Below are 288,358 nucleotides of genomic sequence, written 5' to 3' on the forward strand. Positions count from 1 at the left end.
AGAATATTTTCGAACAAAGAGCCCATTGGGACAACAGCAAATGGAAATTACATGTCAAATCTGCATGCTTCATGGTACCCTTTGAGCCCATGGACTTTTTGTCTTTGCATTAGCATTAAAGAAAAAATATATATTTAGCCTTAAGAATAAGCAACCATAATCCCTCTGTATCATCCCATGTTGTAGACTAAAGTACTGCACCAAACACCCAGTTAACAGCTTATTTCCCCTATAACTTTCCAGGTTCCAACAAGACTATAAATTCTATATAATCTCTTGCTTGTCTTACATAGGTTTTGCATAAGGAAAGTATAATTGTCTATAATACACAAGTCTTTAGGACTGAGAAAACTGGGAATAAGAAAGATTTTATAACATAGAAACCAAAATGGAATTGGAGCAAGCAGCAGGAGTGATCATCCAGGGTGCCAGGAATGCTAAAGCAAAGGGCAGTCAGGAAAGGAGCCTTGGAAAATAATGCTCTTGTATGTAAAATTATAAATGTGGGAATTTTTTTTCTAATTAAAGAGCAACTTTCCCACTGGAAACACATCTCCTTTGTGCTGTTCAGTTTTTAAAAGCTGCATATTTAAAATTTCCAAAGTAAAAAATATCTCTGTTTAAATTAAGAAAGTAACATACTGGCATACGATGATTTATCCTAGGTCATGGCTCTACCTCTTGTTTTGCTTTGTTTGCTTATTTTTTGTAGTTTTGGGGTTTTTTTGGTTTTTGTTTGGGTTGTGGTTTTTATTTGTTTGGAGGGGGGGATTGGGTTGGTTGGTTGCTTGCTTGCTTGCTTTAGCTTGGTTGTGTGATGGAGATTTTTTTTTGCATTATCAGTGGCTGTTGGGTTTTTCCTTGATATGGTTTTCTTTTGGTTTGGATTTTTAAAATAATCTAACTTGCTCTGTGAAATTCATAGCAACAATTTGAATAAGAATTCTCTACTTGTCAGTTTTCCCTTGAATCTTTCCTTTTGCAAAACACTTCATCTCAGTATTTCAGTGAGGCAGGTGAAATTTGGAGCTCCTCCTGCTGAAATCTGCCTTTGTTTGCCTCAGCCAGCTACACTTTGCAGCTGTTCTTCCAGCTGCCTGCCACTCGCTCATTGGGTGCTGGAATAAACAGGTGCAAAGTGAGCCCAGAGCACTCACCTCCAGAAACAACCTTTCACTAGAATCTAGGAGAAATTGCAAAGCTGTGAGGTGTACAAAAAGAAAATTTGACAATGTTTCTTAAAAGTAATGATCAGAAGATTAGAAACTTCTGACATCTAAAATGCAAACTTTCTTATAAAAGACAGCATATTCTGAAAATACAAGCCTCTGGGAATTACTCCTATTTATACCACTGCTCTGCAGCAACTGGAGGGTTGTAAGGCCTAAAATACTGCTGAATACAGGAACACATGAAGAATTATTTGATATAAATTTATTATAAATTTATTCCAGTAAGAAAGATCTTAAACATGGAATAAAACTCCAAGATGTAGATTTCCCTACACAAATATATTTTTCAAAACTAAAAAGTGAGTCTCTGGTACATTATAGAAGAGGTCTCACTCTTAAAAATACCAAGCTGGAAGAGTTTAAAATTACAAACATAAGTCTAAAATAAAATTACAAATAAAGGTCATAAAATTTAAAATAAAGGTCTAGAAATTTCATTTTTTGAGAATTTTACAGCACCTTTAGTTTCTAATTCTTAAAGGTTCATTAGAAAATACTAGCACTTTGGTGGCATTTTCCATTCTGATTTTTAATCTTCAACTGGTGCACATAAACACAAAAAAATTAGTTCTCTCCTTTGAACTGTTTTGAAGCATGCTAAGAGAAAGCTCTTCACCCAGAGAGTGGTTGAGGCCTGGAACAGGCTCCCCAGGACAGTGGTGACAGCACTGGCCTGGCAGAGCCCAAGGAGCATTTGGACAACACTCCTGAGCACATGGTGTGATTTTTATGGCATTCTGAGCAGATCCAGGAGCTGGACGCAGTGAGTCAGGTGGGTGCCTTCCAACTCAGAATATCTGTGAAGTGATCAAGACCATCAAAGTTGCTGCTTCCTGAAATACTTGTATCACTAATTCTTCTTCAGAGTAGGTGTTCTACCTGTAATTACTACATTGAACTTTTCAGAAATGGTTCTACAGCATTTTAGTTGATACATTCAGTCAACTCAGGTCTTTAACTGGGATTTGTTATGTCATAAATCTGCCTGTAGGTACATGCTCTTTAAAACCTATTTTTAAAAGAAAAAACGGCAATAGTTGAAAGATACACCCAAAGTGAAACCAAAATGAGTTAGAGAAATCCCTTTTCTTTCCAACTCTTTAGAGCTCCCGCCTTTGAACCACCACTCAGAAGGGCCAAGCAGGCCAACAGGTAGACAAAGCAAGCACACAGTCAGTGAATGATTTCTAAGGACAGGTTAAATATCACCCCTTCTTCTCACCCTAATTGTAGGTGAACATCACCTCTATCCACAGCTGACACCCTATTCAGCATTCAAACAAAATTTATAGTACATATTGGCAGAGCTGGATCAGTTCACCAAGCCTGATTTCATAGCACAGAAAAGCATTTAGCTGAAGATATTCACAAATAGATGGTCTTGCAAACTGTGCCAAGCCAATGGGTCTTACTGTTAATAAATCAAGTACAAAAGTGATGAAAATTAATTTACCTACTAATAATTTTTATCTCTTTTAAAGGTAAAGTCTCAGCCAGTGCTAAAAAACCTATTTAAACCAGAGATTTTGTGTTTGATGGGAGGATCCAAAAAATGAAGACAAGTGCTGCATTTCAAAAACTCCCTATGTAATGAAGGCCCAGTGTGATTCAAATTAAATACATGAAGCAGTGGCATTTTTAACCAGTGTCCATATGGCACAGTTTTGAAGTGTGGTCTGTATTAGAAGAACTTGCAATCAAGATACCTGTGTGGAGCAGGTCAAGACAAAAGGATGTACAAAACCCTCCAGTGTTTACCCTAAGCACAGTCACCACGAGCACAATCCCTTTGACCCTCCCATGGCAAGGACAGACTTCAGCTGCTGTGCCTCATAAAATCTGCTTTGCAGATGGTCACTCACGGTTCTGGCAGCTGCTGGACAGAGGAGAGGAAGGCCTGTGCTGGCTGTACTTAGGGAGATGTCAAGCTCAGTCTTGACCAGCCCTGCTCAGCACCACCTTTATGTTCTACAACCAGCAAAGGAACACAATATGTAGGTGTTGCACAACAAAAAGGTGTATGAGCAAGTAGGGCTATAGGAGCAACAGTAGATCTGCAGTTCCCTCAATGGCTGTAGAAGAAAACTGGAAGATGAAATCTTGCAGTTGAAATCCTGCAGTTTGAAAATCAGAAGACTGCTTGGCCAAATTTCCTTTGGGTACTTCAGTATTTTACCTGAATCCTGTCAAACTACCAGGGCAGCATGTGATACCATGGTGATAGCATTGTTTCCACTTGTCATTTCTGCACAAATAATTTTGTCCTGTTCTGAATTTCATTTTCTTAAAATAAATTTTAATGGCCAGATAAATGGTTATGCACCATAGTATTGACTGAAGAGTTAAAAAATTTATGATCTTCCCATCTATTTTAAGTGAGATAATTTTCTGCTCTAGATATTGAAACACTGATATTTCCAAGCACTACTTCTACACCTTTAAGTTTAAAAAGGCTATAAATAGAAAGAAAGGATTTGGTAGGTTTGATATCAGCTGAAGAAAAAAGGATGGCTGACTTTCTTTAACAATAGTCACAACAGATGAAAAAATATTTGCAAAAGATGAAAAAAATAAGGGTTTTAAAATCTAAAAAGCTAATACTATTCTTCAGTTTATATACCTCCAGAGCTTGTTCTTCATATGTCTAAAAAATGGTATCAAAAATGGATTAATATCTTGCAGCTGAATAAGTCCTGATTGTGTCATATTAGATATTTGGGGTTTTCTCTCTTCCTCGTATAAGCTTGTTCAATTCCCAGACATCATAGATAGGTATCCTTTGGATAGAAAACCTCAAAGGAAAATATTTCTATTTTGGTAATACCAAGGATATAAGTGCACAGTGTAGCATATGCTATTATTCATTTGAGATACATTTTAGAGGAAGGTCTAAAGAGCTTACTTTCCCTGGGGGTTTTTCAAAGATGTGTAGATGTGCCACTTAAGGCACAGGGTTTAGAGGGCAATATGGTGACACTGTATTAACAATTGGTGTTGTTAATCTCAGAAATCTTTTCCAAATGATTCCATTCCATGATTCAAGAATAGCAGCAGCCATCCTCTCTGGCTACAGGCTCTCCATCCTTCCATCTCTCCCTACCTTCTCTGTCAAGACAGGGGCTTAGTTCCCAATGCCACCCTTTCCCAACCAACATCTCCTCCCTTTTTCTATTCCTCTTTCCCAACAGACCGAAGTCTAAGCTGGGTCCTGCCTTAAAGCAGGAAACTAACAGTGTTGGATCAATCCTTGGACAAAACTCTCCAAGTAAAACTGGATCATAATGAAGTTTCCCACTAAAATCCCAGAATTAGGACAGCAATATCCAGCAACAGTTTTCGTAAGTGGAGAGAGAACTTTAAACCACTTTGTCTTGGCCAGAGCTGAAGAACTGCTGATGGTTGTCAAGACAGATTTATTTCCCTGTATGTACAATATGGACTATCTCTCAGGTACCTTATTTTTTTTTTTTAAGTTACAAGCTTTTCCCATCTGAGTAAACATTTATTTGAATTCTTACAAATAAAAGAAAAAACCTGCAAAAAAAGGACAAAAATCCCCAAACAGACTAACAACAAAACCAAAACCAAAAAACCCCCAAAAACCCAAAACAAACCAACAGAAAAAGAACAAAGACAAAATAAAAACCTAACCAACCAACCAAAAAAAAAAAAAAAAAATCTCTAAACTGTTTATCTAATATTCTGCTATAACATCCACTCAGCCTAATTAATTACTTTAGTTCACTTGCATCAAGTCTTATTTGCATTTGTGTTTTGCAGTGTTAAACATTCAGTCAATCCTGCTAATGCAAATGAAATTATGCCAATAAGGGCTGCCTAGTGACACAAATCTCAGTATTTATGCCCACAGCACACAGAAGAATGACCTGGGAAAATGTGTTCCTTATCATAAGGCAAGGTCCCCAGGAAAGCTGCTCAGCAATGTGCCGGGTGAACTCCAAATTTAATAACACTATTAAAAGCACAGACTAAGAAGTTAGCCTTTTACACTTCAAGTTCATTAATGGAGAGAAAGGCATCATGTCAAGGAAGTAGTCATGACACTTTTATAGAGGGTAATATGAAACACAACCTCATCACAAACTTGTGAACAATTCTTTCTCTCCAAACCAAACCCAAGTCACCCTTTGAAAACCCTTCAGCCGTGATAAATCCCAGAATCAGAGAATATTTGGGGTTGAAAGGGATCTCTGGAGATCATCTTGACCAAACTTCTGCCAAGGCAGGGACACCTACAGCAGGTGGCACAGGAACATGTCCAGCTGGGTTTTGAATGTCTCCAGAGGGGGAGACTCCATGACCTCCTTGGGCTGCCTGCCCCAGTGCTCTGCCACCCTCAACACGGAGAGGTTCTTCTCTGTGCTGAGGTGCAACTTCTTGTGTTTTAGTTTATGACCATTGCTCCTCCTCCAGTATCTGGGCACCACTGAGAAGTCTGGCACCATGCTCTTGGCACCCACCTTTCAGATATTTATATGCATTGATGAGATCCCCTCTCAGTCTTCTCTTCTCTAGACTCAACAGGCCCATCTCTCTCAGTCTCTCCTCATAAGAGAGATGCTCCAGACCCCTCACCATCTTTGTGCCCCTTTGCTGGACGCTCTCCAGGAGCTCCTTGTCTCTCTGGTACTGAGGAGCCCAGAACTGGACAAACACTCCAGATGTGGCCTCACCAGGGCCCAGTAGAGGGGCAGGATCAGCTCCCTTGACCTGCTGGCCACACTCTTCCCAATGCAGCCCAGGATCCCACTGGGCCTCCTGGCCACAAGGACACACTGCTGGCTCTTTGTCACCTTGTGATCCACCAAGGCTCCCAGGTGCTTCTCTGCAGAGCTGCTCTTTAGTGGGGCAGCCCCAGCCTGTGCTGCTACTTGGGGTTATTCCTCCCCAGGTGCAGCACCCTGCACTTGCCCTGGTTGAACCCCATTAGGGTTCTCTCTGTCCAACTCTGCAGCCCACCAAGGCCCAGCCCAAAGGCAGCAGAGCCTTCAGGTGTGTCAGCCACAGCCAGTTTGGATCCTCAGTATGAAATCAACTTTGGATAAAAGTGAAAAAATTCAGAGAAATCTGAGAAACCTGTATGTGCATACATGGACACAAACAACATTGTAAATATAGATCTTGCTAGTAAAAGATGGTCAAGTGATACATTGTTCCCAGTTAGCACTTGCAAGAAGGTAGATATTGATGTGATTAAAAAGTTTTTAATTAAATATAAAATTAATTTAACTTTGTTCTTACAACTGAAAACTGATCACCACAAAGCAAAATGCATACTCATGAGCATATATGAAAAATGGGTATGCAAATTTAAGATTTGATACTCATAGCTGGATAAAAACCAAATATTACTGCAGACATACCTTTCAATCATACTGGTTTTTCAAGCACTGCCCAGAGTTACCACTAATGGGTAATCTAACAACAGTGCCTGTAGTTGGCAATTTAATACACACTTGCTCATCCTGCTGAGACAGATGAGTGAAGAACATGTTTGTGAGCAGAGAAGGCTCAAGAAATGCCAGACCTCTGAACCAAATATCTCATTCACAATCTGGTAGCAAAGCAACAGCAGCCAAAAGTCCACAATCACAGAGATTAGAGCTATAATGTCCTATTCACTCATCCCAGCTAATTCTCCTGAAAACTTAATATCCTTGCTAGCACTTTGCACCACTACCTCTCACTACTTTTATTGTTCAGGTTTTCTCTTCACCTTTGAGGTCAGAAGCACACTGAGGAGAAATTACTTGGAACAGTGAAAACTATTTGTACTTTATCCATAAAGAGCTATCTGTTTTCCCTTATAATTATAACCTCAGTTTATCAGAAAAATGGTAAGGAAAGCACAGGTGATTGACTCAGAACATTTTCATTTTTTAAAATGATTACTATTGTTTACATTTTGAGCTGAACAAAAAAAAAAAAAAAAAAATCAAAGTTCTTTTGAGAGAACTTGACTTGTTCCATGCTGATGCTTTCTGACTTTTAAACTAGTATTTGGAAAAAAAGATAAGGTGTATCTCCAGACACTCCTTTCTGTAAGTTGTTCACATCTGTGGTTTATCTATTTAATTTTATTTTCATTTATAAGTAACGTAGCCTACCTATAAATGATAGAAAAAAAGAAGATGGTCAGTTACATCAGACAAAATGTACCTTCAAAATTAAGGAGCCTAGCAACGTAAAATACCTAACAAATCTGTTATTCAGACAGTGCAGATACATTAAAATTACAGAAAACTAAAGTGAATGTACAGACTGTTAAGGCAAGTATCCCAATATTAATAATTCCCTGCTGGGAAATTTCTAGCTTTGATCTGAGCCAATCCTCACAGGAACAAAATTCAATTCTCAGACAAAACAGAAGACAAAATTCTGAGCCTAATTTTGCATTCCAAAAGAGCCTTCTGTAAAGTCAATATAATTTTTTAAATGCTTTAAGAATGCAGATGCTTCACTTCTGAGAGAGAGTTAGAACTGGTACCGGGGGGTACAATGAAGAACCACCACGCCTTGAGCTGAAATAGAGGCTCAATGAACCCACAAAGAAAGAGCTGAATACGTGTTACTCACTGCATCTGAAATGCATTAAATTTTCACATTAACAACCACAAGTATTTGTCTCTAACAAGAGTTGCTTGTCTCCTCTCTCCAAATGAAATGATACAAAGGAATGAAAGCTGGTATTCTCTAGGGGGCTCTTTTGTGGAACAGAAGTCAAGTTTTGTTGCACCTAAATTCTTCAAGCGCAACACAAATTTCAGATGTGTCAATAGTCAGATGTGTGGAAGACAAAGCAATCTTTGCAGACAACTTTTCTGACTGTATTTGGAAGCAAATGCAGGGACAGGGAGAGCAAACCATTATTCCTGGATATAGGAGCAGAGACAATTTCAGCCCTAAAAGAGGAATTGCCTTTTAAAAGCGAACAGGAATCCCAGCAGCAAGCAGCACTTTTTTCTCTCTATGTACCCAGCATAGTGGCCTCCCAACTAAATTCATGGTGATAGCAAAACTGTGCTTGGTAATAGTAAGACAGGAAAAGACTTGTTCAGTCTATTTTTGGACAAGCACTGCTTCACAGATATGGTTTCAGTGCCAGAGGAAGCTGCTGTGCTGATCCCAGCCACCTATCCGAAAGCCAAAGTTGCCCTCACTCACTTCTGAGCCAGCTGCTCTGGCAGCTCCCCCTGGCACAAAAGCCATCAGTCTTCATTGCTCCATGGACAGCAATGCAGCACCTGGGAGAAGGGAAGTCAGTCTGGGGTATCAGCTATCTCAGCAGGAGCAGGAAACCCTCCACAGCTTGGGAGTGTTTCTTAAGCCATGCTAATCAACAGAGGAAAATTTAGAAGGGATATTAAAAGCACAGGGACAACAAACCCACAGATGACTTCTGTCCTACCCCAGCCCCTCCTGCTCCCTCCCTCGTACCAGCAGCACTGTAGGAGAAAAGTCATTGGCAAAAAAAAAAAAAAAAACAACAAACAAAAAAAACCAAAAAAAACCCAAACAAAAAAAACAAAAAAAAACAAAAAAAAAAAAAAAAAAAAACCAACCAAACAACCCCCCCCCAAAAAAAAAAAAACCCAGCAAAACACAGACCAATTAAATGAGCTAAATGAGCTTTCAGCTGAACCAGGGGGGCAGTATGGAGGCTCAGTAAGACAAGACCAGCCTGACACTTTTTCCCTGCTTTCCAGCTTTACAGTCTGTTTCCTAGACAACCGCATTGTCACCTTCAAACTTTCTACCTCTGTGCACAACCCTCTCTTCAACATGAAGAAGCCAAAGTGTTCGTAAGGAGCTGTACCATCTGCAGTGCTAGTTTCTGCAACATCTACATTTAGTTTGGCAGTCTCACACCTACCCATTTCTTGCCAGCTGCAAACTAAGTGGATTTGACAAAATACAGCTGGATCTCAGCAGAACAAATGGATACAGCGGAAAACAGAACTCAGTACTGGCTTGCACAATTCTTGTTCCTAACATTCCTCCCACATCATGTTGTGTCTTCAAATAAACTAGATAGTAGGAAAGCATTCGATCTCTGTAATTACTTTTTTATATACCTTTGACTCATTGAACATTGTTTTTAAAATCAAGAAAATTTGAGAGAAATGTAAATATGTTTCTCTATATATAACTCAACCAGCTAAAATGCTTCTTGCTCTGGCCCTAGGGAGCAGGAAAACAATTTCTTCAGCTTTAACCTTCAAGGCATTGTTTGGTATGTGAAAGCATTTTAAGAAAATAAAATTTTATCCAGGCAAAAGCATTACAGAGTGAAGAAGTAACCATGAATGAAAGTTACCCACCATAAGAGGCTGTGAAAGTAATTTATATTTTAGAAAAAAATGAGGAGACACCACACTTGTGCGCACTTTCTGGCTTCCTTGGAAAGTTTTGGTGCTAAATCCTGAGTCCTGCTGACCTAAACTGGTCTGTCACAGAGATAAATGTTCATGACTCAGCTTCCATATTTCAAAAATGCACAAGGTTTTACTCAGTGAGTTTTAAGTAGTTTAGGAAATGAAACCAGACACAGAACAAAAAGTTTGGATGATTACTTAAAATTTGACACAATCATACAGTCTGGAAAAACGACCCAAATCCCAGTGCAAATTGCTATACCAAAAATTCTTTTTTCCCCTGTTTTCACTCAGATGCAACTTAAAAATCTCTACTTTTTCCTATTCCATGTTACCTAGACCAGTAGGATTTACATAATTTTATCTCCATTTTAATATCCTCTTTCTCCCTTCAGAAACCCTGCCCTACAGAGAGAATACAGAACTGTATCATAACTTCTTTTACCTGTATTTATCTTTTACTGTTTTATCAGCCCACCTCAATTTTTGCTCAATGTGAACATAAAGTTCAACAACAACAAAGAAAATTCTGGTTTCTTCAGACCTTGTATTACCTTTTGAAATTTAGTGATCCCTGAAATCCTTTAGTCAAAAGGAGGCTATTTTAAAACAGCACCATCAGCAGTAACTAAATTAATCTCAGAACATGATTTAAACTGTGCAGTCATTAATGCCATTTCCCAGACACTGCAGATGATGAATAGAACTTTCCTGAGGTTTGATGACCAAAATAGGACCAAGACCCAATTTATAAAGGCTCTGTGCCTCCTCTTCTTACCTGCATAACATAAAAACATTCAGAACAAAGCAAAGGCACAGAAAATGGTTTAGAAACTTTCAGAACTACCTCCAGTAGATAAATTTAATACTATAAAAACAGGAGTATTTGTAATAGGTAATTGAGGAACAGCTATGAACCTCCCACTCAACATATGCACAAGCAGACACTGTAATTATTATAGAAAAGCTGCAAGTGGTAAGAAGACCAAAGGGTTTACAAAGATTTTTAAAGGATTGACCCTTGAGAAGAATCATCCTATGAACAGGTACTAGAGCACCACAAGAGCTGAACATGCAAATCTCAAAAAACTGTCTTTTTCATAATCTTTTTAAGATTTCTATTAATATACTGGCCCAAATAAGAAACTGCTGGCAAATCCCACCATCTCAACTGCAATTTTTCATTGATATATAATTTTTTGCTTTTAAAAAGCACATTTTGTTTCTGTCTTGTCCAAGCACATTTAAACTCCAGCATTCCCAACAAAATACCGCATCATCTTTGTATCTTCATGAATACTTTGTATTCAACTATGTCATCATTACACAGTCTTCTGTAACACTTCTGTAACACTCATATTCTCACTAAAGGCCTACCAAAAAAAAACTTCCCAGTTTCATCACATGAAGATCAGCTTTTGTTCACTGAAGAAGATTAAAACCCTTTCTGAAACCTCTGAAACCCTTCATGCCATTAGATCTGCCATCAGCATACAGATTACTTTTCTCATTTTTACAGTACAATGCCTTGCAAAGAACAGCATTCAAGGCAAATGAAAGAGAAGATAAAAAGAAAATAATGTGAAGCAGACACAGTATAGTAAAGTTGCTCCAGAAATCTCTCTGTGTTAACAGGTACTGGGGGGGGGGGTTAAGCCTCATGTTTGGCTCAGCAATCAAATACATTTAATGAGTGTGAGCTGAATGCCTGAAGGTTTTCACAGGTTTCAGGGATGCTGGCCCCAGGAAATTTCAGTTTATGCATGAAAGAACCTTAGGTCAGCTCAAAACACATTTGTGCTAATGAAGAGAAACTATTGCCTTTGCATCAGATTTATCTGAATTATTTCAAACTGTCCCTTTCTAGGGACATAAAAAGGACCACTTCTGATCTATGCACATCTGCTCTACAGGCTCACAAGGCTCACCTCACTCTTCGTGCCTCTAATATGAATTTTGCAGCTTCACAGGTGATTGCATACATGGAAACTATTCACACATTTGAAAACACTGGCCAGGTAAGTGTTCACAGCCAAAAATCAAGTAGGCTAAGACAATTCCTGTTTTAATGCTGTTAAACTTATGATGGAAAAAATACTATACAAAGTAGAACTCTTTTCTGACATGCCATGCTTTGGCACTGAAGCTGTACAAATACACACATGTAGTCCCAGGATTCTGAGTCATGAGTCTCTAAAAATGAAAATCAAATCACTGTCCTTTGCAACAGCCTTTTCTTCTCCCCAGTTGTCATGAACTCCTGAGTGCATCAAGTGACAGGGGAACAAAACACCTGAGATCTTGGTCAAAAGTGCTTTGCTAATAAACATCATCTCTGTGATCTGTGACAGATGTAGACTTAACAGGTATCCAGACTTCATCCAGTGTTTATCAACAAGGGTGCACAAAATAGATTCCTCCCGAGTAGTGCAGACTCCTGAATGCCCCCTGTATTGTGTGGGATGCTACTTTCTACTTTCAGGTTATTGTTTTTAAGGACATTTTTCAAAAAGGACATGCAGGCGGTAAAAAGCTTAGTTCGCATGGCCTAATGTTTTCTCTGACACAAATATTTTCCCCAGAGAAACATACCTCCTACCTCCACCCAAGACAGCCCCTTATATTTACCTCAAATGTATCATCAGAACTACCAGAAGCTTTGCTCTCAATCTAGTTATTGTCTCATTTATGCTCAGAGGACTGTCATTTGCAAGCAGCCTGAGAAAATTGCTGAAATTTTCTTTTGAAAAACTCAAAGATGCATTCTCATTGTGTGTAGAAACATCTACCATTACAGAAATCAGCTCAGTCTCTTTAATACGGTTTTCATAGTTTGTTTTTACATGCTGTGTGCAAATAGGCCGTGCAAGTCAGTGAGATGGGAAATCCTTTATGACAGGAATTAAAGATTAAAAATGAGATTTGTAAATATACCAAGGATTTTAAAAGTTACTGTCAAGAACAACTGCAGGTTCTTTGTATATTCTGTCCAAAATTCTGGGATAAACAATGACCCTGCAGTAACTCGGACTCTGGAGGAGACCTGGAGGAAGGGCAATGTTAAACTTAGAAATTTAAGTTGCATTTCACAGAATTACAGAATGTTCTAGGTTGGAATAGGCCTTAAAGATCATGTATTTCCAACACCTTTCCATGGGCAGGGACATCTCCCACTAGACCAGCCTGCTCAGAGCCCCATCCAGCCTGGCCTTGAACACTGCCAGGGATGGGGCATCCACAGGTTCTCTGGGCAGCCTCTGCCAGTGCCTCACCATCCTCACAGTAAAGAATTTCTTCCTAATGTCTAATATAGGCCTATTCTTTTTTAGCTGAAAGCCATTGTGCCTAGTCCTGTGACTGCCTGCCTGCATTAAAAGCCTCTTTCCAGCTTTTTTTCTAGGCCACCTCAGGTAGAGGAAGGGACTGCTAGAAGTCTCCCCAGTCTCAGGGTCTGCTGGTCACCGTGACCCTGAGATATGTTAAAAGTCTCTTTTCCAACCCGTGTACTTGAAGAATGAGTCGGAGCTCTTCAGTTCTTGGTCTCAAGGTTGTTTATTGTATCTTATCTATGAAAAATTTTCTCCTTTCCTGCTGAGGTCCATCCAGCTAGACAGTCAGAGGCATTCTCCCTGCCCCCAGGGCAGTGTTATCTCTTTATACTAAAAACTACATGTACAATATTTACAATTACTTTCCAATACCTATCACCCATGTTAGACACTGAGCTTCTACTCTAAAGCAACCTAAATGTGCCAACATCACAGCAAAAGATGGAGGCCAAGAATAAGAAGAAGAAGGGTTGGACATGCTGAAATCCCTCCATCTTGCTCCCAAAACCCCCGCTCTAGAAACCCCAAAAACCCATTTTTTCACCCTATGATAACTTCACTATTATGCTTCTTAAACTGTTGTGGCTTTCTGGTCTTCATATAAGGTTGGTAATTTGCTCCATGGGTCATAATCCAAACCACAGGTGTTCTGGGCTCTGTGCCAGAGTCTCTGAGGCCCCTGGCAGGGGTCTTGGCCGTTCTGGACAGCCAGAGGGATGTCCTGGGTTCCAACACCCCAGAGCCTTTGTTTTTTCTCTGATTGCATGACTCATCCTTTCTCAGGTAATTCAGTGGTGCTGCAAACTTATATATGCTACAGCGTGTATGTATAGCTATATCTCTGCAATCCTTCTCTCATTGCTCACAGCAGATATTTGTAATGCATAGAACTCCAGCCCAAGAATACATGTAGAACTCACACAATTCAGTCTTGGAAGAGAAACAAATTTAAAATCGAGTGTTGTGCTATTTGTTAGAAATTAAAAATCCAAACTATGATACTTCATGTGAAACACAGAGCTAACTTTTTGTCCCAAAATACCAATTCCTAAGGTCATTATATCACTGCAGAAATAAAAGGAACAACAAAAAACCCAGCTGAAACACTTGAACAGTTGAAGTTATACCAGCTAATATATCTGACCTTCTAAAAAGACCCCTAAACCAAGTACACATATTCTGCAATATAATTTCCATAATACTTACCTTTTTCAGATAGCAATTCCAGAAAAAGCAGTTGTTCTGATACTTACAGAGCCAAATCAAACCACTACCCATGAAATCTTCATGAGACAATTTTTCATCATGTACTTTTCCCATATATGAAAAAATTATTCATTTATGACACAAAATATTAGATAGAGGAAAGTATGTATAGGTTTCTGATATTGATGATTTTCAGAGACTGGTGGCAGGTTTGTTTAACTAGCAGAACTTCAGCTCTGCCAACAGCTTCCATATTACTGCAGAAACACCACAGCAGTCATGCAGTGGAACTCATGATATGATGGATTATTGAAACTTGAGGTTAATGGAATTGACCATGTTCAACTCCAGAGTTGAATAATGAGGTCTGGTAAAGCCTGCTAAAGTAAGCAAATCTGTAAGATTTATCCCCTTTCCTTCTTCCTGATCACCAAAGCAATAACCTCCCAGATAAAATTGTCATTTTTTATTCGGAAAGATTCCACCCGAAAAAAGAGCATTTATCAGTTACATAGACAGAAAACCATATTGTGCTGTTAGGGTGTGCATTCATCTGTTGTGATAATTATACTTAATACAGGACTATACCTTCTCCTCCTGTGTACCATTAAAAACTAATTAATATCCCATTTATACTGCTTTTTTTTCTTTTCTTCTCCAGGTCCCTTAGTAGAAAGCTTTGCTCAGGTGAGGCTCTCCTGCCAAAAGAGAGGTTGTTCTCTGCTAATGCACAGTGTCAGTAGGCAAACATATGCTTTCACCAAATTGTACAGCACATAGATAAATCCAGGGCAAATGCATACGTTGCCCCCTAAATCAAACATTATCTCTATAAATTACAGTCTACCCCAAATAACAGCAACTCAACCAAAAGAGGAATTTGCCTTAGTACTTCTGGGTTTTTTGGTAGACATAATTAATGGCACATCATTTAATAGCTCGAGTTAACGCACTCCAGTTCATTTCTGCGTGTCAGTTTAATGTGATAATAAGCAAATATCTGATAAGAAGCAACTGAGTAATCTGGTGTTGCTTCCTCTGTAGAAGAGAAGGCTCAGGAAGGACCTTACTGCCCTCTACAACTGCCTGAAGGGAGGGTGTAGCCAGGTGAGGCTCTTCTCCCAGGTAACAAGAGGCAGGAAAAAAGGAAATAGTCTCAAGTTGCACCTGGGGAAGTTTGGATTGGATATTTGGAAAAACATGTAATGTCCTTTCACAGAAAGGGTCAAGGATTGGTCAGGGAAGAGGTGCTGGTCAAGCATTGCCCAGGGAAGTGGTGCTGTCACTGTCCCTGGAAGTGCTCAAAAAACATGTGGGTGCGGCACATGGGGACACCGTTCGGTGGTGACACAAAGGTGATATGATTGAACTTGATGATCTTAGAGGCATTTTCCAACCTTAAGGATTCTATGATTCTGTGAAACCAAGAAGCATCATCAAGTAAGAGTCTCATAGCTTTAGTTAGGCTGTTTTTCTTGAACAGTGATGACCCTTACTATGAAGTATGACACACAAAAGAACACAGCATACTATTTCCAAGAACAGTTACAAAGTCCAAGAAAAATCTGAAGCCAAACTTGAAGATGAGGAAAGCAGCATTTCTGTCTGCTGTGCCTTAACCACCACCTCTGCCACCACAGCGAGGATGAACCACATGATGGTTCACATCAGGGCCCCGCAGCTGCCTAGCCTCAGTCAGCAGAGGCACATGCCTTTCCTGAGAGCAGCAGCAATGAGTAAAATACTCAGAAAAAAAATCTCCACACAGCACCAGAATGAGTCAGCATGAAGCAGTGTGTTCTAATTCTCTGTCCTGTCCATCCAATCCATACTGCTTGTGTTTCTCTAGGAAGGGTGTCCCATCCCACCCTAGGAGCTGAGTCATGGTGGCTCTTCACAAACCTCCCACTCAGCTCAACATCTTCAAGCACCCACAGAGCTGGTCTTCTAAATTTCAGTGTGCTTTCTGGGGAACAAAAAAACAGATCCCAAGCAGAATTGGGCAGACTAGAGATGAAAGGACTACACTACATACTCTGGACCCTGGGGCTTTCAAGTGCAGGTCAATAGTGGACAAATTAGACCCCTCAAGGTGCTATTAACTGGGCTTTAGTTGAGACACCACTGAGACATTCAGGCTAGGTTAAGAAGGCAACAGGTATAGAAACCCCTAATTGCCATGACTGAACTGAAGGACTGAACTTGGCTTGACAAAGGTTTATTAGCTCAAATACGGACTAATTTGAGAATAATTTATAAATTACAGGCCAGTTTAGACAGATAAGTGTGGCTGCTGCATCAGGCTATGAGGAGACAGAACTAAAAGCACCTGTCTTAGCCTGTGCAAGTAGATCCAAACATGGTGTTTTGGTCACCTTTCCTCACTTGGGAAAGCTGCATGCAACAGCTCAAGGGCATTTGTGGCAAAGCCAGCTCTGGTTCAACAAACGAGTTTGGGGTCAGCTAAAGCTAATTCTTGCAGCGTCTGTTCATATGAGCCAGGTTCTGGGAAAGCAGAAAGCAGTGGAGACTGTGTCCAACACAGACACAGAGATAGCAGAACTCCAGAAACCCAGCCCTATAAGGACAGCACACTAAGCAGTTCTGCAGAAGACAGAACAGCCAGCTTTGACTTGTAGCCTTAACACCCTGCTAAAGCTCCACGTGGTATAAACAACACCTCTACACCTTTTCTCACTATGTTCTCTAATAGTAACCTTATCCAATCAGTAAACTACAATTATTCTGTTGTATGGAGCCCCTAAATAACTCAAGGGGGAAAAAACCAAATCCTCCCATCTCTTACACAAGAACACACAGTTTTTTCTATTCCTGACCTCACTGGAGAGGAATGGATGCCCTGGGTTAGGTATAATTTGCCTCTAATACAGTACTTAAAATCTCTTAGAGTAAGAGCGTATGATAGTTTATTAATATGCTTTTCACTTTAAATTGTATCTCTAGTGCCTCTGCTGAAATGTATCGTATTCATGGGCACTAAAGCTTATATTAGTTACTTTATCCAAATTTACTGCCAAATGAAGTTGAGTTAGAACTTCAATTTAACCTGAAGCTGCACACAAAGTCCCTTGTACTTGCCTGAACTTAAGATTGCTTAGAATTTTATTGCTGTAAGATTTTATTGACTTTGAAGTGCAAACATAACTGTGGGCAAAGGGAAATAATATAGATTTTAATATAATTTCTACTGAAAGAAGAGTTAAAGTAATAACTCTGAGCAAATTTAGTATTTGGTAGACTGACAACTCCAGTGATAAGATTACACAACAAACTCCACTCTCTGAAGGGGAGGCAAATGTACTTCTGGGGTTTGTTTTTTTGTCTTCTCTTAATCATAACATCAAAGTCACATTTTTCATTGCTGATGCCTACAGTACGGCTTTACATCTATATTTGAGGTGTGCAAAAATGATCAGGAACAATTGTGTTGTTGCCACTTGGTGACTTATCACTGATCTGCTGCTGTCAAGGTCCAAAGCTTCAGTCCTACACATCTTCAGTATGAGTTCGTGCTGTTTTGAGCAAATGCATTTGTATTTCTAATTCAAAATAGGGGGACATCTTACACCAACAGCATACTAACTCTGCTGATTTCTATTGCTACTCTAAAATACGGCTGCAAGCAACAAATAGCTTCCTGCTCCAAAACAGGAGAAGTTCTGGTAAACTTAAATGCCCCAGGTGCAAGATTCAAGGGCCTATTTCACTAGGCAAGCTCTGAGAAATAAAATATTCCTGGTGACAGAAACACAGGTCAGTGTATGCACACTGAATAGAACATTATTAGCTGGACACTGTTACCGGCTAATTACTGTGTTCTACCTGTTTTCCATCCTTTTGTGTTCATCATTTTCATTATCTAGTATCATTCCCTTTTTATGTCTGTTCCCATGTCAAATCTCACTACCTTCCTCTTTCCTTTTCCACTACATTTTTTCTCCTAAACAAACTTTTTATATCCTCTTCCTCCTTAAGGCAGTCCATTGCTCTTTGGCTCCTACAGTGGAAATCTTGTTTTCTGTAAGCAGGCAAAAATTGTCCCACCCCAAAGCTATGAGGAGAAATCCCACAGCAGACAGTATAAGCTGGTTGTGGTCAAACTCTGCTGAGTCACTGGCAGGAATGTGCAATTCAGGCAAAATTAATCTGCATCTGTGAGGACCATGCGACCATGCTATGCTCCCAATCTCCAGGCCAGGGAGAATTAGTTAAAAATTACAGTAAATACAAAGGTGCACCTGTAGTCTTAGAACCATAGAATTATAGAATGGCTTGGGTTGGAAGGGACATTAAAAATTACCTAATTCCAACCACCTTCCATGGACATAGACACCTTCCACTAGACCTGGTTACTCAAAGCTCCATCCAGACAGGCCTTGAACACTTCCATGGGTGGGGTATGCACCACTCCTCTGAGCAACCTGTTTCACCACCCTCATAGCAAAGAATTTCTTCCTAATATCTAATCTTAACCTACTCTATTTTAGTTTATACATATTTTCCCTTGTCCTTTGATAACATGACTGTGTCTCTCTTCATCTTTCCTAGAAGCTTCCTTTAGGTACTGGAAATCTCTGGTTAGGTCATCCTGAAGACTTCCTGGCTGAACAATCCCAATCCTTTCCTCATAGGACAGGTTCTCCATCCCTCTAATCAATTTTGTGGCCTCATCTGGATATGTTCCAACAGGTCCATGTGTCCTTCCTGTGCTGTGACCCCAGAGCTGATGCAGCACTGCAGTGGGGTTTCAGCAGAGCAGAGCAGAGGGGCAGAATCCCCTCCCTGCCCTGCTGCCCACACTGCTCTGGATGCAGCCCAGGACAAGTGTGGCTCTCTGGGCTGTGACTGCCCATGGCTGGGTCATGTCCAGCCTCTGAGCACCAGCACCCCCAAGTCCTTCTGGGCAGGGCCCCTCTCAATCTGCCCATCCCCAGCCTGGACTGATACTGGGGTTTGCCCTGACCCAGCTGCAGCACAAGCACTTGGTCTTGTTAAACCTCATAAGGTTCTCATGAGCCACTTCTCCAGCTTGTGCAGGTCCCTCTGGACGACATCCCATCCTTCAGGTGGGTCAACAGCAACACTCAGCTTGGGGTCATCTGCAAACCTGCTGAGGGTGCCCTTGACTCCTCTATGCCATTAAAGAAGATATTAAATAACACTTGTCCCAGTACAAACCTCTGATGGCCACCACTTTTCACTGATGTCCATTGGGACTGAGCAGCTGACCACTATCCACTAGATTCAATTAATTCCTTATCCACCAAACACCCCTCCTATTGAATTCTTCTCTCCAGCTTCAAAGGACATTGTGAGGGACTATGTTAAAGGCTTTACAGAAGTCCAGATAAATTACATCCAGAGTCTTCCCCTTTTCCACTGATGTGGAAATGTCACTCCATCATAGAAGGGCATTGGCTTGGTCAGGGAGGACTTGGCCTTGGTGAAGCTAAGCTGGATGTTCTGAATCACCTCTCTGTCCTCCATGTGCCTTAGCACAGCTTCCAGGATGATCCGTTCCATCTTCTTCCCAGACACAGAAGTGAGGCTGACAAGTTGGCAGAGTCTTCCCTTCTACCCTTTCTTAAGATTGGCACCACGTCTCCCTGGGATTGGCACCAAGTCACCTGGGACTTCACCTGACTGCCATCACTATCTTCCTCAAGTGCCAGTTGAAGCAAACAGAACATTTCTGAAAGCCTGAGAAAACCTTCTCAATTTCTACCTACCGGTTCAGTCTTCCAAGATTTAGTGCCAACAGAATTCTCTAATGCCACTGAGTTTTATTTAGTTGCATCCTGTGACTAATTTGCATATTCTGTGTGTCTGTAAAGGCAATGCAGCATATTAACAATGGCCTAAGAAATACACATTGAAGATAACTCTGTTTAAGAAAAAAAAAAAGCTTTTGAATCTGGTAAATAGAATAGGAAAATGCCTAACATAGTGGTCAATTAGGAACAGCATCCCAGAATCCTTCACAATAAAAAGAGGTTAAAAATAATTTATAGAAATAGAACAGCCTCTGATATGGTCTGCTAGGTCTAAGTGTTCCATACTAGTCTAATTTTATTTCAAAATAGAGAAGAAGTGACTCAACACACTAAAACTGCTAAGTTTCTAAAGCCGGTTTCTGTCATTATTTTTCTATTTACAAACTGATTTTGTATAAAGTGCAAATAAAAATAATTCCATTCAATGCCTGTGGGCAATAAGACATTAAAGACTTCATTATATCTTTGGTGCTTAACTCTCACTTATATGCTCATATATTTAAACAAGAGTCTTAAACTCCAGAGATCATGCTGTCAGGAAAAACAGTCGATATCCCTGTCTCAAATTAAGGTAAATATTTTCCTGTTGTTTTACAAATGGGCCGAGCCAACATTGCTGGTTTTTGTTGAGATGCAATATGCCCATGGCTGGGCATGTGACGTCTCCAAACTAATTCAGGGTTCACCTGTCTCCAGCCGTGCAGGTTCATCTTAAAAAATGGGACAAAATGATTCTGTTCTTCATTCTTCAATCTCAGGGTAGATTTCATGAGCAAAGTCAGCCTTAGACATTACAAGATTGGATCACTCCTTCCACAATTAATTTGCCAGCTGTAGGTGTCAGGGCAGAAAGTCTTTTCAAATTCTGCCTTTTCCCAAATTAGTCCTCCCTTTACAAGAAATCAAAATAAAACAAACCTCATCTCTCCTGAAGAGGTCCTCACCTCCTTCTGGTCTTGCTCCTGACATATCCTCACTGTGAAGGTTCAGCTATTTCTCCTTCCTCATGACAGAGTACCTGTAAGACCCTTGCAGTCTGTGGAAATTCATATCCTCTTATTATGGGTCCATTCAGTCTCCAGCCCAAACACTGACCAGTACTCTGCTCTAGACCATGAGCAATTCTGTTTCTTTTCCACACCCAGTAACATTGGGATCCACTGAGTTTCACCTTGCTTGAGAGAATTTGCCCCCCAAACACATTCCACTGAAAGAGACTATCAAATTTTGAGGGATCTTAGCAGTATGTATAGATACCAAACAAGAGAGATGAAGAAAAGGGAGCTGAATTCCTCTCAGGCATGCTCACTACAGCATAAGGCAGTGGACAAAAACTGAAATGTGAAATTTTGTTTGAGCACAACATGTGAGTGTGGTCAAAGAGGCTGCCCAGCAAGCTGTGGAGCCCTCATCTGTGGATGTACTCAAGAACCAACTGGATATGGCTCTGGGCAACCAGCTGCAACAGATTTAACAGGAGGGTAAACTATGTGACCTCAAGAGAGTATTCCAACCTGGACAATTCTGTGGAATCTATTTCCAGCTGTGTGAGCTTGTTCAAATGCTCTCCCTCAACAATGGAACCCTCTAGATTTCCATTTCACAAGCCCCAAGCCAAACATGACACACAAGGGCTGACTCTGAACCATCTGTCACAAGGCAGATCAGCATTTTCTAGCTCTAGAGCTTCATCCATCTTTGTGTTGCTACTTGGGTTGGTTCTGCACAACCTGTTTTTTGGTATTGGGGGGCCAGAGAGGTGGCTTCTCTGAGAAACTGTCAGATGCTTCCACCATGTCCAGAAGAGTCAATCCCAGATGGCTCTGAGGATGGACATGCTGCTGGCCAAGGCTGAGCCAGTTAGAGATGATGGCAACACCTCGATGATAACACACTTAAGAAAGCAAAACAAAAGTAGTGGTACAGTTTTAATTCCAGCCAGAGGAGGAGGTGAGAACATGTGATGGAAACAACATAAAGACTCCAAGGTCAGTGCAGAAGGAGGGGCAGGAGGTGCTCCAGGTGCCCAAGCTGAAATTCACCTGCAGGTCATGGTGAGACCATGGTGAAGCAGCTGTGCCCCTGCAGCCCCTGGGGATCCACGGGGGATGCAGAGATCCACCTGCAGTCCCTGGGGGAGGTGCTCACACTGGAGCTGGTGTGGATGCCTGGAGGAGGCTGTGATCCAGAGGGAGACTTTATGGAGAGGGGGGCCCTGCTGGAGCAGCCTGTCCTTGGAGGACTGCACCCTGCAGAAGAGTGACCCTCGCCACAGCAGTTTTGGGTGGATTGTCTGACCATGGGAGGGATTCAGGTTGCAGCAGTTTTGGCAGGACTGCTGCTTTTGAGATTAGAAGGTGCTGCTTGTGAAGCTGAAACCATGCTGGAGAAATTCACAGGGAACTGTGTCCTGTGGGAAGGACCCCACGGTAAAGCAGGTGAAGGTCTCCTCTCCCTGAGCAGTGGAAAAAAGCCTCTGACCAAATTCCTGTGCCCTGTCTCTCTGCACTGCTGGTGGGAAGGAGGGAGGGTTTGGGGGAAGAAAAAGTGGTTTTAAGGGCTTATCTTATTTCTCATTATCCTCCTCTCATTTTGTTAATGATAAACTCACTTTGTACCTCTAAGCTGAGTCTGTTTTACCCTTGGAGTGTTTTCTCCAGTCCTTATCTCAACTCATGAACCCTTTGTTAAATTTTTCTCTCCTCTGCCCAGCTGTGGCAGTCTGGCCAGTGGCAAGCTTCGACACTACTCCACTCTGCTCAGTTACATTCTTGCCACTCCTATTTCACTGGCAGTTTTTCAATCAGTGCTCCTAAATCATCCATGAAGTTTGATAAAACTCAGTCCTGATACAGAAACTTTGTCGAATCTTTCTTCAGCCAGGCTGAAAATGGCTTGTTCACTCTCTTCATTACTGCCTGTTACTTGGATGTTAGCATTTCATTTCTGACTGCACCACCACCCAGCCCCCCCAGGAGCCTCTGTGCTGCAGCCTTCCGAAAGACCGACTCCTCTTATTCAGATGTGGGTTTGACACTGCACTTGCAGAATCTCAAGAAAGAGGCTGAGATAAATTTGTTGATTTCTTCACAAGTACTTCAGGAGGTGAGGATGAAAAGGAATTTCTGTGGAGCAGAACAATTCTGCTTGCAGGGCTCTCGGATCGATTCTCAGGAGAGAGACAATAATACATCAAAATCTTCAATAAATGAGTACAGCTAGCAGCAAAAACCTAGATGAGGACTCTTGGGGCCTACCCACACATGAGGCATTACAGGATCATTAAATAAAATGATTAAATAGCGTTAAAGCCACATAGGAGAATATGGGACTGACCACTTTCTTCACCCACAGCTGTTGGACAAACCAATATGTATCTTTTATTCCTCACCAGAGTGCTTGATAGCTAGCATACAAGGATTTCATTTATGTATTTAAGAACTAAACTTTTTGGTTTACTGTATCTATAACGAGTGCTTGTGAAACAGCAGGCACTTGTTATAGATACAGTAAACCAAAAAGCTGCACCTGGTAGTGTAAAGTGTGGGAATATACAGGACAGAGCATCTCAACAACTGAATAAGGCGAAAAGCTGTTTGTGCATGTAGTTTACGTCTGTAAGCTTCCTTGCATACCTGCCCAATGTTTAAAGTTGGGTTGGTGAAGTATCAGGGTGAAGGTACAGTTTTTAAGTCTCTATTCCCTTGAAGGCTCAGTTAGTCAGCAGTCATTCCGGCAATCCAGATGTATGAGAACTACTAGTTTTCTCAGTATTCTATTAAAAAATCTGTAAGATATCTTTGTCATTTTAGTTTTAAAAAAATCAAATTGTAAAAATTAATAAATAGATTACTTGTAATTAAAATAAAGACTACTTGGTTTAAAATACTTTTGAAATTACTCATGGTGTATTTTTGAAACACCGCCATGGAACAAAATAACAAGGTATACACTTTCTCTGCTCAGAATTTACCTATCAACAATTTCCATTTTTTCAAGGTGGCAAGTTATTGGGCATTTGTCTATATTGTATGACTGATTCAACTCTTTCCTGAATAACTATTGAAACATTCTAAGTTTAAAGCACAACAGCCATCTATCAGACAGGCCCCACAGTGTTCTGTTGTTTTCCCTGATTAACACCAAATATTGCAATGGTGCAAATATTACAAAAACAAATGTATCTCCTGGGTCAAATATTCGTGTCACCTAAATATTTCCCATCTATTTTTAAATGTTGCTTTAATAATCACTTTTGCTGGTTAAAATTGCAGTGGGAGGGGTTGCGAACCTGCAGTCATAGTATACGTGACTAATTTTTTGTCATTGTTTTAAGCAGTATCTCTTTATTAGCACTACAGTCCATTATAGAATTGGATATGTTTTTGGAAGATTAATCTAACAACTGAAAACTTTCATACTACCTGAACCAATATGCACATTCAGCAAATTGTTTTATCTATGGATATCTATTGTGAACATTTTGGGCTTTTCACAGGTTTAGAAGTGAGAGCTTGACTTCAAAATTGCCTTTTATTTTATTAAAAGCAGGTTAAGAAGTCTTAAAAAAGAGAAATACAGCATTAAACCTTAGGTCAAGTAATACACTTCTGTTGAGCATTCTTCAGAAAGGGAATGAAAAGTCAACTGCTTGCACAACTCCAGCCCAGGTAAACTTCTTTGCCACCTGCCAACATCCACTGCTTACTTCAGAAATGACACACACCTTGATGTGGGTTGTGATTTTATTCCCTATAATCAACTTCTAAGAGGCACGCTCTAGTTACATTTATGTTTTGCTGGTGGAATTCACTGGTTTGCAGCAAATCCTTTTAATCCTTTTCACTTCATTTCCAAACCAAAACTGATCATCCATTCTTGTAAATTTGAAAACTAACTCCTTCATAATTAGTATTTTCAAGCATGCCAAACATACTAGTTGCTGCAGCAGTACACACAGCCTAACAAACAGCCCAGCCTGGCCACTGTGAGAAGCAGGGCATGTAAGATTTGTAAACACTCCCTGTGAATACCCATTTATATTTTTAAGGGGGTTGTCTCCAGTCAATTTGATTTTATTTTTCCAAGCATCAGCAAAATATGTTATGAACAATTTATTGAACCTTATGAAATGTTTTTACAGAAGTAAAATCTGAAGTAGTCAAATCTGACTACCTGGTGATTAGTCAGATTATTAATCATAGTTAGCAGTAAAATGGAAATTGTGTTAGTAATAATTTATTTTTTGAGGCGGAAGCATTGAAGCAAGACAAATAAATGAGTCTGAAGAGCCTCCAAAATGTGTTTCTTAGTTACTAAGGTGCTGCTTCTGCTAAATTAAGATGTGGCATGTTCAGTGCTTTAATATTGTGAGCTGCAATTTAGGAGCCTTACTAGTTTGGAATTGAATAAAAACTAAGGAAAAAAAGTCAAGCACACTAGAAAATATTGAATATTAACTCCAAACTGGTATCTGTGTTAATATGATGTAAAGAAGTGATTTTATCATTGATGAATCATCGGAGAAAAGACCTTATCTGTTACAATTTGTAGCTATGAGCTGTGATTCTGCTTAGGACTTCAGCCTTCATTCCAGATCCCCTGGCAGAACATGTCTGAACACCTGACTTTCCCTCGTGCAAATACTCTAAGGCTTAGAATCATCAAATCATAGAATGGTTTGGGTTGGAAGGGATCCAAAGCCATCTAGATCCAATCCCTCTGCCAATGGGTTGACACCTTCCGCTAGACCAGGGTGCTCAGAGTCCCATCTGAAATGGTCTCAGTAATTTAGGGAAAATACACTGGAAAAAGCTGATGAGTTATTCGTGTATGCAAAGATCCTGAGGAGAAAGAAGCAGACAGGAATGACCTGCTGTCCTAGGGTGACACGATGATGCTTGTATCCCCAGCCACCTGTTCTGTTTATGAGGCAGGAAGAAGAAGGAGCACACAGTTTCATTATCAGCTGCACTCTCCCCCACAGTCTGCTGGAACACAAACTCCAGTTGTTCTCTGGGCACGGGTGGGGCAGAACAGTTAGTTACTTTAGCTAGCTGAGGCAGTCCCAGTTTTCCCTGGACTGTTTTTCTTTCCCTTTTCTTGGAACCATTTGAACCTGCTCCGGACCGGGACCTGGGGAGCACCGAGAGCTCGCACCTTGTGGCCCTCCGGGGCCTCCTGTGGGCAGCGGCCATTCCAGCGCCGGAGGGACTGACAACAGAGCGAGCACCCACCGGGGAGACTTTCTGAGTTTGTCATCTCTTCAGAGTTGATGGAGTTCACTCATTCTGTGAATGAGTTTTGTCACCCGGTATGGTTCATTTTGTGCGCTAGGGAGTGCTTTGCCTATAAAATACACAGGTTTTTCCACTTCTCTCCAAGGAAATTTTTCCAAACCGTTTGGGAGGGGGGGGTGTCATGGTTTGACGCTGGCGCAATGCCAGTGCCCCCATGAAAATACATTCTCCCTGGTGTCTACTGTGAGATGTGATCAGAAATAGAGCAAAGCAGGCTCCAGCTTAGGAAAAAAGGGAAAAAAAAAACTTTATTAACCTACAATATATAAAAGAAACACACAGAACTTAGGATGAAAACCTTCCAAAAACATTCTTCCTCCCCTCAGTGCTCTCACCACTGTGCATGGACTAGAGCTGCTTCTAGGGTTTTCCTTTTAAGGGTGCTTTGCTCAGTTCTAAAAAGAGCACAGTCTCTCACTTTTGGGACACCTGTCTCCCCAGATTTCACCCCCTGGGGTCAAGGGGGTCTCAAGAACAGAGATCTTCTTCCTCTTCTTCTTCCCTGAACATTGAGGGCACCACCACCACCCTCCTCACCTCGTCTGTGTTCACACACCTTCACATCACCGCACTCTCCTGGCTCTGAGCCATTGCCTCCCCCCTAAATGCAGTCTCTGTGTCACAGGAGAAATGGTTCTGTCCATGGCCATATAAGAAATTACAGCCAAAGGGCACTCCATCATCTCCTCCCACCTTAGATTCTTCTCAGCTTCTCTCAGACATCTTTCACTTGCACCAACTTGCATCACACTTGCCCATTTCCTGCTATTCCATCTCTCTCTCTTCTCATTCAGCTCCAGGAGGATCAGCATTGGCAAGGTTTCCATCATCCGAGAAAAGGGTTAAAATGGCTCATTTCCTCTTATCTCATCTCTGTCTCTCTTCTCATTCAGCTCCAGGAGGATCAGCATTGGTAAGGTTTCCATCATCCGAGAAAAGGGTTAAAAGTCTCAGGCTCTGCCTGTCCAGAACTCCCACACTGGCAGCCGGGCACCTTCTCACTGCACCCCCCCACCCCCTTCTCCTTCTTGGCCAGGCCATGCTATCAAATTTCAAGGTGGCAAAGGCACAGGCTCCCTCTCTCTCTCCCTCAGGGCTGGTGGGCTGCCCGAAGACTCTCAGTGCTCCTCCACCCTTCCATCCTGCAGGGGCCTTCCCCTCCCTTCTCTGTCCCAGCCCGGCCTACCTCACTCGGGCCTCACGGCCTCCCCTCCCCGGCCCAGCTCGGAGCCGGGCAGGAAAGGTCTGACCTCTTCCATGGACAGAACCCAAGAGAGCTTCCCCAGGGAGTTCTCAGCTTTTAGCCCCCCTGTGTTCTCAGAGGCACATCCATGTCCTCAGCGGCCACACCAGATGCCAATATTCAAATCTGAGCACCTCTTGGTTTGACTACAGCATCCCAAAAAACTCAATTCTTCTCAAACCAGGACAAGGGGCCATGTGGGTTTGCTTTCTGGGAAATCTTTTGGAGGTTTTCTCCCAAATTTGCCCTAAACCAGGACACCTGCTTGGCAGAACCCTTCTCAGTGAAGGCAGAGTGGGCAGAACACCATCCATCTCAGTGGAGCTCTCTCCAGCAGCCCTGCCCACGAGGGTTGCCAGGACAGACACCCTGCACTCCCTCTGCACCTCCTGGGACATAGAAATGGCTGGGGTCTCAAGCACACAGCTTGATCCCAGCACTTGCTCACCAATGATGCAAAATCCTCCACCACTTCACTGCAGGGAGGGTGGAAGGCCATGGGCTCACTGCTGGCAAGGTAAAGAGCACTGCGAGAACACAAGACTATGCCCACAGGTTATCTAACCTGAAAACATCCTTGGAAGTTATTCCAGCTGTATTTTTCATCAGACAAACACCTTAACTATTAAACAGAAATAAGTTACAGCTTAGATAAATTTAGTTTCTAAAGCTGACAAAGATTTATCAGACTGCAAAGACAGCACATGAGTTATTAACACTTTAGTAACGCAGGGGCCTAAAAATGGTCATCATTGATACACCAAAGCTAATGTTTTGAAGATGGAAGCAGCAGAATTAGTCTCTCATTTAACTCTAATCAGAAGCAGAACGTTTTTCTTTATCTTAATAATTGCCTTTTCTGAAAAGTAAACTGATAGCATTTTTAAGTATTCAGTGTACTGTAGGAAAAAAAATACCCCAACTGAAATTACTTTTGTCTTGAAAATCAAAGCCTAGAATACAAGAGAATCCAAGATCCTTCCTCATGAGAATTTCAGAAACTGTATTTTACTGCTTTGGTGTCAGGCTAATTGCTATATTTGGTTTCCATTCTTTCCCTAGAGACTAAAGTTAAAAATTTCACCATCAAATTGAAAAAGGGCTATAGCTTGCTGGAGTCCCAATCCATATTCTTCCAGTGAAAATTTAATCCTATGTGTGAGGGTTTAATATATAATTATAGTATGTGATAGTTTTTCTGCTGTTCCAAGCTGAAATTTCTTCACTTTGAGTACTAGATTGTTACTGGCTGCAGATGGGCACTTGTTGGCATTGTGCTCATTGACAATGGTTGTCATATAAACAGTTACGATAATGATGATTGTTTTCAATTATAGTCCAAGCCTCAGAGAAAAATCTTCCAAGATCACAAGCCAAACACCTAGTAACAAATTTAACTTGCTCCCTAATGCATATGGAAATGAACACATGCAGTTATAAAGAGACATTACTCAGAAAGTTAATCACAACTTCTTGTGCTGTTATTAGCTGAAAGTATGTCCATCATTCTTGACAGGGTCTCAGCCAGCATCATGCATTAACATAAACTGCAGTTAACACTCCACCACATGAGGTAATGGGGGTGGAGATGCTCTGAGAATGATGCAGGAAGGCCGGCCTCGGCCAGGATGAGAGATCTGACCTGTGAGATGCCGCACAGGGAGCTGGGTGACTTGGCCACAGAACAGTGAACACCCTTCAGGCCAGGGCTGGACTACAGCAGTGGGACCTGCCTCCTTCTGAAACTTCAGGGAGCGCCATTTGGCACTGCACAAAGGATTCTAGGAACTGTGGAAGGGCAGTACTGCTTGCTGCCAGGACGTGTTTCTGTTCACCAGGCCATCATGCCAGGTGATCAAAGCTAGCAAAAGTGACCAGATCTGCACAGACTTTTTACTGAGCTAAAAGCTGAGGGTGTCTGCAGACTATCTGTGCAACAAATCCAAATGGGGTCAAAGCTAGCAAAGGTGACCATATCTGCACAGATTTTATACTGAGCTAAAAGGTTAGGGTGCAGACTAACTGTGCAACAAATCCAAACTTAGTCAAAAGCTGGCAGGTTCTGGTAATTGTGGTTCACAACTGAATGGGACCATCAGCACACTGAGTCTCCTCCCAAGTAACAAATGTAAACAGATAAACCTCTTAATTATGAGATGATGGTGGTGGATGATTGAGGAAATGACATACACATAACAAACAGAGTAGCAATTCTCCTGGCAAACCTCCCTATGCCAAGGTAAAATGCAGGAAACAATGCTCTGAGTTCTACTGCAAATTCTCCTGACAGATGCTGGCAGCAGAGGACAGAGGAGGTTTTGCATTTAGAACTGTAAGAGACCAAGCAGTCTCTGACACTAATGCCAAAGGAGGAGAGAAAGATGAGCCTTCCTCTACAAACAGAGGGAAGGTTTCAAAAGAGATTATTCTCCAAAAGATCAGTAAAAAACACTCATATTTTTAAAAGTATCTGGTAATCTAGTAAGATTGTCAAAAGCTTGTAGATGTCTTTAAACAGCTAATCCTCTCTGGAAAAAAAAAATCTGATTTAATAGCTGAATCATCCCTTAGTTAGGCAAAGTTAATTTCAGCTTTAAAGGTGGAAGATCAGTACTCAAAAGGAAAAATCTGAAAATGAAAATCAGCATTTTCCTCCCACTTCCACCTGCAAGGTACAAAAGACCAAGGCACATAGAAAGGAGAAGCTTTACCCTGCAGGTAACTAAAAAATAATTGAAAGAGAGCCCCTTATTTGTAAATTATTGTTACAACTGTGACCACTTTGGTTTAAACATTTTAGCAACAATTCTGAAGTATCCTTATGACATGTCTTTGATGAAAAAACACAAAGAATTGAGATACTGTAGATGGTAATCTTAAGTAGTTCAGGTATGGCCACAAATTAACTAGAATTAATTGCTCATCTATCTCTGGTGAGTTTCTTGTTCTTTTTAATTTCACAGCTAGAAGTGAAATAGAAGGAACTCAAGAAATTAATTTCTTGGTTACAGAAATAAAGAAAACTTGGTGATAAAAAATGAAAACTCACATTTTCAGATAGAAATATAATACTGATGTTCTCTAACAACTTGAATACAATTTAGGTGTTACAATCAAAATTTCTTTTTCTCTGAGACAATTCAAATGGGAATTATTTTTCTCTCCTGAAGGAATATATCTGTTTACATTCTTACAGCTTTCTAAATCCTTCTGTTTGTAAGGTTGAACATATAGTTTAAATAGAGCAATAGAAAGGGAGAAAGTTACATATCTACAGTATTAAAGAAAGCACTCCTGATACTGAATTATAATGCTGAACTAACAGATGTTTCCCTTTAATATACATTAGTAAGTTCCTTCAGACTGAAGGACTGCTGACTTTATGACATACCTTTGTGAACCAAAACTATGGTTAAGGGTACTAAAAAATGGTACTACCTAGGGCAGCATATACCATGTTAGGAATCATGGAAATGTTAGCTTAATGATAGAAGCCTTAATTAACCTTTTATCATTAAAAAAATATATATATAATCAAAAGAGCATAGTTTAGGAGCAACAGCAGAAACTTTTTTTATTATTTTGTCACATGTTATTTTCACCTTTCATTAGACTCATCCATACAAGACCAAAGGCTAGAGTTCTTTCATATTTTCGAAATATAAATTTGACATAGAAAATTTTTTTTCTGCTTATTTAGAAGCCTTGTAAAAATTCTTGTAGCTGAGCAACTATTTCTGTATCCACGGTTTCCATAAGGGCGTGAAAACCTTGTTCTCCCAGTAATTCTTGCTGTGCCTTTAACTTCTCGTAGATGAACTGCTGCAGTGACACAGTGTGTACTGGGTCCTTCAGTGCAAGCTGTGGAAAACATGTAAAATAAAAATATATAACAATGCAAAAAAATACTGTATGACTTGCACATTTTGATTATAACCTCAGCTCAAGAAAGGAATCTCAAGAAAGAAAGAAGGAGACTTCTCCCACGAGTGCATCCATGGGCTGCAGTCCTTGACTAACTTTTCCAGTGCAGATCCCTTTGTTTCCATATGGTGCAGTCCTTCAGGAACAGGCTGTTCCATTGTGGGCTCCTCTCTCCATATGGCCACAGGCGACAGGAGCCAACTCCAGTGCATGCTTCCCGCAGATTCAGACTCCTTCAGGCATCCAACTGCTCCAACATGGGCTGCAGGTGGATCTCTGCATCCCCAGGGACCTCCATGGGCTGCAGGGGCACAGCTGCCTCACCATGTCAGCACCAGGGGCAGCAGGGGAACCTCAGCTCTGGCACCTGAAGCACCTTCTCCCCTTCCTTTCTCACTGACCTCAGTGTCTGCAGATTAGTTGCTCTCACATATCACTGCTCCCTGGCTGCCTCACCATTCAAAGCAGTAGCATTTGAAGCCAGTAGAGACTTCTATAGTATGATTAACACTTGCTGCTAGAAGTAGCATCTACCATCTGTAAGTCAAATGTGACTTAAGACTCTTCAGACTTAATTAAGGAGTTAATACACTAACTTATTTTCATTCAGACAGTCACACCAAAAGTATTTCAAGTAAATAAAAACGTTTCCTGCAAGAAGTTGATTTGCTTTTACTCTACTTCTTTGTAACTTCTTACAAAACAAATGAAATAGTTTGATATAATGAGTTTGTCAACAATATTTGACAGAGAGCTACAGTCTTCACTGACTAAGCACACAAAATCATAAGTTTGGAAGAACAGTAAGCATAGTTGGTGAAGGACTGTATATTAAGTATGTATGCTGAGTTCCTAGGTGTGTGGCAATAGCTGTTTCATTGAAATGTGCCTGATTCTGATAAGACAAATCTATTTTCCAGTTTAAAAAACCGCTAGTAAATTCCAAAGATTTAGTCAAAACAGCTACAGACAGGAAACAAAAATTTGGCAAGTAATTGATTATTGAAATGTGCTTTATGATGCCAGGTAAAAACATGGATTTGACTACTTTTTCAATCTTGTTACTTTACAAACTGATCTTAACACTGGCTGGACTGAAGAAACCAATCATCCACCTCACTGGCTGTAAACACAGGCTTGAAGGAGACAAACAGTTCAGAGGTTTTGCTGATTCCCTTTAGGTTGTTCTTGATTTTCTTATCCCATTATATATTCATTCCCTCTTTTACTTTACCAGTGGTACCAGCTACTATAGTTTTCTGAGTTTCATGTGAGTGTCTGCACTGGTGCTCCTACAGAGGAAGAAACTTCCATTGCATGTAGGTAGGAAAGGGACTAGCTAATGTTTTGTTTTTAATCCAGTTTCTAAAATCAAATGCTAGCTGTGCTTTCAAAGCCATGATTAACAATTCTGATTATTATCTGACACTTCTGCTGCTAGTGACCTGCCCAAAGGACCTGTACAATTTTGAAGTAAATAGCCAAGTGTTGTGTCTCAATTTTTGCACCATCTGCTATGCTATATATCACGCTATTTCAGCTGGGATTCAGAATTAATTTAGAGCAAACATTCATAACAACTACAGTTCACTTGCTTTCACAGCTGCAAGAAATTACATTAAAAAGAGTAAGAATACAGTGTATACTAAAGTTAGCTGAAAAAATGACAGCACAGAAGGCTTAAGACAGAAATATATCAGGAAAAATTAACTAAATATAAGAATGAGAAGACTGACTAAATATAAGAATGAGAAGACTAAAATAGGCAGCTAGTCTTACAAAGAAGGCTTGAAAGGAGAAAAACAAAGGAAAATGCTTAGGAATCTAGAAAATACAGCAACCATGGAAATAGTTAAATTTAGACGATGAGATTCAAAACGAAAAGCTTTGACGTTCATGTATGATAATTCTCTGTAAACTTTACAAGAAAACAAAGGCTGAAAATATGTTTAAGCTTAATGTTAAAGAGAAGATGAGGAACCAAGTTCAAGCAATTCCTTAGTGAAAAAAGGAAAGTGATATGCAAAGATATATGTAAGGGAAGATAGATGCAAGGGAAGTAAATCAAGACCTTTGATGTGGTGCTATTAGTTTGGTGAAGTTCCTCCTTATCCAAGTACATTTGTCATTATTCAAATGACCACTGACGTTGTATTGCATGTGACCCCAGAACAGTTCCCTCACTGTAACTGTGTACATTGGCAGCAAATTGGTATGTTGTGTAATTAATGACACAGCATAATTCAGTGTGCCCTGCTTTTCATTTTTCCTGACATATCCACGCTGAAGGTAGTTTATTACAAATCTAAATTCCTCAACACATATCCAAACTATTGAAGCTAACATGCAACAGAAAACTTAAGGTCTGACACAATGCTATTAAAACTTTACCCAGACAGCAATGTAGTCTGAGTATACTCAAAATTAAGAACATAAAAGCACTGTAGATTAAAACTAACTTTTGCTTTTTAAATCAGATTAACAAACAAAACATGTCTCTCCCTGTTGATCTATTGACATACTGATCCCTATTAATAACAATAACGAAATACATATATACCTATTTGAGAGATTATGCAAAACCACTTAGAATAAATATCACTATGCAACAAACAGCTAGAATTTAAGCTCACAAGCAAGAAGGAAATTTAAAGAGTCTAGAGATGCTTTTAAGAGTAACAATTATAGAACTGTGTAGTACATTTTTAAGGACCACAGAAAATTAAATTTCTGCATTTTGTTTAAATCTGAAATTGCAATACACTAGGAATTTCTCTTAAGGCATTTCTAATAGCAGAAGAATATGGAAAGGTTTACATTTTTTTAAAAAATACATATATTGTATTGCTTTTATATGTAAAAGGAAAATTACACAAGTATGCCCTGGCTTCTTTGTAGGAGTTCTTCAGACTAGAAAATAATCCTATGCAGGCACATTAACTCTTTTAAATATGAGAAATTTGCTCTGCCATGACATTTCAATAAAGTTTAGCTCTCTGCTTTTTTCAGTAAATTCCTTCTATATTGTGTTAGTATTGTAGTACCCAGATCTTGTGGACAGATGATGTTTATTTTGATAACAGTAAAGAAGATGCAAAAGGCAAGCAGAAGCCTAAGTGTTGTGGCTCCAAAGTTTGGCATTAAATTTCCTTTTTTTGATTCAAAACATGAATTTTCCAAGAACAACAGATCAACCAAACCTAAAAAGAATTTACTGTGACAGAAGTGAAGCACATAATCAGGTCTATGACTGAATAACAGATCTAAAACTTACCATTTTTTTCCTTTTGTCTTGTTCTGTGGGAGGTTCCTCATCTTCTGTAGCTTTGGGCTCTTCAAAATGAGACATTAACATGCAGCTAAAAATGGGAAGAAGAACAGTTTTAACATACATTATAATTAAAAATTATTTTAAAGCACTTTTGAAAACACAGAACAGATACGGGAGTTTGCTGAAAGTCAGGCAATCTAATCACAAGTAATTTTTTCCTCAGAACAGTGAATCTGATTAAGCCTGAATGCATGTTCTCTCACCTCCACCAATGTAACAATCTCAGTTATCCTTCATGTTTTAGCTGAAGTTGTCGGTTAAAATGCATTTGTGCACATAGAAAACAGACTACATGGCTTTAAAGAAATACAGGAAGACCTACTGTTCCTTGCAAAAAATTTCCACTCTTTTTCAAGAAAATGCCATACAAGCGCTCTATACAAAGTCAAAGTGGCTAAACATATACAAGGATTGCAAAGATGTCTCATGGCATTCATGTTTTTCTGAGATCTTTGACAAAAGGACCTAAAAACTAGTAAGGACAGTGCTATTCTACAATAAAATCTGCAAGACACTGAACAAAGGTTTTAAACTAATTTTTTACCTGCCTCAACTGGCAGGTACCCATATGTGAAAATAACAGCCAAATTTTAACTTTTATTTTGGAAGTAAGTATAAAACCAGAAAAAAAATATCCAGAGATTTTCCTGCCTGCTGAAATGGTTTGAATGGACTTTATAAAGACATTATGAAAGCTATCCCATAGAAAACATGCCTTTCATTCACTTTACATGCTCTATCCTGAAACAATAGACAAATATTCCACCACTTTATCAAATCTTTTCCTAGAATTTCTGCCTTAAAAACCAAAACTATTTAAAAAACACTCAGCTAATGACAACTTGCCACCACGTACCAGGCAAGATTTAAGACACAAAGGACATAATTCACATATTACAAAGCATCAAGACAGATGCAGATTATTGTTAATTTTCAGTCCTGCATTTTAATTGCTGCATTCCACTAGCATTTGAAATGCTCCATCAACTAAGACGAAGCACCTATTTTAATGTTACTAACATGAAAAAAAGTTGTGATTATATGTGTTTTTATATGACTTAATATGAAAATGTTCAGACATTCTGTTTACATATTTAGTTCTATTAACATGTGTTTAAAGTTGTATGAAACACTTGCTAAACAGCATGGCAAGCAGGGTCAAACTACTAACACAAAAGCCATTTTAATTAAAGGGATTAGTTATTTCAAAATACTACAGCAAATTGCATATCTCCTCTGCTCAAAATGCCTGCTTGCATCCCAATTTATTAAAGGAAAAGGAGTCAAAACTGTCAATGTCAACATACAAGACTGAATTAACTTTTTCAGACCATCATAAATTTTAGGTATCACAAAATTCCTAATACAGGGAGAGGAGAGAATAAAAGAAGAGATGATGATAAAATTAGGAAAATCTGAGTATTGGTGAAACAAGTGTAGAGGAAGGGAATGCTGCCCTTTCCAAAAAATCTGAGGTTTGTAAAGCTCTCTCATAATTATCTACAATGTGAAATATGAACTCTAGGGAACACGGCTAAGTGCAATTCCTTTGTATTGTAAGTCAGTGTAAATATTTCCATAACCTGATTAAAATCCAATAAAAATCTAAAAAATGACAAGGCTTTTACCACTTCAAAAATCTCACTGATCTAACTACAACAGTTTCTTTAAAATTCCAGTTTAAATGTATTCATTTAAAATGGTTCAGCCACTTAAGCCATTGCCATTGTTTAACCTTTACAATCTTCCCTGTTCATGTTTACCCACTCTTCATCCTTCAGTGGCTAAAGTTCTATAGCATTTTAGCCTTCTCTTCCCGTGTTAAACACACACATAATTTTATTTCCTGCACTACAATAATTAGCTAATATGATAATCAGTGGACATCACATTATCTTTTTTGAACCAGTTTGGGCTCAAGCCATTCTTCTTTAGTCTGGAGAGCAGCAACACTGCACATGATTTCAGATGACTGCTCTAACTTTACTTCCAAATGATGTCAAAATATATTATGCAAGAGTCAAAATCTTTCAAACAGCTCTTCTAGAACCTACCAACATAAATATGTCCTTGGTTCACTGTGACTATATTTTATGAAGTAAAAACAGACTTTGCAAAAGTAGTGACAAGTTCTACAAGCCTTCAGGCTTAAAATATGAAATAAACTAGGATAAAGTTTATTTATTTCTCTGTGAGAACTATCTTCAACAATTGCTGGCAAAGCAACATGTTTAGAAATAGAAGGGCTCTGCAATGTTTTCTCTAACAGTAAACAAAACACAGTGCCGGACATTGCCTATTCCCAGACTCTGGACTTACATCTTCTTTACTAAGAGTTTGGTGGAAGTACTTTGGCAAGAAATTCTTAGGCATAGTTCAGTTCTCAATGTGAGAGTGGACTGTTCTGAACACACAGTTGTGTGCATACCAGCTGTTTTAAGCGGAGAACAACTTAATAGATTGCATTCTGACTGTTCTGTGCCACCTAGTTTCAGTGGCAGTCAGTAAACATCCCCTTAAACAGTAAATTAATTAGTTCAGATAGAGTCTGTTCAATCACCATGTAATGATCTGAAAGAAAATGCTTGATTCTTAGCATCAGAGCATCAGTAAATTCTGTTATTACAGCTCTCCATTCTAAAAGTAAGTAATCATTACAGAGATAAAAATTACTTTAAGATGTCTGTCCAAAAAATATCTTACTATTCATTAGGCTTTTTTTCCCCCCAGCTTTGAGGGACTACAACCAGTAACCAGGGAGCCATCAGGAGATGAATGAGTGTGGTGTAGGGGGGCAGCACACTCTGGACACCTCCAAGATCCACATTCCTGCCACAAGCAAGCTCCAACACCTAGCTCGGGAAACCGTCTTTTGAAATATATTCTGTAGCAGCACATGTGTTACCTGGAACAACTGAAGAACTCTTCTCGTGGGATATGCTTTTAAGTTCTCCAGGCTGTGAAATACTGTACACTAGGTAAACTCACATGAGGTTCATGTCACATTCAAAGAAACTCTGAACTACCTCTGAGCAAGGGTGGTCCCTATCAATACACAAGATTGTTGTATTCAAATTTTGATGCAACAGCCAAGTAAGCAAAAAGCAAATCTAAGCACATGAATGTTTTAGGACATCATTTAGTAGATAACTTAATGATCAATATAAAATTATACTGTCTAAAATTATAAGACCTCTTTCCCCATTGCAAATATTTTCTTTTAAGACCAAAAGCTCCGTGTCCTCCTAAAACACTCACTCTTGAGAAAATAGATCTCTAACAAGCATGTCTTAATTTCCTACAGATTTTTCAAATGAAAATACTTCATATAAAACAATACTGCTACTGTTAAACCCTGTTTAAATTAGATTTTCCGCTTACTCTTTGTATGTTCCTGTTTCAGAATCTTCAGTCATAACATCGTTCAGTCCTTCCACTGAAATGTTGATGATACCACAAAATTTATCTTGGACAACACTGTAAAAGAACAAAATTTATTTTGGATAACATTGGAAAAGAACAGGAAAGTGACTTAGCTAAAGGAACTGCACAGGAAATTTGCTCAGTTGTAGAGTACATTTACTGAGAGGTATTTTCCTTGCTTACTGCTTAGCTGAGCATGCTATCAAGCAACTAATTCAGTATTTTTTTATTATAAAAAAGCTTCAAATATACAAGACACATTATTTTAAAATATAGCAGTGTGCCACTGAAAACCTAAAAGTAATTGCAAATGAACAGAAGAAAATACACATTAGCAATGTCCTTGACATTAGGAGTCAAGAACTGAGTGGGAAGGGCTTGCCCCTAGAGCAGAGAAGACAGTAGTGGCTTCTATTCCCAACACATTTACACCTTTTCTTGAATGCATAAACCTACACAACCCCTTGAGCAATGGCTGCTTGTAAAGAAGGTACACTTCCCTACTTACCTGTATTTCTTCACCTTCCTAGGTAGACAGCTCCCCAGAGTGGGTGGAAAAACCCTGCAACCAGTTCTGCAAGAATGTGACTTTCCTGACTGTACAGAGAAAGGGCAACAGGATTTATCTGTTTAAACACAGACACCTGCCATTTGACACATAAAGCTATGTAAGACTAATGCAAAGGGCTGGTAGATATCACTTGGGAGTTAAAAGGCAGGACTACCTTTACTCAACAATGCCCAAAATTACACTGAACACATATACATTTGCCCCCGACTTGAGAAAGGATGTGCTGGTAGGGTAAGGGCATAGGAACACGATCTCCCCGTGATGGATAAAGTAGGGGACACCAGCTCCTAGCTAACAGAGAGCAGTCAGCTACTGCTTCTGCTCCATTTCCTGCTAGTGTGGATCTAATGCCAGAGACATGCTATTGAAGAACAAAGGTTCTAGGACTCCTACTCCAGGAACTGCAAAAGTGTGAAGACAAACTGAAAGTGAAAAGATGTTCATCTCAGGAATGCCTCTAGCTACATGCAGCAAAGAAAGAGAAAGGACCTAACTGGTGATCATAAACTACAACCATTTTCCTGGGACTGCCACTGACTGCACCTTATTGCTCTCTGCTTGGAATTTCAGGCTTAATTCTCCCAAAAAGATGCTGTTGATGCTGCTCCCTAAGAGGCAGAGGCAGAAGCAGACACATTCCATTTATTTACAGGCACTGAACATGAACATATTTTGTAATATGATTGTAATTGATCATTGTTTTAACACAGACAAATCTATTTCATAATATTCTTTCATTTCCTTTTTTTATTTGGGGTGAAAACTGAAGACATGGATGAACTGCAGCCCCTTACACAACAGCAACTGCTTTTGAAAAATTTCTTATCAGACACACAACAAAATTTTACACATATGACAAATATTTAAATAGCAATAGATAGCTTGGAAAAATGCTTATCCAGTTAGAATACTAAGCATAGAAAATATTTCTTTTATGTTTGTTTTGATACAACTGTAATCTCATTCATGATCCTTTCTTTCAAAGGGATTGTTTTTTTCCCTTTTTAAAATTCCGCTACTGTTGTACGCCAGAATCTGAAGTCTATTTTGTATCATCAGTCTTGAAACTCTTGAGTTCCACAAAATGAAAACTGACATGATTTCTACTGCCTGATTGCCAGCTACTGTATTTTAAAAGACACTTATTCCTTTGCCAAAAGGCTTCACCATCACATTCAGAACACCAAAACAATACACACTGTGAGACTGAATCTTTGTGAGGTTCTGCAGACAGCAAGCTAACAACCTACTGACCTCACAGCACAGCTGAGAAAGTCAACAGTGCCTCAGTTACCTGCACAATGAGCGCTCTGAGACAGAGCAGGTTTCTTCACCAAGTCAAAGGTCCTGCCTAGCACACCTCCATTAAGATTCTTTTGCCTCATCCTTGTTTTTGAAACATCTCCAGGAAAATGCCATTAACACAGTTATTATTTTCCAACTTGAGTAAAGTTAGTATTTCCCAACAAGCTGCCCTCAGATTCATGTCAATAGTAGACAAGGAGCAACGGAGAAAAATGAGAACACTTTGAGCCCTGGAGAAGTAAACTCTGCCCTGTTCATACACACTATTTAATTAATAATACAGGATGCTGTCCGATAGCTGTATTATTTCTTCCTTCCAAGTTGCACAAATCCCAGCATGGACTGGGTTGAAAGCAACCTCAGAGGTCACCTAGCTCTGACTCTGGTGCCATAGGCAGCTCACCTTCCAATGGACCAGGCTGCTCAAAACCCATCCATCCTGGCCTCAAACACTTTCAGGGATGGAGCATCTACAGCTTCTCTGGGCAACTCAGTGCCTCATCACCCTCACAGCAAATATTTCTTCCTAAAATCTAACCAAAACCTACTCTTACTTTTAAGTCATTCCCCCTTGTCCTATCACTACAGTTTCTGGCTTCCCTGCAGACTTTTTCAGAAACTGGAAGTTTGAAGTCAGGTCTCCACACAACATTGTCTTCTCCAGGCTGAACAGCCACAACTTTCTCAGCCTGTCTTCACAGGGGAAGTGCTCCACTCCTCTTATCAACCTTGTGGCCTCTGGACTTGCTCCTGGAGTATCAGGTCCTTTTTATATTAAGGGCCCCAGAGCAGGATGCAGCAGTCCAGTTGGGTTCTCATCAGCACAGAGCAGCAAAAACATTGCTCTTGATAGTTACCACAAAAGCTCATAGGGAAATCACTGATTTCTTGGAAAGAATATTCCTACTTTATGACATAAACGAGAAATAGTATTTCAATTCTTTAGTGGAAGATTCATGAGAGTGTTTTTTGAGAGAGTTTTGAGAGGTTTTTTTTCTAAGGGGGAAAAAAAAGGAATGTAGAGCACCTTTCAAAATGCAATCTGCCTGCAGCTTTCAGTAAATATAATAGCTTTTCTTTTCTCCACTTCTCCACCCACTGAAATATTTACCAAGTATGGAGCCATTAAACAGTGCAACTGTTTCAAGAACACAAGACACATGCTGGTGAAAAATAGAGACCACAAACTCACTCTTTAAAAAAAAGAAACCTCAAAGTTCAGTGGCAATATAAAATGCATCAGGCCTTATTTTCATAAATGAGAAAGCATGCCATGCCACTCAAACCAACACCTTTTTTTAAAGAGACTAAAATTAGCCTGGTTAGTTCAAGAAATAATTGGAAAAGTCATATGGGCGAATTCAAAGAAGACAAAGGCTGCATTCAGATGAATTTTTGGAACAGAACAGTTAATATGTTTCATACTAAAACCTTAAACCTGGAAAAAGGCACCATTTAAGCAGTTCCCCCACTGAATTGCATACAGTCCAAATTAGCAATGAAACAAACAAAAGCATCAGGCTCTAACTGGTTTTATACCGAACCGGGTAAGTTATTGGCGCAAAAACTGTTTTGGTATGCAGCAAAAGGCCCACAACTGGGACCTAAAACACTTCATAATCCAGTTTCAAAGATATAATGGCTATTTTTTTTTATTACAGAATGGATATTTTATGCTGCCTGTTAATAAAATTCACTTTACCAATAGAAAACAGAATTTAGCATTCAAGGCATCTTCCATAAGAATAATCTCCAAACTTATATTTCAAAGTTTGCATAAGTTTTTAAATAAAAGAATAAAAGCTTTGCAAATGACAAAACAGACCCCATCTGTTCTGAAAATAAAAGACATAGTTTGTTGGTTTTTTTCATTCTGTTTATAACTTCTAATGCACACAGCTATCTACACAACTTCTTATCTTAAGGTTTCATGTGAAAATCCATCATTTTTACTTCACTTACATAGCCAACTACTGTAGACAAAGCTCTATCATCATGTTAAAACATATCCTGACATATTTTTAGTGGTGCTTAAATAAAATGGACCCCATATTTACTTTGCATATCCCTCAGAGAAGGAGAAAAAAAATCTGTATTAAAAAAACTTCTTCAGAGATAAAAAAAGAGAAAACATTTTCTGCTTTTCTACATTCACCAGGATGATGCAAACATCAAGAAGAGTTTGATTTCCTATCTTTACTAGCTTACATTTTGAGAAAGCTTAATTCTTTTTTCTTATCTCATTAGCCAAGGAAAGAGGTGGAGTGGGACAAGCAGAGATTACTCTGCACATACTGTAAGTGACGTAAATGATTATTATGCACCCTCCCCCTTAGGAGCTGCACAGTTCCAGGGAGCTCCTAAAGCCGTGAAGTAGCAGCTAAGACAGTATTTCCAGGGGAGTCCTATCACTGCTCCATGAAGCACCACTTTGCTTCATGAGGGCAGATTTCACTAAGGCTTCTAATTATTCCCTAATGATTTTAATTGACATATGAACCACATGTGTACATGAAAGGGTTGGTTTCCTCATGTGAACTTTTACACACAAAAGATACTGGCTGCTAAAGAAAGGCATTTCCCTCACAACTGCACAATAAATCTCTCAGTGCCTTGTTAGTCTAATCCCTGTGTTGGCAAGCTGGTTATTTGAGGATGTCTCCACTCCAAAGGATGGCTTTCAATGGCTCTAACTCTCTGCTGCACAAACAGCTGTGAAAGTACCCTTTCATGTTCCCCCACTACAGATGGTGAGATGCATACCTAGCAAACAACTCCCACAGCAGCTTGTCAGTGAAAAAGATGCACCTACAGAGAGAACCTCTCATGCCCTTCTGTAAAGAGCAGCTGTGGAAACCAGAGCCTAAAATAACAGAGCTGCCCCCTGCCAGATTTGAGAATTGAGAATTAGGTTTATTCAGTTGTTAACCTTTGTGCACTACCAAAACACCTCTGTAAAAAAGGCATAGCAGCATTTCTAGCAAGAGAAACTTAAATAGTTTCTACTACATTTGAAGTCCACTATTTCTGAAGTGTCCACATAAAATGAAAAATATAAAAATATAGCACATAAAATTGCAGAACCTACTACTGTGTAATCATTGATTGTGAAGTTATTACTAAGTGAAAACAAAATTAATATTTATCACAACGAATTATGTAGGAAAGACAGAAGGTAACAAAAATGGGTTGAAGAGGAAGAGACTGCAGTAGATGAGCCTCTGGAAAAAGGTGCATAAATTACATCCAGTGTTTTCCTTCTTAAAAGCATTTGCCCATTATATAAAACATCTGATCTTAAGTTATTAAATTATTTTAAAAATAGTTTCTACTCAAGCAATACTAAACAGTTTAAGCTTTTGTCCAAGAAGCTGAATTGTGTGTTCCCTAGAAGTATTTGATGTATGATACAATAAATTACAGACAAATACAGTATTATTTCATTACACTAATAACAAACAACAATGAAGCCATACTTGCACTTTCACACCCACTCAGTACAGTCAAGATATATATATGTCCTGGTTGCAGATAACAGATTTTTCCCTGCTGTAAAAGAACTGCAGATGGACAAACAGGATGAGCAGGACCTGCACAGCCTGGATATGAGCAGGAGTTACACCAGCAGGAAGGAGAGGGGAGAGAACAAAAATGCTGAGGGCAGCTCTGGCTCAGCTGGAGAATGCAACAGGCTCTGGGCTGGAGCATGGAACAGCAACATGCTTCTACACAATTTAAATCAACACCATGAAGGAAAGTCTACCAAAGCATTGTTCCCCACTTTTCCTTGAGGAAAATGGTCTAGCTATAAACTGTGTAACTTATAAATATGGCTGAAACCTCTAGGGCACAGGCCTATACAAGAAAAACAGCATCCTGTTGGATGAAAATTTTTCAACATTGGATTATTTGGCACACAGTTTTATGACATTTAATTCCAGAATAAAGTTTGAATTATTGAAGTAACAGAAAAACAAAACTCGCAGAAATTCACGTTGAAAATAAAGCTACAGCATACTGGACATAACTTGACAACAACAGAACACCAACATTTGAAATAGAAATAAAAAGTTATATGCAAACTATAAAAGAAAATATCCCTATTTTGAAGATGAATGTTTAACTAAGAACACATATCTTGACCTGACACCTCCAAATATATACCAAATATGTAAATGTTTTCAGCCATTAATTTACAATTATGTACTTACTGTGTAATGTATTTCTTCAATTTGTACCTCTTATGTAGCTAAAAAGTCCCTTAAATTAGTACTACATAGATGACAGGTGATGATATATATAAACAGGTGATGATCTTTTATTGACAATAATTAACCAGCTCTATTACTTTAGACATAATAAATTTGGTCGTTACGCTTTGGTAAATTTCAACAGCATTTCAACAGTGTTTTTCTTAACTCCAATTTGGGGTATTTCATAAAATGACACAGATACACACTAACAAAAAAGTCACTTTAATATATTCATTATACAGACTGAACACACAACTTTGTATATTACAATATGCTATAGGTATGAATAGAATTTGTATAGTTTGAAATTTTTCTCTTACTCGAGAGTATGAACATCCTAACTGTAAATGTGCTTTTTTCCAGTCCTTGATCTAACAGAGGAAGAGTAGAAACTCTATTACAATAAGTACATGAAACACTCTTTTCTGATTCCCCAAGATTTCTTGGCCTCGTGATCCCACTAAGAACTGATGTTTTGCTAGCTGCACAATAGCTATGGAATTTCCATAGGAACTTACATCATTAAGTACGGCAAAATAAATTAAAGTGTACTTTATACTGCATGTGTACTTGAGCATAGGTGAATGAATACTAAAAACAGGGACTGAGGTTAATAAACTTATCCATTTTAGACTGAAATGACATATAATGAAATAATTAAACTTCAAAACATTCAGTAAGCAAATGTTGATGCAGAACCCAAATTATGCCATTTGGCACAGTTCTATTAAGCGGTTGATTTTAATTGGTGGAAGTATTTTTACAGAATTGAGTTCTTGATTTCTTGACCTTTCATATCACAGTTAACACCAAATAAAATGAGATAAATTACAATGATGAATGTTCGAACAAGATGACCTGTGCCTGACTTTCTGATACTGTTCGCTTGAGCAGCCTTATTTGGTCCAGTTCTGAATGTTCCACTGATTTCCGAGTTAGAGACTGCACTGAGTCAGTTATGTTGTATCTGCCAGGCTGATAAAAGCCATAATATTCTATACTCTTTTCCCCTGAGTTTTCCAGCACCTTTAGTTTTTGCCTAAACTGAATAATTTTGCAGGTTAAGAACAGGATAACAGCACAAGCCAGAATGAAAAAGGCTAGTAAAATATCAAAAGCTTGATTCAGCTTTTCAACCTGTGGTGTACAAATCACGCTTGTTTTTAACGAGACAGGAGCAGGATCTGTTGTAAACAACCATTCATCTTCTACATTTCTATTAGTAGGTATAATTTTTGCTGAAATTTGCACTGGTAATGTAGATAACACTGTAGCTGCCTGTGATGGCACTTCAGCAGGATATTCCTGATAAAGCAAGGGAGTAGAAGATGTAGCTGCAGTTCCCTCCCAGAAACCAATATACTTAGTTTCTGCAGTGACAAACTGTTCCAATGTGTTGTGCCTGTTCCCTTTACGCCAAGCCATCAGCAGAGTGGTAGCGCTGTGATGCACCCCAACAGATCCCAGACTTGGGGCAGAGCCTAGGCTGGCAGCAGGTCCAATGCAGTTTGAAAACCAAGCCCATTTCATATAATGCAAAGGTCTACCACGCATACTCTGAGGATGCTGACAGTGGATTTTTGCAGAAACAGAAGATGATGCTAGCCAATTAAGTAATGCAAGCATTTTGCAGCTGCAGTTCCAAGGATTAGAATGTACCTGCAGATGAGTTAAAGATACCAAGGGCTTGAGCACTTCAGGTTGTAACTCTGTGATATTATTAAATGCTAAATTGAGTACTTTGAGTGACCTCCCCATTTTTTCAAAGGTACCATTGCCAATACTGGCTATTTTATTTCTGTCTAGCTGTAGGTACATTAAGTTGTTCAATAAGGTAAAAGTGCTGGAATTTATATTTTCTAAATCATTATAGCTTAAGATTAGCTGGCTAAGGTTGCTTAATCCAAAAAATCCATTTACAGCAACACATTTTAGCTTGACATTTTTCAAAGACAGATATTTAAGCTTATTAAGTCCCTTAAATGCAAAAGGCTGAATTGATCCAATGGGATTGTGAGACAAAGACAGTCTTTCAAGATTTTTGAGCCTTCCAATAGCATTTGATGGCACTAGTAGTAAGTTGTTACCTTCAAGAAACAAATAGGCAAGATTTTCAAGATGATGAAATGCTGCATCTGATATCCGCGAAATCTTATTATTTGCTAAGTTTAGTGTTTGGAGACTTATCATTCCCCAGAAAGTCCCACTTCCAAGGACACTGAGACGATTTCTTTGAAGTGTTAAATATCTAACAGAAAGAAGATCACTAAATAATCCTCTGGGAAGAAAAGCTATTTGATTATTCTGAAGGTATAAACAATGAAGATTGGAAAGGCCTTCAAAGATTCCTGGATCCAGGCGTTTAATATGATTGCTATTTAGATGCAAGTAGCACAGTCTGGGGAGTTCCACAAAAGCTTTTGGGTGCACATACAAAATACTGGAATTATCCATGTAGAGTGCAGCAAGCTTCAGAAAGCCTCTTAGATCATTTGGAGAGACATATGATATATTATTCCCACTGAGGTAAACAAGAATTGTTGTTTTAGGAAGGTTCCAAGGGATGCTCGAAAGCCCTGCATTACGACAGCTAACTTGTCTCCCTGTGCAGAGCTGACAAGCAGATGGACAGCCAAAAGCCTCCTTCTGGAGCAGCAACAAAAGAAAACAATTAAATATATACAGGAATGCTCCTGGGCAGGGTGAAGAACTTTGCAGAACACACATATCCCTGTCTTTGGCCTTCTTACTCCTCTCTGACTTCACTAGTAGAGATAAAAAGAAGTATATAAATATTATTAATTCAAATATATTTATTATATATATTAATTATTAATAAATATTTGAATCTATGAGTACAGTCCTAAAAATATCAGCATTATCCTCAAAATTGGTATTTTACATATTCTTTCATGCCAAAGAAGCAGTTTAGAACTCCAACTTACTAACTTCATTGCAAAAGAATTTTCAAAGTAAATGTGTAATTACATAAATATACCACTAACATAGCCAGAAAATATTTAATTTGCTGTAGCATAAAAGTATCAAAGCTGCCAAAATAACAGCTCCTTTTAATTTAAAAATACTATATATTCTCTACTTATAGTTAACTAGCACTAAGAAATGTTTCAAAGTCTTTCAAGTAGAAATGCCAATCGTAAATAAGTTACATTTTACTGGCAGATCACTTACAATATGAATTCAACTTTTATAAAGCTGAGTTACATTTTAAAAAAATGGAAGCATTTTCTTACCCCAAATCTGAAGTTCATTATTTCTGTTATTTTGCTGTTTGCAGTCCACTAGGCTATGTTATAAGCTGACCAACTACATTCATCTGTGAAACCTTTGCAAAGGCAGTATTGCTGTTTACTACAGCACTCTGGTTTTTGCCCCAGGGTTTGCAACAGTTTGCTCAGGAAACTAGGAAAGAAGTGCCTGAAGTCAGGTTGCCATGGATACAGGAAACCCTGGGACAGGAAGCCATTTTATCTGTGCTTCAGAAGTATTGTTAGAAAGGAAATCTCAATGATTTGTTTCTAGAAAACCAAGAACTATCTTAGTCTGTAACTGCTCGGTTTTGTTGTTTGAGGTTTTTTGTTCTTTTTCTGTTTTGCCTTTTTTTTTTTTTAATCCACTGATTTAACTAGGAGAGCTTAAAAGAGTATTATCTAAGGTCTAGCTTGCAGAATAAAGCACAACTATTTGTAACAGCACTATTGCATTACCTGTAACTCCCTTATCTTTCAGTCAGAACCTGAAATGCTTTATTAAATTGGGAGCAAGACTTACACTGTTCACTGTCTACAGATCCAAACTGCTGCCACGTTCACACATTCCAGTGGGAGGGAAAAGAAACACACTCTGGAGGGCAGAGCCCAGTGTCTCCAGCCCTCTGACAAGGCACAGCCTGCCAGTAATCCCAGAGAAACCTATGAAATCTCAGGACATGAGACCCACATGATGTGGCACTAAGCTGCTATGTACTCGTATTTCTGACCTGACCCAAGCACTTTGTTAAGTCTCACTTTAGGCCACCCTTTTAAAACCAAATTTTTCCACAGAGGACTATGAGATGGTTTCCGGCTCTGAGAGCCACACCTTTCATGCACAGCTTTCGTTTCCTGCAGTGTCCCCTGTGCAGAAAAAGACTACATGAGCTATAAATATCCCCCTGCTTCAGGACCGGAGATTACACCCTCAGTTTATCCATCACAGGCAAGAAATACTTGCAAAGCTCAGTCACATCAAAGGGGGAAAGGGGAGATTAAGCCCACAAATAGCAACGTAACTAAAACCCCATGATTTTACTGCAACAAGACCTGCTCAGCAAAAGAAAGATGACAAAGGCCCTCAGTAGCCATAGCCAAAAAAGAGGTGCAACAGCAGGAGAATCAATTTCCTTCAGCTATCATGATCTCACACACTAAGCGTGGGTTCACATAAGGGGTGAAATGTAACCCAGGGGTCTTTGGCTATATAATCCAATCTGAAATGCAGGACCCACATGAGAAAGGGAAACAGAATAGACAAGCTTTTGAAGAAGCTTTCTTCCAAATAACTTGTCTAAAATAAGAAATAAGTAAGTAAAATTGGTCCATGGGCCATTTTAGACAAAGCCTGTAAATCAGTTACAACCCAGAATTAGAACTGCATTTGTTTCTTTTTTTCTGAGACCAACAGCTCAATAGGAAAACTAATTCTTCTTCAGATTTGAATATTTATTTTCGCACTTATATTTTTTCACAGTTTTTAACATAACTGTTGACATTGAGAAAAGTAAAATAAAATGTCATGCCATTTACTTAAAGGAAAAACACGATACAGTCCACAGGAACTAGGTGAAGCATCCTGGATGTGGGGGACAGAACAGTAAGAGAAACGGAAAAAGATTATCAATAGAATCAGATAAGGGGAAAATCAGAGACAGGCTGGAAACTGACTTGAAACAGGAAATTATCTTCTACCTAGGCTTTACTGCCTATAGTCCCTTCATATTGAAACCTATATTTGTAAAAAAAAAAAAAAAAAAACAAACCCAAAAAATTATTCTTCCAAGGTGTGCTGTATGGAACAACCCGTTATAGCTACAAGAAGTAAGAAAAAATTAAAAAAAAAAAGTCTTAAAAGGCAAATGTTTATACAGCTCTCTTTTTGCAAAATGTCAGAAGAAACACGTTTTGAAAAACTAAAGCAATTAATGAAGCTCTATGGTATATCAGCACGAAAATTTAGAGGAACCAGTAGAGCAGTGACCAGATAAGAGAAAGCTGATGACCAGTAACTAATTGGCTAAATGTCTCAGTGGTCTTGCACTGAAAGTACCTTATGAATATTCTCAAAAGTTTTGCTTAGCTTTAACCCTTGCTCCACTGTGGTTCTGACAACACTTAGGACTCTTCTGATGATTGAATCCCATGCCCAAAACAGGGAAAAAAAAAATCTTGATCCAGATCATGTGTCCTTCCATTCTGCACTAGGAAACCTAGAGAAGTCCTGCTTTACACTTTGTCAATACTGCACCTGAAGGCCTGCAGATCTGATTGCAATGTATTTTAGAGTTTTTATTTCATTAATACCACATATTGTTAAAGTATCTGAAACCAGTATCTGTTAAGAACAAGATTTATGTGCCACATAACTGATACCATTCTGACGGAAAACACAAAAAAGGCTGGGTGGGATACATGTGTAACTTGGATCAGCATTTGTCAAAGTGGCTTATACTTAAACAATAAAATCCATTACTTTTTGAAAATTCTACATAAAACCCCAGGAAACACTAACAAGCTTAGGCTACTCTCATATTTAATTCACTGCAAATTTTCTTCTGCAGAGAGAAAACTACTAGGTTTGTACCTGAATACAGTTTCACATGGTAAGAGAGAAAATTATTTTTGAACCCACAAGTGAATTCTATCTTAAAATACTAATATTGATGAAGTTACTAATGCTATTGGCTTTTTAAATTAAAATCTAGTTCAACTATGACTCCTTATAAATATAAGCATGAAGCCTGAGTAACAGCAATTTGTCAAATTGTGCATAAAATGACAGGTCACAGTAATTGAAAGAACATACAAGCACTCCACCCATGTTACATTAAAGCTAATATAATGAATATTAGGTGGCACAAACTAGTCCAAATCCCACTTACATACAGCAGAAAACATGCAATAAGTTTAAAAACAAGTCTACAGTCAATTTTTGAGAAAGGATTTCATTCTCATAATTACTACAAAATTCGGTTAAAGCCCACAAACGAGGACAAACAATTTTTAGCACTGTAATTATCTTTTAAGCTTATAAGAGAAACTATTTATTGCCCTCCAATTATGTATTTACCAACCATCTGCTCTTGCAGGGCTTCCTTCCTTCTACTTTTATTCTCCACATGTAGGCTACTGTACAACTTTATTTTTTCAAATCCCTACTTCCATCTGCCCACATCATCTGTAGATATGACCCCAAATCAAAGCAATTCAGAAACTAAACTACTGCTTAGGTAGCACACGCATCAACATTTAATTAAGATCCAGTAAGCAGGTCAACTCTTGACACCTTATTAACTTACCGGATCCCAAAACACTTTTCTGTTTTTCTTATTATCTAGTTTACTGAAACATTTCTGATTGTCTCAAATATTGCAGATTTCTTCTAGTATTTAATGTTTCTGCTTCAGTAATAATCCTGACTAGATTCTCCATTTACCGAAAACTTCTCTCTTCCACAGCGTGAAAACAACAAAATTATTTTTCCCATGGAGGATATGAAAATAATTTTCCATTCCATTAACCTAATCCGACCTTAGACTCCAGTAAAATAATATGACAGAAAAAAGCTCTCATGAAACTAATGGCTAACTTTGAGCAATTAGTTTATTCTCTTTATTCAGAAATCTAAGTCTTCTATAGAGCAAGCACTAAAAGTTTGCAAACAAAACAGTAATATAAAAAAGGTGGGCCATGAATGTAACATGCAGATGTGATATACTGATAATAAGACTACAGCTTTAGCCTTTACTTTTCACTGCTATATTTACCAATTCTATTCAAACTATAAAAGCATTAATGTAGTCAATACAATTCAACCCAAAAGGTCCAAAGAACTCAATTTCTCGAATTTCAACTTCTAGAAATTTAATTAAAACTAAACTCAATTTCAAAACCACATTCTGCCTGCTTGTTTAGGAGACAGGGTGGGCATACACTTGGCATAAACAACTGATAGCTCCAAATATTCAACAGAGAAAACTTGAAGAGTTCCTAACAACTACTCCAGAGAATACCCACACACCAAATACAAAAGCTATTTCTTAAAATACAAGCTTTCTTTATATTTGGGCTTTTTTTTGATATCAAAACCTGATGTTTTGTTTTAAACACTCCACTTTCTCATTAAATTGTTTGAATATGAAACATTTTTCAATAGAGTACTTATTTGCAAAAAAGTCTTATAGTGACATGAGGCTTTATCCCTTATGGTATCTTATCATAATAGTCTGGTACTGTTAAAGAAAGTCACTGGAAAATCTCAGCTACTCTCTGTCAGTCTCAAATTTCACAGAGTATAGCACAGAGAGATAAGCAGACATACCAAAACAGCTCAAACAAACACAGGTGCAAAAGCAGCTGTAAATCTATGTTTTGGGTTTGGGATATATTTTTTTACTTTTGTTAAAATCTTGGGATATTTACACAGTTTTAGTAATACGCTACACTTTAGTCACTACTTATCTAGTATCTAATTTGCAAACATGTAAACCATACTTGGCAGGGTTTGAAGGAAGCTAGTTAGTCCATTATCTTTTGCTTTTATATAATTAAAATCTTAAATTTTAGGGTAAATTGTAATTAAAGTAGGTTTAGGAAAGACTTCTGAAGTATTTTATATAGACCATAAACAAAACCAAGCTATCAGCAGCAACCAAACCCTTATGACTGTAGTTTATTTTTTTTCAGCAGTTTAGGTGCAATTATTTCTTGCTGACATCATTTCTTGCTCTCACTTGGTACATTTTTCCTTGAAATCAAGGCTTAAGGGTGTTAGGGGAAAAGATGATATGTTCCTGACCAGTCCACACTAGCTATCAAAGGTAGGAGAAGAATTGATGAAGACTATGAACAAGAAAAGTTTAAGGAATGCATCCTTTTGCCAATACCATAATGTGACGTGCAATTAAAGAAGTTGGCAGTGCTCTGTGTAACCTTCTGAATTATGCAGACTCTGATAGTCAGACTAAGACCAAAGCCACATTTTTCACTCTTATCATAAAAATTGCACCATTACCTGTCAGGCAAGCTAAATAAATCCATGGCCAAACACTGATGACAACAGCAAAATCATAATTTAAAGAGCTCCTTTAAATGCTAATAGTCTATTAGAGCCAGTCCTTTAACTAGGGGGATTTAAAAAACAGAGGGGAAGATAAAATAGCTTCAGAGTATCATCCCTATAAAGACAGGAGGATGTACAAGTAATTATGTAAGAAATTCTGACTTTATAAATGAGGACAACTATCCTAAGGAGAGCATGACATTTTATTAGGCACTTTCTTGCCATTTAACTAACATTACATATAGACAACTTTTTTGAGAAAAATTAAAATTTCTAACTAAGTAATTTTAACAAATGACAGAGGCAAAACTCTATATTAATTTAATGAAGATTTATAATTGCATACTGTAAGTGCTTACACTCACAAAATGCCAATTATCTAACTGGCAGAACTCATGCTGGCTGACATATCAGACTTGATACACAATGAGAAAAAGCAGACATTCATTTACATAATGACTAGAAACCTGGGGAACCTCTTAACCCCTTCCCCACAATACATAAATATACTTAACTCAAAGGGATAAAATGAAAACTACTCATGTACCAGAAACTAAAATGAAGTAAGATAAATTAAAATAATTAATATTTTAAGCTCAGTAAAGTCTCCTCTACTTCAGAATGGTACCACTCTACACAGGTAGTTCCACCAAAAATGAGCCTATCCTCAAGAACCACATTTTGTGGCCTGTTTTGGAAAGCACTGACTGAGTAAAAGTAAACATGACAATCTCCATTCAAGAGTGACAGACAGTAGAAATAACACTCATCTGGAGAAGGGGAGTGCTTAGCTTTCAACATGGTGTCATCAAATGCTACCTGTGGGTACAGTCAGGCACCACCCCAAACAAGGCTGATCATTGACACTATAATCCTTCCAAAATCTGTTTCCATTTTCTTATAAGAGAATAAATGTTCCTATCATCCTTTAGCATCTTTCAGTGTTGTGTTCCACTAAAATACACACAACTGTAGGAATAAAAAAAGATATCTACTTTGCTAAATAAATCATTAAAGCTTTCAATATCCCCAAAGAAGGACATTCCAAGACACTGCAATACTGACATTATACTGCAGTAAGCAAGCTAACTATTTCCAGATAGATAGATATGGGTAGAGATATGGGTAGGAGAAGGGGTCATAGTACTATTTTAGCCACTTTGGCATCAGTAACTACAAAGGATGCTGAAGAGCTCAAAATGCAGAACCCTAGATAGTGATGGAGGACCACACATTTTCCCCAACAGATAAGAGGTAGAACGCTGCTAGTGACCATATTCACTAGGCATCACTTTAGGGACCAAGGGCACATCTAATAAAACTCAACTCAGCCCTGAAGAGTACTCTTGCAGCTGTACGTTCACAAACAAGCCATTAAGGTTGCAGACAAGCATAAGTATGATCAAATACAACAGCAGGAACATCATGATGTGTGAATTTACTTATCCAGGTTCCTGCCACACTTCATGTTTCACACTCCAGCTTAAATACAATTTTCCTCCAAAAAACTTCAAGTCCTTGTATGTTTTTCAAAAAGAATTCCTGTTAGAGCTACGGTGTGTTTATCCACACTTTCCTCATGTACTTAACATGGAGATACTCACTCCACAAGTGTATCCTTACTGCCTGAATTTTACTGGTCCCCACTGTTATATACAACAATTTAAAGACAGAAGTTTTCAACCTATTTTATGAAATAGTAAAATTTTTAATAAATTAATGGAAATGCACATGGATGGATGAGTGACAAACAGGCAGTAAGAATACAAAATACAAAAAACATTGCCAATGCATGTATCTGTCAAGCACCAAAAAACATGCTAACATTAACTGGCCACACTTGGATAGCAAAAGCAGACAATTATATAGCATTTAATTTGGGCAAACCCCTAAGTAATACCAGGAAATTACTGTTCCGTGAAAAGGTGCTGCAACACACTAATCAGGAAAGTAGCAGTTATTGTTCTTTTTTTAATATGAATTTCTAACCACTAACACAATGTGCAGCTGTGGGAAGATAAACAGGATGCTAGATCGAAGGACATGCATGCATGATTAAAATGCAGCACTACTGCTGATACCAAGAGCATGCCATTACATTTATCTCTGGATGGTACTGCCTAGATGAGAAAATTAGTGTGGTTAACAATTTGTCACTTCATAACCTGCTTAGTCAAACTAGTCAGCCCAAGAGCCACTGTTAACAGCTGCTCTGCAGTGAATCCTGGCTTATCTGTTTTAAAATCCTTCACTTGTAACACTGTCAAAGGTGCTGTACTTGAAACAGAAAATTATTTGTGTCAAACTGATTTTAAATTAATAATGATAGAACCTACCTTTTACCTTCCCCTAAAACACAGGAATTCCAGAGTTCCACATATTTGTAATAGAGAAACAATTAAAATTTATGAAGCAATACTATAGAGTTTACACAGAGAATAAAAATGGTCACTGTTTAAAACTTTCCCCAACATTTTATCCATGAAGCAACTCTGAGGGAAGAAGGAGAACACGTTATCTTCATTTTTCCCCCAGTGTTTTTGTCTACTAGCTCTCTTTGCTCTCTAAAATAAACCAGTGCTTCAGCTATAGACTAGAGAAAGCAACTGGCAAAAAATTCTCAGAAAGTGTTAGACACAGCACAGATGCCTGTTTTCCTTTCAGGAGAACCTTGAAAATCTGAGCTTGGTACCAATTTGGTACCAATCCTGACCACCACAGAGCAGCAAGCTGTAGGAAGAATCTCACTCTCACCTTGGCCTTCCCAAGACAGCACATCAGCCATCCACAGAAGACACAATTCTGTTCTGCCTCTGCTGTTGAGAAATCCTGAACTTACCTTGGATATTCAAAGTAAAATCTAATCAGGAAACTGGTTCGTGAGGCATTCCAACAGGAAAAATTACTACAGCTTTTCTTGAAAAGACATTAATCCAAACATTTCGTTTAAATACTCTATTACATTCAAAACATTTTTTTGCTTCAACTGTGCAAATGAACTTGCACAAGAAGCCTGCAGATACAGGACGCAGCAAGTATGTGTAGTACAATCCCTGAGATACAGCAAAAACAGGGTGACTCACATTGTTCTTGTAAAAGAAACAATCAGTTGACAGAATCCATTTCACACACACTGTCTAAAGCTAAGTCTGGCAGTCTATCAATTGTATAAGTGAAATTTTCATACCCTTCTTGACATAAATACATCCACTAAAGAGAGACTTTTTGTTTGAGAAGTAGCTTTCTAAAATGATATGGGTAACTGAAAAATAAAGCTGTCATTTGCAGAAGGTTTTATTAAGTTAAGGACTGCCAGAAATAATAAGCTTTTACAGCAGGAAATCTGGAGCAGCTGAACATAGTTCAAAATAACATGGTTATCTAAAGGAATTTATTTTTTTCCTTCCTCTCTTTAACAGAAACTTCACAGGAAGACAGATGTAGTTCAGTACATTAAATTTTAGCTAACACCTCCTTAAAAAGATTTCAAATATACTTATAAACAACATAATGCTGTTACATTTACTGGGGAAAAAACCTCTCAAAGCAGCTGCTTGGTTCACCTTTAGCTACAGAGTTATCCTGACTATCCATGTAAACAAAAAAAAAGGAAAATTTATGCGCATATAAAAAGCAATGAAGCCTCTAAGTTACACATAAGTGTTCCCTGATTTTTTTATTAGATAGTGACTACATAGACTGCAGCTTTGACAGATACTACGTACTCTACAGATACTAACGTAGCTTTTAGGATTTGGGAGCAACATCTAAATTCTCAACAGACAATAGAACAGACAAGACTTTTCAGGAAACCCAGCAGACTAAATGTAAACTCATGCAGTCCTGTCTTCCAGAATGACAAACAGATAAAAATAATCTGAAGGTAACTACGGACTGAAGTCTCACCTAAATGTGTTATACATGACTTCTAGTCTTGACAACTTAGAAGTCAGTGTATTCCACATTTTCATTTGAAACTTTCATTTTCTCTGTATAACCAGCAATGACAATGGCTACTGAAAGGATAATAGTAATATCTCCTTGCTATATAACCTATAGTGCAAAAACTTTCACAGAAACAACACAGTCTTCCATAGCAACTCTTTCTTACATTCAATGTCATAAAGGAGAAAACCAGAATGAAAGTTCAGATCACCGATTACAGGAAAGAAAACTGAACACTGTTCCCTGAAAAGGACACCAAAATAGTAACATGTCAACTAAAACAACTACTTAATCACAGATGAGAGAAGCAGAGAGTTCTAAGTTAATGAGAGCCAACAATTAAATCTGCACTGCTGGTTCCTCACTTTAAATAAATTACATTCCTATGAAATGGAAGAAAGGTTACTGTAATGCTTATAAAACCAAATAAGTTAATATAATGTAGCATGAAAGTTCTATTGTTTTTAAATTTCTCTTGGGGGAGAAAAACAAGCAAATAAAACTATTTGTATTATAATATTTAGCTGCAGAATTGTGAAATACTTTAAAAACAATTCCAAGGGCCTTCGAAGCATTCTTATTTAAGATACTGTACATTTGCTTACTTATTCAATGATGGCAGAAGAGAAAGCAATGCCAAAGCAGAAAGTTTTCTTCTTTCTGGCTGAGTGATGTTATCCATCCGATCAACCCACATTTCAATCATGTTACCAAGAACTTGGTCCAACTGCATTGGGAAACACAATGTTCTTTTTCAGTTAGAAGTACATTAGCTTGTTTAGAAAATAACTTATTTTAATTTTTCTAGTAAATGAATACATTATTTAGTCTTGGAAAGACACTACACAACTGTACACCTGACAAAAGTAACAAGCAACTAGTACTTTTAAAAAATTTTCTATGACAATGCTTCTAGGCCCTGAACCCTCCATACCATTAGCTGTAACCTAGATGCTTGAAATGCATTTCATTTATGGACAGGAACTAATTCAGGACAGCAAATTATTCCATTTCTCCATAACAGTCTCATAGAAAAAAAACCACACGGACTTATTCTGCTTTATCTACACAGTGACAAATTTAAAAAGAAAGACTTGTCATTACCTGTTTGAAAACTGTATTATATCCCAGAAAAGCAAATTTCCCTGAAAGAATATTTGAACACTTGTAGCAAAAGACCCTCAGTAACTTCACCAGTGAAACTGAAGCACACTGAATTTGATACTCCAGAAAAGCAGAGGAGAATCATTAGGCTATTCTCCATGCTGCAAGATCCATCAAGATGGCACAGGGAAAGAAATTCTTACCCTACAATTGTGTGTGACCTAAGGGGGTTTACATGGCTAATTGTGGGATGCAGCAGGAAGAGAATTTAGGGACTCTATAAAAATTTTAATGGGATGTTCTAAGTAATTATAGGAACATATAAAAGTTGTTACACGCTGTTCAGGGAAAGGAAAGAAGAAAGGAGAAGAGCCCCTTTTCAAGAGTAACTGGGCAGGAACAAGCATGGATAATAGAGGGAAAAGTTTATTCAGGTCAAAAGCAAGCAAGACTTCCCTATGTAACACAGCTGAAATACCAAGACACAAAAAACCCAAAAGGACAAAAAAGGACAATAAACCTTACCTCCTGACCCAATTCACATGCCATCTGGCTCAAAAGCAATGAAAAAAATCTTGCATTTTGTAGTAGAACTCTACCCATGATCCCCAGATAAGTAGACATCACCACTGGGTACCTCTGAAATGAAAATAAACCAAAACAAAAGGTGCTTAGTGTAAGTAAAAGAAAAATATTTGGCACACATAGCAGCAGTGTGTGGAAAATACTTGCATGCATCCCTGATGTATTTCACTAAATTTTAAATTATAAATTGCAATTTAAGAGCCTCTAGGAACAGAAGACTGAGTGAGCAACCTATCAGAGTTCTCAGTTCTTAGAATATGAAAACTACGACAATTTCATCCTAACAGCCAAGACAATTTGCAAGGTGATTTTACTTTAAATTTTAAAACCTGTATCTTAAGGAAATAACAGTTTATTGTACTGCTAAAATATTACTTTTGAAGTTGATTATGGTTCCAAGTTACTGCTTACAATTTCAGTAAAATTAAGAACACTTAGTAATTCTGAAGTTACTTTTTTCAGATAGAAACTATAATACATTTGCCAAAAACTAATCTGCAGGAGTCTCAAAATTAACTGGGTAGAGTAGTAAGATTCACTAGTTTATTATCTTTGGTTATTACTTTTAAAAGAAGCTATGGATTTTTTTCATATTAAATTCAGGACATAACAATATAACTGTGTTTTGTAAAATAGCCTACTTGAAAAACAAAATGCCAACATTTACCTGAAAATTCTAACCCAAAGTTATACATTCTGAATAGGGTATAATGAATTCATTAGTCTTAAATAAGAAGGCATTTTAAAAATCCACTCTATCTTTGTGCTTTGAACAGCAAAAAGTACTTTGCTATATAGTGTTACTTGGCTTAAACTTTGAAATCTTATTCAACTCAGAAACTGAAGCTAATTATTGACATTTGAAAGTCTTCAACTGAGAAAAAAGCAAAGGTTTTGATCAAAGAAGTCCAAAAGCTTGAAGTATTCCACCCACTGATTTCTGCTAGAAACTGAAAGGTTCAACACAGTTAAAGCATATTTGATTTTACTCATTTTCATCCAACACAGAAGTTTGAAATCAAAGAGAGAAAATGGAGAAGTTATGACATGTAGGCCAGCAAAATCTTAAAGACTATCTCACACAAATCATTCTCACACCCTTCAGTTCTTCATATTAGATATGCCAATTAAGAAAAGAAGATCAAGTTGATCTTCTCCTGCTTCAGTTTGTTTTTCTCTCATCTAGGTACAATTAAAAAGGAACAGTATGTGTCTTTAAAAAAAAAAAAAAACAACAAAAAACCTCCATCACCAACTAAGGGTTACACTAGGCCTAATGTTATAGCTCTTAAAAATGTTAATAGTGAAGGAACGGTGGAACAGCAGAATTAAATTTGTGCTATTTTATTCAAACAAACACTACATGACAAAACAAGTGCTGGACAGGTTGTTTCTTCTTGTGCAACTGTGTTACCTTTAAAGATTTTTAAACTAGATGTGAAAAATCTATCAGATGCTCTTAAAACAAGAGAAAATACAACACCAATATGAAAAAAATGGAGATAATGGAAGGTACTTTCATTTTCCAAAGGAAAAGTGGAGTCTAGTTAAAGAAACTCTTACCTCCCCATCTATAATCCCCCTGAATACTGATGGCAGAAGGGGTTGAAACAATTGAGGACCCAACACAGGGTTGACTTTTAGGACATTTTCTACAACCTTAAGAAAAAGAGCAAATTAGACCATTAGAAAAGTACATTCAGAAATCTTAACCAAAGCTTTAAACCCATGTGTATTGGTTTACACATATTACCAGGACGCTTACCATTAAATACCAGCAAATCCCAGATTGCTGAAACTATATTCTAGTAAAATATTCTGCAAACCTGATTTGCATAAATGCACCTGGTGAAAGCTGACAGGCTAATGAAACCCACCTAGCCAAGCACCTCACAAGACTCCCCATGTTGCAGGCAAAGTTGATGAGGTTGTTTGGAAAAAGGGACTTTGTTATGGTTCCAGGAAAAGCAGGAGATTGAGGTAGTTGGCAGGGTGAAGTACCAGCAGTTCAGGGTGTATTTCCATAGCTTTGTCATGTCATTTTTGAGAAACTGCAGATTAGAACATACCAGCTCTTTGCAGGTGTGCTCTCAGAGGTGCTATTTTGGGTACCTTGCTCTGGTTCCCAATAACTCTTTACCCTTTGTTTTTCAGCTCCTTCCCCCCCCCACCATTTTCTGTTCCCTGAAGTAACTTGTTTTCCGGCCTTCTTTCATTTTTCTTGTGCCCAGATGTTTGTGCTCTACCCTTGTACCAAGAGAGATGTGAAGAGGCTGTGAGAATAATGGGCTGAGGGCTCCTCATTCCTTCTTCCAGGTAAAGAAAGTGACCCCACATGCACAAACACACTGATGTGTTTATAAAGCACATAAAGATATCATAAATGTACCACATCTAAACACTTAGTCTCCATTTACTTCCACCTCAGAGGAATTTCAACAAGGACCAAGTCTTCTGTGCTCTTGACCAAACTCTCCTAAATATTTTTTCTCCATTTTGAACCTTGTTCCCAATAGTTTCAATTTAATACTCTTTTTTGCACTGAGAAAAGTGTTAAGCAGTTGACCTCTCTCAACGCCCCTCAATTTTGTAGACCTTTATTATGCAGATGTATAAAAGAGGGTTATTATGTTTACCTCTACAGAGGTAAACATAACTTTTCCCCCACTCATCTTTCTGGGTACTGGAAGTTTTGGCCATCTCCTTTATTCCTTGCACAAAACCCTTTATTGTCAGTGTCAAGATAATTAGAAAATCAAGTCACATCAAGCCTCAGCAATCTTGCAACAAATTGTCTTATGAGTCCAAATTAGTATTTTTCAACCTTATTAATTTAATTACTGTTCTAATATCTATTTACAATCCAGCCAAAGCTGTTTGTTTGAAACTATTTCAGAGAACACCCCCGGGTGCTTCTGTTCCCAATGCTTATCTAGATTTTGGGTCTTTCTGTTTAACAAGTCAGCATAGTGAAGTCTGACAAAACTTTTGCTTTTTCTAAAAATATTTACAAGGATGATAGCTCAGTTATCCCTCTGGAATAAAGACAGCATTACTACAAAAGTGTTCCAAGTATACTAGACAAATCTTGCAGCAAGGCCACACTGGGACCCAAGCAAATTAATGATTCTGTACTGGCAGTATAATTCCATTTTAGAAATCTGATTAAAAGCTGCTGCATAAAACATTTGCTCAACTACAGACTTTAAATAATATCACTGAATAGACTGGAATTGACATTTTAAATTTCAGAACTAGAGGCCTTAAACTCCTCACAGAAGTAACTACAAACAGGGGAGAATATGACCTTCACAGTTGTTTTCTGTCCTGGATTCTGGAACCAGCTGTGCAATCACCCAAAGAGACAGCTGGGATCCAATTTATATACCCCATCACATTTACAATTAAATTAATTCAAGTCCAAGTTTTCACAAACAACACAGAGACCCCTGTAAGTGCAACTGCTGGAAATGTTAATAGTAGTATACTCCAGCTATACTGCATTACCGTACTACAGCTATACTGTAGAGCGGTACTACTACTCAGTTATATTTCAACTTTATTTCCTGAAATTCTTCAAAAGACACATTCAAATTGTTATTAGTATTTCAAAAGCTTAGGAGTTCCAACACTATTTTAAGGCTGTGTGAAAATAAAAATTTCTGGTGCTTTGAAAAACCTTTAGCAACTGTAAGCAGTTTTACAACAGCAACTTATGCCAAAGACAAACAAAGACTGTTTGAACTCTGTGTCTGGTACAAATGAAGTATGGTACACGAAGGAATTTCATGGAGACCACATATATAAAACATTCAATAAAGATAGGAGAAGTTTGTTCTACACTGACTAGGTTTGCTCTATACTCACTTCAAGTAAGTAGTTAAACCACCACTGATGGTTTAACTCCAATGTCAAATTCTGGTTAATATACTTGTTTCTTCTACATGTTCTAAATTCTACTTGAAAATATTACGTGTACAGAGCTGAGTCTCTGGATATTATTTTCATTATACTCCACCTTTAAAACTTGAACTTGACCTTCAATAGTTATGTCCTTCAAAAGTTCACAAAATGACCGACATAAGTCAGCAGCATACATCTGAAATAAAATGAAAAAGATGGTATTATGCAATGCATTGGTATATATTTTGAAACCCAATTCCTTGGGGCTTTCATTTGCCTAAAGACCCAGTTTCTCTTCAAAGATTGTATCTGCTACAATGTTCATCATTCTAACCTAATTAAAATCTAATCTAAGCATTTTGTTGAATTTTAACATTGCAGGACATCTAAACAATCAATCTCAAAGAATTTTCTAATGAAGAAGGGGTGACGACAAGGCGTAATATCTTGTTCAACTCCTGGTAGCATGTATATTCATAATTTTAATCTGGTAGGATAATAAGAGTAACTATTATTACCCAACATAGAACCATTCAGATATCAAATTACTAAATCAATCTGCAAAGCATTAATTCTAAATAATAATATTTCTCAAATCTCAGCATCCACCGTGCACCATACAGAGCTAACATTAGAACAGTATGTTTGTATACACATATATGAATAAGAGAATAAATGTTTGTGTGTATGGTGTGCTCCAAGACAAGAGAAAAAAACGTTTGCCAGTAAGGAACTGAGGTGGCAGTATGGATCTTTATATAATGGTAACATACCTGCAAAAATTCAGATGAAGATAAGAAAATATAAGCATTGATGATCTTAAAACAATTTTTGAGATTTTCTGAACTTAGCTCTGGAAAAAACAGAAATCACAATTCAGAACCTGATCACCAAACTGAAGTACAACCAAGATGATTTCCTTCTGAAAGTCTTTTCCTCTCACAGCTTGTAGTGCCAGGTGCCAACAAACAGAAAAAAGATCTTAGATCCAGTGCCAATCAGGCTCTCTCTCTCTGCAGAGGCAATTACAGATGTGGGATGACAGCTCTCATGCTCAAATGAAATCCTGTGACCTCAAAAGCTAATGCTAACTAAAAACGAAAAACAAACAAAAGTCAGGTTTTGGATGTAATACTGGGTTAAGAAGATACTAAAGACTGAATAAATGAAACGTACTTTAGAGACTCGCAATTACAGATAAATGGTCTGTCTCACACTGAGTCAGTAAATGCTCAGCAAAAAGAATCAAATAAAGATTGCAGTTCTGCTCTTCTGACCCAGATTCCACATCAAATGGCATTGAGCTGACACACACTGAGCTGTAGGGCATAGCTTGAGTATTTCAGTAAAGAAAGCATACCCGCCTAAGAGATAAAAACACACAGAGGAAGATATACAGCAGCAGCTTGAAGAGAGAAAAAGATATACCCTCAGGCACTACCTGTAAGACTGTTTAAGGGGGAAAAAAAAGCCACTCTGGAACATGTATAAGCAGAACTCACAGCAAAATGAAAAGTTTCAAAGTTTCATATGGATGTTGATACTAGTGCAGAAAGTCCACATTGGACCTCAGTTTCATCACCTTTAATATATCCAAAAAAACTACTTTGGAGAAGCAACAGGAAAATATTTTAACATGATTTTTAAATAAAATTCCTTTCCCATATGGAACAAACATCTGGCTAAGAATTCATGCGCCTCCCATGGCTTAGATGAAAGCAATTGTATCAAAGTGTGGCTTACATCTAGTGATATTTATATATAAAAAAATTCTACCAAAACCAGTTATCACCATGACTATGTCTGCTTTTCCATTATAACATCTGTATAGTTCTGGGGATATAGTTCAGCAGATTTTCTTTTTTACCCCACCCACTAGGTTGAACATTAATATTCTTCCATTTGATATGGCCATAAGACAGCTTTGCATTCATGTGTATGTTCATATGTCAGTACTCAGACAGGTCATATCTTGTAATCATTTATTATGAGTATTTTTGTCCCTTGACTTGAAAGGAGGTCACCTATCAATCCAATACACTCATCAAAAGATTCCAAGATATCTGTGAATTTAGTTTTAGTAGCATATTACTGGAGTTACACATTGAGTTCTACTTAGAGGTCTGCATTTGTGTTTCTCTCTTTACTGAATAGAATAATATTTAAAGTTTTACACACTGAAACAAGTAGATAAATTCTAAATAAATGGTCATATAAACACGAAGCACTACTAAGTTTTCCATAACTTCCCATTCTGTGATAACCAATCAAAGGTAATAAGATGTGTGTAACAGAAATTGTACTTCAGGTTAAAAAGAAAACAGGTATGACAGATACAATGGAAATGACAGAACCTCCATCATGCAAACACAGCTCAACGTTTAGCAAAATTTTCTGGAAAGATCTCATGTAGAACTAACTACATTTAGAAACTAATTATACATCAATTATCTTGCCAGGATTTCCTGAATCACACATATTTTTCTGAATTCATTAATGTGCTCCTTTGAGATTTGTTTGGCTCAGAGGAGTTAGACCAGTTCCAGTAACCTGGTTTTTGCCAGTACCTTTATAAATACAGCACATGCACATTAAACCTGATGGTTCTCAGAACAGGTTATGTCTAGATTGTGACCATTCTCCCAGCCTGAAATTGTATCAGATTCAACTGCCATTTTAAGCAGCCTCGGCGCAGAAACACTTCCATCCTAAGACAATTAATGTATTTCTCCATTCCACATTATTCAATACATTGCAAGAGATGTATTAAAGAGACTGTGCAATTCCTCTTCAACAGAGTTTAAACAGTAGTAGCAGTGCTGAACTGGAAACCAAGTATGACAATTATGCTGTGAATAATTATTGTACATCAGTGACAGCACCATAATCTTTGAAGGTCGGTCACTTATGCAAGTGAAATCAAGCCTTCATATCAAATGCAACATTCTGCTCCTGAAGGCAAATCTAATTGACTTGTATAACTCCTCTGACATCCACTTCCAACAACAGTAGTATCCTGAAATGGGTACAAAAAGATATTTTCATAACAATTATATCTGGAAGTGAACAACTATTTTCAGATTAGTTAAAAAAAGAAAATCAAAACATATATATAAATATCTTTCCCCTTCAAGTTAAAAAATCTCACATATGAATTCTTCTTTCCCTGCCCTCCAGCTCTTCTACTTCATACATGCTCACCTCTGACATATTTTCTGAATGACTTACATGCTTATACAGAAGCTAAGCACACCAGTAAAATAGTTACACTACCTGTATATTACAGTAATTCCACTCAGTAAAATAAATTCAGAAAACAAAGGTCAGGAGCTTAATATTCCTTATATGGTACTTTCAAGAACTAATTTTCTGGAGCACCTTGTTGCTAGTTCTCCACATTACAACACAAGACATAAGCATGGTAGTTACCCATTCAGAACTTCCCTTCACCTCATCTATCCTTTGACTTTTACTTTGATGACTTCGGACTGAATTGAAACCAGTCTTGGAGAGATTATCTTTTTTTTGCCTTATCTCAGACACTTAAGACACATAAGACTTTGCAATTTTGACTTCTCACCTTGTTCTGACAACTACATCACCATGCTAAGAAGGACAGAAGAGTCTGACTTTATGTGCTGGAAGTTTCAGCTGAATACTGCTACTGGTGTACTAGAGAAACTCTGCTACAGGTTTAAGTCTGAGCAGTTATTTAATTAACTAGCACTGTTGATCATCAGTGATCAATATGTTTTCTTTTGCAAGATGTTGCACCTTAAACTGTATTGTTGTACTTGATTAAGTGAAGAAGCTCTTTTTCAAGTGTCCTGAATGAAGTAGCTCCCTGACGGGTAGCAGATGGCAGCACTGTACTTGCTTTCTAACTACCATGTTTTAAAATAAGGTTAGCACTAATCCAAAATTCCAGCTCTATATAAGCATCATAACACCATTGCTGCGTCATGTGGAGGCTGTCTAGTCAGATTCTCCTGATGTAAACAGATTGAATTTGTAGGCAAAGAGCATATCAGAATGGTTTCCACTACGCAGAAAAATGTGCATCATTTTGTAGCAATCAAAATTTTTGACGAACATGACACCCAAAACCAGTTTTTCAGAAAAATGCTCAGAAAGTGAAGTAGTACAGAAGCCTATAGGGTGATTACACATCATCTACTGTGTTTCACTCCCAACCCTGACTAAAAAAAAGTTTGATATAAGCATGTTTGAAGGCTCATCCTAAAGAAACCCTACCCAGCTTAACTGCACTACTTACTCTACCAGCATCATGCAGCTTAAATTTTTCAGAATAAATAACTTCTCTTGAGAATGTATTTTTTTCCAAAGGAGACCATCACTATTCTCCAGGATCCATTCATAAAACAAGGAAATCATTACAAGTGGAGAATATTCCAGAGTACCTCCACCTTTTCTAAGAGTATGCCAGGGTTTCCATTTCTACTCATCTCCACTCTGAAAAGTATCACATGAGGACTGGGGGGAAAATATCAGTAGCAAACAAATAAGCCACAAATACCAAGTACTTCTGAATTTAAGTCGAGCAGATTAGCAGTGTGAAAAACCATGAAAATCGCAGCCATTCATGCAGTGCAGGGTTCCTGCAGCAGACACCACCTCAGACTGACACAGAACAAGAAGGCGAAAGGGGAGGTTCTAGTTATGGATGATCACAACAGTCATCAGGACTCAGCAGCCGATGAATTTTAGTGGTAGCTGTGGAGTATTTAACCATAAAGCCACTACTACTAACCAGAGCAGTTTTGTCATTAGAGATCTTGTATGCAAGGGAAAGTAACAGAAGACATCATCCACCTACGTATCATGACTTTATACTGACCAGTAGAAAAAGAATAAAATATTAAGTCCTGAAAATAATTATCAATTAAAAAGCTAACTTCTGTAAATCTGTGAACACATTTCTCTAAAAAAAATGAACCCATTTGCTGTATTAGTGTTGAAATCTCAAAAGCACAGCTAAAGATCTAAACACAAACATACTAACAAAAATAAACCACAAATTTTTTACACTCCCTTTAAATATGAAGCAAAAGTACTTGACATATCAGTATTTTCTAAGCAATGAATCCTATTTCTCATTACTAAGCTATATTTTGCAAAAAAACTGCTGTTTTTCATTTCAGCGCTTGACCCAAATGTTTAGACATATTTAGGCAGTTTGAAAACATCCTGCATTGTTATTAAATGGATAAGGTAAAAGCTATTAACTTTATTTGGTTGTAAGCAGAACAGGCAAGTATTCCATATAATCAATATCAGTAACACTTGGCACATTTGGTGCTCAATTTCAGAAACTTCATAAAATAACCTCTGAAATGATAAACTTTCTCTGAAATCTGTCTTATCTTTCATGTACACCAGCTCAACTTGATTAAAAAAAGAACAGTAAGTAGATCATAAATATTAAAAAATATGAGAAAGTCAGACAATAAAAACCTATTCCTCAATTTTTGTTACAATTCTGCAAGATCCCTTAGTACCTGCAACCACACGAGCATTGATTAGTGCATGAACAACAAGCAGCAGGAAAAAAACCCTGAAATTTTATTAGTGAAAGACTTACCAAGAAGGGCAGACATATTCTGAAATATTCTCAGGAGTTCTGGTGTAAGACATGGACTATTCTCCAATGTCACTAACCTAAGAACAGATCAAGCAAAATATTTCAGATGATGTATGAGTAACACTGAGCAATCATTTTGACAGATGTAAATATTTTAACTCTGGGTATCCATCTATGTTATCAAAAATGTGTAACAATTACCCAGAAGCACACTTCAAGCAGAGCAATAGTCCTCACAATACACTCATCAGTATAGGCACAGGTCTTGCCAAGGTAGGAAAACAAAGAAAAACATGATACTATCTTTTTATAAAGACAACATAAGCACTGAAATGCAACAGTGAGAATGCCTAAGTAGCAAGCCACGTTACTTTGAGAAGTTGGGTAGAGAGGGATATTTACAGTGCAAGGACAACACGTGTTCTAAACCTAAAAGGAGAAGCTGTGATGGACCAGCTCACATGTTTACATTTTTTTAAAGTCCCAAATAAGGCATTATCTTACATGGTTTATAACAATTAAAAATTCCTGAGATTTGAAAACAGTAGTTATAAATTAAGCTTGCATTTAAAGCCCTAGCAACAAATTCCATTTTCTCCTAGATCTTAGGCATGGGATTACCACATTAAAGTAACATGTCTGGTTATGTGAAATTTTTTTTTTCCTGCTCTTGGTTCAAGAAGCCCTCCGAGTCCTAACTGTCCCTGCCAATTGTCTGGATTTCTCTGATGCTCTAACACATCTTAGAATATCATTCTTCTGTACAGACACCAGAAGAGCAACCTCAAGATCAGTACCATTAAGAAGATAAAGTTCTGAACTGATACATGTAAAAAGGTCCCAATTCTATATTTTGAGACACTCTTGCACTTTTACTTGCTGCCACCAGCATTATAAATCTCAGTTTTGCTGCATATATGAACAGAGCATTTGTAGGTTAAATATTTCTAACCGAAATGCTAATTTATAATTCAGATCAAAGGAATGGCTCACTATTTCAAGACAAACCCTATGTATTCCTATTCTTCAGAATTTGGTCCCCTCTTTTATTGTCCCCTCTTACAGCATCAGCTGCACCAGAAACAAATAAATCGGGTTCATGGCAAACTGAGCACAGGGTCACTTCAGTCACCAAACAGTCTGAGATACAGAAAGTAACTTCTACATTTTATCCTTGTAATTATGACATCTCTTCCTGCAACCAGTTCTGATCCACTGGCTCACTGCTCTCCCTAAGTCAAGCCCACTGAATTGTTAAATTAGCACACACATTATAGTGAGTCTACACTTTTTGTCCTGCTACAGAATGGTATCTTCAGTATCACCTGCCTAAAAATGAATAATAGGCAAAACACAACTAAAAAGAGCTGAGTATACAAATTTCCTTAACTCCTGTCTTCTGAGAAAAGGTATGATATACGTGATGTCAAGGTAAGGTAACAACAACATATCAAATTTAATATTCAAAGCTTTTTACAACATTTTTTTCTTCTGGGGATACAACAATAAACAAAACATTCTTACCACAGCTCTAAACCATCTTCCAGAAGATAGACATGTGGAGGCTGAGAAACATCTGTACTTAGCTGGATAACTGGAAGTAGAAAAGGGTAGAGATTTTTGCTGTCTGCTCCCAGTCCCTACAAAATAAGTAAAAAATGTACAATATGTCAAAAGCCTTCAATAAAGCATTTCAAAAATAGCATGGAAAATATCTGCACTGCTGTTACATTCACATGTAAACATGCATTCAAGAAATCAAAGGTTGAACTTGCTTCCATTTCATACAACAATAAAATAGTCCAATATTCCTAAACTTTCTCCCAATATGTCTTAAGAATATTATTTTTTTAAAAACAATCCAGTTACCAATAGCAAGAAAAAAATATAAAGAACATACATTCTTAAAAACATTCATTGGTCATTCTCTTTCTTGGAGAGGTCATGCGTTTAACAAATACCAAATAACTTAAAGCTGAATGTTTTACAGGTCAAGAAAAATATTACTCTTTGGTTCTTATCATTTACAAAATCATTAGACATATTCTAATATTCAGGAGAAAGATTTGTTTTCATAGCTACCCAAAGATTCACAGGCTGATGACAGTGATTCAGTTTCTAAATGATCCATGAGACTTGTGAACAATGAAGAGTAAACTGGGAACAACTGCCAATTACTGTACAGCATTACAAGGTCTTATAATATTACCACTCAAGAGAACTGAGGCTAGTCAAATGCTGAGCTTACCTAATTCCTGTATTTTTACAATGGAAAACTTAAAATTATTTTATATTTTTAAATTGCAGCTTCTTTGAGCATTTATCTACTTACTTAAACAAACATGCCTTAAAAGAAAAAGATTTTTCTACAAATCTGTCTCATCTCTTTGTGTCTACCTACACCAAGAGATTTTTGCCTTTTGTTAAAAAAAGTAAAATACTCATATTTTAGTCTCCACGGGGGATTAAAGAAGAATTTCTACAATTTGTTTATGGTAAAAATCTATTTCCTCTTCCTTTAAAGTAATGCCACTTGGGAAAGAACCTTTATTTCCCCTTTCATAATAATATATGTTATTTCCCTTTCACTTTCTCTCCACTATTAACCTCTGCAATACCATCCTTTTAAGTCATGCATTTCCACAAGTTCAAGACTGCATATTAAGTCTGTTCCTGTACAGACACTATCACAGGAGCACTTCTCTTGGTCTCTGCTAGTCCTACTACATTTTCTTTGAGATGCAGTAGGTGTTGGAGAAGGTAGTGTGGCATACAGTCTGTACTAAAGAAGTAGTTAATACTATGGATTCTGCAGCCAATATAACTACGTGCTGTTTTATCATCAAGAAATAACTGTAGGAAGTACTGACAATGTTTGTATGACTCAGATTCCTTACCTGGACGAGATGGATTAGAGTGGTTAGAATGGCACATCGTAGCATATTGTGCTCCTCACTCTGCTTCCAAAGCAGTGGTAAATACTGAACCAAACATCCCACATATGGTCGTATCTAAAGTTCAGAACACAAACTGGTTTCTTAATATGTGAAACAAGAATAACTTAATAATAACTTATCCCAAGCATAGCTTCTGAAAAATATAGGAGCTGGTTTTGTCTCAGTAAAACCACAGAGTTTGCTTAAATCTTTCTAAAACACTGTATTCTTTACTCTGTGGCTGAAGTAACTTCTGACTGCAGAGTAGTTTGAAACAAACATATTACTTATGGTGACATTTATGTATGGCAATCAAGCTTATGTAGTAAAGAGCACACAAAAATTGTGTAAAGCTTGATACACAGAGGTATTTTCATATTAGTACATTCTTAACTTAGACAGGATACTTAAACAGCATTCTTTAAAAGCAGAAATAGTGGGGAAAAAAACCCAAACCAAAACAAACAACAAAACCACAAACAAACAACTGAATAACCTCTGGAGTCACCGAGCCTTTGAGCAGGAGTTAGACTTTGTAACTTTCAGAGATTTGTCCTAGCCTATATTTTTTTCTGTTATGGTCTTCAAAACTAAGACATTATTCTATTTGTCTTTGAAAGCATTTAATTAGGAATTAACCTAAATATATTCAAGGGTTTTTTCTCAACTTGTTTTTAATGCTGCTTCTCTAAACTGCAAGAAAATCTGCTGTCATGTTGACTTTTTCTACAAGGGACAATTACGAAAGCTTCATCCGGCTCTCAGACAGGATTACTTATAGAAACACAAGATAAATTCAAAAGCATGCATTATCTCTGTCCTTAATACAGTAATACTGAAAAAAAAAAAAAACTAAACCAAACGCACCACAACAAAACCTGAGACAAAAGGAGCCAAATAGTCATTGTTAATTCTGCAAAACCATCTTCAAATTCTTCATGTAAAAGCTGAAGCACATAATTTAACATTAAAGTACTGAGAATTCATAATGTGAATTTGAAACCTGTCATGCAGTTAAGGAAGTGCTGTAGAGGCAACTCTGACCCATATCAGTATCAACAAAAAAATACAAAGTCAGCTGCACACTCCATACGAGTGCAAAGCATTTTTCCCCAAAAATGCTTTTTCTAATCTGTAAAATAGATTAAAATATTTGTTTGGATATGATACAATTAGAATAAATCACAAATAAAAGAATAAAATTGCAAGAAATGCCACAAGATATAGCAATCCTTTGATACTCTAAAAGCTGATTCAATACAAAAAAATACATTACTTACATAACTTAGGGAAAGTAAGTTAACCGTTTATACTAAACATAAATTGAAATTGAAAGGAGGACCAAGTAATGCCAACAGTGCAGGCATCTCTAACAACAACCAGTCTATTAATTGATGACATTTTCCTTCCACAACAAGTCTTCTTCCATGTTCTTAGGACAAAGCTAAAACTGAAATATATATTAAAAAATACCTGCATATTGACTCTTTCAATCACACAGGACAAAACATGAAGAACATGCATTTTGGTGTCACATTGTGTTACTTCCTGAAGTAGCTGAAAGAGCAGTGTAAACATGGACTCCAGGTACTAAAAGAAAAATAAAGAACCACAGATTAGACGATGAAAAATATAACTAGTCACAAAACTGCTAATTTTCCCATGTGCTTAAAACTCTAAGACAGCCAAAAACTTTGAAAACACAAAGTGTGCAAAATGTTACTCTTTCACTTGCAAAAAACCACACTACACAATCATCGACTAAGCAAGGTAAAAAAAATTCATCTCTACCCCTACATACCAGTTTAAACATGATCAGTTTGAATGTATACCATTTTCATGTTTTGGTAAGTGTAAATGTGATTTCACAGGTAAAATAGACTGTCTCTCCAGAAGGAGGACTTTGTTAAGAGTCAAACAAAAAGTACAGTCTTCCAGCTTTTGGGCTGGTAGATAAAAGTTAAATATTGAACTAAAAAAGACATCTTAGAAAATTCCAGTGTTTACAGTCTAGAGGCACCCTGCATTTTGGTTTGTTTGCTCTCAAGAGAGTTGAAATTAACATGGAAGTCAAAATGAAATGAGGAAATGCATCTGCTAAATCTGAGTGACCAAAATAAAACTTTGGCATACTTATCTCTTTCCACTGTTTACTAACTGACGATACTAATGACCATGGTAAAGAGCACAAATACAGCAGAACCAGAAAGTGGTGCCTTTTTAAGGCATTACTGTAACCACAAGCTGTATTTTAATATTTTTAAGAAGGTGCAGTTTGGAAAGTACTGCATGAAACAGGCATGAGGGTGAGCCACAGTGGTGTTGAGATGTATTTGTTAGATACAGATTTAATATTTTCTTATCATAAAGAAACTTACTATCTGGCAACACCCAGTATATAAAGCTCTAAACACACTGCTATGAGGTTGTAATAGCATTAATACTAAAATGTATGTACATATTAGCAACCTTAACAATAGCAGTATGATTATATATTTGGGTCTGTGAAGACTTCACATACAATGCAAACATGCACACACATCAGTTACTAAACAATGCAATTAAAAATGAAATTGGAAAACATTTTTTCCTGCTTTTCTCTATGTATTTATCTACTCTTCAGAATATATAAATGCTCCTACCGGTAAGAACTGGTCAGTTCTGAACTCGAAGTCATCTACAGGTAAACAGACGTTAAGGAAAAATAATAGTCTGAAGATAGATACCAAGAATCAAATGAGCAAATATTTCATGGACACTCAAAAATTAAAATGTGAAGAATTTGATAGTAAGTTTAAAATTGACTGTTTTCCAGTAACTCAGAATTAAGAACTAATCAAACAGCTTTGCAAATAAGGATATTTAACTTCAGTGTTGTAGCTGTCTCAATACGGACCTGAAAGAGAAAAGTCAAGAAGCACCATGCATACTTCCATTAAACATTTTAATTATCCACAGAGTGTCTGATAATATCAAATAATGTGATGTTTCGGCAATTGAATCACTCTCTGTGCTCTGTCATCCTCTAAAGAATGTAGTTATAGCTCATTTTAATTCACTTTCATTTTAGTATCCTTTACATTTTATTTGTCATTGCCAAAGTGGTAGAAATTGGAAAAGCTACTCAGGCAAAACCTTCAAGGACAAGAAGTAATTAAACAAGAAGATATCCATCTAGACTGTGATAAAAACTCTTGCAACAGAGGAGCAGTTTCATTTGGAATTATCTCACAGAGGCAAGAAGCACAGAATCGAATAAACTCAAGTTACTGTTCTTCCTGTAGATGCTTAGAAATGTCTTAGAAAGTAATAAATATAAACAGCTGACACAGAAACACACTCTGCTCTGCTAATGGTGTCTTTAGGAATCACAGAAATTATTGTTATGACTGGCAATTGCTAATTTATATGTATCTACCAAACCAGCAAAGTTTATTTATTGTTTGTTTGGGGTTTTTTGTGGGCTGGTAGCCCAGTTTGTTTAAAAACAAAAATAAAATAAATAATAACAAAACCAGCATCTCAACTTCATCTCACCTGCTGGTAAACTGAAGTTGTAGCTTTAAGCTACAGATTTGCACTTAACAGTTTAACAACCAATGCCATTTATCATATCCTGTTAGCAGGTAGGATAAATAACCACAGAATATAACACAGAATAACCACAGAATAACCACAGAATCACAGAATCATTATGGATGTAAAAGACTTTTAAAATCATCTAGTCCAACCACCAAACCAGCACCACGATCACTAAACCATGTCACCAACTGCCATATCCACATATTATTGAACATTTCCACCTGTTGCTTGCCAACTCTTTCAGTGAAGAAATTTTTCCTTATGTCCAACCTGAACCGCACTTGGTGCAGCTCAAGGCCAATTCTTCTTGTCCTGTCACTGGTTGTCTGGGAGAAGATACTGACCACAATCTCCTTTCCAGCACTTGTAGGGAGTGATAAGGTCATCCCTGAGCCTCCTTTTCTCCAGGATAAACACCCTCAGCTCTCTCAACCACTCCTCCAAGGACTTGTGCTCTAAACCCTGCCCCAGCTCCAGTGCACTTCTCTGGACTCACTCCAGAATCTCAATGTCCCTTCTGAATTGAGAGCTCAGAGCTGGACACAGCACTCGAGGTGTGCCCTCACCAGTGCCCAGTACTGGGGACAATCCCTGCCCTGGCCCTGCTGGCCACACCATGGCTGATCCAGGCCAGGATGCCATTGGCTTTCTTGGCCACCTGGGCACACCCTGGCTCATGTTCAGCTGCTGCCACCAGCACCCCCAGCTCCTTTCCAGCCTCTCTGCCCCAGCCTGTGGAGCTGCCTGGGGCTGCTGTGACCCAGGGGCAGGACCTGGCACTGGGCCTTGTGGAACCTCACACCACTGGCCCCAGCCATGATCCAGCCTGCTCAGATCCCTCTGCAGAGCCTCCCTGCCCTCCAGCAGATCAGCACTCCCACCCAGCTTGGTGTGATCTGCAAACTCACTTGATCAATGCTGTATAGTAACAGGACTAGTCAAAGAATAACTCAGTTACTTTGTAGTCCAAAAAATTAGTAATTTATGCTTACCACTAAGTCACGGTCTTGAAGCAAGTTACGAATTGCTTCATATAAAACAGGTCTCAAGTCTGATTTGAATTTTACGGAAATCCACCGTCCAATCAGCCATATTACTCGTCTGCGTATTGGTTTATACCTTTAAAATTAGGAGGAAAAAAATTGCACTTGTTAACTCATTACACTACTTGTTATAGAATCCTTAAATGAAAAAGAAATCTAAGAATCATGATGAAAATATTATTGGCCAAAACAATTAAAAGAGTTTTTCAAGATCAACTTCAGTGCAAAAACTGAAGTTTAACTTTCCATTAAAATTCTTCACAAGAAGGCTCAGGAAAAACCAGCTTAAGTCTGAAAAAGATAACTTTCATCCTAAATGACTGAATCTTGAATGTCTCTCGAGGGATACAGTTCATTCTGCATGCAGCACACCAATTAGAAAAATGAAAATAAATGTTACACTTATTACTGCAGTCATGGTATCTACTGCTTTCACTATAGTTCCCAGCAATTCCCCGTAAGGACTGCACTACAGCAACTGTCAGAGTAGTCCACTTCATCAGTCTAAAACTATTCTAAGAGCAGACATTACCTAATCTTGCACTAGTGCCACGACAAGGGCACAAATCAAACAGCTTTAGACTTGATGGGAAGAACAAATCAGAACAATGATTGAGAAAAGCATTTCACAGAGCTGATATTTTTCTCCACTGATGAAAAAACTCATTTGTATGTTTAACTTACAGATGTACAAAGTTAAGAAAGATGAACCATATTTAGATAATTTTAACTAATATATTGTATCATAAACATGTTTTTCATTTGAAGAATTACTGCCTTGTAAACCATCAAAAAGCCATTTAAACTGAATTTATTGATGTTTCTCTACATTTAGTGTGTTTCATTGAACAGTCCTACAACTATAAGACTATAAAAAAAGAACATCTTCAGAGAACATAAAACTTGTGGAAATGGCATATATAAAGCAATTCATTAGGCTGGAACACATATCTAATGAGGAATAACAGTCCAGTGTTACTTTATGTTTACTGAGTGGCAGTGAAGGATAAATAATGCATGTTGAAGCAGGACTCACAAAAAACATTGCCTTATTAATGCACCCTTTGTTTTGTTCAAGAAGCTGTGATAATACAACTTTTTTTACTCTTAGAAGGCCCGTATCTGACGCCTAATCTTGTAAACATCAGAGTACTTAAAAAAACTAAGTGATTTCATTGAGATTTATATATACATTTATTTTTTTTATACAGACCGCTATCACATAAAGAAAAGTTTTAAATTATATGATGTAAGTACATAACTGTGTGCTGAGAGCAAAGATTTTCAGGTCTGGTCATATCTGTTGTTCAAAACATATATCCTTCCTCTGCATCTCGACATTATTTCTCTCCTCTCCATGGTAGAGAAAATACAGCATACTTTTCAGATTTTTTGGGGTAGGTGTATTTGGGTTTTGTCTGGGTTGAGTTTTAGTTTTTTTTGTTTGGGTTTATAGGTGTTTTTTTCTGGGTTTGTTTTTTAATACTGAAGTTTCTCATAGGTGCTCATTGAGGTCCTACTTTTATCTACATTCACTGTTTCTGGGAAAAGCTTAGCTTTTTTTTTTTTTTTTTTTTCAGCTTTTTCTCAGAAGATTAGCTTTGACAAAAAGAGCACATGGTGACTGAGCACAGGCCCACTAAGCCTGGTGGACCTAAAGCTCACATAGGAAAAGTGATCATATTCCAAAATAAGGCAACCTCTGCTGCATTAGTCATAGGACAGCACCTTTAAGCAGTCTGAACTGCATCAAGTGTTCAAGTAAAAAGAACTTTACTTCTCTCTCAGGAGGAAATGCCACTTTACAAACGAGTAATTGCAAAAAAAAAAAAAAAATGTATTCAGTAACATACTTTCATGTTATGGAAAAGTTTCTCATTAATCAGTACAAAACTAAGAATCATGGCAAGTGATAAATTTGGCAGTGCACTACTTACAAAAATCTTTTAGAATTTTTTTTTAATTCCATAATTCTTCTATTACTGTGGTCATGGTTAACGGGCTTACTATCAAGAGGTAAGGAAACATTCAGAGAAAACAGAACATTGCAAACTCCACACTCACTGCTGACAACACATAGGTTTGTGTTTCCAAACATCAACCAGTTCTGAACAAGCATACTGGTAACTACAGGACATTCTCTAGGACAGCAGAGGATACCCTCCAATCCACTCAATCTGATCTGCACATGTATTCCCAAAGCAGCACTACATTCAAGCCACTAACACTGCCTTCCCTTATTGCCATGGTAGTCTCCTATAATAAAGGCAGTAAAAGCTGTTAAAGTAAACAGGGCTTCAAAATTCCAGACAACTTCTACTGCAAACTTTTGTCCCCACAGGAACTTCATCCTGGGATATCACAAATGCCAACCAAATGGTTAAATCAGGTGCCTTCCTCATTGTAATACAACTGTATCAACAACACAAAATTTGTCTGTTTTACTTATGCTATATGGGTGAATAACATAAAAATGCCATAGCCAGCATGGGCTTCTAAGATCACGGTAACTTTATTTAGAGACTGCTGCTGGAGGAGAACAACAGCAAATGAACAATCTTACACAAGATCTCCCATTTTTTCATGCCCTTCTGACATTTAGCCTAATCATTAGAGTATTTGGCAACTTAAAAATAAGTAATCTTAGTAAAAAAAAGTCTAATGAGAAGAATAAAAGCATTAGGAGACAGCAAGTAAACAACTGTGGCAATCATTCTTTGACACTAACATAAGGTTATACATCCAAAAATAAGTAATTTTTTCAAAGTTTATTGTAGTGGAAAAAAGCATTTTAATATTTTAAGTTCCACTCTACAGGAAACTGAACTCTTTGTAAATAGAACATTGAGAAATAAAAGAGCTGACTAGCAACCCATTATGGAAAATGGTTTACAATTATGGCAAATGATTTACAATTTATAGTAGCTCCTAAGGGTATAAGGAAACAAATTAGTTTTTGTTTCACATAAAAAATTGCCCCGAGTAAGATGAATTGCAAATGTACAAGAAAAACATAGTAACAGTCTTCAAAGGACATTTGGGTCACTGCTGATGACTGTGTTGAGAAAAATAGGACATACAACTTGTCTGATAAGGATTAGCATGCACAATAGTGGTCACTGTCCTCCCCCTGGGGAGTGAGCTTGAGAGAAAGGGAGGAACAGTGTCTTCCAGACAATTACAAAGAGCGACAGCTCAGTCTGTACTGAGATGTCAAAAACAATCTTTCAAAATACCCCATGATATCCACTGAACAATAGGAGGTACTTGTGTGAAGGCCATACAAGCGAGGGTGACCTTGGTGAGAAGGAAACACCATAGCAGATGGACTGTATAAAATTCTTCACATAGAAGAAGCTGCAATCACCCACACTTTACAGCACAACCCAAACCCTTATTTCCCCTCTTTATTGCAGTAAAATTAATTCAAGAGAATTACAGAGGGCCTGTATTTAAACTTAAAGAGAAGAACAAATCACTGTCTTGGTTAAACTACCATTTTACAGGGATGATTTCCACAGACTTCAGTTGGACTTTGTTACCCAGAGAATTCCAGGGTCTCTGGAGGCCTAAATCCCTTTTTTTAAAAAAGTAAAGGTGGTTATCCTGAGAAGGTTTAGTCAACTCTAACATATGCAAGAATACAGACAATATACTTCTACAGAACCCTGAAGTATTCACCACATAGTAATTTAAATGTGAACTGTCAAGAACACTGCCACTTCTGTGACTGCTTATCAGTAACCTGTATGCACCTCACACCTCTCCTAATTTAGTTGATATGTTTTAAGGTTGAGTATTTTTCAGCTCAGCAATTATTAGGCATGTCGTCTTATCAGATTTGTATCAACAGTTTGCATTTAAATGATGAAGGCATAAAAAAAAAAAATCAAAGTGTTTACCTGTCATGAGAAACCTGTAGTTCTGCTAATAGCTGATTTTTAAACCATTGATCAAAATCCACACTATCAAATAGCTCATAAGCAGCCAGTCCAACCGCATTATACACTGGGGAAAAATGATAGTTATGCTTATTGTTTACTTCAATGTTAACTTTTTAATATTAAATAATCAGATTAATTTAATATTCAAACCACATTTTTGTAACCTGAACATATTAAAGAAAACAAAACTAAAACATATCTTTCTTTAGATAGTTTTATCAGATCATGGTGAAAGGAACGCTGGTGCAAATTATTAGTAAAAGAAAGACACTGCGGAAGAAAGGTCAGATTCTTAAAATTAGCTAGAAGCCAAAAGAACAATGAGGATCTTATTCTATCATCAATGATGGTTCCATAAGAAACATTTATTTTCTTTTGCCATAAAATCTCCTCACTTGTAAAATGGACAGTATCCCTATTTTCTCCAGAAAATAATGAAGGTTATTTACTTGGCACAGCAGAAAGAACAGGACAGTAAACAAACAGATTGCTTGTTTCAGAAAAAAGCCAAAAAGCAGTGTATTTTTACATAAACATTTTTAAAAGTGTAGGCCAACATCAATGAAAGGCGAATTAGGATTTAGGTGCCACTTTCCAAATGACTTTTCCAAAATTAAAAAGATCTTGCAAATTCCTCATGCAATTTTTAAGAAGTAAAACGCATACACAAAAGTGGCTCTATTACTTCAAAAATAAGGTAAAACTTAATTTACCAGCATCTTTAATCAGTATAGCGTTGGTATTTTCCACATTGGTAGATCCTACAAGCCAAAGTTAAAACAAATAAAAAAGTGTCACTAAAACAAGGAATGCAAGCAACTTTGCACTTAAATGCTTTAAGAAAGGAAGACATGCATTATGACTGCTTTCACTGCTTTTATTCGATTTACAGGTTCACTCATTTCAGTTTTGATACTTTGTTCAGTGACTATATCAAAATCAAATTTCTGCTTTCACATCCTATTTCTGACTTACTTTTTTGGAGACAAACATTTTTAATAACAACATACACATAAGTCAGAAGCAAGTATTTTAAAAGAAAATACTCAAAACCTGCAAATTGCAGACAACTGTCAACCACACAGTACTATGTCCAAAAGGGTCCTAGACCTAGTTCCCTGATTTTTTATATATGTGTGCCTAAAAGTGAGTATTTTCTGAAGCCATCCCAAAACCTACGTACACAAAGTACTTTATGAACAGATTTTGTGAAGTCAGAAGCCACTCTCAGAAAATGAGTATTTATTTTCATAGAATGTAATGATCCTTTCTGATAAGCTCAAATACAAAATATTGCTAACTCAACTAAGAAAGCTGTGGGAAACAAACTAAGCTGAACTGACAGGGGGGAAAAAACCCACTCCCACTTATTATCTTTCCTGGCTTAGTTTAGGGGCAAAGAACCATAAGGTAAAACAAAGAAAAAATTAATCACTCCTCAACTTATGAATAATTCAGTCTTCATACAGAAAACCCATAAATTTTTAAAGCAGATTTTTCAGATTTGGAAAGTCATCTAGACTCTACAAAATGACAGCATAACTTAAACTTTTTCTTTTAAAATTTTTTCTTCCCCCCAAGATTTTGGCAGAGACACAGCATGAACTGCCTTGCAACATCTGAACAGGAAGTTCCCAACTAAAAACAACCCAAAGAATTCATTAAGCTTGGGAGTGGATCACTCCTGAGAAAGCTTGAAACCTCATAAAATTAGAAATGCCACAACATTTGTCAATTATCTAGAATAGTTACAATAAAAACCAAAGACCCTTTGGGACTTCCTCCTCCTAGATAACACAATGCATTCTGTTATGGTAGGTTTAGAAATAATTTTAGAATATTAACACGTACTTTGAAAAATACAGAGAGAACGCACTATATAAAATTAGATGTTACAAGGTCAAATTGTTTAATAGTTGACAAGAGTATGTTATGAATGTAAACAATTCTACATTTTATACTTCCCTTATTTTTTTCAATAGCTTACCTTGTAGACTGTGAACCATTTCTAAAAGAACTGGGGTAAGAGTCTGATTATATTCATGAAAAATATCAATAAAAAGGACTTCCATGCATGGCTGAAAAATTAAAAGATCTGGTTAGAATCTATCAAAATAAAGGCAAGTAAAATACATTTTATGTTAAAATTTTAAGTGCTGAATACCTCACACTGAAAGTCACAATTTAGAACACAATATATAGCAGCAAAATTAATATTGTAAGAAGCACCACTTTCTTTCTACTATACTTTGTGCTTAACTCTAGCAAGAGTTGATGGCTGCATCTATATCAAGCAGTTCTGTGGCAGAAGAACAATGATTCTGTGGAGTGAAACAGCTGGTGCTGCACCACCACAGTGACCACAGGTATGTCATAGGTTGTTGGTGTATTGGCTTAGTGGCTCTAGGCCAGGGACACCATTTTACAACCAGAACTTACTATATGCACCACACTGGGTTTTTCAGTTTTAAAATAAAAGTAATCCAGCAAATAAATTTTGAGATTTTTCTGCAAAGCAAACCACAGCAGTTACAACTGGGAGATACATTACGACAGCATATTTCTGATCTGAACATTAAACTAACTAATAAAATAATTAATTAACTAATAAAGATGCATCTGGAACTTCACTCAGTATGTCTACTGACAAAGTCATAAGTGTTTTCATTAGTTATCAGTTTTAAAAAAGAGACAACTTCTGCTGGCTTTAACCAGATGCTACATAATTCAAATGGTGGATTCCTTCCCTCCTAAAATATGAATTGTATAGATTCCCATGTATTTCAGCAAGTTTGAATACTGAAAAATGAACAAAGTTAAATTTTACTAAATCTAAAGAAACAAAAGGATTTTTTTTTCAAATATTATCTGTCTTGGTTACAAAACTATTGAGAATCACATTCAGGAATGTTTAATAGGTTTCTTTCAAATTGAACACTTACTCTGAGACTGTACTTCCAAGAATCTCCTCCAGTCTCTTCTACAGCTATTATTCCACAAAGAAAAGAAAAAACCATTATTTCAACTATGGTTCAAATAAAGTTTAGTGTTAGGTTGAGAGGGTATCATAGACTACCAAGAAATCTTTTATTACAAAAAGTATGTGTAGAAGTAATATTTGTCCAAGAAGATTGTAGGAAATAAAATGGCCAATATTGCAGTAGGCAATTTGTACAGACAATGTGGATATGAAGCACTTATACAAATATCTAATTACACTACTACCAACTACATAGCCTATTTCTTACTGAAGCTTTCTGGATCCTCTTCCCACATAGTCAATTCTTCCTTTGTCAGCAGGAAATAGTGAGTGACTAATCTCCTACATATTTCCATTAGTGTTGGGTATGTGAAAAAAGCTGTCTTTATCTTATGTGCTTCAAGAGTTTCAGGACTGCTGTCTGAAATAAAACATGAAGATTTCAGATTACAATTAAGTGGCTTAATGATCAAAGACTAGTCTAGTAAAATTAGAAATTCAATAAAAAAATCTTATCCTCTGAGAAAAACAGGAAAAACTTATTTTCATGGCAGACTTTCATTGACTTTCAGCTGATAAGACAGGTTTTTAAGCAAGTAATCAATTCTGACACAAAGCAGTTTGTATATAAAACTTTTTTTCAAATTCATAGAGCATGCTAATTGTTATCTAGTCACTACCACTTGTAAGACTAATGTGAAAAGTTGAGGTAATTTTTTAATTCACACATACAGCAATGTATGAAGCTTCAAAATGAAACAGTCCTACAAAGCAAAACATACTAACTCCTCTGTATTCAACTGCATCTCCAACCCACTATGTTTCTCTATTTCATTGTACTGGTATTAGTCAATTACAGAAAATACACCATTTTATCAAACATATCTCATGGGAAAGATGCAACAAACTGGTTGATGAAAATAAGCCAAACTCTATACCTCAGTACTTTCTAAAATTCTTTCAATGGAAAATAGAGCAACCGAAAAAGAAAATATGTTTGTGCTCCTTCTGCATTTAAAACTCCTTTGGAATATCATTACCTATATACATGAATACTTTAAAAGTTAAAATAACAGTTCTCAATATAGAGGTAGAGCCATACATATTTCAACTATTAAAAAATTAATAAAGGAGTTTAACTATTGAGAATAGCTAGCAAGACATAAAAAATTTCTCAAGACATAAAAAATTATTTTAGTAAATAGTGACAGTACCTTCAGTATTTTTGGATGGTTTGTATGCATAATTTTTCACGATCATCTTAATGAGATTCATGCATTGTACAATAAACTGCTCAAATACAACTCCTTCACCAGCTTCTGTGAAAACATAGCTTACAGAGAACTCCAGTGATCTCTGAATCAAAGCAGTGAATGAGAAAGGATGTTGATCCAGGAAATCCAAAAGCTTAAAAAAAAGGAATTAGAAACAGAAAAATCAACACTTTTAGTGAAGTCTTATTAAATGCTTTAGTAAACTAGTTATCAAAAACAGGTGACAATTTATATAAAAATATAGAAAACTGATCTCTTCATCATCTCTGTTCATGTACAAGAACGGGAAATTAGGAAGAGATCAGTACCAACTATTAATGAAGCATTATTTAATGGCAAAATTCTTATTTTGGTTTGAAATTACTTTTTTTTAAGTACGAGGAAGAATACGAATTTTTAAATGGACCAGCTAACTAGTAGTAAATAAAATATATCAGCTGTCCTTAAAACAGTGAGTATTTCAGCAGATAATTCATCCCTACTGGAATCAGTGTAAGCAAAAGAAGTATGAGGGCTATATAACACCCCCACAACATTACCAATGCAGTACAAACACCTGCTTCCTCAACTTGGCTTTTTCAATTAGTGATCTAAAATACACTGGTGGACTCCTTTAATCTCCTTTAGTACTGCAAAACTGCCTAAACCTATATTCTTGCATGTGAATTTCTACAGGTGGTAGATTAATCAAAATTACTTTCTCTTCAGGTCTGTGAAAAAAGATTCACATTTGCAATCTAAATACTATGACAAAGACCAAAAATAATGTGTCAGAGCATTTTCAACTCAATTTTGGTGGAGTTGATAGGTGCTTTTTACTTCTGATAACTAGGCTGAATATTTAAAATACACCCATGGCCTCTAGATAGAATCTGAAAACAATGGGAACTCTGTAGGTTTTGTAACTTAAAAAAAAATAAAAAGAAAAAAGAGCAAAACCAAAAAAAATAGACCAAGTGTCTATGTTAACAATACCTTCAATACAATATGCATTTAACACTTGCACAGAATCAGCTGACAAGTCCAAGTGTATCAGACGATACAAGCCTCAGAGGGCAAGACAGTACCTTGTTAATTTTCTTTTGATTAATTAGTGTGGCCAGTAATTCCAGAGAACTAACAAAGCCATAGAAACAGCGATCTAGCTACCTATGAAAGGTATTATGAAAAACCTATGTTTTCTTTATTCGTTAATACCACTACCATTGTTTACCCAATGCTTCCCAAACTCTTCTTTAAACAAATCCTAGCTATATAATTTATTTATGGAATGCAATTAATTTTGTTTGAGCTAAGAATATCTACTCTTCACTGCTGCAATTTACAACAGCATGAGTAAACAGACACCCTTTTCTTCAAAAATACATCTCATAACAAATAAGTCTTAAGTTACAGTATCTTCCACTTCATTGAGAGGTCTGATACAGAATCACTTTAAGGCACATAAGTGTCTGGATGGGGACTGCTCCTCCAGAAGTATAAATTATGCAGTAACTGAAAGGAGATTTTACTTACCACTTTAGTGAACAGAATTATGGTCTTTTCTAGACGATCTCTGCATATGCTTTCTGCTCTTATACTTCTACCTGGTAAATCAGACATTTCACGACTATTATTTTTTAGACTTTCATTTTCTTTCTGGATAGCTAAGTTTTCAGCAATTAACACTGGAGAAGAACTTAATCTCTTAACTACAGTAAAAATAAGTTAAGCCTGAAAAAAGTTCTAAGGCAAAATACAAGGTAATGACCAGGAATAGAAAATCTTAAACTATTTCTCTCAACTGTACTGAAATTCACTGCACTTGATCAGGCTATAAAAATTCTGACATCATTACAGAAAATTCTATGATAAAAGGCAGTTAAAATAACACAAGTAAATGCTAGTGTAGACAAAATATAATTATGCATTGAAAATATAAAGATGTCCTTTTAATAAAACTGCATACTATTAATGTCCTTTTCTAGAAATTCCACCTTAAAGAATAATTTACTATGAGCATTAGAAAACATTCTGAATTAGGAAAACAAAACCAGACAAAGTTTTCTTAAAAGAAGGAAAAATCAGAAAGGGCCATATTGAAAGGCAGAAACACAATTTAACAAAAGTAAACATTAATCCTATAAGGTAGTTGTACCTGCATTTGCAAAACAAACTACTGATTAGAAATATGGAAATGGGAAGGTTCAGCTCAGTTCTTGTCTTAGGACACAGAAACCTTAAATTCCTCATATTGTAGGGACTACAATAAACACTGAACTTCAGCATGGGATGACCTCCAATTCCTTCTATTCAAACTCTGCACCTTTCTTGTCAAAAATGAAAGAAGAGCCAGAAGGAGCCTGACTGTAGTATAGTGAAAGTGGCAATTGGAGGCAGTTTCCATCTCTTCTAAAAATGAGGCTCAAAGCCCAAGTCAGCCCTCTTACCGAAGTACAGGCTCCTGAACCCAGGAACTTCACCCAAATATCAAAATTACATAAAACTTATTTCAAAAAAATCTTTCCTATTCATTTTAGACATTTATTCTAGTTAAAAGTGTTGTTGAAATACAACACCAAATACAATTTTGATGTGATTTTAGTCTATTGATACAAAAAGACATTTTTACTGAATTCTTCTTTAGTAGTTTCAGCAGCATTTAAAAAAATAGTGTCAATTGATACAAAAATACCTTGCACCTAAACAATTATTGATGATGCACTAACTAGCCTGTATATTTTCATCCAGCTTCCAACATTTAACAACAAATACAAAGAAAAATACTCAGATACTTACTACACTCCAGAAACTGCTTCAGCCGTTCAAATACGGCATGTAGAAAACCCTGAAAAACAAACATGTCTTTAAAAAGTAAAAAGTGAAACTTATTCTGCGCTGTATTATGAGAACAAAGTTATGTCAGACTGAAGTTGATTCTTATGTGTTACCAGCTCAGACATGACCTCATAACTTTGAGCTGAACTCTTTAATTATTTTGAACAAACAATTTCTGCAAGAAATTAACAATTAGCTAGCAAGCAGATTGCACAGATGATCCAAAGCAGATTGCTAATTAACAATTAGCAAGCAGATTGCACAGATGATCCAAACTGACCTTATCAGCACCTCTTGAAGGCATTGCAACTCTAGTAGAAGGAAGGATAGGTAACTACAGACATGTCCTTTAAAATATGCTTATCTGGTTCTACCCTGTTCTCAACTTCCTAGTGTAGGCTGTAGGTCACAGGTACTCAATTTCTCCAGCAAAGAGGCAGCCCTGGAGGTTAAGGAAAGTGCTTGGGTTTCTTTGTCTGACCCTACACTCTCCATGGGCTGCAGACCACAGGCTTTTATCTTAATCAAAAAAATGTGATAGAACAAGCACGGCATCAAATTCATTACTTCACAAAATGGTTTTAACTGGGGGGAGGAGAGCACATGCAAGACATCTTTCAGTAAGCAACACGTGTGACCATCATGTGGCATGTAAATTGGAAGGGATGTCTCTTTTTTAAACAAGATGCCATTAGTGTCATAGATTTTAGAATCTACCAAGGATCTGAGAGCCCTTAGCTGATAGGAGGACAACTTTGAGAGGATGTTGCTTGATCTTCCTTTGCATAATACAAATGCATGCCTTTCAATGATTTTCAGACGTAGGTCTAATAACACCTGAAATCTAGAACTAGAAACACACTTACCATCACCTCTGCATTCCAATGAGGTTCTACAAAGCCATGGACCGTTAGTTTCCGAAGCACTAGGAAAAAGAATTACTTGTGTAGCTATTTATTAGCTCTTGTTTCAACAGATTTCAGAACACAATTACAATTGCACTTGTCATGCCTTTCTTTCAACTCAATGCTTTAAAAAATACACATAATTTTAGGTTCCGGATGCCTCATCCATATCTAACATTCACCTTGTTGAAATTACTTTAAAATATATCTTGTGTCTTTTAAAGTATCTACTTGAGTGAAATAATGAAGAGAACTTTTAAGAATTACTCCATCAGGAAGAATTCTGCCAAAACTCTTATGCATTCAACTCCTGAAAGATCCTGCAGTAGTAGGAAAAGGGCCAAGTACAGACAGGTAGGGCACATAAGCCACTTGTAAATTCTGTCAGGTTTATCACTGCCCATAACCCAGAAAAAGCTGCACTCTGCATCATCTGAAACAACTCAGGACATGTATTATTTACATTGCAAGAACTGCATACAAAAATCTCAGTTGTTAAAAGCAAAGTAGTCAGGATATGCATTTACTCCACTCATAAGCCTTTGAACATCAACCAAAGACATAAACTAACTGCTAAGGCTAGCTTTTCACTGGACACAGGGTAAACTTAATGGAATGAAACTTGTAGCTCAGCCTTCTCAGTTGAGTGCTAAAGACATGTAAGCCTAAATTACAACACTTGTAAGAAAACATCCTGTTGTGCTACCCACCTTCCAGTCTCCTAGACACTGACTCCTTACAACATGCACAATGGAGTGCAGTTTCTCACATACTGAGAAAAAAAACCACTAGTCTTGTCCTTCTGCATGAGCAATCTTCCTTCTGCCTTGCTAACAGAACAGGTAAAACAAACCAAAAATACACTTATTCCCAATGGGAATGGCTTTGTTAGAGAATGGGAGCTATATAACAATGAACTTCTACACGTTCCCTGTGAAGAAAGTAATTTGATTCCTCACACTTAACATCCTTACACAACATTCCTTACACCATTCTAATATTATTACCTTTCAATGACAACAAGGTCCTTTCTAGTGAATTTGCAGCTGCAGCTTCATCCCCTGTACAAATCTGTTGTAGGAATGTATCTGTATGGTGATTCCACAAGGAACATGCAAAGCTATAAATACTTGATGTAAGCTGCAAAAGGAAGATGAAGAATATTTTTTTCCCTGAATTTTGCTATACCATAAGAAATCCATAAATTTTAAAGGCTGGTTTAGACTATTAAAATATTTAATCCAGCTTCTTCTATGTATCACGGACCACAATGTTTAATTTGCTTCTTTGTAATGAGTCATACTAACCTTAAGGCATTTTTCAGAAAAATACCTTGCCTTAATTTAAAGACATTATGATACTCATTGGTATCTCTGACTACTTGGGTCTATGACTCTCACCTTAAAGAAAACTATTTAGGGTTCCTTTCTTACCTGATTTTCAGTAAATACAGCTGCTGGTGCATAATATGGTACGGTGCTTCAAAATATTACCAGCTTCTCTCATCACCTCCTCTCCCACAGACAAGCTGTCCATTTTACAGTTAAAAAATGTCTGAATCAGCTCACTCTGGGACACACTAAGCAGTTACGGGTGCAATAGAATTGAACAATGCCTACGCCAAAACTAACTTTACTTCATTGATAGCTGCAAATACTGACTTGTTCCCTCATTTTTTTAAAAACACAGAATAACAAATAGTTTCTAATCAGGTAGAACTGAACAAATCTCAAACTTAATTCACATTACAGTTCACACACAGTGCTTAACTGATAAAGATTCTGAATTACAAACAGAAGATGAAGGTTTTATCACTCAGTTATGGTAGCTATGGATGGTTTCATAATTACATAAATCTGCATTTAGTCACATGACACATTAGCACATGACATGTTTATATAGTTGCTTTGACTGAGTAAAGGTTAGTAAAAGTCCTATTTACGAGTCAGTCCTCAATGCCTCAGACTCCTGATGGTTAAAATTCCATCTTATTGATTACACAGACAGAAATTTCTACACAGAAAAGTAGGTAAACACCCATAAATATCCATAAAGTCTTCATTTTTGGTACTTACTCCCTCCTTTAAAATGAAGGAATAAACTAAAATTTAAAAAATTCCAGAGTAATGTTTGTATAAAATGTTTAAGTCACTCAATTCAGTTAACTGGACCACATTGTTGCCCAACTCCAAAGGGGTTTGGAGATGCATGGCCTACGGCCAAAATGACATCTGTGTTCTAATCAGTGGATTTTAACAGTTAGCTGAATGACACAAGATTTGGCATTTGCATTCATTTCTTGCCTTTTAATTAACCTGAAGAAACGGCCTGTAATAAAATCTCAAACACATTCCTACTAATGATAAAAACTAAAACATGGTAGTATAGAAGTCTAAACCCCAGCATTTCTTAAAGACTATCCTGACTTAAAAATTCAGAACACACTTCAAAAAAAACACCACAAATTCCTAGAAAAGTAAGATCTTGTACATCATATTGCTGATATTCAGATACTGTTCTATAGATGAAGCTCAGCATCTTTACACAAATTAAGATAAGGTTCAAGCTGTACGCAAAATTAATAAAGACCTCATACATCTCACCCAGAAACTGACTTCCAGTTATTCCACAGTACACAGATACCCACAACATTACAGCACTTCTGTTCCAAGGGCAGGTATCTAAGTCCACAGACAGGCCATTAATGCCCTGCCAGCTAAACTCAGGAAGTAACCTACAATACAAGCAAGCACATACAATACAGTTTGCATGCTCTGCAGTACTGCATCACATTACTTACATCATAGAAAAGCTTCCTATCTGCAGCAAGCCGTTTGGATGCCAGGGTCTTTGTAACATGGTAAAACGTAAGTAGTGCCCTGTGCTGTTGAAGATCATCCTGTACCTTCACAGATTCTACAAGAGTGGGTATAAGTTCTGGCCATTGCCTTGGGCAGTCCACTCTGGCAACTTTAGCAATCAGTACAGAGATCTGAGTTGCTATCTGAAAAAAAAACAAACCACATACACCACTAAGTCACAGGGCATTTAGGAAATGAATAATGACAAGGTCCAGAGCCAAATAAAACCTGAACCAAAAAAACCTAGAATGGATTGGCAGATTTTTGCATGCTTTTTCTCAAGCTGTTTTTAAGTTTGCTGAATGTAAATAAATGTGGAGAAAAGGTTTATGTTTGTAGAAAGCATTACATAAAATACTAAACTTAATACCTTGCTTAAACATTACATGAAGACCAGTAATAATTTCTATTTATTCTAGAAATCACAAAAGTGAAGAAACAAATATCTGGGAACCACTTTTTACTTAGTGATCTTTTCTATCACTTTCTATGAACATACACTGCTGAATACATATTACCCATAATTCTGCTCTACCTGACTTCTAGATAGAGCCATTCCTAGTCCCAGGAACACAGATGTGTAAGCCTAAACCCCATCCCAGTTACTGTAACTGAGACTCTCTCTTGCTCCAGATCTTCAGAACCACAGGCCAGAAGCACCTACACCACTCACACCATCTGACTTTGGTTGCTAGGCCCTAATCCTACTGGCACCAGTCTTGCCAGCAGCTGGAACCTGGTCCTTGGAGCACATATGCATGATGAACAGAGTGAGATTACACAGTAAGATAGGTAAGTGATGCAATCAGAACACAGGACAGGCAGTGGTCATCAGGGTTTGTTCAGACACAGATACAGACCACCCATAGTTTACACATGACTGGCCCTTCTAATGCCTTCCTTCTATCTATTCCACACTTGGCTGCTGGGCAACTCCCTTCCCCTAAACATTCCTTAGCATTTTTTGTATGGTTGCTCAAAAACCTACCTCAAATACCCAAAAATTTCACATTCTTGTTTTCCTTGTTCTTATCCCATTCTAATTCTTAGGCTACCAGAAGGAATCCAAGCAATTTACAGGCCTATAAGGATAGAGCAATGCCCTTCCTCTTTACTGGTGCCTGAGCTGTTTCATCTGGAGTCTGACAACTCCACCAAGCTTTCCACAATATTTATTCCTACCATGCTGCTTAGTGAGAAGAATTGCTTCAGGAAAATGATGTCAATGTTCACAAGGAAGAGTTGGGAGTCCTACTTATTACAATATCAAATTACATCAATTGACATAACCAGGGGAGCAAATAGATTCTTCTCCCTATGTGACACAAGAAGCAACCTCCCAGGAAGACCAAAAAGTACTTTTATCTTGAGCACTCGCTTTTTAAATGGGGAGAAAAAAGAAGAATTTGCTGTCATACATTTGAAGAAGTACTTTGTTCTACTGTTCCTTCCATATGCTAAATATCTTCAGAGGGCATGGAAATTAAACTTTTAGCAGATGGTATGCTCTCTTTTACTCTATGCCTCCCCTGGAAGTCAAGTAGTATCATCACATCTCCATACTATGCCTCTTTCTCACTTTTTTGTGTTGTTTTTGTTTCTATACAAGAGTCATAATTTTTCTGCCTTCAGTGATGCAAACAGCACAGGCAGATAGCAACTGTGTTATGAACTGTCTGTGACTGGAAAAGTGCAGTGTTCTGCCTTCAGTGATGCAAACAGCACAGGCAGATAGCAACTGTGTTATGAACTGTCTGTGACTGGAAAAGTGCAGTTATCAGTAACACAGGATATCAAAACTCAGACCTATCAAGCAGGCTGGGAACTAAACGAAAGATTCCTTGTAAAGGGCAGCTCAGGATACCTACAAGACAGATCGGGGAACAAGAGGAAAGAAAGAGATATGGACTCCGTAAACATATTTCCATATCACACATAATTGTTTAGGCAATTATTTAGACTGCTGCAAAAAAAAAAAAAAAACAAATAAAAATCTCCACATCTTAAAAAATGACATCCCAAAAAATATCATAAGGACATACAAACCAAACCATGAAGCCACTAGTCTTTAAAATGTCAGTTAAAAATGTTCCAATCTCAACTGCAACTATAGTCAGAGAACTGTTCATCAGCAGTGGCATCCTTAACTATGAAAAATGCTATGCTATCATCTTAGCAGGCAAACTGATGAAATACTAATGAATGTATGGAAAAAACATTGATAAAAAGTTTTGTTTTGCAAACAATATAGTTGATATTAGAGTTTCATAGTTAATTTACCAATTAATATGTGCAAAAAAACCATAAAAACTTCAAAATTAAATATTTGATAAATTATTCCACCTAGCAGAGGCATAAATGACACACACTATGATTCAGCTTGACATACTTCATAGCTTTGTTTAGTTAACATACAGAAACAAGTAATATTTGTCATATTGTTTACACTGAAACTACACTTGAAGAACAAATTTGAAAACACTTTATATGCTTTTTTAAAAATTGCATTTGCAATGAAATTTTTAGCTCTAGTCAAAACGGTCATTTCACAATGGGCTTCTACACAGGCTAAATTACCCTAATTTTGATAAAATGCTCTAAATTCTAGAAGTTATATTAATCCTGTCAAGAAATCCCAAGAAGTTAAAACTGAACTGTCTGCAGAACAGAAGTTGATTCACAATGCCTATTCTTTTCAATCTTAACTTCATGCCTACCATTTCTGTATTTCCTTGACAAAGTTTATGATCCAGCTCAAAATATTAGCAAATACTTCCTTGCAGAATTTTATACTTACATGATGAAGTTATCAAAAGTCAGACTGATTCATCTAATATGGGCCCCTAACACCAGTTCTGTACTCAATAAAATAAAAAATTCTTATCCTAATCAAAATCACAGCTTACAATTAGTCACTTTATCTAAGAAAAAACACTACCACACTGAAGCTTTATTAAACTTATTTAAATTTACTAAAATGCTCTAACTAGACATGTGACAGCAATACTGCTTAAGTGGGTTTATACAGCAGCAATCTCAATAGCTCTCTCCTGCTCTGCCTCTGCCACACTTCCTTGCATGGCCACAGTGGGAGTCAGGTAGGAGAACAAACACAGCTGAAAAAAACCAAAAATCACTCAGGGAAAGGTTATTTTTCAGCTACATCCATTCCCTGAACCGTTTCACCAAATGGTTGCATAACCCGCAAGGGACAACAAACTGACACTGCAACACCAAAAGAAATAAACCAGAGAGAAAAAATGTTGTTTCAAACCAAAGTGGTTCTATAATTCAATGAGTTATGATCTATGGTATAAGATCTAACTTCAAGATCTGTCTGCAAAGCACTATGTAAACTGCAACTTTATTATTATAATTAAATACTTTGTAAAGAAAGAAACCAAGAGATCTATCAATACAAGCATTTCTTAGAAGAGTAATAAACAATCACCACTAACCTGATTCACTGGCTCATTAAAGTTGGTAATAAGTCCAGCACGCAATGTAGTTTTTTCTTCTTCAGAAAGAGCACTGCCAGAATATATTTATTAAAATATTATTTATTTTCACTTAAAAAAACTACTATCAATTTATTTGTAACGATCAAAAAACTATCAAAACTAAAAAAGAACATCCTTTGTTCTTCCACTATCTCAAGTATCCTTAAAAAGAGAGGAAACAGTGAAAAAAATACTTATAAGGCATTTGAGTCTCCCATTCTGAGACCTGAAGTGACCTTTTTAAAGATAAATGGCAAAAGAGTTGACAGAGTGAGATTCACGGATATATAATGAAAGAACACAAAAACTGTACAAAGTACAAATGGATTGCTCATAGACAATTGTTATATAGTTATTACTGACAGTATTGAGGATTTGAACATGAATTTGCCCATGTATACTAATGGAGAATGGCCAGAAAATATCCAGAATAAGGCAATCACCACATTAGATGACAGCTCTTTTTGTAAAAGCCGTAAGTCTTTTCTATTACAAATCCTTTTCTATAAGAAAGTAATATATTTACACTTAAAAGCACAGATTCTTTGAAAATTATAGCTTTGTGTGAAAAGTATGTCAATATATTCTCCATCAATTGCAGGGGAAAATAGTGAGCAGGGGAAAAATTCTAAGCCGTAAAGGTTAATTTTCATTCAAGTGCAGCATTGTGGTATCTTAATACTTAATTTTAAGTGACCTCTATCAGTTTAAGACTACAAGTTACAGTATGATATCACTCCTGTATTACTTCAGATATTATATCATTAATGCAATTTTCTTATAATTTCCAAGCAGGAAACCCAACACACTGCTCTAAAAAAGGTTTTGTAGGTATTCATAGATTATACTATTGGGGAAAAAGAAATCCAAAACCAAACTAAACAAAAAACCCCAACAAATTTTCATCTATTGATAGCACCTGAAAAGCTGTTTCTTCTTCATAAAAAACCTGTAAGTTATCATGCAAGGCTGTTCAGATGAAAGTTTCACCTACATTGCAATGACTTAGAAGCATGAAAACATCACATCTCAGTGAAGGCTAGTGGCTGGAAATTAAGATGAAACACACCAACACAACTACTTCCTCTTGTCTGACCTCAAGCACAGATACTAACCAACTAGTTTTATACATTGAGGTTTAAAATTATATCTAAAGCTCCCTAAAGCATAGGTTTTACTCTTATCTAGACAAATGCTAAATATTAATCTCAAAATAATACGAAGAAAAGGCAGGAATTGCCATGAGAACAAACTGGCAAAAATATTCTAGTTTTCATTTTCCTTCACCCTGCAAAAACACAAGTACTCACTAATTCCTAGATCAAAGACCTATCATTTGAAGCACAGTTCTAAAGGGGGGCAATTCACTGTTTCACACTAAGTCTTATTTTCCAAGGTAATTATAGCATTCAGGAGCCACAATTTTATTTTTTATATTTTAGATCAAGATATAGGCTTTAGGATTTTTCCCACAAAAAATTAAATTATCCCTAAAAATATTTGGTTAAAATTTACAGAAATTTCTGCAACTGTAAAAGCTTTTCTGCATGTAACTATTTAATTTATAAATCTAAAGCCATGAGATGACATTCCAGGAAAATAAATTTTTGAGGATTTTTCTTTTATAATATGAATTTGCAGTATATAATTTCCACACATGCAGGCATTCTCTAAGTGGTTTCTAAAACTTAAAAGCTCTTATTAAGAAATTTTAAAAATCTATACTCAATTAAATGTAGATTGTTAAATACCTCACTTTCAGAGACAATAGAAAGCACTTAAAACCTGGTTTGTAAAGAAAAAAATTACCCCATTTTACTATATTACTGCATTTATTTTTTTTTTCTGGGATCACAAGACCCTGTGGCTTTAAACACTTTTTCATAATTATAGTTATATTAAACTTATCATATGCACAGTCTAAGAGCAGCAAGAATTCAGTTCATTACTTACTGTAAATAAAAACACTGTAATTAAGCTTTTGCCATTGCAGACAAAACAAAGGAAAGAAAAGAAATAGATTCATGAGGATCAACGCCTTAAAGACACCAGCCTGTGATAAACAAAACTGGAAAACAGTAATGAAAAAAACTCTAGGAAATCAACGTCAATGCAAGTGTCACACAAGAGCACAGTGACAGAGATCCTAAGGGCTTGCCGGACCGTGGGTGGAGGAATTAAACAACACGAGAGTGACATCTGCCGGAGAACAGGGACACCCTCAGCCCCTGAAGGAGACACAGACCGGCACCACTGCCCTCAGCCTCCCTTAATGCCTTGCAAGAAAGCCAATTCCATAATTCCATCTATAAAAGTTACAGGCAGGCAAGAAGTTGGGAAGAATGTGCCTCACTCAGCCAGTTATTTCCCTTCAGCGTTGAATTATATGTGCCCAAAAATTAAAACAACTTCATCTACACATGAACTTCTAAGTACTATCTACTATGCAAATTGTGAAAGACTACTACGTAGTCTTTCACAATTTGCAAGTTCAACATTACTTTGATCTTTCTCTGTGTTTATGGTATGGAGAAATATACATCCAAATACTTTAAAAATTATTTTGGAGCTTTTTAAAAACAGCCTGATATTTCAGATTTGGATTTCTGGCTTATGAGAAGTCATCACACAAGTGAAAACATATATTGAAAAGTATTGTGAAAGTATTGCACAGTGCTGCTAACACCGTACTCAAATAAGAGAGCAAAGTCCACAAGAGACAGGATACAAAAGTAATCGTCTGTAAAATCAAAAACATGTTCAACTCTTGAAATCAAGACAAACCATTTCTGAAGAAAATAAAAGCACATACAAAATCATCCTGTGAAACCAGCTTTTGAGGAGGCTGACAACAAATTTCAAAAAAAGAAGCCAAACTGTGCCTGAAAAGAGGCTGTGACAACTCTAGGCTCTTTACCACAGCTATACAAAAAGCTGCCTGAAAAAGCAGGATGGACGAAGTTCATAGGTTCATCTTCCAAATCACTCTCACTGGAAAATGCAGTTTTAAGCCTGATCTGTACATCAAAACATGCTTTGATGTACTACTATGGATAGAGTGCAGACAGCAGCTGAAGTGAGATGCAAGACAAAAGACAAGAATTTTGCAAAGACAACAAAAATGCAGCATCTACAATGAAGCCTTCAAAAACTCATGATATTCAAAGTATTACCTCAACATATTCTAAGAGCAATGTGATCTGGTTGAGTGCTTATTAACATATTTAGAAAGAAGAACAGTTGGACATAGACTAAAAGTTTAGTATTCATTACTCCATTGAATCCTTAACAGCAGCCAACAATTTTCAAAATTTATTTTATCATTTAATTGCACTAAATTAGTGGCAGAAAAGTTAGAAAAGGGGAAAAAAAAAGGTTGCACTGGAAATTTATTGTAGACTTAACTCATGGAGTCTTTAATAGCCATAAAAATTTATTTTAAAATTACATTTAATTTAAAACCACAGGAAAACTACATTAAAATATTTCTATTTAATTTTTACCTCAAAGAGTAAAATTCTAGTCTTTAGTTCTGCAAGAATAAACTATGCTTTTTTACCAGAAATGCTACTAGTGGCTAAAAAGATTAACAAATTGAAACAATGTTTAACTTCTTCCAAAAGTTCTTGCGAAGTACCAGTGTTGTAAGCAGAATCCTGTTAACCAAAAATGTCAAAGATATATGCCATCTTTCTTGAAAAATATGATATTTTCCTTTTTACATAAAAAAGATTCCAAATGCTTGCAGATGTTTTGCAATTGTATACTAATTCACACATACAAATACTCGAGTGCTCTATGGCATAATGAAGAAGTACTACACTACTTAAAATGTGCTGGGGATACAGAATTTTTTAATTTTTCACTGGTTTCATAGATCTTTGGAAAGGCTTACAATACAAGGCAAAATACATTGAACTATCTCAAACTATGAACAATGAAAATCACAATTTGCATCATAACACCAACTTAGATTTGTGATCCAGAAAAACTGGACCTAGAATTCCATCTAATACCCTACACCTGACAGTGACAGTCACACCTATTTAGCATTTAAGACCGAACACCTGCAAGCCTTTGAGTTCTGGAATTGAAACTCTTCATGAAATCACACCTGTTTTTAAAGGAAAAAAAAAGCACTTCACACAAAAGACTGGGAAGTATATATTTGTACAGGTTACATATTAAAATGACACTTTTTGAAAATTTTAAGTAAATTACATGGTGCTTGTGAAAAGTGCTTATATTTCTCATCTTCTTTGGAGAACTTTATGTCATGCATTATCAGGACCCATACATCAAAATAATGAAAAAAGAAGACCAGAACTTATTAGTATGATAACTGCTGCCTCCTTCCCATGTACACATTCAATACGAATCAGCTTAAACAAAATGAAATGTCCCTCTCACAGTCCAAGAGACTACCTTTCACTTCTGTCAGGATCAGTAAATCCAGGTGTTAATGTTGCAACACATCCTGCATCCCTTCAAAACCTATTACAGCCTTCTAAGTCAGTTCTCAAAAGTAAACCATTAACAGAGTCATAAGAAGCAATATAAAGACAAAATGTATTATCAGCAAATCCTGAAGTTTGAAGCATGTTGTCAGTTTCACCATAAATTCTAAAGTAACTTCTACCAACTAAGGATCTGTTTTTCCAGCCTGGCAACCATAACAAGGCCAACTTTAAGATGGTTAAGTGGAAGAACTCAAAACTTACTGTGGTGCAACCCGTCTCCAGTAGCGATCAATTCCATTTTTAAAGTACAGCACAGCTAACCATCTTACATTCACATCCAGGCTATGATTTGTAAAGATATTCTGTTTAAAAAAAATGAGTTAAAAATTGCCTGATACCACAAGCAAGACAGAAATTGTATCAACACAGGCCATGGTATATGCAGAAATACACATACCACTGTGATATGGGTGCACGTAAACAAAAAGCCTTAATAATCATTTGACAGGGAAGTGAAAACACTGCGCTAAACATAAATTTTTAGAGATCAAAAAAATGTTTATCACTAGCCCAAATTTTGATTTATTTAAAAAAACAACATATAAGGCAAATGTATTGTTAATCTTGTCTGGCAAAGAAGGAAATATAAGGGTAGTAATTACTATAATCAGACAATTTTTACATTCTTTATTATTACATTCTTCTAGCTCTCAGAAGTTTGCGCCGCTGCAGAATACAGGATAATTCCTTATTCTAGTCAGAATCCAGTCTTCAGGTTATTTATTCATTATATTATTTATTCATATGCCAAGAACCATCCTGTCTACCAGTACTGTTTGTAAAATAGTGACCTGGCAGGTCGGCAATTCTCAAATTCAACTCTGCTTAGGAAATCAGGAAATAAGTTCCTACCAATAAAAACCCATATATCTGTAGATACATACATATATATGTATCTATACATATATATACACGGTTTTATATATCTGTATGTAGATACAGACAAACACAGAGGAGTTATTTTGTATGGTAATGGTGTAAAATTAACCAACCAAGAGAAACTGAAATAAAGGTAGGCTATTGAGTCCCAACACGGGTACTCCTCTGAACAGCAGCTTTCCTCCCATTTTCTACTGCATCAGATGGATCCTTCCCAAGGGGTGAGACATCATTACTCCCACCTTTAGAGAGCAAGCTTGTGTGAACTCAGTGTTCTTACTATACAGTACACTGCAAAAAGAGTGCACCACTTGTATTCATTGCTTTTTGAAGTCCAGTATGAAGTGACCTGAAAAATGCTCTCATTCCCCAAAGCTCATTTAGGAAAACAGACTAAATCTCTAACAGACTTGACCTTTTACAAATGCAATTTAAGCATCTTAAAATACAAGCTGCTAACTTCAAACACCACTTCCATATCATAAAAATAACATTTCAAAATAAATGAAACATGGAAAACCCAAACTACTCATATTGAATATTCAGTATATCAAAAGCCTGCCACTGTTGTATCCTACCTACCATATCCTTTGGCATAAGAATTCTACTGTCTGGACCATGACAACTCAGGGCTTCTCTCAGCCAGAGATCATGGCTCAACCATGTTCTAGACCAGTACTCAAAAATATTCAGAGCTTACTTAGTAGCATTTTTCCACTGTATCTTACCAACAAGACTGAATAAAAACCTGGCTGTGTCTCCCACTGCTTTAGTTGCTCCTCTGCTGGCTTCAACACTGCAGTATCTTGGCTAGTAGCTTGCGTCAAAACTTGCAAAACAACAGTGCTAGCACTGTTGAGATCCATGGAAATCTAAAAACATTTAAGAAGGAGAAAAAACAATGAGAAAAAGATAGCAAATATAGACAGGTATTTTCCATTCTTATTATCCAAGCACCCCACGCTCATTTTTCATTAGACTACACAGTGTAAAGATAGCATGACACCCACTCACAGGCAGCTGAGGTACAGGGATAGAACTATTTGCTTTCAGAAATCTCTCAGCAGAAGGAGCAAGCATTAAATCAATCATTACAAGCACATTTGCTAGATCTGAGGAACTGCAGGAAATATTTTGATTGTAAAACAGTTACCTCTCTTGTGAAGCACAGCAGCTAAGAGCAAAACTGCAACTAGAGATAATTACTCAGCTGTAAGCAGAGCAAACCATGGGGTTGTCTGAAAGAGGCAAAGGTGCAGATTATTAACATTTTTGCATTTTACTTTTCCTTCAAGAGAGAAAATGACACATTTGTACAGTCAAATTCTGTAATTCAAATCCATCTAAACCATTCATATTAATTAGAAAAGAAAGCATTAAGTCTCACAATTAGTCTTACATGATACAAAATTTTCCTCAGTATCTTTGGTTTCTTTCTTATTTAGCATACAAATGCTAACCAGAAATACAAATGTATATTGCCAAATTTCCAGTTTATATACATCCTTCTGCACCCTTGTACTCTGTGAAGGCAAAACAAAACACTCCTCTCCAGATGACAGAAATTACATTTATAATGACCACAGAAAGAATGTTACAAGAAGAAAAAGCACATATATGAAAGAAACTATTAAAGTCTGTTTTCTGCTTATAAAAAAAAAGACAGTTTAAACTATGTTAACTTTTAATAAGACATACACAGTTGAATGTTCATATACTTAGGTTTTCTAAATTAACAACAAAAAACAGCTTTTCCTCAAAGAGGAGAGAGAAGGAGGTTCAGGTGGGGCATCAGGAGGAATTTCTTCATGGAAAAGATTGTTAAGCATCAGAATGGGCTGCCCAGAGAAACTGTGGAGTTGTCACCCCAGAGTTGGTCAAGAAAAGACTGGATGTGGCATTTAGTGCAGTGGTGTAGCTGACAAAGTAGTGAGCCATAAAAGGCTGGACTCAGTCTTGGAGGTCTTTTCCAGTATCATGACTGGAAATCACTTCTGTGATTGGCTTTTGTTCAATGGGGAAAAAAGTTTTATTTTTCCATCTTCAGGAAAAAGATCAAGATTAAAATTGTTACAGTAATAGTATGAAAGTGGGAGACATAAAATTTATTCTGACACAACTTTAAAAATTTTGATTTTTTTAGAAAAATCACCTGAACAACAAAACCAGCCACAATACTGGAGAACTTTCATACCAGTAATAGCATTGCACAATTGAGAAAAAATATTATACCCCTGAAAAAAAAGTTCTTCATCTCCAAATCTCCAACCATCCTCTACAAAAGCTGACTAAAATTTGAAGGTCCTGAGGTTAAAGAAAGTCTACTAAACCCATGAAACAAAATCACACCTCTCCTTAGAGCAATAATTGAACAGGTGACTCCATGTTTACTTTATACTTCTCATGTGCAGATCCTTCCAATCTTTCTGCTTTAATCAGTTGTGCACAAAGTAGCAGAAGGGGGGGTTACTACAAGGGTGTCTTCCGTGACAAACTGCAAGAAGTTTTCCACATATCTGACAGAGGCTGTGTTTGATGGTTCCAAGACACACCTGCCACTGGCCCATCAGTAACAGTGGTAGCACCTCTAGGATAACATGTCTAAGAAGGGGGAGGAAAAATCTAAGGCTTTGGCCTCCACTGGAAATTTATATACTCTTATCTAAAACACTCTTCATTAGAAGACATACTTATTTAAGTTAGTAAAATGCAAGCACAAAAACAGGTCACTTTTTTCAGTTTCTTATTTCAAAACAAATAGCTGGCAGTTCTAAAGATAACAACAAAGAACAACAACAAAAATCAAAGTGAAATATTTGCTTCTTTTTAAATAATGTTTCTCATTCTTGAAAAGGTTTGTACTTCAATGTAAAAACTGGAGCAGCTACTGTTTGAGCTACTGCTCAAAAAAAAACCTCAAGAAAAATCAAACTAATCTTAGTAGGTCACAACAAAAATTTATTTAGCTCAATGCTCTTTCTCTGTCGAAACCACAGCAGATACGCAGGTCAGGATATTTCTACATAAAGCTGGCCTGAGATCCAGAAAACTCTGGTTCAAGTATTTCCTATTAAGAGGCAGGGAATTTAACAGCCCCCAAGATTTAGTCTTCAATGAATTTGCACAGTTGCTTTTTGATTTCACATAAAGATTATTGGATGAGGCCATCACAAGCCAAAAAGCAAAACTGATTTAGAAAAAAATAATCTCCATGAAGATGGGTCAACTTTTAAATAATGTTTGTAAATACTGTAAAATATTTAATGAAGTGGTATACTCTGTACAATTTGGATAGTAAAAAATTAACTGGAAAAACATCTAATAAATGTGTACCAAATACAAATGGCAGAGATGCAAAAGAGCTGTCTATTATTATCCTGCTTTTTAAAAATTCCTCTGAACAGTTTCTGTTTTCTTCCAGTAAGTCACTAGTCTTACTTGTATTAATTTCTATTTTAAAAAAAAACCCAGAAAATAAAAAGAAATTAAAAAAATTTCAACAAAATATTTTTGAATCAATCCATACCTGTACAAAACTTGAATTTGCCTTTTAAGCTAGCTGCAAATTAGTTAGGCTAAAACAAAGAGCTACAGTGACCAAAATAAATAGTATAACCCTCTGTTTCTCCCTGAACACCTTAAATACCAAAGATGGAAGAAGCAGGAAGAATGCAAGTTTTGGTTTGGATCAAGTTTTCCAATCATTTTCCCACCACACTGCTGACAGGTAAATGTGCTAGGCATAAAAAAGCAGACAGAACAGCAAGTAGCTTTTATTTCACACTCCTGACAAAATGTGATGTAAACTGAGAACAAGCTTACAAATTGTGACTGAGCCAGAACTGCCTGCCAAAAGGCTGGGGTGGGACACTGGGGACACACACAACAAAAAAACCCAAACAAGCTAAAAAGTCAAGCCATCTAAACACACTGTTCCACAAACACCAGAGGACACTACAGGAGCAAGGAAGAATATCTGACTTCAAACAATGACAAGCCATTCAGGCTCAGGCCCTAGCATGTAATTTCAACTCTGATAAAGTCCTTACCTTCCCTTCTCATTGACATGATTTCTATGGGGAGCTTATTCTCTGCATGCCCCCTGTAAAGATAATTGACTCAGGGAGGGCACCAGCTCCTATCTTAGTGGGATCTGCTCAAAATACAGTTTTAATTACTTCCATGTACAGATGCACTTGTGAAAGTTATTCCTGCAGACAGACACAGCTGCACCTTGGTTGTTTAAACCCAGATCTCTCTAATCTTAAAGATTGTTGTGATACCCTCACACTGCCCTCATTTTTTTTTCTTTTTTTAACTGATGGACCAGGGCTCTTCAGACTTTAATATATACAGAGGATATACAGATGCTCTTAACCCCACAGAACTTCAAAGGCTGTAAATATTGGCTCAAACAGTACGGGACAGAGACAATCCTCTTCTCCTACATACCGACTTCACCTGTTGCATGGGAAAGGCAAAAGGGACATAGGTTACCCCACAGATCAGTTAAATTACAGGGACAAGGACTTCCTCCATAGCTCATGGGACTTCTACAGCTTTACTCACTACTGAGCTATACCTACAAGGCTGTCCTAGAGATGAAATTCAGAAGGTGAGTATTAAATTGCTATTGTCTCTTGGGTACTTTCAGAAACATGAGACACCTACAGAAATTTTGGCAGTCTGTCAACTTATAAGCAACACATTCTTAGAAGGAAGGCAAGATCTACATTTGTGTCACAACAGCCAGAATTTCCAGGATTGATTACTGAGTAAGGGTGTAATTTCCCTTTTTTATTTACTAGAGTCAGTCTGTGTCTTCACAATAAAGACTGAGCAGTATCAGGAATGTTCATTGCCTTCTCCTGCTTTTCTATGGTCCTCACCCATTGCTCTAACAACCAAATTGCACACAAACATTTTGGAGGAAGTGCTGTGTTGTGGCTGTAGAAGTTGGACTGTTCTGCTTCCCCCTCCATTGTAATGGTTCTGCCCTAGTTCTCTCCTCCCTCCCATGCATTGTCAATTACCCTAACTCCTCCCTAGCTACCACAGAAATTAATGTATCTTATCCTGAATCCCTCCCTGGTACTCTGTCCATCACTAGACAATACCACCCTTCTCTCTAGAAGCTTCCAGCTAGGGTGTTGAGTTATCGGTTCAGGGGCCGGGGCCCCTCCCTGAAGTTATTCCCGTTGATGCATTCCCAAAATCAATCTTTTGTACCTTGCTGCCATCTGCAATCTTATTTACTCGGAGACCGATTGTTCTCCCATTTCCTTCCCTCTTTATAAAACATTGCAACCCCCTCAAGTTTGTCTCTGGCTGCTGGTTCCCCTGGAGGTGTTGTCTCCCTGCCGTGATTCAATAAACCCAGATTCACCCAGCTGGAGTCCGCTCTCATTACTTCTGTTGGCTGTTGCTGCAAGCCACATCTCTTGACAAGGCGATTGCCTTAGAGGCTTTCCCAACCTGCAGGAATTGCGACAGTGTCCCACTTGATGCTAGCAGTGCTGGTTGGCTAGCCAGGATGTCCAGGAGGGACAATCCTTCCCAGCTGTGGCATCAGTTGGAAGGAAAAGAAATCCCTTTCACTAGAAAGTGCTCAATGCAGTCTGCTGCAAATTCAAGCATGACTCTTATTGCCATGCCAGAATTCTGTCTTGCAAAAGGGAAAAGAGACTATCCACACCCCACAAGAAAAAGATGCTCTCCAAGATCCCACTGGATATGACAATACTGAACTTGACAATCACATCTTCTCAAGTCTCAGCTGGCAGGAAAAAAACTAAGCACAGTTTCACCTAGAATAAAAACAACACATCAAATGCCACCCCTCAGCATAATAGGTTAGTGTCTTCAGAGACCACAAATACCAATAACAGTTCCTCCACATTATCATCCAATGTCCTATACTTCATTCCCACTTTCAAACTCCTTCACCTTCTTTAAGTGCCAAAGTCTTCTGTTCTACTCTTTACCCTTGAATTCCCTTTTGTAAGAGAGTATCTGCAAACACATTTTGCCTTTCAAGACTATTCCAAGTGTCTTAAATGTTCTAGTTTTATACTAGTCATGCCTGTTTAATGTTTTTCCTTAACAGTCAATGCTTCTGATACTGACAAAAAGGTATCTAGGCACTTTTACCTTCACACTAAAATACATCCTAATTTTAAAAATCACATCAGCTACGAAAAGAAATCGGTGATGGCTAAACACCTGAAGGGGTACAAAACAAAGGATTTCATCACTAAACACCTCCCTACTTCACATTTTCCGAGAGAATGCAGTGTAACAATTCACTCATTTCCAGACAATTAATTCTGTGTATTTTTGTTCTCTTTTGTTAAGAAGTCAATTAATTCGTTCCAACTGCAAGAATAAATTCAGTTAAGATTTTATGAAATCAGAAGAAGACAAAGCCATAAACACATTACACAAAATATAGTGTGCTCTCACTGATCATAGTGCTAATACATTCTGGGCTACTTCAAGAGCAGAAGTGGCTCTGGGGATGTTGTGATCCTTCTTTACCCAGTGTCTGAGATGACTCCTAGGACCCCATTTCCAGCTTGGTTCTCACAGTTCTTCCTCTCTTCAGTTCAAGAAGGAGCAAACTGGACAGAGGCCAGAGCTACTAGGATAGTCTGTGGTCTAAAGCAAATTTTCTGTGAGAATGTGATGTTTACTGTTGTTTAAGACAGTGGAATCTAAACAGACACCTAAAACTAATCCCCTGAAGAGTGCTTACAAAGAGGACTTGCTGCTTCTTATGAGCAGACTATACAGCTAACAAACAACTATAAAGCTACACTCTGCAATTCAGAAGGTTCAAGTAGAAAATTGGGACTGTCATTTGTTTCAAGGAAAACAGGAAAAACAAAGTTTCCATGCTGAAAGCCACAAGAACTCCTGAAATAAGTAACACAAATTCCATTCAGTCATGCAGATATGATACATTAGCAAGGATACTGTCACCTTCAGGAAAAGCCAGTAGTTACACTGATTTCTCTCCAGCCTTCCACAAACTCCTGCATGAATCTCTTTTCTAGCACTGCAGTATCTATATCAGTCATGCCACATGCTCACAGTCCTTCTGAGGAATGCACCCAAAAGAACTAAAACTATCCTGGTGATTGAAGATACTACTTAAACTCACTAATAACTACAGCAATCACCAAGACCAATACAATGACTAATGTTAAGATTACTAAAATTTTTCAGAACTTACGTATTAATTTTTCTTTATGTAATTGAACCAAGCTATCTAAAGTTTGCCCAATTTAAGCCACAGTAAACACAAAAATGTGTGAGCAGCAAAGAGTCAGAGGTGCTTCTTTCCCATATTGCTAGGGATAGAAACATAGGAGTAGAATTTCCAAAATTTCATTTTTACAAAAATTTAACATTGAAACTAAAACCCAAGTCTGAAAAAAGCATGCAGAAGACACAAAGGATACAAGAAGTAAGAACAGTGAGGACCACAGTAATAAAGGATAGCAACAAGCAAGGCTGACAACAAATGTTAAGGAAAGTCAATCAGACTATATTAAAAATTCTGAGAATGAACTTTGGTATTAAACAGTAACCACCAAAGTGACCAAAAATTCCCAACAGAAAGAACAGGGATTAAAGAAATAAGTGAGACAATTCTAAGGATTAACTCAAAAATTACTGTCACAGGGTTCAGTACTACTGACACAGGAAAAGACAAATGGATATAGGGACAATGTGAGAATATTTTTAACATTTAATAGTAACTTTCTAAGATGACCAATACTACAATTTCAGTCTCATTCCTTTGATTTCTTCCTAATTTAATGGATTTTTTAAAAAGACCTGACACACGACTTAAAAACAAACTCGTTCCAAACAGCTGAGATGGAAATGTCTGTTTCAGTCAGTTCTCATGCTCTGAAACAGGTTTAAACCCTTTCATTTTAACTACAGTTAAATGCCACTCTTGATGATACAGTTGCAAAGTGTTGTATGTAAAGCATGGGTGACAGACGCCTTTACATTTCTATACAAGATAATAAATGTCCCAGATGAAAACAGTGCAGTGAAAGAATGAGAGAAGAAAAACAGAGAGCAGTAACAAATTTAGTGTTGCCATGAAGTTTGAAGAAACCAAACCCCATAACCACACGCTTTTTGCAAAAACTCAAGTATATCTTATATATATATAATTTGAATTCAGCAGCATTTTGCTCATGTGCTGTGTGAGCTGATTTAAAAGCCATACCAAATATGTTACAGATCTAAATTCATGTATGAGACATGGGAAGCAAGGCACACGGACGTGTAAGTGGGAAGCAGCAACACCATTGCATTTAGGGCCTTGTTCTTGTATTTTACACACACTACTGTCTTCCACGGTAACCAACTGGAGAAACAACTCACCACTGCTGCACTGAGCCTGTCTCTTATTAAGGGAAGACTGCTCTGCAGAAAAATTGCTGTTCTTCAGCCTGCAGGAAGAAAACAATCACCTGGAATAAAGGCAAGTACACGCCCCTTCACGCAAAAAACCAGTTCTCTCAGGTTAACGCCTCATCTTCCACCCATGCCCTCCATTAATTCCAACATGACTAAAAACTGTTTCAAGGAGAAAGCGGGAAACTGTTCCCTGGAATTAGGTAACAGTTATTTACTTCCAGCTCCGAGCAGGCCCTTTGCCGCGGCCAGCTTAATAGGTAAAGGAGGCCTAGCAGCCTTAGTCCGGGGGGCGGTGCCTAGGGCCAAGAGGACATGATCGAACACTACCCGCAAATGGAAACAATAAGCAGACTAGTAGAAGAAGGAAACGGATGCTTGAAGAAAGGGAAAGGAAACCAAACAGCCCGACTGCGACTACAGGACAAGTGACGTGGGGGAACAGGGGTGGACAAGCGAACATGGCCGTCAAGTACACTGTCTCAAGCATAGGCGAACACAAGCACAAACGTAGAGGCATCAGTGGTTGCACCTAGAGCAGTAATAATCAACGCACAGCAATTGCACACGCGGGCCGGCAACAGTAGAGGGTGAGGGTCGGCAGAACGGGTGCGCACAAGAGAGTCCATAAAACATGGCGGCGCCACACTTTAATCACATTGCCATGTGCGCTATAGAACTTCGTTCCCCTTTGCAGACATCGGCTTCACACTTCTTTAAGTGCCAAAGTCTTCTGTTCATGCTTTTACCCTTGAGCCCTTTTGTAAGAGGTATCTGCAAACACAGTGGTGCCTTTCAAGACTATCCAAGTGTCGTAAATGTTCTAGTTTTTACTAGTCATGCCTGTTAATGTGTTTCTTAACCTCATGCTCTGATACTGACCAAAAGGGTCTCGGCACTTTACTTCACCTAAAATACCTCCTAATTTTTAAAACTCACATCCAGCTACGAAAGAAATCGGTGCAGGCTAAAACACCTGAAGGTATCAACAAAGGTTTCATCAATACCCTCCCGTACTTCACATTTTCCGAGGAATGCAGTGGTAACAATTCACTCATGTCCAGACAATTAACTGTGTATTTTTGTCTCTTTTGTTAAGAAGCACTTAAAATTTTTTTCGTTTCCAACGCAAGAATAAATTCGAGTGTAAGATTTTTATGAACGCCGAAGAAGACAAAAGCATAAACACGTACACAAAATATAGGTGTGCTCTCACTGACCTAGTCTAAACGTCTTGGCTACTTCAAGAGCAGAAGTGGGCCTCTGGGGGTATGTTGTGATCCTTCTTCCCCTGTCTAGATGACTCCTGGACCCCATTCCAGCTTGTTCCACAGTTCTTCCTCTCTGTAGTTTTCAGAAGGAGCAAACTGGCAGAGGCCAGCTACTAGGATGTCCTGTGGTCTAAAGCAATGTTCTGTTAATGTGATGTTTACTGTTTTGTTTAAGACCAGTGGAATTCTTAAACAACACCAAAACGATCCCCTTAAGAGTGCTTACAAAGAGACTTGCTGCTTCTTATGACAACTATACGCTAAAACCACTATAAGCTACACTCTGCAATTCAGAAGGGTCCAGTAGATTGGGACTGGTCATTTGTTTCAAGAAAACAGAAACAAAGTTTCCATGCTGAAAGCCACATAACTCCTGAAATAAGTAACACAAAGTCCTTCAGTGCCATGCAATATGAAGAGATTAGCACGGATACGTCACCTCAGGAAAAGCCAGTAGTTACACTGAGTTCGCTCCAGCCCTTCCACAAACTCCCTGCAATGAAATCTCTTTTCTAACGAGGCACTGCATTATCTATATCAGGCATGCCACATGCCACAGGCCTTCTGAGATGCCCCAAACGAACTAAAACTATCCTGGGATTGAAGATACACTGAAACTCACTAATAACTACAGCAATCACCAAGACCATACAATGATAATGTTTAGATTACTAAAATGTTTTCAGAACTTACCGTATTAATTTTTTCTTTATATATTGAACCAAGCTAACTAAAGGTTTCCCAATGTAAGCCACATTAAACACAAATGTGTGAGCAGCAAGAGTCAGAGGTGCTTCTTTTCCCATATTGTAGATAGAAATCTGATAGAATTTCCAAAATTTTCCTTTTTACAAAAATTTAACAATTGAAACTAAAACCCAAGTCTGAAAAAGCAATGCAGAAGACACCAAGGATGCAGATAAGGAACATGAGGACCACAGTAATAAAGGATAGCAACCCGCAGGCTGACACAACTGTTAAGGAAAGTCAATTCAGTACTAATTAAAATTCTGAGAATACTTTGAGTATTAAACAACACCAAGTGACCAAAATCCACGACAGAACAGGGATAAAGAAATAATTGAGACAATTCTAAGCTTAACTCCAATTACTGGTCACGGTTCAGTACGACTTACACAGGAAACGACAAATGGATATAGGGAAAAAAACAATGTTAGAATATTTTAACATTTATAGTAACTGTCTAGATACCAATATAACAATTTTCGTGCTCATCCTTTGATTTTCTTCCTAATTTAATGGCATTTTTTTAAAAAGCCTGACACACGACTTAAAAACAAACTCGTTCCAAACAGTGAAAGGAAATGTCTGGTTCAGTCATTCTCATGCTCTGAACAGGTTAAAAACCCTTTCCTTTTAACTACGTTAAATGCCACTCTTGAACAAATCGTTGGCAAAGTGTTGTATGTAAAGCTGGTGACAGACCCCTTTACATTCTATACAAGATAAGAAATTCCCAGATTAAAACAGTGCCAGTTAAAGAAGAGAAGAAAAGACAGAGAGCATTAACAAATTTAAGTGTTGCCAGAAGGGGGGACGACACCAACCCCAGAACCACCGCGGGGGGCAAACGCAAGAAAAAATTAACTCGTGTGTGAGTGTACAAAAAAAAAGTGGTTAAAGCGAGAGAAGGTAATGCCGCATGGGTCAATGGTACCTCCCCAGCCAACCACACAGCCTGGTATCAGCATCTTGCCCCAGCATGAGCGGAGGTTCGCATGACTTTCTCAGGTTTTATTTATGCGTTGATTCTGTAAGGACTACAACTCGAAGACAGTCTTTGTCACAGGGTGAAGAGACCACACGAACCATCATCAGATAGTGGGATACAGTCGAAGGCATGGACAGACCGTACCACGGACCACAAACCCGAGGAGCGAAGACGGCGAGTCAACAACCCCAAGGCTCGGCCACTAGCGATTAATAAATAGCGGTATACCCAACGTACTGTAGGGTTGATGCGCGGTGTATAGAATAAAGCATAATTGGCAAACCCGACGACAGCGGCCACGACCAACGAGAAACACTTCACCGCGCCAAAGCAAGGGAAAGGGGAACTCCGCAGCGAACAAAAGGGCGTGGACGGCACCAAAAAATCCATGATAAGATGCGCGCCCCGGAAACAAACACCAACTGCCTGCAGTAAAGCCGACGCTTCCCCAACCAAGAACAGCCATAGGCCAGACTGCTAACGGTAGCAAAAGAAAACGAACCGTGGCCCTAGGAGGGTCGTGAGGGACGCCACTCCAGACGCCGTTGCCGCGTGGCCACGAAGAGAGCCGGAGCCCGGAGCCCGTGCGGGCCGCGACCGGACGGCCACGCCACCCGACCGCCCGCGCCCACGCAAACGGCAAACCGCACCCCAACGAGGCGAGACCCCGGGCCAGCACAGCCCCGGCGCCGGGCCCCAGCACCCCCCGGAACCGCCGCCGGCCCCCCCGCCCCGCCCCTCCCGCCTCCAGAACCGGGACCAGCGAACGCCGCGGCGGCACCACGGCCTCCCCGGCGCGCGGCCCTGACGTCACGTCCCCGCGACACCAGAGCAGCGCAAGCGCCGCTCCGCCGGCAAGAACGGGGCGGGGACGGGGCCTGGAGTGGCGGGGGCGGGGCCATTGGAGCTCGCTGCCCGCCGACGTCACGCGGCGGCTGCGCGCTCGCAGGGCGGTTTGGCGCTCGGGGCGCGCGTTCTGGCCCCGGGACGCGGGAATTGTGCCGCGCTTCGCTGATCCGTTCCCGGGGCGGCCGCGGCGGGGCGGGACGTCACGTCACGGCCGATGTGCCTGGTGTGCATGTCAGAACATAACGCTAAAAATATATATGAGAAACTAAAGCGAAAAATACAGAAAGGATTAAAAAAGCAAATGTACTGTATTGGCGTGGCAGTGGCTGGGAATGACTGCCCTGGCACTGTGACTCCGAGCCATGAGCGGACGGGCGCTTTGTGCACAGCCAAGGGGTTAAAAAGCTGCGTTATCTTACCGGCAGAAACTGATGAGGGCCCTGCAAAATCCTCCCTGCCTTCCTGCCTGCCCTCCTGCCTCCCTGCCTTCTTTCCTGCCTTCCTGCCTGCCTTCCTCCCTCCCTCTTTCATTCATCTCTCATTTTCTCTTTCCCTTTCCACCCTGCCCCTTTATCCAAAACCCACTGCCGTCTGCTTACGAACTAGTTCGCAATACTAAACACACCCATTTTTAGGCCGTGTGTCATTTACTGATAAACCTTGGAAAGCTTCTGTGGACCCGCAGACTTCCGTCGACCCTGTTGAGCACTGTCACTAAGGTCTCACGGCTGCTCCCATCCCCCGAAGGGTGGGACGGACCCGCTATTCCCGGGAGGATCGAGCGCGCGCGCGGGCCGCGACACGCGCCCTTCGTGCTGCCGCCGCCGCGGTCCGCCAGCTCGCCAGGGGGCGCTGCCCAACCCGCCGGCCGCACGCGGGGACGCTGGGCCGCTCTCCAGCTGCTGTGCCGCGCGGCACGTGGGGAGAGGGGCCGGAACGAGCCGAGCTGGGCCGGAGTGAGCCCAGCGGGGCCGAGCCCGACCGGGAGGGGCCGAGGTGAGACGAGCCGGACCGGACCGAGCGGGCCTGAAGGGATCCGAGCGGAGCTACCGCTATGCCCAAGGCGCGGGCCGGGAAGCGGCCGGAGCGCCGGGAGGGCCGCGCCGGCGGTGAGTATGGACCACAGCGGGGGGGCGGGCAGGATCCCGGGAGCCGAGGCCGGCCTGGCGCTCGCACTCGAGCTGGGGCTGGCGGGGTGCCGGCGGATCGCGGCTGCCCACGGTAACACACCGGTCTCTCCCCTAGGCATCCTCTTCAACACCGGGGCCGGGCAGCACATCCTGAAGAACCCCCTCGTGGTGAACAGCATCATCGACAAGGTGGGAGCGGCGGCCGGCGGGACGTGCCGGGACAGCGCGGCCCTCCGCCCCGGCTGCGGTCGGACCTGCCGCTGCCCTCGTGTCGTGCCGCCTGTCGGAGTGCCCGGTGGCCTTTGCGTTTGCTTTTCTCTTTACGTGGTTGCTCGCTGGTTGTTGACGCGTGGCCAGCGATGCGGCATAAATCAGCGCCAGGACATTCTCGTTCTCCCCCTTTCCCACTCGTTCCTTTCTAAAGGACTCTCACGCTCCCTTGAATACCCAGTTCCAACTTTTTACTGTGTCAAAAGCGCTCACTTCCATTCTAAACTCAAATGATTGCACGGAATTGGTGCTGTGGAAGCGCTCAAAATGCTGTTTGTCCTTAGGCTGCCCTGCGCCGCACGGATGTCATTCTGGAAGTGGGCCCGGGAACTGGAAACCTGACCGTAAAGATGCTGGAGAAAGTAAAAAAAGTAAATGCATATTCTCTCACATACACCCCCTTCCCAAGCTCTGACTATCCTGTGGCTTAGACTATGGCAAACAGAAGGGTCTTTATAGGTGTGATGAACATAAGTAGAATTACTCCACTGATACTTTTCTTAACATATGTATAATCCCAAGTGGTTTTTTAGCTGATCACATAAATTTTGTGTGATTTTATCAAAGTACATTGCTGTTATCCATTTATGAGGTAAATAAATGTATTGCTTGCTTGTATTGGGAGAAGGTGGAAGGTGCATAGCCTAATAGGGATTTTGAAAGGATTCTTTAAACCCACAGCAACAGATACACGGTTGGGGTTTTTATGATAAAATTCTAGTTAGGAGATGCATGGAGTTGCAAATATGTACTCTCTTTTTAGGTTATTGCATGTGAAATTGACCCTAGACTTGTTGGTGAGCTTCAGAAGAGAGTCCAGGGCACGTAAGTGTCAATTATGGAAACAGGGAGTGCCTAAAGTAGCGGAGCTACTTTGGTACAAATTTTGGCAACAGTGCTTATCTGAGGACAACCACAATGTATCTTTTTCCTCAGGTGTCTGGCAAACAAACTTGAAATCAAGGTTGGAGATATCTTGAAAACAGATTTACCATTCTTTGATGCGTGTGTGGCTAACTTGCCTTACCAGGTATGGGACAAACAGCATAGCATACAACAACATTAAAAAATTTATTTTTAAATGCTGATTTCACAGAAATTATACTAACATTATTCATTATTTTTTTCTCAGATTTCTTCACCTTTTGTTTTCAAGTTATTGCTTCATCGACCTTTTTTCAGGTATGTGAAGAATAGAGTTCTGTATTACCTGGGAGGAAGAGAAATGGTTTTAAAAATATTTTCAAATCCAATATTTAGTTCCTAAGATACCAGTTTGGTGGATCAGAGCTGCACTAAAGTTTTTCTGTAAAACATAGTCAGTGCTTGGAAATTAAGTTTATGTTGATGTATTGAGCATGAGGAGAAAATTTAAACTTGGCAACAGTGAGTGCCCAGCAGATAAAAATAGGAGTTACATCTCCTCAGTATTATAACTAAGTATTATTCCAGGGATAAGCAGGGGCATCATAGCATTCAAATACCTTCCTATCTAAGTATGGCTGGAAAGGGTAGAATCAAGGCCAAGTCACTTTCTTGTTGTCTGATCTAAAAATGTAACTGCTCTGTCTGTGTGTTAGACATCAGTATGTCTGCAGATTTTGAGTTCTCTCAGAGGAACATTGGTAACGTTGTCAGTCAATTTTTGGAAAGCTTGGATTTGAAGGACCCAGCAGACAGTTACTCTAAATGATTTATTACAATCAGGCAACTCTGACACTAGACTGCTTCTTTGATCCTGATCCATTTAGCAGTATAAATAGTCAAATTATGTAATACCTTTAAGGAGACTTGGATGGCTTCACCAAGTTCTGTGATGGGTTTTGGTTTTTTTTCAACACACTAATCAAGGCAGAGTTGTTTATTATGAACATTTACTCTTCTAAGTGCTGAGGCAAGTTGTGTGGTTTCCAAGTGTGTTAGTTGGCTTCTGACATAAAAATTGAAAACTTAAAATCGATTTTCTCATTTGTCTTACTCTCAGGTGTGCAATCCTTATGTTTCAAAGGGAGTTTGCACTTCGTTTGGTTGCAAAACCAGGAAGCAAACTGTACTGCAGATTGTCTATTAATACTCAGTTGCTGGCTCGAGTGGACCATCTGATGAAGGTACGTCACTCTGCCTTTAGGTAACTAGGCTATCAAACACAGAAGAAGGGTGTTGCAAGGGATATGAAGAGGTTGTTGCTTATTCACACAGCTACTTAACTGCTCTTATCTAACAGGTTGGAAAGAACAACTTCAAGCCTCCTCCCAAAGTTGAATCCAGTGTTGTCAGAATAGAGCCGAAGAACCCACCACCACCTATCAACTTCCAGGTGAGCAGTGTATGCTCAACGTAACATGTTAGTGATAATTTCGTATTTCTTCCCACTTATTACTCAGTTCCATGTACTGATTCTAGTATAAACTACCAGCTATTCATTGGAGTTTACAAAATGCTTACTTCTCTGTTGATCAGGCTTGTGTTATGACATTACCAGAACATGCCACCATCATGGGGGCAGCTTTGTGTACAATATCTCTCATAAGACTAAGGTCAGTTGGAGAACTGCTAGTAATAATGTCCTTTTCATCATGGTTAATTTCTCCCAGAGATGTTTCTGGCTGATAATTTTGCAGGTTTTGATCAAAGGAATATATGAGATTTACCTTCAGGCAAGTGTGTGTAATCTCAGAAGACACATGTTACAGAAGAGTATTCTTAATTTTTAAAACATTTCAAGACCCTTTCAGCCTTGCCCAAGGTTAGCCAGATTTTCTTCAAGTATCCGCCTTCTCTGCACGTAATAGCACCTAGGCATGAAAAAGTATGATTCAGAGGGTTTGGGGGGTGAAGTATTTTCTCCTCCATTTGTATTGCTTTGTCAAAGATACAGCTGGTTTTGTGTTGTTTAGAAGGACATTTCCATGAAGGATATTCCTTTGTGTTCAGTATTGTTCTGAAGTTGTCGGTAGTAACTGTTCTTGTTTGCAGTAGCTGTATGTTACTTTCTAAAATTCTGAAATTTTCAATTTCAGGAGTGGGATGGTCTGGTAAGGATAGCCTTTGTTAGGAAAAACAAGACACTCTCTGCAGCATTTAAGTAAGTAATTTCTATCAGAGAACCTGTTGACCATTTCTTTTGTGCAAATGCATAGCAGTGTTACATAGAGATAAACGATGGTGGAAGATTTGTACTGATGTCATAAGCTTTTTCTTTTAGAAGAAGACTAGGCAGCTTTTTAAAAAGAACAGTTCTGTGTAATTGTTACAGTTTTTTATAGTAGACATTAACAACCAATTGAGTGAACAATAGTTACAGTTCAGTTTTCATGCTAAATATGTATTTCTTTCAGATCAAGTGCTGTAGTGCAGTTGCTGGATCATAATTACCGAGTTCATTGTTCCTTACATAATACAGTAAGTTTCTTCTTAATCTCTTCTGTTACTGTGGCCTACATACTGACTTTTATAAGAGTAAAAACTTAACATTGAAAAGCTTAATGTATCAAAGGTTTTCCAAAAGAGTTTGAAGGTAGGAGAACTTAAATATTTTCTTAGAGAAAATCTAAAAGGGTATTAAATCATAGTAAAAAAGCGTAAAATCAAGTGTACTATTACAATATTGTCCATATATATATGTCTCAAGGTCTTTTACAAATTTAATAAAACATTTGTCTGCTTTTCAGTATTGCTGTGATTCTGAACTGAGATACAAAATTCAGTTTCAATAGAATAATACAGTAATCCATAATAGAAAAAGTATAACTTACATTTTTTCACTTGAAACAAGAACTGTTCTAAGAACAGGAAAAAATTAGATTATTTAAATGAACCTTTTTCTGTGTTTTGAGTAGATCATTTCTATCCCATTTTTTATTGACAGGAAATCCCTGAAAACTTCAAAATTGCAGAGAAAATACAGACAGTCCTAAAAGATACAGGTTACTCTGAAAAACGAGCCCGTTCAATGGATATAGATGATTTCATTCGGTATTATTTTTTTTCTCTTTATGCTTTCCTTTTAAACTTCTTTAAATTCCATCTGCATCTGTAGCTGCGTAGCACAGATTAGTATTGGATTGCAGAGGAATAGTAGGGTTTCCCTCTTATTTCCAGACACTTCTTGCTTCCAGTCCTGAACATGAGCAAACACCCTACTTAGATATTTCAAATGCTTTTTATAATATTGAGAGCAACTAGCTAAGGATCCCTGTTTAGGTCTTTGTGTACTAGACCCTTCTGTGTCTCCTTTAAAAATGGCCATAGTGTAAATTGGTTACTGAAATTTTTCCAGAGTCTTACATGGCCTTTCTCTGCCTTGAGGATTAGGCCGTAGTCTATAGCATAATTTCAAATATGATTGATTAACTGCTATATTCCACTCTTACTTCTGGTGGCATCATCAATCCTATCGTAATTCAAGAGAAAAGTTCCTAGCTGTTTCTCATTTGGAGAACTAAGACGGGTTATGCTCTCTGAAAAAACATAGTGAACCTGGTAGCATCCAACATAAGTAACTGCATTGAGAATAAAACTGCATCTCTAAAATGTCAAATTTGCCAGTAACTTCTAGTTTCAGATTTGTTAAAAGTCTTTCTTTGCGGTTGATCAGTGATGGCTGTTTTCATGCTGTTTTCTTTGCACATTTTAAAAATGCCTCAAGCTGAAGTCTGACTTTTTAGAATTGTAATACACATATTTCAATCTTTCAGCTTGCTACATGGCTTCAATTCAGAAGGCATCCATTTTTCATAGATACTCCTAGAAGAATGAAAGATGCTGTATTTTTTCACCAAAGTTTTACCCAAGCCAGAGTGAGTGCAATGGGACAAGCTCCTCTTAAAAGCAACGAACAGAATACAGCGGGTATGCTTGGACTCAAAATAAAATGTTAGATGTGGTTTTATCGCATGCAGTAGGCAAGAAGCTGCTGCTCAGTCTTTTAAAAGCAGCAGATTCTTTCAGATCTGAAGTGAGGTGCTGGACTGCCTCATGACTTTGTTTTTCTATATATATCCAAAACATGGATTGATGATAATTGAAATCCGTGTTCTCCAATGATGGACTTCACCTCAGTATATTAATGTACAATACTCAACAGTACAACCCATAATGGGTCTGGACAACAAAAAGAAAGTTGTAGTAGTTCCTTTTTTGGTATCAATCATTTGTGTGTTTGTTTTAAAGTGTATTTAAATGCTTCCTTTTGATTTGAGATGGCCTGTCTCTCTCATCCTTCTGGTAACTACCAGCACTCCAAGCCTGTTAGTAATCTGCTCCTCTTGGAGAGCCCCACTGAGTGTTTCTCAGAAAACAAAAGAATTTACCTTGTGGGCTTGATATCATTTATATTATTACCTTTACCCTCTCCTCCACTGTAGGAACTGGAAAAAAAATCTTCCAGTGGGCCAGGGCTCATAAACACAGACAGAAGGGTTAGGTTTTTTGTTAACTAAATTCAAGTGACTGTTTTTTAAGGTAACTCCACTGTTAATGCAGGAAAAAGTTTTAGCACAGATCATAGCTTTCAGTGAGATTTGGAGCAATGCATGCAAATTACCAAACCTCCTCTAAGAAAAGCTATTTGTACACAATATTGAATCATTAAGATTGGAAAAGATGCCCTGGGTCCAGTGAGCAGCCCCATTAACATCCCATCATTTTTTTAAAACTAATTGATTCAGAAGCATGTATAGAAACAGGCATCCTGAAGCATTGACTTCAAAAACTGAATTGCACATTTATTTCACAATGTAGTAATTCAGTAATTCTGGTGCCACTTCACTTCATGCAGTGAAGTGAACCAAATGATGAATTAGGTTCACTAAGAATACGGTTGGACTGATACAGAAGGAACAAGTGCAGAAGATATGTGTCACACTTCCTTAATTCTTTTGTTTTACTGGAGAGGAATAGAGTATAAGCTATTCCTACTATTCCTAGAGCTACAAGTAATTTCAGTCTGTTATGGCAATGACTTACAGCAGGCTCTGGCACAAAGACTGGCAGTAGCCACAGTTTCAGCTAGCATGTGCTGCTTGACAGGACACATGTAATTTACAGGGCTTTGTAAAAAGGTGCTAAAAGCAATCTGTCCTTTCTGTCCTTTTGGGACCCACAGTAAGCCATAGCCTGGTTGCAGTGCTGGGCTTCCATGAACAGATAGTGTGGAAGCCACTGTTACTCCTGTGGTGTAACTCAATCTTCAGAAGCTTTTTAGTAGTAAGAATTGTCTAAAGCAGTTAAGGAGAATACCTCTGATAATACATGATAACCTGTACTATCACCTGAACTATCACTATCACAGTAGCTATTGCCTTCTATTCCATTGGTTTTATTTCTTTTAGCTGTGTTGGGTGATGATCTTAAAAAAATGTTCAGAAAAAGGTGTGATGTTTTTTAAAGATGTGCTGCAAAACTGAAGTCAGGACAATGGTCTGGGGAACTTCCTTCCATATAACGAACTTGTATAGAAGAGTTTGCTTTATTTTGAAATCAGAAGCCTTTTCAAAAATGTAACTGATGTACTTACAAATGGAAACCCTTCCCAAAGCGTAACAGAAATGCTCAGATGTAATTCATTTAATAGCTTAATTTATTAAACACATTATGTAAAATCTACATTGTTTCAGCTTTCATGTTTACACACAAGAGGGTTTTTTATTTTTAACCATGATGCGACAAGAGCTTCCCATAGCCTACCTTTCTATGGGAGATACAAACATTAAACACTACAAGAAGTTCTGGCTCATGTAACTCTCTTTTCATTGCCTTCCCTTTATCCCCCCCCCAGGCCTGGCACAAACAAACAGGCTTGTATTCCAAAAGTAGTTTTTAAACATTTCCAAGGTAAAGTCTGCTGATACAATACTCCTGGAAAGAGGGAGAACTCCTAGAGAGATTCTACAGTTCTTACATGAAAGGTCAATCTTTTTTGCATACTGACTTGCAAAAATAACTTGAGTGCCATCACCTAAAAAGTGCTGATACACATGGCGCCATTTGTGAGAATTCAGGTATTTGTGGGATTTCTATTAGCGCTAGGTAGAGGTATTGTGCAAAATCGTCAAATGATGCAATTTCACCCCACTTTTTAGCTGCTGGCACTGTACAAAGGGAAAAATAGGTATTAGCTACTTCTTAAAGCAACAGAACTACTCAAGCTACCTGCAAACTACAGTTAATGTACATGTAACTTTGTCATGCATCAAAATCCAAGTTTTTAAAACAGTATGTGAAAGGCCAGTATGGACATATTTATCCCCAAAGTTTGATAGTTAACTTATCCATACATAGCATTATCACACCATACCACATATCATATTATCTGCATTATCCTAAGATACAACTCTCCTCAGTACTTAAAACATTACCCTTTAATATATCAACTAATTTATATTTTTGTGGGTTTTTGTTGATTTGTTGGTTTTTTTGGTTTTTTTTAATTGTTACAGATATGATGTTAAAATTATATAACCACTCTTAATGGATTCAAATAAATCAAGATTCCAGATTTTCACACAAAAAATGGAATGTCCAGCTGTTCGTCTACTCTTAACAGCCTGCAGTTCCTCTTAAAATGATATGGCACATCCTGTGAAATGAAACTATCCACCAAAAAATAAGTCTTCTTGAAACACACACACACTAAAGTAATTTATATTGACAAATAAGGAATGTATTTTTTAAGGCTGTGCTTCAGAAAGAGGATATTTAGGGTTAAGTAGCCTTCATCAAGGCACAGAGTAGGAAGAGTTAAGCACAGCTGTTTGTGGAAGAGAAGTTACGTAAAACCACTAGTGAGGTGTGCATGCACGCCACAATTTTAAACCGCACAGCTGGTCGTTGTCATAAAACTGAACATGGTCAGAAGGAAGTGCTGTGACTTTTTAATGGCCACAGTTTTACTTTATTAAAAATATGGCAAGTATTTCCAAACATTTCACTATTTGAATAAATGAAATATTTAAAGCAAAGTGCTTCACAGATCTGAACCCTGCAGGTTGTGCTGTCTGGTCTAGAAGCATTTTGTAGACATCAGGAGCATTTCACATAAAACTGAAAATGTCATTCAGGTGAAGAAGAAACAGGAGATTTCCACAAACATTGCTAACATTTTACACTTTCAAGTAGATGAGTTCTCTCGGTCACTAGGTTTTGTAACAAATGTGTGCTACAGCAGTACAGGTTCATGAATTCCTTTAGCAGCAGAGGCCCTTTTCAAAGGGCACGTGGTCTTTTCGGGTTGATCTGTTTACTGGCCTGTTCCTCTTCTTGTAGAGCTGCCCGGAAAGATTTCACTTTGTCTTTAAGGAAAAAACAGAAGGATGAGAACTGATGTGCCTGTGCTCAACAGATCTTGAAACTAAGCCTGGATCCTTTACATCCCAGGTCTAACAAACAACAAAGAACATTCCTCCACAAAAATAGCTGACATTACAACCTGCATGGGAACTGAGCTAAGGCTGCATTCAAAACCATACAAACAAGCTGCTTAGCAACTTAGTGTCTTCTTGGATACTACCGCTGTCTCTAGACAGGATAGGTTTGTAAACTGCACAATTGTATTCCCAGGATGGGAACTGTTCATACTTCCATTCTCCTTCTCTCTTAGAGAGTCCAGGGAGATATACACTGCCTATATCCTATTGCTTTCCAGCACCTTCCAAACCACTTTTAGGAAAATATAAAATCATATTTAGAGGACAGTCTGCCATTTCTAGTACATTCTAAAACCCAGAACAGTAAATTTTAGTCCCCTCTGTTTTCTTCTAAATGTGAAAAACATTTGTGAATAAGTTTTAGAACTTACTCACTGTAAATAGTTAAATGCACTGTTCACTGGTGTCATTGTAATTCAGTAAAAGTGGGAGAACCTAAGGAAGGAAGTCTATCATCCTCGTTTTTCTATTCCTGTCCCTTCCATTCTCCAGTAATACACCCAAAAATGTAATGAAGGAAACAAAAACGATGGCAAAAATATGTCAGTTGCACAGTGACATAGGTAAAGGCTGAACAATTCAGTGACCATTACATGCCACGAGAACAACACAGACAATACCAAGACAGCATTTTTGACTTTAAACACGTTTCCTCCTGTAAAACTACAGTTATATTATGCTGGCTGTAAGGTGTGAGACCTCTTAGCATTTTACCTCCAGTAGGCTTTTCAAAAACCTGTCTGCTAAGTTTTTGAAGAACAGGTAGTAATCTAAACTGCATGTTTTCATTGCTGGTATCTCAAATTGTCATCTTCTGAACAGAAAGCCATCATCCATAAAAAACAAAAGGAAACTCCAACTCCAACACTAGCAAAAGTGTAACTAGCTTGCTCAGGAGGCAAGCAGGCCACATCTGATCTGCTTGTTGTATTCCAAGCAGATACTCAGACTGAAGTAAAAAGTAAGATTTTAGCTTACAGTTTTTTAACATAGATCAAGGAAACTGTTCCATCACCCCCCCCAAACCACCCCTTGAGCTTTTGCCAGTATAGCAGTATGTCTCCTGGAGTCTGAACAGTTAACAAAAAATGAAAAGGAAAATTAATCTCCGGTACATAACCAACTGTCAAACTGATTTTAGAAGACAAGTGGAAGAGTTAATTTTGGGCACTAAGAATTAGCTGCAGTTTGTTTTTCAACAAATATTGGCTGACAAAATTCAAACAAAGGCTGTTGAAAAAAAAAACTAACGACTAAAATACTCAGAGCTTGATGGTGTTCTTAAGCACAGTCTTAAAAATGACAACAGGCTCCCTGCTATACTAGATAAGAGCAGGTACTGGGAGTTCCTACTACTTTTTCCTCATTGCATGGCCTTCTATTCTTTTTCATACAGTTGGTTTGGATTTTCTTACCTTTCTTAAGTGTTTTGGAAAAAAAGAAACGTTGCAAGACTGAGTTTTTACTTCCTGGAGGTAAAGCATAGACTCCTCCTGTACATTAGGAGGAACTGATCATAGATCTGAACATGTTCTTAGACTACAGAATAAATGCTCCTTCCACTGAAGGCCAGCATAAGCAGGGAAAAAAGACCCTAGAATATAACCACTTTTTTTTGTCCTTGTTTTTACTGCAAGTCTTGATGGCATATGCTAATAATGTACAGAGAATTGATTTAAAGCAACTTACCTCTAAGTTCAGTCAGAATATCAATTTTTTGCTCTAGAATTGCTTCAAGTTGGGTAGCGTAAGAATCCACATCATAGTCTACTTCTTCTGTCATCTCAAGAAGTAGTTTTTCAACTTCCAACCATCTAATGGATTCCTAGATAAAAGTTTAAAAATACAACAAAATATATCAGCAACATGTCAAAGAGCTAATTAAGACTTTTTCACACAATGAGAAGACATTGTACTGCCTAGTTACCTCAATAAAACAGACTTCAATCCAAAAAGGAAACCTTATTCCTAATGCAGCAAAACACTACATTATTTTTTTAATTTTAGTGGTCACATCATCTCAGGCAAACCCCAGCTGCCCAGTTCTCTTCAAATTCAGAACATTAGATGGTTGTAAAGCTGAGAAATTTAGGGAACAGAACTTTGTCATGTTTGTCCTCCCCTTAGACAAGAGTCAAATGTTGAAGTCAGGCTCTATGTTTGGGCTGCTTTCCACTCTATAGTCACAGAGTCATTATTACATTCATGGAGCCAAGATAATTCTGCCCTGTTTTGAGAGAAACTGTATAAAAGGATAACTATTTTAAACTCACTATTATATTATCTAAAGCTACACACAGCATAAACTAACAGGTCATGCAGTGAACAAAGGAACCTTAGGCTTGGACACATTTCCTCCCAGAGACTGCCAGAAGGAGTAACAATCTCCAGCAGAAGGCCAGATGGACACACAGAGGCAATTACATCTTAAACTAATGCAGCTTGTCTCTCCAGAAGCCGCATTAGGACATAGCCTCAGCATATGGCACATGACTTTCACACTTCCATATGTTTTACTTCAGAGCTAATGTTTCATAATAACTAGACCTTTTCGTCTGCTCTAAGATGTTTTATTTAGCATCTTGCTTTATTGTGAACACACACCAATGTTCCACTAAGCTAGATACCTAGGCTGAGGACATAATGTGTATTCCCCACAGGTTTGATGGTCTGCTGTTCTCTAGGAACAGATGTGCCAAACAGACAGCTTGCCTAAAGGCTTTAAGTTATGAACACAAGTAATCCACATTTCCTTCTGAAAACAAGTAACTCATACTTGAGTGTAAAAGGTTCCATAGCACTGACCAGCACTACATGCGAAGTATTGCTTTCAAAGGCCCTGACTAACAGCGAGTGAAATCTTTATGTACTTATAACATGGAATCAAATAGGCAGTTTGAAATACATGTCTCTGTTCTGGATCTCAGAGGGAGATGTCACAAAAGAATACTCAGATTCAGACACAATACTTGGAAGGAGAGGACCAAACAGAAATGGCACAGAGAGAGACATAACTATTAATCACCAGCCCAGCAAAGGAAAATTTTACTGAATTTCTGGAATGACACAGAAATTTACTGCTCCTTAATCATGGGGACAAAGACTGGGTGTTACGGAATCTGTTCCTGTTAGTTTGATACAATCAGCTTAACATAATAAATCAGTTTAGGAATCTTTGACAGACAGAATGACTACAGATCAGATGCTCCTCCATCTTCAAGAGTATGCACTTTCATTGGGAAAACCTGGATTCCTGAATTATGATAAAACGAAGTGGAGGTCCATCTTTTACCTGGAAGACAGTCCTGTGGTCTTCTACTACTTGCTCTTCCATTTCTACCATTTGTGACACAGCTTCATGGAAACTAAACAACTGTGGAGAAACTTCTTCTTCCTAAAAACAGCAGTTAACCTTGTTAGCCTGGAAAGAACTGTGGCTACAGAAAAATGTTGAATGTGACCCATCTCATCACAGAACATGGAAAAAATATGCAGAAGGCAAAACCTGTCGGAAATAGAATTTACTAGAATAGAATACTTCTAAGAAGTATTAAGAAAATCTCCAGGAATGAACAGAAGGAGCAATAAATTCAAAATATTTACAGAGTTAAATTTAATTAATATTCACCAAAAATTTCCAGTCACTAATCCTGGCAAATACCAGAAACCAGAATATTCCACATAAAAATAACAAGTTAAAATAATGGGAATAGAAAGTCTCAAGGGAAGAATTATAATTTCTAATAGATTTTAATGCTCACAGAAAACTTCAGGTTAAATAAAGGGTTAAATAAACAGATGAGTTTTAGGATAGTTCCAAATGCCTAAATCAATGTGATGCTATCGTAGAAAAAATGCGTACTATAGATCATCACCACAGCCTGTCTAGACATTAAAAGCCCTAGGCAGCAAGAAAGAAAAAGAAAACATTCAAGAAACATTTTTTGGTTTGGTTTTTCTTTTGTATGGAAATGAGCGTAACACCGTAAACAGAAACGGTGAAAAGCTATGCTGTATGTATTTAAGATCTTGCAAGCAGGCTATTGATCTGGATTGGTTCTGCCCACTGTATGTTATCATCTCTTTCCATGTAATTCTGTAAACCACTCACATTTTGTTCACAAAGCAGTTTGAGATCATCTCTCTGAGGAGAGCTTCCCACACCCCACTGAGTCTCCAAGTCATCCATCTGATTGGGAGTATGGTGTATAATGGAACGGATATCTCCTGCAGCACTGGGATCAACTGTCAGCTCCTTCACCCTATAGGCAGAAAATGTTTCATATGAAAATTAGTAACCTCCTGTGCAAAAGAGTCACAACCAAAAATAAAGCTCTACAGGTTAATGTACAATAAATTCATTTAATAAGGAAGATGATGATGTCAGCTTCACAAATTTAATGTACTTTTAGTGACAAAAAGTTGTTAGTCCAGTTCCTAAGAGGCATGGACCCTTGCATTTTTATTACTCTCACGTGGATTAAAGTAAATCTAGCAAGAAGTGTTTTCTGATTGAAATCTTACTACTTGTTAGCAGTTAGGGAGGCAAAAATTCAAACCCCTCAACATTAACTCTTTGACAATGGGTGATATCTCAAAGAAAAGGACATTAGCACCCTAGACCTGACAATCTTTCTTTTTCTGCATATACAGTTGCGCTTCAAAAAAGTTAATCAGCTCTGCACTAGCTGTTATAAGCAAATGAACTAAGAAATTCTGAAGAAAATAATAACATGCAACCAAATATTTCAGAGAATAAATAGATCCTTTCATTAATTTCAAAGGCGAAAATATTTTAATAAAATGGTAGGCTCTCACAGCATGTAAGTAGTTTAAAGACTGATCATGACTCTGTCAAAAGAAAGCCTATTTAAAAGCAAATTTATGAAAGATGCATGAAAGTCTGAGAGAAAGTTTTATAATATATTCTCAACTTTTTTAGTGGGAAAAATGTTCTTTCAACTTGCACTTATTTACTACAATGGAAAATATTTTTCATTTATTTCTTTTTTTTTTCAGAGTGCCAAAAAGCTTTAACATATGTGTGTATATATATATAAATTTTCCCTTTCAGAGATATTCAAATTACCCTAAACACAGAATTGTTAGATTTGGTCCATTAAATGTACAAAGGTGACATCACCATTTCTATTTTTTTTAATGTATGAAGGAAACTAGCAAGCCTGGATACAGAATGTGGATGTTTAAGGAGGGTAAACAAAATACTGGGAAGATGATTGCATATCATGCAGAACCATCACCTGCCAAACCAAAACTAAAACAAAGTATGTGTGACTCAAGGCAAGGGGACTAATGAAAGGTTGGTCTGTAAAATTACATAGCCAAAAAGAAAACTTAAAAATAAAGTTCCATGTATAGAATGAAGTAGACCTGGTGTTTGAAGGAGAAAAGTCGTCATACTCATAGGAAGGAGAGAGATCAGAGCGACTGCCACTACCCTGTGAGAAGGGAATGTCCGAAGGACTAATTCCAAATTCCTTTACTCTGCAGCAGCAAAATACAGTGGCAAATTAAAAGAAAATGTTCTCAAAAACACAGTTAAAATGACAACTCTCTGTTTAGCATACTTTTATAACTGTTTAGCTACAAAATCATTTTTATAACATAAGTGTTTCGACATATTTAAACTCTCTGCAAACAGTTCATATCACTAGCAAAACTGAACAAAACCAGTGCTGCTAATTTGCAGGGGACTAAAACAGCAGTGTTCAGAGAAGAGTAATTCCAGATTTCATTTTGTATAGTTAATATGATTTGGTCTACATTCAATATTCCACTAAATAACTCCTTTTAAAATACCAAATCACTACAGATACAAAAGTGTAAATTCTATTTCACCTCCTGTTGTCACTGCCCACACACTAGTGTCTAGCACCTAAAACTAACTACTATGAAAATTATGTATTTTTAAGGAAAAAAAAAATCTATACAAAACACATGAAGCAACATTACAGTGACGGGTATATACTCCATAATAACATACAATTTTAATACTAGAAGGAGGAAACAGTTTCAGTACAACTATTTAGTACACTACAAAGAGGTGCTTATTTTGTTTTGTAGTGACTTTTTACAGAGTCACTTCAGTAACATAAGTTGTATAAGGGGTAGAAGTTCCAACAAGTCTTGAATGTGCAAGGTCCTGTATCATGTTACTGTAAGCAGAGGAGTGGATGCCTTTTCTCTTCAGGAAGGAAATGAGACAGACTGGTCTAAGCCAGGCAGGTTTACTACTAGCTCTATTAACCCAAACACAAAGACATTTGGAGACTGAGAGAAGCAGGTAGAAAGCTTTCCTAGCAGGCCTTTGTGCCTTGACAAGCAGAAGCAGTTGTGGCTCTGCCTGACCTCTCACTGGGGCAAACAGACCCACAGATAGTAGCCTCTTCTGGTAAAGCCAGGGCTTCTGATGGCCCAGAGGGTGTCTGCACCTTTGTCCTTTGCAGCAAAGCAAGGGGCGTCTCTGAGTCACAGGTCAGGCTGCAGGGACACAGAGGATCTGACAGCACCATCTCCACAGACTTTAAACAAAGGAGAACTGCAGCAGGTCAGGGCTCCTTTCACACTCACTAGAGAGAACTGAACACTTTCCTACAGCAGTACAGGTCTCAAGTGATGCATCTGCCTCTGGAGGTGCTAATTTGTCTACAGTGATCATAAAGCCTGTTGAATTTTCTGCCTTTTTAAGCCTTTACTTAGGGTTCTCAGATATTTGCTTGAATTTGGGAAGCATGCAATTTTATATGTATATGTAATACCAACTGGCAACTGCACAAAATTCCACAACAGGGCTGGGGGAAAAAAATCACATCACAGATAGGTATTTATCCAACACTCCAGGGAATCTTCATGAACACCAACTATCCTTAATGCAAGAGATGGTCCTTTCAAAGGGCAAAACTAATAGTAGCATGTCCTACATACCTTGCAATCCACATTATCCATCTCTGGATAATGGCATAGATGGAGTTTTAGTAGATTCTTTTGTAATGGTTGTACAAAGTGACAATTAAATTAAATATGAGCCTGGGTCAGTAGTTTGGTTTTAATTTTATTAAGAAACACAACTACCACTGAATTATTCAAGTAGCTAAAATAATCATACATCATGGAACAACACTATTTCAAATGTCACTCATCAACAGCCAGTACAGCTTTAAGAAATAACGTTTTTCATACCTATTTGCGTATCTCAATGTATTTAGAGTGTTTTCACAGGATGCCATCCCTGGAGAAATCGTAGCGATCTGGAGAAAACAAGCCACACATTAGCAAATCACTTTATACAGATGAAAGGGTAGATAAATTTAAATGCATATATTTTTTTATCTCCAGTTTCATTTCTGATCTTTTACCAAAAATGTCTGCTGTCTACAGCTGTCCTTAGCCAACATCTCAGAGACACAGATGCCTAGTCAAAGCTTCAATTTAATTTTTTTAACCCTACAAGGAACATCAAGAATTCACAGAAATTCAGTTTCCCCAACCATCTTCATAACATACTTTACAAATGTGAAATTATAACTTAAAAAATACACCTCTCAAAAAAGGAAACATGCAACTCAGTAGACCCTAAGTCTAATATATCCTATAAACAATTACTACATTATTTTTTTATGTATCCTTTGAGCCTCTCCTCTGTTCAAGGAGATTCTATGATTTTGGCCATATCAGAAAATAAACTTAATAGTAGTAAAGATAAGCTTGAGTTTAACTATTTTCCTAAGTAGAGATATTTTTTTTCTCAATTAGAAATTATCTGTAACTTGATGGCAAACCTTTCATGAGACCTATCTGGAATCCAAAGGTCTTTCTTTTCCCAGCTAAATTAAATACTCTGAAGATAGCACCTCCTTTCCCGAAATCAGCAAAAATTAAAACTGTGACTGGGAAAAGTAGGATCATTATTTCTCTTAGTTTCTCTCAGTAGTCCAATTTTTCCCCCTGTTCTCTTCCCTGAGCAGTCACAAAAGTTCTACCCAGAATAAACACCTCTATGATCCTACACGATAACATTTTTGTGCCATCATAGACTCAGGAAACTGAAACTGATTGGTGATTAAATAATCCCAGTCTTCTCTTTCATTCTGCTTCTGACATTCCTGTATAAAAACAGATGTAGTCATCCCAAAAGGAATTTCTCCTTCTAGGGAGAAAGGAAAAATATGTGGTGGAAGTGATCATACAGATCTAAGTTTAAACCTCTAATACTGGTATACATCAATTACTAAAAAAAACAACAAGCTTATATTTGAGATCACACAGCTGCACGTCTCTTGTTCTGGGCACTAATTAACAAAAATCTAAAATCTCCTAAAGGCCTTCCAAACTCAAATAATGTGAAAAATGCATACATCTCCTCCACCAGTTTAATGTTCAGAGCATGCCACAGACAGTGATGTTTAGATTGATGGCATTTGGCTTCCCAAGTAATCGTTACACGTGGAACAGCCTGGAGACAGCTGAACTATCCTGACAATTGGAAGTGGTGAATGAATTCCATGTTTTCCTTTGCTTTATTTGTGTGGCTTTTGCTTTACCTATTTACTACCACTGCTGTAACACTAGGAGACTGCTCCAACACTTTAAAGACCATAAAGTGCAGCTGCTCTAGGGAAGTGCCATTGTAGATGCCTTGGTCTGTGTAAATACCGTGTTCAGGAGACATGAACTTGTGCATAAATCTTGGTGTATTAATCTCTCCTCAGGCCCCAACAAACCCAGTCCAGGCAGGACAGGAGGACACAGACCTCTCTGTTGCTCACTTTCTTGTTCCTAATTCCTAATGAGGATGGAAGAAGCTGCACTACTTATGGTCAGGAGCATCTTTAAGATCTGTAATATTCATTCTTCCTTTTTGGAACCAATAGGCTTACACTGCTTGTAAGTCATCACAGTGCGATCAATGGCCCTGTTGAGGCATGGAAGTCTGCATATTCCTACTCCCACACTGGAGGGCTGAGGGGTCTGACTATTTCAGCTGTGACTGCAGCACATGAAGGATGCAACATGTCAAGGAGCAGCACTGGTTAAAAAATGAGACTATTTAATGTAGTCAAACTGCAACTTTGAGATGACAATCCATTATCCAACAATGCAACTCTTCAAAAACTTTAAATGGCTTCCCAAACTATTTTGACAAGAACAGTAAAACTACAGTGACTGATAAAATTTAAAAGAATATTTATGCTGACTGTAAGTCTCTGGATTTCTTTTGAAGGAAGCAAATCCTAGTTGTAACAGTCCACACTATGAAGTTTCAAAACTTTATGAGCTTTCAAGTATTTTTCTGAACAAATTTGAAAAAACAAAGAGCTTCCAAATCATAGATTAATGTTATATACAGAGAGAAAACTCCATACCTAAAGATGAAACTTTTACAACTGCAACATATCCATTAATAATAAATGGAAAAGTCACAAAAAATGAAGTGTAGAAACTAGCCAATGAGTTTTACTCAAATATCCTCCTTACAGATTCATATACCAGAAAGCAAATGGAAAACAAAGAGCAGATATTTTACTATTTCAGGGATCCTTTAGTAAGTTAAAAATCACTAGATTTTACTACATCGTTCTATATGCATTCCATATTGAAAAGCTCCACATAGTTAAAAACATCTTATTCAAACAGCACATTTGAACAATGGACCAAATCTCTCTTGCTGAGAAAGTCCTTAGTAATAACCCTCATTGCTGGCTGGGATTAAACTATGAGAGTATCTTAAGATGAAACTCTGCTGATTACATCCTTAATTAAATAATTCATGTAAACAAACACTAAAACCAGTATGTCACAAGTGGTCCTACTATTAAGAAAAATACCAGAAGAATTAATTAATTTGAAGGCAGCATCTTATCCTCAAAGAGGTTTCTTAAGCTTAATTGTGAACTGTAGCTATGTGAATAAAAAAATTTAAAAAAAAAGAGTTCAAGCATATTTCCAATTTCAGAGGGGATTATTTTTATTATTAAGAACTTCCATGAAATATTCCCAAAGGTTAATTATTTGATGTGCAGAGAGTAACTTCCAACAGGCTAATTTTTCAAACCTCCTTCAGCAGTGTGGACACACCTGCTAGAATTTCACCATCTAGCTATCTAATCCTGCATGGGATTAATGAAGTTATAGAGTCATACAATGATTTGAGCTTGAACAGACCTCTAAAGGTCATTTAGTTCAACCCCCATGCAGTGAGCAGGGACATCTTCAGCTTGGTCAGGTATGTCTCAGTGGGAAAGCAAACTATCCTGTGGTTTCCTTAGAGCACTGAATGAAAAAAGGTGAATAAAAATGCCATTTTACCACGATTTTTGTATTAGAACTATACTTAACAGCTAAAGGGAAGACTAAACTGTCTAACGATCATGGTTTATACATTGTGGCCTACAGACTTCTCTGGCCTCTAGACTAACTAATTCAAAAGAGCCTGTGAAAAGTAACCAACAGAAACAAGCTTAGTAATCATTATGTACTGCAGAGAGCTCACATTCTCATAAAGAGAAATGTTACAGGTGCACAAATAAAACAACTGGACGTCAGGACTTTTATCTGTCCTTTTGCTCATCTGTCAGAAGAATTCTGTTTTTCAGGCTGGCACAAATGGACATTTACAGCTATTCAACAATTATTTATATAATGATATATACTTATATATTTGTAAAAGTTAATAATTCAATAATATTTACAGTGCTTTTATGTTCTATTTTATATATTTTTATATTCTAATATATATTTTATGTATATATTTATATACAAGAGCTATTCATCCCATCTATCCCAACAACTTCCCCTTTAACAGAATGAAGCATATTCTGATGAGCTTGATACCAGCTTTTAGTTTAATCTTTGTAATTTAAAAATCACAAGTCATCACTATTTCCAGTCTACACCCTCTTTTCCAGAATTCTGCAAAACAAACAAGACTCTTTTATAATTCAGACACTGCTAAAACAAACAAACAAAAAAACAAACCAAGGTAGAAGTGTTTCTAGCTGTCAGCCTAGCTAGAAAACTAGAACCAGCAACAAGGAAGGTCAATAAAAAAGTGAGAAGGGAACAAGTTATCTAAAATCACAGAATCACAGAATCATAGAACCCTTGGGCTGGAAAAGACTTCTAAAATAATTTAGTCCCACCATTAACCCAACGAAGCCCACAAGCATGTCCCTAACTACCACATTTAAGCACTTCTTAAAGATCTCTGAGGACTGAGACTAGACCACTTTCCCTGAGCAGCTGGTTCCAATGCTTGACAACTCCTTTGGTGAAGAATTTTCTCCTAATATTCACTCTAAACCATTGAGAAAAGTCTCATTTGAAACCCCCCTTAACATATAATATCAATAGGTAAATAAATGTAAGTCCAACATACTACCAGTAGCATGCAACCAATTTTAAACATAAAAGTCTAAATTTGCAGTGTCTTTTCTCTTTGTAATTGTTAGAACAGTTAACCAAATCAACTTACCATACAGGTACGTGAGTTTTCTCCAATGAATGAATCTCTTAGCACCTGAGTAAGTTTACTTGCTCTGAAGGGTGTATGAGGTTTATTTCGGCCTAAGGCTCTAATGCACTCCTGAAAGAACAAAGAGATTCTTTATCATGGGTTAAATAAAAGTAATAAAAATGCAATTCAGAATCAGAAAATACATGCCTTATATCTGATGCACTCTACTGCTAAAAGCTTGAATTCAATAAGCATTAGGGTTCTACTTCTCATTAAGCTCAGTAGAGAGGAAAGAATTTTTAAAGGATTAGAAGTCTAAAAACTGTCTCTATGTCATCCAAATTGTTTACATCTATTGTATCCAAAAACAAAACTAAACAGTGTTGATGTGAAATGTTCAGGCTAACAATTATTCCTGATTATCAGCTAGAAAAGCCTGAATGAGTTACAACCTCGGCCAGCAGCAACAGTATGCACAGGGACATACTGGGGTTAACTCCATCAGTTAAAAGCAGTGGGTTTGACTCTGATTTTACCATTGTCTTTCTTTACAGCTTAGAGGAAAACAAACTTCCTGAAAGTTCCACAGGTCACAAACCAAGGAGGTATAGCTCTCTACTGGAAGCAAGCTCTCAACTTAGCATTGGAAGACACTTGGAAATATTAGGTTTTAAAACAGTCTTTATGTGAAGAAACAGAGATAAGATCTCCTCTTCCATGCCCAGAGGCAAGAAGCTACACTAATATTTGCAACTGATTGGGTTCCAGTGAGCAATATTATATAGATGTAAATATTACAAAATTATTAAGAAGATACAGCAGCAACTAAGTACAACAGTGACACCCAGACACCATTAATCTATCACTTCTGTCCACTCAGCACTCTAATATTGTCTAATAAGTTATTCCTATGCAAAGAACTTTTAATATTAATTTTTTGTATTGTTGTAAACATAGTATTTTGACTGTTAATTCCAGACTCTGTGTTTTCCTTAACAGACATCTCTTCAGATGCAAGGCCTTCTTGGTGCACTTTTAAAGTATCTACACACAGAACTTCTACAGCCAACCAATGTATTTCAAATGAGAGCTTTGCTTTTAGCTGCACTAACAGATGGAATAGCCTTTGTGTTACATGAATAATTCTACAGAAGTTCAACTAATCCTCCAGCTGCAGATATATCCTATTCTGAATTACTGATATGGCAATCACCAAGTTTTTAATTTTAATTTACTATAATGATTTTTAGTTTGCTTACTCCTGAAAAATTAGAATCGATTTATCTCCTTACTAGTAAAAGATTACAGAAGAACACCACCAGCTTCTAAATTTGTAACAGAGTTTTAAACTATGTTTAGTTTTCACTACATCTCTGAAAACCAGGTAACAAAATGACAACACTACTCCCATGTAGAGACATTACAGAAATAAATTCCTGTGCCAAAATCCTGAACGGATTAAGACAGGACTGATATCCAGATGGAAAGAGCAAATCTTGGATTATCAACAAAGACCACTTTGTCAGAATGTATTAGTTTAAACTGGAACTTGAAAATAATTTCATGGCTTCTAAATACAAATGGAAAAGGTTGTGTAATGTTTTTTGGGAGAGATGAAAAATGGCAAACATGTAAATGAGAGACGTTTATGGCTTTGTATCACCTTTTAGACTCCTGCAAGATGAACATTTATTTTTCCCCTTCCCCAAATAATTTTGATGAAAATCACCAGTACAGCAGCAGCAGAACATTCTGCTATAATTAAAAAGACAAGTTATATAAAAATTAACCAAATATGTTGTATGAGCACTATCCAGTACAAAATAAATAAATTGAAAAAAAACCCTTAAACCAAACCCCCAGAACAAAATAGCTTTATTCAGTTACATTTGGAAAATGAGTAGTAGCATCAACCCAAAGGTGCCAGCAATGCTTACGTTGACGTTAAAGCAGAATAGGCCAAAGTTTTGGAACTGCTGCTTCCAGTTTTTCAACATGCCACAGAATTTTATGATGACACATTATACATCACAATTTTATGATGTGTTGTGAGATCTGTTTTGTCAGATACCAGTCTTCTCCCAGGTTTATACTGGGAATAAAAAGGTAACCACACAGATCTTGTGGTTCAGATTTCTTATATAAAAGCAGCATTGGTACTAAGAGTAGTAAACCTAAGCAAAACTAACCAAAACCAGAGACAAATTCTAAGACATTCAAAAACTACCATTTCTCCAGTTTGAAATAAAAAAATTACTTCTCCTATTTAGACTGAGCCTCTTTTAATCACTCTAAAACATCAAACAAGAAAGGCAGATGAATTTTTAAATAGTATTTCTTAGCTCTGTTTTTATGTATTGGATGGATGAAAATCTGTAAAGTGACTGTATCAGACAATTTGCTATGAAGAAGGGTTGAGAAAAATGGATTTCATCTTTGAAAGTTTATTTTAATTATTTGCTAGTTTTTTATGGACATGCTGCTGTTGTTTTGCTTTAGTTGATATAGCAGTAAATATGTTGTCAGTGTAGAATTATTTTTTATTTAAAAAAAGAAATAGTGAGATCAGTAATAGTACTTCCTGTTAGTATTTCATATCTTGAGTACCAAAGTAAGTAATTTGCCTTCCTGTTTTAGGTATGTATCAGAAATGTCTACAAATTCAACCACTGGGGACTTTTAGTGAACTTGGGTTTTTGGAGTGTTTTCTTGTTTGTTTAGGGGTTTTGTTTTGTTTTTCAGTTGGTTGGTTGGTTGGTTTAGCTGGGTTGTTTTGATTTTATTTTACAAAAACTACATGTAAGTTGATAGCACAATGTTTCTGGATTGTTTCTACTTGGGACTTACATGCATGTAGAGGAAAAATTAATAAATTGGTTTATACCTGTCGTATCAATAGACAATGTAGACAAGCAAAGCCCGCAAAAACACTAATTTTACTTGTCATTGCTATTATATGTAGGCTTCCACCTACTCCAAGGCAATAGAAACATATTAGTTACCTTGAGTGCTAAAAGGCTCTTGTTAATTTCTGCACCTTCCAGTCGCGTCTGCCTATCTGCACTTGAAGTATCTGCTCCTCTTTCATTGCCAGCCAAATCAATCAGAGAAAATTTACCATGCAATTTCCCTTTCCTTCTAAGAATAATCTGAAACACTGCATGGCTTCGAGATGAGTGTGCATTTGCAGATGTCTGGCCAGATGTCCTTTAAACAAGAGACAAGCAGAAAAACACATTAACCAGTAGAGGACCATACCTGGTAAAAACTAACTTCACAATGATAGGTTTTCAGGGCACATTCCTGCATTTTCTTACATGTTGACAGAATGTCTAGCACTGTTATGGACACTAGACATAGTGTCCATAGACACAGAACACTAACAGACATAGACTAATGTCCATAGACATAGAACACTAGACATAGAACACTAATAACTGGATATACATAGTACAATTATGCCTCTTCTTCCATCTCTTTGAATGGAAATGGAAGCTTAGTAACATTTTGCCTCCCTTTTAAAATCAGATCTTCACATATTTCAGATTATCAGAGAGCTTATATAAAAAATGATGATGGCATTTTTATCTGATCATGCAGCAGTCCATGCTCAAGGCTAATTTTAAAAACAATGAAGCTGAAGTCTTAAAAAAATAAAAGGTAAAAAAAATTGTGCTTAACCTCTGCCAGTATGCATCAAGGCCTTTTACAGATGAAGAACCTGGCAGCATTCCAGTTTTTAAATTATGTGAATTTAAGTCAGTAAGCTGCTTATATAATGCATGCAATTCACATCCTCTTGAACAATCACTTATTTCTCTCTAGGAGACAGAGAAACTCTAAATGTCTCTATTTAAAACGTAGGTAGATTCTTTACTTCCAGACAACATCATCAAAAACTCACTTGGACATGGAAAGGCACCACTAGAAATATACCCCAAAAAATCTTGTTCTGATTTTTAATGTACTATGAAAAACAGGTGTAAGCTATAGAAAATACCTGCAACTGTTGCCTACTTCAATAAGCTTAAGAACATCTTCAACACATTTGACTTCCCGCTCCTGTAATCCCACCACCTGGACTTGCTGTTTACCATCTTCTAACACTCTTAATTTTGTCTTCCTGTTCAACAAATCAAAAACCTTAGGGAAAGAGAAAAACACAACAGTTAAAAGATGAGCTTTAAAAAAATTCCTGTTTCGAATTCGAATTCAAATAATGCAAAACATTCCATGGAAATACAGGATTTGAAGGGAAATGTAAAAATTCTTTGAAATACAGCTTTTAATACAAAGAGGGAAAAATTCTTTTATGTGACAAGCTCAAGATTTTGTCAAAATTTTGAGAAACTCTTTCTTTCTCAGAAAAAGACCAGGTACTTACCTTACCACTGTAGATCTCAAAAAATGTTGCATATACTTGAAGTTCTAACTTCTTATAGTTTGGCTTCTTTAGCATTAAAAAGACATCTCGAGCTGTGAATACATTTCCAGAATAAATAGAAATCTCATAATGTGTTTTCATTTAGTGAAGATTCATCAGTGTATAACAGTCTATTTTACAGCATCTCGTATTTTGCAAGAATGACAAATAGGGTCAGTCAACCAAGCCTAAAACAACACAATCTAAACTGCCACATTACACTGGAAGATGCAGAAGACCCCAAAATGATAAACTTACATAATCTGTTAATGTATTTTTGTTAAGTAGTCTCTATTTACATTACTGTGTAAAGGAAACATATATAGGGACAACTTTTGATTACCAAAGCTCCACTGCAATGCAAAGTAAGTAAACTGTTATATTTGTATGACAAAGAGTAGAAAATTTATTGATCTCAACTGGTCTGCCTGAAGCCAACTGATCAATGAAGTCTCACCTGCTAGTGCATATATGCCTTTTGAACAATCTTGGTTCTTTCCCGAAAAATCGCCACCCATAGTCTAAATTAAAAAAAAAAAAAAAAAACAACAAAGAGAAAAAGAAAAGCACCATAAAAGTCACAGAACTGTAGTTTACATATATCTTATTTATTAGAAGTCATCTATGTGTGTTATGTAAAAAAAGAGTATTGCTGACTTGTAAAAGAACTACTTACATGGGTTTTCCCACTGCCTGTTTGTCCATATGCAAAACAAGTGGCCATTCCCCTTTCAAATATGGTCTCCACTAATGGTCGAGCTGTAAACCTTAAATGCAAAAAAGCTTGAACTTAAAAAACTGGAGTACTTTAAGATGCCACTACCCCAAGGAAAATTAAAATGCTAAGACCAGAAGTGGCAAAATTGATCCTGTACTTTGACAGGTCAAAGAACATTTATACATTAATTTCTGAAGTAATACCAGCTCTAAGGTATTCAAATTTTCCAAACATCACAAGCTAGAAGGTCTCTCTCATTTGAGGTCTCTCTCATTTTTTTCACAACAATATTCACCTTCTTTAAACCCTAAAACAATGATTTCCTTGTTTTAATGATCCAACACCCCAGAGTTTACTAAACAGAGTGTGGAGCTCCCTCAACATGACAGAACAAGAACATATTGAAGTAGGACAGTGTAGCAGATAGGAGTTTTGTCAATAGTAAATGTCTGCTGTAGTTTTTTTTCCTCCCCAAATCAACTTCCAAGATTAAATTTGAAAGACAAGAGGCCAAAATAACACTGTACATCTCAATTTTTGAGAACGTGCATACATTAAGGGGTCCAGATAATGGATACCCAAGTTCTTAAGAATGAAAAAAGCTACTTATCTGTGAGGTACTATTTGCTGTGTCAACAGTATTATCTGAAGTATAATTTCTCTTTTTAAATAATTAATTTTATTTTAAGAAACACAGAGCTATTGTTCCTACTTCAGCTGCTTCTCACTATAATTTCACTGTAAACTCCTAAGGCAAAGGGTAAACTAGTGGACAGTTACATATGGAGATGATTCTCTAAGCAAAACTCTTTCTAAACTTTTTCCAGTTGTTTACATACAAATAGCCTAGTAGTGACCTATAAAGGAAAAAATTAATTACTGAAACACTGAGATGCTACAACCTTCCTTCATTCTGCTTTCAAACACAAGATCACTTAAAAAAAAAATACGGGCAAGACTGAGACTCCAGCAGCAGCAACCCAGGGTTATGTAAAGAATCTACATCTAGCTGAATCATGAATTTTCATCAAGAATACACCAAATTATTCCTGAACAGGCTTAGTCCTTCTTTCTTTGCTTTTTTTAAGTATATGCCTTCTGTCTTCTCAAGAGGATATTCCATATTTTGATGTTTGTTCTTCGTATATTTAAAAATTGAAAAATTCACAAAGTCTAGCCACCACTACTTCTGTTTGATTGAATTTGAAACTCTTTATTTGGCTGACTTATTAAAAGGGACTTAAATATATCTATTTCAAAGTAAGAAAAAATACAAATATATCTTAGAATGTTTTCATAAAGGATTACACAACTCCAAATGAGATTATGTTAAAAGAATCCAACTTTATTTTTGCTAGAACTTTTATTTGCAATCTTAGTCTTTCAGAAACCTGAACTGGTTCTCCTTTAAAACTCATATGGCGTATCCTTTCCAACTAGTGAGTGTTTTTTAATATTAACAAAGATTTGCAACTCTGTGCTCTGGTTCGTGGATTAAAAATACTTAAAATACAGGTTAAGCAAAATAATAACAGTAGTAATAATGGTAGTAGAAGTAATATTAACATTAACATTAACATTAACATTATTATTATTATTATTATTATTATTATATTATTATTATTATTATTATTAATAATAATAATAATAATAATAATAATAATAATAATATATAGTAGTAGTAGTAGTAGTAGTAGAGCATGTACTTTTCTACCTTGGACTGAACATTTTTTCAGCATATATATGCAGAAAATTTAGCATATTGGAGAACACTGGAGCATCTTGACACAACATTTTTTTTCTCAGTATGACCCTGAGGCTTTGATGAGAGCACATGATGACACTTATCTTGCTCTTATTTCTGTTATTATGGAAGACCTTAAAACAGATTGCCCTTCAAATAATGATCATTATTGTGCCATATGAGGGAGGAGGAGAAAGACAAGAGATCTACTGTTTCAGTTTGAATACAATAATCTTAAAATATATTCCTATATTGCCATTAATGTATTACGTAACTAATAAAAACTCTGAAGAAACTCAGTACAAAACACAACAACATTGTATACCAAAATATACCACCCCTCACATTAAACAACATGTTCACACAGATAAATAAAGGAGGGAGGGAAATTAGAAGAATGGATTGTCAAGCGAGATAATTACTTCATGCATCATCAACCAGCTGGCTCTCCCACAGCTCTTCAGCGTCAAGGAAAGGAAAGATGCTACCAGCAGACAACCAGCAAAGACAAAAATCTCCAAGGACACAGCTTTGCTGTTTACAACTCTTTTGTTAGTATTAGTTTCATAAGATTTTCCTTTTGCCCCCTTCTCTAATTGTAACAAGGATAAGACAGAAGTTCTTATTTTCACAACCTTTTAAGAATTCTTTTGCTATCCACTACCAATCAGGGCATGATCCTAACTTTGACTTCCTAGTTGTGCATTAAAAACAAGAAGTAAGATATTTCTCTGTCAATAGTTTTTAAGACTATGGGAAGCACTTCCCAAACATAAGAAAAATTATATCTTCACCAAATTCCTTTTTAATATCAACATTTTCTGCAAAAAGTTTCATTGTTATTTAGATGCATACTAAGATTCTGACCAACATTATGTCAGTGTCTAACCTTGCCCACTACTCTATGTACTTCATTCAGTGACTTGTTCATGGGAAATAGCTACTTCTAAGCATGTTTTTAAAAGTGTTGTGAGAATTATTCCATACCAACAGTGGAACTGAAACAGAAGAGCAAAGAACAAAATGGAGATCCAAATAATTTGGCCTAAAAGAGGATATGTGTCTTTGCTGCTGTTTATTTTTAAATTAGAAGGATTTGGCATTTTCAGCAAGATAACTCAGCTCTATACACTTCCACATTACATCAGCCAGATTGCTTCCAGAAGATAAATTAGCTCAGGTATCTCAGCAATACTGCAATATACACTCTCTCACTTAATTTGTACTCTTTTCTCACCCTCTACTGATTTGTTTCCATCTCTTAATTATCCTATATGCAAATTGCAAGCTCTTTGGTGCTAGGGCTCTCCTTTTCCTTCAGGTTCCCTGATGACCAAAAGCCATGACTCAAGTTTCTCAGGTGCTGCACACACACTAATAATAAGACAATAACCTGGAAGCAAATGGAGAACTGATTACACGGCTCAAGTAATCAGCAGCTGAGGAGTCAGGCAATACTTGCTAGAGCCTGGAATGCAGCAGGGCTTGGAGGAGGACTGGGAGCAGAACTGAGGTCAACAGAGGTGGAAATGACATTGCAAGTGAAAAATTAGGGATAAAGATTTAAAACAAAATTAAACAGGTAAAAGGATGGAGGTAGCAATATACCATCTGGTAACACATAGAATAGGAATAAAGTCTAAGACCAATGTAAGTGTAACAGTTATTAGTATGGAAAAAACATGAGAAAAAAGATTCACCAAAAAAAAAGCATATACACATACCTGTAAACCATTTCATTAGGAGCCGTGTCATCAAAGGCATAATCAAAACGAAAAGTTTGGTTTTCTAGGTACCTTGTTAAATCCACCTTTTGTTTTGGTTCATGTACCATCACAACATCTTTACTAGGAATTGTTATTACATCAAGGTCTTTCATTAAAGTTTCTATAAAATAAGTGAAATATATATTTAACTAACAACACATCATTATTTTTTACATTTTCCCATTGTTTACACTCTCATAACATCTCAGATAACACAGCTCCTCCAAGTAACAACACTGCAATGGATTTGGGCTTCCGATGCCTAGACAGTAATCTGCTAAGCAAGAGATTTTATTTTGGAAGTCTAGTCATCCTATCCTACCAATTGTTAGAAATTAAAGAGAAGTACAAAACTGTTTAGACTAAAGACTATGATCATTAATTACAGCACTATCATTGTAACTTGTGATGCCTTCTATAATACTTTTTTTGGACTTGAGGTCTTATTCCTCAGTGATAGTATAGTCTTCTATGGCTCACTGACATAACCTTTTTAGTTTTTATAAGTATCCTCTCTAGTGGAGAAAGTAGATGGTAGTACTATACTGCTTAGATTGTCAAACTTGAAAACACAAAGAAATTAACCTCCTTATGATAATACCTTTTAATTTAAAATTTTATCTTGATATTTTCTTTAAATTTTGCTTTCATTCCTCAGAGACATTTTCATTTTGTGCATTCTTCCTGGAACCTATATTAATATATAATTCCTCTAGAGTAAAATCCTTTCTAAAGATTATCTTGTAAGCAGAATAAACTGAAAATCACAATGATCCTTCCTATCACTGTGAATTCAACCGTGAGATCCTAGATTATAATTACTATACAGCACTGCAATTTACTTCTAATTGCTGTATGGGATATGAGTCTGCAAACAGAGAACCCAGGGATCCATAGTATGCACAAAAATAAAGACCCTTTTTGTATACAGTCAGGATTCACTAATGTGTCCTACTTACATTTCTTTGTAAAATTTCTTAAGGCATGCAGTTCAAGAATTTGATATGACTTTATACAACCAGATTGAAACCTTTTCATGAATTAACATCCTGATCAAACAGTACAATGGTTACCACTGCATTACATTGCACACCAATGGAAATGCACATTCCAGTCAATGTATAATGAATTTTTCAATTGCACTGCAATAAAATGAAATGCACTTATTCTGCAGCAATCACAGATAAAAAGTAAGGAACGGTGACAAAAAGAAATGTATGATGGACAATTCTTTGCAGTAAAAACCTTTTCATTACACCAGTCAGAAGAGGATTTTTCTTAAAAAATTGTTTGGAGTAAGGCAGTTACTTCCATCCATTTATTTGGTATGAGAACCTGCATTCTTTGCTGATCAAAATTAGGAATAATATCTCTGAAACCCATCATACATTTCACAATTATAAATACATGTCTCTGAACTAAAATCTCAAAGTGTTACTCTGAACACCTACTTCCTGTGAAGTCAATCCACAGAACAATTGATGCTGAGAATACCTAATGTGTTTGGTGATAATTCTGCATTTTTGAGATGATAAAACAAATTAATTTTTTTTTCTAGTCACAGGATTACAGTCTAGCATCTTTAATTCTTTTATACTTTTCTATGATTTTATGAGAAATACTGTTTCTGTGAACTGAGTGTTTTCAGGAGATTGCATCATTTGAGTACTAGATTATCATCCCCTACATAGATTGTTTAGTTAACACCTTTTTTACTACTGTTTATTCTTAAAAATGCAAAACAGCCTTAAGTATCAACCTCATTCTTACTTAGACATTCATATTTCTACAAACACCGCTGATCTACTTTTTTAATAGCTCCCAACCACTAACACCAAAGATATGCAACTTTTACAAAATCGAATCCTACTTCTGAATCCTAACTCATGTCCCATAACAACTTGTTTTCATTTACTGTGATTTCACTTTGTCCACCTCCAGCACAGGTAGAAAGTCACATTTTTCCCCAACAGTAAAAATAAAAATGAAAAGAAAAATAGAAGCAGCAATGTGAAAGGGAAAAAAAAGACAAAACCTAACTACATACCGGTATCAACATATCTATGGGAAAGGGAACACATTTTTCCCATTTTCCTTTGTGTATGCTTCAGATAATCTTAAATGTGTACTTCTGACAGTACAAAAACAATAAATGGCATCCCATGTTGTGTCAGCATCAGAGTGATGCTCTTTTGAGTCCTTCTTCTGAACAGAATATAAGAGAAAGAGAAGGAAAGAAACATCTTGCAGCACTGGATTCAGACAGGCTGCAATCCACTAGCCATTTGTGTTCTAAATTCCCAATGAAAGTAAAAGAGATTCCTAGGAAGTTAAAATTTCGATTTAACTAGAATTGAAAGCTGAAACTTTTTTGTTGTTTGGTTTTGTTTGGTTTTTTTTTTTTAATACAGACTCTAGTCTAATGAGCAGGCAGTAAGAAAAGTAGTTCAAACACTCATCACATAAAATAAAAAGTCACTAAGGAGTTCTTTTAGTACCTCACTTTTTTTTAGTGGCGTTTGATAAGCTCTAGAGTAACTTTGCCAGCCCTGATCAAAAACTCCAGGGGGTACAAGTCTTCTGTTTGCCTGCAGTCCACTAGCCCTGTGAGGATGTCTTGAACAAGTTCAGGCACCAACTGTGTCATAAGATACTTCCTTGATGTCTGATTCAAGATCACTTGGAAGTACAAAATATATATACAAAAACATGTATGAAAGTTTTCACTGTGTAACACTCTACTCAGGAGATCACTTGAAAGATACTTCAAAATAACAGTGATCCTAATACAATATAAGAAGAGTGAAGAGATTACAGGACAATTCATTTCTAGATCAACTAAATACATTTTAAATGACCTTGGGAAAAAAAATCACATCCTTCCTGTGCCTCTGCTCCTAATACATAAAATTGTGTACTTTTCTCCCCAGATTATGACAAGTGTATGAATTTTATAGGTTCATCACACATATTGTCTAATACAAGACCTTCACCTTTGATCAGAGTTGTTTAACACAAATAAGCAGAAGCAGCTTTTCAGATAAACAAATGAACAAAATCTTCAATAATCATACCTTTTTTATTGAGTGGTCGTTTTCGTACACAAACACAAATCCTGTGCTCATCAATCTGCAAAGGAAAGTCTTTCAGTGAACTGTATCCCAATTCCAGTAACAAAATATTTAACTTTATTTGACTTCTCTTTTCAGATTAAATGACTGGTTAATCATTTAAACAAAGCGAAATTTCCAAGACAGTGAGTCCATGTAAAAACCCCTTGTGGCCTGCACAGTAGCCAAGAACCCAAAAGGGAGACAAATACATTAACAAAACTCCCCACAGACAGAGATCTAATCCAATAGATCAACAGGTACTATTGGACTGTGAGAGGAAATCTAGCTTGAACAGGGTAAATATGCTATTCACAGAAATCATCACATTCTCTGTTTTCCATAGAATCTGAGTCTTGAACATTTAAGGATTCCACTTCTCTGACTTGGCTGCAAATCAAAAGACTACATCACCTTCAAAGATCAAACAGTAATCATTCTGTTGAAGACAGTTTTTCAAATAAGTTTCATGGGTTTGTGCGCACATCCCTTAGCATCCCAGGAAAATTTACCCTCCAAAGGCTGAGTGACTACTTAGTACATATTAGCATTATTTATTAGTAAAATATATTTAAATAATTTAATGATAGTTTAGTAAAGTAGGATTTCCAAAACCTACTCATTTCAGTATCAACAAATTACTGGAAAAATACACCCACATTATATTAAATACTAATATATATTAAAATACCTATTTTTTGCATTAACAGACAGAAGTATGCACAGAAAAAAAAAAAATGAAAACACAGCAAAAACACAGAAGGATAATACATTTCCATGTCCTGATACTTACAGGATCTGCAGTTGTCAGTGGTCTATAATCCAAACTTCCCCTGAAATCTCTTATCATACACATAATTTCATAATTTGGGTTTGTAGCATCAACATCCTAGGAAAAAGTAAGCAACATAATTTCTACTATACTTTTTGTTTCCAGAAAAAGCCTTAATTAATTAACTATGAAAAAAATACTCATTAACTGAAATCTTTTTTTTTCCTGCAAAACACCAGAAATGTCTCTTTCAAGTTCAATATAAGTTTAATGTCTTTTTCCACTCTGATGTAGCTAATTTACTGACCATAAAAGAAACAATTAAATGCTTCCCAGGTCATTTTGGTCAGCATGTAACAGAAAACACTTATTAATTGAGGACTCATGAATAGTCTACTCAAGAAAAAGAAATTACTCCTGCCTTTGCCAGCACCTTCACACTGAATAAACATATAGTCAACACTTCCTTATCTCAGGTATGGCACTCTGACAGATGCATAGATACTCCGCTACACAGGAACAACACACACCACAGAGGACAGTGCAGGAACCCCAGGTGGTCTAAACACAATCTTGCTGGATATAACCCAGTTAAAGTAGCTTGGTCCTAACTACTGGTCCTGTGTTAATTTACACACATATTTGGATTCATTGCAAATTCTTCCCAGACCCCCAGCAAAGCAGAAGCAATCCCAAGGATACTCAACAGACTACCATCCAGGCTGTGATGGTTTTGGCTGGGATAGAGGTGATTTTCTCCATAGAAGAATATGGTATGCAGCTCTGTTTTGGATTTGTGCTGGAAACAAGGTTGATAATACATGGATGTTTTAGCTACTCCTGAGCAGCACTTACACAGCAAAGTCCTTTTTTGGTCCTCACCCCACCCCACCTGCAAGGCAGCCAACACAGCCAGGACAGCTGGCCCCACAACATAGGCACAGAAGATAACCCATCCTTAAACCTGGAACAATCAATACCAGAGTGACTGGACATGTAAGAGGCCATGCATGGAGCACGAATAAGCTGAGCCTGAGCCTACCCTGTTTTCTGCAGAACTGATTAAACAACTCCCTGTCACTTCTCCCTACAAATACCTGTTTTACAACACTTCAGGACATGCTGCTGATGCCAAATATAGCCAGTTCTCGTGCTCAGACCCTACTAAGTTTTGCATGGCTAAACCCACATGATATTAAATTTCTGAATCACAGCTGGCTGTGGACACAGTCTAGGCACTCTCAGAAAGCACTGGATTTGGGTTACTAAACTGAAAGGGAGCCAGCTCATTCTTTGCACTTGTGACACAGCTAATCCTCACCTCAGAAAAAACTGTGTCCTGGTGATCAGAAGCTCACTGTAACTTGATGTCATTCACTCTCACTATACTGAACTAAAAACTGCTGACAGAAAGTCTTCACAAAATGTTTCTTTATAACATTCAGAAAAGAGTATTGTTTATCATGGAGAAAGGCCCTGTTTAAAGGTCTTGCATACTAGCATTGCTTGGTGAATTATTGCTGCATTTCACAACAACTTCCTCACACAACAGTTTACTACTCAGATGCAAGAGGAGTGTTCACAGGAGCAATAAAGAAAATTTTACAAGTAACACCACTTCAAAGTATTTTAATATATAAAGCCAGAAATGGTCATTCCTCACACATAAAGACATAATAATGTTTTGTGAAAACGGATGTAAATTATAAAACAAAAATTTAACATAGGTGATTTTAGGTCAACTTGGAAACATCATTAAACCATGAAAAGTAAATTGTATGAATGATTTACCTGATGATGGTAATTCTCATGTCAGCAGCGGACTGGTACTATCTCTTTAGAGACTAACACACACACACACAGCTGTCAACAAGACTACACTCCCAGCTTTGCTAAAGCTTTTACACCATTGTGACAGAAAATCACTTAATCTTAAGAGATTTTTCTCAAAGGATTAGCAACTTCATTTGTTTCACACAAGTTTGTAACAACTGGCTACCAAGCTGCTTACATGATGAAATTACAAATGTACAGACCAGTTTAAAGAAAGAAACATTAAAAGTCACTGTTAAAACCTGAGCCTCAAATAGATCTATAAAGCATCAAAGACTATAATGAGCAATTTATTATATGCTGTATTACCTCCTGTAGAATAACAGACCTCTCTAAAAGTCAAAAGGTTGGTTATTGTCAAAATATATTTTCCTAAGAAATAGCTATGGTCTGTAGTTGTTCTCTAAAGAAGACGCAGCAAGGCAGCAATTGAAAGCAATGATTTCTTTAGGAAGAAAAAGGGGGGGGATACCATCTAAAGTAGTAGTTATGAGAGCAAACCTACCAAACAAATATTTGTCAAATCTTGACAAATTTGACACTTGATTTCAAGATTATCACAGTTCATAAAAATTATTAAAGACTGAGAAAAGCATAATTTTGCAGATTTCCCTTGCTGACGTATGATTTTCAGTTGAGCTAAAAATACTAACCTGAGCTCTCTTCTCTCTAAGTTCCTGCTGCTGTAACCTTCTCTTTTCACGCTTCTCTTGCAATTTTTCAACCTCTTTTACGCAGTTAGATTTTCTACGTGCTTAAAGAAAAAGATGCAATTTTAAAATACTTTCCATATTTATACTGTAAACTTAAATTAAATTAATGTATCAATAATTAGAATGCATCAATTATTAACTATATTTTCAAGCAAATCTGATTAGTGAAGAATCATTATGGCATTTAAATTTCTAAAATACATAAAATTTATTAGAAAAAATGCCATGGGAATGGGACAATAATTACACAAACAAAAATATATGACCTTGAAAAAATATTGGGACAGATACATGTGATCTCTTGGTTTGAATTAAAAGTAAGCCCAGACAAAATAAAAAAAAAATTGGAAAAAAAAAGCGCTAAACAATACCACCATGGTTAAAAGAAAAAAAAGGAAAAACAAATTCCAAACACTAGTACAATTATGATGAAAATGAACATATGTTTAGCCACAGCTTTCTGAAAAGCTCCTCAAGGAAGCTTACAGACAATTGAACATGTAGACCATTTGTCATTTATGGATAACAACATAATCCAAGAGAATGTACATGTAATGCCCAGAATGAATGAGTCCTTGATACAAGGTTTACATACAAGGGGGTCCAAATTCCTTTTTTGCAGCTTGAACTGGAGATATATCTGAAACACTACCATTCTGTTGAGAGGAGGAAGACTGCTCGGGAAGCTGAGTAGGTCGTGCACGTGCAGAACCAACCACTGCAAAGGAAAAGCAAAAAGCTCATCTGGACATGGAGGAGTAACCTTTCTATCCATTTCTGAAATGCTTTGTTAAGATGAGATAAAATGAGACCCGTTTCTAAACACAACAATTTACTGTGGATAAGGAGGAGCCATACTCATGGGAAAGTCTATTAATGAAAACATCTGGTAGGCAGACTTTTTTGTCCTAGCGCTGTACAACATGATTATTAAGTATCGATGCTGCATGTGCATATCTTTAAATCCTGCAGAATTAGTATAACTTACTGTATGCACAGAATGAATTGGCTACTTAGAGATAAGCAGTCCTGAAGCACAAAGTGCTTCAATATTATTTATATTGTAATTATACCCAAAAAAACAGTAAGAAAAGAAGCCTTGCTGTTCCACATTCTCTAGATTGTACAAAATGCCCCAACCTCATTAAGCTTATGATCACTGGAGGAGCAAAGCAAAAGAAATTAAGGCCAGTGAAGTGCAGCACAATCTGTAAGTGGAAGAAACATGCCTTTTTTCCTCTATACCAGAAGGGACACAGATACAGTCAATAAGTCTAAACTTATGCGTTGATTCTATATGTGCTAAGAATGCCAGCTTCTGGAAATGCTGTGATGTTGTTTTCCAGTGAATGCAGTGGGAGTGGAGAGCATGCAAGCATGTGTGAGAGCTGAATGCTTTAAATTGTATTTCAAATAGTTGCTTTGACCAGCTCTGTTTCAGCTGGCCTGTTTTCCACACACACTTCTAACAGAGTGTGTCAGAAGAGTACTAAAATGAAGGTTATCAGCTTTGACCAGTAGCCAGAGATGAAACTCCAAGCAAAGGCCAGCACACTGTACAACACGGAAACAACTACAAAAACAAGTTTTTAACAGGAAAGACAAGATGAATGCCATCAGTCCACATATCAGAGGAGATCTAGTCAATTTATAGTATAAATTGACTAGATAAAATAAGAGAGTGTGCTGAGAAAAGCTAAATTATAAGGCCAAAAAGAAAAATATTTGGCCAACAGTGAATGTTTAGAGGTAAGGTACACATTAAAATACAAGTTACAGGGTGATTTCATACTAAACAGATAATTTACTACAAATGAAAAAATGTATGGATACTCCATCAGTAAGACATCTCATACTTAAACCAGACTATATAGGAAAAAAAGCCTAAAACAGTCTTGTATTTTCAATCTGCTTAATAACCCCAGAGCAAAATGGCAGAAGGGCAAAAGTGGTCCACATCAGAAGAGTCTGATTACTTGAAAGCCTACTTGTTTTCCAAGTTCAAACAGATGGACTGGAATCTAGTCTGAAGAAATGTTAGTAGATTAATGTTTGGAAGAAAAATCATCATCATCACCATCATCAGTACAAGTCAGTTAAGTTCAATGTAGGGCAGAAAATGGAAACAATAAGCAGTAACTATTCTTCCACAAGTTATAGATGCATTTTATCTGTATTCATCCAATACATACTTTTCACCTAATCTCTTGTGGTATTTCAGTGGTTTTTTTCAGGTTTTTTCACTATTAACTGTAGAGTGATAAAAAACTCTGTAGGACTTAGTATTCTTATATTCTTATGACTGTTCACACAGAGACTGTTACAAAACAACAGGCTGTTAACAAAAATAGTTAAAAATGTGAAAATTTTAGGAATTGAAAACATGCTACTTAGTGTATATCGAAACATTCAAATAAAGACACATTTATGAAAAGTCCATGCATGATTTAACATTGCATAATTAATTATCTTCAAATTTCTGCACCATCAGTTAATTCAGCTTAACTTTTATAATTATATATTGCTTAAACTTACATAAAAATATTAATTGTACAGTATGAATTCCTAAGTATGTATCTGAATAATTTTAGGAATTATACCATATCTTCGACATGTCACAGGCCTACATACCAAATAAGAAATGCAAAACTATTAAGGAATACTAGATAAACAGCAGGTTAAAATGTTACCATATTTTTAACTTCATTGAAATGGAAAGAGATAACTTTTACCTCTATTATCTCTGGCAGGAGGGTCATTCTTAGCAGGTAATACAGTTCGTCGACTCTACAAAGAAAGAAGTCTCTCTTATTTGATCACCATACTATTGAAAGCATAAACAGCAGCCCCACCTCTGCTTCTTTCCAGTGAATAAAAATAACACAATATCAACAAAAGAGATTTGATTGCAAATCCCAGCAGGAAAAGCGAAGGGGTGAAGGCTGATAGAAATGTTTCAGAAAACTCCAAAAACTTTTCTTTATCCTTCATTAAGACATTTAGTAATACAAATATTAGTTCCCTCTCTGCCAAACCTGTTCTTAAAAAAATTTATAAATCCCTATTCAACACAGGAAAAAGAAAGAACACTGTTATGAAATAGCACCACAGATGCAGAAGTTAAAAAAATTCTAGCATAACATCATGTATAGAGCTACTGTAAAGTTACCAAAAACAGATTGCATATATATTACTAACCTTCACAATTTTGTTTACTTTAGCTGATGAAGCAGGTGGTGGTAGTGTCTCTGGGCTAGGTTCAATATCTTCATCAGGTGCAAGATCTGGGTTAAGTGAAAATATGCTCTCTAAATCAATCTGTGAAAAAGAGCATAAAACACATTAATGCCACTTGACATAAATCTTCTCTTTATCTCCTGTAATGTTTGACAATAAACAGTAATTATATTAAGTGTTTTTACCCCACAATTTATTCATGCTAAGATTTGAATTCTTTTTGTTCACTAAAAATACATGAATCTTTGGTCTTTGTATTATTTGAAAACACATCATTCCATAAAGCAATGAATTTAAAATAACCAATAGATAGTATAATTTTGTAAGCTGATCAAACTAAAAAAGAAATAGCTAGTATTACTATGGTAATTTGACATTACTGCAAAATATGTAAGACATTCTGTAACATAAAAAGAAGGAGATCTCAGTTATCTTAAATTTCCCAGACAGTGCACAAGAAAAAAACTGCAAAGGCCCAAAAGACTCACACCATAGTTGAAGCCATATTAAATTTATCATGTTTTCTTTTTTTCCTTTAAAGTATTACTGACTGTCATTCAAACTGCTGTAAAATGTAAGGGAAGAGGGGCAGGATCTTAAAAATATGATTTTGTAAAAATGTTAATGAGCTTTGGTCTCTATAGACTGCTATTTGTCTTTGCTAAAGCTTTCAAAGACCTCCGTGCTGTATAGATTCTGTGTGTATTCAGCTGATGAAATCTCCAGGACTTTCTCACGGCTTTTTTTTTTCCTGTGTTTTCACAAAACCAGTAAAGTGTAAAGTGCAATTTTTTCTGAAATGCTTCTCCAAACTGAAACTGGCTAACATGGCCCAAAATTTAAAGGAAGATGCAGTAGGAAAGTGTTACACAAAAAGACACAGTTTTATAAGGAAAGCAAGGCTGGAAAATTGCTGCCAAGAATAAGTGAATAAACAAACAAACTGGCAGTTAAATTCCTCAAGAATATAAAGACAAGAAAATTTCTAGTTTAGCTCTCCTACTAGTTTCCTGTCTGAATTGTGTGTCATTCTCCCTCTTAAAAATATGATTTTTCTACTTGTAAAAACTGGATAACAAAATCAGCCTTTGTACTCTGGTTCAAAACCAAGAGATGAAAACAACTGTCTAAAAGCTATGACACAGAGCTCAGGAATTCAAATTTACAGTAGAAAACAATGTACTCAATACTTTCTGCACAAAACAGTCTGTAAGCAAAGAATCATGAAGTAAAATAAGATTTATGTTTAATTTTTGTTTCCAGCACGAATTCCAAGTAATATTCACACAGATTACACTTTTTTTTTTAATGTTCTAAATAAATAAGCTTACCTCTTTCCCTTTAGTATCCCCATTTTCAATCCATTCAACAGTTACACTTTCATTATCTTCATTTAGAGATGTTACCATAGCTTGGTGAATTCGGCCTAGAAAGCAGACACAAGGTGATTTATTAACTGGTGGAAATAATCTCCAGAATACATTTTCATCCCTGCACTTAGTCATACAGAGAGAGGTAGGAAGAAGATGGTTGAAAAAAATGAAGTGATAAAAAGAAGGTGATTGTAGGCCACACAGCGTGAAGTGGTTCAGATCTGATCCACCAGTGCAGGCTGTAATGGGACAGTCAGCATCCAAGTGAAAAGCACTATCAATAGAAAATCAAGTGGTAAGTAAACAGAACCTCTCAGGAAAGCCACACCACTTAGACTCTCTCTCCTTGAGAACAGAAAATTTCAATACCAGAATATTCCCACGGGTGCTAAAGGCCCCTTAGGTGCACTTCATAAAGGCTCGTTTGGCCCCCCTTCTAGACTGATACAACATCAGACATCTCAACACTGAAATTAATCCCTTTGAAATTGTGTTCTGATACTCATTTTTTATAGGCAACAATCAGGTGGTAGTTCAACTAAAATTAAACTGCCTGGAAAAACACAAACCATTATTTTAGAAAGAGCTACTTACACAGACTGCTGAGCTTAAGATGCTTTTGCATTGACTTCTCCAGCGCAAGACCCAAAGGAAGCAAGCCCCCCACAGAGTAAGATAAAACCAGTAAACCTTCAGTAGGAATAAGGATTTTTCTTCTAAAATATATAGTACAACGCAATCTCTTATGGCCTCTTTCCTATGCACAGTACAGAAGAGCAACTGGAAGAGCAGGACAGCCATGCACTGACACAAAAAGATCAAGACCCAAGTGTCACATTGATTTCACATCCCTGCTTTGCCCTCAAGTACCAAGAACTGAGGTTTCTAAAGAACACGAATCCAAAGCAACTGCTCCTCGCACACCCTCCTGTAACAAGGTCTGTATCATGAAGTAATCCTTTGGTCCACCTGCCATGAGCCACCCCCTAGGACTATGTGCAGCTCCCAAAGCATAAGTGACCATCCTGCAGCAGTTGTGCATATGCTGCTGCTACTGCTACTGCTGCTGAGCACCTGCTCAGGGTAAAATGCAGCACAATCAGCAGAGATACTTCAGTCTGGGCCTTCTCTGCCTTGCACTTTTTCTTCTTTTTTAAAGCTATTCACCCCACAAATCCCCTTTAGTTTTCTGCTCCATTGATTGTTTCAACTTTTTGTTTTAGCCACTTCAGTCACAATTTGACAGTTTTCCAAAACCAAAAAAAATAAAGGGTTTTTACAATCTCAGCCTTCTAGGGCCCACAGAGGGCCAGAAACAAAAACCTTAAATGATATCCCAAATTATCTCAGATAACAGTGAGAGTAACAAACATATACCTTTAATATTTCTTCTGTTACAAAGGGTGCCTAAACATTCACGTCTAGATAAGATTTAGTAAGAAGGGAGAATACAGGGAAGCATCACAGAAGGTAACAGCAAATCCCTGTATTGTCTCACAGTGTGTGGAGGAAGAGACCAGTTGCAGCTCAGGAGAGGTATAGTGCTCAGGAACTTGCAGAGCAATCAGCAGCCCTGGGCAGCATCACCTTCACATTTGCAGCACTTGCCTCACCGGCAGCACACATTACACAGGCATTTACAACCTCCCTGCTTCTCCTGGCCCAAAGCATACCAGTCACTCCCACACTAAAGCAAGTTAAGTAGGTTTTTAATATTCTAAATACAAAGCCCCTCCTTTTTGCTTCACTTAGTTTTTGTCCTCTGGCATTCTCTTGTTTTTATTTCCCTGACCCATGCTTTTTCTGAACAAACCCTTCCATTTGGGCTTCCGGAGCACCATTCTCACCATCTTGCATACACCTCCTTCATTAATATTTCAACAGTTAATAACCTTTAGGGACTTAATTTTGTGCAAAAATACTATTGTAGAACTGTTTCAATGAGCTGTCTTGTCCTTCAGCAAAGTAGCAACAGAAGCTGCAATCTTCCTGTACTAATGCCACTCCGGCCTCTTCTGCAAAGAGTGTGCTGAGACCAGGCTGCAAGGACACAAAAACTCTGGGAAGTGGGAATTTAAGCTTATGTTGGTATACTCTTCTGCTGCTTTTTTAAGGCCTGGCCCAGCTACCAATTCAGAATCAAGAGGAAAAAGTGTTGTAATAAGTCAGCCGAGACTTCATTTTCTTCATGCAGGAAAAGGCCCATCTTTACTGTATAGGTCATATTTTATGGGATTATCAGAAAGCACTGTGTCAGCTCTTATTGGCTGAAAATACACTCATACTTAGTTCATTGGTCAGTACATAGTATTTTGAATATCTATCAAACTTCTTTATTTTTAATTAGTTTACACACTTTTTCTATTGATTCTCATGAGACAGATCCCTTATTATTACAGGTGCCCTTGTTTTTCACCCACAAGTAGTAGTCTGTTGTGTTAATGAACTCACATTCCCAGGACTGCTTTGCCTGGGAACTTGCAAGCTATTGTTAGCTGAAGTAGCAGGGCCTAATCCATATTTTATAAGACCTTTCTTTTATAACATCTTTTACCTGTCTGCAACAAAATACAATGTATGAAAAATATCTGTTTAGTAAAACATATTTGATACAATATTCCAGTAATACTTAGTACATCACCAAATTTTTAAAATTTTGAAGAAAACCACTATTCGCAGCTGAAACCTGTGACACTATCACCGACTATTCAGCCTGCAAATAGTAACAGAGCCACCATATAAGTTTACTATGTGTTTCTGTGCTCTGTTACTTTTGACAGAGAACAATATTTAAAAAAGGTTTCATGTGTGCCATAAGGAGTGAGAAGAGATCAAAGCAGGCTGATAAATGAACAGAAAATACCCCACACTCTAACAAACAAAGTAAGCCAGCATGCCGTAACAAAAGAATCACAATAAATCTTCCATCTCTGCCAGATTTCATCCCTTCCCTGGCCAAGAAAGTCAGGGCAGAAAAAAAACCATAAAAACCCACACACTAACAAAAATAGAAGTTATGTCCATCTTCCAAATACTCTAAGCTTAAAAAGAAAATGTTCACCACAGTATTTAAACTGGCAATGTACTCATACAATTTGTTCCTAAAAATTCTTTGTGTTACTAAAAGTTTACATGTTATTGAAGTGCCAGATAAAGCATTTACATTTTTACAATTGCCTCTTGCTCTCTGGAAACAGTATTCCATTATATTTTTCTGGTACACAGCTGAATACAGCAGCTGGGCAATTCAGGAATGCCAGCAACCAATTAGGCTGGCATAAACCTCGTCTAGCATATAAAGCAAGACCAAGCTACAAATGCTAAAACGTAGGAGCCAGTTGGCAGAGTGTTTCAATGCAACCCTAATTTCTGGTACACTTTCAAGAGCTGGTATCAAAATTTGACATATAAGCATGTCCATGTAAACATGAATCAGCATTATAAGCTGAAGAAGTAAAAAGTAATTCAAGAAGATTCACCTTAAAATCAAGAGAAGTAGAGCTGATACAACAACTCTTCACTTGGCATTTCCTTAACTTCTAGTGCCTCTCCTCGCATGATTAGAATTCAAATCACAAGCAACTTTCTTTTTCTGACAAGCTGTTCCCTTTCTGTAGGGCTCCCTGTCACAGTAACAAGCCTGTCTGAGTTTAAGATGTGTTTGGACAACACTCTCAGGCCCAGGCTGTGACTCTTTGTCATATGTCCCTTGTCAGGGCCAGGAGCTGGGACTAGAAAATCCTGACAGGTCCCTTATAACTCAGCATACTCTATGATTCTACGAGTCTCAAAACTAATAGAGAAGTTATTTGAAAACACAATTATTTGGGTAAGTATATTCTGTCATACAGCATGTGATATCTGGCTAATCTCTAGTGACCAAAAAATACTGCTGCCAGTACAGCAGTACAACAGAAAAACGTGTGATGACAATGCTTTACAATCTTAAATACACAGACATTACAATTCTCACTCCAATCAAGTGAAAAACATCAATTCCCCATTCCCCTTCTTCCTAGGTACCTGATAAACACTTGACAAATATAAGGAAGCAAGCATACTGATCTGATCTGCAGACATACAATATAAATCTCTATTATGAAAGTTTTATGGTGGCTAGTGGTGCACAAAAAGGTTCAGGAAGAGCAGTGAAAGCAAATAACCAGAGCTAAATCAGTTTAATTAAGCCTTAGCCTAGGTAGCAATGCCAACTTATTGCAAATACCAAGTGTACTTAGATCCTTACCTCTAAGGAAAGAAAACATTTTCAAACCTACCAAGCTTCTCCAAACCACCAAAATTTTGAAGCAGAGAGCAATCAGAGTAATAAAGCCATGGCCCTTTCATCTTCCTACTATTTTCCAGAAACAAAATTTATCAGTCTGAAACATGGATTGGTGTTTACAGTTTGGACTACAGCAGTGGCTGGCATGTGACAAACTCCTCTGTATTTTCTCAAGAAATAGATCTAGACCACAGCTCTATTTCCCCACCCACCCACATAACTGAAGAGTGTCTGCCCTAAAAAATGCTGTACTCACACATCTCATGCACACAAGCTTTATGAAATCTTAGAAACAGCTTTGAGCTGTAATAATTAAAAATTATAGGCTCTGGATTGGGCTACGGAGAAGAGAGGTTCATAATTTCAACTACGATACTCTCATTCCACCCCCAAAAAACAGTAGGAGCACCCTACCCTGCAGTGTTACATCATGACCATCATATAGTCTAAGTCTTGGCAGCACAAACACAGGAAACTATTTTTAGCAGAAGTAGGCTGTAGCAATCTTAAGACCCCACCTTGACTAGGGGCTTGCTCACCTTATGGCCCTTGTACTTGCCACATCTTCAGGAACTTCATGTGTTATATTAGCTGGGGCAGTGGGTCATCAGCCAAACACTTAGCTTTTTTAAGTGCATCAACAGATTAGGTGAATGCAAAATTATACTACAATTTCACACCTACTACAGTCTTGCTGAGGATGACCCCTGCAACAGAAGCTACTCATGCCTTAAGAGATTGTAATACACATTTGTGAAATTGCCGTGATTTTGCTATTCATGGTCCTGAGTGACTAATGTGAATGTTACCTCATCTAGAGACATCTAGACATGACTGACCTTCACCCTCTGTCAATTGATAACCAAAAATTAAAATTGTGAAAAGCACAATTTTCTTTATTGTCTTTTAAGTAATATAAACTCAAATACAGAAGAAGCATGAGGATACAAATACAGAAGCAGCACATACCAGACAGAATTATTGCAGTCCAGAAAATTCTCTTCTGTGCTACAAGTTCCAGTTCCTAGCAACTCTGGTGGAAGAGCTTTCCTGCTCTCACAGATCTCAAGGAGGTGAAAAAAATCACCAAATAATGCCTGTAGCAAACTTCAAGGAAAGAATCTCAAGGAAAAAGAGAATTCCTGGCTTGGTGTCTCCATCAGTGTCAACTATGAGGATGTACCTATTCACACAAATCATTGCTTGTCATAGCCCTCCCTGCACTACACAGACAGTCCCTGCTGCTCATCCCTCAAGGAAAAACCGGCAGTTACTGCTGACTGATGCTACTTTCTCCACAACACCAAACGTATTTATTTTATTTGTTTTAAAGTTTCATTATCCACAAACAAGTGCATATCATATTTTATTTTCATTATATCTACTACTTTTAAACAACTTTTGTTTGACTTAATCATACAAATTTATTTCAGCTTTGCCAGCCTTCTTTATTGTCTTGTCTGTTACCTTAGTTACAGTGTTATCATTGCATGGAATGGACATTAAACATGCACAGTCCCCACTAATATTCTAAAGCAAGTTCTTCAATACTAAAAATAATATATAATTTAATTAAATACATATCTTAATATTTATTTTTGTGAATCATCCCTAGCTGCTACCAATTCATTTTGTTGCATTATCTAAATTATCACAGCAATACTCAAGTCCTTCATACAACATATATGTTACAACCACATCTTATCATCTCTGTAAACATCTACAATGTAAGACACAGGGATTTTGAGAACTGAAAGTAATATTACCCAAATCAAGTTTCTCACTCCTGCCTGTATGTTCCAGGTTTAAACTTAATCTTTGTCTCTACATAAAAACTTACCAAACTCAGAAATATCCCAAGCTAGGTATGTAGGTAATTTCTGTGCAAGTATAGCGCTTTAGAAAAACAGAGTTCACAGATATTACTGGCAGTCCACAAAGAAATGAGGAGGGGAGAAATAAACAATACACCGACATGTGACTGAGCTGTGTATAACATTTAGCTTCAAAATACAAATAGTACATCTAATGTTCCTCATATAGCAAACAGGACATAAGTGACTTCTTGGTTTCCCATCCATCCAACACTAACAAGCCACTCCACTCCAAACTACTAAATCACAACTGACTGCGTTCAGCCTAGCAGAACTTGTTAGCTATTCATACTGAAGCACCTCCTCTAAAAAAGTTACTCAGAGCTGCAAACGCACATTGCTTTTGTGGTTTTTGCTTCTCTAATAATTTTCTATCTTGTCATGTTGTGATTTGGTGGGTTTTTCTGCTGACGTTGCATTTTGCAGGCTGATCTCTAAAGTTTCCCTTTACATTCAAAACAAGTTTTCTGTGGTTTCCCCAGTTACAGGAACACTGTTTTTTATTTCCCTTCAAGGCAGATCCAGTTTCTTTTGGGGGCAGGGTATTAATACCCTTTTAAGCACATTTCAAAGGGCATTATTTTATATTAAAAATCTCTGCTTAAAACATCTTGTCTTTATTTGCTTTCAGATGCTTCAACTGCCAGTGAAATCAATGGCAGTAATACCACTGGCTTTACAAAAGGTTTTCAATAGCATCTCATCATGGTGGCATTGGGAAGTTTACACTACATATTGCCTCTGGAGGTGCTAGTGTCAGAGAGGAACAAGTTACTAAACAGGATACATGTTACTAAGGCAGCTGAATTCATAACAAAGTGTCCTATTATTATGCCAACAGATGCACTGATACCCTGATACTTACCATCAAGTTATCTCAGCTGTACCATGCCAGTCATGCTATCACTTTTAAGAGTAGGTGAGCTCTTACCTTACTAACTCTACCCACAGAAAAAATTATTTGGAAAGAAGTGCCTTTGAGTCATATGCCTTTGAGTCATGCTGTTATAAATCCCTACAAAATTGTCAATAAACCGAAAACATTTCACCTTGAAATGTTTGAAAACTAGCACTTTGATGTCAATATTTACAAACTTTTTAAAAGATTTCATGCACTCACAGTCATTTAGTATTCTATGCTCTCTTTTATAGCTTTTACAAACATACCTGTAACAAGCACTATCTCTACCTGTTTCAGTCTTTTAAGAGTATCTGCTTTTCCAATACCATCAACCAAGCGATGAAATATCCCAGAGAAGCGCCAGATCACTTTCTACAGGAGCACTCATTCCCAAATAACAGCAATTCTGAAATGGCACTTCCTTTTCCTCTTGGCACTTCACATTGTGTTCACTTACTTCACTTACTTTGTGACTAGCGAGAATATGAAGGTTTTACACCCATCATTTTTTTTACATTTTACGCCCATTATTTACATTTTATGATCTCCTAATCTGTAGCAACAGTATGTTCAGTTTGTGCCACTTTTAACCACAGTTGTCTTGCTCTATTCCTTGGTCACAGATGAGTAAAGCAACGGTTGACTCTCACAATTAAAGGGCAAATATTAACTATATGTTAAGAGAAATTTTGTAGATGTATAGTTACGTTTCCCCCTCCCCTTTGTCTTGTTATCACAGGATGGCCTGAGAAGTCAAGGCATTTGGGAGGGTTGGCTCAATAGCAAAACCTGGCCTCCAATCAAGATGTAAGAAAGTGATCTCCGCCACTGGAAGCAAAGAAGGAGTCAATTGACAAGACTTTGGGAGGGGTTAACGGGAGGAACATCAATTGTGCAGATGAGTACATGGTGTAGAATCCTACAGCGCTCCTGTGCTGTACTATCTTCTCTACTTAGTCTTCTATTGTATTTTAGATGAGGTTAAACACCTCTCAATGTTCTGGCACAACATACATCTCCAGATATATGATAATCACACTCTAGTGAAGTAATGAAGCCTCCCAAAAGCAGCGTTACTTTCTGTGTTATGACCAGGAATTAATAACTGTAATATATGTGGAAAATTAGCCATCCAGTCGCAAAACTGATCCCGGGAGTTGTTAGTTAAAAATTACTAGGTAAACTATCATCACCTGTCTTAAGCACCTTGTCTTTCTTGTGTTAATCTGAATCATTTTTCATAGTCTACTAAACAGTTCATTAAATTCAGAGCAATTTATGGCTTACTTTCACAAAATGGTCAATACTGGCAGTGCTACATAAAGCCTCTGCTACCCTGATGCTCTGGCATGAACAAACTCAGGTCACCACAAACTCAGCTCCAGGATTCAACATAATACTAACCTGCTTCATCTCTATCACGCTAATTTGGGACACAGAGACTAAGAGCTCTTCAGTATCTGTCCTCCAGTGTTTGTTACTAATTTTAGTCAAGGTACTGTACATTCCTGTATGAATGATTCTATTTGATTTCTAATTTTTCCATTTACTTTAGTGCAAGATCAAGCAGAATGAACTGTAATCTACTCTGAAATGGATATTGATGCACTCACCAGGTGCTCCATGGCCTAAAATCTTTCTATTCATTTATGCTGGTTTTTTTGTTGGGTTACCACAACAGCCTTTCTCTTTGTGGAGAGGGGAAGGAACTCAGACAAGGATCTAGCATTTGCTGTCAAGGTAGATTGTGTCATGGTCTTACTGAAGCATGGCATAATCCATGACCAACATCTTCACTCTCAAGCATCAGACAAAACTAGGATGTAAGAGAAAATTCCTGTCCTGAAAATCCTTTCTGTGCCTTTCTTCCATACCACACTGTGGAGAGAAAACCTAAGACAACTGGTACAGTGTCGGTTCATGTTCATAGCTGCCTGACCCAGCATCTTTCATGGCATATTGCTCGAATGTACAGCACTTTAGTGCTCAGCTCAGGTCCCTCAGCTGTTCTTGTGGAAGCAAGTAGCACACTCCTGCAACAGCTGCAGAGAGGTCTGCAGAGAAAAGCTGGTGGTGTTTGGGATGAGCCATTCATACTGTGTGTTTTGCGCAGGACTGGTCTAGCACCACAGGCTGAATACCCTTTGCCAGCATGCATCGTGTGCTTCTCTTGCACGTACCCTCCAGTTACATTTCATCCAAAAGGAATTTTCTGCCAACTAAAGCACAGCAAAAGGAAGTAAATATGATCAGAAGATTTGTGTCCAAAGTCCATTTACTATTTGAACTGAATGCTTGTTACAGATGCACCCGTGGTCCCAAATGGTATCTATAGGGATACATACAGAGTATCAAGACCTCATAATTCAACTTGACTTACACAAAAACATGAAAAGTGCATTGCAATCACCTACAATGATGCCTTCAAGAGAATAAGCTGCATGTGCTGCATGTCCACCCACATGCACAACAATATGAAAGTGTGATGCTTACTAAAATAAAAGACTGCCCAAGCAGTGACAGACAAAATGATGCAATTCAGGCCTCTTCTCAAGAATAAGACACAGGAGTTCAGGTTTTCTCTAGGAGGCAGGTCATTGGGTTCATTTGAGATGGGAGCCTGGAAGTGAACTAGTACATGTGCATTGAGAAATATCATTGTACTAGGACACTAGGCTAAAATGAGGTGCAAGATAAACTCATAGCCAGAACAGTTCAAAATGTGAACTACTCTAATCCTCTGTACAAAGAGATTGTATGCAAACAAGTAATGAAGTAGGGCATCCAGAAAGAGAAGCATGTTTTCTTTTATTATATAGGCCTTTCACAACATTATCTACAACCTTACAAACATCTTGAGCCTGGTGTTTAGTAACACTACATTACACTGAATTTGCCATCTGATCCTTTGACAAGACAACTTTTTGGGTAGGGAGATGACTCCAAAAGAGTCATCCCAAATAAATGGGAGTACAGAAAAAAGTGGCAGATGAGCTTCAACACTGTTGGGGTTTATGATTTCTTCAATTTGTTTTCTTTTTCTAGAGGAATTTTCTCCCATTTTTGTTGCCAAGAAACAATAACGATCAGTACTTAGAGACAAAAGGAGTAACTACTTTCTCTCTGAGGAGCTGAGATACAGGGAGAATTGGGCGTGGGGGGGGGGGTGGGGGGCGGTGGTGGGAAAGGGACTAGGCACAGCTCCTAGGTGCCTTGCTCTCCGGGAGAGGGACGGTAGAGCTGCTGTTTAGCGCGGGAACTTGCTGCTGCTGCGGAAGCCCAGCCCTACCCTGCTTTTGGTGCTGTGGGTGAGAGCAGCCACTGAACTGCGACATTTTTGGCACCCTTCCTCACTGAAAATAAAAAGATCCTTCACCATCTGCTGGGATGCCTCAGGGGAAATCCCAGGATCCCCAAGCCCCTGTCCCTGCCCTGTTCGGGAGTCAGGCTGCCTCTATCTATCCAGTTCCCCTGCCACCACTCCCCGTTTTTCACTACACTGTAGCCACACATCCCTTGCCTGCCGGGATGCCCTGTGGTTCCAGCTGCAACTGCAGAGTTCCTGCAGTTTGCTGCCCAGGGTGAACCCACCCTGCATTCTAGTCACCGCTCAGGGTGAACCCACCCTGCATTCTAGTCACCACTCTGAGGTTCCTGCTGCAGCTCCTTTCGCTATCTGGATGGGCACTGGGATAGGTTGCCACTGGGGGTGTGTAAAGAAGCCCCTTCCCGCTTGCATCCGCCATTACCACGGGAGGGAGACGGCTGGCGCTGCGGCACAGCGCCCCCTGCAGCGCGGGGGAGTCATCGCACACCCTGCCCCGCCCGGAGCCGGCAGCGCCCCTGCCGGCTGTGACCGGAACTGCACCAAAGGGGAAGAGGCTACAGACGCAGAGACTTTACTGGGTTTTCTGTTCTTGTTTGTTGTTGCTGCCGTTATTGTTTCTTTGCCTTGTTATACATACACACACACACTACTAAAGAACTGTTATCCCTTTTCTCATCTCTTGGCCTGAAAGCTCCTTAATTTCGAAGTTATAATAATTTGGAGGGAAGGGGGTCATATTTTCCATTCCAAGGGAGGCTCCTGCTTTCCTTAGCAGACACTTATCTTTCAACCCAAGACAAATGTTAAAGGAAAGATAACACATCCAGAGAAACCGTAATTACAGCTTTATAATGCTGAATATGGAACAAGAAGTTACAGGTCTAGAGATCCTTTAGTTGACACAGCTCTCTCAAAACATCATTGCCTAAACATCCACCTGCAATGACAAAAAAAGCTGTTGAAACTTAAAAGCAAGTGCCCTTTTCAAAATATAAATAAGACTTTGGTAAACACACATCTCGAGTGCTATGACACACCACAAAAAATATGTAGTGGAATTAGAGGAGGTTAAAGGAAGGACAACTAAGAAAACAAAGAGAAAAAGGATATTAAGTAGGTAAAGACTGCACTTTTACGGAGAACACTGAGGGTGGACTTGGTTGTGCCTTACAATCATAAAGGACAAAATGAGTGAAAACTATTACTGACCAAAAGCTGCAACACTAAAGCTGGGAGTGGTCTCTTAAGGCATGGGTAACAGACAGATGAAAGTGGTAGTGTATTTTTATATGCAGAAAACAGGGAACTTCTCGATCTTGTGTTTGCAAGAGTCAGGCAGTATAAGTCTGGTCAAAAAGGTATTCAATAAATCCACAGACAACTGGTCTACAAATTGCTAGAACTAGAGAAAGTTGTACTTCTAACATCCTAGATATAATTCTGCGTAGTGGGGGAAGACAAAGACTTTGGAAAGAGACAAAGATGATCTGGTTCCCTAAATAGGCCCTGATTGCTGGGCTAGATGAACCACCCATCTGATTCACTAGCATACTTCACACAGAAGTGGTGAGCTTACTGCAAGTACCATAAGTAGAAAGGAGACTGAAGAACCTCCCCAAAAAGCAAAAATACTTCAGAAAATTTTAAAAAAACCCAGCTTTTTCCAATTTCAGTAAGTCTTTTAAGGAGAGAAGGGGAAAGTTCTCATTCACCATTCATAAAGTAAAAATTTGATTACATATGCACACAGCAATATCCCTTTTAAAGTGTAAAAAATCCCCAAAATGAAACAATAATAATCTACCAATTTCCAAAACACCTGCAAAGTTTACCAGCACCTGCTAGTCCCTCCCAGAGTCCATACCAACCCCCTCCAGTTCTCATATCTAAGAAAGATTAAGCAGCAATGCAAATATTATTCAAATGAGAACAAGACACCAATAAATAACAGGACTATATTTGCTATTCTCTAGCAAATTTTTCTTTTACTGATGCTGCATAAGTGAAGGTTTCCATTCAATTCCTGATAATATTTCTACCTGTCCAATGAGTTGATAACTTGCAAACACTTTGCAGGGATAGTTCAGTATCTTATGCGTTTGTGGGGTTTTTAATAGTTTTGTAAAACTGAATATAATTTGACATATTTTTGTGCATTAGTCTTCTTCGGAGACCACTGCATAATTTTGCAGGCAGCTTCTATAAACTTCTAAAATTGCTTCCTAAAGTTACTCTCAGAATACTTCCTCATGTATTTTTGCAAATCCAGGCCCTCTGTGTTTAGTATAAATTTCATTACATTTCTGACATGTAAGCAAACTTAGATTCAGTTCAGGTATGTCCTAGTATGGCACTGACTCAGATAGTTATCTTTCTTCCTAGCAGCCAGTATACTGCTGTGTTTTTAACACAGAAAGAGAATAATGTTGGTAACACACTCCTGCTTTGGTTGTCACTAGTTAGTGCTTGCCACAAATGAAGGACATATTAGTGTCCCATGATCTGCCAGTGAGTAGGTGACAAGAGCCTGAGAGGAAGCATAACCAGGAGAGTTAACCTGAACCAGGAGTAATGAGATGGTGGTAGTGTATAATTTTTTGGGGTTCTTTTCAACCCAAATCATTCTATGATCCTGTCACTCCATACCTAGACGTGTATATAAACTGGTGTGAGTTGGCTGGGAGGGTCCAATTTGCTGCACAGGGACAGGCTGCCGGTCTCACGATCGGCAGGTCGTGAGATCTTGTCCTTTGCATCACTTGCATTTTTTGGCATTTGTTTCTCTCTCTCCTATTGTTCTCCCTTTTCGTCACAATTATGTTACTAATTTTACCACTACTACTACTATTATTATTTTTATTATTATTATTATTCAATCATTAAGCTGCTCTTTTTTCAACCTAGAGGTTTTAATTTTTTTTTTTTTCTAATTCTCCTCTCCATCCTACCAGGGGTAGAGGTGTGTGGACTGAGTTAACAGCTCAGTCAAACACTGGTACTTAGTTACTGACTGGTAACCTAGACAGTCTTTCAAACAGCATTTGGGTTTAGTGGCTGTTGAATTTTGTTTAGTAACAGGATTTAAGATTGTGGTAGATTAAAATAGTTTGGTGAATATCATCTGCAAAAGGTTCACGTGACTTGGCCAGTCTTCTCCCTCTCTTTCCTCCTTTTTCTTTTTGTTTATTGTTTGAATAAATGGCCAAGACCTGCTTTTGAGGGTTTTTTCTACTTTCTCTGAAGCTAACCATACTTGCCTAAAAGCAACAGCTTCCTGCATCATACAGAAAAATTTTAACAGCACCTTCTACAGATATTTTCAAAATGGTACCCTTTGCTTTTCATGACCCATCCCATCACAGTCTGTTTTTGTTGGAGCTTTTTTCCCCTTTACTTCACAAAATTATATTTAGTAAGAATATGTACATTTACTTAAATTCATTACAGAGCTGCCAACTGTTGCTCCAGTTCAAAAGTGAGAAGACTTCATTCTCATGCAAATTTAATGCTTGTATTTTAGCCTAACAAGGTTCTAAAAGTTCAAACCAACAAGAAAACATTAAGTAGTATTTTAATTCTTCTGTGTTTGATGAAAGGTTATCATAACTTAAAAATCATCTAGTCATGATTAAAATATTGACATTATTCATCACCACCTGAATTCCTATTGTACCAAAATGCCAAAATTTACATCGAAGTTCAAATAATAAAAAGACAGAAGTACAAGAAAACATAACCCAAAGTGGAATTAGAAATTCTGAGTATTTAAAAATCTAAGTGTTCATGCACTTTTTAAGCTGAATTTATTTCCACTACCCTCTTCCTACAGCCAGAGATCCTCATTAGCACATCACTATGCATTCCTGCATCTCTATAAATGAAACACTTCTACAGATCAGTTGTGCAAACATTTCTACAGACCAGCTGGAAATACTCCTCAAACTCCATAGGTAGTTTAGCTACTGAATAGAAGTAACACATTTCAGCGACTGCAAAATGTGCTGCCCTGTGCAACAAAATATCTACAGCCAAACTCTGCAAGGGCACAAGTATGCGGCACACCACACTTCTAAAGAGAAAGTTTTAGACAAACTTGCGTCTCCCTTCACCCACACTTCCAATGTGCTTATCCACTGAAAGCAATTCCTAAATACACAATTTATAATTAACAGAAAAGACTAAAAATACACTTCTGATACCTGGGATTACACAAATCTAGAAGTGCCTGATGAGAGCCAAGAGAACATCAAACTTAGAAAACTTGGCACAGCTTCAATGAGATTTCTGATAACTTGGAAGTAAATAACATTCCACTAGGTGAACAGAATTACCACATACTACTAAAAATGAAAACAAATTAAGAGACTTTTTGTTATCTACAAGTCACTTTGTTACTGATTGGGATTGTCCAATTAGTTTTATGTGGTGCTGGCGTTACATCAGAGGCAGAAAATGCAGCAGACTGTCCCCTTCAGAAGCCTGGGAAACCCAAAAGCAGCTTATGCCTGATGGAACAAGAACCACCACTAAATAAAAACTAAACTATTCTGAAAGCATGTTTATTGAATAAAGCAAAATTAAAAAATCTACTACCACATTCAAGCCTTTAAAGCAACAAAATCCCCCATCCATCTTTCAAGAGTCAAAATACAGTATCAGATCTAGTATTGCTAAACAAGATGCAATTAATAAAAGGCAAAAGGAAAAAACTGATCGAGTGGCTTACTTAAATTTAATTGAAAACTCACATTTTTGAAAACCATCATAAAAAGTTTTGGTTAGACACAGTTTTATAGAATTGTCTTTAAGAGCCATTACCTACTCCTTTTAAGCAATTCTAAAATTAACTTGGGTTCCTAGCAACAAGAAACAACTGAATTTAGACAGTAATAGTAGAGTTATCAGAAGTCTCCTAAGCATGTGCTGTTCATCTAAATGGTTCAGTGCACTACACACATTAAAAAAGCACACAAGTATAGCCTGATAAATTCATATCAAGGAAAGGTAAATCTAATGCATTTTTACATACAGCCTTTTGTCTAACAAATGCAAACCCCAGTTTTATATATTTAGCAATGACCAAATTCAAAAGCAGCAAAATTAGCTTTGCAGAACACGTTTTTGAGTGGAAATAGTAATGCCATCTTTGTAACAGCTGCCTGAGATGTACTACGCGCTGCGGCAGCACCATTTCCTTGGAGCAATTACCAGGCACAGAGAAGCATGGCACAAGAGATCAATATCAAGCCCCCTATTCTACCTTCACAGGGGCTCCACATCAGGAAAGTATTTAACAATGGTAGATGAATTCACTGACTTCCAGCAAATCAATGGTATGTGAATGTTCTAAGGTCAAAATTGACCTTATTATTCCTTTTGGAGATATGAACAGAGAGATATGAGATATGTTTCCAGGTTATCAGACACTGGCAACACTGTCTTATGGATAAACAATACAGAATTAAAAGGATCTCTCTACAGAAGCCAAAGGTGTAGGAAAATCATGACAATCACCCCTCTATAAATGTATTTGGAACACAACAGAAAATGAAAATTTTAAAATATTGTACCCACAAGCAATACTTTAGGAAAGGAACTCCAGCAGGAAAAGAAAACAGCACATGTGTCCACACACACACAATATGAATGGGTTTGAGGATATAGCAATTTTAGACAACCTCTCTCTAAATGACATATCCAAGTCATAGTTTTAGCTCCCTGCCCTCCCATCTTCATTTCCCTACAAGACATCTAACTAAAAGCTAACTCCAGCACAGCAGGAAGAGAAAAAGAGTCTTAAGTTAAACATCCTAGTGGTCAAAACTAACTGTAGCCAATTTTATTATGAAAAGTGTCTAACAGTCTTACATAAGTAGGGAAACATCTGCCCAAACACAAGAAAAATTTCTCCAAACACTATAACTAGGACTATCTGGGTTTATGTCTATATTCAGTCCATTACAGAGAGATATTTAAATAAAACCCCAAATACCAAGTCACAGTAAAACCTAAAGGTTTGGAATGTACAACTACAAGCAAATGTTTTACAAGGTTGTTAGAAGGATCTACAAAAACATAAAAAACTTCTGAAAAAACATGAGTCGTAAGTCTGGAAAACACACACAAGATTTCAAGCAATGAAAAAGAACTGTTCATATATTTTAAAGCTTTTTTGTGTTTTTGAAATAGATGAAGAGATATAACAGAGAATGTATTGCAGCTACACAAAAATCTTATATCCTACATAAGGGAATACACACTAAAAGCATATACACCTCTAAACAGTTTTATCTATGCTACAGAGGCATAATAAGAAATTGACTATTAAAATCCAATATCTTCTTTAAAACTTCTCAATTTTAAATCACAAACACCACTATGCTTGACCACGTATTATATTTTATATACATTCTCACTACTGGAGAAGGTAAAGGCTACTTAGTAGTCCTTACTGTGAACTTCTACATCTTACTTCTTGTATCACATAAAAAATTTAACTTAATTCTGAAGTTAACAGAATGAAGTTAACAAAACCTTTAATGCATCAAAAGTAACCGAATTCTTTTCCTCTATGGAATACACAAAATGTGAATAATAATAGAGAACATACTTTAGTGGTCACCACGGGTTGACCACTGCATTGTCCTCCTGATACCAAATCCTGTCATACAGTATGGTGAGGAAGACAAGATAACCCAACAAAATATAAGACAGGAAGAGAAGTTGGGAAAAAAAAAATCCCACTTTATGATACGAGCAGTAAATGTTTATAAACAAAGAACCTAAACAGTAACAGAGCAATGAAGTTAATTTACTCCATTCTGTTACTCATTCCTCAAACACAAAAAAAAACAAACCCAAAAAACCATCAAAGCACACTTCACAAGTCAACACAATAAATATGCTACAGATTTTGTGCAGCTCACCTAGTAAATACCTCAAACTCTTTTCTCTACCTTGTTCCACAGTAAGTGTTTATATGAAAAAAAAACCTCAAAAGGCTAGACTGTTTCCTAAACAGAAAGAGATACTTTTGCAACGACCTTACTCTTCAGTCAAGCACGACTTCTTTCCCATGACTTATTGTCTTGTCCCACATGAACAAGAGGAAAAGTGAGGCTTGGTGCCATAGCAGCACAGTGAAGTCTTCCATCCATCAAGCCGTAAAAAAAGACAAGCAATGCTAGGCCCATGCAACAGGCCATCAGAGAGCATGGGAGCACAGAACAAAAACTTTACCTATTAAATAAAGAACAGATTGCCCCATAACATGATTACTGGGGGAAAACCATGCAATACAAGCTGTGTGATCCTAGTTCCCCCCTACAGCTCTAAAGACATTAATGCCAGTAAATAATGTTGTATTAAACACACTTATGGAACAAAGATGAGAAGCTTCTCTGAAGAATAGGACTCATCTCTTGTTATTCATCTTGCAAATAAGCTATTTCCACAAAATACAGAAGGTCTACATACATATCTGAGAATCTGTGAGTTACAATGAAAATTCACGGCTTAATGAAAGCTGAACACATAAAAAGTGACTCCAAAAAGGAGACAGAAAATTTAACACATCCTCATTGTCAATTTTTTTGAGGGAAAAATCTTGAGAAACATTGGATGTAACAATGAGAACCTACACCAGATAAGCCTAAATGCTGGACCCATTAGCTGGACCACCAACAGCAGACTTGAAACCATGAGTGTATTCTGGCTATTATGGAACTACAAAGACACACTGTATCTGTACATATTACATAGGGATTAGGTAATTCAGTGAAATTATTTAAATGTGGTAACAAATACTTTAATCACAGGGAACAAATAGATGTATGTCACCAAAGGAAAGAGTAAAAACACATTACCATTTAAATCTATCCTCAAGAGCTTGTAAAATAGGGTGTCTACCCAAACCTGAACAGAAATTTTATAGCATCATTAAACCTTCTCTCCTGCTATAAAATCATTCTTGCTGCTGGGAGTTGTACATGGAGGTACAAGATTACCTAGAACACAGAGGACGATACTGAACTCCCAACTCTGAGAAACACGAATTTCACAGAAGCTGAGTTTTAAAGAAACAAAGTATAGCCCTGACTGTTGCTAAAATGTAGTACCATTTGTGTCTGAAGGTGAAAACAGCTACTAAGATGTTTTAGAAGACTAAGCAGCGAGAAGCTCCCAGTAGGTTTTTAGACTGAATGGATCATCCCCTACCATGACCATTCCAGCTGCTCCAGACACAAACGAAGAAAATTCTTAAGTAGGCAATTAAAAACATCACAGCCACGGGCAAGATTTCTTCCTACCTCACATCAGTAAGAGGTTATTTAAACAACATACTCAGGAAAAAGAAAAACTGTTTACAGTTCCTGGTGTTTTTTGTTTTGTTTTTTTTTTTTTTAGTTTTTCTTATAAAACTAGATATCCCTACCACCTTCCTAAAATACTGCTACGCTTCCAGATTCAATCTCCTATGGTAACACTCTTCATGTCATAACTGTACCTAGTCCTTTGCCCTTTTAACAATTTCAAGTTTTCCTCTTCAAACACTGACAGCTCTCCTATTCTTGTATTATGAAAAACATGGGCATAAATTCATGATCTCTTATTTTTACACCATTTGATGGTTAATCCTTAAAAATTCAGCATTTTTCCTTTCCTGAAGGTTCAGTCAAATCTTAAGTCAGTCTCCTAATTACAATAGTGTCCCTTCTCCTCATGTCTGTGTGTTATTTCTGACACAGTGAAGTAAGAATTGTATTTGCCTCTCCCTCTCTCCCATTCCACTTTCAAAATTTATTTCTCTGCCTTTCTAGGTAGTATTTCAGATATGCAAAGAGCAGGAACAGTCTGAGGAGGAAATGGAGGAAATAAAAACAAAAAATCAACCATCCTACTAAAGGGATGCAGAGCAGTTCAGCAAAAAACTGTATTTATGGAGAAAAAAATATTAAAGATTTTCTACAAATACTTATATTTACTTTCTGCAAATACTTATATTATACAGGTCTTTGTCACCATTAATGGCATAATGCACAGGAAGTGTAGAAACAGGTGTAAGTTTACACATGAAGCAGCAAGCTATTATTACTTGTGTAAAGGGAATTAATCAACAGAAAAATGCCTGTCTTTAGACCTCAACAAGGGACATCTTCTGGACAGGATCAATACCATGAGCCAGGCAGGTACCTTCTGGTTTCCTACTAACTGCCCTAAGTTTCCATGTGAAAAGGCATGCTTTTCAAAAGTGGAAATACAGTCGATTCTTAGCCATTTGAAAACTAAAACAAAGTAGTTCTTTCCCATTTCCAAGACAGACTAGTCATATTCCAAGCAATGTGCATAAATTAAACCAAGCAGTAAATTTCAGTATCAGAAGTTACTATAAAAACCTGAAATAGGTGACCACTTAGTACCTCTTATGATACATGAACATAACTAGTTATTACAATAGAAAATAAATACTATCTACAGCTGTAGGTAACAGTTATAAGAATGTTTACAAACTGAGAAAAAAAACAGCAAGTAGCTCTGCAACATCAGCTCTTGAAAATGCAGGGGTTTATCCAAACTGGTTTTCATGTATTTTTGGCCATGACTTCGAACAATGTCCTTCTTTTGTACAACATTCATTTTCTATTCAGTCCTACAATAAATCTTTTACTTCAGGCTAATTAGAACTTGTCAAAATGACAGAATATGAGACTTATTTTTTCCAGAATGTTCTGGTCTCACTTGTAACAAGCACGTTTCACCAAAAAAAACTGCATTTCTTTTAGCTTTCCTTTTTACTTCAGGAAAAATAGTCTTCTGGAATCAATAAAACTCTCTATTCAGAAAAGAATGTTTAAGATTACTGGCAGAGAGATGAAAAAACCCACATACTTTTCACTGACGCCATTAACTAAGTAAAAGTATTCTTCTCTGGATTCAGCAAATAAAGAGGTAAGTAAGAAAAACTTAAAGAATTACTATCTCTACCTCTCAAAACAATTTTTATTTTTAAGAAAGGACTCACTACAGACAAGATAATATGTAAAAAGAAAAGCCCATATGAATACATCCCTCTCTCAAAGTTTCCTAAACAGTTCTAATGGTTTTCAGCCAACAGCAGCTGATATGAGAGCCAGCCCTGATTCCTCCTAGGATACAGCTCTGGGGAGAGCAGATCCAGAAGATCACATGTAAAGATTTCCATGTCATCCTGACTATGACTATGTATATTTGCTACATACTGATGCTGCTGGGGTCACAGATCCCTCAGTAAGGTATTGGAACACACTAATTGTGCAGAAAACTAGCACATTCAAAAGTTTTCTACTGGGTTTAGTTAATCAAATCATCAATTAGCGTATTAAATAATCAGAAGAAAAAAATCATTAGACACACTGGATGAGGGAAGTCTGTAGGAACAATTCAGCCGACAGAAGGACAAGCAGCAAGACCCTCACCTTGTCATCAGCAACAAGACCGATTTCCGCTGTTGTGGAACCACAGCTGAGGTAAGAAAACTGCCTTCTATGAGGCAATGCAATCTAGTGCTGGCTGTCCTCCCACATATCCCTCAAAATGCTCTTTTCCACACACCTAGGACAGTTTCTCTTACAGTTTAATGGGAAGAGACTGACACTTGTCTGCAGCAGCCTGAGCCAGAACAGGACATCTCTTCCAGTCCCGAAGTAAAAAAAGAACACGTGACAATAACTAGGACCTGCCACTTAATTATGACACTGCAGTCTTGCCCACACATGGACCAAAACAAATTCTCAAAACCCAACAGTTTGAGCAACTGCTGTGAAGATATCCCCCTAGTCCATATTACTGAAGAGTAATGTACTTAATGTGCTGCATCACCTTTTTCTGTGATACAGCAAAATACATAAACCATTAATAGTAATGAAAATAAGTATTATTTTGAGAGTTATCAAAATCACCTCTGATATTAAAAAGTGTGTGCAAACCTACAGAGCGGAAAACAAGAGCAGCGAAGCATTTTCATGCCTAATTTCCGAAGGCATACAAACCAAACAGTAGTGTTTCTTAGGAGTTCACACAGACATCAGAAGAAGTTTTACAAGATGCAGCTGCAAGGCTTTCTGAAATCCCAGACAGAGATGAACAGGAGTTACAAAAATAATTGCCAGATTGATCAGATTCATCATGTGGCAAACAGGGCATTTGGCAAAAATTGAGGGGTTGGGTGTAATCCAGTGTCCAGCCAACACAAACCATTATTTTATTGTAGGGCTGAATTGCAGCATGGAACACAAGAAAGACGAGCTGCATAAGGCTTGTTGGCTGCTTTCTTCCTGCCTCATGACAGAACCATGCCAGCTTCAGAGCCTTGGACCTCCACACCTCTCTTCCCTTAGAAACATCTGCTTACTCTTTAGCAAGCTTCTAGATCCCAGGGAAAAAAAAAATATAATCAAAAATCAAAAACACACAGCAACAACAAAACCTTTCCAGAAAATCCCAGCAGAACCCCACCCCAGTTTAGCAGGTTTCACAGATCTCAGAGAGGCTGAGAACAGATTACATATTCCCCCTCAAATCCAAGAGCTGAAGTCATGAGTGACCTGCCATTGATTCAATTTCCCATGTCAGTTGTCTCCTAGCAGAAGGAACCACTGAATTGTTGATATTGGAAGGGACTTCTGACAAAGCAGGGTCACCTAGAACAGGTTACACAAGAACACGTCCTGGTGGGCTTTGAATATCTCCAGAGACAAATATGAAGAGTTAGCACCCTAAACCTGTCACACACGCCTCCTTGATTCACATGTATTTTCAGACAGCATCACACATCCTCCCACCAGGAGAAGCTGGGCAAGACGAGAAACACTGGATCCCAACGAAGAAATTACAACTCACGGGCATAAATAGCAAGTACTCTTCCTACATTTTAATCACAAAGAAAATCTGAAATAATAACATCATGCTTTCTCCCAAGTGATGGAAATGTCCAAAGGCATTCCTGTCAGGGCATTACCGTTGTGTCATTTTTCAGAGCACCGGAGCAGACAAGAAGTTACCTCTTCCAAACGAAAGGCCTTTCCTTCCTTCCTCCCTCCCTCTCTCCATCACCTCATCCCCTCCCCGAAGGCCCTCCTTCCTCCCTGCCAAAAGCTCCTCGGCTCCCCTCCCACCGACCCACGTCCGAAACCCCACCCCACCCCCGCAGCCAAGGCCACCTCGCACATCTCGGTGCCGCCCCACCCGCGGGTCCCCCTCGGGTCCCCGCCGGGCCCCCCCGGCCCCCCCCGGCCCCGCCCGTGCTCCCCTGACAACCGCAGCGCGCGCCGGGCGTGGCCCCGCCCCGGCCCCGCGCACACAATGGGCCCCGGCGCGCGCGGCACCGCCCGCCCCCCGCGCCCCGCGCGCGCGGCACCGCCCGGCCGGGATGCGGGGAACGGGGAACGGTGCGGGGGGGGGTTGGGTGTCCGCGGCCGCCGCCCCCCGCGGCCCGCTCACCATCGCTGCGCTTGATCTCCACGTAGATCCCTATCTGGATCTTGCCGAAGTTGGCCGCTGCCATCGCTTCATGGGGCGCGCGGGGGAGATCGGAGGCGTTGCCGGCCGGCCACACCGCGGAGAGGAAGGGGAGGCCGTGCACGGCAGAGGCAGCGGCGGCTCTGGGCGGGCGCGACGGGCGGCCGGGGAGGAGGAGGCGGGGAGCGGAGAAAAGGCGCCGGCCGGATACAACAGGCGCTGTGGGCGCTCCTGCGCCTGCGCGGCCTCCGCGGCGTCACGGTGGCACCGGCTCGCGGGAGGGGGCGGGGGCTCCGCGCGGCCGCAGCCCGCGCGCCCCGCCCGCTGGCCCCGCCCCTCGCCGCGGGCGCGCGCAGGGGGCGCGGGCACGCCGCGAGGCGCCGGGCGGGGCCGTGCCCGGCCGCAGTGCTAGGCGGGCCTTGGGCCGCTGGTGCGGCCTGTCGTGCGCGGCACATGGCATACACACACACCGACATACACAGCATACACAGACAGCACACACACTCTCCTGCAGCACCAGATGGTGGCCGAGCTGCTCTGGAGCCTTAAAGCTCTGGAGCTTTATCTACCTGCTGCCTGCTCATGCGGCTCCCATGTGCAGAGTAGAGCAGCTTAGGAGCGGTCGTCCTGCTCCCCAGCCTGCCAGCAGCTCTTGCGTCCAAGGAAGGCACATGGTGTGGTTCCTGGGAATGTGCTATGCAGCACTAACAGTTGGACAAGATAATCCTTGTAGATCTCTTCCAACTCAGAATATTTCGTTAATCTATGAAGGTCACACCATCAACTGCATCCATCCATCTTGGGAGCCTACAGGGAAATGGGAGAGGGGCTCTTTGTTAGGAACTGTAGTGATAGGACAAGGAATAATGGGTACAAATTGAAAGAGAGGAAATTTAGGTTAGATGTTAGAAAGAGATTCTATGAGAGTGGTGAGACACTTGAACAGTTACCCAGGGAGGGTGTAGGTGATGTCCCCACCCAGGCAGTGATCAAGGCCACGTTGACTAAGGCTTTGAGCAACCTGGTATTGTGAGATGTGTCTCTGCCCTGAGGAAGAGGGTTTGGATCCAGATTTCTTTAAGGTCCATCCCAACCCCTTAACATTCTACGATTCTATGACCTTTGCCTCACACCCTGTGAGGCAAAGGTGCCTCACACCTTTTATACAGTTTATAAAAAAATAAAACACGATTCATGTTCCATGTTTCCCTGTTGTGACTTCATCTCAGGCAGGCCACTGTGTTACACATTGCCCTCCGGTTTCTCCTCCAAGGGTGGTTCCTGACATGATGAATCCACCACTGGTTTAAAATCATCCTTCCTGCATGGCTTCTGGTGACCTTGAGCAGCATCACAATAAACTCCCTGATTACTTGCTGAGCAAAAGCTAGTCTAGTAAAAATTATTCCTCAATCCACGCATCAACTGGTTATATGGAATGACAGCTGACACCCTGCCACACCACTGAGGGCTGTGCCCTCCCAGCCAGCCTGTTACTCTTCTTGCCTCACCTCCCTGCCTTCACTGTCAGTTTTGTGCTGAAATCAGTATGATACCTGGAAAGTCAGAGTCAAGGAAGCAATTGTACCAATTCCTACAACCTTTATACATGTAGATACATGTAGTAGGTACAGCTTTCCCCCACCACACTAGGGTCTCAGAAATACTGCTTAGGCCTTAATGAACAGCACCTCAGCTAAGCTGCTCTTGACCTTATCAGAAATGCTGTCTGCTCTTAGGAACTTAACTTGTCTATTGAGCTCCTGTGTTTCAATCAATAAGCTTGGAAGCTTATTTTTATTGCCTGAAAAACAACCCAAGTCAAATAACATTTTTGTCATTGAACCTTCAAGGAAAGTCACAGCCTGAATTTTGACCAGGATGGAGAATTGCTATCTCTAAAGTCTATTCTCCTGTGACCCAGTGCACAGCAGTCTTGAGAGCCTTGGTGCTCACCTGCACTATTTTATTTATGATTAGCCTGTTTTAACCCTACCTGATGTTTTTATATAATGTGAAAAAAAAAAAAAAACTTTCAGGTTCTCAGGTCAGATGCAGAGTAATGGAAAAGCAACTATTTTGAAATACTTAAATAAGAAACAAGATATTTTTCATAGTATTTGCTCTGTGTACTCCATAAATGTTAACATATGAGCAGTAAACTATATATGCTTTTCTGGAAAGTTATTTGACTCCTGTCTTTGCAGAAAGAGATTACTACTTTTACAAACAAATCATCCCATTGAGATAACAAAAATGTATCCTAGAAAAATATACACAACTTAAGTGTTTACAAATCAGGTTCTATTCTACATTAAAATAGGTCTTTTTTGTTATTGTCATGAAATACACATAGAAGCATTCATAGAGCAAGTCAGCAAAGCCCAAAAAACTTCTTGTTTGTGCCTGCAAAATGAACAGTGCTAATAGTAAATAAATTCAAAATATTTAAAATACATGACCAAGCATGATAGGGAGTTTTCTTAAGAAACTAAAGATTCCTTGTTGGGGTTTTGTAAGAATGTATTCTTTTTTTTTTTTTTTTTTAAAGAAAATCTTGCAAAACTTTCTCTTGAATACCAGGTCTAACCAAGTATTCTGAATATATGTCTCTTCAAATTTTCATTAATATATATTCAATCCAGTTTTAAAGAGACTGATAGAGTTTTGAGTTCTAAAATCTATTCACACATTTTTAATGGAGGTACAGGAAAATGTTATTATATAGAATATAGCATTTTATTGGCTCTCAACATAAAATTACTCAGATAATTTTTTAGAAAGCATATTCATGGCTTCTAAAGTAATGCTTACAGGATTCCAAGAGCTGTATGTGTCTACTTTTTATGCATTAAGAGCATCAGTACATATTGCTCTTGCCAATACAGAAAAATAATACAATTACTGAAGCTTTGGCGTTCAGTTCAAAACTTTGACTGCTGTTGGATTAGTCATCCAAAATACTGGAAAACGCACCAGTTATATTTCAACAGTTAGCAGGAATTCTTCGGTCTTTAACAAAGACTAACATCTGCTTGCATTTCACACAGACACAATCATAATAATAAAAATTTCAATTTACTGTATTTCAATAAAAACTTGAGTTATTAATATGAATCTACCTGCTTCTTAACTTCGAAGTAATTTATTATTAAGTATTTTAACTATTTCACAGCACTAGTGAACAAATAGGATTAACATAACAAATAGGATCACCATACACACTTACAATCATACTGATGTGAAATTACTTCTTTTTAAAGCTCAAATATGAAAATATATTTCTGTTTCCATTAATGCATCTAGTATCAAATGTGTAAACAAGGCAGCCAACAGTCAGGTTAAAGGAACATGTGGTCACTTGTTAGATTAAAAAAGTAGGCCAACATATCTATTATATAGAAACAAATTTTAAAAGGAGACATTATACAGCTATATCTTCTCAGGTCATCATGAGAACCTATTACCAAAAAAAAAAAAAAAAAAAAAAAAAAAAAAAAAAGGCAAATTGGCAAATTTAATAATAATAGTTGATTTTTTTTTTCACTTAAGGATGAGAAAATCTGCAAGAAGAGCCTGAACTAGTTTGACATCCCCATTTCCCGCTTAGACTGATAACTCGTCCACTTCAGTACCATGTTGAAAACAGTTCAGCTGAGCTGTCTGTCTGATCCCTTCCTGTTCTTTTTTTCTTTCAAGCATCTCTTCATCTGTATTGTATCACTGTTTAAAGCTACCCCCTGATGGACACAGCCCTTCCTGAGTAATTGCGCTATACAAGAGTGTCAGAAAGTAATAAAAAGAGAACTGCCTTACTTGAAGATAAAATACTATAATGCATCTCCTGCTGCATTGCTCTATATAAAAATCTGATTTTGATGTAACTACCTCTGAATAATTAAACTATTGTAACATTAATAATTTTTCATAGCTACCTTATCTGAGAGTCAAAATGTTTTCAACTGGACACTCAAGTTTAATAACTAGCCTTTTATCTTCTAGACATGCATTCTAGATTCCATTGATTTAAATGTCTACAAATCTGCTTGTAATCAACAAGTTAGCAGACGACTCATTTGAATAGCAATGCTTTGGGGATTATAATTAACTGCTTGTATATTAGAAACAACATGGATGATTAAATTTTCGGATTTAAGCAAATGTGTCTAAGCATAACAGCTTTCGTTCTCTGTATAGAAAACATAGGTGCTGAAACCCTTGCTGTAAACCTCAAATATGCTTGTTGTGTGTCTAATTTAATAGAGCTGTCAGTGAGCTATCCAGGATCACTAACCTCTGCTCTTGCAGGCACCATCACTCCACATGTGCAAAGGCCAACACTCCTCAAGTTTTAATACACTTCTACTGGTTTCAATGTCAGTCAAAAGTGTAGAGAAATGTAATCACTGAGCAAAGCTGTCCCCAAAGCAAATGTCACTATAGAAATAAAATAGTTATTTCTCTTACTGCATTATTATTCGAGATTGAGCTGCACTCTAAAGAGCTTCTGCATGCATAAAATCAGAGCATTGCTGGGTAGATAAAGGAGTCAAGAAGTGAAAATAGTGTGAATGTATTTCAATCATTTCAAACCAGGAGAGAAGCAAAGTGCTTTTGAGAAAAGCACTCCTCCCTCTCTTACCATGCCCTTCACTCCAGCTCTGCGTTTGTAGTAATAGTGGCAACATCTTTTGCTCTTCCCTGTATTTATAGCTACTTCAGCTGTATTTGTAGCTACTTGGTAGGATTAGTTATAATAGGGTGAAAATGGCAGTTGAAGAAAAACTACACTAGTTCAAAAGTCACAGAATAATAGGGAAAGCACTTAAGAATAAGAAAGCTGGGTGTGCTTATTGCAGTAGACATTAATGTGGTCGTTATAGCTCTGGCATATACATTACTTATTCCCTTATTCATTCCATATGCTGCTGCTGAGTGTCTGGCCCAGGGCAGCTATATATTTGGGGTCATGTTTCATTATGCTTCCTTGTTGATTGTACTAAAGACAGGCAGAATTCCTACTAGATAGCAAACTGCTTTGGAGAAAAACTGAGGAGAAGATGAACCTCTGTCCAAGCTTCTTGCTGCCGACAGGTTAGCCCAGAACTGTGAATATTTATATTTAACCTTCCCCCTCATATTTCTTCTTCCATTTCTCTCTTTGCTTTCCTCTCCAAGTCTTCATGGAAAATCTCAAAGGGATGGTGATAAAACAGTGTTCCAGTCAGGCAATCTGACTAAGTGATAAGCCCACTTTTTTTACACCCTTCTACTACCCAATTTCACTTTTCTGTCAGAAGGAAATATTCTGTGACATATTACCTGTGAAAATAACTTTAGTATCTATGCATCTATTTTAGAACTTAATCTAATATTTTCATCCCATCTTTGCACCACCAGTAAGGCTTCTGCAACAAATCATGGAGAACTATTACACCTTGTGTAAATGGGGGGTTTCTTTACTTGTCCTTGAAGGTTATTCTGTGGCTGTCCATAGGTTTCTGCACTGGTAGCACAGTGCTAGCAAAAAGAGGTATTCATACCTGAGGTATTTTTGTCTTAACACACAGCACTTTAGCCCATTATTATGTTGAAATTTGAATTAATGTAGATTGTCAATGTGTTTGTTTTGTGGTTTCACCCTTTTTTGATGTCCTTTCATACATCCAGTATAACATTTGTGTAACTAGCTAGAACTGCATGGCATCATACTGTGTCAACATCCAAACTGACACTGGGCTTGGTAATATGCCCAGAGGACACAGAGCTCTATCCTGAAAATGCCTGTTCCTCAACATGCAAGTGAAAAAAATGCAAAAAGAGCTATTTGTAGTTCCTCAATCATACAGTAGCCAGGGCCTAAATTCAAACTAAAAGTATATTTATTCTAAAGGAAGGCAGGCAGTGGATTTGGTTACACAAATCCTGGAAGACAGAAACACTGAAATAGTATGATGGCACAGCAATCCCCAAGTTTCTTGCAAGCACTAGCATAGATCTCTGATAGTAGACATCCTTCTACTAGTACCTGGACTGTGCAACTGGAGCCTACTTATAACTATAATGATGAATAAACTTTGTTAAAAATCAAAGTAATTAAAGCAGCGCTTTTCATCCATACTCTCCTACAGAACAGTCAGGTGCATTTTTGTTCCCTATGTTTTTATCAAAAACCAAACCTTCATCAAGTCTTTTAAAAAAGAAAAGAGTAGTAGAAGCAGTTTTATAAAAAATTTACATAAAATTATTTTCTTAAAATGCATTTTTTGTCTAATGATTTGGCAGATTCATTGGAAAATTTTATAAATTTGCTTGCAAATTGATACATGCATGTTTTTGTCTTCATTAATGTCAGAGAAAAAAATGAATTCGAAAATATTTATCAACTTCTTTACCATTGCAAATCTCACTGAATTTCCTATTTATTCATCTTGGAAATTAGAGAGAATTGATACATGCAGACTATTCTGATCAATTGTGCATTAGTAAAATTAAGTTATGTCTGTATCAAAATGAAGATTTTTAGGAGTATTGTAACAAATGTTTTTTTGCTTTTAGGGTGCTGTTATAATTTATAAGGACATCTAGCCTAATGTTTTTTTGTTTTTAAAGTTAAAAAATAATCTTAGATATTGTAACTACTTACTGTAACAACCACAATAGCTGAAAGCTATTAATACCCTACCTTTTTTTGTAAAACAACCCATATGTTATTTTTCTATATTAAAGGGTTATGGTCAAATAGTGTTCCTTTTTCCTGGGTTTCAGAAATGGTGGAACTTTTAAAATTGAAAAACCCTACTGTCTTCCAGTCTCTAGGCAAATGTCTTACCACTTCTTACCTTGCCAAAGCAATGAGAATGAAATGTTATGATTTGAAGAACATGTTGCAGTAACTTCCCAGTCAAAGCAGATGTTTACCTCAGTACACTTGCTGCTGAACTGCTACTTTGAGATCATTTGAAATCAAGGATTCCTTTAGATTCAGCATGCAGGAGGGCAACTCACAGGCATTTTATGGCAGTGAAATCCTACCAATTTTCAAGAAATAACCTGTACCAGAATGGATTCTGTGGCCCAGACATCTCTCAGGATCAAAATATAAACGGGGAGAAGCTGCACTTTTGTGTGGAAGGACTCCAGCAGGCGTCGGTGTTTGGGCAAGTCCTTTTCTTGTGGGGGACGTGGCAGGAGGTCTCCCTCTCTTTGAAGCTGGAGGCATAAAATCTGCCATGTTGACAGAGGCACCTTTGAAGAAGATCCAGTGGCTGGCTGAAAGGCCTGGCATGGCTGCAGTCACAGACAGCTGCAGATGGCACAGGAGAGCAGGTATTTGAAAATATCAGCATGCCTCAATACACTGTGAATATAGTGTAAAGTTTTTCACCTGAATATTCATAACTGAGTTCCAATGTTTCCAAGCTCACTACATAAAATGCATGAAGGGAGAAACACTTAAAATATTTTTTGGTCCACCCAGTGAAATATATTTAAATATAATTAAGCTTTTTATGCCAGTACTAAGTAGTATACAGACAGTGAAAATATACTGGGGAGAAAACTGCTTTTTATGTTTAGCTCTGAAGGTGGGTAGGAAGTGTTTTGAATTTGTGCTCTTCTGTCAGCTTAAAGAAATATATTTTTATTAAGTTCTGGTTACTAAACTTCTAAGACATACTTGTAAGTGCTATAAAGTACCAGCTGAGTCACAGAGCCTATCCTAAGATCCTTTCTTATTTTACTTATTTCCTCTGGCAAAGGTATACCTGATTTTCTCCTTTTTAGTGTAACATTGCCATCCAGGCAAATGGCAGAAAAGTTTCTGAAAGATAAGCAAGTTTCATTTTATTTCCCTTGGACTTTCTAAGAATGAGATGCCCTCAAAAGCTCACAGACAGAACCTTTTTTCAAGGTTTCATTTTAAAAGAGACTTTTTTTTCCTTCTTCTTAATATGCTTTTAAGAAGATATACTGGGCATGTAGAAGAAAGTTACAATTCCCAAAAATTAATGTATCAGCAAGACTAAATGTCATAATTTAGATATTAAAATCACAAATGAGAAGTAAAATATTGAAGTGTGTAGTAGTGGAAAATTCTTGAAAATTCCCATACTATATACAATAATGACACTTAATACAACCTGGTGTCAAGCTGCTCTTGCAGAAACAGAGGTCAGTTCAGGCTGGATGTATTCTTGAAGAATAGCATGGGGTACATTGTAGATTAAGAAGTCCTTTCTATTAAGTGTGGTTAAACCCTGGATCAGATTATACTAAGTGTTTGTCATAATTCTCCAGTGAAGGTGATTCAAGAACAGATTAAGTATCTCTTGGAGATGGTATATACCTCTGAGCAAGAGGATGGGCTAGGTGACCTAAGATCCTTGCAACCTTACATTCCTGTTGTAATCATGACAAATCCTTTTTCTCCTGCTTAAACCTTCTCCCCCACCTGGATTAACAGATATCATGCAAACTTTATAGCTGTTATAATTTTAGAAACAAGTTTAATGCTGTGTGTTCAACCACTGCCAAAATTATTTACCTGGTGGCTTGAGCATGCAGCTAAAGAATTTAAAGAAAGAATCTCTGCCTTTCAATATGCTGGCAGAAGAGGAGGAAGTTTTTTCTATATAATCATATACAAAACCATCTAAGGGCCCTTCAGTGGCATTAAAATTAATTTACTTAGTAATTAATGAGATTATTAGAGTTACTAGCATTTTTCATCTCTAATTTTGAGGTTATAACCTCCTTTAAGGAAATCAAAAACAGCAGAAAAACCAGGTTAACCCAGACAATTCCAGGATATACAATACATGTACACCTATGTCAAAAACTTCCCAGACAAGTTGTTTTTTGTTGCTCAGATGTCAACAGCCATCAATACAAAGCAAATAGAAAAATCACAAGACCTAGTTATGATGAGAATGAAATCCCTGTCCTGTGACTTTCCTCTCTTCATAACTTACAAATTTTTATATTAATCTCCTTCTGAAACAAAAAGAAGTTTAGATAAACAGGTGGTTTTTGGACAAATGGTTTATCCTTGGAGTAAAATAAATTAATGAAGTAACCCAACATATTGAGAAACACTGAAATGGGGGACATACAGATTTTTATTCTACAGGTTATAACCTACCCACGAAGTTGCCAGAGATTTTAGAGAATGGTGTTTAATTCACGGTGACTAATTTATAGAAACTGTAACTTTTCCTCCCTCAGCTGTGATTTCTTATTTTAATTAAAAATCTTGGAAGAATTTGATTTCATTTTTCTTATAGAGACAAGTGTGGATACTAAACACTTTACAAATGACATATTGTAGTTAGAGGCTCAATTTATGTGCCCGAGAGATAAAAGATCATCTTATAACTTCATTTTGTGACTATGTCATCATTGTCACATATTTATTAAACCAGCTTTCCATGATTTTCCAATGTTCACCAAAAAAGAGGCAAATAGAATGACTCTGGGTGATGATGGCACTTGACAGACTCATGGTGAACAATTTACAGATGTTTTTGCATGAAGTTTTACTGTGTTCACAGAAATCTCTTTAATTTGTCATAATCCTTAACAGTGCCCTGTCACTACACACACAAGTGTAAAGTATTCACATCAGAATAATTGGTAAAGAAAACTTGCATCACTGCAAAATACCTGCTACTCTGGAAGACTGATAATAATTGTGTAAGACTATGGGAAAGTTGCTTTGAATAAGCAACAAATTAGCATATTGAAAGAAGTTGTGTCAAGAGGATGGCTCAGTACCTTATCCAGGCAGCTGCTGAGTAGAAAAGTCTAAATATGGTTGCTGTGTAGAAAAAGAGTTTGCCCTAGGCCTGGCTAAAATATGTTAGTAATACATTATTGGGATTAAGATATCCTCTATACATAAATTTTTACTTAGACCAATGGCATTTAGGTACCCTAGCTGGTGTTAGAACACCAGCACCATTAACCTTACTGTCATCTCTGCTGTCCTCTTTCTGCTACAAAAGCTTGTCTTTCCAACCTGAACTGGTATTTAAGAAAACAAAGCTAGTTATTGAATTTTTTCTGTAGTCCAGATTTGATTCTTAGTATCCCAGGAAACTGGAGGCATGAGGAGTCCTCCAGTTCAAACACATTGAGAAAGAAAAAATTACATGTACATGCAGAAGGCCAGCATTTCCCACATTCCCTATTCTGTGAGCATTTCTACGAGTGCTTGTTCTGACAGCTGAACTACCACAGCAATTAATCTAATTGTTGGTAGGTCTTTTGGTGTGAAATTGGTGCTACATATGAAGCTGTATGTTAAAGACCAGTCAGCCTAGTAACAAAATAACCAACTATTGCTGGACAATAATGACATAATAGATATGGTAGGGTACAGTGTTGGTTGCTGAGATAAATATTCACAGATCATAGTCTAGTGCTTTACTAAGTAATCTCACTTGTCCAGGTGGACAAATATAGTACCTTTGTTGGCTCAGGGATGTGATTTATTACCTGATGTGATTAATTACCAGAGCTTTTCCACAATTTTATCTCTTCTTTTCCAATTACAAAGTTCAGCAGTTTGCATTGAGTACTCTATATGACTTAGGTAAGATAAGACCCATCCTTTATTGAAAGTCTGTCAACATTTCAAAGATTTGTCTGAAAAATATATTTTTGTGGGATTGCAATTTCTGACATTCTTTCTTAACCCCTTTGTGGATATAAATCTTCAGTTTGATTTTCATCTGAGCTTTTTCTTTGTGGCTTTCATTTTTCTCTCTGCTTCTAGAGTATGTCAACAGAAATGCATTTCCAAATGATGGCACTTTTCTGCAGAACATAGAACATTTTAACCAGATAGAAAAATTATGTAATTTCTCCCTTGTAAGAAATTCTCTGGTCTTGCCCAAGATATATATGATTCTATGACATGTTGCTCCCCAGCTTTTAGATCTGTACTTAGTATTTTTATAAGATCGTATCTATCCAAAGTGCAAACATTTATCAACTCTTACAAAGCCATTGGTATTGGACAGGAGAGTAAATTTTCTATGGAATACCATAGAAATAAATAAAATTATTACTAAACATTATTTATATGCTTCTAATGGATGAAAACATATTATCAGAAATTCAGCACATATGAATACTCACATGTACTCATTCTTTCTAGTCTGTCACCTAACAAGGCCCTTGCAGTGTGAAGGGCAGCAGGCTCACCCTCATCCTGAAGTGTTCTGAAGTGTCCTGTCCAGAAGTCAACCCAATCCTTTGCTGTGAGGCCCACCAGGAGTAACTCTGCATATTCATTGTACCCTCCTTATAGTCTGCGATTATTCCACATTCATTTAGAGCTTTCTCTCTCCCTGAAAATCCGTAACTGAGACGTGGCAACCTGTCCTTGTAATAACTGTATAACTTTATCACCTCTCCAGGCAATTTTGCCTTAAATAAGGAAATAGAGCCACTTACCAAGCAGGCATTGTCCAGGAGCCCCTCTGGGGTGACTCGTGTGCACAGTGTGCATGCTGTTGTGGGCCAGATCAGTGTTTTCCACTTCAGCCACAGAGCTCCCCTTCCCAGCACTAACCAGGTGGCTTTGAGTCCCTTCTTGCACAATGGGCCTCTGCAGAGTGAAGCTTGGTCTGGGGGAGCTGCAGCGCAGTGTATCTCCTGTCTTTGTAGAATCATACAGTATTTGAGTTGTAAGGGATCTTTAAAGGTCAGCTAGTCCCATCAATGAGCAGGGAGCTCTTCAATTAGATCAGGTTGCTCAGAGCCTGGTCCAGCCTGAATAAGCCCCAAGGATGGGGTAACTTCCACCTGTTCCAGTGTTTCACAACATTCATGGTAAAAAATTCTTTTCTTATATCTAGTCTGAATCTGCCTGTTTTAAGTTCTGGGACAGTAAAGTCTCCCCAGAACTCTCTATTCTCCAGGATGAACAGCCCCAGATCTCTCAGCAACTACTGCAACAGGTCCATGTGTCCTTCCTGTGCTGGGACCCCAGAGCTGATGCAGCACTGCAGTGGGGTCTCAGCAGAGCAGAGCAGAGGTGCAGAATCCCCTCCTTGCCCTGCTGCCCACACAGCTCTGGATGCAGCCCAGGACATGTGTGGCTCTCTGTGAGTGCCCATGGCTGGGTCATGTCCAGCCTCTCAGCCACCAGCACCCCCAAGTGCTTCTGGGCAGGGCTGCTCTTGATCATTTCATCTCTAGTCTGTGTTGGTTGTGGGGCTTTCACCAACCCAGGTGCAGCAGCTTGTGCTTGGTCCTACTGGATCTCATGATCCAGTTCACATGGCTCCACTTCTCAAGGTCTGCCAGGTCACTTCCAGGTCCCATTGCATTTTCTGTGATGCAGCTCCAGCTATTGCCCAGACAAGCCCCTTTGAAAATCCCGGTGATAGTGCTTGTCAAAATCTGTTGGAGTAAATGTAACAAATACTTTCCTAAAACGCCAATGTCATAATGTTTTTCAGTAATTTCATTTTTAGGACCAGAGCGATGATTTATATTTCCTGTCATTTCAGAATTTTCTCAAACCTAGCTACTCAACGTGAAAATTGTTTTTAATGGCTTCAGCTAGGCCACTATCAAAGATGCTTTTTTGAATTAGGAGTCTTCCTGGTTAATCACTAACACGATGATAAAAGTGATACATCAGCCATGTATCACATTCAAAATTCTAGTCCCCAGAATCAATAAAAATTTTAAAGCCTGATTTCCTGTATGACTGCATGTTTCTGAAATACCCTAAATTGGTTCCTAAATGCATGTGGAGAAACATATTTCTAGTATTTCTCATAGACTCTCTTGAATTAGATTGGAAATTGCTCATGATATAAGTAACCATACATAGAAAACAATGCCAGGTTTGCTGCTGTATGTGGAATTTTCCTGATAATATTTCTGAAACTGGGTCACTTTTATGCAAAGTGCTAAATATTTAAATTCAAACTTAATCCTTGAAGTGTGCTTATTCTGTCTTTTTAAGAATTTGACAGTGTTTGCAAGGCAAACTCTAAGGACTATTAGAACTAAAAAATACTAGAACTAAGGGGAAAAAAAAGAAAATAGATCCCCAATATAAAAATAAATTAAATTATGACAAACTGAATAGCATATTTTTACTTCAGTATAGAGTTACATGCAGTGCATACCAGTAGTTTCATATTTAAAATCAACAGTGAATTCCATGCATAAGGAGAGATGAAGGATGAACTTTGCTGCTCTTCATTTGCCCAGGTTAAAATACTAACGTGTTCATAAATAAGCATTCCTTAAGCATCATATTTTTTACACTAGAAGGAATTGTTTAGATTAGTTAGATTAGATTTGACTTCAGAGTACTATAAAATCTGAAATCATAGTAATTGAGGACAATTTTTCTCTTGTGTTACATACCATTTTTCTGTCACTAAAAGGCAAGAATCATGAAAGGAAGGTGACGGGCTGGAAGAGGAAGAAAAAATAATTCTTTTTTAAAGGAGTACAGCAGAATTGGGGTACTTCCTCATAAAATCTGTTATAGTAATTTTGTTTAGTAGAGAGGTGATAGAGTGATGACTTTACTATAAAAGACATAAATAGATGAAAGATGTAGAAGAGTTTACAGAAAGTATTTCTACACAGTTTAGGAAATAAAAGAAATTCAGCATCTTCAATATATCTATTTATCTTTAATATTTTAAATTGCTGTATACTGGATTGACCAAAGTGATAACATTTACTGTGGCAATGATAAATTTTGACAAAATGCCACTCCTAACTGTGAATGCCAGTTCTCCTTTCACTCAGCAAAAATATTTGGCAGCAGTGTAACTTAGGAAGACCTGGCATCTCCCAAGATATGACTCAGAAAACCTTAAGACAATCCACTTACTAGTTAATATTTTAGAAAAGGATTTGAAAGGTTTATTCTTTTTTATAAGAAAAAGCTGTTGAATTTTAAAGCTGAAAAGTAGGTATGATCTTGGATACATGAAAAGAAATCCTCTTTTATAGATGGAGAAGAAACTGTCATTGCCTTGTAGCTTAAAGTTATTCTGAACATTCTTGTGCCCTAGATTTTTCCTCAACACTCAGTATATGTTTTAAGATTAAATTTGTTCTTTCTGATAATCAGAAAAAATGAATGTATCTGCAATAACTCCATACAGTGCAATTCTATAAGTTTCAAAAGTACTTTGGCACTCTAAACACTAAAACTATTAAAGACATAGGAAAAAAATACCATGAAAGCTACAGGCAAAGATTCCTCTCTTCCCTTTGCATTTTGCCTGATAACTGGCTACATAGGCTTAGTTTTGTTTACGTCCCTACAGGAATGGTATGTGTATACAAAGCATATTTATTGGAAATTGCTCATTGCTACAAGAGTCTCCATGGGACTTGTTCCAGCAGTGACACCTAGAATCCTGTGCTATTTCGTCTATTTTATGAAAGTTGTCACAAGGTTTTCAGCTCAGAGTGGCATGGTGGGTGGGGAGCCTTCTGGGCTGGGTGGTTTTGCAGCAGTGTTTCCATCAGGCACACTGGAGAGCACCCTGGTGAGCACCCGGGAGAGCAAATCCTGCCCTTCGGGGGTTAGCAGTCAATCTGGCTCACAGCCATCCTCTCTGAGACAGAGGGACTGTGTTGAGATATCTCCCTTGCTGCAGGGCAAGACTGGCCTCAAGGCAAGTTGTTTCATTAAGACACTCGGAGAGTCCCTCAGGACATCCACACTCTTTTGATGCTGTGGGGATCATGTTGTATAAAATGATCACTGTACCAGAAAAGGTGTATTGACTTTTAATCCATGCCAACCAGCACTAAGTAGTTACTTTAGGTATAAATGCTGTCTATTTTACAGGTATTTATGCTCACTAGTACCTAAAATATATACCTTTTATTTATGGATCTTATTTTTTTAAATGTGCTTAAAAATGCAAACAAACTTGGCCACTGCATACATATGTAAAATGCAGTCTTATTTGTATACTACTGTCACAACTCATCAGATAAAAGCCAAATTCCAAGTCACTACTTTTTCAACAAATTTGCATTAAAAATATAATATATTAAGCAAGAGTTTAATTTTTTTTTAACGCAGGAAGTAATTCTTTAAGCAAGTGACAATTGTATCACAATAATAAATGGATTACACAGAAGTGTACATGAAAACAAAAAGTTAATCTCTTCCTAAATTCCTTTCTTTCCTGACCTTTGACAGATTTGGAGCTAGTCTTTGGAGTACACATACTGTTAACTTTTTAGGAAAGCTTTTGATGCTCTGTGAGGCTGAGAGCGTTCTTATAGCTTTGGGAACAGCCTAATGATACTAAGATGTGTGGTTCTAACAGCCCTGTACATAGGTCACGGGTCTTTGTGTCTTCTTGGTAACTGCAGAGAGGACATGCCACATCCTTGACAATTTTTTTTGCAGGTACGCCTTTCAACAAAGATACAATTCTGCTGTGGCTAAATCCCTCTGAGGGTTGAATTGATGTCAGCAGTGGGGACTGTCAATATTGCCTAAATCAAACACAGCCTTAAGATTATTCTTTGCTAAAGAGACATTTCAATTTCAGAAATTCTAAGAAGGCAGGTTTGTGTTCAGTTCTCATCAGTACAAATCCCACTCTGTTGTGTTGGTGGGTTAACACTGTGAACATTACCCATGTAACCAAATACAGAATCTGTCACAAAATCCATAGAACCATTGTATTGTTATGGTCTGTTGAAGGTCTGGTCTACTGTATGTGAAAGGAGAGTTGGGCAGATGCTTATGTGTCTAATATTAAGTATTTCAAGTCTGGCACTGAAGCCACTAAACAGGTTTTGAGATAAATTGGTCTGTGTAAAAAACTAAATGGTGCAACTTTGGTAAGAGAATCAAGGGATTAACCAAAGGTTGTTGGAACAGGGAAGCAGAAGCTGCAGAAGCTGTTTGGATATCTTCTAGCTCTTCTGCAGACAGGATTTCTGCAGTTTGTTGTCTCCAGAAAACTACAACCCAAAAGAGCCCTTGTTGAATTCTGACACTTTTTTTATGGTAAACCACAAAAAGCATCTTTGATGTTTACAGTGGGAATCAAGATCAGAGTTGATCACACAGCTGCTGACAAGCTCCCCTGAAAACACAGCACAATGAGGTTGCTGTAGTCAAGAGGGTATTTTTGCTTCTGTTAGAATGAACTTTTTTTTTAGTACAAAATAAGGGAAAAAATCTATAAAGTGGAGCCTGGAAAGTTCCATTTCCTGCTTTCTGTCCTTGGTTAGATATCCCATAATAATAAATAACAATATTTGTGAATAAATTACTATCTCCCCAATATACCATTAATGTACTTCTCATGGATTATGTCTTGTTGAAGTGTAATAAAGAATTTTCTGAGAAGCTTGCTTCTATCACACTCTTTGCTTAGAGTAAATGAGGAAAATTAAACAAGGAACCTATAAAAGCAGTGGGAGAACACTTTGAAAGTTTCCCCATCCCTTCATTTCTAAAGCTCTGTAGAGAATTGCTTAGTGGACACAGCAATTTCACAGCAAATGAACAAAATACCCCAAACAAGTGTAATAAAACCATCACTGTGACTGAGATGGATTTTCCTGTGTTACAATAGGTCTAATATTCATCAAAACCCAATCTTTTTGTAGGATATGAAAAAAAAACCTAACATTTACCCTTGTCAGAGCTAATCAGGAGTTAGACCATGTCAGTCCATAGATTTTGAATTATCCAGGGATAATTGTCTGGAAAAAGATGGACTTGCTGCAAAATTCTGGAGTGTTTTAGAGAGAGAGTGCTCTTTTTAGACCATGGCAGGAATCTATGCAGTAAATGGTAAAGGCCACTGAGTTATTCCAATGCCAATTCCTTGTTTTTATACAAGGAACAGCTTAGTGAAAGAAATTACAGTGACAGATTAATGTCAGGAATGCATCACTTCTGATAATTAGTTCTTTTTTTTTTTTAAATGCCACTTTATCTCTTTCAACTTTGGAAAACATAATTTGTTAGTCACAAATACCAGTTATAAAACCTTCAAATGTTATGCACAAAAGAAGAAGGACCACGCTGTTGCTGCTGAAATACTATTGGGGAAGGAAGGAAGGAAGATGATTTAATTTCTGGGTGCATGAAGTATGCAATGGTCCTGGTTATGCAGATGGATTTTTGCAATTACTTTCCTGTATTTTGTGTACTCAGTTAGAATACTTAAACCTGGCAGACATATTTTAGGCCAAGAATTACAAAAGTATGCCTGTGTGTTCTTATCTCAGTGGATCTTTGTTGACTAAGAATCTTTTAATTAAAAGGTCTTTACTTTCTGCTGTGATTGTGACTTTTTTTAGGTGTTCCACTTCTTTCACTCAGAAGTCTGTAGTATTTTTGAAGCTTTGTTGGAATGAAGCTTGACAGTACCTGTTTAAATATAGCCATGTAAATACATGTCAGCCTTTTGAAATGATGCTATTTCTTTCAAATTCTTGATAAAAACATTGTCACAGAATAGAGCTATAGAAAATGTTTTGGCAGCTGCAGCAGTAACATTTTCATAATTAGTGTTATCTACAGCTTATTTACTATTTAGATGCACTGAAATTTGCTGCCAAATTAGCAGCTTTTGCTCCCTTAGGACTTGGGACTTTTAAAATAGCATGGTCCAGCATATAGTTTTATTTGCCTCAATTCTCTTTTTCCTTTTGTACGTATTTAATAAGGCTGATTATTTGCTTATGTCTTTCAGGCTCTTTTTCTGATGCTCTTTTTTTTTTTTTTTAAATTAGAAATGTGGACAGATTTGGGATTAAATGGAATGTAATGGAAATGTAATGGATAAGGGAATGAAGAAGAAATCTACAATGCTTAATCTATATGAGTACTATGTTACTGTTGCCTCTCTTGATCTCTTGGACTGAGCTGTTACCTATAACTGAGGCAATTTGCTAGAAGGAGACATTAATGATGCAGAAAACATAATTTATTACCACGGGCACAGTCATAATATTTTTTTTAAAATTAAGATTTAATTTTTGAAGAAGGGGTAGAGCACAGCTATACCTTCTGGTAAATGCCAAAAAATACAACTGCCGTTACATAACAAAAGTAAAAGGACTCCAAAACTGACAGACTGGATTTGCAGTAGAGAGAGGATTAAGCTAAACTTTCTTTTTAGTCCTAAGTGGTTAAAAAGATTAAAGTGGTCCTTTCCCAGTGCATTGCTTCATCTTCCCTCTGTTGGCAGTAACGGTGTAAGTATGCTGCATGGTTCTGTCCTTTGGTTGGAGAGAACAAGTCATTAAAAAGGTGTTCAGCTTGTTTAATGTGTGTTCAGCTTCCCTTTCCCAGTTTCAGCCCTAGCCAGAAGAGGTGCAGTCAGAGGTGCCTGAGAACAGAGCCCCTGTCTGTGATTCAGCACTCACTGTCACGAGCACAAGTGCTCTCCCTTAACCTTTGGGTTGGGGTATCCAGGTATCCTGCTGGATTATGCCTTCTTGTGAGGGTCCAAACCAGCCACAGGAAATGGCAGGACAGCACTGTCTAATAGTGTACCTCTCTTCCTCCTTAATGAAGAGAGATTTGAGAGCAGGGCCATACCTTGACTCTGGCTGGTCAGCCCTGGAATTTGGCAGCTGTAGGATGGATCACATCCATCTTCCTTGAACTGCCATCAGGAGTGAGAAGGATGTTCCCCTACATTACACTCCATGTGAGAGTAATGAGCTCATTCCCTGTGAGAACCCATAATGAGATCTGCTGTTGTTTCGCAAATCACGAAATGTCACACTACAAAATAGAACTCTTGTGGAGTCAGTGACTGGAATCAGTCTCCTTTTAATCCTTTGTACTGATATCAGACCTTGGCCTCACTGGTGTGTTGGCCTCACTTCAGAGGTAGTCCATAAAAATAAAATGTTCATTGTAGGCCCGGGTAGGTTTTCAGAATTTTAGTGCTCTGAGTGGAATATTTTTTAAGTTTTCTGAGATTTTTCTCATGGAGGTTTATTTCTACTTGAGCTTTGATAATGTAAGTCTGTGGAGTGCTTGGAGTTCTCTTCTTGCAATTTGATAGTATTTATTTATTTATTTATTTATTTGGAGGTAGAAACAAAGAAATGCTAAATATCTTTCCCCCCTGACTAATAAACCCATTTTTTATGGCATTCACAGAGTGCCATGTCAGAGTGTTTGAGCCATTTAAAACAAGGCTAAAAACTTGTGAATCTGTGAAGTCTTCTTTTTTCAGTGTGCTTTGCTTGATGTCACCAAGTTGCACATGGGTCTTGGCATACCACAGCTGATAGAAAGCTGGTGTGGAGATGCTGAACACAGACCAATGACAGACAGCTGCTTTTCAGAAGGGTTTTGTTTCTTGTGCCCTACACATGGTAGGGTGCAGTAGGGGTTAGCAGATTCCCAGAGCCAGGACCATGGGAATTTCCCAGGGCAGCAAGACAGGAGTTCACAATCAGGGCTGTCTCACTGCTATTGCATTAAGAGTATAGGAATTCAGCAGAAAATAAACCTCCTTGTGCTCCAGCTGGTCTTCGGATACCAGAAGGGCTGGGTGTGGCTGGGCTAAATTTCTCATTATAGCCAGTTTAGCACTGTAAGTCTCTTTGAGCTCAAAAGAAAGAATGATGCAAAAATAATCCAAATTACCAATTTAGTACTACAGGTATGATCACATTCAATATGGATTTACACATCCAGATAAATGAATAGGATGGTTTATTGAAGCAACAGGACAGCGAGTTCAGGATTGCAGGTGATACATGGTGATACACTAGTGTTAACTTGTGGCACAGATGCAACAGAAAGTACATGAGGGAGATTTGTTGACATTATGTGTAGGTATGCACAGATGGACCTACGTGGACACAGAGGCGAAAAGCTCACCCAAAAGATCCTCTTCATTAGTGGAGGAGAGACGCAGCCCACTGACAGATCCCAAGCAGGCAGAGATGTTTTCCTCCTCCAGAGGTGTTTTCTCCATCCAACGCATTCTGCTCTCTTCTTTTACACCACAGATTCTGGCCTGTCCCACGGGAATGGAACAACCACAAGTTATAGGTGGGATTTGGAGGCACATGACATGATCGTTTTACATGCCCCATGTTCTCCCTCAGTTGCACCTGAGGGGTATGTAAATGAAAATCTAAGTGGGGATTAATGAATCTCAGTTACTTCCAGTCAGGATTAACAGCTGACAAAAAAAGTAGAACAAACACTTTGATCCTATTCCACATTCTGAAGTAGCAATCAAAGCTTTCTCATCAGAGGGTCATTGCACCTATAATTATAATTTTTTTCTTAATGAACTAGATTTCAAACAAGGCTTGTTTTTCATGGTGAGGGGAGTGTGGCCATTGACTGGTACAGAGGGGCAGGTGAAACAGCCTTAGGCTGTGAGACCTCAGCTGCAGTCCAGACATCATTCAGTGGATAGTCCTCTCTCAAGCCAAGTGCAAGATAAACAAGGCATCTGGCTCACGTTTTCTCAATCAGTCTCATCAATTCTTCTCTGTCATAGAGTGACACTGTACAATTCTGACCCTTTCCTACAATTTCACTGCCAAAGAGCAAGGCAGGATGAGGGGACAGCAGGGCAGCCCTCTGCCTGGGCATTGGGCACCTTCCTGGGGATGGGTTGGTATTCACGGAGGGTTGCTGTGGCTTTATGTGTATAAAGCACACGCTTCACATGCATTATTTGAGAGTAAAATAGTGCAGTTGAACTTCAGGTGTGCTACTTGCCCACTTTTACTGGACATTAGCACTACTGTCACAGGGAAAGAAGGACTCAGAGGTCCTATAGCAACACTTCTGTAGCTTTACTGAAAGTAAACTGCACCTTAAAAAAAAATAACTTCTTCTAGGGATTGTCCATGTTTTCAGACATTCTGTTATAGGCCACCAGGCCATGGACAAAGCACAGTGTGCATTAATAAATCAAGTTTGTTCATGTTTCATGTGACCATGTATCCTCTCCCAAGCCCCTCAGGAGCTCTGCAGTTGATAAGAATTCATTCTTGTTCTCTCAAAGGGTCTGAAGCCTCAGAGACCAACCTGTAACTGTCTGAAATAGAGAAATGGTGCTTTAGGTGGTAATAACAGAAAATACAAAACCTGATAATTCCAAAAACTGATAATTCCACAAACTAAGACCTGACTAACAGCAGTGTATTGTGTTTTGCATGGCCTGGTTTTGGTAGCAGGAGGGTCACAGAGATGGCTTCTGTGAGAAGCTCCTAGAAGAGCCACCAGTTCCTGGTGGCTCTGAAGATGGACATGCTGCTGACCAAGGCTGGGGCAAATTAGAGGCAATGGTAATACCTCTGTGATAATAGATTTAAGAAGAAATCAAAACAAAGTGGGTTCACAGGTTTTTTTTCCTAGCCAGAACAGAGGAGGAGGTGAAAACATGTGATGGAAACAACATAAAGACTCCAAGGTCAGTGCAGAAGGAGGGGCAGGAGGTGCTCCAGGTGCCCAAGCTGAAATTCACCTGCAGGTCATGGTGAGACCATGGTGAAGCAGCTGTGCCCCTGCAGCCCCTGGGGATCCACGGGGGATGCAGAGATCCACCTGCAGTCCCTGGGGGAGGTGCTCACACTGGAGCTGGTGTGGATGCCTGGAGGAGGCTGTGATCCAGAGGGAGACTTTATGGAGAGGGGGGCCCTGCTGGAGCAGCCTGTCCTTGGAGGACTGCACCCTGCAGAAGAGTGACCCTCGCCACAGCAGTTTTGGGTGGATTGTCTGACCATGGGAGGGATTCAGGTTGCAGCAGTTTTGGCAGGACTGCTGCTCTTGAGATTAGAAGGTGCTGCTTGTGAGGTTGGAACCATGCTGGAGAAATTCACAGGGAACTGTGTCCTGTGGGAAGGACCCCACGGTACAGCAGGTGAAGGTCTCCTCTCCCTGAGCAGTGATAAATAAGCCTCTGACCAAACTCCCATGCCCTGTCTCTCTGCACTGCTGGTGGGAAGGAGGGAGGGTTTGGGATAAGAAAAGATGTTTTTAAGGTCTTATTTTATTTCTCATTATCATCCTCTGATTTTGTTAAAAATAAACTCACCTTGCACCACTAAGTTCAACCTGTTTTGCCCTTGGAGTGTTTTCTCCTGGTCCTTATCTCAACTCATGAAGCCTTCACTAAATATTTCTCTCCTCTGCCCAGCTGTGGCAGGGGAGGGTGAGGGAGCAACTTTTGTGGGTGCCTGGCATTTGGCCGGTGTCAGACCATGACAAGCAGCTACGGCCTGGTAGGGAACAAGCATCCAGGAGTGCACACGTGCCTGAGCCCATTGGAAGTAGTAGCAAACCCTCTCTGGCTTGTAGCAAACTGAGGTTTTAGCCCCCATATTTAGCAATTCAGCTGCAGAGTTAGTGTCAGAAAACAAGGTATTTGTATGCAACGCTGGTTATCCAAGAGATGGGACAACAGCCCCGGCAGTGAGCACAGAACAAAGGAGTGTTGAGCTGGATCCACAGGCGCTGCACAACACACTGGCTGCGTTTGTGCAATCAGCCCATCATGATGTGAGTCACGGGTAATAAAGAGCTGTCTGTAATCCCATACAGCAGCAGCAGCAAGGCAGATGAGGAGCTGTGGCTCTGCAGGGAGGATTCCTTAAAGAAGAATAATCAGGTCATTTGACATGTGTTTGGTATCTGTACGGCCAAGCAAAAACTCAGCCTAACACCTGGACAAATCATGGGATTGGTAAAAACAGATGTGCAACTAACAGAAAGACCCTGCAAGCCTAGTTTCCTTTTCATTGCTTTCAAAAGTGCCCATCATTTTCCCAATGCACTCACTGGTGCAGATAGACCCATATAAACTATTTTTTAAAATTCAACTAATTTTTAAAACATAAATTAAATGTTGTGCTACTCTCACTGAAGGACAGATGTGTGTGGATTAATGTGAGCTAGATGATTATCAGAAAATATAATCTTACCTTATCAGGACTGCAGTCTCCGCCAGCATGTATTATCCTTTCATACATCTATGAGAATGCTTTTTTGTTTTGCTTCATGCTTTGTTCTTTTGTGAATCCTTACAGAGACAAATGTCATTTTGGCTAGCTTGACAGAAAACCAACAGTTCCCTCCTCTCTGCCACTCCTATGACAGCCCAGTAGGCTGCTGCAGGGTGACAGACAGGAGGCCATGGAAAACAGAACAACAGAATTTCAGTTTCAAGTCCAGGAGACTGCTGTCAATATCTTGAAGCTCCCTGAGAGGTCTTGAGCATTTGTAATTTTCCATAACTTGAAAGAGATTGGCAATCACTGATCTAAAAGATTTAAACCCAGCAAAATCTAGGGCATAAGACTTTGTTCTCTTTCTAGGTCCCTGTATAGGTAGCTTGGTTAGTTTAAGCTCATAGTCTCTTCTGTAAAGCTAGCTTGTGAAGGAGACCATCACCCCTTCGGCACCCTGTGTTTTCAATGACGGCTGAAATATTTCCGGCTAATGTTTTTTGAACAATCCTACTTCCAGGAAAGAACTGATTATAGGACTAGGTCTGTCCTAATTCTCACAAGGAAACAATAATTTCACTGAACTGTTAATTCAGCCATCATCCCTGTTGTCATTTGCCATTGTTTTTTAAGTTGTTTTGATGAGACCTGTACTGGTGACTGCTGATATCTAAAAATCCTGAATTCACTTGCCTTTTGATTCATGCAAAGATTTTTAAATGAACAAGGAGAGATCTTTCCATCAGAAAATCACTGGAAAAAAAATCATTGAAGTGTATTAGGCTTATCACTCACTTTGCACTTGTCAGCTAAACTGGTTTTATAGGAATTTCTTAAATGAAGGACACATGAGTAAGTTAATTCCTCAAAATGTCCTGTGCTCAGCATCAAGAAAATATCTGTAAGTCTGGACAGGTCAAGATAGAATTTTTACTGCTTAGTCTTATCAGACACAGATTAGAAAAGGACTTGGAAAGAAACATTGTTTACATTTAAGCAGGCAGTACGTAGGCTTCCCGGATTGTTGCTGCGCCAGGCACACTCTACTCCCATCCCATGGTGAGCAGGGACCATAACAGCCCTGGGACAAGACACCCTGACCCTGGGATGTCTGTATTTTGTTGGAACTCTCTACTTTTCCAAAATATGTACATTCTGTATGAGACAAAAAGCAAAATTGTCCCCTAGAATAAGATTTCTTCGAGTCATTCACTTCAAAATAAAATGTACTATTCTGTTTTGATTTAAGCTTTTTAATAGTATGTACCACATCCTTCAAATTTATTCTTTTGCTTTGAAGAGAAGCATTGGTGCTTTAAATCCTAATGCTGCTGGGGAAAAATAATTTGTGAAGTAGAGTGAAAAATATAATTGAGTAAGAAAGGAGGTAGGTCACTAATGGATACTTAAAAGCAACTGCACCATTTATAAATTGCCTCTGCTAGGAGAATGCATCATGTGATATGTCTCTTCTGACTATGACAAAACATCACTTCTTTCTTTTCCTGCACCTCTGTGCCTTATGAGTAAAATGGCAATACCCCATTCGTTGTCCCTTCCAGCCTTACCCATTTTCTATGGCTTACAGTGGTAGATCTCTTCAAGAGAAATAAATCAATTATTTTCCTTCTGAACAAGAAAATAAAAGTACCCTTTTCTACCCATGAGCCGGGGGTCCATGGCTGGGTGCTCAGAGCCCATGACAAGACTTCTTCAATGCTCAACTGTGTAATCACCCTCTTGGGTTTGGGAGATGCTCTTGGTGCTGTGTCTGGCATGCAGAGCTACTTTTAGAGGTGATCACAGTTTTAGTCAGATTCTTCAATTACCACATCTTTACTTGCATCAAACTCCAGTTTTAGTCCACTATGATTTTTTTACATGTCTGCAATTTTAGTTCATCCAGTGTGAGCCAGCTGACTCCCTCACTGTAGAAACTTGCCCTTTCAGGCTTTTTTTCCTTGCCATATGGTTAGCATACTAACCATGCTTTAGGACTCAAAACCTTATTGTTAGACAAAACAGTCTTTTCATTAGAGGGAAATTCTGGAACCCTTCCTGGTGAAGGGGGAGTTCCTTCAGCCCTGTCTGTTTAGCTCCTTGGCTGACCAGGACACTAGAAGATACTCGGAAAGCAGGAAAGTATATGCTTTGAGATCAAGAGCTGAGTCATCACATCCCGGCTACAGGCCTTTTTCTGATGTGTTGTGGACATCTCTGACATCCAGGGCAGAGGGAACAGGCTGATGGAAGACCATAAAGGAAAGGGGGACTTGCCCAACATCACATCAATCCTCTGTGCCTTGTTCCAAAACCTGAAAAGTGAAATGTTGTGCCAGATGCAGCCATTTGTCATTTGAAGGAGAACCCTGGGCTCCTCTATTTGATTTTTCTGGACTTGAACAGAGATGAGAACTATCAAGAGCAAGGTCTCAGGGTAATTTTTGTATGTCTTTGGCAGGTAAGTGCTATTGCCAGGTGCCTTACATTGGCCTGCAGAACCATGGGAAACTTGCAAACTGCGAGGGAAGAATCCACGAACTGCAAAAGGCTGGAAACCTGTCCTGATTAAGCCCTTTGGGTTTAAACAAGGGACAAGAGCCCTCTATTTGATTTTGTTTCACCTTGGGTAAAATGAAGAGCCTCTATTGGATCTTATCTGACTTATTAAAAGCAAGTTCACACTACTCATGTAAGTTCATGTAACTTTTTCTGCTGTATTAGATCATATGTGGCCTCTCCAATCCTGAAGACATACCATATGTAGCCTGGGCTCCTCATGGAAAGGGATAGAGCTTATTGACCTAGAAAATGTTTGTTTTCTAGCTTCCTAAGGGGTTGTCATTGTCATCTTCTGGCCTTATCTTGTTGCTAATACTTTGCCATGATGACTTTTAATGTGCATGCAACCTCAAAATTTCTTTATTATTTGTCTCTTGGTGTAGGCCAAAAATGGTCAGTTTTGTAATGTTCTTGAAGGAATTAATGAATTTGTGCTGTCAGAAGCATGTGTGACCTCTTGGCCCTCAAGACATTACTGGGGGCTTTGCCACCCACTGTCAGTCTTGCCTCCTGAAGAGCTCCAGAGGCAGGACAAGTAAAGCACACAGGTAACATGAATTATAGGAAAGAAGATGAACTGCTTGTAGATTTGTAAAACTGTACTTTTGAAGACAGTCTATTGCAGGTGGAGTGATGAGCTTCACTTGTAAGAAACAAATTACCAAATGCTTTGTTGATGTACCAAATTTCAACTATAAATGTGACTGTTTTAACAAGATTCTTTGGCAAAGAACACTCAACTATTTACAGCATGGAGGGCAGAGTCAGACAAAGCTGTCAGGGGGGCCCATTCATTGAGCCATGAGTTTCAGACAGGGCCCCCGTGCTTTCTAAACAACTCAGAGAGGAGTTAGATGGGGCTGGATCCAGTCCTAGCAGCGCAAACTTGGTTTATGGGCAGTGGTTTATGTCTGGAGGATTATATGAACACAATCAATCCTTTGTGTCATTCAGCTGAGATGTCCAAGTTAAACATGCAGTTAAATTTAAAAGCCATATTAATCCCTTACTGGGGATGTGCTGCTGCAAGGAATCTCTCACCACTAAGGTGTCTTTTTTATTTACTGAGCAGCCATTGTTTCAGGTCAACTGGTTTGTCTGTTTTCCACTTCAGTTTATGGGCGGGGTGCTGTTCAATGACTGCTGTACAAAAATCCTGTGGAGAGTCTGGAATATCAATTGTGACACCCCACTGGGCCATTAGATCCCTCCCTAACAATGGTTCCAAATAATCTAACACAAATGGACGGATATTAGCCAATTGTCCATTTGGCCCCTCAATTTGGATGACGCTCTTGGATCATCTCGCCAATTGCAGACCTCCTACACCTTGAACGTGACCGGCAACATCTTGCAGAGGCCAATGTGCCGGCCAGTCTTCTTCTGGGATCACTGTGCAGTCTGCACCCATGTCTACAAGCATTTCAATGCCTTTCCACTCCTCACCCCCACTGACATTACACCAGATTTTGGGTTTGTCATTTCTAATAGCTTGGACCCGGGCGACTGTGGGCCCTTGTTTCTCGGTGCTTTCAGGTAAACACGGCACAGGGATAGCCTGAGCAACAATCTGTCCTTTGGGAAGAAAAGGGGTGGGTAGAAACAGTGCAGCCCAAGAACAAATTGCTCAGGATCTGGTCTTGTCATTCCTGGAGCAATTTCAATCTCTTGTGGTGGGTGTTTGGTGTCCCCAATGACGATGTGAATTCACTTACAGTGAATTAGGTGCCAGGTTCTCTCCTGTTCTGGATTGACAGAGACAAAATGCCAGTTAGTGTCTTTCAGGTGGAGTGATTCTGTCAGCTGCAACCCGGGTTCACTTAAATCATAACAAAGGTTATTTTGTTTCACTTGCAACAATGGACCAGCAGACCTGGTCTTTGAAGCATCTGCTTCACCTACAGAAATAGCAATATTACCGCATGCTTGGTTTATCATGTTTCCCTCATTCGCTTGCCCTGCTCTTTTTGTCTCTGAGCACCTGGCCAGCCCGCGCTCCCTTTTCAGTTTTTTTTTGTTGTTGTTGACCCCCTGGGAGTGCTTGTAGTTCTCCTCCCCTGCTATTTCTGAATTAACCAAATTGCTTTTTCAGGGGGCACTGGCTACTCCAGTGCCCAAGGTTGTTGCAAAGCAGTCATGGCTTTGTGGGGTCAACCATTGCTGGTCTTCGCTGCTGCCCATTTAGCTCCTGTGCTGAGGGAATGGGCGCAGGGCTGGCAACGGCGACACGCTGAGGGAGTCTTGGCAGCAGCCTTGATCTGGTGTCTTCAGCAACACTCATCAGAGGCACTTTTCTGTTACAGACTAGAAGCATATCTTTTAGTGTAGGGGTGGTTCTAGGGGAAGACTCAAAATTGCTGCTCGACATTGTTCATTTGCGTTTGTAAATGCCATTTCCTCTAAAACTTCTTCCCTTGCATTTTCTTTTTTAACTTGTATTTCAGTAGCTCTAGTTAACTTTTCTACAAATTTCAGAAAAGGCTCTGATGGTAGCTGCTTGATCTTACTATAAGGCTCAGAAGGCCCCTTGGGTTGGAGGGAAAAGAATGCTTTTTCAGCTGCATCTTTGACTTTCTCAAGTGTTTCTACAGGAATTACAGTAGCTTGGATTGAGTGTAAAGACCATTGGCCCTCACCGGAGAGATGCTCAATGGTAATTGGCAAGCCATTGGTATCTTTTGCTGTGTTTGGATCAGCCTGCAAACTTGGGAGAGCTTCTTTTAGCAATTGTTTCCATGCTAATTCCCATAATTTGAATTCTGTAGAGGTCATGAAGCTTGAGAAAAGTTGTTTTAAATCATGTGGGACTACTACAGTCCTGCTCAGTTCAGAATTTAAAAGGCCATGGAAATATGGACTGTGTGGGCCATACTCTTTATGAGATTTACAGATTTCCTTAATCAATTGTCGTCCAAAAGAGCTCCAACTAGCAGTGGGGCTGCTCCCCCTTGTGCTGCAGGCTGATATGTAACAGGAGCGAAGGACAAACTGGAACCCTGAATTGGGTCTGCAGTTCCTTGTCCTGTATCACTTGAATCAGAAGCATTGGGAACACTGATACAGCTACAGGGAGAAGCAGTGGGAGTGCCCCCACCGTGGGAACCCGGGGAGGGGGCAGGGAAACAATGGGCACAGGGGGCAGAGACAGGGGGATGGTAGGGGGTGGGGATACTTTGGGCGTCAGATATTGGAATAAAATCCCAATATTGCTGGGTGGAACATGCCTGGGCTCGTCTGGCCCTGGTGCTCTGAACCAAAAGCAGCAGCTGTGGTATTCCACCTCAGAGACACCTTTGGCTGGCTGGAGATTGCAGTTAGGCACTCAGAATGAGTCCAGACATATTAGAAACTCAGTTTACCTCTGTGGAAAAAGTTCAGGAGATGGTGAAGAAGAAAGAGAGTGGATTCTGCCAGAGGATTAAATCTAAAGTTTTATTCCAGGATTGCTCTGAATCTTGGTAACAGCTCCAACAGAAATCATGACCACATGGTTTCAGTGTCTTTTAAGCCCACAGGGAGGGGGGAGGGAGAGGATAGGTGAGCCACCAAACAGGTGGGAGGGGGAGGGTCTCAGGGGAAAATGACACCTGGAAAGAACAATTACCCCAGGTCTGAGAAGCATCTTTTGAACTTCTGCCAATCACACAACGCCCTTGCTGGAATGTGGAACTTGACAGAGAGCAGTTAGGAAGAGGGCAAGGGGGAGGGGAGGAAGTTGGCACACCTGAGGGACAGGATATTGCTCCACACCGCAACAGGTGTCACCTGGACAGACATTCCTGTGCAGGAGGAGATCCTGGTGTGCAGCCCAGCTCCCTGCAGGACAGTCCTAGGGCCCTGGGCTGCTCCCTCTTCATGGCTTACAGTCACAGCTGCACAGCAGCAAGGTGTGTGGGTCAGTGCTCCAAACAGCCCTTGGGGCAGGTTTCATCCATCCCCCAAGGTCCAGAGTAAGCTGGGTGCAGCCATCACAGCCCACACTGGTGATTATGGCTTCAGCTGGGGCTGGTGCTGGGGAGAGCACACCACTGCATAGGCCAGGGAAAATGATGGATTTTGGAAAAGGATGCACATGGGGGCTTAGGCAGACCCATTCAGGGGAACAGCGTTAATGCCATGTAGGCTCAGAAATCATGCACTGTGCTGCTGTGCACTGGGAATACAGCTAGTTCCAGGCATGGTCTACCTTTATCCTCATAGAAGCTCTGATGTCTGTAGTGATGGTTTCAAGTTGGGTTCATGAGATCCTGAGTATTGTGTCCTGGTGACAAGGTTTCTCACCAGCATCAGGTAAATCATGCAGCACGTGACAGGCCGTGATGATGCACACAGTGCGGGGGGATGCTGACAGCAGGCAGACAACCCCTGGCTCTGGTGTGTGCCTGGAGACATGCTCCATACCCACCCTGAAGCGGCTGGATGGGTTCTGGGTGAGGGCTGGTGGCAGGGAGGCAGGAGCATGAGGAAGGACTGGCACTGGGTTGGTAGTGTCACCCACCATGTAGACTCCTCTTTGTGAGCAGGAAGACATCTGGCCCAGGCTACAAGTAGACACTAGGTCAGAATTCACCTGTACATCTTGTTTTTAACCTTATGGATGTATTTTTTTCTGGAATTTTAGTCTTTATTAGTGTAATCACTATTTGTTCTTACAAAGAAAATATACTCAGATAAATCTTTTTCATTTCTATAATCCCATATCCCATCACTTGCCAATTCAAACCCATCCTGCAACTTCAAGCTTGGCAAGTTAAGTATTTTTGTGGTTTTTAAAATAAATTCTGCAGGAACTAGTTGCATTTTTCAGTCATTTTTTTTGTCATTTTTCCCCTCAGTGAGTGTGTTCTAAGCCAAAGAATTACAGGGACAAAGTGACATTGACTGATACCAATGAAACTGTAGATGCAACAGCCTTTTCAAATGTAGAGTAAAACCCTTTCAACTGCAGAGTAAAATGTTCAAAGGTTCAAAGGTTGAACCTTTTGAACTTTTCAAAAGTAGAGTAAAAGGTCCAAAGGTTCTCCAAATTGTTTCATCTTACAGGCAGGTACTTGCAATCAAAACTGAATTTAGGGGATAAGATAGATCTTATCTATTTTTGGCTATGTTGATCCACAGCCATGGCAAAACAGTGAAAAATGTGAGTGGAAATGGGTGTGTTGCAGAGCCATTTCCATTGCTTTGTACAGACCTCATGTCAAAGCAGATGTCAGACCTCTTTTGATTGGCTTTATATTTGGAAAGAGGTGGCTGTTGTTAAGCATGTGCTTGCTTGTGATATTCTACACTGAAGCTGAGAGAAATACTGATTTCAGCTCTCAAAAATTCCATATTTCTTTCAGGATGAGCCATTTTTCACAGCTGAATTCAACATTTGGAAGAATAGATTTATAGACAGTTCAAAGCTGTCTTTCTTTATTTATATCTCAAAAACATTACAGTGGGAACTCAAATATTTCAGGATCATACAATTTGCTGAGTTTTAGAGCCCAGTTAAGTAATTTGTGTTTCTTTTCTTGATGTATGACATAATCATAAATGTCCTTATTAAACTAAATTTGTTGAAGCCAGAAATATTATTTATGTGAATATATTTATGCAAAATTATTCTCATTTTCAGAGGTTCATTTCTCAAATTTAGTAATTTTTCCTAAAATAAATTTAAAATATATTTTAAATGTTACTAATCTAAATGCTCATGAGCAGCACTATAATAAATCAGCCCTTTAACAGGCTGCAGATGCTTAGTCTAGTGAAGGAATAGACTTAAGCTTTGATTCTCCAACAGGCTGTGTGGGGGAGAAAAAAATCGGCGCTGATTTGGGTTTGTTTTCATGGCATTCGCCCTCGCAGTATCTAAGCACTGCTTCACACCACATGAAACTCGACAAGATATTTTATTCTACACCAACCTAAGCTTTACCACCAACCTTAGGCAGAACCTAACATCATAGGAAGGCTGTGATTCTCCATGGGGAGCAAGACAGGACAGGAAAACTGTTGCAGGCACATGAAGGCAAATACTGACTGAAAAAGAGACAGGCAGGCAATCCTGCCCGTGTGCAGTGCAGGAGCTCGGCTGCTTGGCAGTGACTGAGTGCTGTGCCCATGTAAGTCTGTGTCTGGAAGTGCACAGTGCAGACCTTTTAAATTAAAGGACTCTCAGCAATGATTAAACAAAGGTGGAAGTCCAGCTTTGCGGGTGTCTGATTGTGTGGGTGACTCAGAGCAGGCGGAAGCAGCCAAAGGCAGGGACAGTGCGAGGAGATCTGGGCACACGGAGCAGCCTGTGAGCGTGCAGGGGGGTCCAGCCAGGCTGGGGTGTCTCCTCTGCACAGGGAACACTGAACCTTTTGTCCAAGCTCAACAATAAGCCAAGACAGATGGTTTGGGTAGTAAAAACAGCGTGGCAGACATTGCTGTGATGTGAAACAAAACACCTTTGCAAAGCAGTCAGGATAGGAATCCAGGGGACAAAAATGCTGAAAAAGTAAAATGCTATTTCGTATTACATAAATGTATGAACTTTGAGGTAAAAGTCTTTGCTTCCCTCTATCCAGCTTAAAAGATCCAGTTTAAAACAAATATCTACTGCACCGCTGAGAGTAATATGATAGTTAAGAAGTATCCAGTGTTTCCTGAGATGGGAAACTTTGTTGCTACATTAGAGACATCTCAGATCTGGATGGGATGTAAATACTCGTTCTCCAAACCACACATCAGCTGCAGAGTGCCAAAGTGGTGAAGAAGAGTCTATAAAAAGTGACTCCCTAACTGGACAGTACAGATTTTGTGATAATCCACATCCCCTCTTTGAAACGGTTGAGATTATGTCCATCCTACCATTCTTCTTTCCGAGTTGCAAGAGCCCTGCCATCACCAGCCTGCTACCCAGCAGGGCTAATTACAGCTGGCTCTGCAAATTAGCCATGGAATAGCCTCAGGAGATTGAAATTCTAGAAATTAATAATAACAATAAGACAAAAAAAAAAACAAACAAAAAAAAAACAAACCCTAAACCAAACCAAAAGTCAACAGATGCAAGCTAAGCATATTTTAAAATATTAAAATTAATTTTGCATGAGGCTGAATAGGATTTCATCTCATTCTAGAGGAAATACATATCAGTACTTCTAACAAAAATATTCATACTTCTTTTTCCTATCACTCAAATTAAAAGGTCAAGATTAGCTCTTTTTTGTGCCCTTTCTGAGGAACACTATCATATCATACTTCTTGATAAAAACACATAACTAAAAGTATATTGGTCACAACACCTTCAACAATTTTTACGTACAACATTTTTTCATTAAAACTCCTTCTATTTCTGGATTATTCTTCATTCCATATTGTAAATTCAGAGATTTTGAATATGTCTCAGTAGTAGTTCCAAGAACATACAAGAGTACTCTATAGGCAGTCCATTTATTAAAACAGAGAGAGTTTATTTTGGTATGTTGTCTCTACACCTTTTGGTGTTATATTTAACAAACTGAGCCATTTACTTTTATACTGTGAGCCTGTAAGTGTTACATTGAGAAGGCTAACGTAGTAGACTTACGTAGTGTCCTGTTTAAAATTAACAGGGCAGAAGATTCTCCTCCTTTTAATGCTTTTATTAAAGTGATCAGCTCAAAAACGGGGGTTTTGGCAGATCCGCGGAGTTCGGCCACTGCTCCCAGCAGTGAATCAGAAGAGAAGGATTTTGCAGCTCTGTCCCCAAGGGGGCAGGGCCAGGAGTCCTGTCCTCGCAAGGCAGTGGGGTATACCCAGAGTTTCTTGGTTTGGGTTATCAGTCCAGCGGGTCCTCAGTCTGACTGGCATCGTTTGTAGTTGGGGCGAGGAGTGACTGAGGTTTTCAAGCATCTCTGCCGGCTTCAGACCTCGGCCCTGCTGTCTGGACACCACTCTGACCTTTTAATTCTGCTTCGGCTTGTCTCTTTTGGGGTATTTTCCAGGATTTGGTAAAGGTCCTGTCCCAAGGTAGTCTGGGCTTGGGGGAAATTTGCATGTCTCCTGAGATGCAAATATCCCCCTCTCCCCACCGTCCGAGGGGGGGGTTGTCACCCTCTTGGCAATAGACTAGGGTGGTGCTGGAAAACCTAGAATCTCTTACAATAGCGAGTCAAATGACGATACTTAAGGATACTTAACTGGCGGTTACAATATTTCACTAACAAAGAACTCTAGGCCAACCATCAACTCTCAGATCAACTCAAAAACTCCTGTGCTGCTCCTTCTCTTAGAAAAAAACTGTAACCTTTTTTTTTGTTCATAACACTGTTAAAAAAACCTAGAAACTCCATGAGAGACTCAAGGATGAAATAAATTCACATAAGTGCAGTAGGTGTATTTAAGATGACCAGGTTTCTTCTGCTGCAGAATGTGGTGTAACTACTGCAGGTGATTGACATACCATTTGTACCCTCTGAGAAAGACCATTTTCCATCATCACATTCAGTGGCACCACATTCAGTTGAAATACCACATTCAGTGACATCCTTGTGAATTTGGACAATAGTGATACCATTACTTCAGGCTTTTCTATATTTAAGATTTATTTTATACTACAGGAGGACATGGTACTTTCAGCCTTACAGATTAGTGTTCCTGTCAGGTATTGCTAAATTGCTGAAATATGAAAGGAGGAAAATATTCCACTTCATAGCTAGTTCCCTACCCCAGAGTTCAAGTCCATCATTTCCATGCCACACTGTGCTGGTTTTGTCTGTGCTGGAGTTATTTTTCTTCACAATGGGTAGTATATGACTATGTTTTGGAATTGTGCTTGTGGTGGTTTGACCCCGGCTGGAAGCCAGGTGTCCACCAAAGCCACTTTATCACTTCCTTTCTCAGATGGACAGGGTAGAGAAACTATAATGAAAGTCTCATGAGTTGAGAAAAGGACAGGGAGAGGTCACTCACTGATCACTCTCATGTGGAAAACAGACCTAACTTGGTTAATTTAATTGAATTTATTAAACCAGAGTAGGAAAATGTGAAGAGAAATGAATCTTAAAAACACCTTCCCCCATGTTGTAGACAGGTAGAGATATTACAAAAATAAGGTCTAATAAAATAAGTCCCTGCTACTTCAGCACAGCTAGCAGTAGTTTGTCAGTTCCCATAAGAAAGAATCTGAAGAATGAAAAGTCATTACCACAGCAACCTATTCTTGAAGAGAACAATAAGTTTGCACCTGCATAAACAATGTATTTGTCCCATGAGAAGCAATAATGAAAATATGTAAACAATCCAAGAATGGAGAGATTTGATGGAAAGGTAAAATGGCCATTACTAATCAATTAATTGAATAGCAAGTATGCTACTAGCCAATTGTAATTCAACACAAGGTCTGTGAAAAATGTGTAACAATGAGTTTTGTGAATAAAGAAGGGACTTTCCTGCATGAAGAAACTGAGTCCCATCTGCCTATTATTGCAACACCCCCATCCTTTCCTGGGAGTGCACAGGAAGCCGAGAGGTGACACAGTAGGGACAGCTGACCACAAGGAGATGCCACACCATATGGTATCATTCTCAGCATACAGAGCTGGGGGAAGAAGAAGGAAGAAGCAGATATTCAGAGGGATGATGTTGGTCTTCCGTAGTCTTCAATGCGTGTGATGGGGCCCTGTCTTCCCAGTGAAGGCTGGACACCTGACTGCCCAAGCAAAATGCTGAATTAATTTCCTGTTTTACTGTGCTTGTGTGCATGGCTTTTGCTTTACATAAAGAGTTTTTATTTCAATACACCAGTTTTCTAGCTTTTACTCTTCTGAGTCTTTTCCCCTTCCCACCAGGGGACTAAATGTAGTGTTTAGTTGCTGGCTGGAGTAAAATCATGGCATATCCCTTAACAAATATGCACTATTTAATCAACTTTGCTCTCCACATGAGCCGTACAAGTAGGACATACTCTAATCCTCATTCTACAGGTAAATAAAATGCTAGCAAATAAATAAATTACCCCTCCAATGAAGCTGAGGAATTAAAAAGTTCACAATTAAGAGCCTGTTCTCAGTGGGCTACCCACTTTGGGCTAGTCTCTTGTGATCTGCCCCTGAAGGCAGGCTGGCTTGCCTGGTTCTGGGCCATGCCAGCCAAGACACTTCTTACACTCTGGGTTGGAAGAGATGTGGGATGTCTGTGCCCAGACCAGGTGCAGATGGGAAGGACCAATTGAGATGCTCAGCAGGGTGGCAGTAGGGATGGCTGAACCTGCTCCAGGAGCCCTTCAGGAGGGTCTAGGCTGGCCCATGACAGAAGCACTGCAGCGCTGCTGCTGTTACAAGAGTAACAGCTTGTAACTCTTGTAACAGATAATAACTGCTGTGACGAACATTTTTTGCGGTGCTTCTGAATCCAGAACCATGCCATGCAACTAATCCTTTAGAATCATCCCATACACCAGCATTTGGACACCATAATGGTTCATGACTGACACGCTGAAGATTATTTAAACAACTAAAACCACAGAGGTTTATTTTGTTTATAAAGGGTTTAAAAGCCCCACCAAACTGATCCTTGACAATTTTGGCTTACCAGAAGATAGAAAGCTGATGCATTTTGGTGGCACAATCTCCCAAAGGCATCCTTGGGATGAGTGGGTGGCTGCATTGCTATTAGTCTGCCTGGGCAGGGGCAGCTGCTGAATGCTGTGGGGTTTAGACTTAATTGATAATGGACATATACAAAATAAGAAGAACATGTAGGATTAAGGAAAATCTTAAAACTTTGTTAACAGATTAAAGACTATGCATGTTTCATACAATAGACCAATAAAAAATGAAAGAAATTTGTTGTGGTTTCCCATTACATCCAAAAGCAATAGGCTTCCTTTAGTGAATTAGTAAGAGCAACTAACCTTGCATGGCATTGATGTGCTAGGGTGGAAATGTTTGGAAAATATGAGATGGGGCTGTTTAAACATCAAGTGTACTTACAGTATACTAATGAAGTTATGTTATGCAATAAACTAATCAGTGTTGTCAGACAGTCATTCCCCTGTCTGGTGATCTTAAAATAGGAGCATTGCAAGCAAAGCAATAAACAGGAGGATTAGCTGCAGGAAGTGCAGAGTAGTTATGACTAATACATATGCATGTAAATCCCACCACTGGGAATAAAGGCAACATCTATACACACTTGGTTAGGAACTGTTTTCCTCCAAAGATGTATCTGAAAGCCCTCATTCACTTAATTTCTGTTGTACAACATAGAGAAATTGCTTCCGCTAGCCTTCTGTGATCCTTTTATGTTGTTAGAAGCAGGATGAGGTACAACCACTAGGCATTTGGCCACCTGCAAGTTGGGTTATCTACTGTGTGAAGGCTGTATCTAGGGTGGGTGAGGACAGATGGGCCTTTTCAGAGGGTAGTTTGCTGCATGAGGGTTAGGAAATTGTTGCAGGGGAAAGAATTCTCTGTCCCCAGTGATTAGGGAGGATCTTACCTGATGAGCTTAGACTAGATGCATACTTCCCAGTGGCCTAGGTTAGACAGAACAATATTTGGATTTGATCTTGTGTTGCTTATAGCTCATACACTTTTTCCTGTAAGAACTTCAATGGCTTATATATATGACAGCTTAGGAGGGGCAAGCTAATGATCAACAGATATTTGACTGTTCTATCTTTATCTCTAGCTCAGTTTAGAGGAAGTTAATGATCAACACATATTTAACTGTCTTATCTATATCTCTAGCTAAACTGTACTGTACTTTACATCCAAATTGAACAAGAAGAGCAATTAAAAATAATAATAACATGCTGAACAGATGCAAGTCCTTCGTATATAATGTGAGCTCTAGCTGAAATTCATTCAGTTCCCTAAATGCATACCATAACTTCTAGCTGGGTTTTATTTAAAATTAATAAAAGCAAATAAAAGAATCCCAAATACATTCTATAAAATCTGGTCTATGGTACAAAGCATCATGGCTTTGTACATACATTCTGCCTGGTACTTTTGGATTTCCGAATACATAATTATTGTCACGTGGCCCAGAGCTGAATATTGCAGGAAAAGGAGAGTCCTTATCATTTTAAATAAAGTTTTGCCCAAGACTCAGACGTAAATTTGAGGATTTGGTCCCAGCAACTGTCAGAAACTCGAGCGACAGACAAAATTGCTGCAGCTCTCCAGGTGGTGGCACCACAACCCTGCTTTTCTCTAATGCGAAATAGTGCCCTAAGAAAGCTAGGGGAAGCAAACATTTTGTTCCATAATATTTGTTCTGTATTTAAGTAAGCAGTTAAGCTTCATTTCAAGAGCCACACCAAAGTCACTAGTAAAATACAAAAAAAAAAAAAACCCTTTTAATCATTTTTAACTATGGCACTTCATTTCTCTTCTTCAAGCTTTTTAAAGTATTCTGTCATTCTGTGCATAAAGACTGTTCAATATTTCATGCAATATTTGCTCACAATAAAAAATGAAGTGACAAAGAATAGAGGCAAAGGTCTCCTACTTGCAAGCAACAGTGGATAAATGTATTTGTTTGTAGCATGGGACTGCTTTTCCACTAGAAGGAACACTTGACATTTTTATGAGTGTCTCCAGGGAAAATAGGTACTAACTTCAGAACATAATTTTAATTATACTAAGGAGATTAAATTATTCAAAAGCGTCCCACTGGTAAGGTGCAGCATTTCCTGAAACAGTTTAGTGGAAAATGTCATATTAATCAGTTCAGTATTTCATGAAAATGGCTTAATGATGGGAAGAAATGCAAATCACTGTAGCATGACAAAAAAAAAAAAAAAAAAAAAAAAAAAGAGAGAGACAGAAGAGGTATAATGTTCCTACTCCCTAAGGGAGTAGGATCATGTTTCAACATCTTCTTCCAAAATGTTTACAGAGGGGAATAAAAGTAGGGAAAAGGCCATACTGATTTTATTCTTGTTGGTGTGCTGGTACCCACCGTGCTCACTTAGGCAAAACCAAGACACACCTGAGAAGCTCAGAACCCCACAAGCTGTGCTCATGGCTCTTGACTGACTAGAAGCAGCATAAATAGATTCCACTGTTCACATGTTGCCTTTTATGCTGGTGGGATTAGAACTTTGTTTGATGGAGAAAGATCCACTTCCAAGCATCTCCAGACCCACTTTAGTTTGTCTGCCCTTACTGTTAAAGCACAAGACCACATGGATTCAGATGTTTCTTTTCCTCTCTTCAGAAAGATAAAAGCCCGACATTTGGGTACAATATTTTTAAAATGAACAAAGAAATGAACATGAGTTATGGCTGTGTTCACTGCACTTCTGCAAATCACACACAGATCTGGCCATTTTTGTCTTCTATGTGACCTCCACAGGCATTTTTGATATCTCTGTTAATGATGCATATTACCCATGTGTTTTGCACATTCCCATGCTTTAACATTTTATTTTCTCGTCCTTTCTCCTCATGCTCCTTTTTTGCCATCTTCATCCCTAGACAACCAGAATAGAGTTTGCACAGCTGGTTCAATGCCACCAACATGAAATGAAATAAAGTTGTCAGTCAAGCTGTTAACCTTATAAAATATCAGATTGTAGCTGCAATTTTTCTGAAGCAGCAGCAGACAAAGGTCTCTCCACACAGAATGTCCTCAGTAGTGATGTCCTTGTGGTAGAAGTGACCCATGTGTGGGTGAGCACATCCAGCTAAGAGAAGAGTCACAATAAAATTTTGGCCACATCACTTTGTCTGCTCTTCCTCAAACAGAGGGGAGGGCGTGCAGTCATGGGGTTTTTTGGGTGATGATGTTGATAGAGATGACAAATACAGAAAAACAGAAGGGCGCTGGAGGTCCCCTCTTGACTTACTGCCACTGAGATACAACCAAATTGTGCTATCAGCAGTTTGCCAATGTACACGTTCTGGGACCATGCCAGGAAGTTCATAAAGTGGTAAGTAACTGGCAACATGGAAATGCCAAGAATAGATCACGTCAGACCAGTCTAAGTCCCTTCAATGACAGTGTAAATAGCTTTGTGGCAAAGGGATTAAGTAGAGATGTAGTATCTCTGCTTTAGTGTGTTTATTTGCACTGTCCCTGTGGCACGCTCATCAGCAGACTAGTGCAATGCTGCGCAAGGGAAACTACCAAAACTCATGACACACAGAGAAAACCAACCACAGGGAACAGCAATCACTGCTTCACCTCCAGCTTGGTCACACATATTGAGGGGCCCTAGTATATATATTCAGTCTGGTGTTGCCTATCATCGAATGAAGAATTGGTTGAAAAATGAGAGAGGATGGCTGATATATTTTCATATAAATCTAAGCTAGGAAGGATTGAAAATATTTTAGATAACTGGGGTGGCATTCAAAAGGATCTCAATGAAAATGAGATCCAGATAAGTTTAAATGGACTGAAACAAATAGTCTGTGATTCAATGAGGATAAATTAAAATCTCTACACATTGACTGAAAAAATGAACTGCAGTGTTGTGAGGGGGTGCGGGGAATGAAACAGGCAGCAGTAGCACAGATAAGAATCATCAGCTTTTAACAGGTCAAAAAACAAACACACATTAAGCGTGTCAGGATGCTGTAGAACACTTGAAGCAATCCTTCCTTTCTGCCAAAGCCTCAGTTGGACTTCCACTTCTACGTGATTCACATAAAGATATAGATTGAGAGAAGTATTTCTCACTCTGCAAAACCAAATGCAAAAGCAAAAGCAGTACAGACATTTTTCATTACTAGGACTCCCACAGTCAGAAATGTGTTGTAGAATATCACTGCATGCTCTCAAATATTTGAGATCATTAAGGCTTTCTTGAGAAGAAACAGAGGCAAAAATGTTGGAGATTTTCAGGCAAGATCAGTGGAGGTAAACGTGTATGGTTTGTTTAGGTAATGACTACAAACAAAAACCTGTGCAAAATATGGTCTTTGGGGAATGTTACATAGATGTAAATAGAGGAGTGGTGGTGACAATCAGAACTGGAAGCTGAGCTAATAGCAGAAAGACCTCTGCACTTGTGAACATGCAATATTATTCAGCAGTGTCCACCAGGATGTACTAGAAGCCCCCAGTACACAGGTCTATTACTGCCACCCTTCAGTGTATCAGTAGGGAACAATCCCATTTTCATTGTTAGTGAGAAAGATAATACTCACATCCAACTTTCTCTAGCTTTTAAGATGCTATGGAAAAAAACCCACAAAAAAACCACACAAAAAAAAAACCCAAAAAAACAAACCCCAACCAAACCTGTTTGTTCTTTTGTAATCATGTAATTTACAAATTCTGTAATACCCAATAAGTTTTTCACTTGTTGGTCTGAATTGATACTTGCATCTTCAAATAGATATAAACAACCTAATTTCTCTGGTTTAATCCCCACCCCTTTCTCATAATTTCCTGCATTTCTAGTTCATTGTTGAAAAAAAGTGTAGGGCTCCTTTTGGAAGGGAGGAGACCATGCCCACAAACATCACCAGTCAAAAGGCAAACTGTGCCCATAGGGTGTAGAAGCTGATGGGACATGTCACTGCTATCAGTATTAGACAATTGCTCTCATTCCAGAGTTAGTGCTGTGGTTGCTGAGTCACTAGTGTGTCACCCAAAACATCATTCCAAATGCCTCTTTGGAGGTGAAGAGATGGTCACTTCTATCAAAAGCAGAATAGCCTTGGTGTCTCTGAACCCTAATAGGGATTGAGATGGGCCAGGGGATCTTCCACTGCATGCTCAGAGGTATGCAGCCACTGATACCTTTCCATCTGTTTTCTCCCTGTTTCTTCCTGATTTTGTTCTTGGGTTCTGCAGCTGGGAGTGTTGGAAGCTGTTCCTTCCTTTGCCACTTGCTAACACCCAGTGCACACAACATACTTGGTTGTGATTTGCTTGTTGAGATTTAGGCCTTTTATAAATGTGGGATATCTTATTTTCGAGAGTTTAATTTGTGAAGATAATACCTACTTTGGTCTGGTTTCTCCTCTCTTTGTAACTTCAATCACTGTCAGCTTTAGTGCTGTAGCTACTTCTTCAGTGGCAGAGAAATGTAAGAAAGATGTTGTGAAAGGACATTCCAGAAGAAGTCAGAGGAGAAGTCAGTGTTTTGCCTTTTTCTTCCTTTTTTCTTTCTTAATGCTGCCTTCAAACCTTTTCTTCAAACATTCTCTCAGTGTCTAGAAAAGAAGCTTTTATCCTTAAAAAATTATTGAAAAACCCAAAAAATCAATTTCCTGCCAGTAGTGAGCTGTTGCTCACAGATTTCTCTGGCACTGAGTGTTGTCTCAGTTGAGCGGTGCTGGCACTGGGTGTCCCCTGGATGGTTCCTCTGTGAAACTATGGCTCCAACCACAAGCAGGGTTGCTACTTTGTGCAGCTTTATAGCCTGGAGACTCAGTGTACCTCAAGGATTATGTATCTTATCCTTCAGCTTATTTTCTGGGCACTTGGAAACATAAGGTTCCTTTCTTTTTAATCTCAGCCACTTCTAATGTGCTCAAATGTGCATTGAGATTATGAACCCTTCAGAGCACTAAAAATCTATTTCATGGTAATAGAAATTTTTCTTATGCTTTCCCACTAAAACTCTGTACACATCTCCCTAGAGTCTTGACTTTTAGCATTCCAGTTTACTCTAATTATTCCTGTGAGTTCCAATAGGCAGCTACACATTTGCCACCAATGGTGCTTGGCTGCCACTGCTTTTTCTTGGTTATAAAATTCAGAACTCAGATGAGGCAAAGTAGTCAATCTTTCTTTTGAAAATGTTGACAGTCAAAGGTTTAGCCACTGCAGCTCCTTTGGAACAAGTATGTCTATCTCCTGTCACTTCAAATAATGACCTATTCTCTCCTGTCAGTTTTCTTTGGAAAACTCCCCAGATTTTTCCAAGCTGACATCTCCTTAGGAGAGAGCAGGCTTTCCTCTGTGTTCTTTTTCATGAATCCCAGCTCAATAAAATCTGAAGACAGAATATTGACAGAACTGATGGGAAATTAAAGCAAAATAAGATCTGAGAGAGGACGTTTTACACAGCTCAGTCTCTCACTTTAGTATAATCTTGTAACACAGCACTTGGTGTAAAACTACTACAGAATCACACCATGAAACCTGAAGATTTCAGGTTTCTGTAAGCAGAAACCATGAAACCTGAAGATTTCTGGCCTCTGCAAGCAGACATCACCAGAAGAAGAGATGAATGTGAAGGTTGTTTTTTTTTTTTATGTTGGATCTGGTTTATAATTACAGCTTTTGTTGATTCAGCTGCCATTAAGGATTGCAGTGAAGACAGCAAACAAGATGGAGAGGAAGTGGTGGGGGGGGGGGTAACGAAAAAGAGAGTGACAGAGAAACATACAAAGCAGAAAAAATATCATGACTCTGTAGATTCCAACAATATCCGGTTGGTCCTCTTCCAGTCTTCTCAGCGATTGCAGACTTGTTGAGATGGTGACTGTAGACAGCACCCACCAAGTGGTGAGGGAAAAAGTCTGCAAAACACCATGTCCATGGGGTTTATTACGCCCCTGTACCTCCCCTGAATGAGGTAGCACTGGATCACTGGACACTTCCTGCATCTTTTATGTCTTCCTAGATGGTGATGCTGTCTCTGAAGTTAGAGTAGTTCAACCAATCAAGGCTCATCAGCCAAGGCCAATCCTTCATCCTACCAGTGAATGTTGCAGTACTCAGGAGGGGAGTTTTTACAGCTGTGTCATCATGTGAGAGAGGACATTAGCATGATAGGAAGGATTTATCTCACCTGCAGGGATTTGCCTCTTATCAGCCTTTTCCCCTATCTGGAAACCTAGTTTGTAGCCTCAGGCCCTTCTGCACCTGGGAGGCCACTCTGTGCACCACTAGAAGAGCACCCAGCCATTGTTTGAGCCATTAGCACCAACAGCCCAGTCTCTTACAGACCTGGCTGGTTACTGCCAGTGGTTGAATGTCTGAGTCATTGATCACCAGCAGTCCAGTCTCTCACAGTATCTGAGGTCTGGGCAAACAGTATATCCAGTCTCTCCAGCCCTGGGACTTCAGATTGCCTAGCCTAGGTCATCACCTAGCCTAGGTCAGATCACCTAGATCATCAGCTTGCCAGTGAACTGGAAAAAATGCAACACCACATAAACTCCCACGAATGAACAATCCCACCACTCTCACCTGCCAGTAATGTGCCTTTTCTGCAGTGCTACAGGACAGAATAGTCTTCAGGTCAAAAACTTCCCCCCGGTTCATTCATTCTGCAGTTACTGAGGATGGGAGGTGATATTGGAAAGCAAGTAATAATAAAAATCTCCGTCATGTCAAGGACAACGGCATCTGCCAGGTGGTGCCACTGAAGAGAACACCAAGGTTCATAAGCAGCTACTGCAGACAAGCTTTTATTTTAAAAGAGAAGAGAGAGAAACAGCGCAAGAAAGCTGATCTGGGCAGAGCAGCCTGTGGGAATTTTTTTCTTTTTTAATACTCCCTTTTAATGTTTATGAAGCTAATGTTTAAACAAGCATTACTAGTGTTGTCAGTAATACTGGAACATTTGCTTTGAGTTCCTTTGTTGCTCAGGGAACATGTCAGATTTTCAGTACATTTAGCCTCACCATTTCCTTTGCAAATCACTGCTGCAGAATGGTGGAACCACACCAATTTTACTAGAAATAAAATGTGGAGAAAATGAAATTTCTCCAGTGCTGTTTCCAGGTATTCTGAAGTGCAATATTTTCATTAATTTGGTTCAGCAAAAATCCAAGCTATAAAAATATGCTATTCCTGTAGGATTGAATAACAAAGATCAGCAGTGAGATACAAAAATACAGTATTTGTATTTTTGTGGATTCTAGTGCAACTATTCTGTTGTGTCAACAGAATATTTTCCAGAATATAACAATTATCAATACTATAAGAATATAACAATATTATCAGGGAGGATACCAGGACATAAATGCAAGAGACAAAAAAATACTGACTCCTTCTGTAACTTCACAAGCTGGTGTTTGAACTAAAATGTGCTGTATGAAATGCCTTTGGTCAAGGTATTTCTTGCAATAAATACTTTATGTTAGATAGTAATGACCAGCTTTATTTTTATGGCATCTGCAGTGACCTCTGAGGCAGACAGTGGAAGGAAGCTGATTGCACTGATTGAAATGCTGTTGCTGAATTCCAGATGAAGGACGCAGACATCTCATGCAGCTGTCTCTGGCTAATCCAACAACTAGAAATAATGCTATGTGAATGTACTATATTTTTACCCAATAAGAATTTAATTCCATATGTTTATTTTTCAAATGTTAAAGAGCTCAAGGGAGAAGAAAATGAGAGAGGAAGCTTATTTTCTTCCTCATGGGTGAGAAGTGGAAGTCATTCTACTAAACTTTACCATGGGCCTCATAGCAGAGTAATAGTCATGGACAAAAGTATTCCTAAGTCACAGTGGTTCTGAAATGAGATTGAGTCATTAGGAGACAGACATTAACTTTTTTCTTGTCTTACTGAAATGGAGGTTCTTTTAGGTATTGCACTGTTGTTCAAAATTTGATTTGGAAGGCACTTGGAAACACAGGTGGTAAGTGATAATGTAAATCCTTCAGGCAGCTACATGTGTGTAGCAAAGGAAATAGCAGAGCTAAGGTGCAGTGTTTTGCAAATCCATTTGAATTTTTCCAATGTCTTCTATGGAATAAGAATTTTGCCCTTCCACACAGAATGACTGACCATCTTGGTAGCAGAAAAATCAGTGCTTATTTGTGAGTATGATTTTGTGTGATTTTGATGCTGCATGAAAGCTTGCACAACATTAGGCTTATTTTAAACTGCTTGTTTTGAAATGAAGTGTAAGTTACTGTATGAGAAATCACTGTAATAACTTGTCACAGTCTCTAGTCTGTAAAACTCAAAGCTTGAATTCAGATAAATATACACAATGAAATATATATGGCTAGCATGCAACTAATTAAGCCAATCAGATACTGTCTCTCTGATCATTATTCTGTTAATTGGCCTATAGTAATGGTTTTTATGTAGCAGAGGAAGAAATTTTGAAGTAATAAATTTGTTATAAGTCATCTGAATGCCCAGGTGTAGGCTCAATCCATATATGTCCTTTCAATGCTATGGATCGTGAGTTTCCATAGAAACACTATAAACATTAAATAATTAAATTTGGAACAATATGTTAGTAAATTAATTTCTTGCTTTACAAAATGTTTATGTGATAATATTTGTTATAATAAAGAACAATAAGGTCTGTTGGCAAAATTTAGGTAACTATTTGTCTTTTCTGACTTTTTTCCTGTTTTTCCAATCTTACTCCACTTTGAGGCACTTTCTACTACTCTATAATTCTTCTTCAGCTGAATTTTTATCTCAAATACACTATTATAATTTTGCAATTTCTTTGCTGATTGAACAGAAGGATAAAATACAGAAAGGTAGTAATTAAGAGTAAAACAAACTCTGCTATGTCCTACTTTTTCCTGCTAAATTCTTTCTAGGTCACCACCTCTTTTCATAAAACAACACACAAGTGTTCCCATCCACAGAAGAGAAAATTAGTGGAGAACAGTTTCCAAGACATATATTTTCTCCTTTATGCCACTACCAATGTCAGCAATAAATTTGCCTGGAAATGCAGCTTTATTTCTCTGTAAATGAACAGGTGTTTTGCTGTTGAATTCAGCAAGGCTGAATCCATTGCCTAGCTCTGCTTTTTCCATCTCTGATTCCAATTATTACTCTGAGCAGTGGACTACTAAGAAAGCAGAACCATGTGTTCCCCATCACAGGGGAACCTCCTGCTTTAATAAGGCTTTTTCTGGAATGGCGAAGATCAAGACTCCCAGGGTCTGAGCATTTCAGAAACACTTCTTGGTCTGAGCCTAGTCTTAGTCCCTTTCATGGCAAGGCTGGATCTCTTCACCAGCAGCTGTAACTCTTCAGACACTGATTCTGCAGCCACAGATAAACACATCATCTTGCATATTTAGGTGTTCTTTGCATCAGTGATCTGTTCACAAGTTGCTGAATAACAAGTGACACATCTGACTCACCTGCCAGTTCCTTTTACAACTGTGCCAATTTTGGGGAATGTAAGGAAGAGCACTAGCTGATGACAAAGGCAGTAAGGAGAAAAAGGGCATTGTAAGGCCACAGAAAAAGTTTAAGCAAATGAACTATTAATTATAACTCAGCAGCTCAGTAGAAGACCTACCAAAAGGTCAATGTGTTGACATCTTCAGGTTGAATATCTGTAAAAACACTCTTTAATATATAAATATGATATTCAAAATTGTTCCATGCTGCTGAAAATATATTACAGAAGCTGAAATAATAAGGACTCTCTGCTAAAGAGTGAATTCAAATAAGGTAGACTACAATATTCCTTATTGAAGTTGTCAAATTATGTACAGTTAATTAAATTATGCTAATGAGTGAGGGTCACAAAAAGTTTCAAAATATGACCAAGCTACCAGTACCAGTAAAACATGTCAGTCTTCAAATGACTCTGACAGAGAGCAGTGGCAAAAATGGTAGACACTGCTACGTGACCATGTTGAACAATGGAGGATCCCTCAGGATATGAAGGCTCTGGCCCTGGCAGGTCCAGAATACAATTCTGCCAGCAGGAGCAAGGACATGAAGAGTACAGGTAGTGGTACAACAAATGAATTTGTAAAGGCCTTTTGAAAGTTTGAGTGCAGCACCCACATGCAGCACTATGTGCTTAAAAATGCATGAAGTATACAACGTGAGCAGAAAGCAAGATTTACAGAGTGCTTGTTCAGTGCTTCACAGTCAAACTGCCACTAGCTGGCACCTTACTGAAAGAGTGCACCCTGCCAAGCATTGTGAGGATTCTAGCCTTAGATTCAGCTCTAGCCCTCATTCTGTCTTTCCTGCCTCTGACTAAGGTCTGTACCAACCACCTCACAGAGAAACACCTCATCCCCTGCCTTTTTCTCTCCACTCTTTCTGATGTTGCTGAGTACGCTCCACACCTGAAGCTCTTGCTGTGCTGCTGTCTTCTCTTGTGTCTACGTATCCTCCCTAACACCAGCACAAAATTTCTTTTAGGAAATGCCCTCCCTTTTCTCCTTTGAAGGACAGTTTTTGGTCCCTGTCTATTTATGACCTTTCCTTTGATGATATCATCTGCCTCATATGCTTGAATTACTATACCTAACCTTAAAAAAATTAGCAACTATTTTAAACTATTCTGTCACCCATAAGTAATCTCCTTTGATCAAATAAAATATTTCTCTCTTCTTTTCTTCAGATATCTGATGATTAGCTCAAAATTAAGTTTGTCAAAACTGAGCTCCTTTCAATTCTTTGCCAACTTCCATGCTTTTCTTAAGCGCCAGTCACACCAGTATTATTGTTTTCTGTTATGGTTCACAGTTGAACTACAATTCTAATACTTCTTTCTCACTTTCTCTGCATACCTACCTTCAGCCATGTATATCAGCATTTTCTAGACTCTAGCTCTGCCCATCTGCTCTTCTTTTTCAACAGTTTCAGTCAGATCCCTACCTGCATGCATCTTGGATATATTACCCTTCTTCTGGCCTTTGCCAAACTTTTGGCATAATACTTCAGCACTCAATAAACAGATGAACTAATTTCCCTCAGCTGCAGTGAATCTTTTTGTTACCCACCATCATATGAAAGTTCTTTTTTAAAGTTCCTCTTTTTACATCTGCCTTATATTAATTGTGTTGGTGATGATGTTTCTGAAAATCCAGTTTCCCAATAATACACAAATATTGTTATTTTCTTGTCCCCTACTGCTCCTTGCACTCAAACTGCTGCTATAAATTAAAGAGGAAAGCATAGCAGATCCATGGATTAAGATCTAGTTCAGTCAAATAAAATCCAGAAAAAAGAACAAAATAACAAAGTCACCTGCAATGGCTGCATAGGGTTATAAGGTTTATTTATTTTATTTACCTAGGGATATTCAGAGTGATGAGTTTGCTGCCAAGGTTTTATTACTTTCTTTTAAAGGCCATGTATTCTACTACTCTCTAATGTGCTCTCACATGTTTTACTTGCAAACATTTCACAACACACCCAACAGTGTGACCATCTATTGATAAAGTTAATTTTATTGAAAGTGGGTTTTGAGTTAAAACAGGATGACACAATTTGTGTCTGACTGTTAAAACTGTGATAATAATAAAGTGATAGGGGCTGAGGATGAAATGCTGCTCCTTTATTCAGGTTTTGGGTCGTATCCCTTCTGTTCCTCTACAGTTAAAAGTATGTCAAGAATATTAGGAGTGTTTTCTGAATAAACACATTCACATAAATAAAGTTTCTCACTGTCATGATTACAGTATCCTCTAGTTTCTAATAGACTGGAGCAACAAGCAGGAAAAAAAATGGGAAAGAGAACCCCTTCCTTGTAAGGGTTTATATCCTTAAGGTAAGAAAAGATATGGCAGCTCAAAAAACAAAAAGAGGCTCAGGAGATAAGGGATAGCCAGAGCTCTTCAGTAGTCACACAGTCAGTGTTTGAAAAGGCAGATGATTATAGCAGATAAAGGGCTTTTATGGTGCTTTTAGCAGAAAAAAAAGGAACATGCTAAACATAGCTATTTTAGTTTATCACATACACTTATCAGAATAAGGAAGCTGTGTTTAAAGGTCATCATGCTATGTGAATCATAGGGGAAGATTTGAAGGAATATCACCATGGATTTGGGTAAAACTGCTCTTTGAAATGTTATCTCAGGCCCTTTCTCCTCCCATGCTTTTTATCACACTCACATATCCTCCTTCCTTTGAGACTGTCATATTTACCAGTTTCTCACAAGCAGAGGCTGTATCCCTCTTCATGTCTGCACAGCCCTTAATAGAAAGGAGACCTAAGTAAGGTGCATGGTTACTGGGAAAACTATCATCACACCTATTCTGCATTTCTGTGTCATTTGCTTTGCTTGCAAAGTTTAAGAAGAAATAAAAACATCAACAGTCAGAGCACTGAGATCTTTAAACCCCTGTCTATATATTGCTCGTGCATGACGAATGGGGCAGAAGCTGACAGAAGGTTGTGTCTGGACATACATGATGAACAGGACCCAGGTTCTTTAGTAACTCAAACAGGTTTAATACTTGTATCTTGACCATACATCTAAACTTTCATATTGGCAGCAGGGCACCCTGTTGTGGTTTAAGAATGGTACTGCTCAGTTTAGTGCTCCCACTCAAACTCTCCAAACCATGTGTGGTTTGCTTGCCCCCTTCTCCTCTGCCTCGCTGCCTCCCCTCTCTGTGGAGAGCTGGAGATGTGAAGTGGAGGCACAAAAAGCAAAGATCATGGATTGGGATAAAATCAGTTTACTGGAAAGGGCACTGGACACCACACACCATGCACCAGGCAGTGCACACCTGTGCTGCACACACCATGTGCTGTTCCCAGCACACCTCTGCCACGCTCTGTCTGCCCACCCTGTAGCACCTCTCTCAGAGGATAACACTGCATGACTACCTTCAGTCAGGCATTTCACAATGTTAAACATCTTGACTTCATAAATCTAAATCATATTCCCTTTGTCTATGACTTCCTTTTTATCTAAGAGGGTGAAAACAAATTCTGTGAAGTACACCAGGGCTACTGACACTTACCTTCACTGTGTTTTGGACCACAAGCTTTCAGCAGAGAGCTCCTGGCACTTTACAAAACAAACAGATTTTGTTTCAAGCTGAAGACTGCTACCTTAAGGGGATGACTTGCTGCTGGGAGCATGTACTTGGTCCATGAGCTAATCCGTAGTAGCCCAGTCTCATTTCCTCCTATTTGGCTGTGCTTCTGCTTCAATTTCATCTCAGCAGGCTCTCAAGGTTTTTCTGAGCCAAATGAGCCATAAGAGGAAAATTGTGACTTCTGACAGTATGTATTGTATAAAAAACTAAACAGATTTCCTGGAGTGAAGTAGATGGTCTTTGTAACCTAGGGCTTTCACCCCAGTCAATAATGTGATGCTTGTAATGGTGTAAGTGGTTCAGAAACAGAAAATTATTTAAGTTAATGAATAAATGAATTGAATTATATAGTCAGGGAGCCAGAACATAAGAGTTAATCTAGACAATCACAACAAGAGATCAAACAACTCATGGTTTGGCAAATTAACATCATCACAGTCAAGAATGCAAAAAGAATCCTGGGACATTGGACAGCCAGCTCCATTCCTTCCTCAGTTCCTAGATGGTGCACTGGCACTGTATTGAGCATAAAATCTGAACAGAACAGGATTCTTCACTAGATATTTACGAGCCATTTAAGAGGAAGCAAATGGTATCTCTTTCCCAATATGAAACATACACTACTTCATCAAGTCAACATATGGCAGGGGAGTATGGCTACATACCTCAACAAATAATTAAGACAGAAAATGTAAAAATATTTTAAATAGTAAGGAAATGATAACTTGGTTGGGTGCTATTAGCGAACAACTTTTACATCACTATGAGAGTACGTATTTTTGTTTGTTTAAACCGTATTTATGGTTTGTTTTACATGACTAATGAGGAGGAAAGAACACATAGTCTGTAGAGAGAAAAGGAAAATCTGTATTTCAAAGGATAAGAGATTCTAAATGTTTGAAGGGAGCAATACTAGACCTGTGTTCTGTAGATGAGTGCTACTATTAAGTACAGGGGGAAAACTTAGAGCTAACTACACTCACAAAGAAGCAGCAAAGGCTGGGATGAAGATAAATCTGTAGGATTTATCAGATGGACTGAGTGGCTTACTGAAAGCTTCTCTATTCTCCTTCAACTACCTCACTGTTTTTGAAATTTCTTTTTATGTATTGTGCTACTTTTGTACTCACAGAAATGCACTCTTCCTTGTTGCTTGCCTTTATCAAGTGTGCTTGTTTTGTGGAAGTCTCTTAAATGGAAGACAGACATAATTTCAGTCCTCTAAGATCATGCTGTTCAAAGGTTAGGACATATGCTCAAGTTAGAGCAGTTTTCTTCACCTAGTTACATTATTGCCTTCCAAGAAAGACTTGTAATGGGCAACATGTTCCTACAGAATTGACAGATATTATTAAGAAAAAAATAGTCTGCAAGAAATATAATTTTATAGATAATTTATGAAGTATAATCTATCTCTGCTTAGAGATAGATTACAAAAAACTTTGTTCTTTCTCGCATTTATAACAAGTGGCTTGTAGTAAACACATTAATATTAACGAGTCACCAGTTAACAGCTTCACAGAATATACCTGGATTTTCTGAAAGCTACAAAAACAGAGACTGGTGGGCAAACTGAAATTAAAGCCCTCAGCAAGAACAAAAACAAGTCTGTTGCTGTCTAAAGCAAAATTTGAGTGACTGGAGCCACTCAATACTGCTGGCTCCTGAGTACTGCTCAGGAGCCAACTGCTCAGTGCAGCACCAACACTGGTCAGTTCTTGGGGAAATGGCCTCCTGAGTCATGGCCTTTGCCAAGAATAAGAAGGCTTAAGAGATTTCCTGTTGTTTAGTTTTGGGTTGTTGGTTTGATTGATGTCAGCACCCAGGACATCCCTCTGGCTGTCCTGAGCAGCCAAGACCCCTGCCAGGGGTCTCAGAGACCCTGGCACAGAGCCCAAAATCTCTGTGGTTTTGATTACAACCCGTGGAGCAAGTTACCAACCTTAGATGAAGATCTGCAAGCCATGACAAATTAAGTAGAATGATAGTGAATTTATCACAGGGTGAAAAAGTAGATTCTGGGGTTTCTAGAATGGAAGACTGGGGGGCAAGATGGAGGATCTGGGCATGTCCAGCCTTTCTCCTTCTTCTTCTTCTTCTTGGCCTCCATCTTCTGCTGTAATGTTGGCACTTTTAGATTGGTTTAGAGTAGAAGCTCACTGTCTAACATAGGTGACAGGTATTGGAAAGTAAATATTGTACACATAGTTTTTAGTATAAAAAGATAACACTGCCCTGTGAGCAGGCAGAATGCCTCTGACTGTCTTGCTGAGCAGACCTCGGCAGGACAGGAGAAAGAATTTTATAGATAAGATACAATAAACAACCTTGATACCAAGAAATGAAAAAGACTCTTTCTTCAAGCACCGGGCTGGGAAAAGAGACTTCCGAACTTTTCTTGGGGTCACTCTGACCAGCTAGAGACCTCGACTGATTGATTTTACTTCACTTTGGTTGGTTGGTTTTTTGGTTTTTGGTTTGTTTTTTAAATTATAACTTTCTTCCATTTCTTTATTCATTTCCATATGTCCTTATGCCCATCCCCAAGCGCTCAAGTGGGAAATAGAAATTCCAGGTCCAGTATTAAGTAATGTAAGTAATCTAATAACAGAGATATAAGTAATTGCTAGTATTTAATAATCATTTATGAAGGCTTTTATATCTCACACTTAAGAAAGTCCTAATGAACTCATATCTAGAATCTCTCATAATGTGTCACAATCTGCTGTGATAGGATGTGGTTAGGGAAGTGGTCTTTCAGGATTTCAAATTTTAATTGGTCTGTAAGGCTAGATATAATCCCTCTTAGCCATTCCTGTAAATATGTAAATTAAATGTGGAGATAGAGAAGCTTTCTCTGCTTTTAAACTCTAGATCATGCCAAGGGAATTTCTTGATTTTGTCCTAGTTTATATTTCTAAGCAAAATTCTCTTGAAGCCCAAAAATGAGTACATTGAATCTATCCAGAGTGGAGGTCAAAAATACAATTTTTTAAAAAAATATTCTTTATATATATATAAAAATAATATAGTATATGAATATACTAGTTTGACAACAGCTTTGAGAAACAGCTATTTTCTTAAGGACATGGGTATTTCAGAAACAAGCAGGTTTTTACAAGTTTTTGGAACTTCACATAATGGAATTTCCTGGGGTAACTATGATGGAATCAGAAATGTGCCTGATTTATTGAATGTTTTTCTTGGTCCGCTGCAGGTAAGTCTAACATACAACTATCTAAAATCTGTGGAAGGCAAAATAAGAAGTCATTAAACTGTGTCCAGCATAGACACCAAAAGACATCTCTCACCCTGAGCTGTCCTTATATGCAAGCACAGAAGTATCAGATGGAAGCAAGAGGATTAACCAAACTGGCAGTGTGGCATTGCTGGGGCTGGTTGCATTCCTCTGAGAAGAACATTAGCCATCTGGATACTTCTGTAGCTCCAGAAAATGCATAGAAGAAATGCTGTAAAAAACAAACTTCAGGAGCTTAAGCTACTTACTAAAATCAATAATGAAAATTATTTGGTATAGAGGTGCCTACAGGGGAGAAAATATAAAACATTATTGGTCCCTTGTGTTCTCCAGCTAAAAGATACAGTCATCTTGAAAACAGCTGAATTCAAATTACTTTCAGATTTTAATAGTTAACAACAGAGTAGGATGGCTGCAAATTTTTGCTTCTCCACATTTTATAGCATCACAGAATGCTATGGAATGGAAGAGACTCGTGAGGATCACCAAAGCTGGACTGCTGGCCCTGCACAGGCCCACCCCGTAAATGACACCATAAATGACTGAGAGGGTGCTCTGGGTGCTTCTTGAACTGTGCCAGGCTTGGTGCTGTGACCACCTCCACGGGGCATCCTGTTTCAGCCTTCCCAGCCACCCTCTGGGTGAAAGACCTTTTCCTGATATCCAACCTGCAGCTCCCTGGCACAGCTCCAGGCCTTTCCCTCAGTCCGATCTCGGCTCGCGGAGAGAAGCCATCCGAGCCTGGCCCTCCTCCTCCCTTCATGAGGAAGTTGTAACAGCAATAGGGTCTCCCCTCAGTCTCCTCTCCTCCAGGCTGAGCAAACCAAGAGGTTCAGAGGAGGGAATTGACAGAGGGCGGCCCACATGTCTCTGGAATTTGGGGAAAGGTGATCCAGAGGCCTTGGGGAGGGCGAATGGACCAGGCCTAGGTGCTGAGGAGAGAGATGCTAGTCTGCTGAATCTGACCTGAGTCCCTCCAGCCCTGAAAAAGGTCACTAGACTACGATCTGAAATTTGAAAGCTGCACAAGGTATAAAAAGTTTCTTATTTAAACAACTCTGCCTGAAGATGTTTTCTATTCAGCAAAATAATTAAATATTCTGGGAGCAATTTTCTCAAACTGGGCTCATCTTGCTGCATAGTGGGTCACAAATCTTAGTTTATTCCGATAAAAATTGGTATGTATTTTTCTCAAAGTGATGCCTTGAGAAGGCTGACCTAGAACAGAGACCAGAAAGAGTTAAAGAATAAAGTAGGTATTTATTAAAATCCTTCAATGGATACATCTTGGGCAGCAGAAGAGCCCAGCCAGGGCTACACAGAAGATGAACCCAAAATGCAGGAGCAGTCACAAGGTCTCTCACTTTTACAAGTTCTGGTCCATTTGCATATTGGAGTTAATTGTCCAGTTATAGCTTTAGGTTATAAAGTCCCATCCTTCTTGTTTTTCTCTCTTCATTCTGGCATTGTTTATGCTCTTGGGCTTGAGATCTGGATCGGTTGTCCTTGGTCCCAAGGTAGGAAAGGAATTGTTTTGTCTCCCTACTCTGTGAAGAGAGCTTACCAACACTTAGTATGACGCTCAGAACCACACACTAAAGCAGCACAGAATCTGCAACATACAAAAGCTAAAACTTAAGGCATCAAAAGAAAATTAAAGCTGAATATTGTAGACAGTGTTATCTATTATTTTTGTCATAACTACTGTTGGTATTGTTGTAGTTATTATTACGATTTTTTTTTTTATCCTTTGTTAAATGCTCTCAACATGTTCCACACTGCAGAAGATGCAGTTGACAACACCCTCCCCTGTGTACATATAATTTCGGCTTCTGATCTGACAATTTAAAATGCATGGCTGGAATCCACATTAAAGTTAATAGTGCTCCACTTGAACACAGTAGTCTGCCTGAGCATTATCAACTCCAGGACTGGGGCTGTGAGGATTTTCCTGTGGATATAAGATTCCCCTCAGTGTCTTAATCAAAGCTTATGGCTGATACAGACAGTGGTTTTCATACCTTGGAAGAATACTAGAGCTGCCCTGAAACCAGGTGTGCATCTTGGTGGATTTGTAGTTGTTTTATGTATTTTGAAAGGAAATCTTTCTCTGACCCAAATTTCACATGAAGCAGAGGCTCCTTCAAGCCAGCAGCCTGCCATTGGAATGACTGTCGCTGTCAGCTTTACCCTGGACAGGGGCTCTGGAAATCACCTGTGGCTCTGGGGCAAAGCTGAGAGTTGCTGCCAGAGGGACTGGATAGGTCCAGCAACCATCAGTGGGGATGGGCAGGCCAGCAGCCTCTGGGGCAGGGCTTGGAGCCTGGCTACTGCATGGGGACACCTACACTGCTCCAGGTTTCTTCATGGGAGCTGTTAGGAACACCAAATCTGCTTCTGGGGCCAGCAGAAGGATCAAGCTGAGATGTTTTGAGGGAAGCTATTTGGTTCAGTTAACCAGCATTTTGGGTAGAAATTGTGTTCATCAGTACACATCTGACTCATCCTTGGATCTCCAGTCATTTTAATTACAAGTCTGTCTGAGTCTGAATTTACTTGTGTGCTTAAAACTGAAAAATACTTGAATGAAAAAGTAGAACATAGCCAGTGGAAATTAATTCCCTGCTGCAATTTTGTTTCACTATTAAAGAAGAAACTGATGCAGCTGATGATGAGGAAGACTGTTGGAGTAATTTGTACACAAGGCATTTGGGAAGGTCACTGCTCCCACACAGCACTGTGACTCTGAACTGTGTGCAGCATCTACCTCCAAACATGTACTGCTATATTTAGAGGAGTCTAGCAAATACTATTGAGTACAGGATGTTGAACAGAAACAGTAATTTTCATCAGTGTATTATCTTCCCCCTCTTTACACTGATTCTTCAGGAGAAAACAGCCAGCTAAACTCTAGCTGAGATTAGCAAAAATAGCAGCAGTCCAACTGCAAGTAATTTCATTGCTGACTGCATTGCCATGTATACAACAGATTACATTGCAGATTCAGAAGAGAGCAATAGTATCATGGCTATGCTGTCTTTGACCTCTGCCAGCTGCAGCTAGTCAGCATAATACAGAAATATTTTTTTTCCTCTCTGAAATAGTGGCTATTTTAAGTTTCTTTCTGGTTGCATATGAATTTTCAGAAGCTTAGTAGAACTGAGATAATTAATAGAATAACCTTACCTCCAATGCCTCCCTTCTTTTCACTTCAGTTTCCATCTTGGACCAGAAAATATCCTTCAAAGTTGTTGCGCCACTTCAGTTAGATTTAAAGATCATGAAAGTTACAGCTGGAGAAGAGTATGCTGACCTCTTAAATGTTAGGTGAGTACAGCACAGGGTTAGGTGCTGCCCTCAATTACGCCAATACAGATCTGGAGAAATTTTGTTTTTTTCAATGACGTTAATCCTGTTAACTGAAAGTCAAGAACACCACCTTCCCATTTCTATTTGTACCTCTTCCTCAACTCTAGTTCAGAAATTATTTCTATCAAAAAGGATCTGGGTATTCTGTAGAGCAGAAGGCTTATGAATGTCAATGGTATGCATGGCCTGCATGATGTGAGATGCTGGCCAGGTAATCTGTTTAGGAAGAGCTTGTTTATCCACTGTGAGCACCACAAGCATGATCAATCTGAGATACCTTGAATTTATGGGGTGCAGAGATTTCAGGGAAACAAAGCACCAGGTATTAATTTCTTCCTGAAAATCTTAACTGTCCTGATTCAACATAGTTCTTGATGTCCCTTGCTAAGCTCAAGCTCTGTTCAAGGAAATATCTTCATCAGAATTTTGATGAAGGATATGCTTTAACTCTTCCTTATCTTCACCTCTTCCCTCTTGATATCCTTCCTGTTCTGTGTTTTTCCCTTCTGGTCTCAGCCCCTTCTCCCTGTATCATTCTTCTCCCTGTCCTCCTAATTTACTCAGACCCTTTCTTCATTCCATTCTCTCTCATTTCTCTGCACACTAAAGAAAACCCATGCCTTTAAAAAAAACATGTTTTCAGGTTTTGGAGAGGAGAAATTTAATTTAGATTGTTGTGTAATTACTTTACCTCTTTTGAAATAAAAGCTTGGAAAAATTACTTTAATTTGTGTAATTTTTTTCTGGACTCACGCTAACACAAAATTTGAGTAATTGGATTATGCTTGTCAACTAAAAAGCTGTAACATTGGATGATTCTTGAACAGTTTCTTTTTATATTTGGATAATTACCTTTATCTTCAGACTTACCTCAGTTCTTCTGTAGAGTGTTTTTTGAGTAAAATTTCCGAAGAAACTTTGTTTGAGTGTGCAAATCTGCAGGACTCTGTCTGAATGCCTGACACCTGTGCAAGACCACTAGTGTGGTGTATTTCTTCTGCATGGCAGCTGCCTCCCTTGCAGTCACAACCTGCAATAAAAATCCAGTTGTGTGTCAGTGCCATAAAAAACAATGAAGGTACAGCTATAATTAATGTCTGTAGTCTTTAGGAGAGCTGAATGGGAAGAGGAGGAAGTTATCTCCACCCCTAACAAACCAGCATTAAGCACAAAGTTGCTGGAATATCACTCTGTGGTTTTGGTGATAGTTTGTGACCCATGAATGCACAAAAATAAAGGTATCTGTTCCTGTGACTTATCTTTTTCTCAAAAGAAAAGCACTATCCTCAACTTAGAAATACTTTTTGTCCATATACTGTCCTTCCTCATGTTATATTTTATGCATATGCAATTTCTCCTTGGTGAAATAACAAAAATCTCTTCATTTGAGCAAGAGACAAGGGTCAATATTTCTCAGAGGAGCAAAGTCTACCCTTTTCAAGCTCAAAACAAGTCACCTTAGGCAAAGCACCAAAATATCCAGACAAAGCCCAGAACTTCTTGGTCTCTATATATTGTGCTGGTTCATCTGTGTTTTTCCTAAAGTTAACACTGATATGTTTTAATACTCCAGCTTATCTCCAGTTTTACTAATCTAAACCAGGAACATTCAGGTGTATGTCAAAAACTCTCCTGAAGCCTGGCAAGCTGAACATGAGCCAGCAGTGCCCTGGCAGCAGGAGAGCCAAGCATGTCCTGGGGGCATCAGGGACAGCATCACCAGCGGGGCAAGGGAGGGGATTGTCCTGCTCTGCTCTGCTCTGCAGTTGGGTGGCCTCACCTCGAGTGCTGGGAGCAGTTTTGGTCACAGCCATGTAAGGAGGACAAAAATCTGTTAAAAAGTGTCCAAAGAAGGGTATGAAGATGGTGAAGGGTCTTGAGGTGAAGCCTGACGAGCAATCTCTGGTCTATTCAGCATGGGGAAGAGGAGATTGAGGGGAGACCTCATTGCAGTGGACATCTTCCTTGCAAGTGAAAGACATGGGGCTCTCTGCCATGACCAGTGACAAAACCCAGGGAAACAGCATGAAGTTGTGTCAGGAAAGGTGTGCAATGGCTGTTAGGAAAATGTTCTTCTCCCAGAGAATGGCTGAGCACTGGGACAGGCTCCCCAGGGAAGTGGTCACAGCACCTAAGCCTGACAGAGTTCAAGGAGTGTTTGAACAATGTTCTCGGGAAACTGGTGTGATTTCTGGGACTATGCTGTGTAGTGCCAGGAGCTGGACTTGATGATACTTGTGGATCCTTTTCAATTCAGGATATTCTATGATAAAACCTCCCTTTCAGTTTCTGAATTTTTGCTTAGTGAAGGAGATACTGAAGTGGGGGTGCCTGTGCAGGAGAGCTTCACTGGAGAAATAGCTGGACATTATTTGGTTTCTCTGACCTTTCTGAAATGGCTAAAAACAACTCACACAAGGAGGAACAGTTATCACAGAATAAAAGCTGTAGAGTTACACTGAGAAAAATGTGCTGCTCTAGGATTTAAGGAGCACAGTAGTGTGTTTTTCTCCAAATAAATAGATTTGTATTCTGGCAAGGACTTTGCAAAAATGAATACAACTGACAGTTGAATAGTATTTTCCTTCTGCATCAAGATTCCAGGCACACCCTTGAGAGTGACAGGGCTTTTCACGGTGTCTGGGTGGTAGACACAGCTGAAATCTGTGTAACACGTCAGGAGAAACAACAAATTTGGTTTAAAGATCATGCTGTTTTTTAAAAACATAGATATCTTAGAATTATTTAAAGTCTACTGCTTCCATTAACATTCCCATTTAATTCACTAAGACAATTCCTAAAAATTATGGGCACTAATTAGATTTGTACAGTATTTTAATAATTAAAGGGAATATCTCTATCTATTTGAAAAGTACTCTGAACTTACTGAGAAATTTAATACCTCAGAACAACAGTCCTCTGGAAACTTCTCTCATGTCACTTGCATAAAAGGCAACTGCTTTGTTGACTTCGTACATATTTATGAATAGTGCATTTTAAATACAAAACAGTGTGATAGGGCTTTTTTCTTTTTTAGTTCTTATTTGCTTTGAGCTAACTGAACACACACTAACTTGCTATTAGAAATCAGATGTTCATTTAGAGAAAGTAGTTCTTTAAGTAAGCAAAAGACTTTGAAATAAGTGAGGGACAAAACCTTCTGTAGCTTTGGTGTCATCCACTATTTGTTTTAAGTGTTCAAAAATTTTGTCACTAAGGAAGCCATTTGTGCACCAGTTTACTTTTCAGTTTATACATCTGAAAGACATGATCTGATTTACCTATAGATGCCTTTTTGTATTGTTCCCCTGTAAATTAAGAAGTCCTTGAGTGTCATTCCTGAACATCAAAAAAACCCCCAAACCACCCCCCCCAAAAAAAAACCAAACCCAAAACCAAACAAAACAACAACAAAAACAACAAAAACCCACCAAAAACAAAACAAAAAATTGTCTTAGTTCTCAGGCAATTACCACAACTCTGCCATGAAACTACTCAGGTAGAATGTTTTAAACTAGTGGGAGAAATACTAAGATAGCACTGTTTTACATAAAAGAACAAATAGTTTTAAATAAACTTTGTGATCTCTCCACTGATCTGCTTCTGCTTAGAAGACAGTCAAAATCCAACAAAGCACCAGAATAAAATCACTGCAATACAGTGGCATTTTAAACAGAAAATGGTGGTCTGGGAAATGCAAGGTAAAAGGATTAACAAAGTAGATGCTTATTGAATACTCTACTGTCTGGAGATTTATCAGATGAGTTCTGCCTTAATATTTCTCAGATGTTTTTTCATCTCTTGTCAGCTACTTTTCACTCCCATCTCTGAAATCAATGCCAGTACTCCTGATTCCTCTACCAATCACCCCAGGGCCCTGAAGTTTCTCCTGATTGCCCTCAGATTTCTCTTTGTTATTTCATTGCTGCCAGTTTAAACAACCAATAACAGATAGAAATCAGAAGGCCTTCCTAGTCTGGAAGGTTCTTCAGTAATGTCCCTAACCCCAGCTCATGGGGGACAGAAGACTTTCTTGTGAGGTGGGTCTGGCCTCCATTCCCCTTAGAAAGGAGAGTCTTATTACAATTACCCTTATTTTCTTTTTAACAAAGGAGGCTTTGATGCAGGGTACAGGTAGTGTTGCTTCTTGATGCTATTTTGGGACACCCCACTGTGTCAGGGCTGCAGCAGAATTCTCTGTAGATGCTGGGAGAGAAGTGAGACTGGGTACTGCTCACATGGGAAATTTGGAGTAAGGGCAGCTCCTGTATATTTTTATGCTTCTTCCTGGAGTTTTAGAGGGACATTGCTTTAGCAAAGGGAGTTACTATAACCTCAACTCGTTCTGTTTCTGCATAGCAGGAGTAATGATGCTGGGAGGATGCAGCGACACCAGTGGGAGCATTCAGAGGAGACACTGCCTGAACCACAGGGTAAAGGCCCTCCAACAGTCCATTGTAATGGGCTGTCACAGCACTGAATTGTCTTGAATCTGCATCTGCTCCTCAAGATTACTCTGGACTTGTTTCTCTAGTATATAAATATGGAGAAACTCCATGCCTTCCAGTAGAGTTATTCCTCACTCACCCTTCTTCCGTAGAAAACAGAGTTTGATTCAGATAGATGGGTGAAAAAGTCACAAGACTGGAAATAGGTTGTCAAACTCCATCATTCTATATGGGAAGAGGCCTTCCTCTTATTTACAAAATGCTGTGGTTGATTAGCTCTAATTTGATTCCATTCTTAAATTTCTTCTCTGGGAAACAGAATTTGGCTGGGAAAAAGTGAGAGGAAAGGAGATTCTGTTCTGTGTGGAAGTTCCATCTGTTACGGATTCTGTGCTTTATTTTTAATTTCATAAGGACAAGCTCACCTGGGAAGTGACATTTGTAAAGTTAGCCCACCCCAGGACATTACATTTTTTAAAATGCACAATAAAAACCATAAAACATTAGGAAGGAAGATATAATGGACCCCAAAGAGGTTTTCCCATTTAATAAATGTGAAATAATTAATCTTTTGCCTAGGCAATCTACATTTTCCACTGTTTTCAAACAAGCAGGAAATCATGTCTCTAGTTTTGCTGTATTATTATCATCATCAGGCTGAAACAATCCTCACAATCTTCAGCAATATGCCAGTGAAAAATATATTATTCTCACATGCATCACGCTGTTTTTATTGAAGGTGACTGCTGTCAGAATTGAGACACATTGTTTTTTGAGTGACATAACTCAGATTTTGTATATTTATTACAAAGAGTTTAATAAGCCCCACACGGTCTAGGGTGTGGGAGTACAGTGAACTTTTCAGGAGACTATGAAAAATACATCTGAAAACTGGTTCACAGCTAGGAATTGGGTACTCTGGAAATGTTGAAACAGCCAGCCTGCTGCTGGATCTGAAGGAACCCAGTCATGAGCAAGGCTCTTCCTATTACCTGAAGCCTTGTTTTCCCTTCCCTGGATATCATCAGAATCACCTGAACCCTTCAATGAGGGAGAGCATCCCAAACTGATTGAGTTATGGAAAATTCCTGATTCCTGTTGAATTTTCTTGTGCACACTCTCATGCATCCACAGATCATTTTCTCAGTATCTACCATTCCAGCCCATGAGTAGGAGGAACTGTAAACCAAACCAAGCCAGCTTGCTTGGGTTAACATTTGCAGAGATTCTTACACAAATGCTCTTTCATTCCCAGGCATGTGGGCAGCCTCAGTGGCACAAATGGGATGAAGCACATAATGTCTGGGAGTTGTACGTGGGTAAAGAACTGCAGCAAGAGAGAGAGAGGAAATTTTTCCACCAAGAATGTTCCAAGTTTTAAAAATATCTAAAATACAACTTACCTTATTTCAGTCCATTGGGATTTTTTGTGCAAATATTCTTGCACACAGCTCATGTAATTACAGTAAAAATTGGAGCTTACTGTGTTGCTGCATGTATTTAATTGCTACTTCCTAACAGGCATTTATTTTCTTTCCATGAAAATTTTGAACTTCAGATTTACATTTCCCACTAGGACAAAGTACATTGGAAAATTATTGACAAGCTTACAGCCACATTGTTAACTTGGCAGGATTATCTCTTCTAGATAAAAGCCAGTAAAGCATAGCTCTATGTCTCAGTTTAGAAACACAAGCACAAGCTACAAAGACTGGCATTTTATGGATAAAAACTTTCTACAATGATGGCACACAGACTTGTAAATATGGGAAGCTATTTGGGCCTAAGATGTGAGACTGTAATTGTATGTAGTGACTCTTCCCAGTCTCTTCCCAGGAGAAGGAAGGAGAAGGTCTGGCACAACTTTAAATTTTTAGCATGAAGCTTTCCTAGGGTCTTCTTAGCATCTTCAAGGACAGTATGGCCCTTTCCAGCAAAAAAATTTGCAATTTTTTTATTTGTCATCCTCTGTAAAAATATGCTTATAATAAGGGTCAAATTCTGGTTTTATGCAGCAATATCAACCCAGAATAACCCAGCAGAGAGATGTAATTTAACATTGATAGCTGGCTCAACTGGACTTGCTGCAGATGTGGTAAGTAGTAAGAGTGTAAAGATATGTGTTATGCAAGTGCCTCCAGATCTCTTTGCCTTGTTTCTGGAAGGGAGAGATGCCTGGGATAACCCAACTAGACTAGATTTATCCCCGTGGCCTTCCCACAGTGTGACAGGGCTCTGAATAAGGCCCTGAAAACGTTGCTGTTCTGCATCCCTACCCACCACCATAAGCATCAGGAGACTCCCTTGCTTCAGTAGCTGCAGGATGAGTAGTAAGAATGAAAAGGATGGTTGGCAGAAGACACTTTGGATGGATCTCTTTGGACAAGAGAATATGTAACTGCTGCTGCTGCTGTAAATGTGACCTCAGAAGTATTCTGCAAAATGCTTCTTCTTCCCAAGAAACAAAATAGAAAAATTGCTAGTTTGCCTGTTGAAGGCTGCTTTGATAGTTAAGAAAAATTTGCTGCTCTATCTATATTATATTATGTTATTCTTAGAAGAGTTAGGTCACTATTTTATGAATTGTTTAGTAAAAACTTTTAGTCAAATGTGCTTAATCTGTGGTGAGAGTAATTGTTTGCATACGGCAGTATTGAAGTGACAAGGAAATCTGAGGGTTAGACGTGAAAACACCAGCCCATTCCAGAACATGAAAGGTTTGCACTGCTAAATGCATTTAGAGAATGTAGGTGAAAGCATGTCAAAAGAATCACTGCGTTTTTTCCTTTGTAGTGAGGAGGTAACAAGTGTAAGAAACCACCTGCACACTTGCTTTCTGGTTTTGAGTCCACCAGGGACAGCCTCCTTATCGTACAGCCTGGAGAGAACCACGACAGCTGCTCAGCTGCATGAGCTCCTGCACTTCAGGAAAAATAATTTCATGGTTTCCTCTCTTCCCAGCCAGGGCATCATTATGGGAGGAGGGGGGTCCTGGCTGACAGGTGTTGTGCTCCGCTGTGGCACCCTGCACACCCTCCTGCACTGTCTGCAGAGATGGCAGCTCTGTGCTAATTAAGGAACTGTGCCAATTAGCTGCATCTGGTCTCTGAGTCAGAGCAGATTATAGAGTGTGTTTCAGAGCCTAGTTCCCAGTGTGCAACATTTGCTGTAGAAGTGGCTTTCGGTTTGATCCCTTCTGTTTCACCTTGATTGGCCTCAGATGCACAAGTGGACAGAGGAACAAGCGGTGAAGCAGCTTCTTTCTCCATTGCTACTGATTTATATCTGGCTTCTTTGAGACATTTGTGTTTCCACCCCCCTCACATAGGCTCTGACCTGTCCCAGGCACACAGTGTCATTGAAAGGCTGACTACATTTCTTTATATCATTACCACAACCAAGGCAAACAACTTGCGTCTTATTTAAAATGTGCAGAAGTCTGATCTCTAAGCTGCATTAGTGGCAGAGGACCTTGTCACTCTGCATCTGCAAAATAAAGTGGATTAAGTTTATTTTATTTCCTGCAGGTGTTCAGCAGTATTTTTACCAAGTAGTAGCTCAGTGGTAAAGAAATACCTTCTGGGGAGTGTAATAATGAAATAACATTGTTGCTAGTGTTATCTCATCAGTCTAAGTTGTTCTAGTGATGATGCTAGATAATACTCTGTGATGAAATGATGCTAATGATACTGAGACTTCCTGCAATGGTGGATAAGGAAACACTCAGATCTTGGTCTCAGTGGAGGGAAAGAATGGATTTAGGAATTTAAAGTATGAAAATGTACATACAGTATGTACAGTTCACATATCATTGTAAATATAAATGTACATACAGTATGTACAGTTCACATATCATTGTAAGCTGATATGTTACCTATTTCTAAATGTTTTATACAAGGAAAAACTCATGCTGAAATTCCTTGCATGTGATATGGTTTAGACAAATCCTTAGGTATTCAGGCTTTTAAAGTCCATATGGAACTGATGTGAGCACTGGGATTCACAAACATCTTTTTTCAGTAAGGATGTGTCAGATAAACAATTTTTGCTCCTAGGTAACCTATCAGATCTCCTTATGTTAAAGCCAATGTGGAAGTCTTGTCATTCAGAGCTCAGAAACACATTTTGAGGTTACGGCTGATACTTTGATTGAGCTCTTGATCCACCATCATAAATATAGGCTTCCCTCCCATAAAACTTGATATCTTCTTGATTGTATTTTCTGTCTGGGGTTAGACCAAGAAACAGAGACCACAGCTGAGACCACAGCTGAGACCACAGCTGCCTTTTTCACTGTTCCCATCCAGCCAGTTTGCACCGAGTCTGTTGCCACAAGGGGATTTATTCCCAGTCAGACTGCAGAAGGCTCCCAGTGACAAAATCCCTTCAGGCAGGCTGACAGCTTGGTGGCTAAAGGCCTGCTAAGTGCTGTAGTGGCTAAATCACAGAGATGGTGTCCAGGCACCGGCTTTTCAGCAGTGCCCTGGGAGTAGAAGCAGCTGGGTGAGAGGCAGGTGGCTTAGAATCAGACTTGGAAGGATGCATGCAGGCAGGGTGGTTAAGGTTAGAAGAGTAGAGTAGAGTTTGGGAAACTCTGTCAGGATCCCAGCTTTAGCCTGAGTGAAAGGCAGCAGGTATCAGCTGTCATGGTCAGTGGTCCTCCTCGGGCTCAGCCATTCAGGAATATAAAATTTTCTGTTAACTGCAGCAAGTTCCTTCCTCTGGTGCCGTAAGGGAGTGAATGTGACATTTTTCCTCAAGTAAGGACCTGTCATCGTCCAAAGATAATTTCAGTTCACTGCAGGCATTTATTTCAACCACTAAAGAGGAAGGGCCTGAGGATCACACTGGTCTATTTCTGAAGAAGGAGGATCTTACACAGGCTGTTAGGGGCTTCAGGATTATTAAGAGATGTGAATAGCTTTCATTTACACTGCTAAGGCACGTATCCAGTACTTATCTGACAGACCAGCAGTGCATGGACTGCATCAGAAAATCTCTTTGTAGCCCCGGGAGGATTTTGTGAAGTTATGGGTGAGGCAGTGTGGCAGGGTTATTGCAGCTATGGCTGTTACTGCTTTGCTCTAGGACTGGAAAGTCCCACCTCCATGCTGTCAGTAAGAAGCCTTTAAATATACAAAGTGGTCTTAGAAAAAAGACTTAAAAATATATAATTCCACCCAAAATCAATTTCCCTGTTGTGAATTGAATGATGCTTTTTTGATATACTAAACCATTAAAAAATTAAGCTTCTTTCTTTATCATCAAAGTAAAGCAACTGCACTTTATCTGGAGAATGTGAATGCCTAAAGCTGCAGGTTTTTTTTCACCAGCTCCCAGCAAGTGGCCATTTAGTCTTAACTGCTATTCACAGTGTAGTCCAATTAAGAATGGCGTTAGCAGGCCATGAACTATATGTAAATCAACAAAAGGTATGACAGACAGTTCTTGTTTTGCCTGAGGTTTTGATTCAGATCTTTGTGTGAAAATCCAACCAGCTAGAACACTATCCAAGCAATACAACAATAATTGGAAACAAGCTATCAGTTATAAACAAAATAAATGTACTTATGTAATTGAGACATGCAGAACTTTATAAAATGCGTATTTATATTTGGAAAGGGACACCTTGCTGCACTGACAGAGCCAAGTGACAGTATTGACGTTTGACTTGAGAAATGCTTCCAAGCTTCCTTGAAGTGGAGGTAACTTGTAGCAAGACAACTTATGGTCTGGCACTTCAGGGTGCTTGTCCAGACAAAACAGGTACTCCTTTTCTGCTGGAAGAATTTTTTCTTCCAGGACAGGAATATGAGGTGAATTGTGGAATTCCGATGGAAACTTTCTCCTACACTTGAAGGGAGCAGCCCAGAAGTCACTCTTATCAATCCAGCTATCTCCTATCATTACTGACACTTGCAGAGGCAGCTTCAGTAAAGTACATTAATGTAGTATTTTTTTCTCAGAAAAGCACTATACTCTGCATGCCTGTTTTGTGGTTATAGTTTAAAATCACTGCATGTTTGGTTGTGCTTCTTTACATTAATGGAATATTTGTTGGTGTTTTTCAATCTGGCATTAAGGTCTTATATGCCTTTTGGTCTGAAGTCAGCATATTTGTAATACCAGAAAAGGGAAATAACAAAGTGGGCAGGTAGAAAAGGGCAAACCTGAAAGCAGTGTATTTCAGGATGTGGAGGAATGTGAATGTGATGTAGAAGCCTGCAGTGGGATCACTTTTGTGGGTCTGCACAAGTGTTAACCATGCCCTTTTCCACAGTAAACTCAATCCACTCTCCCTTGATAGGCGGTGGCAGGGCTAAGCAAGAAGAGATTCTGCCTAAAAGACAGAAATCTTTGTACAGAGACCCAGCTTAGGAAAATAAACTTGGACAAAAACATTATAGAAATGTCTCTCATCGTATGGTTGAAAGCATACTTACCCACTGAATTTTATGAAACTTGACAGATTTCAGTAATTCTGCAAACCTCATGTTTTCTTGATACATTGCTAATGAAGACAGACTCTTTATTCCTACAAGAAAAGTGTTTAATTTCATCCATTCTCTATTCTTAAGAGAGAACAAGATGGTTGTTTTGGTTTTTTTTTTGGTTTTTTTTTTTGTTTTTGTTTTTTTTTTTTTTTTGTTTTGTTTTTTTTTTTAATCCTGAGCATCTACTCTCTCAACCAAGAGTTTTGCAGTTTCATATGTATGACTTTCTTATTTCACCTGATTACTTTCTCTCTGGGTGTTGCACTTGTGAGAAGGAGGACAGGCTCCAGGTGCTTGTGAGGGAAGCTGATCTGATGGATGGACCTGTCACCTTCACTTGGTGATGCATTCAGCTTATTTTCCAAAGGACTTTTATTGTCTGTCTAACAGATAGATCTGAAATTCAGTGTTACAGAAGAAAATACACTGTGTTCTTGTTCTGCAGTACATATGTCACTAGTGGACCTGTAATCGAATGACTTTGTGCAGGTCATTATTTTTGTCATTAAATGAAAAATAATTTTCAGAGAGAGTCTCAGTAGAAAGCTTGACTCTTGTCATTCTAAGGTGAAACCCATGGGTCCTCCTGAAATCTGAAGTTAAATTTATTGCATTTCTGCTCTCTTTGGTACAAGAATTCTTTGCACTGATGCCCTGGCCATGGGTATTAAAATGCCAACTGTATCTGTAATGGGTTTTTCCACCCCTGTTGGTGTGTAGGTCTTTAAAAAGTAATTAGATATAGAATTAGCTGACAACTTCATGAATCACAAGTATTAGCAGCTTTCCAAAGCTGAAGTTAATGCAATATTCACATGATAATCAACAACAGTATTGAAATGAAGAAACAGGTATGGAGTAATCCCCACACAATGTGGACTGCAGTCCCATCAAGCAGCCTCACTTTGTAAGCTGCTTTGTGAGATTAATAAACATATCAATCCAGAATCCAATTCAGGAGTGCTGTAAATCACTGGAAGCACCAGGTGAAATTGTGCCACGAGTGCAGTTAACAGAGGTTTTTGTATCAACTTCACCATGGTCAGGACTTCCTGCCTGGTCTCAGAAGGATCTTTTTACTCATTTACCTCAAGTGAGAAACTGGTGCTGAGCAGAGCCAGGAGATCCCCACTGCCTGGTCTGCTTGCAGGTTTCCTCATCCTGCCTAGAGAATACTGCTGTTCTTTTGCCCATTTCCAAATCTGAGTGACAATCTATTGCCAAATGCTTTTGTTTATCTGTGGGCCCTTTTCTGGTGAATTGATGATACTGAAAATGTCACAAAGTGTGGGCATGGGATTACTTGCTCAGAATAGAGTCACTGGATGGTTGTGAAGGATAAAAATATCTTTTATGCTTCATATAATTGAAGTTTATTACAACAGTTTATTATGAACACCTTATAAAAAAATGTGTAATGATTTTCAAGTGGGACATTTATGAATTAAAATGTTTACAATAGGATAGGATTTGTTTTCTCTTGAGTTATGATCTCACTGTTCCTGTCTAAGTAAGGATTTGCCATGTCTGGAGGCATTTCCATCCACAGTTCTTATTTTGTGCACTTTCCACTTGAAAGCCCATTCAGCTTTCATGGCACAGGATCCAAAAGAATATGGCATTCACCCTTGACTTCTAAGGACAATACATGAATCAAACATTTGTAGGGCTGCCACACAGAAAACCGGATTTCTCTTACTACACTATCACCTCTCCTGATCCAGCGGAAAACATAGTTGTGGTTTTTGCCTTCATTTCACTCCATTTCATCTGAGCTTCTGGACACCCAGAAATGTGCCTCTAGTGAGCCACAGGTATGCAGTGGCACTGACCTTAAAACCACTGGGCTTGTTGTATAATACCTGATTGCAATATTTTGTTTGTCCCTCTCTGATTCTGTCACATTTGCTATCTAATTTCCTTCCCCACTGTAGCATAGATCAGCGTCATACTCAGGGGGTCCAGAACCACTAAACATTTTTAGAAACTCTTCACAATATGAGGGTGGGTTTTAGGCATACAGCATGAAAAAGGCTAATGGATTTAAAGAGAAATCCAAAATAGTTGCACACCTGGTTAACAGGATCTTTTTCCCAGAATGTGCATATTGTTTCAATCAGAAAAGATACACTGAAATCCCAGGCCTTTGCCACTAGGTGGCACACACATTGTTTCTCAGTTGTATATCCTGTTTGCAGATAAGGTTTGCTCTGAACACACTCATGACAATTGACGCCAATGCTGAAGTCTCCAGGTTCTCCCTGGTAAAGAATTTGATATGCTTGTTAAACAGATGACATAATTCTATACTTAGTTATCAGGAAATCACTCCAGTGGTTTAACAAATTGTTTTTTCCTTTATTTTGGTGCTGTGGTTATATGCCAAACTAGAACATACTGGTTCTGCTGCCAGAGGAGGTGGTACCACCTGCCACCTCTATCACCAGCCCTAGCACCCTGTTTCTGCCTGCTGCCTGCCCAGCCACGTTCAGGGAACAGGTCCCAACTGGCACACTGCACGACCATATGGTTGCAGCTCCCAACACCAGGGACGTGGTGAAGACCATCTTCTAGGAAAGAGGCAGGTGACATTCCTTCTGGTGACAAGGACTTCTGCTGAATTCAAGTGACTCCGCAGTGTGAACTGTGAGATTAAAGATGGTCCAGATCTCAGAGGATCCCACCTTCATTAACTATATTCATTAAGGCCTCAATTCAACAAAATTCTTAAGAACATAACTCATTTTAAGTATCTGAACTGTACCATCAATTTCAATCAAGCTGCTAATGTGCTTAAAATGAGATGAGTGCTGAAGCAATTGAGGATGAAACCATACAACCTATTGCAGCTACCCCAGAAATCAACTGCAAAATGTTCATGGATTGGTTAAACCAGGCAGAGCTGTGCTGCCAGTCTGCACTGAAAACACAGCATCCTAGAGGGTCTCTCTGGCCATGGCCCCCTGGATCAAACTGAGAGCACATGCTCCTCTCCCTCTGCTGTTACCTTCTCATCCTAGCACCTGGGCAGTGGTGCTGCATGGTTGCCTGAGGGGCTTACCCCAACCACTTCAGCGACTCAGGAGCTGAGATGGCATGCTGGCCCTGAACTTAAAGAGTTAGCTTCTGTATCTGGTCCCAAATCCTTCATGCCAGCAAGACTTTTCTAAACATCATGAGTTTTCAGCTGTGAAAACATTTAGGATTGAGCCCAGAGCAGGGCTTTGAGTTTAGAGGTTTTCATTCCCCTGCTGTAATTTTAGGAGAGATTGATTATTTAATCTATTTTCAAGGTAAGTATGAAATCTTGTAAGTAACATATAATTATTAGAAATAAGAAATAATTTTTAAAGCAAAACTTATTTGCATCCCTGCAGAATACACAGAGCTATTGAAAATTGTAAGAGTCCTGAATTTCTAGCAGGAGAGCTGAGTAGTGTGTTTCAGGAGAAGGTGTACTGTGAGATCAAATCACTCACCCACACTCATACTTGGTGTGTGGAACCATCATTGCAAGCATCAGCAATAACAGCTGCTTCTCAAGTGGGAAGAGCTGCTGAAACACATATTTTATGCTATTGTGTGATGGGATTTAGGTTTTGATGATAAGCATGACTTTGACTACAGCTGATTTGATATAAAGCAAAACTCAGGTAATGGCTGAGGAATCTTTAGGCCAATATTCAATATCAGATATTATCCTATTCAGCTATATTTTCAAGAGAGAAAAAGAATTGTGTTCTGTAATACAGAAGTTAGGCAGGCAGTTCTCCTGCCTGGCCTTCTACCTGGAATGTACAAACCTCCTTTCTCCATGGACTTCTCTGAGTAGATGGAAAAGAAACCTAAGGCAACCAAGGTGTTCCCTCCTTGGGAAAATTTTGACTAAAACTGAATGAGACAAGAGATTCAATGTCGCTGTTCTTATGCTTCAAGTTAGAGTCAATATTTTTTCACCTCAATGGCCAAATATAACTGGTACCCTGTATTTTTGGAAGTCTTTTGTTAATATTATGTTCCTGCAAAAATTTATTTCCCTCTTATCCCCAGGGATCCCCACCTCTATCTCCAGCTTTTCCTTCTGTCTGCCTGTAATGGAGTTTGGCCTATTCGTAATTCTATCCTTATTCTGAAGTGGGAGGCTGCGTACCCTGTCTGGGTTTTATGAACACTGCAAAGCAAAAGGGCACCTAAGAGTGCAAAGAATGGGGATGCTGGTCCACACATACCTGGCTGTGAGCTGCCATGTGCTGTTCAGGGAAATCTACCACAGAGCTGAACTTGGGCTTTAGATCTCTTTAGGTTGTTACCTATGTTGACCTCTTCTGTAGCTGCAGTGAAGGGGCTGACAGCAAGACTTCATTCTCACCTCTCACTCATGCAAATTTGTTACTACCTGTTCTGTGCAAATAAAATGAATTAGGAAACAATGCTATTATAAACCTTCCATCTCTGTTGATGTAAAATGAGATGCTAATGGAATATGAAAGTGCACTGTGAGAACTATACCTATACAGATATAAATGTCTTATGTATTTCTGCAAAAATTCATAGACATTATAGAATGAAAAGATCTGCGTGGTCTGCTCCATTGCTAATAGTTCCTTAAGTACTATAGTCAAAAGTTGTCAGATGTGTTCTAGAATATAATTTATATATAGAAATACAATATGATGATGCTTAATTTAGTGTTATTCAACAATATATTTCATGCCAAAGACATTTATTGAGATTTTACTTCAATCCTTAGGAGGTTGAATGTAGCTTCAGTGGGATTAATGGCTTAAAGTTAATTGTTTTTGCTAATGTTTTATTTGAAATGTCCTGCTCAGCAAAGGTAATGTGACATTTTGCTCACTAGGAATGTCGAGCCAAATTCACTGCTGACATAGGCAGGTGTAACCTCTTTGACTTAATTGGAAGCTGCACCTACTTACGTCAGTGAATTTGGTCTCTTGCCCTTCTGCAGAGGAGGTGAAAATGTAAAGGTTGGTGCTTAGAAACCTGGAGGCAGAGCAGAGAGGATAAAAGAAAGAGGAAATACCAGCGTCTGAAATGAGTTGGCCAGTTACCCTAGAAAAGTAACTAGTAAAAGCATCCAAAGCTGACTGTGTCTTCTCTAGGAAGAACTGTGTGTTAAATCTTGTTGGGTAAATGGTGAGGAAATAATCTGAGGTTTTAATAACCACTTGAAGGAAATAAACATATAATTGTTTCTCGAGCAAAGAATAACCATTGCCCTTTTGTGAGGAAGAAACTTGCTCATTAGAAAGAAAATAGAGACAGTGAAAAAATGCTGATGGACCTGGAGCAGTAAGGAGTGATTCACATTTAGAAGTGCATATTAGCCCTGAAAGGCTGGAAGAGATAATAGGGAAGTGGAAGACAATTAAGGAGGTGCCTGGCCACCTGTCTCTACAAGACAAAGACAGTGTCCCCAGGAGGTGCCAGGTGGTCTCTTTTCAGCCACTGCAGCAGGAGTTCCCTTGTGCAGAACAGAGCTACAGGCCTGATTGCTTCCAGTGGAAAATTTGCTAGCATTACATATGTAGGACTCAGATTCTTCAAGATAGACTTGATTTGTATTTTTTATGCTCCATTTTATTTTCTTCAGGGGAGTTTGAGGTCTCTCATTAACTTCATTCAGAAAAGGATATCTGAAGGGTGGATCCACAATCACTCTAAGTCCTCCTTACAGGCACAGTGAGGGAGAGAGAGAGATAATCCTTTGAACAGAAACACATTGATCATATAAATTTCATTTGATGATGGAGACCATACCTTCCCATGCAAAATCTGCAGACCTTACCAAAGGTGTGGATGTGGTCAGAGTGTTGCTGGTACAGCCTCACCTCTAGTCCTGCACCTCAAGGTAAAAAGGACATGAAACTATTCAAGGGTGTCCAGAGAAGGGCCAAAAATAAGGTGAAAAGGTGAAGCTGTACGAGGAGTGGCTGATGTCACTTCAGCCTGAGAAGGGGAGACATCACTGCAGTTGACAACTTCCTTGTGAGGGGAAGAGGAGGGGCAGGCACTGATCACTCTGGACCCAAAGAAATGGCATGAAACTGAGTCAGGGGATGTTCAGGCTGGATATCAGCAAAAGGTTTTTCACCCAGGGGGTGGTTAGGCACTGGAACAGGCTCCCCAGGAAAGAGGCCACAGCACAGTGATCCTTCAGCCTTGGTTTTCCTGAGCCAGTTTATTTTAGACATCATGAAGAGCATCAGCAAACTCCATGGGTCTCCAGCAAGAAGATTAGGATAGATGATAATGATTGTCCTGCAAGAACTAGAACATTGTGCTGCATGCAGTCTGTGGCTATATGGTTTCTTGGTCCTGACTCCACTCCCAGCCCAACCACAGGCTGTCAAACTGGTCTTGGAAGTAGTGCTGTTGGAAGCATTGATGTCAAAAGGTCTGAAATTTTTAACTTGCCACGGGATGTCTAAAATGTTTCCTAAAATTTTGACTACTCACAGCAGGTGAAAAACTCAGTTAGAAAAGGTGTAAAAACCCTTGTGAATGCAGAAACTGAAATAATCCCACAGTGTCTTTTTTTGTCCTATTAAAAAAAAAAAGTTGTGGGCGTTTGGGACAGATTAATCAAAGAATTATTGTACTTCCCCCTGATCCTTGAAAGGACATTCACAATGTTTGAAAAAATGTGTATTCTCATCCTCAGCCCACCACCTCCCCCATGATCTGTGGGAAGGAAATGAAAGGGTGGAGAATTACCATGCAATAGAGGTGAGGCTTGCCCTGCCATGTGCAGAGCATGATCTTGGGGAAGGTAATACTCCAGGCTTTTTAACCATGTTTGAATTCCTGACACATGGGGCACTGCACACTGTTCAGAAACTAGATATTGACTTCAGTCCAGGAATGCTATTGCCAGTGCAATTGGCTCTGAGTGCAATTTCAAAGCTTGCTAACGGGCTTTGTTTTCAGTCCACAAGCAATCCTGCTGATAATTAAGGGACTGTGCTCAAAAGCTATATATAAAAATATATTTTCTTGAAAAGATTAGACAATTTATTAAAATGAAATCCATGTAAGCCGAGAATCCTCTTTCAGTAGTTCATATAGCTAGGAAGAAAAGGGGAAGTGTCAGATTATATAAAAATAATTAGATTTTGAAGCATTTTCTGAATGGGAAGTAATTTTTTTATGCAATAAGAAACAATCTAATGCAATGTCTTGCCCTTTAGCCTTGGTCATGCTGACATCCATATATAATCATTGAAATCTTTTCAAATGCCTTATGCATCAAGAATTTTGCATTTAGAATGCACAGATGACTTTTACTGGGTGACTCCGCTGCTTACATTTTCAAAATCTTCTGAGCTTTTCTCCAATACCAATGGCTTTCCATAAAATAGTCAACAAGATAAGATGGTCTGATGTAGTTTTCTCCAGTCAGAAATATCGATTCCTGGTTTATATAAAACATAGATATTTTATTGGTTGTTAAAGTATTGAAACTTTTATGAACAGAGGAAATCTACAAATGAATTATTTTTCTGAACTATCTAGGAAGTGTATATTACTGGTCAGATTCTTATCTCAGACATGGTGAACAGGAACAATTAAATTTAGGTGTTACATGCCTAGTAATGTACTCAATACAGAGGAAACTCTATTTGAGCATGAACACAACAAGTTACTTTAACTAAATAATAATGTTTGACCATTGGATTTGAATTCTAGTGATCTGCATGTATAGGATGAAGGTGAAGTGGTGAATATTTTTACACGTGCTTGTAATATGTATCTATGCATTATAATATGATTATTATGTTAATATTCCAGTAAGACATAGCAGGAATTGCCAGAATAGAAGGAGAGACTGTTACAGTCATGAAACCTTATAATTATATAAATATTATATATTCTGTGCAAAGAATTGAGTGATATTCTCCTAAGAGCTCAACAGAAAGGTTGTGTTATTTACTCAGGAACTAGAGGTTTTCCTTTATTTGCAATTTACCTCAGTTTTGTCAATGTTTCCAGATGTATTTTTGTGAAATTCAAGGTAAGTTCAGCCATCAAAAAAACTATTTACAAACTAAGCCTAGGTATGTGTATGACTGAAGAAGAGATGTATAGCAGTGAAGATCAGAGATGCAGAAGTTGGCAAGAGAGAAAAGAGAGTATTTTTGCATAGCAAAAATGCTTGTTAGTTATCTTACAGCTACATCACAGAGGTGTGCAACTTTTTAGAAACTCATTTTATGATTTTAGAAGCAAGTTTAAATATCTTACTCATCAAGGAAGCCTCTACAATAGGTTTTAGCATCTCCTGTACCACCTCACACCACTTGGCAAGGGAGACAGAAAAGATATGAAAAGTGAAGGACTGTTTATCATCCCAGACTAGTAATTTATGTTGGAAGTTCTTTCTATCCCTTTTATCCACAAATATCTCCCCCATTCAATACAACTGGAGCTTTCACTGCCCTCACAGAGTGTCTCTGATACTCCCAACACCGTTTTTGGTTTGCTGAGACCACTGACATCCCATGAGGCCAGCTGTGTATCTCCCCTCCTCCTCACTGGCAGGTGCTGGTTCAGGCAGCTGTTCTCCTCTGCCAGCTGTTGTCAGGGCTCAGAGTCTGGGGAGCCTCCCCTTGGTGGCACAGCACCACAAATGGCAGGGGGTGTCTCTCTGAACACTTATAACTATATGACTAAATATTTATAACATCTGTACTTTCTAAGAGGTTCCTTTGGTCGTACTGGCTAAATAGAGGCTTCAACAGCCACATGCATCGTGGTGTGAGAGAGACTGTCACAGTGATATTTATCTGTGAGCTGCCATTTCAGAAGGTAGAAGTGCTATCTTGCAAGATAGGCATTGCAACAGTGCATTGTTTATTAAATAATTAGGGGCATGTTATTTATGTTTGGTTCTGTCATCCTTGGTTCACAATCTTTAATTTAGACTGTGGATTTTGGTTTACTAACTTCCCAGCATCAATAAAATTCTGAGTTTTTTAATTTGGAAATTAATGTGTTAGAAATGGCGTCCTCTGTGCACTGAGAAAGCTGAGGTGCACAACCACATTGTACTGAGACCAGAAACTGCAATATGCGGCTACACCAACTCCCAAAATAGAGCATAAAAACCATAATGTCCCACACTGAACTACAGAGGACAGGACCATGGTCAGTGAAAACAACAGATCAGATCCAAGAATCAATAGTACAGAGGCATCAATACTCTAATTTACTAATTAGCTCTGCCTGACAGGTTGATGGTTTTATGTTTCTTCTGGAGGTAGCTCAGATGTTGCTGGCTTAAGGTTTTGTCCTACACTCCTTATATAGGACAGGCCCTTGGCCCTGTGACACAACACAGCATGGCCTGACGGCCTGGAGTGACTGTGAAAATGTTCATTATATAATAAGCAGATGTAACCAAATCACTGTACATAACATGTGTGTTCATGTTATGTTCAGAGTGTGCACTCTTGCCAAAAAGATTTTTGCTTTTTATACAATTTTCATATATTTGTAGCTTTCTAAACTACTATTATATAGTTACATATCTCCTTAATTAACTCTCATATGTTTCCTATCGTTTCTCTTTGATTTTAGAACAATAAGCTGACCTTCTAAACACACTCCTCAAATATTGTATAGTCTTATTGCCAGGAAGAGGACCTACAAGAAGAACTTTTTTTTCCCAACCAGTCTGAGAAGTCGTAACAGAAAGTGGGGCAAAGAAGCCCTTGGACCAACTCCCAGGGTTTGACTCATGGCTGGGTAACTGGGGCAACTGAATCTTCTACTAGATCTACCTGTTAGATACCCTAATGAATCAGCCTTATATAATTGTGGAAATCAGGTGCTGGGTATGCCCCACCGCCACCAGGACACCTGGAAGCTTCCAAAAACAATCTGCTTTTTGCTTTACTCTTTTAACACTGTTGCAAAGTGGTTTTTTTCCTCTTTTGATTATATGCAACAGCACAACAGAGCAAATATTCTTCTAGACCACCAGCACCTTGTCCTCTCAGCCCCACAGGAACATTTAAATCCGACTTTAGAATGTTTTGCTAAGAGTAAGCTGAAGTTCTGCTTTCCAGGATCCAAGAGCTGCCTCTGCACACCAGGGTTTGCTCTGCAAATCTCCAGAGAAAAGTCTCTGTGGTGGTTAGCATAGGTGCCATCCCAGCTTTAGGCCGGCCTGTGAAGTCATATCCACAGCCCACATTCATAGTCCACATCCAGATCCCTGTTTAGGGGATTACATTCAGGGCCATAACACAACAGGGGATAAGAAAGAGTGGAAAATTGGATTGGAATTTCCCCAAATGGTTTTTTCTAGTGTTCCAGAGACATTTTGATTATTATTTTGCAGACAAATCCCTTTGCTTCAGTAATTCCATTTTTGGTCGTCCCTTGGCATTCCTATTCTCTTCAAGATACGGGATTCCAAAAAAAAGACAAATGTCTGCTTGACTCTTATTAACAAGCTACCAGCCATCTGTTGGAGTGATTAACTTCTGGAGCACTATAATTTGCAGGCATTTTTAATTGTTTTGAGGCTTAGATGTAATTTGTTTCCAGTTTTTTTTTTACTGTTCACTTCCCAAGCAGTGAACAACAGTGGTGGTGGTGATGTATTGGGAATATCAACACTGTAAATACTGTTTATCAATTTATAAAAGTAATAAAATACTTAAAGTTACATCTGCATCAACCCTCGACATTTAAGTGGTGTAGGATAGGATGGCCATCTGCGTCCTGGGGTACATCGGGCACAGCATCGCCAGCTGGGCAAGGGAGGGGAACTCCTGCTCTGCTCTGCTCTGCACTGGGGCAGCTTCAGCATGGGTCCTGGGGGTCCTGGCAGTTTTGGGTACCACAGTATAAAAAAGACATAAAGCTGTTAGAAAATGTCCAAAGGAGGGCATGAGGATGGTGAAGGGCCTTGAGGCTGTATGAGAAGCGTCTGAGGTCCCTTGGTCTGTTCAGCCTGGAGGAGACTGTGGGGAGACCTCACTGAGCTCTTCGACATCCTCCCGAGGGGAAGCAGAAGGGCAGATAACAATTTCTCTACTCTCATGACCAGTGGCAGGACTTGAAGAAATGGCCTCAATGACCAGCAGAGGTTTAGGCTGGATATTGAGAAAAAAGTGTTTTGCCCAGAGGGCTGCTAGATACTGGTGCAGGCTGCCCAGGGAAGTGGTCACAGCACCACGCCTCACTGAGCTCAAGAAGCATATGGACAGAGCTTCCAAGTGTAGGTGTGACTCCTGGTGTGTCCTGCACAGGGACAAGAGTTGGATTTTGATGATCTTTGTGGATCCCTTCCAGCTCAGCGTATTCTGTGATTCTATGGTCCTATGATTCTATGAATTGCTGTTCTTGGGTGCTTAACATCTATTTTAGTGGAAAGAATTAATTTAGAATGTCTACCTAGGTTCTTTAACTTAATATTCATTACAAATTATTTATTTTCTAAAGTTTTATTAGTATTTCATATGTTTAAAAGAATATTTCAGAGCACAATCAGAAAAAAGAAAATGTTTAAAAAAACACCAGCCTAATCTAAATCAGTTGCTGCTACTCATAAAGTTCTAACACTGTTCATGGGGGTAGTAATAAATCAGAATGGGAACTGTTTGCTGGATTTGTATCCTGAGATTCATCATGTGAAAGCACATACTTGGGTGCTGCATGAGAGAAAATAGGAGGTACAGAAAGATGTACAAAGTTGTAACAAGCACCAAGATGGAAACTCTACATGGGCTTTTTTGTATTAACACAAAGCTTTTGGGTCAAAAAGGGCCAGGGTAATTAAGATTTCAATTTTTATCCCCATCATTTGAATTCTTAATAATGTAGGCTGCAGTTTGCAGTTTAGCTGTGCTGCTGACATTTTAGAATCATTGGGCAGAAGATCTCAGGTTTTCTTCTCATTCATGAATGGGGAGAATCAGGTTACAAGAAGCTCACTCAGTTTGGTTTAGATTATGCAGGCTAAAGAACAGAAAATTGATCTAATTTTGTATGTAGGCTTGGCAGGATCTGTGTATCACTTTATTATATTAGCTCATCTCTAACCGTGGAGAATTGATTCTTATTTAAAGTAGACAGCTTTTCAGGGTTTTTTCCCCTCTTTGTTTCTAGATGATTATTAGAGCCTTAAATGGGAACTCCCTGCATTTTCAAAATTACATCTCTTCAGTGCTGCTCCAGTATACAGTAGAACAGACTATTTCAATCAGAAGTGACATAAAATATTCATCCAATCCAACTGTCCAACCACTTCAGGGCTGACCAAAAGCTACAGTATGTTATTGAGAGCATTGTTCAAATGCCTCTTAAACACTGACAAGCTGGGAGCATCAACCTCTCCGGGAAACTGCAGCAGTGTTTGACCACTCTTTTGAAATACTTCCTAAACCTCTCATGGCACAGCTCTGAACCACTCCTATGCATCCCATCACTGGATAGAGGAGATCAGTGTCTCCCTCTTCATCTCTCCTCCCCAAGAAGCTGCACAGAGCAGCATGACGTCACCCCTCACCCTTTTTCTCTCCAAATTAGACAAGACCAGTGTGCTCAGACACTTCCCATAGGACATTCCTTCCAGCCTTCTCACCAGTTTTGGTCCCCTCCTCTGGATATTTTCATCTCACTAGAGTCCTTGAACTTCAGGTGAACACAGAACTATACACCGGAGTAGCATCACTTTAGTGCAAAGGGAGGCTTGAGGGGGAACATGCCTTGCAAGGCTCAGTCCCTCATTTTAGGGGACGCAGAAAAAGAGTGAGAAACATTGATCCCCATCCCCATACAATGATAAATGCTGAAAGGTAAATTCTGACAGCAGCTGCTAATGGCTGTGGGTTTTACTCTTTTCTCTTCCTCTTCTGACTTTTACTCTGGGTGCGGAAAAAGCAGCTGTCAGTACAGGGACTCAATGTCTCTGGGCACATCACATGCACAAGAAATGCTGTACAGGTGATATGTGACTCAAGAAGACGCTGATGAACAGAAGACTTGGTGACTCATGTCAAATGCGACGGCCAGCAGCCGCTGTGGGCTGGAACAAGCCAGAGCGCTGTGTTGGTAAGGGTAAGATGTGCAGTCCTTGGCTGGAGAGAGGGCTTACCTAATTCTATCGTATTTCTGAAGAAAAGCTGAAGTAATTTCTGTGCCTCTGGTGTATTACCTCTTCAGAGAGCCCCTTGGAGGTGACTCACTCCTGCCTTCGCATCAGAGGTTATTGTTTGAAATAACGACATATCTGTATAAAGGAAAGCAAAGATACGGCCAAGGTCACTCTATCCCAACCTACTTAATAAAAATCTAATAGAGACTGAGCACTTTCTATAGCATCAATTTGGCCAGCCTTTTATCCAAGGATGGTCTTGGGTACTTTTAGCTCTTCCTGCATTTACAATGTCCATGATCTGCCACTATGGCTGTGAGAAAATCCTTGAACAGGAAAGAACATGAGTTCATAAAGTCACTGATACATCCTGACATGGAAGGGACCCACAAGTATCATCAATGTTCAACACCTGGCCCTGAAAATCATAGCATGTGCCTGAGAACATTGTCCAAAACCTTGAACTCTGGCAGACTTGGTGCTGTGACCACTCCACTTCCTATGGAGCCTGTTCCAGTGCTCAGCCATTCTCTGGGTGAAAAACCTTTTCCTGATGTCCAACCTAAACTTCCCCTGACACAATTTGAGGCCATTCTCTCAGTCCTGTCACTGCTTACCACACAGCAGAGATCAGTGCCTGCACCTCCTCTTCCCCTCAGGAGGAAGTTGTGACTGCAGGGAGGTCTCCCCTCAGCCTCCAGGCTGAACAGACCAAGTGACCTCAGCCCCTCCTCATACAGCTCCTCCTCAAAGCCCTTCACCACCTCTATGCCCTCACTGGACACTCTCCAGTACGGTCCTTCTTACACTGGAGCACCCAAAACTGCCCCCAGAACTGCCCCCAGCACTCGAGGTGAGGCTTCCCCAATGCAGAGCAGAGCAGGACAATCCCCTCCCTTGCCCAGCTGCTGATGCTGTCCCTGATGCCCACAGGACACGGGTGGCCCTCCTGGCTGCCAGGGCACTGCCGGCTCATGTTTAACTTGCCATGGACCAGAACCTCAGGGCCCTCTCCATGGCCCTGCTCTCCAGCCTCCCATTCTCCAGTCTGTCTGTACATCCAGGGCTGCCCCACACCAGGAGCAGAACCCGGCACCTTCCCTTACTCTTGAACTTCATAGGGTTGGTGACTGCCCAGCCCTCCCTGCAGGGCCTCCTGGACAGAGTCAACAGTCCCAGTTTTGTATCATCCGTGAACTTTGTATCCCTCCCAGTCCTGCACCCAATCATTTCTGAAGATGTTGAAGAGCTCAGCCCCACATCACTGCCTGCCCCATTCCCCTTTTGCCTGACCCATGAACCAGCTGCTCTCCCATCACAGGATGTGGTTGTTTATCCTGCTGTGTGCCAGACATTTTGTCCAGCAGGACACTGTGAGAGACAGAACCAAAACTTAATTGAAATCCAGAAGGATTACATAACTGCTTTTCCTTGATCAGCTAGGTGGATTATTTTGTCATAAAGGAAATCAGGTTTGACAAAGAGGAGTTCCTCCCATGAAGCTGTGCTGGCTGTGACCAATGACTTTGTTGTTCTTCAGGTGATTTTTTCAACAGCTCCCAGAATAATTGTCTCCATAATTTTACCAGTCACTGAAGTGAGGCTGACAGACCTGTATTTTCCAAGGAATGCACTTAGAAAAGGCAGTGAGATACCTGAGTATCAAACTCATGTTTTCAGTCACTGCATGGAGCAGGTGCAGCATGTCCAGCAGACTGTCAATGGAACTTCAGGAAACTGATTACTGTCCATGAACATCTAGTGCCATAGGACTGAAGCCATAGGGGACAGCCGTCAGGAATGAGCACAGCAGGACAAAGTGACCCATGGCCCAGGGTGTGGAACAGAGGGCAGTGAGTTTCTGGGGCAGCCCAGCAAAGCCCAAGCCAAAAGACTGATCTTGTGTAACAGAAGGACGCTTCTGTCGCAGTGCGTCCTGAACTGTGTTCCTGCATCCATCTCTCTAGGGGTATGACAGGAAAATACTTTTGTACCTGTTCCAGACAGACAAAGAAGACCTACCTGTGCACACCAATGTTGCCATTGGGAAGACATCCGAGTGTCATATCCCAGAAACTCCTGTCTTGCCATATCTGCTTATGACCAATCAATGCTAGCATGTTTTGTCCATCCATCCAAGCCCTGGTCTGTCACAGCCCATCCCAGATTGTATCCCAGCTCTCAGCAGCTCTAGATGGATGCCAATGTCAGATACTGGAGATGTTGCACGGTCAAGTTAGGAATGGTACTTGGCAGGAAACTGCACTTAGGAACAACTGAGTGGCTGGGAAAAAAGACAAGTTCTGGCACTAAGTTTCAAGCCTGAGCAATGATTGCAAGATTAGGCTCTCAGCAGGTAAAGTGAGGCCATGAGGAGACTGGAAAAAAACAGGTCTAGTATAGTATAATTATTTTAGTTAATAATCAAACTTAGCTGCACAGGAACTGCAAGCATTAATTCTTCTTTTGTTTTAGAGGCTGTATTTCTTCACTGCTCTGACCCTTGCTGTTCAGCCATAGAGACTTTGGACCCACATCTTCCCAGATGCCCCTTGGGAGGAATTATTCTGCAGGAATCAGCAGGGGAAGCCATTTCTCACAGCCCCTTGCCCTATTCTACATTCCATTAAGCTTCTTCAATTCATTTTTTAAGACCTGCTGACATTATATTTTACCTCCTGTCTGCCTCTAGCGAGGTTGTAACTGTGAACTTGTTCAGCAAGGGCCCTTTGTCCCCAGTTTGCACATGCTATGTGAAACGACTCCTTTAATTCCCATTCTCTCACTGAGATGGGTCCCATGTTTATATAGTTCCCCTCCAGAATAATGTGCTAGTTCTGCCTATTCCTCTGAGCAAAGATCTGTGCATGCAGGACGGAAGGGCTGGAGCTCTGTTTCATGTGACTTCCATGGAGGTAGTCCTAATGACAGCTCCCCAGCTGTGCAAGAGTAAGGAAGAGACAACTTGTAAGATAAATCCCTCTTTAAAGATGTCAAATCTCTGAAGAAATCTCTGAAATTCTTTAATGGTTTAATATCTGCATTTACCAAATCTTGGTTTCAGTCAGGGAATCCAGGGATATTTTTTGACCTCCCTAGCTTTAAAAAGAAAAATTCAGGGATAGCCACACAATTAACTGTGACTTACATGTGTTTGTATAGCAACAAAAACCTGCTAGGGAAAAACTTAAATTTCTTCCTGAAGGAGAATGTGCATATAAATTGTTTTGACATGTTTTGCAGGAAGGAATAGAGGTACATCACTATTGAAATAGCTCTGGGTACCACAAATCTATTCACATGTAATTGTATTATTTCATGTGTCTTGGAAAAAAAATAAAAAGGCTGACAAATATAAGCCTTAAGTGATGGAACACATTCACTGAATTTGATCTCTCCACATTCAGTAGTGCTGAATTCACCATGCTGTACAAAAGAAACTCCCAGCTATTACAGGAAGGGGAGAAAGTGTATTAACAGGAATTGCTTTTCCAGCAATGCCCTGCTTTCCTCTGTCCAGGCCTTTCCACAGTGCAGGAGCAAGGGGGACTGTTCCCACTAAGGCCAAACAAAATGTAAATCTCCTAAAAACTGCTCTGCCTTGCACTGAAATGGTTTCAGTGTCAAAGTTTGGTGTAGCTAACATCTCCCATCGACCACCATGACAACCAGGGGACCTTCAGTATGTTGCAGGGGTTATCCCCTGTGGTTCAGGGGAGCACCCAGTTGATGCCTGGAGGCTAGAAACTCTCAGCTCATGACTATGAATTCTCACTGTGGTCAACTGCACTTCTGGCTACTATTTTTAGTTACCAGTGCCTATCCCTACCTTGCTACCTAAAGGCTACTCCGATATTTTAATCTACTTTTTTGTATTTCATTTACTCTGCCTCCACAGACCTAGGATCTGGCACAACTGTATGAGGAGCTGCCTTATTCAGAATCAGGTTTTCAAGAGAGGTAACAGGAATGGGATCTGTATTTGAGACAGGAGAGCTGTCACTCTGGTAGTCTAATGTCCATATGCTACCAAATCTCACTTTGAACTGTATTTCTTGATTCTGCATTTTCTCTCTGTCACAGGAGTCTGAAAAAGCATTGGCCTTACTGTTTTCTCCATTTCTCCATTCCTGCATTTACCAGGACTGGTAAGAGCTGAAAATGCACTGGGTTTTTCACAACAGATCCAAAGCCAGCAAGTGCCTGTGTGTGTCTGTGTAAGAAATGCAGCTCCAGTTTAAAAAAAGAGCAAATGACATTCACATCACTGTGGACTGTCAATGACTCACCACACTGCTCAGAGCAAAAGAAGAAAGAACAGTCCTTGTTCCCTTCTTCTGCCCAGTCTGTACCTTTGCCCATGGGGAGAAGCCTGGTTAACTGCTGACACCAACTCTCAGGTGAGGCAAACCACTGTGAACCCTTTGCTAGGCAAATGGAAAAAACCCATCCAGATACTTTGTTGCTTGTTTCTATTTGCTAGAACCAGAGGAAGGCTTGTGTTGCTTGCCTCCCCAGCCTTGCTTCCAAGCAGGGAGGAGAGGGAAAAGGAAGGCAGAGGGAGCATAGGAAGCAATTACATGTGCTCAGCTGAAGTATATAATTTACTCATCTTCCAATCCAGTGCTACAAGCCTGTTGTGCAGTTTCCTCCCCCTTTCCATTAATTGAGGGCTAAAACCAGAACTGCTGTTTCAACTAGCAAATCACTGACTTGTTTACATGCGAGAAGTGCCTGCCTTTCCCTGCTTTCATCTTCTCCTGCCAGAGCTCCGACTGCAGCACATACCCTTGGGACATCTTGTTGGTGCTGCACCTGCTCAGGTGCCTGAGGACCATGCCGGACCTATTATTATTTTGTAACTTGCAGTGAAAATGGTGAATTATCCCTCTGGAAGTACATGCATGGCATATCACATAGAAAATCAAATTGCTGAAAGAGTGCCTGCTGTGAGTGGCACAGTGAGCGTGGGTATTCCCACCCAAGAGAAGGAAAGGTACCATCCTTGACATTTTGGCTTGATCTGTGTGTCTCAAAGTACTCTAAGCATCAGGTCCTGCTGGAAAAGTTAATCAATTTGGCCTTTGACTGACCTACTGGCCTCAACAGTGCCATCAGTTGTGGTCAAGTGAGATAGTGAGATCCTTCTCACTTCTGCTCCTTCTCTCTTGTACAAAGCAAATCAGTTGCACCTTTTTGCATCACAGCCAAGAAAAATAACAACAAACCTGGTGTGATTCAGAGCTCAAAATGACTATTGTGCAAGGTTTCCCATGGCTTTATCCTCACTGGGCTGCTCTCAGCTGCCCCATAGCTCCTTCCAGAAAGCAGGATGAGCACACAAGGAAAACACTGTCATCACTTTCGTCACAGGGGGCATTTAGATAGCATGGTAAATGTTTTAAGACTGGAAAGATGGAGCATTATGGTACAGAGAGAGTGAGTATGAGAAATGTTTTCATGGGCTGCCAAGTGCTGAATCACAGCTGTAGATATACCTCCTAAAGCTACTGGAGATGTCCGGTGAGCAGCCTGTGAGCACCCACAGCATGTGCACATGCAGACCCTCTCACATCCACACAGCCCCTCCATGTCTGCTTGACGTGCCTTTCAGAGCTGGCAGCATAGGAAGAGAGAAGGGATAGCTGTGCTTTATAGCAAAGTCCAGAGAACATGGTTTCTCTGTAGGAGCACCAGAGAACATCTGGCGCTCCTACATCTCTCAAAGAAAGTAAGCTCCTCACTGCACAATGTGAAAAAGAATTTGGGAAAAGACAGTTATGCTTACCAGGTGTTTTCATAAGGGGAACTGGCCCCTGTGTGTTTGCCCAAATGTCATTTCTCCCTCAGTCATGTAGTGTGCAGTGCAACATCAGCCACTCAAGCCTCAAAAGCTGGCATTTCAGTGTTCATTCACTGTCTTGCTTTGGTTTGACAGGTGCCATGGAAAGGTAAGCTGCTATAGCAATGGTAATGATAGTAGATATTAACTTTGCATAGCAGGAATTTTAACATGAACCACAATCTGAGGCAGTCAGCAATTGACTGTTACAAGTGAAGTCACAAGGAGACATTAGGATGAGAAAAGGCTAGAAATGGCTTAGCAAAGTCACAGAGACCCCTTTCCACCAAGTACAAGTGGAAAAAACAAACAGGGTCACAATGCTGGTCACATTGCCTGATGTGTGACCAAAAGATGCTTGATGACTTTGCTGATGTCTGAGGCAGAGTAGGCTATGTAGGCCAAGATCCTGCTTGGTACAGTCACAAGACTGGATTGTGACTGTACCAAATGTCTTTTTTTTTTTAGTTAGGGACTTTACTGTATTTAAAACAATCATCATAGATAAGTGAAAAGTCAATAAGTGAGCTCAGGCTGCACCCTGCTATGCCATGGCTGAGGATAATTACAAGATTACCCTGGGGGCTGCTCCATTACTCAGATGGATTTGAAAACCAAAGCTTTGTGACGTGGCGTAATGATTTTTTTAGGGACACAGTCAACTCTGCCTTTCTATCACCCATAGTTTGGCCAAATGGGGTTGTTACCTGGAAGAAGGGAACTCAGCAAGAACACTGTCAAGTGTTACTTGCAGCTAAGCTTCTGCTAGATCAGGTTTTTGAGGTATCTCTTATAAAGATGGCTATAAATAAAACAATATTTTTTTCATACTGAAAGAACACACGGGAAGATAATTAAAATCTCCAGAGAAGGAGCCTGAGATTATGATAAAAAGGAGGAAATATTCAATAATGATATCCCAAACATCTCAGTCAAAAACATCAGATCAAGGAGAATTTCGTAAGTTTCAGCAATCACCATCAGCCGTTACTAACAGTAAAACACCTTCCTCTTCTTCTGTCCTACAGAAAAGTTCAATCCATTCTTCTCTGACGCCTTCTGCTGAGATGGATGGCGAACCTGGAATCCCGAGATTCCAGAGGTTTCCTGCCCGGCGGTTTTGAGCTGGGCCGCGCACAGGGGCCGGCCGGCGGCGCCCTCCGAGCCCGGGGCATCTCCTGAGCCGCAAGCGCGGCCGGAGCACGGCCGCCCGCCCCGCTGGGAGCGCCGGGGCTGCGCCGGCGGGACCGTGCGCGGCGGGGCCCCAGCGGCAGCGCGGCTCCACGGGAGGGCACTCTGATTCCACGCAAACCGAGCCGCGGGAGCATTTGTCTTTCTCTTAAAAAGGCAGTTTAGCGGTGACAGGTAATTTGGCACATTTCTCGCTGAGATGTGCCAAATGATTTGGCAGCTGTTTCGCATACGTCTGAAAATAGAAGCACCTGCTGCTGGCCTACGGGGAGGCTGGGGATGAGGGGGATTTCATTAGTTGTTAATTACAGGCCCTGTAACAAAACTCTCACATTGGGTGTGCCAGCCAGGCCCTGAAAATAGAGACCCATCTGCCCAAAAATGTACAGAGACACTCACTTAAAAAAATTTCCTCCCAAGTGCCAGCATCTTTTCAGCCGACTTGGGCAATTCCATCACCTTGTAGTGATGAGGAGTGTGATTGATCTGGTTTGTCAGTCACACCGCGTGACTGCATTTGCATGACTGGCAGATCTGATGTTCTAGGGGTAGAGAAACTTGTGAAAATTCCCCATCCTGCTCCAGGAGCATAATTTTCCTTTTTATGGTCTCCTAAAGGGTCTGCTGAAGTTTAAACTGGCAACAGACAAGAGGCACTAACAAAAACTTTATTAAAATATGTGCAGAGAGAATACCAAAGAATTTATGACAGGACTCAATTGTGAGCATACCAGACTTCTGAAACCAACTGATTGCCCAGAATTCATTTCAGACGAAATTTTCAGACTAGGAAAAGAACTAGAGAGATTTTAGAGATTAAAATAGGTAATAATAACATGAATCATACGTAAAATACTAATGAAAATTTTGCATTGAAATGTCTTTTTACATGCCCCTTTTCCCAATGAAGTAATTTTTGGTTTCAAATACTAATTAAAAATAGGACTTATTGCAGACAAGTCAGGTCTATGTGTGAATAAGCATTTTGGCAACTATAATCACATAAATTGGCAGAAAACTGTACTGATGTCAGCCCAAACACAGTGCAGAATATGAATGCAATAGCAGTTGACAAAGTTAGTCAGGTTTTGCTCCTTTCTTCCTATCTCCAAATCTACAAAGCAGACAGATGGCCAAAGCTGGATTATGTTTTTAACTAACTGAACTTCAGCACTTCCTACTTCAAGTCATAGTTTAGTATGTATTAGGTTCCTATTAACTTCACAAATGGTTTGGAGGAACATTTGATTTTCTCATAATTGCTATCAGCCCTACCTCCAGTAAAGTCTAATGTCTTTATTTAATTATAAATATTTAATAAAAACAAAGCAAAGCTAAGAATCAGCTGTACAGAACACCAGGGAAAAGGAGAACAGGAAAACAAGACCTATGCTCATGTATGAGTTTACAGGATGGAGAGGTTCCCTGGGTGCAGCAGTCTCTGCAGAGTCCAGACCCTGCAGGACCAAGCTGGGGTGTTATTTATGCTCATAGCTCAAACAGAATCACTTCCAGGAGAGTTCCTCATATTTTCATGCCACATCTATTCTTTGGTGCTGACCCAAAATGTCTTCTGATTATATCTGCAGAAGAAATTTTTTAAAAATGAAGATTTTCATCAAAGCAAGCAAGTATGCAAGATCAAATGAAGCATCTTTGCTCATTTCAAACATTTTCCTATCCACTGGCAATGATGAAGTCTTTTGTTCCAGCAAAGACTCAGGCTCGTATTCGTACCTCGGCCCAGCACAATGAGCACCTTGAATACTGGTGTCAAAAGGGCTACACTGGACACCTCTGTCTGCTCTGAGTGTCTTTTGGGGTGCCAGATCTGGCCCCAGGAGTGCCCTGACAGTCCTGGGCACTGGGCATCTTTTGGGGATTGGCTGGATGAGGGATGGGATGGGCAGGCACTGGAGGATTGGCAGTGCACTGCTGGCCCTGCCAGTGCCTGTTTATTTTTCTTGGGTGGTTTCCCCCTCTGTTCTCCTTTTTTTCCAGGGAGCACTGGGCCTATAAATCTTGCAAATTGTATAGTGGCAAGCCAGATGCAATTTCAGGGTGCAACAATTTTAAATAGTAACTATTACTAATTAGAAGCACTGTAATTATTTTTAACAGTTTACAAAGTGAAAAATAAGGGATTAGAGGCTGTCTATGTGGAAAGACACATTTATTTCAATAAATTTACAAGGTTGAGAATTTATGTAGTCTCAGACCCAGGAAATGCCTTGAGCCAGCCACTGAAGAGATTAAGAGTGGCCCTAGGCTCAGGAATTAGATCTCCAGTCTGTCCAGACAAACTCTTGGTGCAAAAGGGATTCTTGGAGGAGTACATCAAATGAAGTCCACTTTTAGTTCAATAATAGGCTTCTAAGAAGATGCCAACTAGGTATATCCAGTCATTCTTGGGTTCAAGAATGACTGGATATACCTAGTTGGCATCTTCTTAGAAGATGGATTATTTAATGCAGCAGATTAAAAAATGTAGTCTGCAGGCAGAAAAAATTTCCCCTTGCTCTAGTTTATTCATATCACAGTTGGGGTTTTTAGGAGACAGAACTAATTTCCAAAGGCCAGAGCAACAAAACAGTAATTTCTTGTCCAGTTTTGTCTTGGATGCAACCTGGCAATTACAATTTATGCTCTCCTTCTCCTGTAAGTTAGGTAGGTAAGGCAAGGATGGTATCCAGTACTTGTAGTAGACAGCATATGGCAAGAAAACACAGAAGTGTGACTTCCTGGTAGTTTGCAATGAGTATATATACATTGATTGCTCCTTGAAAACAGTCTGTATAGTTTATTTTTTATTTCAGGTTTTCAGGATGAGCAGAAATGGATACATTTGTGAGGAATCTGACTGGCAGAGCATTAATTTTTTTAAATAGTAATTTTAAAATAATTGATTTTGCTCCACTTTGGAAACAGTGATTAAATGAAAATCAGATCTTTTAATTACAGCATCTGAACAGGACTTGAGATTTTGACCTTGAGACAGTCACAAGGACTGGGTCACCTGCACAATTTTACTAATTCCCTTTGCATTCTCTATCAAGCAGGATTGTATATTTTCTTACTATTTTTCTTCTTGATAAAATCTCTAGACTGATACCAAAATAGCTAAAGAATACGGCCTACTGAAGTTGCATAACTATTTGAATTTCTTTTTTTCAGGATAAATTGTGAAAAGTGACATTGAATTAATCCATTATTGAGAACATCATTAAACTATAATGAGGACAAAGTGGTACAAAATACCTTCATTCTCACAAATTCTTCATGATTGTAACCAGAATAGCTAATGGCAAAACACGTTACTTTTTATAATAAAAATGTAATAATGGCAGAAAACGTTGTACCTTGAATTGATTGTTGCACCAAACTTATAAATCAATAGGTTTTATTTGAATAACAGACTGTGTTTTTGTAGAAAACAAGTATTATATGAAAACTACTGTAGAGGTACCAAAAAGATACCGATCTGGTCATGTTCCTATAGTCTAGTTGTTCCCTTTTTAGAGAGAGTGTGAATTTACAGATTTAAAGAAATTTGAATCTGGTCCAATTTTGTAATTTTAACACTTTACAATCTTGTTAAATCTGAAACAATAGTAAGTCTGAAGGGGAAAGAAAATCTGTAATGATGGATGCTAATAAAAAGAATACCCAGCCAGGGGAATTGGTCCAGGGAAATGCTCAGTTTGTCCATCCTTTCAGGAACTGTTTTCCTAGCTCCGCTGTGGAAGAAATGGTTGTGATTGATCACTAACACCTCCTTCCACTCTTGTGGCATCTCCAGTGAGAGCAGCTCCTGGCAGCAGCCTTCAAGCTATTTCACCCCTGCTTTAGCACAGCACAGCTCCAGGCGCAGCTCTGCCTGATGGTGCAGCACCATGTCAGACAGCTCTGCTTGTTCCTGTGTGCCCTGGAGCACCTGAGCAGGGACTAAAGCCTCAAAGAAGGAGACTGCTGGGAGCTGCCCAGCTTCCTCATGGGACAGCCACTAAGGATACCTCTCACTGGACATAAAAGATAATCATGCTATTCTGATGCCTGTGTGCATGCATGCCATGTCCAGCCTCGCAGCTGGCTTGCAATCTGGACCATGACCCAGCAGTATGTGCCAAAGGATCCAAAGGATCTCTGCTTGGGACAGTAACTCACAGCTCTTAATTTCTGTTGTCATGTTTTATTGCAGGAGTGAGGAAAACATAGCTGTGATGAAGAAAGGGCCCCATGGAGACAGAATCAACTGATACTTTCCTGTTGGTATTGGGAGAGAGGTCCTAGAATCATAATGAATATAGGGACAAATCCCCAAACTATCTACTTCCATGACAATTATCCACCACCATCTTAAACCCACCCACTGGGGCACAGGGGGATTAACAGCAATTAGTCCATGAAGAGGAAAGAACCTAAAATAGTTGTCAGTGTCTCATTCTAAGAGTTTGGAAAATAAGAAGCAATTCTCACCCCAAACCATACAAGTGGAATTCATGTATGTATATATGCATATATATGTGCATGTATATATGTGGTTTACAACTACAACTGGGAGGTGATAACCACTTTATGGCAAAGGAATCATTTGCTAACTGTAAAGACAATCTGTTTGAATTGGTAAAAACCAAGTTATTCTTACTTTTAATGCTGTTGTGAGTAAAACCCTTAATGTTCAGCCTCTTAAAATGAAGCAGGGAGCTCAGCTGTTAAAGATGGCTTGATGATGAAAGAGAGTTGCAAACTGGCTCACAGTTACCCTTGCAGAGCTCCCATAGTGCCAGTCTGGTAACGACCATTTTTTAGAGAGCTGGCCACCTCTAGCATTTGGCTGTGCTGCAGGAATGCCAGTTATAATTAAACAAGTTAAAAATACTTTTTCACAGCTTATTCAGGGTGACAAATACTTCCTGTTCTGCAAATATGTGAAAACTAAAGCGGCTCTTCTTCCTGGAACATTATTCCCAAGTCTGGTTTCATTTTAATGAATAGGAAGAATTCTGCAGAATTTTCTTCAAATCTTTTCCATGCATTTCCACCAAAAAGGTTGCCCTTGTTGTCCAAGTCCTGCAGCAGGGACTCACTCTGCTGAGTCACTGCAGCCTGCTGACAGACCCCACTCCTGCTCTCAATTTGGCATCCATGCGAGCCAGTGGGTCCACAAGACGTTTTCCTAATTAGCCATCTCTATTGACAGGTAGATGGGTCAGCTCTGTTGTGAAAATGGTGCTAGACTAGGAAGGGCCAAATAATAGGACTAAAACATTAAAGTAATGGTGAAAGAGAGGAAGTTCACCCATCACAGGCCAGGCTGTGAGTAAAGCCTGATTTCCCTAGTGTGCGTTCTGTCAGAGGAAGTACAAGCAGCCACACATGGCCTGCTCAGCAGCAGGGTGGGCACACATGCAGTGAAGGAACCCTCGCTCTGCCTTCAGTCACAAATAAGAAGTACATGTGGATCCTATGAAGATGGGACTTGCAGTGGGCCACATCAGACTGCTGGCAAGGTACCCCCAAGACATTTACCTGATCAGCTCTTCCAGGATGACCAGGCAGAGAAAATCAGATTTGATGATCATGAAGCCCTGCTTCATGTGAAAATTTATTTCATGGCTCTTAAAACAGCTTCATGTGAAAATTTATTTCATGGCTCTTAAAACAGCTTTCTGAGGACAGAGTTTATAGCGTACCTCTTAAACTTATTTCTATGGCATTGATGTGTAAAAGGCTGCGAGACAGACATAACTCTCCTGATAGACCTGTTGGACTCGTGCATTGTCTGACAATATCATGACCATAAAGGCTGCTCTGTTTCTATTACACTACCCATATTTGAATTGTAATTTTGTCTTCATTCTCTATTTATTCACCACCCTGCAGTAATTTTTCTCTCAATGAAGTTCTTGTGTGTTGCAATGCATGTTTTTGATTGTAATTCAGTCCTAGTAGTCAGTTTTATAGCCCCCCCCCCCCATTTCGTATTGTTATATTTTATTATCCTGGGGTTGTTCCTTTCCCCCATGTTGTCAGTTTTACCCTAGCTATCCATCTCCCCAAAGACCTGCCCTTTTGTTCCTGTTCCTCCTCCCATTGAATGTCAATCCCTCCCCAAACCTGCCCCTTTCTCTAGACACTTCCCTATCAATTTTGTATCCTTCAAAACCCCATCAGTTTCTTTAAGTTGTTCTCCTCCCCTCTGCTCCGCTATTGGTTTAAGCATTGTATTCCCAGCCTTGTGTTCCACCCCCAGTTTCTCCCAATTGGTTAAAGATTGTATCCTCCCCTGGGACCTCCCCCCTTTATAAGTTGATGAGTGCCTTTGATTCAGCATCTTTCTGTCCCTGACCCTCTGGGGAATAAGAACCTTTGGAAGACATACAGAAGATCTCAGCCGGTTCCTTGTCCCTACCCTCGGTGCAGTCCTGTCCCAAACGCAGTCCACCCATGCAGAGGAGCTGTGCCCTACAGCCACACACGGATTTTACAGCTCTCTAGGGGCCGCCCACTCTTGCTGATGGTGTCAGGACCTAGAAGGGCTGAAGAAATCTGGCACCACGCACTTGTGTTCTTTGTACTGTGAGTTAATGAGATGGATTCCATGATGTGACTGCCTGAGATCCCTGCCATGATGGCTGGTACTGCCCTCTCCCATCTAGTGTTGTGAGGTTAGGGAAAAAAATCAGCATGCTTTATTACATCTCATTAAGAAATTTAATTCTGGAATAGCATAAAGAAAAACCAAAATTTGTTTTTCAGCTTTGTTGTTATATTTAGGTTTTGTATTTTGTTTTAGTTTTGTATGTCTGTGTAAGACAGAGAGAGACAAACAGAAAAAGTCAGAATTTATGTAAAGACTGTGAACATGGGTTAACTTCAGAACTGATGTTTCATCCTTGGTAACTTAAGGAGGTCCTCCTCACCATTGGCCTGAAGTCACAGAGAACATTAACTGATGCAATACAGCATAACATAGGAGGAGACTCATTAAAGCTAGTGGGAAGTTGCTGGTGAGGTATAAAGGCAAATACTGATGCAATCTACTCACACAGTGATTCTACAATTCCCTGACGACGTTCCCACTGACTGCAGATTAAAGTAAAGCCAGGTCACAGGCCCTTCATACCTAGGGTGTAGAACTGGGCTTTGTCAGAAATGTGCTTTATCAGCATGTTTACAAAGGTCTCTCAGTTTTCTGAGACAGTTTGGCTCATCACAATTGGTTTTTAATCACCTGTAATAATTCATTTACAGTATCAGTATAGCTGTGAGAATTAATTCTCTGCCCATGATATTTGTTAGAGTAAATAATGCCTTGCTTTTAGTTGCTGGATCAAATTACTTAGTGCATTATTTCACATGTCATCCCATGACAGAGAAGTCCATAAAGATATGCCTGGCTTCTCCAAAAAAAGGGTGACTCAAAGATAATTTGCTAAACAAATTTTTTTCTGTCCTGAATCAGTAAAGAAGTAGAGAACCCAATAAGGATACTGGGTTTGTGAATGCAAAACAGGTAAAAAGGAATTGATTGTGCCTAGTTTACTTTCAAAACGACTGGCCATCTTGGCCCTGATAAATCAATTGTATCCTCACGGTCTTTATTAATTAACACTTGTGTTAACAATAAAAGGGAAAATACTGGAAAATAATTAGAGTTGTTGCCACTGCACACAGGAGCCTGGGCTAGCTCTCTGTTGTTCCGGTGGAGTGACAAGTGTGGGGAGCTTCCCTGGCTGGGTTGAAGCTGCAGGCAGAACCTTAGAGCTATACAAGCTCTACATAGAGATGCGGTGCTCCTACATGGCAGGGTAGGGACTGGGCAGAGGAGCAGGGTTGCCTTGATGGGCAGAGAAGGGTCTAGAACAAGGGGAGGGGTCACCTTGAGGGACAGCTGGAAGGGAGGGCACAATTTAGGAAGAAGCCAACTTAGGGAAAACGTGGGGAATAACAGAATGGACCATTTTAACAATCATTCCTAACAAAATAAACGCAAAACAGGAACCATAACAGGTCGGCAATTTTCCATCACGCAGGACAGAGAATATAGGAGAGTATCTGCTGTTTTGTCATTCTGATCTCTCTGTTTCATAGCAGTCTGGGCTCACTCTCCACAGCCAGCAGAACCAGGAAAGAGCAGAGGTGAGTAAAGCCTCCCACAAATGTCCTTGTTTCTGCTGCCATCTCCCATGCAGGCTGAAAAGATCTGTCCTGCCGCTTGCAGTATGAGGCTGAGGTATTACCTGAGTATGAGGCTGCCTCTGCTGACTTCAGAGCTGTTGCAGGAGGCAGAAATCACAGGGTTAGACGGGGAAGTGAGGGCAAATGAAAAGGAGTGTGGCACAGACAGAGCAGGACTGGATGCTAGTTTTATCATGGGAGACCCCTGGATATCTGTGTGTGTTGTTCCCTGAGCTATAGAGCAGGACTCCAGGGATTCCCATATGAGAAAAAAGGCAAGTGGCCAGCCAGTGGGAACTGCAGAGGGGGTATGAAGAGGTGGGAGGAAAGAAGTATATAGTGCCTACATCTGTTTTGAGGTTATGAACTGGGATATAGAACACAAAGAGCTGGAAGGTCAACAGAGTGTTTTTGGAGCCATGAGCTTTGAGTTGAATGTTTAAAAATTGGTGTTGGTCTACACAGTCTTTTGCAGCAGCAGTTCCACTGGTTACAGGAGCTGGTGCCAGAAGACAAAGACAAGACAAAAAGTCCTGTCCTTGCTGCCAGACCACTGTCCCCCACTCTCAGAGAGCTGACTGCTACAGCTGCATTAGCCAATACTGCCAGCTCATCCTGTTTAGGCCCATGAACATGCATGACTCTGCCCGTGGTGAAGGAGTGATGCTCTTGGGGCATCCTGATGACTGTCATGGAGCAGAAATCAGGATGTCAATAGGTTTGTGCCTCTTTACACCTTTGCAGCCCTGCCATGTTTCTGGCCTGACATCCCCAAGCTGGGCAGACACAACAGCAAGGACCAGGAGAAGGCATATTGATCCTCTCCAGCAGTCGTGGTCCTTCCTCCCCGCTGTGGCAGGACTGGGTGACAGGGGACACTTACAGTATTTGCAGATCCTGTATGCCTCATGAAAAAGGGAATGGGCCACTTAACCCAGACAGCTCACAACGTGCTGCTATCAAGGTTCCAGAGCTCTTGTGGCCAAAAGCTGGCAGGACATGCCAGCAAGACACTGGTCCTGCAATGACAACCCCTTTCCTTGATCACTGAAAGCTGCAGGCTTCCATCACATGGAGAACTATCCTGACCCTGCTTTTATATTGTAGAGATAAACCAGAAACCCTGTCTTAACTCTAGTCCTTCAAGACTCTACTCCTTCAAGACAGCCCCTTAGATAAATACCTTGTACCTAAGCAGTTAATTAATTTTAGAATGACCTGTAAAGAGAATATAATGTTTTCACATTACAGCTAAATATCATCTCCTGTAAAAACCAAGGTGTTTAAGCAAATAAAAAACCTTGCAAAAATAGCACTTGAAAAAGTATATTTTTCAACTTCCAATGATGTTTATTTCTGAAGCCCTGAAAAGTAATTCATATGTTGAATAAATAACCTTCAAATATTGTAGCTGTCATTCACATCACAAAGGATAGTATGTTCTCTTCTGTTCTTTAGCAACATCAAAATAGCAAAGTCATCCCTTCAGATGCTAATGGCAGTGTGTCACCCTGCAGGACAATGGCAGTTGAAAAGAGGAGAGGAGAAATACATGTCACGTCAGGGTTCTCCAAACCCCTTATGTCATACTGCCTGTTTCAATGTTGCAACACACTGAGTTCAAAGCAAAATGGTTTCATAACCATATGGTTGTGGTTTCATACCAAAGGGACATTTGTGATGAATTGTTGCCATAATGTGTTACCATAAGGTTTGCCAGGATTGGTGTACTGTCAGTGGCAGACATCCTACAAACTACATCCCAATTCTAGTGCATATAAGAAATGTCTGTGAGTGATTAAATGGTGGCTATATGAATATATAAAAATGCTGTTGCTGATGTAGACAATTTGGGTAGCAGTAAATAAAGCAATCCCTTTAATCCTTTTACTTCCTAGGTAAATAGTATCAAAACCCTTATGCATAAACAACATTAAATATGTCTGTATGAAGAAATACAGCTCGACCACAGGGAAGTTTGCAAGAAGGGATAAAAAAGGAGCTGTGAAACAGGAGCAGCAGGAAGGAGCTGTGTAGATAGTTACCCAACTCTCCAATGAGTACAGTGAGGTCATATAAGCTGCTGCTTATAACCCCCACAGCTCAAGCTGCTATCTCTTGGCCACCTCTCTGGAACATCAAATAAAAGCTGAGTTGCATTGTGGGGATGCCTTATCCTTGCTCCAGAAGTGCAGGAAGGTCTCTACTCTGTGTAGCCATGGAATATCCAGCCAGCTTTCCAGAAGGCACCACTGGTGATGTAGCTGTGGCAGAGGGAATATCCATGGGACTAATTTGTGTCAGGTGGCATCCACACAACTGCAATGTTTGCAATAGCCAAGTTGGCTATTCTAAAGCTGGTTCAGGCCTCTCCATAGAAACAGAAGAACAAAAACAGCCTGCAGGTAGTTGTACTTTAAGGTATTTCTATGTCAGTGTTTTCCAGCTCATAATTATATAGCAGAGTCAATAGGAGGTTTGTTGGCTTGGCTGAAAGGTCCTGCATGTCACTTTCCCCCATTTTAATTATGTGCATTACAACTCAGCACTGTTTCATGTTGTAAACTGAAAGGACCAACTTTAACATAGAGACCAAACAGAGGTACAGCCTAATAGTACTTTTATATAAAAGAGGTAATTTCTGTCCCCTGAATGAACCTGGAGAGCAGCTCAATGCCCCTGCTAAGGAGTCTGACTTCTTTTTGAGGCATTAGTCCTTCTCATGAAAGACCACCCCTAATACAACACTGCACTGTCTCCATGGCTCTCTCAGCAGAAAATTCAGTACAGGGATGCAGAGTCCAACTCTGACTCACAAAGAAAAAGGCTGTGCAGAGGGTAAGGGCTGAGTAGGGATAGGAGGGAACAGGGAAATAAAAAGCTGTGTTTGGTAAAGCTGGGCACTGTCCTAGTGAGGGTGGTAAGGTTGAGCTACCATTCTTCAATCTCCAGTGTAATCTATTGAAATGTGGCCTCTTGAAGCCCAGCCATGACAAGGGTCTATTTTCTGTGATACTGAAACATTGGAGTGTATTAATCAGTGGCCTGCATGGCAACAGAGAACCCCCCCCCCAGCAAATCTGCAGGTGACATGAAATGACGAAGATTACCTTAGTCAGGCAGGGAAGAGCAGCACTTCAGTCTATAATCACCTTTAAGGTAAGATACCTGAGGATGTCAATCCAGACACCAGAGTTTCAAGCCAACAGTAGCCTCATGAAGCTCATCCATGAGAAGCAGAAGGTTTGTCCACTGGGCATGACAGTCAGAAGCACAGCAGAGCTGGGGAGTGCCAGGCTATGGTGGGTCACCACCCTGCTGAAGTGGACCAAATGACTTGCAGTGGACTACAGGTAGAGGCACTTGCTGTGAGCAAGGCGAGATGCCCACTGATGGAGTAAGGCTTTTGGTCAAGGGATGCTTTCATTCCACTCTACTGCTCTCCCAGGATAGAGCCCAGCTAAGGAGAGATTTGGAAATGGGTTCTAGGAGAAGACTACCAGGATTGATATGACTGCCAAGGGGAAGCTTGAGGAGCTGATGTTCAATCACAAGAGAGTGAAGCAAAGGAGTGACCACCTACAACAACTCAAAGGGAATGTAGAAACATGGGAGAGCCAAACCACTCCTGGAAGATGACACAGAAAACAATCGCTGCAAGCTGTGCCTTGAGAAGGTCAGAGCAGACATCAGGAAGATTTCTTTGCTAGGTGTGGAATTCAGCACAGAAGAAGGCTATTCAGGGAGTCTGGAAATCCTCCCTGAAGGTTTTCAGGACTGGAAGGAGTCAGAGATAATGAGTGGTTAAAATGCTACGTTAAATCAGCTCTACTGACAGAAAAAGAGGTGAGTGTTACTTCTTAGTATTGTACTATTACTTACTATTGTACTAATACTTCTTAGTATTCCATTACTCAGCATGGAAAACTGCCATACTCAAAATGACTCTGCACAGCTCTGTGATTTCACAGCAGGGATGCTGTACTCTAAAAGAGTCATTGTGCACATTGAGGCCACATCCAGCAAGGTGGGGTATGTCACAAGTCCTTCCACTGGGCAGAGGTGAATTGCCCAGCTCCCTGAGTAATTATTTTCCTCCTGCTCATGGGGAAGGCTAAAAAGGTACCTGAGGCAAGAAGGAAAGGGCATCTTTAATGAGATTAGGGCTTGACTCTGCTGTAAGCCTTTTAATGAGGCACTGAGCATATGGTTGTCTCCTTCCATTGAAAAACAAGAAAGGCTTGTTGATCATTCAGCAGCGCTCCACCTTTCTGCCACTGTGCCACAACCTGGGCAAAGTTTTGATCACTGCGGGGCACAAGGTGGAGCAAACAAATCTTTGCCTGCTCCTCCTCATGCCCTGCCATGATCAAACCTCTGGGCCTGCTGGACCCACACCAGATCCACAGCACGTCATGTCCCAGGTGTGTTTCCACCTCTGCCAAGGACCCTCTCCCAAGGTCTGAGAAAAACCACTGAGAGATGTCCCAGCAACCAAGGGAGGGCACTGGCTGAGCCTCATTCCTGAAATCTCTTCATGTATCCTGCTGCAGAGTTTAAGGTGTAAAGAGTAAGCCTTGCGCACCAGCTTGTGTGGATTTGGTGTTTTGGCTGGGCAGACACACCATCCTACTGAAGCAAAGGACTGAAGCAAGCATTGCACCCTACCTGGGCCATGAGCAAGGAGCTGGGTTTCCAAGTTTCCATTTGACAAATACATCCATTCACTGGGTTTTTTTATTTTTCTAACGGGGGAGAAAATCACCCAGTATTTTCTGCTGTATTCTCTGTGTCCCCAGGCCCACAAAAAATTTCTAGCAGCTCTCCTCAGCATTCCACATTATAAAATCAATCTCTATTTAAGTAACAGAGGGATATTTATTTCTTAATTTTTAATAATGTCTTTTGTGATTTGTTACAGCCCTCAGTGTTGTATTATTTATTTATTGCGCCTATATGGTGCCCTGCCACATGGTAATAGAGGAGCTACAGAAATTAGAAACCTAAGTAAAACCAAGTACAATAATTTTGCTACATCTAAGACTACATCCGAAATTAACAAAAGAGCAAAACTGCAATGCAAGAACAATACCATAATATTTTGTTCCCAAGTTTTAACTGACCCAGTGGAAGCAAGCTACAATATTCAGAAAAATCAATCATCACTGCAAGAAAAATTAGAAATGGATCTTAACATATATCCCAACGTGTTTCAGAAATAAGTAATATGCTGTGGAGTTCTTAAAAGTTAATAATAAACTTGCACACAGGCTCAAATGAAGAAAATATAAAGGTTTTGGTTTTGTCCCCTTCTTATGTTCTCCCTGAAAAGGTGGTTCCCTTTCAAAACACATGAAAAAATCTTCAGTCCAGGGAAAAAGAAGATTAATTTACCTCAAAAATGCCTGCATTCACTAGGTGATATCTCAGCGCTATTCATTTGGTAGCAAAGCTCCCACAAACTTCAGTAGGCTGCAGTTTATCTTAAGGAGCTGAATGAATTTATCACTGAAATGTGAAAGCATGAAAAGCAGGACTTCTGGGCTTTGCCTGCAGTTTGTGCTAACCCTTGGGGAAGTCATGGTTCTACCTGCTCAGGCACAACAGCTAGAACACCCCTGCTTCCCCACAGTTTGGCTTCAAGGAGCCCCTTAGGCAGCCCTGCTTTCCATGGGAACAGTAGCCATGTAGCTACTGTTAGCCAACAGTAGCAGCAGCCCTGCTTTCCACTCTTGAGTGGCAGGGAGTGGAAGAAAGCCAGATGTAGTGTGTATTTACTCACAATCACCAAATGAATCCCCATCCTTCGTGGTGCACGGGACCTGGTACACAGAGGAGGTGGAGCTGCCAGGAATCAGCACTGTAATGACTTCCCTTCAGGAAACCTTTACTGAACTAAACAGAACTGGTTCTGGTAGACCTGGTTCAAATTTCTCATGCTTTGATCACTCCATTTACATACTGCAATACGTCTGACATCTTTCTGCAAAACTCCATGGCTCATTCACTTTCCTCAAGATTGCATTGAAGAAATTTTTGGGGGATGGGTCTTCTTTCCATTTTGCTTTTTCCCCAGCTTCATAAGCACTCCTGTCCTGCAGAAATACACCTTTTTTCAAGGCTACTTTCCTGTTGCTCTGATGTCTATCACTGCCTCTGAGTGGTGTCCCAGCTACCAGGCCAGTCTTTGTTGAATGTCATACTGTGTGGCACTGTGCCTTTCACCGCCAGGTGCCTGCCTGCTGGACTGCTCTAAGTCTTCACAGATGACAATGGGGCAATTTAGATCCTGACTATCAGGACATCTGGAGTGCTGGTTGAGCCAGGAGCAGAGGTGATCATGTTGAGCCTTCCCCTGCTTGCAACAGCCTTTCAAGATGTTCTGCTTCCTCAGATGCTAGAATGAGAGGAGGACAAATAACTTGGTTTAATTTCTGCTTTCAGTAGCTGATGAAATGGCAAGGGTCTAGGCAGGAATTAAAATCCAGCCATGAGAGACTCAGCAATCTCAAAGCCTACTTGAAATAGTTCCAGAGGGCAAAATGCCATTTTATTGCCCCCAGGACTGGCTGTCTGAGTCATACAGAAGAGGAAATTCCAAGAAAGCAATCATGGGTTTTTGTGGATAGTACCTCCTTCACACTCTATGCATTGTCACTGGCCTTGGCATCAGGATCTCTCTCTAGTTTTAATTGAGAATGGCATACAGACAAAGCAAAGCAATCTGAGTGACCATCTTAATTTGGTAACTCACTGACTGACCTCAGTCAGCCAAGGCTGGTTAGAGCTAGCTACAGCTGGCTTAAAAAGCTTTTCAGCTCATCAGTGTCAGATCTGAGTCTTTTGTGGGGAGAACCTGAGCCTGGCTCTCCTCAGAGAGGAGACTCTGTCCAGACTAGCCAAGCTCCACGTGAGCAAGGTGAAATGAATCTCCCGCTGAGGCAGAGCAGCTCTCCTTTATGCTCTGACACATGAATTTGCCTGGAACCTGAGATCCTGTTTTGTGGTGAGAGCTCAGCAGCAGACCCAGAGGGTGGCGAGTGCTCCAGCACTCACAAGCAGAGCTCATGCTGCCTCCCCAGGCAGTGTGGCTTGCCTTCTGGCACTGGAGTCCCCTCATCAAATTCTGCCACTGAATGAGGGGCTGTAGTACACGTAACCAGACAGAGCTGCTTCCTTCTTGCAGGGGTATGCTGGTGATTCCTCTGCAGACCTGCCTTGCACCATGGCACAAGGCCATAAGAAGTGTCCAGTTGGATAGAAGAGACAATTCATCCCTCCTGCATTGTGTCTTTGTGAGGGTTTGTGAGCATTGCCACAAACCTGTGTGACCTGCCTGCCCCTGCCCCTGTGTGCAGAATTCCACACAGATTTCCCCAGAAGAGAGAGCTGTGGTAGAAGGAACTCCAGAGGATCCCTCCCTGCAGAGCTCTTCTGGTAGCACTTTTAGAATCTTCCATCCTTTAATTTGCCCCACATGGGGCCCACCAGCACTGTCCACTTCTGCCATCTCTTGTAGCAACAAATTCCTACACCCACCTTGTAGAGAAATGATTTCCTTCATCTGCTTTAAACTGATCTTGGTCTAGTGCTCACTGTTTATGGTTTTACAGGATTTGAGATTCAGTGAATCACAATATTGAAGTCACCTTATTGCTGCCTACATGGTTTTGTAAAGGACATTGCTTCTTTCTATGGCTGCAAAGTAAACACCCTGAAACAACATTGGACATTTCCATTCCCTTTGCTGGTTTGTAGAGTTTGGAAGTCACAGAATTCATTGCTCATTTAAGAGAGCAGCATGTGTTTTAGACCTGGATTTTTGGTGGCAAGTGGTGTTTTCAGATGGTTACTTTCTGTGTTTCTTCCAAGCCCTTTCCACAATTAACAGCTCTGCCTGAGGGAAAGGAATTAGCCCTGTCTTACATGTTTGCAAAAATACTGCCAGGTACACACCTGCAATTTTAGCTGTAATGCCTTTGAAAAACCATAGGTCGGTTTTGAAAACTACCCATGATTGCTTTAAGCTACATACTTTTCTTCCAGTGATGTCTTGCTGTGGTTTTGAAATAATCATTCAGACACTGTTCTCACCAGTGACCCCTGTCAGTGAGCGCTGAAAACTGTGTGGCACACTTGCTGAAAAGTACAAAACATTTTGATGACAATCTTCAGAAAGTCTGGCCATAGACACAATGGCTTCACTAACTATTCCATACTAACACACTCTAAAGAAGAGTGGGAATCTTTACCAATCTGCCCTAGAAATCTACATACCAGTTTCTTCCTCTGGAAATCAGGCCAAATAAAACAGGCTGACCCCAAAGGGACTGCCTGCATTTTAATTGGCCTAAATTTGTAAGGTGCCTTGATTTAAAAGGTGTTATGAGGACTCTGGGAATGGAGCCAAAACATGTATCCCTGATGTAGCCCTGAGTAATTCTGTACAGGTCTATCACAGGGAATGATCCTTTTATTCTCCTAAAACTGCTGGCTGAATGTGTTGCTCTATTTCATCTTAGTTGTTAGAAAACAACTAGCTCAAGGCCTTGAATCAGCAATAAATCAACTTTTTTAAACAAAAAACATAGCACACCGAGTAGATCAACTGACCTTTAGCCCTGCACATAAAACTGAGAAGTACATTACTGTTTGTTTTGGGATGCACCGGGCAACTCCCTGCTCCTTTGCCTCCTCCTGGTGCTCCCGGTGTTACTCTCGGCTACACTATCACAATGCCATAGGGATTCAGGCTCTGAAAAACCTATAGGTTTCTTCTCCTGGAGCATGCTAATAGGTTAAGCTCACAGTTGCTAATTTTATAGTATTTCAAACCATGGTTATATATTTATGCATTATTTATTGCAAAAATCTAGCATGATATATTATTTACACCAGTATTAAGAGTATTTATTATTTATTGTGTTCTTATATTAATATATAGTTTTTCAAGCAAGAATTTTTGCAGTGCTGTTTGTTGATTTCAGCTACTGGATTTGGTATTCTGCAGAGTAGTCAGCACTGTCCTGTGGGCTGAGACTGCTGAAACCTAATTACCTTGGCCAAGAAATGCTATTCACTTTTGCCTAAGCATTATTTTATAACTCAGCGATGGATTGTGGTCAGTTCTGTCTGGGTATAAATGACCATGAAGAGGGATGCAAGGTATCAGCTCTCCTCCTCTATGCAGAATGCTAGTGCAGAGTCCCAAGCACCAAATTTCTTTTCCTCTGCCTGTGAACCTGGGCAGACCCATGGACTGCTGCAGCTGCTATAGACGTACAGTGAGTTGTGGATACACCTGTCCCCTTTGTCTTCCTCCTTTTGAGGGAAACCAGAATCATTCTAAATTGAAAATTTCACAAGCCTCAGCTGATGCAGACACTGGCCAGTTTGGGAGGTGATTTCTTGAAATGACATTGGTATTGCAGCAAAAGCTCTAGCTTAGAGTTAATTGACCTTCACAAAAAGGCCTTGCTGAAATAAATTATTTTTGCTGGGGAATAGAACTATACCACAACGACCAGTTTCCAGTCTTCTGTGACTTAATCTCAGCAACTGACCTCTTGTCTTAGAAGCACAGTCTGAGTGGTCTGCTTCTGAGAAGAGCTACTCTTAGGCAAATCACCTGAAAACGTTCAAGATTGAAAAGGGCTGGAAGGCACCTTGTAGCAGAAATAAGAATCTAGCTTGAATACAAGTTTTAAACTGTTGAGACCACTGCCCCATCCCTCCTCAGGAGTGCTGCCAAGCTTCTTCCTTAAAGCATGGGGTGCTAACTAATCTTTAACGTGAACACTTTCCCAGGTGGGTTTTAGATATTGTCTGAGGCTCCAAGGGCTTCCATGCTATTGTTTGTCACTATGTCAAACTTTCCTGAATCACCTTTGTCTGTGGGGTGTGCTATTCGTGTCCTGATTTTTCCAGGTACTTGGTCTTTTTATCTTTGGTCCCCCTTATTTTCTTCAGCTGACTCTCTGATCCAAGGCCTCTCCATTGTGCCAGCTCAACTTCCCTCTCCCGGTTCTCTCAGCTTCCCTCACTATTCTCCCTCCTTTGGTTTTTCCATCTGCACTGAAAACACCAAAACTGTCTCACTCCACCTCTGTTGACAAAACTGTTGAGCATACTCATTGATCTTCACATTTATCCTGACTCATTCCTACTAGCAGTGGTGGAAAAACAATTGTTTATCTCAATTAAATTTTGATTGGCAAGTAGCATCTACCTGTCCCTATTATTCAGTTTTCTCCAGTCTCTCCTTCAGCTACTTTCTATGCTATTTTTTCACCTGGTTTCCATGAGAACCATCTCAGTATATCTCCATCCTGCCAGACCTATATTTGGTTCCTGTCAGGAAAGAACAAATAGTTTACTCTCAGGCAATATTCGAGGCTTCAGCCGTTCCAGCAACACTTAGAAAATGGTGAGATGGTGAGGGTCACCTCATCAAAATGTATCCAGGACAGTCCATGTGCTCATATCCTGCTATACCATAATAAATGGAAGTCTGCCCCATAGCACACTGCAGCAGAACACCCAGCTTCAGGTGACAAAAGCTTTACAGATGTGCCTCAAATCTCCAGCTGTGGCAGTGAACAAGAACAAAGAGGATGCTCTGGTTGAGAAAACAACTTTCTTTCAAATCTCACCAGATGGCCTGTGGGATGGGCAGCTGGCCTTTAGATGTGATCCCTTCCTTCTCTTTAGTTGACTGGCCTTGTGAGAGCTCCATTTGGAAGTTTACTGAGCCATTCACTTGCAGTTTCACTGCGAGGATGAGAGGAAAGAGATGGGGCTGCTCTCCTCTAGTGGGACATGTAGCTCCCTGGCATAGAGAAGCAAAGGACCAAGCTTTGCAGAGGTCCCAACTGAGTCAGCCAGGTGGCTGGCAGCCCCTCAGGAGTCAGGGCAGGACATAAGCCCTCATGGGTGGAAATAAAGCACAACACAGGGATTTCTCAGTGCTCTTAAGGCAAAGAAACTGCAACAAATTAAAGATGATGCAATTTATGGGAAAGACATAGCTGAATTATGCCATGCTGTATACAGCCTCTGAGAAAATTATACTAAGGGACTATTTACTTCACAAAGCTCTCCCTCACCACCCAGTAAGAGTATTCTTAAAAACAATTATCTGGGCTTGGCATATGTGAGAGCTCCTAAACAGTAATAGTTAATTTTTTGTCAATGAGTTCATAAAATCTTGTCCACCTACAGCCTTATGACAGCGCCAGCTACTATGTCTTTAAAACATGGTGGTTCAGTTGGTTATCTCTCTTGTATGGAGGTGCTTGTTTCAGTTCAGCATCTGCTCCAGCTTAGGGAGATAGCCCTTACACTGTGGAGAGTAATAAACTGCTGGCAGTCAGTATGTAATACTGCTCTATGCAGGTTGGTGAGAAAATATCCTAATTTCATTTTACATCTAGTTTGAATGGGAATACATGACATGACAACCAGTGGTGTTTGCACCAGCTAAATTGTCTCAGTGTAACCTTGTAAAAATCCAAAGTCCAAGCTACAACCCTGAAGACTTTGGCATGCTTAGTCAGAGGCTCATGTAGCACACCTTGTAATTACTTATTCCATGTATGACAGCAGGGTGAAAAAGGAAGAGTCAAACTCCAGTTCTTGAGGAAGACAATGGATGCATCATCTTTAGCTGTGTTGCAACAGCTACCATGAACACTAGGTAAGACAAATGTGAAGTATTAAGTAAGAAAAACACCATGTATTGCAATCTTTTTAGCAATATGTAAAATTCATTAAGTTTAGCAATACATAAAATACAGTAAATTCCCAGCTCATTCACCATTTTTTACCCCACCTGGATCAAAGGAAAAGGCCTCAGAGATTAACTCTCAGAATACTTTATGAAAATAAACAAAATGATGGCCTGTACCATCTTTGCTTATCCTTCTTTCACTCATAAAGCGCTTGCATGTGAGTCTGCTGGGAAGGAGCAGAGGTGGAAGAATGAATAAAACAGGCAAAGGTACTGAGATGAGAAGAGAAGTTGGCTGATAGCCAGGGCAGAGAGACTTGGCAGTTCCCAGGTACAAAGAGTTAGACAAATCCTCTGGATTTGCAGAGCAGAAGAAGTTTAAGAGTGGATGGGAAATGAGGATGATTTATTGAACTTTAGGCCAGTGTCTCTTTCAGACTGAATCACTGTTGCTTGGAGTCAACTTGTTTTGACCTGAAGTTTCCTACTGTGGTCAGACCAGGTGAAGGAAAGGTAAATCCTAAAACTTGCCCACTCTCTCTGTTATCTTGCCTAAGAATAGATATATTTTTCTCTCTTGAAAAATGTTCATATTCCATCTTTAGATTCACTGTTAACAGTCCTGCTGAATTTTCAGCATCCTTTGCTTTCCTATACCCTTGGTATTTTTTCAGATGATGTCAGCTAGTTGACCTGGGTTGAATTCCATCTGTAATCTGAAGATAAGAAGATCTGTCTCCCACACACAGCCCATTAAACTTTATAGAAAAACTCCAGATACAAGTATCTGGTGAAGCAGGCTTCTTAATTAACTTGGTACTGTGGACAAGGAACCATAACTCAAACCAAGGGTATTGCACTTGTGCAAACTTTAGGGGTTTTACTTACAGATTGTTACGTTGCTGGATTTTCTCTGAAATTTCATCTGTTCTTTGCTCAGTAACCTCCTGACTTAAATTATGAGATTTGTGCCAAATTTGTACAAATTTCTATATTTGTGTGTGACATTACCAGAGAGATGGAAATGCCCACATGGAAATGAGGTAGATGTGAGAGAGAAAAATAGGGGTAGTGACAAAGACATTGCCACTTCATGGAGCTCCTGCTTGTCATTAAGAAGATCTTTTCATATATATTCTAATCCCAAACACAGCTTATTGATGTTTATGTTTGCTGTGGTTCTGAAGCTAACATAGTCGTCTACACTGACTCTGTCACTGACCTGACTGGTAATTGTGTTTGGTCCAAATGGTCAGCCAAGCAGGGAAAAACCTCTGCCCTGGGAGGATGTTTCCATCACCTTCAGTACAACTTCATCACAGAGAAGTGGTCATCAAAAATATACTGAAAAGCCTGAAAACCTTGTTAAAAATCCTAAAATACCATTATGCTTGTCAAGTGCAGCCAGGTCTGCTTAATCACTTGTTTGCCAACATCCAGTTTTATCAGCTAAATGAAAAAAAAGTCAAAACTTGCTCAAATGTCTTATTAAACTAGTTTCTGCTTTAATCTCTGTGATGCTGAGACAATGCCAATAAAACAAGTGTGATTTAATCAGCTCTGACTGTTCTGACCTGACAAGCACCTTCATTTGGAGAATGATTTCTTGGCTATCCATAGAATATTCATGGACTCTACAGGATACTCAGCTCTCCCTCTATACTTGCCAAAGATTTCTGCTGGAATTATAGGTCTTGTTGCGTGATGTGTAGAAGAATAATATTAGCCACTGCAAATACATTTCAGAATAACAAAATTAAATTATGATATATATTCAAACACTTTTATCCAAACTTTTTCAGACTGTTTGTTTTTTCAGCAAGAAGGAGGAAGATTCCCTCTCTCCAAGGGATGGCTGCTAAGGAGCTGTATGTGGGACACAGCTCTAAATATTCCTTTTGTGTAGGCTGCTCACTCAATAAGCAAAGGCATTTGCGGTTGACAAATTTAAATTTTGCACCTCTCTAAAACCAGAAAACCACATGAATGCCAGTGGTTCCAGTCAGTATTTTTCTGCTACTCTGTTGCTTGCACGCCTTTTATGACCTTACCTATCCCAGGTTGTTTGGGCTGTGTCTGTTTTCAAGTATCATTTGAGTCTGCTTACACAAGAAAGGCTAATTGAGGGGAAATATAATCACTCCAGTTTACTGGAATGGACTCAGAACTATTTGCAAATGTGGAACACAACTTTTGCATTTGGGAAATGGGTGGCAAAATTTGATTGCTTTATATTTGACTGTTACAGTGTAATTAAAATAATTTATTTTGACTTCTCCTGATTCTTTCTAATCATTGAGACATTCATAGAATTTCAGAGTGGTTTGGGTTGGAAAGGATCTTAAAGATAATCTAATTCCAGCTCCCTTACTATGAGAAGGGATACATTCTACTAGATGAGGTTTCTTTAAGGCCATCCAACATGGCCTTAAAACTTCAGGGATGGTGTGTCCATACTTCTGGTCAACCTGTTCCAATGTGTCACCACTTCCAAAGTAAAAAAACCCTTCCTACCATCTAATCTGAATCTGTCTTCTTTTGGTGTAAAGCCTTACCCCTTGTCCTATCACTATCTGCCCACTTAAAAAGTCACTCTGCCCATATTTTATAAACTCCCTTCAAGTACTGGAAGACTGCAGAGGTCTTCGTGGAGGTTTTACTTCTTCATGTAGAACAACCCCAACTTTTCAGTGTGACTTCACAGGAGCAGTGTTCCAGCTCTCTGATCATTTTTGTGGCATTCTCTGGACTTGCTCCAACTGGTCCATGTCCTTCCTGTGCTGTGACCCCAGAGCTGATGCAGTGTTCCAGCTGGGTCTCAGCAGAGCAGAGCAGAGGTGCAGAATCCCCTCCCTGCCCCACTGCCCACACTGCTCTGGATGCAGCCCAGGACACGTGTGGCTCTCTGGGCTGGGAGTGCCCATGGCTGGGTCATGTCCAGCCTCTCATCTGTGCTCCCAGGTGCTTCTCTGGAGGCCTGCTCCTAATGAGCTCTTCTCCAGGCTGTAGGCTGTATGTGGAGATTCAGGGGCCTGCCATTGGGGCTGTAACACCTTAATCTCTGAGGGGCGGAAACAAGCAAGGAGAAACGCCCCTCTAAGGTTAGGGTGAGAAGAGCCTCCCTCCCATAGGCCTCTGCAGGCACATGTTAGTGTTTTTTTCTACTGGTTTACCCAGTTAACTTCACCTTTGTTTAGCCCCCTTTACCATAACTGTATCCCTCTGGAATGTTCTCCCCTCTCTTGCTCCCTTCTGTCCCCAATTTGCCACAGTGTTCCGCCCCTGTTATCCCATTGGTCCCCCAGTCTGCTGCCCCACCTCTGCAGCATTTTTCCCTGTTCCATTGGCCCTTGGCCCTCAGATCCGCCCCTTTCTCCTTGCATTTAATCATGTGTCTTCCAGTGTGTTGTGTCTTTGTCTGTAGACCCTCTTTGCGCCAGTAAAAGGGTTTTGGTTCTCCACACAGAGACCTGTCCCTTGCCTCCTTTGTCAGCTCTTTCAACAAGCATGGTCGGAGCCTGAAAAGCACAGGTTGCTCTCTGGGACTTGTGCCACCTGCACTGCTCAGCTTCCTGTCACTGCAGATGTTCCGAGGGTGCACTCGGTCCCACTGCCTCTGTCACTGACAAAGATACTGCAGAGCATCAGCCCCAAGACAGCCCTGAGGGACACCACTCATCACTGGCCTCCATCTGGACATGGAGACATTGACTGCAACTCTCTGGCTGCATCCATCCATCCAGCCAATTCCTTATCCACTGAACAGTCCATCCTTCAAATCCACGTCTCTCAAATTTTGACATAAGGATGTCTCATGGGACAATGTTGAAGGCCTTGCAGAAGTCCGGGTATAGGACATCACTTGTCTTGTCTGGTTTACCTTGTACATTACTAGCTGCTGCAATGTCTGCTGTGGCACTGATGGTTTTTAAATGGAACTGAGTCAACATTTTTTTGTTGACAGATTTTTTTATACCATCAAAGCTGGTTGCCTCAGTAGCCTGTCTCTAACATGCTTGCATCAAAACAACTGCATGAGGTATGTGGATGGTGTTGTTGCTGTGACCCACAACTCAGCTGTCAAGGCCTGGACTGAGAGAGGAGTGGGCTGTGCTGGGCAGTCCTCACTACAGCTGTGCCTCTGAAGCAGCTCTAGCTTGAGAAGCCCTGACACAATCACATCCAGCTGAGCTTCAGGTGAAGGAGTGTTTTAATGTTTTTATGTTGCTGTTGTTTTTCTTTTTTGTCTTTTTTTTTTCTGTTGAGAACTAGGTCCTAGTGCTAGGCATACTATTACAAGATCAGGCTATTACAGTGCAAATAAACAAATTATTTAAAGAGAATCTTACTGGGAAAACATACTTTATCATATCACTCCAAAGAACTTGAATTCAGGAAATCTACGGTTTGCTCAAAACTTGTTACGTCAGTTCTCTTTTAACTGGGGGATGCCATAATAGATAGAGGGGTAAATGATCAGAAGATTACTGTCTACTGTTTTGAAATACTTACTTGAAATGAAAGAAAGTTTGTCACTTGAATATGGACATATGAGCAAGCAGCCTCCTGTTCACAAACCATATCTCATGCTTGATTTTCTTAAGAGTTACAGAAAGTAAATTTACTGGTTCTTGATTTTCACTGTGTTTCTTCCACTGAAGATAATGGAAAAAACTTCCATTAATTTTATTGAAAGATGATTTGGCCCCCCAGAAGTGACTCTGCTTCTCTCTTTTCCCCACATTTTCCTTTTGAAAAATGATACATCCTGGAAAATAGTACCTCACCTCCAGAAAGATTTAAAAATTAAGAGAGAACTATTGCTTTTCTGTACAAGTGACTGTACACAGTTCTGAAAATTATAGTTCCTATCATTCTAACACATCAAAGAAAATTTTTTTAAAAGTGTTACTTTTGATTTTCTGTTCTTGTCAATAATTTGACAGTTTATGAAGATGTTGTAAAAGTAGTTTACTTCATTGTCTCTGTTTTGCCACAGTGAAACAGTTCCCAATTTGGGTCTTTTTTCCCCCTTAACTTTGAGCAACCCAAAAGGAAACATGTCCTCTGATTGTGCAAATTTCCCGTGGAATCAGTCTTAGGAATTTATAGCTGAAAATACGAAAACACATCGCTTAGGGGTTGTGTAACAGAGGAAAAGGAAGGATCAGAGAACATCCCCAAGAAACCCACTCCCTGAATTTCTTTCCTGTTCCTCTGTGTCAGCCTGGAGAGACTGGAAGATGAAGAAAAATATCCCGTTTAGTCCATGTTGTCTTAAGCTGATTCTGCATTTGCTGCTAAAGATAATTTAAATGGGGGTATTTGACCCAAA

The 288,358-nt window shown here is 39.0% G+C and overlaps 4 protein-coding genes across 6 annotated transcripts; 1 reads left to right on the forward strand and 3 right to left on the reverse strand.

The window, feature by feature from the left end:
- Window positions 1-31,048: 31,048 nt before the first annotated feature.
- On the reverse strand, window positions 31,049-111,320 carry IPO11 (importin 11). Its single transcript, XM_030236708.2, has 32 exons — window positions 111,221-111,320; window positions 107,431-107,498; window positions 100,178-100,262; window positions 99,753-99,896; window positions 98,347-98,447; window positions 93,584-93,656; window positions 90,065-90,268; window positions 88,272-88,404; window positions 87,226-87,284; window positions 86,321-86,369; window positions 85,058-85,128; window positions 83,483-83,675; window positions 82,537-82,689; window positions 82,231-82,274; window positions 81,276-81,366; window positions 80,002-80,049; window positions 79,247-79,352; window positions 75,294-75,420; window positions 73,582-73,615; window positions 73,362-73,402; window positions 72,193-72,309; window positions 70,681-70,794; window positions 69,308-69,423; window positions 67,784-67,860; window positions 62,955-63,034; window positions 62,297-62,377; window positions 59,842-59,937; window positions 58,219-58,332; window positions 57,195-57,316; window positions 38,137-38,232; window positions 34,699-34,783; window positions 31,049-31,361 (listed from the first exon to the last, which is right to left on the reverse strand). The coding sequence occupies exons 4-32, from the start codon at window positions 99,888-99,890 to the stop codon at window positions 31,197-31,199; spliced, it is 2,928 nt and encodes a 975-aa protein (XP_030092568.2). The 5' UTR covers window positions 99,891-99,896; window positions 100,178-100,262; window positions 107,431-107,498; window positions 111,221-111,320; the 3' UTR covers window positions 31,049-31,196.
- LRRC70 (leucine rich repeat containing 70) lies at window positions 44,514-57,179 on the reverse strand. The gene is made up of 2 exons (XM_009098166.4): window positions 47,562-57,179; window positions 44,514-47,072 (listed from the first exon to the last, which is right to left on the reverse strand). Exon 2 carries the CDS (start codon window positions 47,032-47,034, stop codon window positions 45,136-45,138), a length of 1,899 nt encoding a protein of 632 aa, XP_009096414.2. The 5' UTR covers window positions 47,035-47,072; window positions 47,562-57,179; the 3' UTR covers window positions 44,514-45,135.
- Window positions 111,321-112,238: 918 nt separating the features above from the next.
- Window positions 112,239-119,321, forward strand: DIMT1 (DIM1 rRNA methyltransferase and ribosome maturation factor). The gene is made up of 12 exons (XM_018923192.3): window positions 112,239-112,424; window positions 112,561-112,634; window positions 113,000-113,086; window positions 113,479-113,540; window positions 113,652-113,745; window positions 113,848-113,897; window positions 114,700-114,823; window positions 114,940-115,032; window positions 115,736-115,800; window positions 116,054-116,117; window positions 116,584-116,690; window positions 117,413-119,321. Exons 1-12 carry the CDS (start codon window positions 112,370-112,372, stop codon window positions 117,453-117,455), a joined length of 918 nt encoding a protein of 305 aa, XP_018778737.2. The 5' UTR covers window positions 112,239-112,369; the 3' UTR covers window positions 117,456-119,321.
- Window positions 119,278-175,403, reverse strand: KIF2A (kinesin family member 2A). 3 transcript variants are annotated; one of them, XM_030236707.2, is made up of 21 exons: window positions 175,169-175,403; window positions 152,262-152,356; window positions 150,892-151,011; window positions 150,426-150,480; window positions 148,289-148,411; window positions 147,634-147,734; window positions 145,169-145,264; window positions 144,340-144,394; window positions 141,224-141,386; window positions 137,714-137,804; window positions 137,495-137,558; window positions 136,999-137,090; window positions 136,615-136,757; window positions 135,617-135,821; window positions 132,633-132,743; window positions 128,342-128,409; window positions 126,533-126,646; window positions 125,253-125,403; window positions 124,434-124,535; window positions 122,831-122,966; window positions 119,278-121,006 (listed from the first exon to the last, which is right to left on the reverse strand). In XM_030236707.2, exons 1-21 carry the CDS (start codon window positions 175,230-175,232, stop codon window positions 120,921-120,923), a joined length of 2,235 nt encoding a protein of 744 aa, XP_030092567.2. In that variant the 5' UTR covers window positions 175,233-175,403; the 3' UTR covers window positions 119,278-120,920. The 3 variants fall into 3 exon arrangements, with proteins under 3 accessions (XP_030092567.2, XP_050842625.1, XP_050842624.1); XM_050986668.1 differs by lacking the exon at window positions 126,533-126,646 and having other exon boundaries at window positions 148,346-148,411; window positions 175,169-175,402; XM_050986667.1 differs by lacking the exon at window positions 126,533-126,646 and having other exon boundaries at window positions 175,169-175,402.
- Between the last annotated feature and the right edge of the window lie 112,955 nt (window positions 175,404-288,358).

The sequence above is a fragment of the Serinus canaria genome, chromosome Z (genome assembly GCF_022539315.1).
Source record: "Serinus canaria isolate serCan28SL12 chromosome Z, serCan2020, whole genome shotgun sequence".
Lineage (NCBI taxonomy): Eukaryota > Metazoa > Chordata > Aves > Passeriformes > Fringillidae > Serinus > Serinus canaria.

What these genes read in the sequence shown, in the direction of transcription:
- DIMT1 (XM_018923192.3), top strand. Translation starts at nt 112,370, where the DNA reads ATGCCCAAGGCGCGGGCCGGGAAGCGGCCGGAGCGCCGGGAGGGCCGC. An exon ending in CAGAAGAGAGTCCAGGGCAC is followed by an intron (nt 113,541 to 113,651) that starts GTAAGTGTCAAT and finishes CTTTTTCCTCAG; the next exon opens with GTGTCTGGCAAACAAACTTG. An exon ending in GAGTGGACCATCTGATGAAG is followed by an intron (nt 114,824 to 114,939) that starts GTACGTCACTCT and finishes CTTATCTAACAG; the next exon opens with GTTGGAAAGAACAACTTCAA.
- KIF2A (XM_030236707.2), bottom strand. Translation starts at nt 175,232, where the DNA reads ATGGCAGCGGCCAACTTCGGCAAGATCCAGATAGGGATCTACGTGGAG. An exon ending in GGAGATCAAGCGCAGCGATG is followed by an intron (nt 152,357 to 175,168) that starts GTGAGCGGGCCG and finishes TCTGCTTTCTAG; the next exon opens with GCCGAATTCACCAAGCTATG. An exon ending in GAAGTAGGCAACAGTTGCAG is followed by an intron (nt 135,822 to 136,614) that starts GTATTTTCTATA and finishes TCTTGTTTAAAG; the next exon opens with GACATCTGGCCAGACATCTG.
- IPO11 (XM_030236708.2), bottom strand. Translation starts at nt 99,890, where the DNA reads ATGGATCTCAACAGTGCTAGCACTGTTGTTTTGCAAGTTTTGACGCAA. An exon ending in TAATTCTGTTCACTAAAGTG is followed by an intron (nt 83,676 to 85,057) that starts GTAAGTAAAATC and finishes CTTTTTTTTAAG; the next exon opens with CTTTTGGATTTCCTGGATCA. An exon ending in GAATATGTCTGCCCTTCTTG is followed by an intron (nt 63,035 to 67,783) that starts GTAAGTCTTTCA and finishes TGTTTTTTCCAG; the next exon opens with AGCTAAGTTCAGAAAATCTC.
- LRRC70 (XM_009098166.4), bottom strand. Translation starts at nt 47,034, where the DNA reads ATGTGTGTTCTGCAAAGTTCTTCACCCTGCCCAGGAGCATTCCTGTAT.